The sequence below is a fragment of the Calonectris borealis genome, chromosome 2 (assembly GCF_964195595.1).
Source record: "Calonectris borealis chromosome 2, bCalBor7.hap1.2, whole genome shotgun sequence".
NCBI lineage: Eukaryota > Metazoa > Chordata > Aves > Procellariiformes > Procellariidae > Calonectris > Calonectris borealis.
Genome location: NC_134313.1, coordinates 72,136,681 through 72,421,940, shown reverse-complemented (window position 1 = coordinate 72,421,940; position 285,260 = coordinate 72,136,681). Strand labels below are relative to the sequence as shown.

At 40.6% G+C, this 285,260-nt stretch overlaps 5 protein-coding genes and 1 long non-coding RNA gene across 17 annotated transcripts; 3 read left to right on the top strand and 3 right to left on the bottom strand.

Annotated features, from left to right (window-relative positions):
* The first annotated feature begins 10,724 nt into the window (after nucleotides 1-10,724).
* Nucleotides 10,725-34,297, top strand: LOC142078961 (sodium-dependent neutral amino acid transporter B(0)AT1-like). The gene is made up of 12 exons (XM_075142332.1): nucleotides 10,725-11,044; nucleotides 19,952-20,092; nucleotides 21,603-21,740; nucleotides 23,031-23,212; nucleotides 23,983-24,093; nucleotides 24,860-24,972; nucleotides 26,948-27,076; nucleotides 28,582-28,738; nucleotides 29,458-29,662; nucleotides 30,236-30,395; nucleotides 32,711-32,873; nucleotides 34,074-34,297. The coding sequence occupies exons 1-12, from the start codon at nucleotides 10,843-10,845 to the stop codon at nucleotides 34,281-34,283; spliced, it is 1,911 nt and encodes a 636-aa protein (XP_074998433.1). The 5' UTR covers nucleotides 10,725-10,842; the 3' UTR covers nucleotides 34,284-34,297.
* Nucleotides 34,298-36,921: 2,624 nt separating this feature from the next.
* Nucleotides 36,922-65,474, top strand: LOC142078962 (sodium-dependent neutral amino acid transporter B(0)AT3-like). Its single transcript, XM_075142333.1, has 12 exons — nucleotides 36,922-37,078; nucleotides 46,303-46,443; nucleotides 48,015-48,152; nucleotides 51,158-51,339; nucleotides 51,735-51,845; nucleotides 57,126-57,238; nucleotides 57,509-57,637; nucleotides 58,258-58,414; nucleotides 60,049-60,253; nucleotides 61,868-62,027; nucleotides 63,846-64,008; nucleotides 65,215-65,474. Exons 1-12 carry the CDS (start codon nucleotides 36,922-36,924, stop codon nucleotides 65,425-65,427), a joined length of 1,869 nt encoding a protein of 622 aa, XP_074998434.1. The 3' UTR covers nucleotides 65,428-65,474.
* A 6,488-nt stretch (nucleotides 65,475-71,962) lies between these two features.
* On the bottom strand, nucleotides 71,963-106,734 carry TERT (telomerase reverse transcriptase). Its single transcript, XM_075142327.1, has 16 exons — nucleotides 105,911-106,734; nucleotides 102,810-104,709; nucleotides 99,903-100,098; nucleotides 94,845-95,034; nucleotides 91,314-91,496; nucleotides 89,849-90,010; nucleotides 89,378-89,473; nucleotides 87,297-87,382; nucleotides 85,521-85,634; nucleotides 83,588-83,659; nucleotides 81,509-81,694; nucleotides 79,937-80,063; nucleotides 79,548-79,609; nucleotides 77,683-77,807; nucleotides 77,208-77,345; nucleotides 71,963-72,469 (listed from the first exon to the last, which is right to left on the bottom strand). Exons 1-16 carry the CDS (start codon nucleotides 106,136-106,138, stop codon nucleotides 72,366-72,368), a joined length of 3,969 nt encoding a protein of 1,322 aa, XP_074998428.1. The 5' UTR covers nucleotides 106,139-106,734; the 3' UTR covers nucleotides 71,963-72,365.
* Nucleotides 106,735-119,976: 13,242 nt separating this feature from the next.
* CLPTM1L (CLPTM1 like) lies at nucleotides 119,977-151,604 on the bottom strand. Of its 8 annotated transcripts, none has more exons than XM_075142322.1 (17): nucleotides 151,353-151,604; nucleotides 150,487-150,587; nucleotides 147,745-147,934; nucleotides 146,386-146,528; nucleotides 144,340-144,418; nucleotides 140,277-140,394; nucleotides 137,489-137,583; nucleotides 135,250-135,334; nucleotides 133,418-133,521; nucleotides 130,769-130,834; nucleotides 129,610-129,660; nucleotides 128,887-128,969; nucleotides 127,029-127,063; nucleotides 126,692-126,747; nucleotides 126,566-126,610; nucleotides 123,130-123,245; nucleotides 119,977-121,837 (listed from the first exon to the last, which is right to left on the bottom strand). In XM_075142322.1, exons 1-17 carry the CDS (start codon nucleotides 151,527-151,529, stop codon nucleotides 121,753-121,755), a joined length of 1,629 nt encoding a protein of 542 aa, XP_074998423.1. In that variant the 5' UTR covers nucleotides 151,530-151,604; the 3' UTR covers nucleotides 119,977-121,752. The 8 variants fall into 8 exon arrangements, 5 of the variants coding, with proteins under 5 accessions (XP_074998423.1, XP_074998426.1, XP_074998424.1 ...); XR_012672424.1 differs by lacking the exon at nucleotides 119,977-121,837 and adding an exon at nucleotides 125,948-126,146 and having other exon boundaries at nucleotides 123,179-123,245; nucleotides 151,353-151,597; XR_012672425.1 differs by lacking the exon at nucleotides 127,029-127,063 and having other exon boundaries at nucleotides 151,353-151,597.
* A 196-nt stretch (nucleotides 151,605-151,800) lies between these two features.
* LOC142078957 (uncharacterized) lies at nucleotides 151,801-155,386 on the top strand. Its single transcript, XR_012672423.1, has 2 exons — nucleotides 151,801-152,538; nucleotides 155,304-155,386. It is a non-coding gene; the product is annotated as an uncharacterized LOC142078957 (long non-coding RNA).
* Nucleotides 155,387-161,718: 6,332 nt separating this feature from the next.
* On the bottom strand, nucleotides 161,719-226,605 carry LPCAT1 (lysophosphatidylcholine acyltransferase 1). 5 transcript variants are annotated; one of them, XR_012672422.1, is made up of 15 exons: nucleotides 226,345-226,604; nucleotides 218,631-218,773; nucleotides 216,892-217,106; nucleotides 207,093-207,205; nucleotides 205,504-205,564; nucleotides 202,894-202,952; nucleotides 197,630-197,664; nucleotides 194,948-195,002; nucleotides 191,393-191,475; nucleotides 179,940-180,065; nucleotides 172,863-173,016; nucleotides 171,865-171,963; nucleotides 167,931-168,069; nucleotides 163,509-163,854; nucleotides 162,444-162,604 (listed from the first exon to the last, which is right to left on the bottom strand). XR_012672422.1 is itself a non-coding variant. In XM_075142317.1 (14 exons), the coding sequence occupies exons 1-14, from the start codon at nucleotides 226,459-226,461 to the stop codon at nucleotides 162,420-162,422; spliced, it is 1,584 nt and encodes a 527-aa protein (XP_074998418.1). In that variant the 5' UTR covers nucleotides 226,462-226,604; the 3' UTR covers nucleotides 161,719-162,419. The 5 variants fall into 5 exon arrangements, 4 of the variants coding, with proteins under 4 accessions (XP_074998418.1, XP_074998419.1, XP_074998420.1 ...); XM_075142317.1 differs by lacking the exon at nucleotides 163,509-163,854 and having other exon boundaries at nucleotides 161,719-162,604; XM_075142318.1 differs by lacking the exons at nucleotides 163,509-163,854; nucleotides 226,345-226,604 and adding an exon at nucleotides 225,285-225,881 and having other exon boundaries at nucleotides 161,719-162,604.
* Between the last annotated feature and the right edge of the window lie 58,655 nt (nucleotides 226,606-285,260).

Below are 285,260 nucleotides of genomic sequence, written 5' to 3'. Positions count from 1 at the left end.
AATTAGTTTGAACAACTAATTACCCTGTGTGTAATTCCTCCAGGACGTGGAAGGTGTCTGACCACACAGCTGTGGCACATTTCATACGTACGTACAGGCGGTTAAGCAACTCAGCTGACAAACAGCAGCCAGTGAATCAATGCCAATGTATTTGAGACTCATGCCTTGACTGTGTACATATTCGTTAGTTCTTAATATTAAAAGATCAAACATTTTTATGCTTTTTCATTTTTTTCATAGTTTGTCACTGAGATTATTCAAAATGTTTAAAGAAAATATAATTAAGAGGGTAAAATACTTTATTTCAGTATAAATACGTAAGTTGAAGCATCATATGCTCGATTGTACAGGGTTGGATGCAATGTAATAAATGTTTGACACTTGCTTTCACTTCTTTAGAAGTGTCAGTTATTTGTACAACTAACTTAAATTATTGTTCATGGACACTTTGCAGATCAGTGTATTAAGACTGAAGAGTTATTTGAGGAGGATTTTCAAAAGTGTATAACTGGTTTAGAAGCATCGGTCCTGTTAGTTTCTACCAAAACTCATGTTTGTTAGCATGTTACATATTTTTGAAACATTCCCCCTTTATAGGTTGTTATGTTGAAAGTTCTTTTGTGAGCTTTACCTTGCCCAACAGCTATTGTTCTGCATTGGTTATTTGTTTGGAAATGCCCATATATATGTAGAATGCAAGAATAATTTGTTTTCAAAATATTTAATTAACTTTTTTTGTTTATGAAAATGGTCACTCACCTGTTAAACAAATGACAACAATAACAATAAAAACCCTTACATCTTTCTGCACTGTTTTGTAACCTGGGTGAGGTAGGTGGGAAGAGTGGAATTTGCTATTTTATTCCAATTTTCTAAGCAAGTTGCACAATTTTTAAATTGGCATGTGAAAAGTTTTTGGTTTTGTGCTGAGAAGAGAACATGTTGGAAAGTTTTTTCTTTCTTACGAAAGAACAGCATCGTTAAACAGATAAGTGCACCAGTGTTAACTAAAGATGAGTGATTAAAGATGACCGTCCCACTGAAACACTGGGGTAATTCCTTCTGCCTGTCTGTTATGTAGGGTATCCTGCCTTCCTCCAGAATCCCTCAAATGTCTTCATTCTGCCTGTCAGCTCCTTTTAATTTCCCCATGTGGATTTTCTCGTCTTCCTGCTCTGTGAAGGAGTACAATCCAGCTTCTCTAGGACGGTGTTCAGACACTGAGAGTCCTTGTTCCCTTTGTAAAAAACCCTTAATCTCTTTGTATTTGACACAATCCTTCACATTTACTCATCCCTCATCTTCACATGGAGAATGCCATCCTTCTGAAATACTAGAAATGAAGAAAAGAGGACAGCTTGTTATCAAACTGAGAACAAGAGCTGGTATTAGATTTGTTATATTGTTTTCGGTTTAAAATTATCACACTGTTCAAGTCTTGGAGTTTGGGGTTTCTTTTTAATGCATATATTGTTCAGGTGGTCCACACACCTGTGAGTCACAGCCTTTCCTGAAAGTTAATAATACGCAGGTTGGAAGAGGTGTCCTAGGGCTGCTATGGAACGGAGGGCTGCAGGTTCCTTTCCAAAAAAAAAAAAAACCCAGCTCACGCTTGGAGGTCCTGATAGTGGAGCCAGGTTTGATGGATGAGGCTCCAGGTGTCTGCCTCGCAGGCGTCTGACAAGGGAATTCCCTCAGGGAAGTCTTCTGCCTTGTCTGAGTCCTAGTGGAGTGTGCCCTGAGAGCAGCTACGCACTTTGGTTTCGCCACTTCACAGCTAAGTTGTCCCCAGCCCATGTCCCGCAGGGCAGTAGCTGTGTTAATATGACTTTCTACATTTAGACACAGGTAAGGAAACGCCCTGAGACATCTCATTCTTTCAACAAAAGCGAAAACCATGTTCTGTGCGACGCAGCTGCTGTCCTGGGTGCGTGCAACGCAAAGAGAAACACAAAACACACTCTGGACTTCACGGAACTTGGACTGAGTGCTAAAAAAGGGAAATCTTCCTTAGAAAATGCTCCTGAAGGGGAGTGGGTAAGGAGGAGCAGTCCAGAGGGTCTGGCCTTCTCTTGCTCCTTTTGCCTAAATAGGAGCTGCCAGAAGACCGCTGGCAACATGTCTTGCTCAAAGGGATGCTGCACTCTGGAAGTGACAGCTCTGTTCAAGTCCCCCTGAAGGGAAGGGTCTTAGGAAGCCACCCGTTACCTCTTGCTCTTTAAATCACACTTTTGAGCGCTCCTATATGAGGATGAGAAAATAGAGTTCCTCTGTGGAGGATACAAGGCAGAAACAGTGGTCAACGGTTCGGGTATTGTGGCAAAAGAATTAAGTTACAGATGTGACAAAAGGATGAAATTCAAGTTTACTCTATAATTACAGTCGTGGTGCAGCTGGATATGAAGGCTTTGTCTGTGTGCAAGGACACAGTCATTAATTGACTGCCCGGTCCAGGAGCTCTCCAGCTAATCACTGCATAGCTGCGACAACAGACGGACCTGCAAGGAAGTAACTCACTGAAATTTAGGGTAGCTTGGTGATGAGGAGATCAACCCATGTGCCAGCCACTTCACAGCAAAACAGCCGAATGATTGCTGCTCTCCCCGCAGCTGGGGCCGCGCCAGAGGTTTCCCCAGGGAGCTCCTGCTGCATGTAAACTGATGACAGATGCTATCTGTATGTTTAGGTATATTCCTTAACCACTTGGGGTGAAGGATGCAGTGCACAGCCAGGGATTTCCCCAGGCGGTTCCTGTTGTCAATTAAGGAATTGACCAAACCATCCATAGGCTGTAGCAATTGTTCCCGCCCATGCAGGGATGGACACCTGGGGCTGTCTTTTGCTGGTAGTTAAAATGTGTTTCTTACATGGTTTAAGATAATCAACAAACACTGACCATGCATACACTGTAGTGGTCACATAGGTCCACAGGATTGGTTGGATTATAAGAATTCACCAGAACAACAGTTTGGGGAGTCTTAGTCCACCTAGATGAAGACACCACTGAGGGATGTTTGCAACATCAGCATCAGCAGCAGAACTCAAACTAATAGCTGGCAACACATGTAGTGGGTAGTATCAAGGAACACAGAACTGTTTTGATACTGAAATCAACTTATGTGGCAAAACTGAGAGACCTATCACAATCTGATCAACCATCTTAATACTCTTTCCATGGATTCTGACAACCAGGGTAACGAAAGCTTGGCCTATTAATGGGTGACAAAGAGGCCTTATTGCTGAACCTGGGTGCTCTGAGAGTGTACAATCACCCCAACTTGTCATTCAATGTATTAGGAAAAAACATTACCCTTGTGGGCAGTATTCACAGAACCGGCCAACGCCTCCTGCTCAGTGACATGAACATACCCTCAGGTTTGATGTAAAAAGAACTATCTGAGCGTGTGGTCAGATGAAACTTGATCTGAAATCATCTGGAATTGAAAAAGGATTATGCTGAGCCAATTACCATTAAGGTCAGAGTCAAACAAGGGGATTCAATGTCACCCAATCAATCCATTACTCTGCAATCTAGGAAAACATGGCTATGGATTCCACCAGAGCAAATGCTATGGTGTGGCAAAAAGACGTTACCACCTTGGCTTTTGCTGATGACTTGGTCCTGCCAAGCAACACATGGGAGAGGATGGAAAACATGTGTCCCTTGTAGAAACCTTTCTGTGACTGCACTGATCTAAAAACCCAGAAGGGAGAAATGTCGTGGCTTTTTCATCAACCCCACCCATGAATCTTACACGATCAATGAGTGCAGCCACTGGAAGGTGTTCAATATAAGCCAAACACAATTGCTCCAGGAGACTCTGAAAAATACCCTGGGTTGAAAATTTACCTCTGGATAGGGACATCTACATCTGAATATTGAAACTTGATTCTTGGTTTTCTAACATGGGAATGGCTCTATCAAAACCTTTACAGAAAGTTCACAACTTCGAAGACCTACACAGTACCAAGACTCACATACTTGATGAACCATGCAGACACAAAGGATGCGAAATCTGGACCTTAACATCAGAAGGGCTGTTAAAAAATGGTCACATCTCCCAGCTTGTACACATAATCGCCTACTGTACAACAGCACTAAGGGTGGTGGCTGACAAGTCACCTGTGTGGCAAGCTTTGTTCCAAATGGACAAGTGCAGACATAGCATATAATCCTACTCACAAGGTAGCACTGTCTGAGAAATGACTGTGGAAGGAGTTGTGCAAAAAGACTAATTACAGGCAGATTATGGATAGCCGTCAGAGAAAGTGAAAAGATGAAACATTACCGGTAAAATAGCCTTGAAAGGGGTAGCTACTGTATACAGTACTAACAGCAACTACCAAACAACTGAAGGTACATGGTGCCTCTGGAAACAAAGAGTCTGTGGAAGAGTTTGAAGAACACAGAGGGATTGTGAGACCTGCCGTGATGGCCGTTTGCTGTCATGCACCTCAAACAGCCCTATGCTCCAGACTGATCCCAGCCCGAGACGTCCAGCTGCTGGAAAAACATTTCTTCACCCTTCCCTTTATGACTGCTCCTGCGGGTTTGCGTTTCTGAGACACCTCACTTCTAAGCTTGATTGACACCATCAGAACAAAATCCTCATCTGAAGCAATTGGTGCTTCGTATTATTAAATACTACCTCCCCCTGGTGGCTAATGGTCTTCTAGCCAGCAGCCTCAGCAGCACCTTCTGTTCCCATGAGCTCCTCTGGAGCACCTCTCTGATGCTACATGGTCAGAGCTCTCTGGTCCAAACACGCTCTCTGGTCCGGAGCGTAATAACAAGGAAGATGAGAAAAAACGTGGTGTTCGATGACCAAGACAGAATGAACTCGTCTCCACCAAAGTGGGTATTGCGATAGAACTCCATGCAAAGGTGGCATACAGGAGTTGGATGTAGTTCAGCAACCTATTAGCATCTCATTGTATACTACAGAACTGGAAAAGAAAACAGTAATAACCTTGATTAAAGAACACTGTTCATTGCTTAATGAACATGGCAAGCAACAACATACAAGTATGAACATGTTCCGCTGCCTGCTAGAGAAGATATGCGTGTGGTGAGAAAGATCCAAGGAACAGCACTTTACTGGCTAAGAAATTTAGGGCGACTCTGGCCATCAGAAGATCAGATAATTCGGTGCTGTCCACAGAAGCATTTCTACACCTATGCACCTTACCTGTAGTTCCCCCCCAAAAGTGATTCCAAAGATGAAATGTATTCTTCAAAGATGAAAGCAGTATTTTGGGGATCTTCTGAATGTATGCAGTGCAACATCAAGGACAGCACATCTCCATCGCTAGTGTCAACAAGAAGAACAAAACAAAGAAGAAGGATGATGTTGCTGGAGCTGATATTACTTCAGTGAAATATTTATATACAAAGCTGAGGTAAGTATTATGCAAATTACCAGTATATACAAGAATAAAGATTGTGCCTATTTCTGGAAGATAAAAAGGAGAAAAGTGCCACATGGGCATCAACGTCAGCTCAGTTCTGAATGAACTACAGCAGTCATGATGTTCATAGCTTGCTCCCTTTAATTCTTCTGTGGCTAAGGGCACTGCTACTTCCACAATAAACACGGACTGGCAATCTCTAGGCATGTCGGATTGCTGAAGGAAACTCCCTGACACCATAAAAACACTCCAGAACGGGATGCTTGTGGAAGTCGTTGTATATGACATCCTACCCCTGTTGCGTTCCTGACAGCCTGAGACAGAGTTTCAGTGATCCCTCAGTGCTGTCCTGTTTTTCCTCTGCAGTGATGCTTGCTGGCATGAAAGGACTTCTCTCCCATCTGGAGAAGTTCACAATCGCATGGAAAGAGATTTAGCCTGCAAAGTTTTTTGGACTTCTCCAAAGCCTTCAAGGTATCCCTGCTTGAACTGCTGTGGGCTGACGGCAGCAGCCTTGAAGCACGCACCTGGGAAATCAAACCATGCCAGCTGAGGAGCTGTGTCTTTTGGTTACTTGTCAAGTAGAGTTTGAAAACAACAGAGCATAAAACTTAGATCAAGTTAAAGATCTACAGAACATTTCTTGGCAAGGTAAACTCCATAACCACCCGCCGTTGATTATTAGCCTTAAAACTAAGCAACTCTGAAACATTTTGCCTGCATTTCTCCTGTTCTAATATGATCATTAGTGTCCCCTGGTCTGGGGATTTTGAGTCTCCTCCTGAGCCTGGGGTTCAGTGCTCCCTCTTTGTGCAGCTGGTCAAGGATTTTACCCGTTGGCAGCTCGTGAAAGGATTTTGTGTTTTCTCCGCATATTTTAAAAGATGGTCCAAGCAGATTTTGCCAGGCACAGGCTGTCAGAGAGAGCATTTCATTTAACCTCTGAATTTTCTTCTTCTTCACTTCTATTACATCTTTACCACTTTACGCTTCCAAATGAGAATCCTGTGCTTTAGGCATTTGGCTGTATATTTACCACCACCTTTACATTTCCATCTTTTCCTGTTTTAGGCTTATCACACAACCAAGAGTAATTGTGATTGCTGTATACGTTGCTTTGACTACAAAGTAGAAGCTGACTGAAAAAAAATCATTAATGTTGGTGAGATATTGCTATAGAATCACTAGAGTAAGAGATTTCACACCAGTATCTGCTACAGTCCTAAAAAGGGTCAGAAAATAATGATGTCGTTAATCCTAGTAACATTGTATATCGTAAGGCAAGATCAGAGAACAAACTTGGTGTTTATGATTAGTTGCCTCTAGCTGCAACGCTCTGTAAATGTCACTCTGAAAATATCTGGAGAGTTACAGACTTGTCCCATGTCATACCAGGGATGATGGGATCACAAGGAAAGGACCATATTGTATTTAATTCCTGAAACTATGACTGGTTGCAAACCACATATATTGCCGCTGCTCTCTGCTTTTCTCAATGGCTTTAAATGACAGCAGTTGGGTTTCTTAAAGACACAGGTCCCTGCCCTGTCTTACTGGTTGCTCCTTGTCCTCCCCTTCACAGGATCCAGCCAGAAGAGGTTCCCCCAGTGCAGTCCCCTCCAGCCCGTGGTGGAGGGCAGAAGACGACAGGCGTTTCAGCCTGGTCCTTCAGTCAGTCAATGCAACTCGTTCAAGGGAGAGAAGAACCTGTCCTTCTCCATACAGGGATGGCTTCCTGCAGGGCCAATGAGCTGTGCTGGCCCAAGAGTGCCCACGCCAGCACGAAGAGAGACCCCTGCAAGGTCAGAAGCAGGAGCAGCTGCTAGGTGGTCAGTTTGGGAGAGGGTGTCTGGCCCCACCTGCACCTCAGGGGAGGACGGCTTGTCTGCCAGCCAGGGACAGTCCCCATAGAGCCCGGGCTACCACAGACACCTTGGGGGCCGCCCGTAGTCAAGAGCCCCTCAGCCCAGGTGGGTACTGCACCGTGCCTGCACCTGCCCCCACAGAGGGAAGCGAGCTGCTCTGTCCTTGGTCTTGTCTTGATTTACATCCCTCATATCCTTCTACTGCCATTTCTTTTCTTTACTGCTGCCCCCTCTTTCCTAACATCTTCATTGTCCTGCGATATGAAAGACATTTTCGTCTAAGAAAAGGAATATGCCCATATTCTTCCACAAATGTGTATGTGTGTATATTCTAGTAAAATATACGACCCTTAGAAAGGGGATATTTCCTTTTTAATCAAGTTTTTGTAAAATTGTGAGTTACTTACGGACAAGTTGGCTTACTTTTTTGTGTAGCCTCTTCTAACTTTTGAAAAAATAGTGCATTAAAAATATGGGGGTAGTAGACAAAAAGACAAATGTGTCATTAGAAATGTTTTAACACACGTAATCCGATCTAAATGTAAGATCCATTTTCTCCTGCATTTATAATGAGCAATTTGCAAAACATGTCTTGTTTAGCAGCCTATGTTGTGAAAGGATTGATTTCGTAGAGGTTTATTAGCCATAACAAACCCCGTGGCACGTGCCAAACCTAAGCCTTGCGTTACTTGAAGGAGAAGTTTACCTTAGAGCAAAGGAAAGGGCTCTGTCGAATAAGCAGGTGACTGTGACTACCGCAGAGCCGCCCCAACTGGTTTGTTCAAATCCACAGGGTGGCAATATAGACAACCCCTCCGAGCAATTGCGGGCCATGTTCGAGCTGGTGTCATTGCTACCGCAGGTCCTTCAGAAAAAGGCGCTGTGCCGCCCAAGATCATTAGCCATGCAATTACACTGATTAAGAAACTTGAGCTAGATGCTATACCGGCATATTTTCTTCTGCAGATATTTAACAACTGATAGGTAACTAACAACCGCTGGAACCTGGCATTACCGAAGTAAGACAAACTTCTCCAGAAAGACATTTTGGATTTATTCAGTAGAAAGCAATCTGGAATGTATTTTTGGATCCTGAGAGAAACTGCTTGCACATGAAACTTAGCAAAGAGAAATTTTCAGACCGTCCTAACACTAGTGTGAATTTATTTCATATCCTATCAATTTGTCCTCACATAATTTGATTCCCAAAGGAAGATACATTCACTCCTTCCATGTCAGCTTGCACTGTGCTCAAAGAGAAACATGCTATTTTAGGTTCAATAAAATCTATACGGAATCTTGATTGTCAAAGATTTCTGATTACATAGAGTCATTACATTGTAGCTATAAGATATGTTGTGTGGACAGCATGTAATCATGATCTGATTCAGTTATTGAAGGAGATTCTACATACGATTTTGCAAAGATTTAGAACTTAAGAACTGGGGAAGATGTTGGGTTTTCCTGTTTGTCTTCTGTCTGCTCTTTATTACTGCCTCATATTCCCTACAGCATGAATACTAGAATTATCTTCCTATGATTCAGGAGGTAGAATAATAACCCAGATGAGTTCTGAGCTCCTGGACTGTGCAGTTTCTTGCTATTGACCGATAGGTCAATGCCTTTCTGCGAAATTGGAAGTTGAAGACCTGCAATTTGAAAGTTCTCTATTGCCACTTATAAGTGAAAATTGATTTTTCTAGACAAGGGACGTACAGTAAATGTAGTCTTTTTGGACTTCAGTAGACCAGTTGCCACTTGACCACAACTGGATGTATTAGCTGAGCTAAATAGGAGATATAATGTGAACAAAGAACTCGGTAAAGATCTGATGATGATGGTAAGCTGTGCTGAAAGCAGAAATGGTGGTCTAAGTGGAGGTTACTAATGCAGTTCCTCAAAGATTGGTTTAAGAACAGTCTTTTGTCATTCTTCCACTAACGACTAAGGACAAAAAAACAGTAGCATGTTAGTGAAATACTCATGACACAAGCTCAGAAGAATTGTGAATGCTGAAAAAGTATCATTCAGGAAGAACTGAGTAGCTCAATGTACTGGAATAGCAGAAACTGGGTGAAATTTAAAATATGCTTTTGGTAACTTAGAAAAGAAGTTCTGCTGCAAGATAGGAAATCCTTAGTTGGAACCGCCAAAGGCGAAGAAAGGCGTTGATCCAGTGGTTAATCAGGAGACAGCTCATCCACAGAACTGACAGGGTCATGAAAAAGGCAAGTGCTATCGCTAGGCAGACTGATAGAGATATTTCAAGTCAAGTTAGGGAAATACTAATACCTGATTATAAGGCACAGGGAAAATCCATTTGGGCTACTGTATACAGTTGTCCATATTAAGGATGAAGACTTTTTTTGTAACTTTTCTATTCAAGAGATAATGACCGGCCTTCTTGGGACATAAGAGGACTGAAATTCTAGACCAGCCTTTTAGAAGTAGGGAGTACAAAAAAATCAATTTTGAATCAACATGGTAAGGTTGCAAAGGAATGCTGTGATGTGTTTACCTTCTTTGGCAGGGGCAGGACTTACAAGATCCCTTCTAGTTCTTTATTTTGACCACCCTCTGTCATTGTATGCAATGAGCCTGTAGGGCTTAGCTGGCAAAATTCTTTCTTACGACATATACTGTGTTAGATTTTATAATAGTTTTCAGTGGCAAGTACTTACCTTTTGATAACGCTGAGGTACAAACGGAACAGTCTTGTTATGATTGCACTGAAAGAATGAGGATGTGAGTAATATCTGTGATATTTGTAAACCAGTGTCTCTTTTTTATTTTTGACCAGTGTATCATAGGGTCATTGAAAAGGTGAAGGGACCTTTGATTTCAAGCCCATTTGTAAGAAAGTTGTTATGTTCTTCAGACCTTGTTCTGTAATGATTAGAAGTGTTAGGGTAAGCAGATTAATGCTTATGATTTTAAAGGTCAGATTTTATAATCCCTTTCATTCTCCATCCTTTTTGTCAGAGCATTTAGTAGAGTAAGATCTCTTACAGAGAAGGAAGAACATGTTTCGGTAATTATCACGAAATATACCATTTTGTAAGCATACACTATGGGAAACTGAATGTGACGGTGATTCACAAGCAGTTTATCTTCCTGATAAAAAACAGTATGAAACATCTATATTCAGTGTGAGGCCAGTGGAATCTTTTTACTCCGTATTTGCTAGGGCTATATATCTATTTAAGTGAGTTTAAACAGGGGAGTGGCAAGGGGTGTTTCATAACCTTACAGGCGATTACAGTTTATAGCCAAATTATCTCCTGAATTACATTAGCTGAAATCAATGTCTTCTAGTAGATGAACAGACTGTTCCATAAAACCTTGACAGATAAAGCATTAATAAGTTTCAGAGCTGACTTGGTCAATCGAATGATCTGCTGACGCTTCTTTTTACCACAAGCCTGCACTTTCAAGTTTAGTGCCAAAGGTTCACTATATATAGCTGAAGACAGCAAACAGATGTTCCCTTTTTGCGCAGGTTTCTAACTAGCTGCCTGCTTCATTATCTCCTCACTGGGGCAGCGTTTTCAGGCAGGAAATTTAAAATATGGTGAAGCTACAGTTGCCCAATCCTGGCCTGGAGGACAGGATACCTTCCCATGCAGAACTTGAGGTCCTTGAGAAAGAAGAGGCAGACTCCAGACCAAAATGGGATAACAAGGCTCAGTATATGCTGACGTGCGTAGGGTTTTGTGTGGGCTTAGGAAACGTGTGGCGGTTTCCGTATCTCTGTCAGAGCCATGGAGGAGGTATGTCTTTAATATAAATTAACTGACTTTGGCTATAAACTAGGTTTACTCTCTCTTTTGGGAAACAAATAATGGAATATGTTTAGAATAGTCGGTTCCTGTAAGAACAGTGATGTTCATCTCTGGAAGACTGTCTAATGGAGAAGGTTATTTCGCAGGATATGAACACCCACTGAAGGCATGTTAGTGATGGAAGGAAAGGAAGGGACTGTTTTTATTTCAGGACACGGGACTGATCAAATCAATCTTGCACTGTCATGTACATAGTATATTTTCTCAATCTAAAATGAATGTTACTTTACATACATACATATATATAATGTATATTTAAAAATATTAATAAACTACTTGCGAGTATGATTCTGATCTCCATCCCAAATGATCTTTTCATAATAGGGTTTTCCTTGGTTTTGGACTGATCTGTCTATCAGCTGTAGGGTCAGTGTGTGTGTAATTTATGATAGGAGTAACAGCATGAAAGTAGTTAACGTTAAGAATAAATGTTATTCTTAATCTGAATCTCTGCTATTTACCATATAATTTACTGTGACTCCTTAGGGTTCAGGTTAGGACTGAATGACCATATTAAAAATTTTGTTTCGCTGTTCTGCTGTTTGTTTTCAAAGATGATCTTGAGCTGAACCATTATGAGCTTAAATATTATGTGACAACATAAATATCTCATTTTCTGACAGTCTTTTCTGCCCACTATCTACTTGTTATCTGCATTTCACTCTGAGATATGTGTAAAACGTGTTTGTTCCTTTGTGAGGTTTGATCTTGAAAGAAAATTTTTGGCTTAAAGAACAGTATTTCAAAGTAATTTTCATTAAATGTACACAGTGAGATGTTTAAAAATTGCTCTTCTTAGTTAGAGTAGGGAGCAAGGAGGGCTCTGTGGGGAGTTGCTGGTACAAACTCAGGGACGTTCAACAGCAGATGACTCAGTTGCAAGAAGACATGCTTTTAACATTAAGATTTTTCTAACATGGGCTGTTGTTTAGAGTTTACAGTGCAAATTGAAGGTCATTTGCAGCCCAGCCAACTCCTGTAACAAAAAAGTTACAAGACAAAAAAAATCATAGCCCCCTTTCCGTGTGTGACAATTTTAATTTGAAAAAATGGATGGATATCTCCAAAATTCATGGCACTCATTGGCTTCTCAGGTTCTTCTACTTAGTCTCAGAAAGTGGACATGTTTCCCAGGGTTGATTTATAGGCACTTTCCTGCTTTTCTGCCTATCTTTCCATTCCCTTGTGCTCTAGCCCTATGAAATGCAGCTGAAAAATGAACATCCAACAAACGCAAAGAACTTGGTATGGATCATGGTTTTCTGACTGATGTCAGGGAAGATTTATGAATTGCGCATGTGTGTCTGTCAGTACCATGCTTTAATTTATCCTTTGGTAGCAATTATTTTTCTTTCTCATCATTCTGTGGCTTGTCCTTGCTCAGGAACACTAACAACAGTTATCCCTGACTTCTGACTTCCCTGGGACTTTCTCACTCAAATTTTAGGCAGAAGTTGAAAGGCAGCACACAGCAAAGAAACGACGTAGCTGGCTCTGGGCTTAGAGCTACTGTACAGATATGTGTCCCTGTAGCCAGACTTGCTACTTTATCAGTTCTTCTGCATAACATCAAATATCATATATGACTCCTATCAATACATAAGAGTGAGCAGCAACGCTTTCCCATTCCTTCTTAAGGACTCCTTAACCTCATCACACGTGAGGGTGGAGAGCTGCTGTGCAATCCCTCCTCCTTCCCTGCTGTGCAGTGCACTTCAGCCTCTTCTGGTAGGTCTAAATCCAACTCCTGCCACCACTGCCATCTTCTCATTACAGTGCCTGTTCTCCAATTTCTCCTTTCGATCAGAAAAAAAAATGGCTCTTGCTGTTCTTTGGATGGGTGGCTTTGAATTTGAACATGTGACTATCCGTGCTGTAAAAACAGATCTTGAAGTTCTTATTTCTGAAGATATTTTGGTGTTGAGACATTTTCTACCTCATAAGATTTTCTGGCTCCTGCATCTCTAATTCCCATTCAGCCATGTTCACAGCACAGCAAACACCCAACAGATGCAGCACTCTGCATCACCTTTGATGGCACAGACACTCTTAAGTCTGGCTTCAGCTACCTCCAGCTGGAAATAAGTATTTACCAGACATTTTGGACAAGTTTTGCGTTAGTCATTGCCACTCAACATGGTGGCCGAGATGATTCACTCTTTTGTGTGGCCCACTCAGGGACACAGATGTGCCTCTGTAACAGAGTAGGGGAAAACTGCAACGTTATGCACCTTCTTCCAAGTTAACTAACACAAAGCATACACCACCCTCATGAGTGCACTGAGGAAACTCCATTTTCCCCTAGTCTGTACAGTGCCTTTTTCTTGGATGGTGTATGTCTTCACACTTCATGTCTCCAAGATATGTCTTCACTGAATCCTGGGTGCAGAGCAGCAGGAATCCCCGCTGCTGCTGTCTTTCACTGGAGATGGGGATTATGCTGCTCCTCAGTCTGTCCCTGCCATGATTATTTTATAGAGTCCTAAAGTTCACTTTGGGTATGATGGTGGACTATGGCCATGCATTAAGAGATGATAGAAAAAAATATAGCTATTTATCACACAGTAAATATCTGCAGAGGATGAGAAAAAGTCCTATGTGATCACCTAATTAGAGGTTGTCTCATAAGGTGCATGCAGAATCAACGTTGCATAGACTACCTCACGAAAATAGTTTCTAATTTCTGAAGGTTGGCTTTGCTATCTTAACTTCTTTCTTTTTGAAATATGAGTTATATGGATGAACATTTGTAGTCATTTAGCACGGGTGAGGTCTGGTAGGAAGGGTGTAGATAGTCAGTATTTCAGCAAGGACATTCCCAAATGAGGTTGGATGCCCACCTACTTTGTGAATCAGTGTTTGCACATTTTATATCCTTCATGAAACGTAAACGGACTATAGTGGAGTATAAAATTTACTCTTGTAGTACTTGGACTTCAAGGAAAGTGGATTTTTTCTCTGCAAATTGACTGTAGTGAAGGTAGTTAGGAACACTGAGTTTATAGATAACTCTTATTTTCAGATATTTGAACTTAAATCTAGAATGATTTGAGGGCTGCTTCTTCCTAACACAACATTATGATAGTGTTTTAATGCTGTGATACCCAAATATACAAAAAGAAAACAGTGGTTACATAATTTACTTACTTTTGTGGTCATAAATTATGAGTTTATCTTTTAAAAAATGGAATATTTACCCCAGTAAAATTTAGTAGAGAAAAGCACATTTTATCTTTTTCATGTCTTAAAAGTTGTAAAATACATCATTACCACAGGTAAACTAGATTTCAATATACATAAAATGTAAAAGCTACGGTGTTTGCCTCAGTGCTTTCACCAACTCAATGAGATTGAAATTTCCTTTCATTTGATAGCTATCTATCTCTGACATTACACATAGCTTTTGTTTAATTTTTATTGAGCAACATGTCATTTAATCAACTGTTAAACATTTTTGTTTCATCCCTGATGAGTATTATAAAAAAGAGGGTGTATATTTAATGTTTAAACCATTGATTAAAAAAAAAGTCTTTAAGTCTACAGCTCACATATGTTTGCAGCAAACCTTGCCACTGCGTGAGGGAGAACTTTTTCATCCCTGTGCGTGCCACACTGACTGAAGTGACAGTAATGACATCAGCAGTTCCTGACTGGTGCTGGTACCCTCACTACAGCTGAGGTCTAAGAATATAGAAAAACATCTAAGAGTATAGAAAAACATCTCCGTCTGAAGTCTACCTGTCTTCCTTTTATGAGGAATTATGTGAAAGCAATAATAATTTTTTCCATCTCACATTAGAAACTCTTAGATTAAAGAGAGAGTAATAGCTATACAGATGTTCAAACCAAATATTATGTGTTCTGAAATACAGTACTGAAACAGGATGAGAATCTAATATCTCAGCTGTAAGGTTTTCAGGCTGGAAGATTACTCATTGTTTATATACATCTATACAGCATTTCTTTTCAGATCATTGGTTTATTTGCTAGGTTCATAAAATTGTGACAGCTTAAAAAGCATTGATTTTTTTTTTTCATGTCCCATATAACAGCTTTGCAGAGTCATTATCACTTATTTTTCCATTATAGCTTCTTTCAGAAAGGTTGGGGAGAAATTGAGAGAAATGGAAAATACAGCAGAGTTGCATTTCTGAGCTGGCTGTTGAATTGAACCCTGGAAAGAGAAGAACCCAAGAAACAGAAAAAAATGGCATATGTAATTGAGAACTGCCATTTTATTTCTCTTGAAAATATAGCAGTATTCCTACAGCTAAATATAGGTAGTTTTACTTATTCGTCCAGTTCTGACATGGCACACCCTGCATTTTTAACTCATCAGAGCTACCTGCTATACATGCTATACATGCCTAGCCCTTCAAACTAGAAATGTTTTAGTTGTATCTGTTTGCGTAGGGATATAGATGCTGCACTGCAGGTGTATGCACACACTATGTACTTTATGTCTGTGATAACAAAAGGGGTGGACAGAGACCCACCTTCTCCATTTTTGTCCATCCCAGAACCTGAAATTTATTTCCCGGTGATTCCAAGGTAGCGAGGAAGCTGGGGAGCTGTGAGCACCCAGTTGGAGAGCACACCTTCTTCACATGATAGATGGCTCCACAAAGGGCATCCTTTCCCCTTTTTGTGGCTGCGCAAGGAAGGTCATGGAGTCCCTTTATCTGACTGCTCTGTCAAAGATGTGTCATGCTTAAAGACTTCTTTTATGACATCTTAATGAAGGTACCTCTGTAAGTATCTCGAGACCTCAGGAAATCCCCTGAGGTTGATAGAGAGCTCGTGGCATGTCCACCGCAGAAGATGGTTCAATTCTGAGGGTCTTGCAGCAAATTTGACGCACTGTGCTGTCCACAGGGAGAGTTACAGTGTAGGGACAGTGCTGTTCCCGAATCCTGCTATCTTGGAGGGTGAGGCATGATGTCTGCCCAGACTGCTAGAGCTGTGTGAATGGCGGTGCACTTTGGATTTGTTTGCAAGAACGTCTCAGGCATGGAAAAACTGGAGCCCTAATCAGAATATCAATCAGCCTGCTTTCTACTGAAAGGGAAAAGTTGAGAGTACCTTTGAATGTTTTCTAAAGGAAATGCTTCTAATGCTTCATAGGAAACAGCCTGATCATCCCTCCCTTCTGCTAACAGAGGTGGTAATGACCAAAAAAATATTTTCTTTGACAGGTATGATAAGAAACAAGTGGTCATAGATTGAAAGGACTATAAAGGCTGTGTATTTCCTTACGCAACGAGATCTTTGACCGGGGGGCGAATGTCTAATGAAGTCCTTAAGCAATATTACTGTGATCTGATGAAAAAAAGTGTTGTGTCTCCATTAAAAGCAAAGATCGTTAAGCAATGCACCTTAGCAGAACTAACTGCTAGTCCATTCTGAAGTTTCAAGAGATGATCTAAAATCACTGCAAGTTGAGTTTCAAAGGGTGACAAGGACTTACCTTGAGTGCAAATGAGGAGTATTTGGATCAGGTAGCTGTACAGATCTATCTTCTGCACTTAATTACCATTGCTGAGGAAGGGCTCTACCAGAGAGAAGTGAGATTGCGGTACAGCAGTGTCCTGGTTTTGGCTGGGATAGGGTTAATTTTCTTCCTAGGAGCTGGTATAGTGCTGTGTTTTGGATTTAGGATGAGGATAATGTTGATAACACGCTGATGTTTTAGTTGTTGCTAAGTAGTGTTTATGTAGTCAAGGACTTTTCGGCTTCCCATGCTCTGCCAGGTGCACAAGAAGCTGGGAGGGAGCATAGCCAGGACAGCTGACCCAACTGGCCAACGGGGTATTCCATACCATATGACCTGATGCTCAGTATATAAACTGGGGGGAGTTGGCTGGGGACCAGTGACTGCTGCTCAGGAATTGGCTGGGCATTGGTCAGCGGGTAGTGAGCAGTTGTATTGTGCATCGCCTATTTTGTATATTCTATCATCATCATTATTATTATTCTTTTCCCTTCCTTTTCTGCTCTATTAAACTGTCTTTATCTCAATCCACAATATTTTTTTTTTTCCGATTCTCTCCCTCATCCAACTGGGGGGGGGGAGGGGAGTGAGCGAGCAGCTGTGTGGTGTTTAGCTGCCGGCTGGGGTTAAACCACGACAAGCAGAGACCTATCCAGCATCCAAAAGGGGAGGTAAAAAGAAAAGATCTGGATGGAGCAGCCATACAAACTCTGTAGGGTCAGGTTTCAGACACTTTAGAGGTGTCTTGGGCTTAAAACAGAGAGAATGCTCTGGAACTAAAAATTGCTGGTATAAACACAATTATCTTGTCTTTATGTCATCTTACCCTCACGAGAGCTCCCAGACAGAGTGCGACAGGAGGGAAGCTGTGTGCCAGCCTGACATGACGTTGGAGCACATGACATATTTCTGGCTGCTTGCAGCTCCACACATTGATAAATAACTTTGTCTCTGTGAAAGGCCAGAGCCTTATGTGCACGCCAGTGCATGTCCCAGCACAGCTAAGCAAGTCCATACAGACAAAATGGGACAAACCTTTAGAAATGCCAGAAACTGTCTGAAAGGACAGAGGGAGTCAGTTCCTTGCAGTGACCGAATCTGACACAGTTTCAACTTCTGAATCCCAGAACTTCTGCCAGAGTTGGGTAAGACTTTTGCATCGTCGACAGGGCACAGACAGCTGAAAAGCACATCACCATTTCTGGCGTAGTTGCCTTTCAGCAGCCAGTCAAGGCATGGAGAGAGGCAGCTCCTGCTGCCAGTAATTTTGTGGAAGTCCCTGGAGTGGTGGGAAGACAGAGGGGAAGAACCTTGTTTCGGAAGTGATCCTAGTGCCTCTAAAATTGAAATATGCCCTGTATGTTTCACATGTTTGTGATGTGAAAATACACATTCAGAAAGACACAAGTCAGGAAATGATTGCTTTAGCGCTGATACCATTGGTAATGTTATCTCAGCTAAGACCACAGTGCTAAATTTAAATTTGCAACTAGAGGAGTTCAGTTTCCTCAAATCTAGGATGGACCACCATCCTTCATTCCTTTCTGGCATTACAAAATAGCCACTTTCCTCCAAGGTGAGAGGGTACCAGCCTGAGGCTCCTAGATCTAACAGGTAGCTGCTCCCCACTAATGCAAGGCTTTTGTTCTTGCAAGGACTACATGGTCTCTGGAAAAGGGAATGTAGCTGAGATGTCAGAAATGGGGAAGAAATCAATGGAATACTGTCCTCCTTGGTGATGATGTCCATATTATCCATTTCCAAAGGTGATAGATTGACACAGAAGAAAGAGAGGAAGAGTCAGCAGAGTTGGAAGTTTAGCAAACTTCTCTACAAATAAAAATTCGTAATAAGTCCTTCAGTTTTTCACTAATAAAAAATATATCCAAAGTCTCTTCTTTGAAAACTCTTCCATTTGTCAGTCTCTGTTTTACAGTGATAGATAGTTTTTAATGCATACAAGATGAGCTACACCAATTTTGAAAAGTGTTAGATTTTTAGTAGGAAGTTTTTGTGTTGCTAAATGACATGCTTTAGTGAAGTCAGAATATCATGTCTGTACAGCTACCTTTGGCAACTGGCTTCAACAAAAAATATAGTTGCTGGAGCATCAGAGATTAGTCATTCAACCTGATGTGTGGCATATGCATTTTCAAAGTGCTCAGCATTTTGAATAGCATTTTATGTATTCAAAACCACTGATTTTGATTAGTAAATTTTAAGAATGTCAATGAAAGATGAGTAACTAGCATTACTTGAATTCTGTAGGAGTGGAAAGTAGCTTGCCAATTTCATTATAATAGTGGCCACTTGATACAAAAATATTGTTTTCAGTAGACTTTATTGAGGTACACAGAAAATGAAGACTTTTCAGTAATGATAATTTCTGAAACTCTGGTGTAGACAATATCAAGAAGATACCCCATGGAGCAGAAAAGCATGCAGTTCAGCTCTTCCAAAAAACACTCAACTGCCTTGAATTCAAAACTATAGTTTCCATTCTTCAAATTTCCTCTTTCACTGTTACCTGATTTTCATTGCATATGTGAGAAAAATACCCAAACCTGTTCACATACTGTTTTGCATTTTTTTAATGCACTTAGATTATTTAGTGCCTATGATTAGGAAGTTAAAGACTTTTTGTAATGACAGATAATAACCATAATTCTAATACGTAGCAATTTCCAAGCATTTGACTCTGCACTTTGGTATTCCACTGTGGTGTTATATATTATCTCCATGACCGAGGTTCACTTTATTCAGGAAAAAATTAATTTAAACTACTTGTCCTATACTAACCAGTCTTGTCATAATTAACAAGGTTTGAACCCTGAACTTCAGATCTCTTCTACTCAAACATAAAAGCTATTGAACACAGTTGCCAGGAATTTATTGGTTATTTTATGTAGACAGCCCCAGGCTCCTGCCTAATCTTTTGAGGCATCTTGCTTAGTTCATTCAACTACTTCATATAATTTGCATGATTCACAGTTATAAAACCATAAACTTTTGCAGAAAAAAAAGGAAGTCATTCCAGGAAAGTAACTACCTTTCCTCCACTTGCAATCCAAAGGTGGCTTCTTCGAAGTTTAACCTTGGGAGTGTATAATTTGTGTTTATGTTTGTCACGTGGGAAAAATAAGAATTCCTACCTGAAACCACATATGTAATGAAGTCCCCTGCTTGGGCAATCAGGCAAAAGCATTGTTCAGAAATTGGAGAAGGGTTTCCACAAGTATGCTTACAACTCGATTGCTGTTTCAAAAGTCCTCAGAACTGCAGTTTGCGCTTTATTGTAGTACTTCACTGATGGGAAACGTCTTTTTTTTTCTTATCCATTTCAGGAGCCTTCATGATCCCTTTCCTGATTTTGCTAGTCCTGGAGGGTATCCCCCTGCTTCATCTTGAGTTTGCCATTGGTCAAAGGCTGAGGAAAGGCAGTGTGGGTGTCTGGAGCTCTATCCACCCTACCTTGAAAGGGGTTGGTAAGTCTGAAGAGGATACAAAAAGCCACTTAAGAAAGCACACCTGAGAAAGGGATTCCAAGATCTTTTCCTTTTCCCTTCTCACTAACTTTCCATTGATAGGTCACACTAATCATGATAAGGCACTATGGCAATTTTGTGTCCATGTCCCCAGGTACTATGGGTTCAGTTAAAACCTTTCTCTAATTTGAGACCAATTTCGGGCTTCAGAGATAATTTCTGTATTACCGATATTGGCTGTTTTTACCATTAGAATGAATGTTTAAGTGTGCCAAAAATTTGTTCTGTAACTGTTCTGTGGATAAATAATAGTTGAATCTTTCTCTAAGCTGGTCTACCAGACTTCAGCTCCATGTAATGTTACTTTCTTACATCTGAGAGAGGTACCACGCTAAAAGCTAGGGAGACAGTATTTTGCAGAAAGTACTTCTTCACAACTGCATTAGACTTCTGAGTATTCAAACACTCTATCTGACAATGTAGTAAAAGCAGCAGGATGCACGCAGCATTAAAAACTCCACAGATACCTCATTACACAGGAAACACCGGAGGTGCCATCTGAACATCAGGAAACACTGGATGGGTGACCAAATACTGGCACAGGTTGCCCAGAGAGGTTGTGGAGTCTCCATCCTTAGAGATATTCCAAATCTGCCTGGACATGGTCCCGGGCAACCGGCTGTAGGTGGCCCTGCTTGAGCAGGGTGTTGGACAAGATGACCTCCAGAGGTCCCTTCCCACCTCAGCTGTTCTGTGATTCTGTGATTACCACACACTTGAAAGGGAAGCAACGCAGCCATTGAGGACTGTTGTTGGCATCCACTGCATCTGTAAATCAGTTACAAAAGATATTTGTTCATTGCATCTGGAATTTTTCAAACTTCTTCAGAACCTAAGAGCTCTCAGGAGCTAATCATTAGCGTTTACTGTCTGCCAGAGAAGTCACCAGAGGTTGATTACTTGGGAGCAAGTGGAGAAGGAGAGATACCAGCTTGAATCCTGCAGATTCAAGACTATGCCTCCTGGCAGCTATCCCTCCTATACAACAAAGATTAGCCAAACACATCTGCTGACCTCTGCAGCGACATTGTGGAAGGGGAATAAAATCTAATCATTTAGGCAAAATCCCAAGTCAGTTGAGCTTTACGTGTACCCAGCATCCCAAACTCCCTAGATATTAGCGGGCAAGACTGTGTACAGGATTGTGTAGTGTCTGTAGGGAGTTAGTCCACCCATAATGTTGGCTCCCAAATGTGTGTCAGCTTCAGTCCCAGAGCAGTTTTAGGCTGTACGTCTATGTAGGACTCACCTGTCCAACCTTTAGGTAACGAATTCACAGTGATTAAACCTACATCCAAAATAAAGAGAGGAGAGGGGAAAGGCTATAAACCATGGAATTAGGGTGCGGAGGAGAGTAGGGAAAGGTTGAGGCTCATACCATATATTGTGATATGTCTTGAAGACTAAGAGTATTGAAATTTACATTGTGTTCTGATTTTATTTTTTTCAGGCATAGCAGCAATGTTTGTATCCTTCCTGGTGGGCTTATATTATAATACTATTATTGCCTGGGTAATGTGGTATTTCTTCAATTCCTTCCAAGAGCCCCTGCCTTGGAGTACCTGTCCTCTCAATGACAACAGAACAGGTATATTTTATGAAATATTGTATTTTGTTGCGCAGCACATTTTTCCGTTTCTAGCAACTAGCCTAACTGAGCCTCCTTCTGTAAAACAACAGCAAGGCATGGCAGTCCTGTCAGGAACATTGTGCTATTTTAATACTTGTGTTTTGTAAAAATTCACCTTATATAAATCAATGTGATCAATGCTTAATCTTTGAGACAAACTTTGACTTTTTATATGAAACTTCAGGGCCAATTTTGACAGATGTGTTCACATACAGAATATTCTCAAAGAGCAAGTCTAGCATAAACATTAATATTTTTCTGGATTTAGACAATGATGTGTTTCATCCATCTCTTCACCAACAGCCCTCATTAGCATATTGAAAAGGAAGAAAAAAAGACATGCATAATCCATATGAAACACCCGTATCTCTCAATATGACAAGAGTCTATAGCTCCTTGGAGACTGCTTGGTGACAGCAGCTTTGTTTTCCATAGTCAGCCCTGCATGAAACTGTATGAAGCCGGTTTTTCTGGTGGGTCAGTGAACAGCTCTTCCAAGAGCTTTGTTCCTCTCCTCCCAGAATAAGTACAAAAAGCCTCATATAAGGGCGGGCCAGGGCAGAATACTGCACAGGTCAGTGCGTTGCAGGGAGCTGAGAATCTAGCCTAAGCTGACAAGGCCTTGAACAATGGCCCACAAAACAGAAAGACAAAGTATTGCTGATCCGAAGGAGTTGTGGGAGGGGAAGAGCCGCCTGGCTGCAAGAAGCTGTGGGTAGGTGCCCACACCCCATCAGGCAAGGAAGAGCAGGATGCACATGGAAAGCCCAAAGTAGTTTGTTTTTTTTTTTAAGATGAGGTAGGAAGTGTACAATCATTGAAAAACATCTGCCTAACTGCTTTTCTTCTACTAAAAGAAAAAATATTCTATGCAATATACATACATTTATGCTCAGAAATCCTCTACCACGCTTTCTTTGGCACAAGAGGCTTCTAACCTCACATTTTTGTAGGAAAAAAGGATCATTATAAAGATAGAAGAGTCTTTGAGTGAGCTTCAAAGATTTTATCTGCATAGTTGAATTAATAGAAATAACAATAAAATCTGTATTAACATCCCTGTTAAACAACTCTCTTTAAAATCTCTCATTTTTCCATGAAACCAGCCTCTAAGAATCTGAAATTTGCCAACAACAAAGTCGTTGGCGTTAGGTGGTATAATTTAGAACACTGGTGTTTATTATTTATCTTCCTTTTTTTTCAAGTAAATAAAAGACATACAGAATGAAAACCTTTTTGTGATTACAGATTACATAGAAGAGTGTGCCAAGAGCTCTCCTGTAGATTATTTCTGGTACAGAGAAACATTGAACATCTCCACTTCCATTGACGATTCAGGCACTATACAGTGGTGGCTTTTGTTATGTTTAACATGTGCATGGGGTGTACTGTATGTGTGCACAATCAGAGGCATCGAAACAACAGGAAAGGTAACTATTTTGTTTTTTTATGAGATGATATTCATGATGCTTTTGTGATTCCTTATTCATACAGACTTAATCATACTGTAGAAACTGCAGGTTTGTTGAGTGAAAGCATGTCTAAAACTTCGTGTGTCATTACTGGGGCTGCTTATTTAAGAAGGAAACTGTATGAAATGGAATTTGATTTGTTTTTATTTGATTTATATGGAGATTTTTGTGAGCAATTTGGCTTCCTTGTCCTTATAGGTCCTAGTAAAACATTCTTTAGGTATTACCACCTTAACATTAATATTAGCCTTTAATGCAGGATTGAGGGACTCTGTCTTTTTGCTATGGCTATTCTTTTCAAAAAAAACATGTACAGATTTATTTGTGTTTGTGCTAGTCCTTAATATTATCCTTCTAAAAGGGTGACAAATGTTCTGCTGCCCAGCGAAGCCCTAAGAGCCCATCCTTGCATCGGCAGCATCAACCTGATCCCAGGGTGTAGATTATTTTTTATGCTGCTTTTGAATGATCTGAGTTGAATTTCAACAATGACAATTTGTCTTAAATAGAGCACTGTAACTGTAAAAATATTTATTATCAAAATGTACTGCACATACTCTTTCTCTTGAACATAGTTTTCTGTAGTACGTTAATTGTGACTCGTTGAAACTTGCCACTATTGTTAGTCACAGTACCTCGTTTATTCCCCTCTTTTCTTCCCTGCATTGCTATTTTTATTCAAGTGTTCTGTTTTATTTAAGTGTTTTATTTACATGCTTCTTGTGCAGGCCGTGTATGTAACATCAACTCTTCCATACCTTGTGCTTACCATTTTTCTAATCCGCGGCTTGACGCTGAAAGGATCAACCAATGGAATTGTGTATCTCTTCACCCCTAATGTAAGTCACCGCATGGTTCATCCCTTAGGGAAACACCGTGTACTTCTCTCTGTAATTAACAACCAATTGAAAATTAGTGCCCTCCGTTGGTGCTTTTCCAACTATCCCTCAGACACCTTTAAAATCTTGATTCTGGGAGGTGAATCCTTTGCATCGGATGTAAAATATACATATACACACCCATTCTCACACTCTCTCTCTTCACCCCCCATCCAAATCTGTTATAAAAAATGGAAGGATCACCACAGGGCAATGCAATGGGGTTGCCATAAGGGGGCTTGCTTTCTTTTCCTGCATTCTAGTTAAGGACGAGCCTAACTTTAAAGCACAAATCGTCCCGTTGGGAGTAGAACCCATCTAATCAGTATGGCTATATGGACAAAAGACCTAAGAGAATGGTTTAACTAAACAACAGCTTTTAAACAAAATTAAAAGGGTTTCATTTTCCATGAAAAGACCTCTGAATGGTCATTATTAATGCTAAACAATAAACACCTTTTCTGGAAACAAGCACGGCAGCTGTCAGCTATGGAAAGTAAGTTGTTTATCAATTTTCAAAATACTTGTGGAAAACCTACACATAGGTTTTCTTTTCAAAAAAAAAAAAGTAAGTTTGACAAAAATATTGAGCTATTTGTTAACATTCTTCAAAAATGGTGAGTTCTGCATAGTTAATGTGTTTGTTTTAATTATTGTTTTAAATCCCTCATATTCAGTCTAAATAGCAATGTTGCATACGCTTAAAGCTATATGTCTGATGCCTCAGGTTACCGAGCTGGCTAACCCAGTGACGTGGCTGGACGCGGGTGCTCAGGTGTTCTACTCTTTCTCCCTGGCCTTTGGAGGCCTCATTTCATTCTCCAGTTACAACTCTGTTCAGTAAGTAGCCAGGCAAAAGCCAAATTTTATACGAATATTTCATTCTTTCAAATGAAGCATGTCCACTTCTGCCCTATCGTTACACAGTAATTACTTGGGACCGGGACACCATCCCCTCTGCCACGTGAGGCACATCTCTGACTGATCCTAGCTCTCCTGAGCCAAGATTTCAGGTCCTGGTGCTGGCTGATTTCCTGCAGAAAGACGTGGTGACGCAGGCTAGAGAGAAGGGGTCTGGCTGCCCACCACCAGCTGATGAGCAGCAGCTTCCTTTGCGGGAGCGCTCCATGCACGGTGTTGCCCTTTGTCTCCACACTGTTGGAGCTGGGTGATGGTACACACATTTCAAAGCAATTTACAGATCACAGTTCAAATCCTTAGCTTAGAGATTGGAAGATATATCTAGGGGTTTTGAAATTCAAATTCGGTTCCTTCCTTTATATATGCGATGGGGTCAGGGAAGACATGGAGCACAAACTCCTATCACCCAGTCAGCAAATTACGACATGGTGCTGTATTCTACACTCACCCTCCCAAAATATTGGAGCAACCGCCAGTGCCTCCATCCCTTCAGCACTGTCCTCTTGAAAGACAAACTGTGCGGCCTGAACCTAATGTTTTTGATAAATGTCTCCGAATTAAGTTTTGGTTGTCTGGTTTGGTCATGCATTCAGAAATCTGTGTTTCGGTTTTGGCTCAGGTTCGACCACACCAGCATTTCAGTCACTGATGTAATTCCCTGCCACCACTCTTGATTTCAGATGTTTTTCACAAGTTTGTCTGGAATTTTTGGTGCCTGCGAGTCTCGGTGCGAGGTGACAAGCCCCGCTTCTGGCCCAAGTCAATGTTCCCACAACCGTGAGGAGCAGGGCTGAGAATGTTCTGCATTTTTCCAAAAGGAGGAGCTTGAGCATCTTACTTTCTCTGAAGGGAAGAAATATTTTTATCAAGCTTGTCATTGAGAATCTCATGTCACAGTGAAAAAACTGACGCGAGAGTACAGCAAGGAATTTCAATTCAATGCCTTCCGCCCGCTAGAGACCTATTTGCAACGCTATAGATGAGGAAAGGTCACAGTGTCACAGGTGTTGGCTGGACAGGCTTGTCTGTCTTCTCCTCTTGAAGATGATCAGACAATCAAATATGACAACGTCAAGTTAATCTCAGTAGTCCTCTCTTGCCCAAGAGAAACGCAGTATCTAGAGCTTTACAGCCTTCTCATAAAACAATTAACTAATTTAATATTGATTCTTTATCTTCTCTCTCTGATTAAAGTCTCTTTCTGGCTCTGCAATTTTTTCATCTTGGCACAGATGCGCTGGCAAGTGCCTGCAGCAGAGAAATCTCTACAAAGCAGTTTGACTTTCACAATGTAACAGCTTGTCTACCCGACCTTATCAGCATAACGTTCCATCGTATTTCCAAACCTTGAGGACATTTTGAACCATCTTCTGTCCAACAATCAAACAAAACTGTTCCCAAGTGCTCTTGGCTACTGCAATTTCACCATACCAAAGTGCTATGGAAACTCTTGGTCACTTTTCTCTTCCGACTGTCCAAATTCAAACCCAAATTTTTCACCTCGCAGCAGAACACCCCAGCAGCTGAGATACAGCTTATGCCAATGTGTGTCTGCACACAGGCAAGCCAGGCATGAAAAGGAGGAGACGTACTTTCTTGCCCTTCGTGTTTTATTTTCCATGAGCCAGACATGGAAACCACTCAGGCAGTTATTCCTTATGAACAGGATTGTTTGAGGGGAAAAAAAAACCCACATAGCTATTAAACTGCTTAAAGCACCAAGTTTTAATTCGCTAAATCTATCTTTAACAGCTGTAATTGTATATTCTTAGAGAGCACATTGATATACCTATGTGTCTGTAGACTACTTTTTTGTTAGCCTTGGTAGCCAGTTTTTAGTATTTATTTTGGGAATGCGTTTGAGAGCCATTCTTTTTTTCTCTTTGAATTGTAGCAATAACTGTGAGAAAGATGCCCTGATTATCTCACTGATCAATGGTTTCACGTCCATCTATGCAGCAACTGTCATATACTCCATCATTGGATTCAGAGCCACAGAAAGATATGATGACTGTTTTGACAGGTAAGTTATTGAAAAAAAAACCCAGAATATACAGTGTTTGTTTGGCCGAGGCAGCTCTGTTAGCCTGATGATAATGGATTTGTTATTTCTGAACAATTGCAGCTCCTGACCCACATGGTATCAGACTACCCATTTCTTCAAAAAATTTAAATCATGTGGTATCAACCCCATAGGGAGTGGTAATTATTTGAGCCACGTTATTTCCTAGATAGGTGTTGTGTAAGCAACCATATTTTACATTATTCCTTGATGTTTCCAAAAAGTAACAAGGGAGGAAGAGGATATTCCATATTTTAATGTGTTTTTTTGAAACAGTTCTTTCATAAACTGCAGTTTATGTAACAATTTCTATTTACATAAAGGTAGATTCAATTCGTGATACATTATTTCACTAAAACATGCTAGAATATCTATAGTTTTAGATGTCAATGTGAAAAATTAATCATTTGCAACAATGGATATGAAAGATGTTCTCAAGGAATGTATTTACGTAACTGGATAAGGCAAGTTTCAATAAAACTGTTTCTGTGAAAAAAATGTATTTTTCATTACATCAAAAACAAACAAACAAAAAAAGGGTACTCGGCTGCTGCTGCTGCTGCTATTTCTACTGTGGCTGATGTCAAATCCTCAAGGGCCACCTGACATAGTGGCCAGACTATGCAGGTCTGCCTTGGAGAGCACTTGCAATGAGCCACTGAAAGCACTGCCCATTTTAAGAAAGCTCCCCGTGACCAGGCAGCCCTGGCAGTCCTGCAGAGCCCTGCCCACAGCTGGATCACAGTGTAGGCACCTCAGGTACTGCTAGGGACTCTGCACACTACGTTGGGAAATTACCCAAATTAATTCATTAAATTCTTCCCATTTTAATTCATTAGCTGAAGCTCTACCAGCCACTGGAAAATTGTCTAGAAACTCTGCAAAAAAAAAAAAAAAGCAGAATTCACAATAATCGATGCCTGCCGAGCTGACATATGGCATGAATGTAATATACCCTGGTGCCTGTGTCAGCTCTGTGTTGAGGTTGCCTCCTGGAGAGCTTAAATGCTTAGGTCTCATCAGAGGCACCTAATTTTACCAGAGCAATTCAGAATCCCTTCTAACCGGCGCTGCCAGACCCTGCGGGTTCCAGTCAAGTTCCTCCACATCAGCTCTAAAAGTGCATGATACATAACTGCAGACACCTTACTCATTCCCAGAAGCTGGGAACTGGTGCCCAGTCTGCAGTGCAAAGATGGGCACCTAACTTCTGCACAGGTCCCCCATCCATTTAGCTGTCATCTGTGCCGTGAAAGACAGCATCAGACTCACCTTGGAAGAGGAAAGAAAGAACTGCACATGCACCAATCTGCTGGACTCCAATTTCAAAATCTGATCTTGAGCAACAGAAACATTGCTTCCTTTGTACCTTTATAAAAGACATCATGCTCTTAATAACTTGCTTGATGACGAAAATGAATCCTGTGAATAAATAATTTCAAATTATGTGTATTTCACTTTTTCAGAAATATTCTTACTCTGATGAATGCATTTGATTTGCCAGAAGGTAACGTAACCCAAGATAACTTTGAGCAAATGCAGCAGCTATGTAACAGGACTGATCCGACGATTTTTGCAAGCCTGAAATTTGAATCTTGTAATCTGGAAAGTTTCCTGAATGATGTAAGTTTAACACCCTGACTCGTATCGATACCATAAATATGGTAGGAGCGCATAGCAATTTTTTAATTGCCTAATGCTTTTTCTTCTGAGGTTGTTGGTTTTTTATGTATTTCCACTGATTGATTGCAATTGGCTTGAAATGCTCTAGGACTGAAGAATTACCTTTGTTTACCCCATTTTGCTTTTGAAGAGATAAACTTTTTAATTCCTCTGAAAAGTATTGGCAACCTGTCAGACTAGTACCTAAAACCACAAGTGTTCTAGGCTGACCTCATGTAGCTGGCAAAATAGCAGCAGGTATTTCTCTGGAACTAGCTGGTGGCAGCCGTGGTGGGACAAGACGACTAGGGAAGAGACTCCCAGAGCGAGGAAGCAGCTGGAGCAAGCCCTGTCCCGATCAGTACGAGTGTGTCACAACAGGGAGAGAATGGACCTTGACACCGGGGTGAAAAAAGTTACAAGAAGAATTAAATGGGTGCGCCTTTTTTTTTGGTTAAAAAGGTGGTGAATTACAGATGAAAATAGGTGCCCATAAAATTCCACGAAATAGAATTTGTATTATAATTACAGTAAATATATTGCTGCGTTAGGAGGTCTTTGTGGAACCAAAAACCATAAGTATGGTGTAGCATACACCAAATCTAGTGAATACCAATGTAAATTTAAGTGCGGCGCAACGTTAATGAGCCTAATTTTGGAGCTTCTGAAATCTTCCACAGGGAGTTGAAGGAACTGGCCTGGCCTTTATTGTCTTCACTGAAGCTATCACCAAAATGCCTATCTCGCCTCTGTGGTCCATTCTCTTCTTCATCATGCTCTTCTGCTTGGGTTTGTCATCTATGTTTGGAAATATGGAAGGTGTGCTTGTACCTTTACAAGATCTTAAGATTATACCTCCCAAAGTGCCTAAGGAACTTGTTACTGGTAAGTGCCTTTTTAGAGACAAGTGACCTCTCTCCTCCCCAGGGAATAGCTTGTATGCTGAAAAATCAACCCACCACCCATCTACTTTCTGATCTGGCACGCTCCTAAGACTCCTAGATAACCTACTGAAGGTTTTCTCATGTCCCCCAACGGAGCAGCTCCTGTGAGGTTCCTCCTGAGCCTGCAGACAGCTGCTGACCCCGTGGCTTGCCCCTCAGCCTGCTCGTGATGATTATCATCTCCTCCATCGGGAAGCTGGAGGACCCGAGTCCTTCACGCAGGCAGGATTTCTCTCAGTGCACCATTGTCCCACCGACTAGGAAGAAGAGGACCTGTTTTCTCTCCTCAGCCTTCTCCCGTTTTGTTTGCAGCATCACCCACCTGGGCAATGTTAGGAGGGTTTTGCCATTTTACCTGCGCAGAAGCAGAGTACCATTAAAAAATAAAGTGGTTACCTTCAGGCTGCAACTGAATTTAAAGTTACTTAAAAAGTTACTGGGAAAATATCTTACTTTTTTTTCTTTTGCCTCCTTTGTCTAAATGTGCTGTTGTGTTTTTTTTTTTTCCCCACAGGTCTCATTTGTGTGGGGTCTTACTTCATAGCTTTCATTTTTGTGCTGGAGTCTGGTAATTACTGGCTGGCTCTATTTGACAGTTTTGCTGGCTCTATTCCCTTGCTAATAATTGCATTTTTTGAGATGTTTTCAGTCGTCTACATTTATGGAATAGACAGGTATGGAATACAAGTTAAACATTACTAGAAACTAGTGCATAAATTGATTAGTTGTATAGCTGCGATCTTGCTACATCTCAGTGCATAGAATTTCTGTTATAGAAATCACTGAAATTATGCAACTGTAGTTTAGGATTGCTTATATGATTTTGGTTTCTAAAATACTTCTCAACAAAAAGAAAAAATGCTTTGTTAAGAGTGCAGTGGGGATTTTTATTTGTACATGAAAGCTTTCCACTTTATGAATACATTAATCATAGATAAAGCTCTATAACAACCAGCTAAAATAAACACATCCTTAAAACATTGCAAGAAAATATTAAGCATTAGCAAGTGCCCTAGAGTGTAATAATATGAGTGCAAATAATTTATTTTTAAAGTCAGCATCAGAATGTACGTATTTGCAACAGTTACGTAAGTGCCACTATAGCTCATTTACATTTTAAATATGGTGACATTTAGAGTAAGTCTTCTTCAAAATAATTGCATTAAATATTTAATTAGCAGAAGCAAAGCACAAGCACATCGGCACTGAGCTGAAAGTTTAAAACAGGGGTATATCCCAGGAGTGTTTAAAGTGAGTGCTAAATGATACTGTCCAAAGCAGGGACCTCCAGGCAGGCTGCAGGTATTGTTTTACAGCAGGATGCAAATCCAAGGCTACTGAGATACGTTCTTAGCTGATAGATTCAGGACTTTATCAGTTGTAGCAGTGAGTAATTATCCTATCAACTTTCTAGACATGCAATAAATCAAATTTCGCCATCTTTCTGCTCATAATTAATACGTAAGAAAAAAGCGTGGGGCCTTCAGTCACCCATAGGTTTTGCTTGAACCTGTGCCAGACCCACCAGCTGTGCGGCTCCTGGCGATGGGGTGAGTGCCCTCGAGGCCCATTTTCCCACACGCAGAGTTTTGTATTACCGGAGGAGGCATGAATCAACTTAGGTAAATTAGAGAGCAGAGGGAGTACCCTAGAGAAAGAAGGCTTATTTTAATTTGTTAAGGACAGAAAAGTCTGTGTTGATCACTTTTCCTTCCCTTTAAAATCTCAGAACACTTTACAAGGTCAAATTAAAACTATTCCCAGGACACAAACATGGGCTGAGGCCGTAGAGGGGTGAGGACTGATTCAGAAAAGAGCTTCACACCAAACTTTCATCCTCCTGGCCAGTACACGTGGCTGTAGCCCTCTTTGAGTACGGAGCTTATCAGGGCTGCCCAAAGGTGGTGTTATCTGCTCCAGATGAGTTTCTGTGGCCTTTTTCTGAGAAAGGGTCATTGGTAAAAAGATGGCTCTCCTGCTTGAAGGAGAACCTGCGTGTTATCCATGACACTCATGTGAACTACACCTGGACGCGCTCTGCAGTCGGGACATGGGGCTCCATATCATTTTAAGAATGACACCCAGATCTTAGAAGTTAGGAATGAAAAGATAAAATAAATTTATGTAGTAACTGAGACTCAGCTGAATTCTGTGTGTTGTTCATAGCTGTAGGACCAACTGAATAGTTCCCTCAGACTTATCCCCACAGGATACGTAGGAAAGCCAGACAAAAGGACTAACAACAAAAGCCCCAAACTTCCAAAATATTATTTTTTAAGAATTGTGTGTACATGGTGCTGCATCATATGCAGAGGTCATAAATTGGTTCAGGACTGATGCAGACAGTATCACTCTCAATGCAGGGATTGTTTCTTCTTGTGGAGACATTTTTGCCCTATTGTCCAGTGCACGCTCTATGAATAACCCAAATAACACATTTGTAGGTGTTCTTAATAACGTGTAAAGTTAAATATTGTTTCAGTACTCAACCTGAAAAAACTGGTAGAAATCCAAATTAAGCAAACATAGAATCTAATTTTAAAAATTACCCCAATTTGCTTTTGCTCTTTTTTAATACTATGTCATTCCTTTTAATTTATGCAGCTCTGAGATGCTTACCGAAAAATCGCGAAACAATACTGCAGTATGTTATAGGGAAAGTCCATCTGCATTGACTCTTCCGTGTCGAAACTATTTCGCATATGCTTCACAGACTTTGTTAAGAAAGTACATTTCCAGAAATAATTTTCCTGACTTACTTTTAAGAACTACAAGTTAAAAACTTCTAACATAGTTGCAACGATATCTGCCTTAATTTGAACTACTTAGGTCTAACTCCTGATGTTGTCATCGATCCTCGCTTCCCACTGACATTAGCAAAGTCCTGGGAAGCGCAGCGAGGCGTAGTTTGGAATTCCCTGTTTCTGAGCAGGTACGCTTTGATCCTGACCAGTTTTTACTGTCCTGAACTTTCTGTTTTTGTTTCTAGGTTTAACAAGGATATTGAGTTCATGATTGGACACAAGCCTAATATTTTCTGGCAAGTTACCTGGAGAGTTATCAGTCCTCTCATTATGTTAGTTATCTTCTTCTTTTATTTTGTGGTGAAGGTCAACGAAGAACTGCTCTACAGCATTTGGGACCCTAGCTATGTAAGTATATAAAACCAAAATATTTATTTAGAATTATTTTCTGTATTCTTCTTTAGCGTAAGAGTCATAGTCAGTTATAGTCATCTCCCATCTGAAACAGTTTTCTAGTAAAAAACTTACTACAAGACATAAGGTAATAATAAGAAGCAACACTTAGAAAAATAAGTCCTAAATTCAGCTGTGATGCCTGCAGCTGGCATACAGTGACACCTGAGTAGCTTTTCTGATGTGGACAAAACCAAAACATTAGTCCAGTTGTCGGGCAAGACTGAAACGGATGTCTGTTCCCCAGTAGGGATTAGAGAAGAGCTGGAAATGTCACAACCTTTCCATGTTGACAAAGGACCAAATCTGTGAAGCCATTTTGATATTGCACTTGTTTCTGTGTGCTTTTAAAATCGCAGAACTGCAGTGGTGCTGGTTACTCATCACTGACAGAAGAAATTAATATTAATTAATATTAATATCCAGATTTCTTCTTTCCTCTTCCAAATGCATTGGTATGATTTAAACTGTAATTGCAGCAATAAGTTACCTACTTTTCCTTCCCCGCCCCTTGCAGAATAAAAAGCTGTACAAAGTGTTTCTCCATCACCCCATCTCTTCCCTGCCTGTCTACCTCTGCTTTTTGTTCTCTGGCCATAAGGACCAGTCGCCGTCCTTAAAGCAGGAACAGCCATGCAGCACACTTAGTTTGTGAAGATGAATTTTTATTTTCATAAGACAGAGACAGAAAGGGAGAGAAAGGCAGACGGGGAAATGGGACTGCTTTCTTCTCTCCCCCTTGGTAACCTCACTTCCTTCTTAGCAATGTTTCAGCCCTCCCGCACTCTTGCTCTCAGCCTTCCCACCCAAAGGCTGTTTGGCCACCAAGCCCTGGTGGCCCGTGAGCGCCCCCGGCCCCACACTCCTTTGTGCCTGGGAAGCGAGCCAGGAGCAGTCCCACCAGTCTCCCTTCCTGGCTCTTGCTTCTTTCACGCCATCTTCTTTCCATTGCTTTTAAGTAAAAGTAAGTCCAAACCAGCTGAGAGTGGAAAACCTTGAGCTGGAAACTGCTGTGGAATTGGCAAATTCCAGTGTGCCATTGTGGCTGGCTAGTGTTCTGATTACATTTTTGATCTGTTGAATTATTGAATGTGCGCATGTTCCCAGGTATTTGCTCCTCACGACTTTCTACAACTTGATTGTTTGCTCTTTCAGGAGGAGTTCCCCAAAACACAGAAGGCTGAATATCCCAATTGGGTGTATGCTATTATTGTAATCCTCGCCGGAGTGCCTAGTTTGGCCATCCCTGCCTTTGCCACCTACAAAGCCATCAGAAATTGCTGCCAGAAAAAAAATGATCGTACGGGCCTTATAATCTCCACATCTGAGACTTCTGTTAATGGAAACTTAAAGTATTCAGCATAAAACCGTTTAAAAAATTGTGGAACAATGCTTTGTCAGTTGGAAAAGTAAAAATTTTTTTTAAAGAATCCAGAGTTAATTTTATTTCCATAAAAGGATAACTGTGTGTTGTTTCCAGGTAAACATTGGTTTACTTAACAGTGCAATGCACAGTGAAGAGGCTTAGGTCCTGGAAGCAAAAGAGCCACATTTGCAAGTGATTGGGGCACCAGGCCAATTCATTTGTCCTCCTTCTGGTTTTGAAGCCAGCTTGTTTGAAACTGGCTTGCAGTTCTCTGTTTGGGGATGCACTGCGCTTGACATGCCGTAAGTGACTCTTCCATGTGCAATCATCCTGGCTGGGTGGCCAATATGAAGGGTAACTTAATACTGACTTCTCTTGCACATTAAATTCTTTTTACTTTACATGCCACTGTGTTGCACAAAGCCACCAATATTACTTCTCTCATGCAGAAGTTTAAAATATTTAATAAAAACCTTTCTAAGTACGAGAATGGCAGTTTGATTCATTTATAATTCTGGATATTTTATTAATTGCCTATTATTTCCAAGTTCCCAGCAGATAGCGCTGCTTTTGCTGATGACAGCAGAGGTAATCTTGCAATGGGGCAGCAGCAGTTCAGGAAATGGCAAAATCTGCCTTCTCTGGCACCCACGGGCAAGGGGTGCACCACTTGCCTGGGAGGTCCCTGCTGATTGGGGGATCCAAGGCACCCAAGCGGTGCAAAGCTTCTTGCTCTCACCTGTCACAATCAAGGTGGGTAGCTCTAGTTCACGTACACAGCGGCACATGCACACCCACACCGACCTTACAATTAGTTCACGCTTCTAACTTCCATGTGACCCAGAGGAGCTCAGTCAGGAGTCCCATTCCTTACGTGGTGACTGGAGAGAGAACGGAGGGTGCACCGTTAGAGCACCCAGGCTGAATGCCAGGAGCAGACAGCGTAAATGTCCCCCCTGGATAGGTGGTCCCTTTCATCCAACTGTCCCTGTACACAGGCAACACATTTGTATCACTTTGCAGCTCTTCCTGTAGCCACCTTTTAAGACAAGAATTGATCCGATTTACACCCTGACACTCCCTTATAATCAAAATACTCTCTGACAAGAAATAGGGACATTTAGGGTATATCGGCTCTAGAGTGTATCTTTAGAGTAGTATATCTGCTCTAAATAGAGAGTAAAGTACCAGGCATTGTGTGTATTTGAATGATTAAATTAATTTCCATTCTAATTTCAATTTTCTTTTAATTATTTGAATGTGAGTAATTATTTAAACTATTTAAAGATGGTATTCTGTAATGGGAAAAACAATTTTTGTCAGATTTTCCTGCTGAGAAAAAGCTCAGCCACCGAGAATGAGTAAAACCGAGTTCGAAGTGGTTGCAGGTGTGGAAATCAGTGAGTTGCTAGAACGGCCCCAGCACAGCACAAGGCATCTCCCGATGCGAAGCGCAGCAGCAGCGGGGGCGATGGTGGTGGGTGCCCTGGCAGCACTGACGCTGTGTAGGCGCTGCCAAACCACGCTGCGTGCGCCGACTCGTGCGTGCCCTGTGAGACATCCTGATAAGGGACTGGGAATTTGAGTTGCTCCACCTATGGATCTGGATGTTTGCAGAGCTGCAAGCAGATGACCTGTGCTTACCTGGGGAGACTTGTGTAGCCTAGATGTGAAACTGGCTTCTGGTTGGATGATCTGCAACCTGACCGTATTTGTATGCTTAGCTGCAGAGCAGGCCTTTAATTTCTCTCTAAGTATTTGGGGAAAAAAGAATCCATCTTCACTTGGACACTCTTCCCATTTTGAAAAGGGAAATCCAGGCAGAAAGTGTTGATTTACTGAAGCAAGCAAGCTGACTGGCTGATCTTTTTAGTGTGGCGTGAACTGATTTGGCGTGCAAAACAGTGAAACCCTGGTATAACTGAAAGACAACAGAAAAACGTTCTCACATACTTTCAATTGAAGGAAAGCAGTCAGCTCTCACATTCATCAGTAACTATTTAATGAACAATAAAAAAGGTCACTTGGGATTCATTGACAGGTGGGAAGTGATTAACCCCCTCTAGCAGCTATAGTGAAAATGGACCAAATCCTAATGTCTGAACATACATGGTCTAATTTTTCTTGGCTTTTTTTTAATTTACTTTTTGCACTTGTAAAAGATGTCTTCATTCATTTACCTCTATTAACAAACCGAGAAAGGAAATGGCAACACTCTATTCACAGATTTTTCCAAGTATTTTACAATTTTAATAAGTCTGCCGTAAAGGTTTCTTTTTAATTATATTCAGCGTCACACTTCTCTGAAAGTGTCTGAGAACAGAAGGAGAACAGAAAATAAAAACCTGTTTGATCCCGAGTTACCCATTAACAACATATTCCCAAGTTCTCTAACTATAGAAGGAGCTGCAAAAAAGTCAAGAGTGGTAACTCTCTATATAATAATAATTCCTGGTTTTGTCTTTAAACTGCAGCTTTGGCAATGACACATTCCTTTGCATCACATAAAAAGAAAGCTCCACCTCTCTTTCCAGGATCCTCCAGCCACCCCACATAAAACCTGTAGGAGAGACAGGTTTTGAAGCATCTTCCCATTTATAGGGAAAGGGGCTAAGGAGCCAAGGATATTTCATTAAAATGTCAAAAGATTTACCAGTGCCACCTGAAATCCCTAAAGAAGATGGCAGACCCAAGTGGGACAATAAGTTCCAGTATATTTTAAGCTGTATCGGATTTGCCGTTGGTCTGGGGAACGTGTGGCGATTTCCATACTTGTGTCAGATACACGGAGGCGGTAAGACTGAAATGAGGCTTTGCCGAAATATTAAACTACAATTCTAATATAACTATACTAACTTATGATGGCGTGGAAGTTATATATTTGCATCACCTTTTTTTTAACTATTAATTCTCATTCTCTAAATGTTTTGCACCAGTTAGATTAGCTTTTTCTATAGAAGTATATTTCATTTTAAAATGATGGGTTCGTTTAGGAAATTAAGACCAGACTGATGCTAACTCGCAGCAAAACCGATGTTGAAGTTCTTACATTGCTGCTACAGTCCCGACAGGAGCAGGAAACTGAACCTGCAGCTCGTTACCTTCAGGAAAAGCGAGAAGTTCTGGGGAGGCCCGAGTGAACCAGCCCCCAGACCAAGGGTTGCTGCGCTTTCCTTTGGGAAGATGAGCGAGTCGTTCCCCTCCCTTCTCTGATACTCTTAGGAACCACCTCATCGTCTGGAACTGCCTCTGCACAAAACTAAATTGCACTTTTTGATGTCTGCGAGGCTGTTTAAAATGCTCCACTGATAGAACACCAACAGGAGCCTGCCAGGTGGCTTGAACAGCTACCCAAGCCTGTCCCTGGGCACCGTCCCCACAGAGAATTGCTTTAGAAGCAGCCAATTTAGTAAATATAAATGCATCGGAAAAGAGTACTTGATAACTCACCATTCACAGTAGCTTTTGAGATCTGGCATGGTAAGCTGTCTAAAGCTCTTAAGAGTGAGAGAGCAAATTGTTTCAGCCCAATATTATTCATTATCTTTCAATTAACTGAAGAAACAGAAAATTCAAACCTGGAGAAACTGTCAAATGACAGGAAAAATTATTAAATCCAAACTTGTTCTACCAAGGTATCTGTATTACTTGATGAACTACATATAGTTGAATCAAGCAAGGAACCAAGAATGGATGCTGCCTTTAATGGGAGGAGGTGTTTCAGAAAGAAGTAGCCATGTAGGGACTCTGGTAAGTAGCTGAATGAACGAGATATAGCAGGCTATATCAACAGAAAGAATCTTGGCATATATAAGCAGAGCACTAGGAAGTAGGTGGAGATATTGCTACTGATACTAAGACAACTTCTGAACTTCTGACTTCTTCTGAAAGTCCACCTTTCAAAGTCAACTTGAAAAATTAGACAAAATGCAGAAACGCCCTAAAAATTATTCGAGGTCTGGAAAACTTATGGGACAAGGAATGACTTATGAATCCAATCTATTTAGCTCATGAACTTGAAAATGAAAGAGTACGTTTATCATAGTCTATAAACAAGCAAATGGAAATTATTTTGGTGGCAAGGAGCTCTTTAACGTTGAACATGTAACAGCTGGAAGCTACGATTACACAAATTCAAATAAGAAAAGAGAAGAAGCAGTAGCTTAGATTCCTCCCAGGAAACTTAACTTTTTCCATTATTTATTTGCAAGATGTGAAACCCAGAGAAACTCTCCCAGAGGACTGCCATAACTGGGTGGTTAGAAAGCCATAGGTGCAAGCACGCTGTTTCTCTGTGCTTGCCCATGGGAATGGCTGGAAAAAGCCTGTCACTTCAGTTAACGATACATGCATTAATGAGACACGATAAACGCCTTTAAAGAGACAACCCCATAGCAGATATGGCATGGGGCCTGCAAGGAAGATGTTCTTCTGGAGCAGGAGCTGTAGGTCAGACAAATACCCTACAGCATCTCAGGTGGCCTTTCTATCTTGGAGCAAGGGAACAAGCATTCAGTATTAACAAACAGCATAATAAAACTAACGTAATGTGATATTTTTGTAATGTAATGAACAATTAACACAAAGCACTCAGTGGGAGGTTTGAAACTCACAGACGGGACCATAGCAAGACGCAGCTCCTCCGCACACCTCATTACACAGAGCTGCTTCTGGGACCACCAACTGCATGAGGCTGCATGAACTTTGTGCTTCAGGGTTTTGTGCAAATCTCTGTTATGGATTAAGATGAAATATTGTTCTACTGACCGTAAAAATGCCCTTCCCATGAAGCACCAAGGGTTGCTTCTCCGTGCTGGAGGTGGGGGACTAGCTGTGGCCAGCTGTTTTTCAACCTCTTCAGATCCCAGCCTCGCTTCAGAAGATCAGCAACACTCGCCTCCTACTGAGGTTTGACCTCTCCACTCCATCCCTCCCCTCCGGGGTCCCCTGCATCCCTGCCCTATCTCCTAGACCTCTACCACCCCAGCAGAAGCGTGAGTCCAAGTCCACAGCCCACAGTGACCTGCCTTATGGACTGCACAGTGCTCAGAAAGTCTGTTCGCTTGTGTATCCACCTTCTGAGCACTAATATATCCCACAGGAGCTGCAGGCTTAAAGATAACAAAAATAGGAAAATGCTGCAGGGACAAAGGTTGAGTCATTCCTTTGCTCTGCGAGTAGTAATTTTGCCAGTGAAAAATCAGTTTAAAATAGCTAGCAGACTCAGTAATGGCATATAGCTACTTTGCAGCACTACCAACAGCAGCACAGGAGAGTGGTGAATAAAGGTCAATGTATGGATGTACAGCCAACGCTTGGTCACTGGATTTTAACAAAGGGCTCAGAGAGGTCAACAGCAGGATGGACTCAGTAACGACGTGCTGTGGAGCTTGTGAATAATTTATCCCAGAAAGTTTGCGTTGGAAGAGTTTGAGTGAGTCATGAAGACCACCAAGAAGACAGAGCTGTTGAGTTCACACCAGTGTATAATGTAGTTGAGTTTTTCTTCTGCTAATTTAAGGGAGTGATGTGATTTGGAGTTGCGTTTTTGAAAGCAAGCAACTCAGATGCAAAAGCCTAAGAGATTTTCAGGGGTATGGGAGCATAAATTCTCCTTGTGTGCATCTGAGATGTGAACATGGGAGACACCAGCAGCATCGTGGTTATCTCGAAGCTCTGAGAGGTGCAGTGGCTCCGTGCCTGCAGCCACAGCCACGAGTGCAGCGAAACCTGCTATGGATATGGCATAGACGTGCTCTAAGGCTCAGTGGCTTCTGGGGTACACATCATAGTTTCACAGCTGGTTCAGGTGATATCCAAGTGTTTAAGAGTCAGGCAATGGACTTTTCCTCATTTCTAGATCTTTTAAAAAACAAGAGATAAAAATAAGTGCTTGTATATTTGTCTCATGTCAGCTGTTCTCATCAGACCTATGGACCTTATTCATCGCGCATTAGTGTTACTCAGTAACTTGGATCTAATATAATATCAGTTTTGCTGACATTTATCACCTGCTGTCGTTACTGATTATTTGGATTTATTGCCTGAGTTAAGTTAGTTATTTACTTTTCATGACTAATGGATATGAAGGTTGTTTGCCACAGTAAGTGGAGACAAACACAAAGGTTCCCAGGCAACTGGGATTGAAAAGTCTCTAAATGGCCCAGTATATAGTTTGTCACTTAAAACTGAGGCTCAAGCAAGTCAGATAGCTATATATGTACACACACAGTCATCTGAGTATACTTAAAAAAACCAACCCAGTTCTAGCTGGAACTTACTGTAGTGTTTTACTTTTGATTATAGCTCGTATATGTATTTGCCTAACCCATGGGTATTAAAAATGTGCATAGTGCCGCAGCCTACAGGATGACTGAAAAATATCTTTAATATAAAATACAGTTTCTTTCTAGGAAAATAAATACAAATAAACACTAAAGTCCTGCTAAGGGAGAAGTGTTTACTTCTGGGGCAATGATTTACAGACTTTCATAACCCGTGGCCTACCTGACCTTTTGCTAGAATTTGAACTACAACTTGCTACGAAATGCAGTTGTCTGGCTCACTGTGTCCTCAGAAGGAAAATAAAATCTGAGAGGAACAACAGGTATACCTGGAAGATACTGTTAAAAAAAAAAAAAAAAAAAAAAGTATGTTGGGAAGAGCAGAACAGTTCACTCTCTGATAGAAAAATGAATTATATTACAACAAGAAACAAACTTCATTTTCTGGATTGTTACCATGTCCTGCTCAAGTCCTTGGTGAAAAGCTATGGCGTTTGGGGTTGATCCTTTCATAACTTCTTGTATTTGGCTGCCCTTTACAGCTCAGGCTGGTGCATGCTTGCACGTGGGTGCTGCTCACTTGCATCCTTCAGTCATGAGTATTTCATAGGGAAGTTCACCAAGGTTATTTTATAAGTTGATCTACAGGTGTTACCCATCTTCCTTTGAAATGGCTATTGCCCCCATGGTTTTCTGGACATGGCTTTAGCTCCTTCATTGTTGCTCAAGGAAATATAGTCATTTACATGGGAAACTCAACCCTGCAAAGTTTCAGAGTCTGTAAGATGTGCAATGTGGCCTGGAAGTCAAAATCAGTGCCATCATAAATATGCTGCACAAATATGACATTTATAGTAGCTCATACTTTTCATCTGGATTGAGGCGTGTGCAGATGACATAACAAAGATCATGAAGTATTGTTTTCCAGAGAGAAGGGTCAACGTGATTACGTTGCTGCTTTTTTTCCCACCTGATATCTTGATGTGATTCGTTGCTGTGTTGGCTACTACGCTGCTTAGCTGAACTCCCATGGAGAAAGGGGGACAGGTCTGATATAGCTTTCAATAGCTAATAGCTTTTTCTCTGTATCTGAACAAGCAGTTACCACCTACTGCAATTTCTTGTAGGTAAAACATAAATTATCACAGGTATCTTGCCATTAAGTTCTCAGTCTTTTGGAAAAATGCACTCATCACCACTTCTCCCATGTACCAACAGAACTGGTGAAGGGGATCTCTGAATGCTTGTTGCATTGTATCATCCTGAGATGTGCTTTCTGAATTTTTCAGACTCTATAGATGTGTTTCCTTTGGAATTACTATTTTGCCACTTTCCACGTCACTTCAGTCTTCATTATAATTATTTTTTTTCATTCCTCAATCTCCGATCTGAAGGAAATTTATTATTCATGTTCTGGCCTTTCAAATGTTGTTGTGTCTTTAGATCATCATTTCAGGTCACTCGCCTTTCTTCTGCTAGCTGATCTGCAGGCGCTGGGGAGATGCAACATTGAGCACGTGGATCAGTGCCTCTGAGTTTTTCTCCACCATTTAGGAAGTCTTCGTTGGTACCCCGACATCAAGCAAAGCTATTGGGTTTTCTTCTCTGCCTCTCACTGAGGCTCATCAATTTCTGCTGGTCTTGGTACATCTTGATTAGAAGGTGACCTGGCTGATACTTCAAATTGCTTTACAGTTCCACTAGTCAGGTCTATGGCTCTCTCTTTCTAAGGTGTGACAAAACCAATTTGGCTGTTTCACTCTGCTTTGCCGGTTGCCATGATTCAGCTTTAGGCTGCGCTCCTTCGTTAGCCTCCTGGTCACTCTGCCCTCCGGCGCATCAGCAACTCGCAACAGGCTGCCTAGTAGTTCGTGCGCTTTTCTTCCAGATTGTCATGGTAGATGATATAACAAAGATTGTGCCCTCCAAGTGTCATTTTGCAGGCAGAGGGCTGACTATGGCTGAGCAGTTGCTTTTCTGACCTGGTTTGCCTGTACATGGCAATCGAGGGGTCAGGTTTTAAAAAACCCTCAGTGTATCTAGAGTGCACCAGGTATTTTCTTCTCTACTGCCATGACTATAGAGGTATCTCCTCTCTAATGGTTCTTCTGAGTTAGCAATGATACCGATCGTGCTACACACTGGCGCTCCTTGTCACTTGGGACTCTGTTGTTGATGAAACCAACTTACCAATGTGTGTTGTATTTGTAGTTGTCGATAGCCTGATTTGAACAAGCTTTTGTAGGCTTTCTGTGCCTTCTCATGTGCGCAGGGATTCTTCCTCGGCTTTGCGGCATCCTCGTGCAGGATCTCCTTCCAAAATAACTTTTAACTCTGGTAGATTTTGGACTTTTTATTTTTTCTTCTCCTTTGACCTTCTTTTAGTAGTGCATGTATCTACTTGCAGGATGGATGCTTTACGCATCTTGAGTGTCTTTCTGACAGAAGGAGTGGTGTAGACTAAAACTTTCCTAGGTCATGCCTCAGGAATGCAACTAAATTGTGCCCTGGTGATACTTTTGATTTTTACGGGCATTTCTCCAAGCTTTTAAGGTACTTACAAATGCTTGATCACTACCATTTTTCTTATTTGTTTTGTGAGAGGAAAGAAGTTACTGAAGCTAAACTTTTGTTTTTAGAGGTTCTCCCCCTGGGCTTGCTTATGTGCGTCATTTATTTTCCTTTCACTGTGGAGCATATAGATCTGGAATATCTAGATATAAATATACCTAGAATATTCAGATATAGAATAATTTGCTTACTGGCACTTTATGATTGTTTCTGCTAAGGTTTCCTTTTCCCAAGCCTCATGGAAACCAAACCTACTGAGTTTCTGCCGTACCTGTGCTACATATCATATGGGTCCTGATAGGGTTTTGCTGTGCCCGTGTTTGAACGCTCTGTTTTGTGATACATGCTCTGTGTTAGGCACCAGCTCGCTTCTTCATTCTGCTTCTTGGATTTTCTTCCTGCCTTTTCCACAGCTAGATTCCTCATGGCATTTTAAAACAAAAGTATTTAAATTCTGTCTTCTGGCACATCCTCCCCTATCTATTAAACCGAGCCCTTGACTATATAGTGCTACAGGGTTCCCACTCACTATTAGGTATCTAATACCTTTCTGGTATACTTTTTCTTTCTATGGGTGGGGGATTTTACTGTGGAAAAGAGGAAGCTTCAAGTGATTGAGCAGACTGGTTATGCTTTTCCTGAATATTTCCTTTTTGCCTAAAAAGACTGTAAAGTAAAGGAATGAATAACTGAAAACATATTTTTACATTACAAGCCATTTATTTGAATTAGGTTCGAGAAAGATGAGCTCTATTAACTATTTCTTCTTAGCCCAATCTTCTGCCGTATTTTCATATTTGTAGATAGCAAACTTTTTATATTGTTCTCATGGAAAACCAATATTTTCTTTCCAAGCATGACATTATGTTTTGCCGTGCTGTAAATATGACTGGAGATACGTACAAAGCAGCACAAAGTAAACAGGCTTTTATCAGCAGAATATCTAAACATGCTCTGCTGTCAACGGTTCAGCTAGCAAACAGAAAAGGGGAGAGAGATAACAGAGGACAGTTTGCACTAATTACTACACAGTTACTTCCAGGAGATATGATATGGGAGATCAGTCGGTCCCTTACGGAGCGCTCTGCTAGCAAGGGCTCAGCATCGCACGGATTGCAGTGAAGCAGCTGCCGCCCAGAGCTGGTGTGTGGCCGGGCAGGCGGGCGAACAAGCAGGGTGCTCCGCACTGCGGTGCTCCGGTCACTCGCGTGAATGTTTTGCTCTTCCCAGGAGCCAGGCCAAGGCATCGGGCTGTCAGGAGGGCTGGGCGGGCGCCTCAGGTGTGCTGTGGAAGGGGACGTTGCAGCAGGTTTGAAGGAGAGCGCAGGACCGAGCGTGGGGAGAGGTTACTGAGTTCTTGCTGAAGGGACCTGCAAATTCCTTAGAATTTACATGGGAGCTTTGTAGGTAGCTCCAAGTGAGATTTCATCAGGTGGTAAAACACTTAAAAATAAACAAACTATTGTGGTCCTCAACTCCCTCTGTAAATCTCTCTCTTAGGGTTGGTTTATAACAGCCACTTTAGCGCTTCCTCCAAGCAAGGGGATTACTAAGCAGGGGTACCTAGGATCCAAATTGAGGATTTAACATACTGGGAATTAACTGTGAGACTCCTTTTCCAAATCTGCTGCTTAGCGGTCAAAAACATCTTAAGAAATCAGATCATAAGGAGAGACACTTATTTCCACCTTTGGCAAATTAAGAACAGTCCTTCATGGAGAAGAGCTTTGCCAATTTTTCTTCCTATGCATTTCTTGATAAAGGGCTATACTATTAAACAACACACCTTCTCTGTTGTATGTAGTTATTGCAGCACCTAGCAATAGGTAGCAAAGTTATTGCAATACCTAGCCCAAGGGATTCCATTTATCTGCTCAGCTTTCTAAACACTCAGTGATTGCAAAACACAGGAGCCGTCCCAGGAAGAGACCAGAAATCCTTGCACATTCCCCCACCTCCCTCTTGGGGCCGAAGACGGAGCGGAGAGCCGAGCTGCTCTGCTCTGCTCTCTCACATGGTGATGGTGAAGCTGCTCTCCCTGCCAGCCTGGAGGGAGGGGAGAAGGTTTCCGGAGCTGGAAGAGCAGAGCTGGGCAGACCTAGATGTGAGATTTGGAGGCAAAGCTGAAATGGTACAACAAGGCACAGGTTTATTGACAAAGCGATGAGGGGCACAGAGTCAGTATGAGTTGGTAGGAGAATTGGGAGGGGGTCGAGGCAGGACTTCTGCCTTTGTTTCCCCAGAGAAAAGAGGCTTCGTGGTCACAGTGGTTGTTGGTCATGGCAATAAACTGCAATCTATTAGACCATTTAATTTAATTGGACCTTTGGGCAGGAGCTTTAAACATACCGATGAAACTTTTCCTAGTCTCATGAAAACCAGTATCTGTGCAAAGGAGGGAGAGCCAAACCCGCGTCCCTTCTGAGGGAAGGTGGGGGAGATGAGGCGTTGCACACCATTTTGCAGGAACCAGCCAGGCTGCCGGCAGGATCGATACCTGCCACAGGCACCCAGCAGCACGTGCTGCCTCTGGCCCAAGGGAGCCGCTATGAGAAAAACAGGGAAGACGTAGAGGATACAAATCAGGAGGAAATCGGGTTTCATTGCTCCCACGTTTCACAAAACAACTTCAGTCTTGCTTTCAGTTTTCCATTAGCCAGAGGCTTGGTGCTCTGAGCAGAACTTCATGCAATAAAGTAACCTGGTCTCTCGGGGGTCTCCAGCGCAAAATCCTGCTTTACCGGGGGAGGACGGAGGAGCACACGCCTGAGAGCTTTAGGGAGGGAAATGAGGTGATGCACTGAAGGGGATACAGATGGTATAGGGGGAGGCAAGCCCTTGAGCTTTATGAGCAGGGGGAGAAAAGAAGATGCTTGAAAGAAGGGGCAATGGAGGAAATAGTGAGGCTATTTATAACGGACTGCAGCAGTGCCTGAGGGGAAGTGTCCTGCAGCACGCAGCGTCCCAGTCCTTCCTCCTACATCTTCACCAACAATGTTACCAGTCACAGATGTTACTTGGCAGGTATCCCTAGGAATGCTCCCTCTCTCAACACATCCTACAAGGATTTTGTTAGGGTTATAAAGCAGACAAATTATCAAACAGTCATTTCAGTGAGATGCAGATAATCACATGGCTCAATTGCACTTAATTGTGTTTTCAGGGGCATTCCTGATCCCATACTTCATCGCTCTTCTCTTCGAAGGAATCCCACTGTTGCATCTCGAACTGGCCCTAGGACAGTGCCTGAGGAAAGGCAGCATCGGTGCCTGGAACACCATCTCACCTTACCTCGGAGGAGTCGGTACGTATCTCAGGGTCTGCAGCTGAGCTCCCACCCCGCACTCACTTCCTAGAGACCTGTGCCTGATGCTCGTTAGGATATAAAAAGAAAATTTTTACGATGAGGGTGGTGAAACACTGGAACAGGTTGCCCAGAGAGGTGGTAGATGCCCCATCCCTGGAAACATTCAAGGTCAGGTTGGTCGGGGCTCTGAGAAACCTGATTTAGCTGAAGATGTCCCTGCTGATTGCAGGGGGGTTGGACTAGATGACCTTTAAAGGTCCCTTCCAACCCAACCCATTCTATGATTCTATTAATTCTATATCGCTACCATCAGGTGTTACTCTAGGCACACGGGAGCCTTAAATGCAAACATCATAACCTTTGCTGTGGGAAGTATAATGATCATGAGCTCTGCTAGCCAACACTGCCCCGTTCCTACCATATCTCGGAGGTTACACAAGAGCTGCCCGCCTGCGGTGCTTCTCGCTCCATCCTCACAGCCCCTTCAGGAGCCAGTCTTCCCTGTCCAGGGATAGTCAGACTGGAAGGGGGGACAGAAAGACAGGAAATGAGGAACGGGAGCCTGGCACCTCCTAAAGAGCCTAAAGCACCTGGGAAAGTTCTCCACGAGAGGGAGGCACGGTGGGGCTACTGAAGGGTCATTATTAACATGGCTGGGCGCGAGGGACAATCCACACAGCAGTGTGTATCAGACTGGTGTGCAGTCCTGTACCGGCAATTTTTTTCTATCTATTTAATTTAATATACACTGAAAAAACTTATCTTGTGTCCTGCGCGCACTGTTGGGCTGCAGAAAGTGAATGGGAGCCGCCACTGTTAGAGGGCTGAACCGTCGGCTCTACCAGTTTTGAGATAGCACCCTCCTGCCTGCAGGGGCAAGGAGAAACCCTCGGGTGCTCCAGCCAGTACTGCTGGATCATGCCTTGCTTTAAGCCTGAAAACGGGATTGGCAGTGACAGCCATGCCTGTGGGCACGTGTGGGAGGAGAAGGGGTGGGTAAGAGGAGTTATCTAAGGGCCAGAGGGCAACCAGGAAGAAATACCAAGCAGCAAGGTGGTGCCTCCAGCTAAACCCATCTCCTACAATTAGGCATGTCCATCCTCCCTTTGCAAATATGCAAGCAAGTAGAAACCACGGTGTTGCTATTCTTCCTTCCTTATTTTAGGAGCAAAACAGTTACCAGTTTAGGGCATATGTGCATGATTTGGGACAAAACAGTGCCCTGACGTAGCTATAGCATGCTGTGAAACTTCAGTCTCTTTTGGTCTCGGCTGTTAAAAGTTGTCCGGTGTTGTAGAAAGCAATGTGTTATATAGTAGAGCAAAGATTTCAATCCTAATCTACGTAAGTAGGGAGTGTCAGCCTTCTTGGAGTAGGGCTGGTGAGCTGGGGGACTATGCACCAGTGTTTGGCTACTGAGCACACAAATGCCCATCTTTCATGTCAAAATCTCTGGGGGGAAACAGAAAATCTTGAAAAATTAGGAAACGTGAGCTTCTAAGAGCAAGTGCTGTAACTGATAATTTTTTCCAAAGGTTTTCTAAGCTGAGATCTCGTGCTCTCTGCAGGGGTTGGTTCGTGGATGGTGTCAGTTCTGGTGAGCTTATACTACAACACCGTTTTAACCTGGGTGATGTGGTACTTCATAAACTCCTTCCAAGAACCTCTTCCTTGGAGTGTTTGTCCTCTAAATGAAAACAGAACAGGTAACTACCACTTTGAGATCACAAATGTCAGAGTCTTGGGGCTAGCAAGGGGAAAAGGGAAGTTTGCTTATTTTTTTATGCTTGTGCTATGGTACAAATACCAATCTGAAAGTGTGTTCTCTGCTTTCTGACTACAGAGAAATAGTCCTTTATCAAGACACACGTGTCTGTTATCGTAAACTACATATCAAGACACGTGAGATTGTTAGCATAATTAAGAACCAAATTTATGACTACATCTTTCAGTAACTGCTTTAAATGAGACTTTCGAGTTTTCATGAGGTGGTGATGCATTGGTTATGACTCATAACAAGCTCTTACAGAAACCTTTCAGCTCATTTGCCGTGATGTGCTGAGAAAGATCAGCTGAGTTGCCAGAGCAGGAAACACAACCCTCCGGGAGAACTTTAGTTTCCGCCTGTAGACTGCTGAGACTACTTTTACACATGCGACAAGCCAGCTTCCCAGAGCAGCTAACCAAGAAACCCCTGAGAAGAGAAGCCGCACTTGATTTGGCCCCGAGTTGTGCACGAGACCTGGTTTGTTTTCCTGTCAAAAAGCTACGAGCGCGATGACAGCCTACCCAAAGGCGTCATCCTCGCAGGAACAACAAAAGCCAGGAAGTCCATGACCCCTTTTGCTTGATTTCAAAATGGGAAATGAAACAACTGTTTAAAAAAAAAGAAAAAGGAGCAACTAAATAAGCAGAGAAACTTTTGAGGTAGCAGAGAAACTACTTAAAGAGGGAATCTTTGAGGCTCAGACCAAATTCACACTACTGATTACAAAACTTTTAGTAAGACCAAAGACAGGCGGTGTACCTAAGCAGGATAAGGAAGACTGCTCTCAGTTCTTTAAAATTATTTTTCAGCTTTCTTTTTTTGTTCAGAGCACAAGAGATGACAAGTTCCAGGGTAGAGCAAGAAACATAATCTGAGTAAGAGGCTAAGAAAAAAAACAAAACATAGAAGAAGTCAACTTTAGGACTACGCTAGAGTAGGAAGACAATCGGACATCCCCCATCTTTGTTACAGAAGTAGAGAAAATTATTTGGGCCTTAAGAAATAGGATTCTTTCATTTATCAGGATACAGATGTCCCAGCTAGTGAGCTAAACAAATGTTTTCCAAATCTGCTTTGGAGATAAACTTTTTAATCAACTGCTTTGGTATTCAAAAAACTGCATTTTTAGTTAAGCATCTTTTTGAAAATACTGAAGAAGTCCTTTAAGGACGGATTTTTTCAATACAGTACCAAAATGGGAAGAACCTGCAGTTCTCCATCACGATTGCAATGCTCTCCCCCGGGAGCTGCTTCCTAAGTGAGTCAAGCAGCTGTTCCCATGCACCAGGCTGAGCTGAACGTAGACTAAAATGGCATCATTGCAGGCTCACGTACTTAAGCTGGGACTAAAGGGACAAGAGCAGCAAAGCTTTTCACTACATAGCTCATTACTCATACACCCTGCTACAACCCATAGACTTCCATTCAACAGCCAGAGACTGTGTATTCAGAGGTAACTGGGATTGCGCTGGTCAGTGTATGTCCGGGTGCACGTCCGATTCTTTTAATTCAGAGCTGAGGAACGGACACCAGTGAGTCTGAGTACACGAGTGCCCTCATACGCTGAAAGAATATCAACAGCTTCAGGTGTAATGACATTTCAGTGGCAACCACGCTTTCAAGTGTAAATTTGTAACTGGAAAGTCACTTGACTAAATCAGTACATCACATACCTGCAAGTTACTTCGTTCTCCACCTTGCAATCTCACCAGAGCAAGTTTTGTTTGAAAAGTTTCATAAAGCCACAATGAGCACAATCACGGTTACTCCTCTCCATCAGCCTCTTGCCAGCTAGGCCAGCTTTCCCAGAATTTAGCCCAGAGTTGAGGTCAAGATTTTGCCACTCCTTATTCAGGTCACTTTTCTTGCATTTCAAAGGTAGGCACCCTAACTCTTTGTGTGCTGGCATTTCTGTAGTATTTCAAGACTTACAGACCAGCAATCTCCTCCCCTGTCTCCACTGGGATTTGCTGCACCTGTTCAATTAAAAATTTATCATTTGTAATTATTTCTAATGTAAGCTGCATTTTCCAGTCCATTTTTACTACTTGGCAGTCCTGTTATGGCTCTATTTTACAGACGAATAGGAGCAAAATGTTTATTTACCAATATTACCTTTTTTACATTTGAAATAACAATTTTATGATGCCTTTTGTCAGGGTTTCTTTTGCTCTTTTAAAAGATCTTCCTGTTCTCTTTAACCCAGCTAGGGCTGATGGCTCTGCACCCCAGGGTCAGTGGCAGGGGGTCCTCTCCTGCCGCTGGGGCACCACTCCACAAACCTCTCCCAGAGCCAGGCTCCTCGGCCAGTGCTTTCTCCCGAACCACAGCAGAAGGACCCGCAGCCACCCTCTCTGCCAGAGGCTGGAGGGCTGCGAGGCGAGGATGGCAGAGCGACACGCTTTGCTTCCTCCCTCGAGTTGAAAATACTTGGATTAACACCTCCTGCATGACAAGAGACTCCCTAAAAGAAAAGGAATTTATCAGGGCAAAAAGTGCATCAGATCCGATTCGCCGTCAAGATCACGGAGCTGGCCGCCCAGGAGCACCGCAGCGTGCCCCCCGCGGCAGCCTCGGGGCAAGGAACTCAGAGGACCCCTGAGCTCTGCCTAGTGGCTTAATTGCCACGTTCTTGATTCGTTTGTTTTCAGAGTTTTGCTGTGAATGGTGGCTGTTTCAGAAGTGAGTGAAAGGCCACCAGAAAAGGGAGAAATGGGCCAGTTTGAGAGCTTGAGTGAAGAGGCTGGCATTTCATACAACAGGAAAAAATTCAAAATGGAGGGAGGAGTTGTTTCTTCTACCCTCAGGATTATCTTCCTAAAATATATCATCTCACTGCCACTCTCCGTTAGTATAAAGTATTGCTTCCTAACCATACAGTGAGCAAGGAAAAATATTACCAATTTTAAAATTTATTCTTACGCTTGCCACATTTTTTTCCAGGGCTGAACGAAGAATGTTACGAAAGTACCACAGTAAATTATTTCTGGTACAGGAAAACTTTGAACATAACACCCGATGTCACCGAAAGTGGCACATTACAGTGGTGGCTCATTTTGTGCTTAGCAACTTGCTGGGCAATTGTCTATCTCTGCACCATCCGAGGAATTGAAACCACAGGAAAGGTATGGAAAGGGTAGAGAAGTGCATTATCCCACACTTTGGATCTTGCTCTCCAGATACTGAGTTTCACCACCTAGGCAAGGCTTCCCCATTTACCACACTAGCACCATTTCAGTCTGCTCCTTGTCCAACGAAGCGGTCACAGCGGTACCGGTGGCTCAAAACGACACTTCTCTCCTTTTCCATTGCAAATGCTTCTGCCCTACCACTCTCCCCTCACACAGTTTGAAGAGCAATTTTGTTAGAAGTATGTCCTGCAAAAGCACATTCTGCTTCTTTTAATGTTCATCTGTAGCTGCCTTATCTAATATCATTAGATCGCATGTTGCAATAACTTAAATAGGATTTATCAATGTTATGGCCAGTAACTGTCTGTCTGTCTGTCTTCTTACTTTAGGCCATTTATGTAACAGCAATATTTCCTTACCTGGTCCTAACTATATTCCTTATTCACGGACTCACTCTACCAGGAGCCACTGAAGGTCTAGCTTACCTCTTCACCCCTAATGTAAGTATTGCTGCTATAGTCAGAAATTTTTCCTTTTTCTCCCCCTCAGATCTCATGCTGTATATTAATTTTCCAGAAAGTCCTGATCTAGCTCGCAAGAGCTCAGCTAAGCTCTTTTTTCTGAGATGAAGTGATTTAGTATTTTAATATACTTTAGCAAGAAAAGAAGCAGCAAAGTATTTAACAGTTCAGTAATAAGCATATCAGAAAATATTGGAAAATTGAATATGTTATGGATGCCTCAGTGTTGAATGTGTAGGTGAAACTGATGCACTTCACGAACAGCATCATCTCTTTTACACATGATAAAGACAGGATTTCCCTGCCAATGCTACAGAATTTACACAACTAACCTTTTAAGAATTTACAAGGAAAACAGCTGAGGAATTACACTGCAAAGTGATTTTTTTTTTTAAGGTTGAGTCATTTTCTCCTACCCCTGTCTCTCCATAGCTGAAGTTTCTCCACCAGCCCTGTAGCTTTTCCTAAAAGATGGAACTGCTTACTGGAGAATACCCCTCTCCCATTTTTTCTCATCTTCTCAAGGGGATAGGAGTCCCAGATCCCTCCATATGCTGGCCATTTCAGAAGAACCTCTTTACCCTGCCCTTAGTGGCCTGCCCATAGGCAAAGTCAAATTGTTCCACCAAGTGGTTGCTATCAACCGTATCCTCACAGCTCTGCCTTTGTGCTAAAAAGCTCCATAAAGCGGTGAGTGTAGAGGAGGAAAAGCAGCACCCGCTGACAGACGGTCTCGGAGCATCCTCTGCCTCTGCAGGCACAGCGGCGCTTCCCGCCGCAGGAGCACTGGGCGCTTCCCTTTCCCTCCCTACAACAGCAACACAGGCATCAAGGAAAATGCCAAGGATTAAGGATGCCAAGAAGCCCAGGGATTTGTTACATGCCAGCATGAAAAGGGACAACAGCAAGAGAAAGCTCAGACAAGACACCCCTTTCATCCCTCCCCCCCGCAAGCCCGTTGGCACGGGCACCCATCTGAACACTGTCAGCGCTCAGAAAGGACAACCTTGGTCTTTACAGGAGATCAGGACGTGCACTTGCATTTTTGCAGGGCCCAACAAATGCTTGGTGCAGTGCCTTAATGAAGAAAGCAGATTAGACAACACAACCAGAACAGGGCTGGGCCTGTCGTCATTTGGTCTCAGCTTGGCTGTCAGGTTTCTCTGGAAGAGCTCAGACATCTTCAGGACTTACTGTCATTGCACAGTGAACTTAATGCAAAAACTAGATTTATATGTATTCAACCTCTGTATGACAAAGCCTGGAGCAGCGCTGAGGGGGAACAGATCATCATAAAAGAAGAGCCGGATGGTTTTGCAGACTGGCACCAGAAGTCAGAATGAAAACCCGAAAACTGCAATCAACCTGCAGTTAGTGATCAGCCGGTTAAGGAAGAAGTTCCTGGGGACATCCTTGAAGAGTCATCTGAAGATGGTTTTGGTGATGCAGCTATGTTCTTGTCTACAAACACGGAAAAACTGACGCAGCAGCCTGGTAAGTGGTATCTACTATGGGTGTTGCTATTGCATAGAGAGATGGCTTTGTTAAACTAACATACCAAGTGCTATGGAGGATTTTGGCACTTCAAGAACTTCAAAAAGACAGTAAGCATACAGCTGCAACACTTCCTTTCTCTCTTCCTGCCCTTAGCCCACAACTGCAGTGCCAGTATGGCCTTTTCTGTTAGCCTGTTTGTCCTGGTTTCGGCTGGGATAGAGTTGATTTTTTAGTCCCACCACTGCTGTCAGTAAATACATTCTTTTTTCTTACACTTTTCCGCAGGGGATGTCCCAAAGTGAGTTGTACAGGGGGGTTGCTGGTTTGTGGGTTTATTTTGGCAAAGATTTACTTGGCCCACCCATACCACATTAGTTTACAAAACTGTAAAGCATATTTCTTAAGTGTGTGCTGTCGTCTTCTTCGTTTCCTGTCTTTTTGCAGGAAGCTTGTGAAGTTTTAGCAAAATAAAGTGAGAGTTAGCTCACTTACTGCCTGCTTGCTTAAAAAAAAAAAAAAAAAAAAAAAAATCAACATTTTTGACATTCTCCACTCATTGGAGGAATCTTTTCCAACTTTTTTCCAACTTTGCAGTGCAGCAGAAATTGTAGTTTCTCTGTAATAGCTGCCACATCCACTCGCTGGTAACTGTTACACCTCACTGTTGTTTTTGAAAATCTGTGAAAGTAAGTAATACCTAGTGCTAAAAGTCACATCTTACCCAGTTTCAACATCATAATCACCCAACTGAATATAATTTTTTTTTTTCCAAATCACCATTGTTTAAGTTTATTTACTTTCCAAGTTTCTATTTTAGTTCTCCTTCCTAAGTATCACAAATAATAACTGCATGCATATGGATTTTAAATATGGCAGGCTGTGGTTTTATTTTCATGCAGAAATATAGATGGCTTTTTGCCATCTGACACACTTTTGCACCTTAAATTCTAGAACAAATAATGAATACTTCTTTTTATTGACTTTCAGACACGGAGAAGTCTGACACGATTTACTCACCCTCTCTAAATCCTTGGCCACCTGGAAAGTGAAGCTGCCAAGAAAACGAAAAAGATACTCAAGTTACGCTCACAGGCACTTGAGGGGAAAGCAGAAGTTGTACAAAGATGAAGCAACACAGGACCTGGAACAGAGACTTTTGGAAAGGTTCTTATCGGAGGCAGCAGGAAAGGGATCCCACCAAGCATCAGCAATGGTCTCTACGTGGTTCAGCTTCTGTGGACATCTCTGTTGGCTCAGGAGCACAAATGCCTCCTTCTCCAGTCTCTTTCACATCTGAAAGAGCCTCAGAGACTGTAAACATTTGGGGGTTCTCTGGCAATGAACAATTCCAGGAACTTGGTTGGGCAACTGATGCCTGCGCCCAGAGCTCTGCAGCTATGTAACGAGCAGTGAGAATAGCCAAGAAAAAGAAAAAGGCAGCACAGGCACCAGATCCTCTATCACAGAGGCAATTTGTAATTTTTTCCTCTATTTTGCAGTTTAGTTTTACATCTGATATATTACTGTGAATGGACACTTAAAACTCCTTTCAAGGTACCTGGTCTGTCCATATTGTTTCTGGTATTAAGAAGAACAAAAGCATTACCTTAATGAACTGCTTAAGTGCAGTATTATTTGTTGGCCACTTCCTGATGAGAAAAGCGATAGCTGTTTGTACACCAAAATTACACATCACAGGGATCCCAGTACTTTTTGATTCTGTATTAACAAAGTTTCTGTCTGTGTTTCATGCGTTCAGGTATCCAAACATCTCACCGCCCAGGGGGAAGCAATTATGCTTCCTTTCCCCATTACTCCCGTGTTCGTTCATTAACATTCTGGCTGTATATCTTCATCTGCATGTTTCTAGCTTCAGCGCATTTTTTCTTCTGAAGACACACTTACGAAATCTGTATGCCATATTACTGAAAATATAAAACAACATTTAGATTCATAATTATTTGCTTAAGACCAGATAATGACGTTGCCACAGCATGCTTGCCTGTCCACTATTTCTTCAAGTTTGGGGGTTGATTGGTATGTTTTAGAGTCAATAAATGCACTGCATCTAGCACCAAAGTAAACTATTTCCAGACTCCTTGGCCAAAGTCCCCAGTCAGAAAGCCAGACTTGGAACGGTCGCATCTATCAGCACTGACGACTGACTTGGCAGCACTTAATCAAACTGTGAAGGCCACTGTGCAGTAGCAATGCAAATGCCGAGTTTCTGCACTGCAATAGCAATCTAGTTCTGCACCTGCATAAGGTCCTACCAGCGAGCGTTCTGGCTTTGGAGGGTTTGGTTACGATCTTTCAGAATAAACTTCTGGAAAGGTTTGCCCAAGCTGAAGCATTTCAGCCAGTAATGGTCACACATATCTGCTTGCTATGCTATGTTGTACAAAACGTTATACCAGCTCCGCTGTGGTCAAAGCATTGGCATACTTGTGGAGAAAGCATCTGCAGTAATGGCATTCACTGCATCCACCCACACGGAGGTGAACCCATTATTCTTGCTCTTCAAGCTCAGGCCAGCTTCAGAGAAACCCAAAATGCTATGAAGGGTCTTTTGGCATACTTACCTCTCATTCCTACAAATGCTCCTAGTAGGATCATTCCTACAAATGCTCCTAGTCACGTACTAGGATCAATAGCACAGGCACATGGGTTGATGGTTGGACTCGATGATCTTAGAGGTCTTTTCCAACCTTAATGATCCTATGATTCTATGACATGACACAGAAAACACACGATTCGCCTTGCGTGACTGGGACGCAGATTTGACTCAGACTGATGTAAAACAAAGTGAAATACTCTACAGCCACGGTATTACTTTTGGGCCGGCTGTTTTTTGAAACACTCATTCTTAACTAATACTGGTTTCTGTTCCTCTTACTTGATAACGGATCGGAAAGTAATTCACCTGGTAGGGTATGAATATAACACACCACTTCTTAGTTTCTGCAGGAAACTAATATTTATTGAGCACATTTACATTTTGCGTATTACTTATGTTTTATCTTTTCCTTTTAGACTGATTTTAACGGTAAGATTGCTTCTTAGTGCAGCTATTTAAAACTGCATATTATTCTCTGCAATCCAACAATCATTGACTGTTTAATTTAGCTTCCTCTATCACGTCACCCCTACATCAAAATTCAAATTTCACTCTGTCAATTTCCCTTTTTCCTTATTTTTCCTTTGTTGCCCTTTTACCTTTTATTGCTGTTTTCACAGTACTTTGAATCTAAGATGCTCTTTTTAATTAATATCCTCTTCTTGTCTGCTTGGGCTTTTAGTCTTTTTTTAAATTTTTTTTAAGCGAATTTGGAAAGCTTTGTGTCTTAAAACAATGAAGGTTTAGTATTTGTTTATACAGTTTTAGGAAGATAATATTCTTAAACTGTAAGTTACCCAGTATGTGAAGTAACAAAAAGAAATAAATTGAGGAAAAATGTAATGTACTGTCCCTATTGTGTGCCTAAGGCCTATCATTTAGAAACACACTTTTATCATCAGACAGAAGAGGTGTACAATGAAGCAGATTCTATAATTACTACATACTTTTAAATAGACCAAATTATGTCTTCAGAAACACCTGCTTTACTGACATGTTTTGCACTAATTTCCATGTCCAGTGTATTTAGATGGCAAGACAACTCACAATTTCAGAAGTGAAATAAGAGATGAGTGATGAGAACGGGGAGAGAAAATGAAATTTTAATTTAAGCCTAATACATGCATTTATTCCAATTGTTTCAGCTGAAAACTTTGAAAAATCCCCGTGTATGGCTTGACGCAGCTACCCAGATTTTCTTCTCTCTCTCTTTGGCTTTTGGAGGGCTTATTGCATTCTCAAGCTACAATCCACCAAAGTAAGTAGAACTACAACCTTTATAAATTCTTGCTGCATTTTGTGCAATTTTTAAAATTTTCAAAACTCTTTCCTTAGGATATTTATAAAGGATCTTAATTTTTCTAAAGGATCTTAACAGCTGCTGTCTTTCTAAAAGGCCAAATAGGTTTTCTAACAGGAAGGGGAAAAAAAATCTAAAAAAATAAAATGTTTGCAGAAATACCTGAGAGAATCACAGAAAAAATACTGCCTTTTTTTAGTCACTTCACTTGTTTGAATCTATTTTTAGAAATGACTGTGAAAAGGATGCTGTGACAGTAGCAATTGTGAACAGCATGACATCCCTCTACGCTTCCATCCCAGTCTTTTCTGTTTTGGGGTTTAAAGCAACCACAGGCTACTGGGACTGCTTGGACAGGTGAGAAACTTGCGTTTCCAGTGTTATACTGTGGTTTCAATGCCTAAATAGATAATGTGTTACTTGAAAAATACGCATTTAGAGAATTTACTTTCACTAAAAAGGAAAAGCATCTGTATGGAGAAGTCTAACATAAAAATAGAAAGTATTATGGCACTGAGGCAAGAATGATCAGCGGTAGCGTTTGTAAGAAGCAAGACAAATTATAAAACAATCCATTGCAAGTAGCGCATCAAGGATCACATCTCAATCTCAGACTAGCACTAGAAGTAGTTAAAAAACCAACACCTTTTCCTATTCCACCAGATTCGCTAAGTTATTAAACACAAGTGGTGGAAATGGTCTAGAGAGCTGACAAAATAAAAATAGAAATGTTTTAGAGACTGCATCTGCATAAAGTACTCAGAGTTTGTATCTGAAAGAGAAGACATTAAATAGTCTGAATATTTTCTCCTAACGATTTTATATGTAAGTCCTCATTTAATATTTTCCTTTATATTGTAAATAACAGCACAGAAAGTAAACACAACTTTCTACTAACATCTGAATACATGGCTTAGCATTTCCAGCCACATCATCTGCAAACGTTTAAATTAATGATACGTTGGCTTCTCTGGCAGGAACATTATCAGTATCACCAATGAATTTGATCTTCCAGAAGAAAGCATCATGCGACAGAACTATACAGCCTGGATTAGTTTCCTAAATTCATCATATCCAGAAAAAATTGCTGGACTCAAACTGAAAAGCTGTGACCTTCAAGAATTTCTTGATCAGGTACCATAATTGCTTTCAACAAAGTAATCCTTAAACAAAATATGTAGAAGGACTGATATCTTCCTTTGTCTTGTAAGTAGTTGTACTTTACTCTACTTGTAATGAATACATTATACATAATCATGAAACAAAACATTTTTTCAAAATTTGAAATAACAACACCGCTGTAGGACAATCTGAACTCAAAGCGGTCTGGTACGGCATGCAAAACTACACACTGTTATCACAAAATTAATCTTCAAAGGTGCTCCTACCTGGAGCCTACCACAGACGCTAGATTCAGTCCTACTTTGGTTTACAGGAATAAGCACAATTGAGGAAACATATCTAGCTGAAAGATTATAGAAAAAGAATGCTGAACGGGAGTTTCCTAAATCCATATTTAGGAAAGTATCAAAAAAATCTATTAAAATGTTCACTGTTTGCCTTCAATCACATGTACGACCACTAGGAAGGTATCTTATTAGAGTGTTTTCTTTTATCTTCCTTTCCCCATCGTGCTATTCCCTCTTGTCCTCTCCCTTTCATTTTTCCTCCTCTCTGCACAGGTTCCCACCAATATTTTAATTTTTTTCCCCTCAGCCCCTCTGCCCCCTGCCAAAATACATCATGATCCTCTCCCTTTCCTTCTTTTCCAACCCTCCTAAAACATTTCCCCTATCACTAAACACAGATGTTTCTTCTCTGTTTACTTCTCCAACCTCATTCCACTTGCTCCGGTGATCCCACCCAGTCCTGTAACTCTCATTTACTACTCACACATTTGTACTCCCTTGTTGCAAGACCTTACCACCTAATGAGAAAAGAATAGGGCCATGGTTGGAGGAAACAATAAGAAAGAAAGAAGCTTGAGAAAAAAAGAAAATAAAATCTTAGGACAAAAGGGTGGGCACATTTGCTAGAGACAGAGTGTGCTAATGCACGATAGCCTTAACACACAATTATGGTGAAATAGGCTATTTTACTCACATGATGGAGAAGTCCAACGATGACATTCCAGCCCCGACACGAGTCAGTTTCTGTTTTGTCTGGCTTCCTCTGATGGCACCCATTTCTGATTTACGGTTTGACATATTTTACTTCCAAATTAGAGCAACATTAGCATTTTTCAATGCTTAGATTTAAATATCCTTGTCCTTGGGAGACTGAATTCAAAGACATTTGGCTGAAATTGGATTTTTCCCTATTAGCCTTTTCTGCCCAGGTAATTATGGAGTTTTTTGTGATCAACAGTTCAACTCTCTTGCTGCTAGAGTGGCCATCATATCCCTATGTACATCTTTTTCCTTCCATCATGGATTTGTTAAAAAACATATTTAACATGGTATTAGCAAAACAATTGCCAATCCAATTACAACTCTCAGATCTGCTTTACTCTGGACCCATGCCTCTGTGCAAGCTAAAATTCTGCTCTATGATTATCTACACATCTCTGATAGACCATTTAAAATTAAAACCCCCTCTAACATTCCCCACTACCCATTTTCTCAACTGCTGGCTGCCACAGAGCCCCACAGGCTGACCAGCACCCTTGACTCCAGGGAAGGACAGAAGCGTGTTATAATACTATATGCATGAGAAACTACATTTACGCCATTATAATGTGTATTCTTATCTGTTTGTGAACTCTGCAGAGTGTATCGGGAACTGGCTTGGCTTTCATCATTTTCACTCAAGCCATCATTCTAATGCCAGGCTCCCAGGCCTGGGCCATCCTGTTTTTCATAATGTTGTTCAGCTTGGGCCTTTCTTCTATGTTTGGGAACATCGAGGGAGTTTTCACTCCTCTTCTAGAGCTTCGAATTATATCTAAATCAATACCCAAAGAGCTATTATCTGGTAAGGTATTTGCTTTGCTTTGTTCAAAGGTGGCTTCTTTATAGACGTGGAAACTACCAACTGCGTAATAAGTATCATATAGAGCGATTAAGAATTTGTGATATTAACTTAGCTTTCTCATAGTGTTAGTTTGGGCAGCGGATTGTGTTTGCAGAAGATAAGCACATAGATGAGGTAGCAGTTATGGCAGAAGCTGTCAGATGACAGTAGTATATTGCTCTTGCCAGTTTTTTTCTTAGCTTGCAAGAGCTGTTTCAGTCTGAGAAAGCTTGTTAAATTGCTATTCCTGGAATCAAGTTCACTCTGAGCTATTGTAGACATCAGGAAGAGCCTTGTCTTCGCTTAAGCCTTTAGTTTAGTCACTTTAAGGCAACCAGTGACATCAGCTGGTCTGCCATAACCACCTGCGCACGAACTTACCACATTGCCACAACTGTAAGATGGGTCATTCACCCCTATTTCATTCAGGTTTATGCTGCTACAGATTATTTCACATTTACTGTGAACATGCCAGAGCAGAAATTTACCACTTGGAAACCGAGGAATGAGAGCATGTGATCCCGCATGCGATCCTGTTCTTGCAGCGGAATCTTTTCAACCACAGACAGTTACTGAACCCAACCCGCTCCTCAAGAACCAGACTCGGTGAGAGTCTGAAAGATCCTACTGTGAAATTGGTCTAGAAAAATTTCTGGAGTTTGAAATAATGGATTAACACTTCTGCAATGTGCCCTTTTAAATTCTTACAGGGAATATTGCTGTCATGCCTTTTTTAGAGTCTTCCTGTAGCATCTAAATTATATCCTTCTCATTTTACAACTTTTTATGTAGAAACAAATTTATTTACAACTTGATGAGGTAACCATATTATTTTGAAATTGATTTTCCAATTGTAAGCTTTTTTTTTTCCTTAAAAAAAAAAAGTCTGGAGCCAATTTTACACGGCATTGAACCGAAGGCCATCTCAGAGTCAGAAGCAATTAGTAACACAGCACAAGGACACACAAATTGATTTGCAGCCCATGTCTGCATCCAGCAACACTTCCCCTCCTTCCCACTTTTTCTCTCAATTACCCCAAATCCGTATCTTGGCTAAAGGGGAACTGACTGTACAGAAGCGTGGTGAAACCTAAACCATACATGCCAGGACATAAGGGACATTCACATTTGTAGCTCTGGGCCCTGTGAGGAAACGGGGGGCAGAAATCCAGGGAGCCCTTACACTTCTCAGGTGCCGGCTGCCTGTGCTTTGAGCCTGTGACTGCATGGAAATGAGGGCACTTGAAACTCACTACCCATCAGTCAAAAATTAACATAGGGCAATAGCATAGCCCAGCCCAGGGTATCTGCTGGAAGTACTAACAACTCAGGATCCTCTGAGTCAAACGAGTGCATTCCTCCTGCAGCAGAGCGGTGCCTCTTGGCCAACACACAGGGGAAAACTGAGTTTGGGAAGTGATATTAGCTCCCCTAAGGAAAAAACAGCTTCTTGTTGCTCCGTAGAGGGACAGAGCATAAAAATCACTAGAACAATAGCAAAATAATTTAGAACAAAAACATACTTACCAAGTTCAGTTCGGTACTCCAGTAACAAAGATACCTTTTTTTCTTCAGGTATAATATGTCTAATCTGCTTCCTCGTTGCTCTGTGTTTTACGCTGGGTTCGGGGAGTTACTGGATTGACATTTTTGACAGCTATGCAGGCTCGTTGCCTCTTCTAGTCATCGCTTTCTTTGAAGTGATTGGGGTTGCGTATGTCTATAAAATTAAAAGGTAGGTTGGAAACAGATGAAATTTTTTTCTCAAAAGAGACAAATGCATTTTCCTCTCAATCCATGTATGTTACATACAGGTATACAATATTAATTTATTTCTGTAGCACTTACCAGTACTGTGAATGTAGTTATCATTCTTTGCTTCAAGTCTCCTATATTTGTAAAACAGGAAGGATAATCTCTGCATAGCACTTACAGAAGGGGGGATCCTAAGTTTAAAGCTAGAAAGTCAACAGCCATTGTAGTTCTCTGGCCAAGAGGAGTTACACCGTCTTTCTAATATCCTCCTGTTACTGCCCTTTTGTTTTGTATACTCTTGTATTTTTCATTTATCATTATTTTTTCCCCTCAAACTTCATAGTAAGCAACATGCAGTAACTCCCCCATGTTAAAAGTCTCAACCTGCATGCTGAGAATCTCCGCAGTCACAGACACTAATTAAATTCACTCTTTAGTTTAAAAGCTTTCCTACATCCTTTGTAATTGTAAATGCCAGAAACCTTACCTCATTTTGATTTAGAATAAACCTGCTCAGAGCCCATTCATTCCAGAAATTCCCCTAATTCTCAATAAAGATTAATCTGTTCCCCTCTATAATTTACTCAGTTACGCGTTGGGACTTCACCTTTCCAATTCTTACTCTGGCACCGGGATCATGAAGGTCCTGATTTTTTGTGCATCAGTTTGTATACTATATAGATAATGAACTCGCGTTTGGCCAGTGCTGTTGCATATCAAGGTGTTTCAGTATCACCCCAACTTAAGTCTTACCATAGCCTATGATTTTAAAAATAAGAAACTGAAGAAAAAATCTTCCCTAATTACAGCTAAAGTCCCTGCATTAAATTTTTTAGATCTACTGTTAAGATCTTTGCAGCATTTCCCATGTTAAATGGTGATAACTCCCAGGCTATATCATCACAAACAATTTCACACATCCCTCTTGCTGCACATACAGCTAGCCTCCATCTTCCATGATGCAGAAGTAGCAATAAAATCTGGTTTCACACGCTACAACAGACTCTGGATCCCACAGCACCTGTATTTTCTCTGTTGTGCTAGTATAGATATACTTTTTCCTCTTTCTTACTATGGGATAGGAGCATAGTCAAATCACTTTTTCCTAGTTCTCAAGAGAATTTCTAATATCTTTAGTTAGATTAACAGAATTGAAGACAAAGCTAGTGTTTGAAAACACACACACAAAAATCACAATTCCTATTCCAGATTACAAAACTCTTTCCAACTTGATAGATACAGGTTATCATGTAATTATCAAACCCAGAACCATATATCTACTGCTCATTCAATGCACAACACTGTAAGAGATATATGTAAAAGATCAGCTCCACGTCCAAACAACTGCCACTACTGACTGCAGAGGAAGCTGGCTCAGGTTGCAACAATTTTGTCCCTGACCTGATTTGATTCATTTGGTATGGTTAATTCAGACTTCTTACTAACAAGCTATGTTTGTTTGCTCGGCAATTTTATCTTTTTTAAATGTTTGAATAGTTCTACAGAACTGCTGTAATATTTTCGTCACTTATTTGTGCTTAGAAACCTCAGACTAGGTGCTCAGGTAATGTAAACTGACAATGTAAACTATTCATTCATCCCTGGTAGGGATCAATAAAGACCTACTTTATGGATATTATTATTTAGTTAAGTCTATAGTAAGTTATTAAAGAAGGGTGTGGAACAGAAAACATTTAGGGAGCTGTACCATGTGTTTAAAACTTACAGAAAAATATGAAAAAGTGAAACTGTTACCACTTAGATCTGACATCATCATAAACATGCCTCCTCTTAAAAGGTTCAGTAAAGATGTGAAATGGATGACTGGACGAAAACCCAATCGCTACTGGCAGATCACATGGAGGTTTATCAGCCCTCTGCTCCTGCTAATTGTCTTCGTGGCCTTTGTTACTCTTCAGATACAGAAGCCACCAAGCTATGCAGCCTGGAACCCTAAATACGTATGTTCCCAAATATTTTCTAAACTTTTAATTAATGCAAGAGTTGTATACTTTTCTCCCTTTAAAATCATTGCTATCTTCTGCTTACCTACGTAATGCAGCCTGAAGTGATGCAATGCTCAGAATGAGAAAGCTCCAGTATGCACGGGGGTTATGAGGTTACACGTACTGAAAACGCTTTCCTGTTAACAGGGCCTCTCCTTGAGAAGACCCACATACGCTGTGCTCTATATTGCTTTCGGATGTGCGTAATGCAGAGAACTGTTGAAGTGAAATGTCTCACAGAGACTCTGAACCTACAGGGGTTCAGGGGTGGAACAGATGCATGAGCAGAGCTTAGAGCTGCATAACAGATGCTGGGGATGGAAACATTTCTCAGTGAGAACTAGCTATATCACTGGGGCCCTGGTGAATATATGAATGTGTAACTTGGACAGGCAGACAGGGAGGAAGGCAGTGGTCTGAGAACAGCGTTGGTTAATTCAGCACCAAAGAGGTGTCGATGCTGAGAACGTTTGATCTGGATGGCACTGGCTCACGTCAGTTGAAGTTTCTTGGATACTTCTCAAATACACCCTGCGTAGGGGTTTGAAGATCGATTCTGGCCTTAAGGTGCACGAGGATTGCAGTCACCCTCACAGAAAGGCGTCAACCTTCATAGTATAAATATACGCATGGTCTGGTACCTCAAGAAAAAGCTCTCTGCTCCCAACAGTACATATACCAGCAGTGCACCCTCCAAACACCATTATATATCTATCACCCAAAATAAAACTCATAGCCACGGACTTGCAGAAATTGCATTATCATCATTGCCTCCAAATGTCTCAAGTGAATCTTTCCTATTTGGCAAAGATCATGCTTAGCCATTGCTGAAACCAGGTAAGCTTTGAGTACTTAAAAGAATAATCAGAGCTTAACCAAGGGAGGGTGAAAGTTTGATAACTCTTTGGGCAAGCCCTGCATCCCTAGGAGTATCTCACACTTCCAGCTATAAATCTTTGAAACTATAAAACATTTACAGCCATCTTTAGACCCACAAGAAGGGTATATAGAGGACAGGGCCACTAAATGCTATTGTAGAGCAAGAGTAAAACTTTTGCTATCCTTACTATAACAGCATAAGAAAATGCATACGGAAATCATAGCGAAATGTAATTGTACCTACCCTTTTTTTTTTTTTTGATTGCTTTTTTACCTCCATAGGAAGGCTTCCCTATGAAAGAGGAGAAAGTCTATCCACCTTGGGTACTGGCCATCTGCGTGCTGCTAGCTGTCCTTCCTTGTGTGTTTGTACCTCTGGTAGCACTCTTCCATCTGATCAAACGAATGCGCAGAAGCAAGGACCCAAGGTTTGTAACACCAGAAGTGTTTTCATGTCAGGGGGCTAATAGCAACTTTTCTCATCCAAAAGAATAAATACCCATTGCATCTGTCTGTAAGAAAAAATAAGACAGCCTCTGTTAGACATGATTAGCTGTAGCGTGGCATCATCCAACCAACTCGGTTTATGCAGTTCCTATGCTTACAGCCAATCACTAGCACTCTATAAACAGAGCTGCTATGTTTCCTTTATTTTCAACCAATTTCACAAGTTATATTAATCTTGTCCCTCCTACATCCTGTCCTGAATCCTACATACCAAGTACCAGCCCCATTGCTTTAACCCTTTTCACGCATTACCAACTTCATGTCTCTCTCCAGCCAGACTTCAAACTTGGAAAGCCTGCTAGTTATTGCACATGTCCTCTGTCTTCCTTCACTTCTCTTCTAAATAAACAGTCCGTTCCTAAGGATCAGCAACATAAAAATTGAAACACAAGCACCCACAGTTTCATTCACTGACCCTCCTCTGAGAGATGTAGAATGGAAGCTCTTGAAGAGCAAGGACTCCTCTTGTCCACTACACTCTACTTTTTGTAAATCCTTATATGCATGGAAACAGCAGTTATTTTATGATTATTTCATATTTTTAAGCATTGCAAAGAGCAAAAATAAAGCATCAGCAGTTAAAAGAATGTACGTTAAGTAAATCTGAGTAATTAATTTCGCACAAATCTCCTACCTTAGCAGATTCCAGAATTTACTGTAGTGGAAAATACTGTGAAAACAAATGTCCCCAATTTTTTCCCCTTAATTTCTCATACTGAACACAGTAACTCAGTACTGTAATAAAAGTGCAGATGTATGTAAGCCTCTCAGTGAGCTGCGACCTTACATGACATGACAATGAAGTTAATCTTTACTTAAAAACAGGTTTTCCTATACTTGCCTGCAGTTCCTGGCCACTCTGCAGCGATGGGAGATGAGGATTCCTTTTGCCGAGATACTTGAGCAACCAGCAGCCTCTGGAAAAATGTAGGCAAAGTATGTGAGGATAAGGTATGACAAAGCCTTTAGGCTGAGTAATTAAGAGAGTCAAGGAAAGGAGAGGAAGATTAAGGAAAATGGAGGCAATTTCAGTATTTAGCCTTGAGATAGGCTACGCACTAGTAGGGCTTCATAATGAGTAACAGGGATTTGGCCACACAGCGAAGATGAATGAGACCAGCTCAAACTCTGCAGAGGAAAGGCAGTTACCTGACTCCTTGAAAGGGGCACAAGGGGAATTGCAAGCCTGGGAGGGAGGAGGGGATGATTTTTACCTTGCTGCTTAAGGAAAGAGCAGGATAAAGTGAGAGAGAGAATTTTTTTTTTTTAGATTTTTCTTTTTTAGTACCGCCCTCACACAGCTGCTGCTGCAACCTCCTGTCCTGCAACTAGCCTGGACAGTAAGACTTTCCTGGAGCAGTGATGGTACTAGAAACAGCAGCATCCAGTCTGTCACACCGGATCCACCAGAGGATCAAAAGCCTCTGCCTGCTGGAAGGAAATGCACGGGCAAACTGCCTGTGTGCACAGCAACTGCCGGGCCAGAGCCTCCTGGCCCCTCCACTATGTGGGATGAGTAGTATCACCTGCAAAACAGTTAAGTGCCTGGGCTCCACGCTTTTATTTCCGAGAGCCATAGACTTGGCCCATGGTCTGCGTGACGACGTCCAGCAATTCCCTGTGGTAGCCTGCCAGCAGCCCCAGCCCTTCAGGTCAATAGAGGGGCAGGTACCCCAGCATGGAAACACAGCTTCTGTTAGCAGAAACCTCACAAGTCACAAAGGTCCAAGCAAACTTCTTGATGTTCTGCAGTTGTGCACTGTTGACAATGACATGGAAGATTTTAATTGCCACTCTGCCTGTTGCAAATTAAATTTGAGAGGTTATGAGTAAAAAAGGCATCCATAAAGAATGAATAATAAAAAACCCCAATATAATTACAATTTTGAGCATATATTTATATAAAAGCTGTAAATACATAAATTAGAATTTTTAATTAACTGAAGTGTACACTCTATATTCATGTCTCTGACTACAGAAAGCTAGATGTTCATTAAAATCATATATGCAGAAAATATGCAGCAGGTTTAAGTATTTGGTCAGAGATCTGTTCTTAAAGAAAAACACATCCAACTATACAGACACAAGCTGAGAAAAGAATTAAACTACATATACAAGACTTTCAAGTCTATAAATCTATCTCAAGTCACTGTCATGGCACTCACAGACTTCCTGACTTTTAAGCTGCCCTTTCCCATTCACCAGAAGGGAGACTTCGTGGGTCGCCGGACACGCAGTTCAGCCTGGGACGGGACTCAGGGGGAAAGACAATTTTCAGCTCCAGTAACTACAACTCACGGCAGGGAAACGCACTAGCTGAAGTTACTGTTTAGCCAAAGTAGGTATGTAGAAAATATGTTGAGCAACTCTTGCAGGAACATCGCTTTTCTGTTCTCAGTGCACTTCTGATGTGACCTCACCTGTGCCAGAACTGTAGCCTTATTCCAGTAAAATTAGTGCTACAATCTTCCCCTTCCTATTCATATAAAGCACAGCATCCTATAGGTACTTTTTTCTCTTGAATAGTATGACTGACTTTGTTACTTGAGTAAGCATGTGCATGCAAATACGAAACTGAATCTGTGTCAGTCTTATGTACTACACGCTTTCTACTTCTGCTCACTCTCCTCCCAATCTTTTATCTGCATATCCCATCAGATGATCTTTGCTATAATACTCTGCTGGGAACTCATACCATTCTGACAGACAAGACTTTTCTAGAATTGTCTAGGCTGTAAAGACAATCTGGATTCTTTGGGGGTAAATCTGTAAAGGACACAGATACAGGCACGGTGATGTTCAGCCTGAAGCAGAATCCATAGCCCTAAGACAAGGAGCTCAAGTACCGCCTCAGAAGGAGCATTGCAACAGCACTATAAATAAGAAAGCAGCCAAATTATCACAAAACAATAAACGGAGAAAAGTATATTCCTTCTGGAACACGGGCAGTTCCCTACATGCAAAATTTGATACGTACCTCAAATTGAGATTCACAGTCCATAATCCCCTCCCAAAAGGAAGCAGTGGGGAGAAGGATATGTTTGATGGACGCATGCAGATGCTATGATTTCTTCCAGAGGGGCTTCTGTCCAATTCCTCCCTTTCAGCCCTGCACAGAGACACTAAAAAACAATTTTCAGCCCTATCACTCTTCCTCCCCATATAAAGCCTCCAGCGCTGACTTGCACAGCGGTTTACAATACTTGCAACGTAGGTCGCACAGTGCAGTTACAGTGAGTGGCTTAGCTCTCAAAACTCTCTGCTTACCTTTTCCTAAATACTGAGACAATCTTAACCTTCCCCCCAACCCTCAAATCTTTTGCAATTTTCCCAGCTTTCCAACGATTGTTGAAAATCCACATTACAGGTTCAGAATGCTCCAAAGCTAATTCTTTTAATATTTCCAGATTCAAGTTATTCAATCCACCCAAACATTTCCTGTCAGCAGTTGCTACCAATTAAGTAGAAAATATTTTACCACCATAATACATCGCACTATCTCTTTTAGAACAGTTTCTTACAGAAATAGCTTTATGGAATATTTCTACCTTCCCAACAGTATAAACACCTCATTTTAGAGCATTAAATCTATGCCGTTGCTATGGTTAATCTATTCCTTAAACATACGCTCACAGCATTTTTTTCCAATTGTCATAAGGCGCAGCAGCAAGTAAGCACAAGTTTCTAGTACAGACTGCCACCTTTTCTTCAAATTTCCAAATTCTCCATTTGCTAAAACACATACTAATTTCAGCCTTATTTTCACTTGCCTTCTTGAATGGAAGACATTTTTAAATGAAATAGTCTTCTCTTGTGATTTCTGCATTGTATTTGCATCTGTTTACAAATAGCCTTCAGAAACAGCAGTTACTGTTTAAAACTGACGACTCAGCAAGTAGTTATGGGGAAAGGCAAGCATCAGCTCAGAGAATTGCAAGCGTTACACTTTATGCATTTTTGCAAAATTACACCTTCAACCGAGACCACATTGGCAGTTTTTATTATCACGGTATCCACTGCGATACAGAGCGGAAATGGGGTAATCCAACCGTCAATGAAGTTTACATTCCCTGCATTCTCCATGTTAGAGCATCCTGTGGAAGCCGCTGGAAACAGGACCCGTTGCTCTGAGCCTTAAGGTGGAAACAGCTCCCTCCTTTTCTATAAGGGAGCTTGCTGAAAGACATTAAAAACTGCTGTCTTTAACATTAAAACATACAAAATAAAACAAGGTATGTCTCAGCACACATGGAAAAGTTTAAGTTCAAAGGCTTAGAAGCAAATCTATCCATAACTACCACGTTCTTGCATGGGAGCAGAGAGGTTTTCTTCTAGTCCTCCAACGCCCACCTATCTGCAATGCTTTCTGAAACACTGACCAATTCAGCACAGTTCTTGCCCCAGTTATCCAGGACACTCTTTTGATCACCCTGGAACTTTGCCTTGGGACAGCTGTTCACTGCAGAAGGGCTCCCTGCTCTTCCCAGGGGCCCATCCTCCCCGTATGGATTTGTGCTGCAGGATCCTGGCTCATGAGGTATCCTTTCAGGCTGCCCAACCCCTTTTCCAAACCGTTCTTTCAAAACAGGCACGTTCGTTGGCTCTGAGGAAATGACTGGGCTCCTCTGCCTCATCCTTCTCTGAGGGTTCATGCAGAACACCAGGACAAAGTAAGCATGCATTCATCCCTATCGCTGCCCACCAGCACAGCCTTCTTCAACATGACACACAAAATGGACAGGGCCTGTGCAGAAAGTGGTAAAGAGTCAAAATTTGTATCACCCGCTACAGCAGAAGAGGGGAAGAGAAGCAGGTGGGAAGGAATGCACAGCTGAAGAAAGTCCGGGTAAGGAGTGAACAGCCCCAGGCAGGAACAGCTCCAGCCAAAGAGTAGGAAGTTCTCCAAGTGCTCAAGTCTCATCCCTGCCAAGGCCCTTGCTGGAGCATCTCGCTGCCTCTTCCTTCCTGCCACATGATCCAATACAACAAAGCTTCCTGCACCGCCAGCCTCTCTTAGGCGACAGTGTCCGTGACAGTGTTTCCCCACACCAGTATCGCTGCAGAACTTTGAGGGGGGTGGGAGTTTTTAAACGTTTGAGCTACTGGGTGGGGAACAACTGAGCTGTTCTTCAGCTGTTCTCTACTCTAGTAGGAGCAATTGTTCTATGGTTTGGTTTTTTTTTTTTTTTAATTTTATTTGTAACTGTGCCACTTCATAAGAAAAAAAAAAAAAAACCAACTGTATGAATGACACTCTGTACGTTTGACAGTTTGAACTGAGCTGTGGTGTTAATGGACAGACTGCAATACCGCAAATCGGCTTCTAGGAGCTGTGCTACTGATCCCTCTGTGGTGGTGGTCTGTCATCCTTTGAAAACATCTACTGAGTAACATCGCCTACACTGCGTCTCACTCCAGCAAGATGTCCTCCATCTACTTTGATAAAACCTCCCAGCAGCTGCTATTTAGCCTATAACAGAGAAAGCAAAATCCTAATAAAATAGCTCGACATTAAACCAATACAAATTCAACACACAATTCTGGAAGAGAAAAAACATATGGGCAGGTTTATCAGAGCAGCCACAGGGCAAAATTCAGCCCTGCGCCACACGCAAGCACCAGGGCTAGACAGTACCCTGTCCTGGTTTCGGCTGGGATAGGGTTAAATTTCTTCCTAGTGCTGTGTTTTGGATTTAGTATGAGGAGAATGTTGATAACACACTGATGTTTTCAGTTGTTGCTAAGTGCCCTCCTAGTCCAAGGACAGCTCCTGTGCCTACTGACTGAGCTAGGTACACAAGGTGGGAGGGAACATAATCAGGACAGCCAGCCCAGCTGGCCAATGGGGTATTCCATACCATGTGATGTCATGCTCAGTATATGAAGGGTAGGCGTGATCCAGGAAGTGCCGATTGCTACTTGGTTATCGGTCAGCACGGGTGGTGAGCAATTGCATTGTGCATCACTCATTTTGTATATTTTATCATTATCATTATTATTTTCCCTTATTTTTCCCTGTTCTATTAAACTGTCTTTATCTCAACCCACGAGTTTTTCTCACTCTTACCCTTCCGATTCTCTCCCCGTCCCGCTGAGGGTGGGGGGAGTGAGTGAGCGGCTGCGTGGTATTTGGCTGCCTGCCAGGTTAAACCACGACATACCCTCAGTAACATTATAGAGCCAAAGCTAAGCCTAAAAACAGGAAATGCAGGTAGAAGAGTAATCTACTCAGTGTATTATTTAATCAAGAACTTTGTTTTGTAGGTATAAATGCACCATCATCATTCTATATCACCAAGTGTTCAAAATATATAAAACATACATTAAATATACCCAGCTTTGGCACTGAAATTTTGGCATATATTAGTCGTGCTCTCCAAAGCACAAAATCTCTAACTTGTACACCTTGCTACATAGTGCCATGAAACACATTTGCCCTGTGCAAGTTACTGTCTTTCAGGACATAACCCAGATGGGCGGGATGTTGAAGATTACTGTAAAATAAAGGTATTGGAGACAAGCATGCATTACTGCAATTAACCAAACAATTTATTATAAAATAGTCTGCAACACAGAGAGGCAAAGAACACGCTGAAGAAACAACATGCTGAAACAAGAAAGTAGATGTCTTTGTACAGAACATAGTTTAATGATGTCTTCATCAAGAAGATGGAAATTTCTAAAGGAAACCAAGTCAATTACTTCAAATAGCCTGTGAACTTACAGGCAAACACAAACAAGAAGGTATTAACAAAATTGTCTGCTCTTTTTAAGTCCTTGTGTGGTATCTCAGAAACAAACATGGAAATCTTCTGAGTAAAGTTGCTTTCGGTCCACTCTACCAAAATAAACTACAGAGAAAAGTCATCTAAAGACACAGCATTTATTTTTAACCCTGGAAAAATTATGAAATAAACCTCAGTCAGTTAGTCCAGGATAGCTTTGAAATCTTGACAAAGAGACGGTTCTGTCACTGTTTTCAGTAGCGCCATAGTGTCCTTTGGGATCTTCCTGAACAGCTGCATCTTACCTACCAAAATATCAGAAACAATTCATTACTACTGCAAGTAACTAACAATTCTGTTTTAGGGAAAATGCTAATAAAGTAATAAAATCAATACTAGCTGAATCCAATTAAAAAGTTCGAACACCTGGAATATGGGGATAAAAAAAGCTATAATAAAATACACTATTATTCTTCCACCCTTAAATCAGGCTAATAAATAAAAAGGTTAAAAATCATATGTTAAAATATTAACAAACTAAGAAATCCAAGGAGCAAATTCCTCCTACTGTGTCCTTGTAACACTTCTCTGTTTGGATTTAAGAATTTTAAAATTTTTTTGAAAACTATAAAACCATTTATTCAATAACTATATCCACCAAAAAAGGTCTTCTGTCAAAGCATAGTTACTTTGAAAGACCCTATTTTAAACAATGCTAAGGACAAGGGACAGGTCCTTATCTGGTTGCTAACGTTTACCTACAGCAGGAAGGTATTCCCAAACTGTTTCTTCTCCCCTCTACTTTCAGATATAACATCAAAGTAGCCTATGCTTGGAACTGACATATATAAAAAGATTTTAAAAAATAAAATCACGTGGAATATGCATCTGTTGGTATAACACTGGTAACAGCAATTCTCCCCGTTGTGTTTCCTTGTAAGAGAAGAGAGGCTAACTGGAAAGCCACCTTAAGGTAGAAAATTTTGGAGACTAAATGAGGCTTTTTAAATCAGGAATGAAATTTTTATAAGAGGACATAACAGTTTTGAAACACAGAAGGTCATTGAGTCTATCGTCAACAGAATTATAGACAATAAAAAGGACTTTTTAAAGATTAGGAAGAACATGTAAAATCCTAGCAACAGTTTAAGCCTATTACCTAAACAGAGTTGGCAAAATTGTCAGTGATGCAGAAAGGCAGAAGTGCTCAATAAACATTTGTTCTGTATTTGGAAAGGAGACGGATGATGTATTTATATCTTATCATGATAAGGAAAGACTCTTGCTCCTTTCTCCACTGGTAATAATAGGAGGGATGTTAAACAGTAACTATGTTTTAAATACTTAACTGTGAAGAATGACAACAACTCGTACTGACAAGCCCCTGATGTTGGTATTTAACAGGCTTTGGAATAGTGGGAAGAGCCTCCTCCCCAAAACCTATGAGCTTGATATTGATTCCCATAGAGAGTAATGGAAAGACATGCACAGGGACACAAGAAAAAAAAATTAAGTTTGTATCAATTCCTGTCAACAACACGATCTTACAGGGGTAATAGGTTTTATATAGCCGCTACAAACTCCAAAATGACAACAAAACGTGTAGTTGTTAAGTCAACACAGGCGCGATTACCAGCCTTGGTTATCTCTGTGCTACAGATTGCTGTGGCGTATAGAGATACTGAGCTAACTTTACAGGAACACACCTGAGAACCAGTGACTTCCCTGTCACAGCTACTCTGACATCCACACATGCTACCTGATTTCCAGAAGCAAGACAGAATTTAAAATACAGTGTTTAAAATTAGCTCCAGTATCTCTACGTAACGCCCAGCTCTGTGGTAACCTTCTCTACAGCATGATGTTCTGATTACAATAACGTTACCCAGGAAAAAGTCTGATGCAAACAAAACTAACTTACAAGACTGAATAGAAAACTATCTATCAATGCCTCTTTAAATGGATTTTAGTGGGTTCCTGCAGGATCGGGAGACTTGGTATCTTACTAAGTTTGGAAGAAAATACAAATATAAACACCACATACAATCAGGCGACTGAAAAATAGCCTTTATCTACGATCAGAGACCTTGGAGACATGGAGATAATGATGCATGTTCCCACCAAGGGTATGCATATGACTTATCACTGCAGATCACAAGATGTCTTTGTACAGCTTTACAGTACCAGCACACTGATGCCTCACCCTCCCTCCTGCTCAGCCCCTGAGTGGTGCCTCTGGTGCCTTCTCAGTTCCTTTTCAAAAACAGTTTGAAATTATTTTTAAAACCTCAACCAACTCTTAAAGGAAGGAGAAAGGCAGGTGGGAAGCAAATATACATGAGTCAAAGCACCTCTCAAAATTACAGTCACTGGTTAAGTATTCAAGTTGCATGACACGCTGACCCCAAACAGCTACCTCCTGCCAAATTACCTAGTAGATGTTTTGGGAGCTTTTCATAAAAACAGCAACTACAGAAGTGCTCCACCAAGTATTGTGTCAACCCTTGCAGCACAGGTGGAACAGGGCTAGTGGAAGTACAGGTAAGATTTCAGGGGGCTATAAGCAAATGGAGATCTCTCAGAGATGGCATTCGAGTTACTTGGGCCCCAGTGATCTGCTGACCAGTCACAGGAAAAGCTTCCATCTTGAAAGTGTCACAGTAAAACCAAGTCACAGCCTGCTAATTGTTTAGACAGCCATTAAGCAAAAATCTCTGAACCCTCCATCTTGCAGCAGTGTACTTGAAGTCTCAGATATTTCCAAAAGAAATTGGGCCTTGTAGATAAAAAGAGTTGTCTTGACTTTATGGATGTGAAGAATGGATTCTGCTTCAGAGAAGGTAAGATTTATGAAAGAATCGATGGAAATTACTCTTTTGAAGAGAACGTCACCACTAGTTTTCTGCTTCCCTTTGGACTTTTCCTGCTCCACCCCCACAATACTCAACAAGTACAACATTAATAGTTCTCCCCAGGAATTTAGGAAGCAAGGTTATTCCATTTCTGCAAGGGCAATTCTCACAACCAGAGAAGTCAACTGATAGATCATCAGCTTTCTCTTCTTGGGTTAGAAACCGTGCATAGAGAGTTAGGCCTGGACCATGCACAAGTTTCAGGTCAGTACTGTGGTTAGGCAATGGGCCGTAGGGGTACAGCAGAAGGAACCTAATGACAATCATTATTCAAACTAGGAAAATTCCACCTCTACTTCCCAGCCCATTTTCCCCAGCATCTGTGGTGGTGTGATTTTGTGGACAGCAGAGACCACTTTTATGGCAGATGCAGACACCCATGGAAGACGAGATTCTGCTGAACAATAAAGCCGCCTGGGGCTGCACCTCCACCCCGAATGTACTGCCAGATTCAACAGCAAAGCATGCACAGAAGAGGATGGATTGTGGTCTGCCAGTCAAAGATCCCAAGAGCAAAACCTTCAGTATTAGAGATGAAAACTCAGATGTGCTCTATATGGATCTTAGAGAAGTGACACAGCTCCCAGAGAAGCTATTATCCTACTGGGTGTGACTACTGCATTCTCTGCTCAGTTCTTCAGCTTCTGTCCTCTCAAGTGAAGCAAGCAGCCATCTCTTCCCTTCCCGGAGGCAGGCCTGCTTCCCCTGGTACTTCTAGAAGTGCTGAACAGAACTGGCTTCTCAGCAGCAGTGATCAGACATGGTGCCTCTGGGTTTGGTGTCAGTGAGTAACTCTGAGAGAAGGAGCTTCTCTGGGAGAGGCTGCTGGAGTTCTGCTCCATACAGAAAGTCCACAGCTGTCAGGAACGCACCTGGTGCAATCACAACCATCAGTTTATTTCGTGTAAGTGTTTAAGTGTCGTCTTTGATACATTCACGCTGCACCACCAAAAATCAGACTGTTTGCACTCAGGCGTTGCTGCAAGTCTTTGATATGGGAAGGAAATGCTTACTTCCAAAAGCAGAAGTGCTCTCTTTTTGGGTCACTGGGCCTCAGCACAGGTATCAAGGGAAGCTTACGATACATTTCAAATCAAATACGGGTTATTCTGGAACCAGACTGAAGAATATAAGGAAGACATTTTTTACAATGAGGGTGGTGAAACACTGGAACAGGTTGCTCAGAGAGGTGGTAGATGCCCCATCCCTGGAAACATTCAAGGTCAGGTCGGACAGGGCTCTGAGCAACCTCATCTAGCTGAAGATGTCCCTGCTCATTGCAGGGGGGTTGGACTAGATGACCTTTAAAGGTCCCTTCAAACCCAAACTGATTCTATGAATTCTATGATTCTATGATTCTATGAATTCCTCAGTATTGTATAATAAAACCTCCCAAGTAATGACTCATTCAGAGTGCGAATTGCAGAGTCAGTGTTGAGAGCCTGGCCTTCACGGCAGCTAAACTCAACAGTACTGACCGCTTCAAAAAAACCTACTGCTGTTCGCTTTTAATATCTTAGAACTGAAAATTCTATTATTTCTGTGGCTGGCCTGGGGACAGACCGCACAACTGGTCAAAGAGAGAGCTCCCCAGAGGCCAGGTACACAGACAGCTGCTTTCACTGAGTAGAAAAGTCAGAGATTTGCCAACACCACTCAACTCTATTACAATATAGCATACGCAGCACAGCAAGTGCTTCTGTTTCAAAGTGACCCCAGTGACACTTCTTTTGGTAAGAGTTTACATTGCAGGAGGAACTTATTTAGTTGCCAGTTAATCTACATTTCTAAAAATAGAAAACTGAGCATTCATATTTCATTTAGTTAAACCTGCTGAGAATGCTTATATGATTAACCCAATCTTATTAAGCTTTCTGAACTGTACAAACTTATTGAGTGCCAAGTATCAATAGCTGTCCCTTAAGAACAAGGCTCTAGAACATGCAGTGCTGAAAAACATACCATTTTAATTTGCCTACTTATATTTAGCAAATCTGATTAAAATCAGAAAGCTTGTTAACGTACATTTTAGAACACCACTTCATGATAAGAAAAGTTAAAAAATCCATTAGATTCCAAGTTTTATTACAATTAACCATATTTCAAACTGTAAAAATAATCGAATACTTACAGATTTTTAGGGGCTTAAGCAGGCATTTGTAAACAACTTTGTGGTTTGCCAGTTTGACAGTGAAGGCATGGTAGCAGAGCCATTCTGCTGCCTCAGAAGGGAACACGCCAGATGCACCTTTGTTACCTAAAGCAATCCCTAGAGACAGAACAGGAAAATAATGTCACTGAAGATGACGAGCATTAAGAAGTATGTCTGACCTCTCGTCTCTTTCTGTAAAATCACTCCAAGATTTTTTACAACAAACCTATGTAGTCAATGAAGTCTCCTATGTCAGCAGAGGACTAAAAACTAAAACCTGAAACATTTTAGTATCTTCAGGAAATTGAGTTTAAGAAAAAAAATGCACTCCATATTTTTCATTCTTGATCTTTATCTCAAAATGACATGATCTGACTGCATGTTCAAGACACTTTATTTGTCTAAAAAAAAACAAACCCAAACATGCTACCTGATTGCCATTAACATACTATACCTGTGTTTTTTGATTTCAGGATAGCATAGCAGCATGATGCAGTCTCAGAGATGATCCTTAGGAAGAAATAAGGATTGTTTCTAACTTGCTGGTTGAATGGAAGTTGGAGAACACAGGCGTGGAACCTGTGCACAAAACCAGCCTATTTAATCACAAGTCATTTGCAATTTCAAGTGAAACTATGATTACGTACCTGAGGGACTATACAACATTTAAAAGCACCCAACAGCCTTTGGCTATATCAACACTGTTAGCATACACCACCTCTCCTATATATACATGTCCCTGGAGTGTCAGACACATATGATGTTTGTTTGTAAATTCTGGGCTGAAAGAAGATCTTGAAGCCGTCTGCCTTGGTAACAGAATTCCCTTCTGAGGTCAACGACTGTCTTATGTGCAGGGAAAGTTAAACTCACCAATTCCGTATCACAGACCATGCAGCCAGAGAACACCCACATGAGAGAGTGCAAGAGGAAGAAAAAACATAACGAAACACAACCACACAACAAATTCTGTTGTTCAGGAAAACAGACCTCCAAATGACGTAGTGTTCCACAGACCACGATCCCCACTCTTTTGTCTATCTGGAAGCCAATTCTATGGAAATTACTTGTATTGTATGGTCCCTTACACCTCTGTTTGGACATATTTTAAAACTGTTGGCTTTTTTTTTTGCCTTTTTTTTTTTCCTTCAGACTTTGGCATTATATTCCTGCTTATGCTGAATATAGACAACAATTACAATGCTGATTTTTAATTACTCAACAATGTATATACTTGTTTATTAAATTGATCCAGAATAAGTGTAATCACTTCAAGAAATTCTGAAATTTTAAAATATTTAAGGATAAACATAATTACCACACTACATCACAAAGCTCTGGCTGAATTAACCTGACATGCTGTTAGCATGGTGGACAGTTTTTTAAAGGTACTCTAACATAAAGATCTTTGTTAGAGTGTTACCATAAAAGCAAACAGAAATAACTAAGTAATCATGTCCAACATCAGAGAAAAACCGTAAGTCACTCACAACACAAAGTTTAAGAGTTTGCCACATCAGTGCTGTACTAGACAAGTCCAGTTACACTTCTTGGACACAAGAATGAATACAGGACCAAGCTGCATTTAAGAACAAAACTAAAATATCACTTCCTAACAAGTATAAGCCTAGCAAAAGAGCAACACCTGATTTCTGTAAAGAGGAAAGCATCTCTTATACCTTTTTTGCGTTAAAGCAATAAAGGAACAATTACTTAGTGCTGCCAATCATTCAAAGTTTTCGATGCACAGATTAGTATTTTCTCCCAACTTGCTTATCAGTTTTGATTTCTTTTCCTTTATCCTTGTTTAAAACATTCACTTCCTCTGCTGGTCAAGAACAGCTCACAAAAACCAACAATACATACCAGCTAAGGAGCAATTAAGTCATTATCAGCAACTATGAAAATGCAATTAACTTGGTAGGATGAAACCTCACTTAAGGCAAAGTTATAAAGGTCAAAGTTCTATATAATTTTAATAGATACAAAGTTCTAAATATAAACTGGTTAATGAGTGATAACGCTTCTCATCACCCTCCTGCAGCAAAATGGACTGCTTTTCTTGAGGTCAGCTATCAATATCCAGAGAAAATGAAAATCCATTTATTGAAGTGTCACTTAAACACACACATCAGTATAATCCTGTATCTTCAATCTAATAATATTACAGAACAGTGTTGAAACAACAATAACGTGACTTACTACTGACATTTACTACTGCACATTTTTATGGCACACTTTTTCCTAATCCGTAGCTCCTCCATGTGTCAAGAAAGAGTGATGAAATATTCAGATTTACTGCAGAAGACAGTGACCTACCTGTAAGCCTGAAGTAAAAATATCTTGTAGATATTAATGAAAACTGTTCTAAGGCTGTTGATCTAGAACAGAACAGAAATAGAGCTATAGGAATATTTTAGTGTCACGATATGATTTGTTCAAGTTCAACAGCCTAAGATGATTTAGAGATCTAGAGAAAAAAACATTTGATGCTAAACTTCAAAAGATTTCTATTATGTACCTAAGTAAGAATATTGTGAAGGTTCAGTTCTGGAAGGTGCTGAGACCCCACATTTTAGTTGATGTCGACATTTCCAAGTTATGTGTATGACCTCTCAAAATCAACTCTTATGTTAGAACTCAAAGCAGTTTTAATGCTCTTTATCACTAATCACAATATTTCCAAACATGCATTTCCATATTCCCACCTGTAAATCAAGAAATAAACAATGGCATTTCAGTTTGAGGACTGTAATCAATTTGTGTTTCATGTTTTTCCCAGCTGTTCTACTTGAATTGAAGGAAAGACTTGATCTGATAGAAGTACAGGTATAACTAGAAAAAAAAAAAAAAAGTAGTTAAACTCCATGGGCTAACAGACTAAATTAAATTCTGTAAAGTAAGCGTCATTTAACTTCTCATGTTACAGAGATTGCCTGCTAATCAATAAGCCAGTAGCTAAAAGATGACTATAACTAAATTCAATTTAGAAACAGACTGGACATTGCCGCATTAAGGCAATTAGCTAAGGAATGAGTTCAATACCTCAGGGCTGAATAATTCACCCTGCTAAAAAAACCAAACCAATAATCTTAAACACAAACTGGAAGCATTTCTAAAACACATTGTCTAGCCAGATCATTATTAATGACTCCAGTGACAACCAGGTTATACTCTGTGATCCATGCAATGCAGGAGCTTAGGCTGGAAGCCACCTCAGTTCACCCTGGCGTTCCAGTTACTTAAGTCAAGATTATCAAAAGCAAGGCAGCCCTTGTAACAAACACCCTCAGGATTCAGACTAGTGTCTCCCAGACCAGTAGCACCAATGCCTTCATCAATATAAACTGTTGAAACACAGCTAATGAATAAATCTCTTTGGCTGTTGATTTTAGTCCTCTGTTGTTACATAAAATCATGTCTCATAAATTAATTTCCTAAACTGACCAAGCTTTTCTGTTTTGGAAGACTACTGAAGAACTTCACCGCACTGGTGATGGAAACCCTCCTCCTAATTTCTCACTTAAATGTATGCATGGGCTGTTTCTATTAAATATGGTCAATAACAGAGCAATATTATCCTTCAGTTTAAACAGTTCGTTCTCGTTAATCTTTAACAAATGTCTAATGCCATCTCTAGGAGTCCATGTAAAGGGTGTACAGAGCTTTTCAGTAGGATACATTGTCCCGACCTGAGTTCTATGCTGCTTCAGACTGCTTTGTGTATATAGCCAAGGTTGCTAGTTTAAAGAGAGGTTACTTCTCCCCTACACTACCATCTGAAGTGTACCAGAAGGAACACCTCTGGTGTTGAAAGGATTACTAGTCCCTCTAGACTATACCAAATTAATCCCAATCTGTACTTCATGTAATACTTACTGCTTCTTCTAGGAAGGTACAAAAAAATATCAATTTCAGAACAATCAACATAGTTATATATGATATCAGGTACAATACAGCGCATAATGGTGAAAGAAGCTGAACTGAGGTGATTGAATAAACTTTCTCAGAATGATGCAGCCACCATACGGTATATGAATTCTGGTCATTAGTGACCAGTGCCACCTTCAATGGTGTTAATGGTATATACATTCCACCAGGATGGAATGAAGAAGATAGTAGGCTGCAGAATAAAATATTTAAATTACAGTATAAGAAACAGAATTGTAAAATCTATTTTGCAGTTAATTCAACTACACCACTCACAAGACACCCTTGTGCTTCTTACACTGTGTACAATATACTGTAAAGCTGCCACTGGAGTATACAATTCTATTTACCTGGAGTAATCGCAGTAAACCTCAAGTGTCTGTATATCTAATAATAAACCACACCACGGGATCAAACGACAATCTGGCAGCTGTTTAAATTTGGAACATCCTGGGATATCATCAACAGGAAAATTCACGACTGTCTTATTGGGGTTTATTAAAAAGCCATACTCAGGAATACCTGTTGCTAGAGTCCTAAAACAGATATAAACAGTTAGCCTAACTCCCCCCACAAAAGCAAACAAAAAACCCCACCATGCTGCAAGACACATATGATCTTGCATAAAAGGACAGAAACCAAAGAATAAAGGGAACCACGGCCAACTCTTTAGGTTAAGGAACACAGCTAGAAATAAACAAAACTGAAGATATTAGAGGTAAATAAATACATAAAATAAATAAATAAGCTTAAGGATATGAGGATAATGGAGAAAAACTTTTACAAATTAATGCAAATTAAGAACCTAAGCCATGAAACATTTGAGACAAACTGCATAAACCACAGTCATAGAAACCATTGAGATCAAAATCACCAGAAAAAGACACATCAAGAGTTATTGGTTTTGAAAGTTAACGAAAACAAGGAGAATCCACGTAACAAGAACCTCATTCATCTGATGAAAAGTTTTGAACTTTCTCCACAAAGTTTTCCCGAAGGATGTTTTCATTGCCAGAATGCCTGCTGATTACCTACTACACATTGGATCAGCAGTGTCACCTCATGGACAAGCAGCAGTTTGTCTTACTTGGCGACGTATTCATGTGCAGGCTTCATTCTTTTAAAGAGTGAGAGGAAGAGGTAGGCTCTTCTTGTTGAGGAGTGATAGTCATAACGTTGTCTCCTCAAAATTAATTTCTTGAGTCTCCCAGTTCTAACACTACATTAGAAAAAACTGTCACTACTCCATTTGTGGCAGAGAGCTCATAGGATCTGTAAGCAGTTCTGGAAAACTTGCACAGAAGAGACTACTTGTCTACAGAAAAATCAACACAGCTGCTGCAGAAATTGATATAGAACAAAGATCCTGATAACTTCAAAGGGCAAGTAGGACAATATCTGCAATGCTACTGCAAGTGACATTATGTTGAAGAGATATTATAGATAAATAGCTTGAGGCATCCCCAGCCTCTTAATTTGACTTATGATTTCCAGAACTATAAATCCGCACATCCCTAGAAATTTCTTTCTGTTCTGATAAGGAAATGGGTATAAATGAAGTCTTCAAAGTACACTATCCACTATTTAGTACAACTTATACTTCAAACTGTACTTAATTGATTTCCCCATCACCTTTCAGGCTCACAACAGAGCTGCATCTTTCTGACTATTGAAAAGCACGATGCAACTGACTGCATTGCAGATGCTAAGCTTTTCTTCAAGACCTCTCCTTTGGATCCTTAAAACTGGCTTTGGCATCAGCAGAACTCTTCTTGGATACTGACTGTACATTCATATACACGGTAACCAGGAATCTCTTTTGGGGCCCAGTTTTTAAAAAAAGGTAGCTCTGAAGCACTTTAAAGAATTACTGTATGCAGCTGTGTGAGCTGCATGCTGCCATGCTATCAGTATCTTCAAATACTCACCCCAGAATATTAATGACCAGAAAATTTTTAGCAATATTGGATCAGAGAAAAGTTGCATTCTTTTCCCAGGAATAGAAGGCAGCAGCATGCCTGCCCAATAAAAATATTTTAAGAATGTAACTAAGACATCTTAAAAACTTGAGGGAAAATGGTCTTAAAAGACAACTGTCAGCTGCTTTGGTTAGGCTGCACTACTAATTGCTGCTAGAAGCTCCATCAAGGTCAGTAGCTAGGTCCCTAATTTAAACCCCAGCAGGAATTCCCCACCATCTGAGCTGCAACAGATTGTTAGCTGGCCATCAAGAACGTAGCTATTAGGATTCTTCCCAGGCTACCGGCAAGGACTCCACACCAGCCCTTGATTATTAACCCATAAAAAAAATATATCTATATGCCATAAAAAAAAAATCTATATGTACAAGCATGTATGAAGGAGACGAAAAAGAATGACCTAAAAGGTGGTAATGCTTATTACTTTGAAGGCTGTTTTTAAGCGCATACCTTAGAAAAGTTCTTGCCTGCATTAAATGTGGCGTAACCAGCAAAAAGTCGTCAATGAGACGTATTAGGACTCTGTAATCAAGAAGAAACTGATGTTAGATTTTTTGATATGTAATCCTTTCAAATTTTTGTCATACTCTTCAGAGCACCAATGTGCCCATTTCAATTCACAAGAAGGTAGAGGCCAATATGATCTCCAAATCGAGTCTCATGAAGAAATTCTCAGCTCTGCTTCTTTCCTAAAAATAAATGAAAAAAAAATAAAAATAAGAAAGCAAAGGGGCTAGCTACATGAAACATGACAGGAATTTACAGCACACAAGCTACTCCACAGTAGCTTCTTGGATGCAGAGTTTTACACTTTTCCAAGGGAGAATTTGCAGTATCTTAATCCACAAGACAAGGAAAGGAGGTGTAACACCAGGTACACAAGCAGATACTAGATTCTTGATGTGCTCTAATTCTATATCTTTGCTTACCATGTAATAACTTGTTTGTGAAGCTATAACTTGAATGTAAAACAGATTACAGTCTACCATTGTAAAGGCTGGAATTTTCTTTTTCAACAGTATTGAGGCCCCAAGCATGCCCATATTTTTCTGATAAATCCTGCCTAGGATCTAGTAGATCACAGAGAGGACGTTCTGGAGATCTTGTCCAGTCTTCCCTTCAAAGCAAGAGTACTGCCATCAATATGATCAGATCAGTTGCACCTTTGCCTAGCCAAGTCAATAGCCAGGTTATTTTTTTGACTTAAAGGCCAAATAAAACTATCAAAATCATTCAACAGACACCTAAGAAACATTCTAAAATCTGCTCTATATAAAAACAGCTGTTACAGAAAAAAGTGCATTCTTCTGAATCGGTTTCATAATTTCAGTATGTATAACGACATCCTTTGAAAGCAGAAGATAGCTGTTTAGACTTATGTCATCACAGCATCCTAAAGCCTATAAGAACTCCTCTACTACTCGTGTAGGGAAATGTTTAAAATTCTGAGACTTGTGAGCCTCCCAAGAAGAGACACCGGACAGATGCACTTATCTGGAGTACCCCTACACACTTCTTAGTTTCTTTTTTCTTTCTTAGGACAGAATTCACAGCAATGGAGGGAGATGTGTGAGCACAGACGAGCTTCAGGGGGCTCACCAATGTCTAGCTCTTGCCTAAAGACTCTGATCTGGGATTCAGTTGGGGATCCGTTCACATGGAGGTAAGAGAGACCCGAAAGTTTTTATGGCTAATAAAGAGATAAAGTTTTTTCCAGGCTAGCTTTCTGTCAAGCTCCTAAGAAGCAAGCACGAGCAGTGTACAAACACTTAGAAAATGTACCAAGAGCCACATAGGGCTTCAAACAAGAACAAACACGTCTTGTAAAAAATCTGCAATAAAGCTGTGACCCTGATAAAATGTTAAGATTTACAGATGGTGAACTGGAAAGACCTCAGGCAGAAGCTTGGAGTATTACAAAGCCTGTAACGAACATTCCATTTTGTTTGAGGACGAAAGACCACAAATGTTGTGGGAATGAGTGTGGGAGAACCATAAACTTCTTACATGTACAAGAAGAGCTTGTCAGACTCTTTAAATCATCCCTAAATACTGTGCTCTTTGTAAGAACATGTCTGCTACCCACAGACAGCTTCTTTTCAGCGCTTTTCTTCCCAATCTTATGACAAACAGAGAAATTCCCCCACAAAACAACCACAGTGACACTGAAGCTGCAGAGGTCTTTGTGTGCACCATCCTTCCTAACGGAGAGCCGGAAATCCTTGAAATTCAAAATTAAACTTCAGAGAAAATGTCACACATCTGCTATACTATATATACTATAAACACATAGACTATAATATATATAGTATGTATATACTAGAAATACATATACTATATATTATGCATTACTATAACAGAGCACAGAACAAAGCATCCCTACCCATCCTGCTGTACTCCACAGAGCAATTTGTTTTCCATGTCTCCATAGCATAAGCTGCAAAGTAAGGTTGACAAAATGGAGCCTTGTGGAATTCCACAGCATTGTAAGTAGTACCTAGTAAACAATAAAGAAAAAAAACCAAAAAAACATGCAACAAGAAGATTGCAACAGCCATTAAATGTTTTTTTTTTCCAAGTATAACATATATGTTTCAATAAGAAATACATTACATGCTTACTAGTTAGCCTTACTTAAATTTGTTTGTTCTTTCCTGTAGGAATCTACATATGGCTCCAGAAGTTTTAAATTAAACAGTGAAAATAAACCACTAACACACATATTCCTTTCTTATTAACAAACTCCAGTAGGCAACTGTCATTTTCACAACACTCCTTTGACGTAGTGAGATATTACATTATAATGTCCATTTTACCACTACTACATGAATGGCTTAGTGAAACTGAAGAAATCGAAATTATGCAACTGGACACCACAGCCACATACTACATTCTAACTAGAATGTAGTAAGATTCTAACTACATCTTACCTACGTTTTGAGTCATCTGCAAATTTTCTAGCAGTAAATTTTTCCAGACTTTTGATAAACGTATCAAATGGTATTAAAAGATTCTTTCTAGGTCCTCAGCTCAACAATCAGCATTTTTCTCAAAACATCAAGTGAATGTTGATGAACTGTGATGGCTTTTTGAGAAAGAGTGTATTCATTTACTACATTTATTTGCAGTTTGGGTTTTTTTTTTTTGAACAAATGAGAATAAGCTAGTTTAAAAGGGCAAATTTATTCCAGGACAAACAGTATTTTTTCAGCCAACCTGTGACTGAATTTAAATAAGTGTGAAGTTGGCTTTGTCAGGGTGCGCTTTCTTTAAAACCATTAAACTTTTATTAAACATACTGATGTCAGTTAGTCCTTATTAACGGCATGCCATGATCCTGCCAAAGGGAGTGTAAGCATCAATGCTAGAAAAACCTATAAACGCTCTTCTATTTGCTTCCTTGAAAGCTTCTTCCCCCCCTCCTTCAATCCTGTGAGATTAAGTATTCTAAAATAAAGGAATTTTTTCAAGAGCAAGAAGCTATTCATTCTAATATACTTCACTCTGAATTTACAAATAAAGATCATATAAGTACTTGCTTTCTAGACATAGTACACATTTGCCACCTAGAGGCAAAACGTAAATACCAGATCAGTATCTCTGGCCTCACCAGAAGAAATATGCATTACTACCCTCTGTAACATCTGATCCCTGATTTTGGAGTTGCCAATAATTTTAATTCCTATTGTTATTGCCTTTAATTATTATTGCAACTTGCCAAATAGCAAGGCCATGCAGAAAAGGTTTAATCTTGCACTACAGGGAAATGACTAACAAGGCTTCTGCATGATTGCTTGGATGTTACTTTGCTTTTGTTCACTGCTATGAATCCCAACATTTTAAAGTATTTTTCTTTTGAACTACACCTGCAGTTTTAAATGAAGGTTACATATTTATAAATAATGTATTCTGTGTATAGTTAACATCATCCAGGTGGGAAAGAGAAATTTTATTCACATATAAATTTGATTCCAAACTCTTCATCTTTTATGGAGCTTAAACTGAAAAACAGATTTCAAATTAACATGAAATAAAAATCTTTAAAAGACAGCTATCAAAAATCCCCTGAGCCAATTAAAAGTATCCTGCTTAACAGAAAAAACCAACCAACCAAAAAAGCCAAACACACTCTACAAGGAAAAACTAACTTCTTTTTTACCTGCTCCCAATCTCCAGGATGTTGTTATGTATCATTTGAAGAAAAAAAGTAAACAGGCTGGAACTTGTCTCATTAAAAGTTAAGCTCTAGAAATGGAACAAAACAAAACAAGATTTGTACTTTAGAAATGTACTGAAACTAAAAATATAGTATAAACTTAAAAGATACCCTGAAACCTTTATGAAAAGTTAGACTGCAGTAGTTCAAACCCCTAAGGTAAGAAACACCTAACACCAAGATCTGAATATACACACTAAAAATCTGCTCACATCCAACAAGTGAATGGTGCAGTTCTTTTTCTGTTTTGCTTTAGGAGAAAATAGTCAAATACAACATCTAAACCCACTTTTTAAAGTGCTGGTATATTATACTGGATTATTACAAAGTATGAGACCTCGCTCTTTTGGCCGCTTTCTCTCCTGCAGGACAATTTCTGTAATGTCATGTTCTTTACGATTCCCCAAGTATAGATACACTCACTTGCCAGTTCTGCTGCAAAACCCATTCTTTGCTACATATTACCAATGATTCCACACGTGACTGCCCAGGTTTTTGTGTTAAAAATTGTGTAATAAAAAATTCATTTAGAGCAGTTTAAATCCCTTTAACAATGACTTCATGAGAACTAAAGCAAAATTATGTTCTATTTGCATAGATTAGACATGAGACAAATGCACCCAGCTTTTGATAGAGCCATGTAAGATCATGGTTATTTATATTGAAAAGCTAACGTGATGCACCTGTGGTACAGACACCCAGGCTGACATGATACTTTTCTCAGAATACTTTTTTTTTTAAATTAATGACACACACACACACAGAGAAATTGTTTTCAAATGCAAAGTATTTTGAAATAGAATGCTGCTGTTCATGTAATATCTAGCATAGTTATCTAAATCAGATGTCCACTGGAAAAAAGAACAAAGCAAAACCTACACAGACATCATCATAGATTCAGCTAGTTTTCATTTTCATCCATGTATTCATTAGGCTCTTTGCATTTTGTAGGATCCTAGAACCGTGCACCACCAACACTGTATATTCTGCTCCTATGTCCATAGATATACAAGATCATTTTACTTGTATGTTAGAAGCATAAATTACCCTATGTCAAAATTTTCCACTGGCAAGTTTAGAAAAAAAAATTTTAAAGAGGAAGTAGCCTGTGAGAAAATACCTGTCTGGTCATCTGATGCTCGGGAATCTTGTAGGTTGTTATCATGGAACACCATGATGCCAAGCAATAAAATCAGAAACTGACTGAGCATATCAACTACTTCTATGTCTTTCTCTGTCATGCTCCTTGCACAGAAGGAAGTCTTGAGAACAAACATTTGGAATTAGTACAGTTCTCAGCAGCACAAGAATTAAAACAACAGAAGGACGCTTGCTTCTTGTAACAAAGCGTCAGCCGGAGTACATTTAAAAGACGTATCATTTTTAACTGTACTTTAATTCACTGAAAGTGAGAAATCTAAACAAAAAATACAAGAGTTAATTTTGGTTTGTGCTGCGTTTTAATTCTTCTAAAGAAGACTTCATTCTTACCAACATTGGCAGGTAATCATTAAAATAAGCTTTTTTTTTTAAAAAAAGTAATTTTTCTATTCCATGCAGTTTGCTATTCAAGATGCCACATCTATTTCCTTAGCTACTTAGCTCAGAAGACATTTTGCTCATTCTTACTTCTGTATCTTTTGGAGATAGCAAGTGTTTAAGCCCTTCTTCACTACACAGTTAATTTCTCACTTGAGAACTGTTGCAACAAACAACGGAATTAGGAAAGGAAAAAAGAAAACACTGGTTAAAATGAAAGTTTGAGACAACAATGAGAAAATCCGGGAAAAGTCTAGAAGAACATTTTGTCGGATTTCTTGCCTGGTGCACTCCTTCCACTGAACAGAGAGCCTGTTATAAACATCAGAGAAGAGCTGACAAAAATCTTTCTACGGGAGGTGCTGGGTAACTAGAAGAGAGGTGGTGTCACCACATACTATGTACATTCAATTAAAAAACTCAATCTTCCTCCAATTCTTCTGTAGCTTTCTTTTTCAGTTGAAAAGAAGCCTCCTAATATTTACCTGTTCAACTATTATTGCATTTTGCAATGAGGCATTCTCCTGAAGCTGGGACACAAACTGCTTCATGTCTGGCATAAAATCCTTGAAAGTAGAAACCTGTACATTAAGTGTAAAGAAATAAATGACAAAAGCAATAGAAAATTCAGTACCAGACTCTTACTCAATGAAGGTCAAAGGGCCAGCCTTATTGCATTATTTTAATCCAACAATTCTGCTTTTGTTAAAATGAAATATCTCCCTCACATATCTCTATTTCCACAACACATTTATCTTTATTCTTATTAACGTTGAGTAAAAATTGTAAAAAGTAAAAAGAAGCTTTGCTACCTCTGGAAAATATCCCAGACAATAAAAAGGGTTTATGAAGTAATTGCCTAATTCAAATTGTGACTATAAAAAGCTATAAACAAAAATATTCCTTGGACTGAAATATATATACAGCAGGAAATAGAAAAAATCAGCAAGCCATACATGTCTCCTGAAGAACCTCCTGGCTTTTCCACTTGTGGTAATCATAATCACGGCATAGCGCCGTATGCAGTAGACAGTTCTTTTCTCAGGGTTTAAGATCCGTGAAATCACTTCCACAAGTTTATTGTGAGGAATAGTATCATAAGCCCTGGACACATCAGCCTGAAATAGAATATCTCCCATTATGCATTCATCAGTATCATTGTAAACACTGTGGTAGTATGAAACAAGTATTGTAGTATGTAAACAAGGCTGAAGGATAAATCACATAGGAGTGAAACTATTGTATTGTTCAGTCCAAATTTGTGACAAAACAAAAGCTCATTGCTTATCTGCAAAACCTTTCCTCACTCATCAATGAATTTTCCCTTACAAGGGATAACCAAACCATCAGTTTTAGCACAATTCCCGTTATTAACAGAAGATGATACCATATGCAACCTTAAATCTAACACTGAACATTCAATCACTTAACTAAAGTTTATTGGTGATATTTTTATATGTTTAAATAGTTTAAGAAACCTTCCTCTCCATATGATCACGGAGGCTGGCATCTTAGGCTTTTGGAAAGCTGCAAACCCAGATGTTTTACCTTTCCTAAACCTCATATTGCAATCTTACCTCTGCTTTTACTTGCCATAGTCAAAATTCAAAACCTTCTGAAGAAGCAACAGTCTTAGGAGAACTACGTCAATGACATGATTCTTTGGCTTGAAAGATAACGAGACAATCACTGAAAGTAATTTCAGGACAGGACGACAACTGACATATGAAAGCACGGGAGAGGAGCCCCGCTATAATATACATAAATCTGTGTAATTTACATACATCTGTATAAATTGCCCCAATTCAAAGCTATGAATTGAGCTCAAACACAAAAGGTTGCCTGCGAGACATATCTAAAACCCAAAAGTGTTAACAAGAAGCTCCTTCAAATAGTGGGATACGACAAGCACTCATTTTTTTCAAGTAGGAGAACAAATTTGTTGGAGAAACTCTAGAGTTCAAGTGTTCATTTTCAACAGAAAATAATGATACTGAGGTAGAAGAGACTATTTTTAAAAAGATGCTGAATTTATCCAAATGTGCATAGCAAGTTTTCCCTGGTTTTCCTTTGGGAAGGTGGCCCTAAAAGCATATCTGTGTTTATATATTTGTCCCATTTTTATACCCAAGTAAATGTAACTGCAAAAATCCAGTGCACGTGCAGAAGCAAGAGCTACATGACAGAAAGATGAACAAAAAAAAAATCCAAGTAAAGAAAGCGCTACTGCAGGGACACCCCCCCTCAAAAAACAACCAACCCACCCCCAAAAAAAAACCAGAGTCTGTGTTAGGTATGCACAAAAGTTTATTTTGAAAAACAAATAATTATGCACTCAGATCACAGCTATTACAGCTACAAAAGTATCTGCACAAGCTGACTTTGAAAAGTTAGTTTGAATATGTAATTAAAAAGACATACCTTTACGTAGTAGAAATGAGGAATTTCACCATCTGATTCAAGAACCTTTGTAACGAACTTCTTCCATGTCTTGTAGATACCATCTTTCCCAAACACTGAAGAGCCGATAAAACTGGTGTTTATAGTCCGTTCATAATTTAACACACTAAATAGATTTTTTAGTCGCGTGTTGTAGTGATGCATCTAAAGAGACCAAAGAGAATCACCTTAAAGTATGTTGAAACATATTAAATTCTGTGCCATAGACAGATTTCACATTTAGATGAAATATGAGATTAAATTTATATATTTACTATATTATTTTGGTCAACTGCAGTTTTCGGAAAGCCTGAATATAGCTGCAGTAACTACTTGGAAGTCACAAAACAGCCTCAGAGATTTTTTTTTTTCATACATTTAAATCCTATGGAAAATGGTTTTTTCTGTACTTGACTCTTGGAAATCAATGTATAATAGTTAAGGAGATAAACAGATGGACTCCAGCAAATAAAACCGCCACCAGTTAGAAGGTAACTTCTTAAATATCATTCATTCTCTCTGCTGGAGATTATCACCGCAACAAGAACAGCAAAAAGAACATGTGCCCTGAGACTTTAGGCTAACTCCAGCTGCACCGTCAGTTGAGCCTCTGGAGGTACTTTATGCAAGTACATTAGCAAAGATTTAACTCTCAGCTATGGGAATAGTAAAGTACACCAGAGTGACAGTGAAGTCGTGCAGGTTGATTAGCTCTGCAAACACCTTAAGGAAAAAAAAATATTGACAGACCTGGCAACAAAAGAATATTGAAAAGGCAAGCCACACTACTGAAGAAAATAAACAAACTGCGCACATAGCATACTTATGACTCAGTTTAGAACTTCAGAGAAATCCTCCAAAATGTATACACAGAACATAAAAGGGTTCTTACTCTCAGTGGTAGTATTGTGATCATGATATGGATACACTGAAACTACTAATTATGGAAGCGTTCCAATTTATCTGAAAACATTTATTTTTGCACTGAAAAAAAATCAATTACAGGTTTCAGTGAAAAGCTGGCAAAACTAAAGCACACTAAAAATGTTTAGTGTACTACTGCCACTGCCTCCAAAACAACTTGATCCAACTTCACGGTTTTACATAAGGCAAGTAATCATGTTCATTCACTGGTTGATCTTGCAAAATGTTTTTGACCAGTTTATAAAACAAAGATTTCTGAAAATTAAGACTCTGTTATAGGCCAAGCTCCTAAGAAAAACAGTCAAAAGAGCAGAGATGTAGCTAAAAGGTAAATAGAAGCAGCAAGATCAAAGTAATCATCAGTAGAAAAGTTCCTCCTCTTCTTCTTAATGAGCCTATCCCAGGATGGTTGCTTTTTCACAAAAAGCACACCTTCACCTTTTCACAAAGCTGATGGCCATATGGTGTTAGCAGGTGAGTCAATAAAAGAAAATTGAGACTGGCTTCAAATCCAGTTTGAACTAGACCTGAGAGACCTGGAGTTGCAGTATTCACAGTCGCTCTTCATTTTCATGTTAGAAGGAATTCCCTCGAGCCTCTTAATTCCCCAGAGTTGTTAATTTTTTGCAAAACCTAAAGATCTGCTGGAATCTCTGAAGAATGCAGTAAAAGACTATAAACTCTCAGACAAATCACATCTTTTAGAACCCTGCTGCCTCCCAGTGCTTTGAACTTCCCATTAAAAACAAAAAATAATACTGGTTCAAACAAAAAAGGAAGGATATAAAGCAAATACATAAAACATTTGAAACAAAACCAAACCACACTGATTTGAGGGTAAATTCACAGAACTGGACTCACTCCACTATGTATTTTGCACCAAAGTTTGATAGGTGCCAAGAATCAGAAGTTCGTTTGCTGGATATTTGGGAGATTATCTCTGGCAATTCATCTGGATACATTCCAGTGTCGAGCTACAGAAGCTGGCCAAGACTACCCCTAGAATTCCAAACCGGCTTCCAAATTCCAAAACCTGGAATATCGTCAGACAGAAAGAACTGGAGGATCATCTTCCTTCTACAATTTAAATGCTAGGAGTAAAGTGCAAAGCAGAGACAAGCTGGACATGGTACAGGATGAAAAACTGGAACAGAGTGCAGGATAAAAGGCCATGACAGAAACACACTGAGTATTCATGCAAGTTTTGGAAAAAAAAAAGACTACATCACTTCCGTTAGGTTGGAAGCCCTGAATTTATGAATAAGATGATTGTTTTCTCCGTCTCAGTCTACTATCTGAGAAGAGAGGTAACACTACCACCATATTCTCTTTCATGGATTTATGAAAATCAATAGCTATGCTTTGTGACTAGTTTAGACAGATGAGGTCTGTCTAACAGCTGAAGACCTTAGTGCCCTCAGTTATTTGTCAGCACTCTCCAACAGGAGTCTATTGCTCACACTTTCCAGCAGATACAGATATTCCCTCTCAGCTCCGGGGCAGCCAGGTTAGCTTAAACCACTTGACCAGCTATCATGGTTCACTTGAACCTTCATCTTCTTCAGTACATTCATGCCATCCTTTATGCCAGATCTGTTACAGGAGCAATAGCACCTTTAAAGCACTGCAGCTATTTCCAAATTAACTGTGTGCATGCTCTCAAATCTGACAGTCTGATTGTCACAGAAGGACTATGAAGAAATAACACTTGAGAACAGCTTTTAGTTGATGCCCTACAAATCTGTTCTGGGATCACATACTGAACAGTAAGTACTAAGAAGCCATTGACCTCTCACCCATTTGGTGAACATTTAATCTTGTGCACTAAATGGGACTCAGCCTTAAGGAAAAACAATTAATGCAGTCATGCAAGATAGTGAAACTGGGTTCCCACTATGTCTTGTGGTTAACTGGCCTGATAAATAGAATATTCTGTGCACTGTGTGTTGTGTCTCTGTTCCCACACCATAGGAATTCCCAGCTTCCTTCCTATCTCCCTACTATGCTTGATCCAGCTTCCTCGCCCTTCTTAGACCTTCTTCTGTAACACACCCAGCTCACCACTGTGGGCCCCCTGGGCTGACCTGGCACAACAGCCAACTAGCCGATCAATGTGCACAATGAGCATTCAGGTAAATCTGGACTCATCCACCCCTCACCCTCCTGGTGTGCCAAACAAATACGACCTGTTAGTTCAAAATACTGAGTATCTTTGAGATTTCTGTCCTTCTACTCCCATAGATGGCCAATGCCTACCACAACCAGACACAGTTAGCAAGCCTGAGGGAAAGGGATGGAAAGAGAAGGGAAGGAAAACATGATTACCTGACAGGCCACGCCGTTCTGTCAGAATCATTTCCTTAAGACAGGCTTGCAAACAGAAGCACATGATTCTGGAATTGGAGGCTAATGGTAATTAAGCACTGGGAAGGGAAAAGCTAAGCTGCAGCTGGTAGACCCATTCAGTCATTCTGATTTGAATGTTCCAGTTCACCATGTTAAAACTAGTTTTATATAACATAAAAAACCTCACTCACTTTATTAGCTGCCTGCATCAAACCCACATAAAACAATAAAGAAAATAAAAACCTTCTTTTTTCTGCTTTCCCTGCTGAATGCTTGTTCTTCAACAACACCGCTCACTTTTACTATGGGTCTTAACCCATTCGCTTTGGGAATGAACCGGAGCTTTGATGCCATAGGAACGTATTTTTTTTGACGGACAGCTTCAATCTCCTCTGAAGATAAAGCACGTAGATGTACTTTGGCAAAATGGTTTCTAAAATACAAATACACATTTAGTGTAAGCAGTAGAAAAGGCAGTAAGTTAAAACATTTAATCTCTTTATGATAGCCGAAGCCAAATATTTTTCTAAGATGATAATTACAAATACTAACTTCTGTAGAAAGTGACATGGAAATCTGAATTTCAGAACAATTTCACGGTATTTTAATGACAATGTAATACAATAATGAGAGAGTACACATTTCTGCTTGATGCAAATTAAGATAATTAAAAAATAAAAATCTTAATTAACACAAATGAAAATTTAAGCACAGATTAGCTGAATGCATTTGAACTTTACAAAATATTTTTTATGCAAGATAACAGGAAGTTGGATATTTCTCATGGTTTCAGAAGCTTGAAAGACATTAATAAAGTTGACTAGAACCTTCTGAAAACTGTGTTAGGAAAGATCCAGGGAAGGACTTACACACTGTAACGGGCTGTTCTACTCCCAACATTTAGGGGACCTACTACTTATTAAAAGTTATGGTGAACTGAGATACTAGGATATATGTACAATATAAGGGCATTTAGGTATCCAGTAACATGATTCAAAAGAACCGATCTGATGAGCAGGTGTCAGCTAAAGTGAACAGCAGAAAATAATGAAGAAGAGAAGGCTCCCAACTCACAGGTTCTGAGCTCCGTAAGTTCATCATACTGGGAAATGTGTTTCCCCCTCAGACACCCCCTCAGGATTTACAGTTCAGCGTAGCTTAGTCCAAATCAATACTTTCCCATGCAATGAGGCAGGAAAAGGAGGTGGAGCAAAAGCCTTTGCTTTTACTTAAGATGTATTGTTAAAGTGCCCTACCTGCAACATAAAAGACCTGGATCAATCTCCTGCACTGCTTGTATTGTTCAGAAGGACAAAATGTGCCATTCCAAAAAGCCCTACAGCCTAGTGGTTAGGATACTCCCCTGGGAAGTGAAGCAAGACAATTCAAATCCCTGCAGAAGGGGGATGCAAATATAAATTTGCATGCAGTTTTTTCTCATCCCACACCAACCAACAGGCTGGTTTAGCAAAAGGAGGCCATACTATCACAAAAGGCAGTGGGTTGTTGGTGGAAACCTGGTAAGCATGCTCTAGGAGACACCTGAGAAGCCAAGCACGCAGGTAAGAGAGGCACGCAAATACTTCTCTTCTGTATGCCAACCCAACTCCCACACAAGCTAATGATCCAGCTGCTTGGGACTGTCGGCATCTGGGTGATACAGCGCATGACACCTAGAAGGTACAGAGGCATTCAGGGCCGGCAAGTTGAGCTATTACTGAGCAAGTGTTTTGAGGATTTATATTCAAACTTTGGAATTAAATTCCTGGTACAGATGTAGCCCAAAGTAGAATGGACAGGAGATCACTTTTCCACAGCTAGAGATCACTACTGTTTATTATGACTTAAATTCTTTCCTGAACCCATAAAACTTCATCATGTACTATAGTATTAGCTAGATCACTAAGACAAAAAAAAGAACTCCAGTTCAACAGAAACAACTGAATGATCAAATCTCCATTGCTTTGCAGTTCACATTTAAGATGGAAGGGGAAAAAAAAAAAACCAACCACTATATAAGAAAAACATGACTTTCTCTGAAAGTGAAGACAAAGGCCAATTACTGGCAGATCTTCATCATTACTACCTCTGGCCAGCTGTAGAATTGGATGTCATTTTGCCCGCAGCAACATCCATTGCTTATTTCATGGCCTTTTATAGCTGCACTCATGATTTCGAACATGCACTAATCTAGTGGCCACTGAACCATCCTACTCTCATTTGTACACTCACAGCGCTGTTAACACACTGGAACCTGGAGGAAGTTGAGTGGATGGTCCTGCTGTCTTTTGACATCTCGCCACAATCTGATGGGGGAGATTCAGAACTTCTGCAGCATTTTCAGTCCTCAGCAGCCACTGTGTGTGGCAAGGGCGGGGAGGGTGCGGTCCTTGCTGTCACCATAACACTGGGTACATTATTTTTAAAACATAACTTTGCATTCTGTGAGCCATGTAACTTGAAGCAACTGTATCATGAAATACTGAATTTTTCTTAATAAGCACTGGTTTTAATTTGGGGCATGAAGTTTGGTATAGTTTCAAAAATTAATAGAAAGTTGTCTGTGTGCAAAATGACCAGCACACTCTCGCCTCCACCCATACAGCAAGACAAACATACAGACTCAGGCCTGTATTAGAACCATGCTCTGTATCCTTGAGTGGGATCTGCACAGGAAGATCTACTTATATGGACAGTCCTTCAGCATAAGGATTTACTCCCTAATGACAATGCAGTGCAAAGGCAAGCTCATGAGTAAAGTCCAGGTCTATTCAGTCAGCCTCTTCCTCCAAAAGGAGGACGCAAAAGAACTGGAAAGGCATCGGTGGCTACCCTTGGCTGTAAACGCCTTTCTGCGAGCCAGGTCTCAGAGCAATTGCCACGAGCATCTCCAGCTGAGGAAGAGAAGAACCAAGACAACCACAGAACAGCCATTAGGGCAATAACTGAGGCCACCAGATACTCTTCCTCCAGGGAAGATGGAAGCAGCTCAACAGCCTTTGGCACCGATTCACCAACAGTGCCTGAAAATGCTGGCTGGTTAAGAGAGCATGGTGCCCCGAGAGCCTCAAAATGGCCGAGGCAGCCCTAAACAGCTGTTTCCCAACATCTCTAAACCCCAGTTTCTCTCCTCCCATGTGAAGTAGGCAGCTTGCCACCTGTATGAATGCAGTAAGCTGGATTAGTAGGAGACCTCACGTTACACTGCACACTCAAAAAAGCAATGCTGAAAACCCTAGCCTTGTGAGCGGAGCTTAAGTGCAGCTGCTGGGATCAGACTAAAACTCCATAGAGCTACGTATCCTGTAGCCAACAGCAAACACCCTGGCTTTACCGCACGCCGTTGGCAAGCACGCAGCAGTACTTCCTTGGGATGCTTCCCCAGCAATCTTCAGCTCAGCGACTTCCCAAGACAAAGATGAGAAGGGACTTCCTGCACGGTGCGGAAATATGTGGGGAGGAAATCAGAAGAAATGGAACCAGCCCAGATTAGGCTCTTCTGAGTTCGGAGCACCTTGTCCTAGTTTCAGCTGGGATAGAGTTAATTTTCTTCCTAGTAGCTGGTATAGTGCTGTGTTTTGGATTTAGGATGAGGATAATGTTGATAACGCTGATGTTTTAGTTGTTGCTGAGCAATGCTTACACAGAGTCAAGGACTGTTCAGCTTCTCATACTGCCCTGCCAGCGCAGAAGCTGGGGGTGCACAAGAAGCTGGGAGGGGACACAGCCAGGACAGCTGACCCAAATTGGCCAAAGGGATATTCCATACCATATGACGTCATACTGAACAAAAAACTGGGGGGAGTCGGCGGGGGGGACGTGGCCGCTGCTCAGCAACTGGCTGGGCATCGGTCAGCGGGTGGTAAGCAATTGCATTGTGCATCACTTATTTTGTATATTCTTTTACCATATTTATTATTTTCCCTTCCTTTTCTGTCCTATTGAATTGTCTTTATCTCAACCCACAAGTTTTACCTTTTTTCCGATTCTCTCCCCCATCCAACTTGAGGGGGAAGTGAGCAAACAGCTGTGTGGTGTTTAGCTCCCTGCCGGGTTAAACCACGACATCCTTACACGTTGGGTTTTTCTGGGAAACTGGGAATAGGGACAAAAGGGCTAAAACCAAAAATACTTGTTTTCTTTTAATCACATACCCTACTAAAAAGAGCATTATATCTTATATGTAAAAATTAGTACTTGATGATACTTTATGCCAAAAAGCAGCCTTTGAAGCACATCAAAACTACATAAAACACTAATTGCAAAACTAAGGCTGTTTAGACAAACAGTATATGCGGGACTGAAAACTATATTCTACTACTACTATTTAAAAAACAGGACCAGAGCACTACTAAATGCAAACACATATGCAGAAGAGCTGCACTGGAGATACCAATGTTAAGATCAGGGAGCAGCAGGGCAGGAAGGGAAAAAAAATCACACATGTAACATTGTAGACCAACAGACCACTGTGAATGCAAAAGGTTCACCATATAAAACAGCCATTAAAACACCATATAAAACAGCCATTAAAACACCATATAAAACAGCCATTAAAACACAAGACATCAAGTATGCTCATTTTTTACAGTTCCAAAGCTCTCTTGGATACCAATAATTTATAATGAAAAGCCAAAAGATGAGAACTATGGAGATGCATGCACAGCATTGTTCATTAAAATTGCCTTCAGATTTTTCCTATTTTCTCACTTAATTGCTTAAAATTTGATCTTAAATAATGCGTTAACTTAAATACATACATGTATTTTTAAGACCAAAAAGCAGCAGGAATTCCACAGCTGCACTAAAAAAAGAATCTGCAGCTTTTAAATCCCTCAACCTTCCAAAAAAACCCAAACAAACAAAATAAACCCACTGCCTGAATTTATGAATAGGGTATTACAGCATTTCAGCAGAGTTCATTTTTTTTTTTTTATTAAGGCAGTTAAAGCGAACTGAGTATTTTTAAAATTAACTTTCCCAACTTTGGGATTCTACCACGATGTTTTCCTCATCATGAAAAGGTGTAAAAATTTATCAAAACAAAATCCTCTTCATAATGGATTTTATTATTGCAAAGGTTTCTCTCCTCCTACGAAAGAATACAAAATTTGAACACAAAATATTTCTGAATTTACAAGCTGCACATACTACAATTACAGGTTGATTTTTCTTTTGGGAAATTAAGAAAATAAAAGGAGGATAAATGGGCAATAAAGGAAAGCAGAATTATAACTTTACGCTACAAAACATGAGATTTCCACATATTCCATTTATGTTTGATTAGTTTTCTAATGTTACCTAATTCCAATGTTCTGTAACTTTCCCCAAATAAACTTTCGGTAGTAGAAAAGCATGTTTTTCTGGAACATGGTCTCGGTGATATAGAAAAATGATCTGAGCAACTCAACAACATAGGTATCCATCAGCCAGTATAGGAATTTAGCCAAAAGTTCTTCACGGAAACAATGTTCATAGGCAGGAACAAAGTGATCACCTTCAATAAACAATTCAAAGGTAGTTATAGTAAATATCAACTATTTGTATTAGTGAAAAAAAAAAAAGAACATACAAACAAAACCACACATAACAGACTTTTCTTAGCTTGAGGTTAATGGGGAAAAAAAAGCAAATACAAACAACTGCACAGATGCCACTCCAAATTTTCACTGGCATTAACTAATGTGACCCAAGCTTAAAGTACAAACATAGAAACTAATTTGCAGCGACAAATTGACATACAGGATACGAATACATGCCATTAGTAGCCCAAAGACTTACTTTCTTCCCCCAATGTTGATTGTGCAAGATCTTTAATGCACAAAGGCAAGATTATTGTGAAGGGAAAGCCTACTATGGAAATAAGCCTACTATAATATAAAACTTAAAATAAAAAAAGGCAAAAGAATGAAAATACTTAAGTATCCTGTAAAAGTAACAGAATTAAACTGGGCTGACTTGGGGATGAGAATGATATTCAGATTCCCCAATTACACGAAAATTAATTTCAGGATTAGGCTTTATTTCAGACATTCTATATAAAACTTACTGCTGCAGTCAAAAAAAAAAGAAAAAAAGTCACCCTAACTAAGTCCATCAGTCCACTTATAATATTTAGATGGCACAAAAATAACGAACTCAGAACATTCCTAGCTACTGTCCAATTTAAGCCCACACAGGTTTGTAGTAATGTCTAAATATAGGTAAGCAAGTAGGGAATAAAACCTTGTGCTACAATACTGAATTTTTGCCAACTTCCAATAATATTTTTTCTAATTAAATTTAAGAGTAGAATTTAGCAAAATACAACAGGATACTTCAAAGAAATTATACAGAACTATTAGTTTAGCTGCACAGCACAAATCGTGATTACGGCACAAATGTGTTAAAAACAGTTTAATTTTGACACAAGAGAGCTGAGGCTTAAAACTGAAACTTACAAAATGGAAGTAAGTTTCTAGTTCTCTACCCTGTTGGGGTTTGTGCGCTTCAGGGCAAAGACATTTTCATGTATTTACAGCACCTAAGAAAAGACTACCATAAAGAGACAAAACAGCGTTCACTTCAACAGAAGGCAGGTAACATCAATGAAAAAAATCCAATGATTGTTAGAAAATTCTCTAACTGAAGAGTTGCAATATGCAGTTGTAATACACAAATTAAAACAGGATGTTGTTAAGCAACTGTCCTGGAACTAGATCATTTGTTTTCTAAGTTCTTGACAACAGGTGTAAATGATGACTACAATTCAGGGAACTGACAAGAAACCACTACTATTACTTTTGGAGGAAAAAAAACCCACCTACAGTGCAGCAAAGCAATTAAATGTGTGTTTAAACTTCAAGCACACGGGAGTAGTTTCATGAAAATTAAAATCAAGCCTACGTGTTGCTTTTCCTGGAATAAGGCCAGAGAATAAGAGGGTATTACATTTTTTTAACATAAGATGTTCCAAATGACTATGAACCAAATGTGTATTACAATAAAAACCTTTTAAAATAGCTAACTCCTCAGCATTTTGAAAAGCATTTTTTGAGCCATAGTTTCTGAATAAAGAATCAATATATTTGCTAGAATGACCAGTTTCTTATGGAAGTGTAACCTCCCCTATTTTGCACATCAGTTCTCAAACATCAGATTTTTTATTTTCCTCCTACATTACAAAGAACCTGTATTAATTTCAGAACCTTATTGCACCTTTTAAAAAGGAATACCATTTTCAGCTCACATTACTGTAGGATCCAATTACATTACCAGGCAAGAATAAATACTGCAAACGTACCAGTTAAGGAAGTGCAATCCGCATTGTATAGATGGAGATCAGAAGCACAGAAAAATGACAATATGCATTAGATCCTACAACAATCAACCACAGAACCACAGCTTCAGCTTAGATTTAAGTCCTAGGATAGCGTCTGAAGAAAGACTTCTTCAAGGAAGCAAGATTTACCTGTCATCATCTGAAAAGAGGACTAAACAGAAGGGATTCATATAGAATTTGGAGCAATCAGCTGATGCCCTCACAACAGCTTTCAGCCAGGGACCACTCAGCCTGGTGACCTCTGCACCACCAATTATCCAGCCTGCAGCAGTGCTCAGTAAGGGTCTCTTGTTGCTAGAGAAGGCTCAGAAAAGCGACAGATGGTGGGCAACCCCTGTACTGCACCGGTTCCACACTCATGTCTTTCTCACAGGGTTGATGGCGGGGCGGGGGGGAACCCCACGCTGTGGGATGAAGGTTCACTCCCATAGCAGAGGAACACAAGCTACTAGAAGTGTCTTGATTTGCCTTTAGTTCTTTCTGAAGGCTTACAGTAACCAACAGGCAGACTGCATTTGTTCCTTAGGTGCTTAGGTTATACTTCAATGAATTTTCAGAGTTATTGCAATTTGGAGGGTAGTGGTGGAAGGGAGAGAGTTTTTTTTGAAAGGCCCAGGTTCTGAATTCATGTTTATGAAAATGTCATCCTATTAAATGCAAAAAGCGTGAATGAAAACAATGAAAACTTAAGTTTTGGAAGGAAGACAGGCTTAAGTGTTCTTCCACGATCAATTACAAACACTACTAGGCTTGCTCTCTCAGCTGCGGTTATTAACAATGAACCCGACGACTCTGAACCCAGATTCAATATCCTCCCCTTCCCACCTTAAACGTGAACACCAGTCATCTGACACCCCCGCCACTTAGTTCTTTAATGTAAGAAGTACCTTTGACTAGACGAAGCCACATGCAGTCATTCACTCTCATCTTCCACATCAACTCCTGCAATGAAAGCTTAGCAAACTTCCCCATGGAAATGAACGCTTTCACATTTTTTAAGAACCGGCACTTGTTATGGTTTGAACCCCAAAGCTCAGCGGGGATGACCCGCTCCAGGCACTCCCTCACAAAGACGTACACCTGCCAGTGGCTGCTGTGCTGCTTGAGGAGCTCCCCGAGGGCTGAATCACACACCTCTCCCGAGTTTTGCTCCTCACTCTGCGACTCCCCACGCACAGATTTCGCAAGAGGAGCGCATAAGTTCTCTGGCACATCAGTGCAACCAGATTCACATTTGCTGCTTGTCAGACACTTAGCAGGCTCTTTCCCAAACTGTTCTGCTTGCTCGTGAACCTCTGCTTCCCCAGGCAAGGCTGCCTGACAAGGCAGCTCAGTTTTTCTCACCCTCGTTTCAGATATCCAGACAGGACAATTTTTTTTCAAGAAAACTAAGTAAGGGCACTTTCCATGGTTCTTTAACAGTTTCTGAAACGTATGTCTCATTTGCCAGTAGCGTTTGGGCAACCTCTTCTTTCTCCAGTTGTGATGTGGCAAACTTTGGTTGTGCTTTTGCTCCAATAGATTTTGGCTTAAGAATATAGTTTCTACAAGCAGTCTTCCACCTGCCTGACAGCCCTGCAAGCGATTCAATAAAAACGATTTAGGAAAACATTCTTGGAAACTCCTGCGAGAATACAGAAGAAACTTCCTGTCAATGTATACTGCAGAACGCAAGGGCGTATTTGGTAACTTCTTTGCCAAATGAGCTACAGTACGCCTTCTGCATTTTGAAGAAATACCCTCCATGGGTTTGATCTGTACAGAATCCAACTGAGATTTATACGTATGCATCTCTACTCCTTTCCTATGGGATTCTGCTTGCATTTCAGTGCTGGACTTTAAAGGTTTGTTACTCTGAACTCCTTGCAGAAAAGAGCTTTCACCTGCCACAAACTTCTTCCCGTCATGAGATGTGTGAACTAAAGAAGGACCAGACATATCACTGTAACTTCTTTGAGAAATGTGCTTTTTTTTAATGAGACTTACAGAATGTGATGCTACATACCCAGTTCCATCTCTCTTGGAACTACTTTGGTTTACATCAGGAGTGAGATTACAAGCCTTCTCCTCTCTCACTTTCTCCTCTACTTTTGCTCTCTTAGCTAGAATTTCAAGTTGTTCCCTATCAAGCTTCCTTTTTAAAGATGATGCCATAGCTGACAAATATAAACTGGAGCTATTCTGTTTTTCCAGATGTTCAGTAACCATTCTGATCTGTTTGCTTCCTTTAGAAACAGCTTTTGCAGAATACTGGTATCTGGACACTAAGCTTTGTATCTTGTGGGTTTTTTTATTTCCCATGCTGGAGACATTAGCTTCAAGTCTTTGTCTGCATTTCCACCAATGCGACTTTGAAAGATACTGTCTATGAAACATAAGCCTTTTTTGCATATAGTCAAGCAAGCTACTACGTTTCTGCTTTGAAAATCTTTGTTTAACAAACACTGGGGATGAATCTACATTATGTGAAATAAGTTCATAAACTGGTTGCCCACAAACTTGATAACAATTGCTAGGGGGAACCAGCATAAAGATTGCACAGTGTTCCAATAAATACATCATCACATCATCCCCTATCCTGCTCAGCAGTGTTTCCCAGAGGCCGCTGATACGAATAGTTTCTGTTGCAGTATTGGGTAGGTAGCTGTATATAGTTGAAGATGGCATGATTTGGAAATGGGAACTGTTTTCGTCCAGTAAGGAGTATCCATATGCGAGGACATTCTTCTTTCTTTTTTCACAAAGTCTCTGAACGACTCTTGTGATGACTTCACTCTGACTAGATAACTGAAGAAAGAAAGAAAAAAGAAGAGTAGCTGTTATCACCGACTCTTCCATAAACCATAATACACGCTTTAAATAAACACACATGCAAGATACACTGTCCTAGACATCAGCTTTAGATCAAACCATTTCAAAGCAATATTAATGATTCACAAGTGCCATACCCAAAAAGAAAGATTTTCAAGTGAACCACAAGATGGTTACATGCAGCAACATGAGCCTACGGCTTTAAGGAAGTCTTTTTAACGTCTGCCCTTTTGATCCTGGTTTTCATGCCCAGGAAACACCCTACACTACTCCCCTTGGCTCCCTCAGCAACCCAGACTCCAAGGCCTTCAAGGTCACTCTGCCCGTAGATACGTGCTCACGCAGCCTCTAACCTCCAGGGAACTAACACTGATTTTCTTGAGGCCTCCATTTCCTTTTACGTAAACTTCAACTAAACGACGCAGTTCCACCATTCTAAAACCCGCTCTGCAAGCCTGCAAAGTTTTGTCTCCTACCGTAGCACAGTTCTGCTCACGCACGCAGTAGCTCCGAGGGAAAAGCAGTCTTTCCTGTCTGAAAAGTTTCTTCTGCTCAAACACCGACCCGCAAGCAGCTTTCCCCCCTCTCCTCTAGCCTCGCAGAGTGGGAAAGTGGCATTTTTCACTTCCAGTTGCTCCCCGGCCACATTTGGTTCGTTCACTCCTACCTCACCGGGCGAGCAGAGAGCCAGGGAGCGCAGGCAAGCAGACCTTTTGTGTTACCCACCACCCACCCGCTGGCACCAAGACTTTGCTCGCCCACCCCCCAGAAGAGGAGGGGGGCGACGGTCCCCCACCGCTCCCCGCTGGTAAAGCCGACAGCCGAGGAGGCTGGAGGGGGCAGGCGAGGCCAGGCGCGGCGGGGAGGCCCGGCCGGCAGCAGCCACGAGGGGCGAAGGGCCGCCACCCCCGCGCACGCATGGAGCACAGGAAGCGCCCCGCCACCCAGCCAGCGCGGGCGGCGGCGCGCAGCGCCCTCTCCGCGGCCCCAAAGGGCCGGCAGCGGCCGTTGCCGCTCGCGCTGGCCGCCGGGGAAGCCCCGCGCTCCAGCCGCGGCCCCGAGGGGCCTCGCCCGGGCCCCCGGCAGGGCTTCGCTCCTCGGCGAGGGCTGCGCTGCTCCGGCCGCCCCGGGCCCGACGCAGGTGCGAGCGGGCCATCGCCCGCTCCCTGCCTCCTACCTGCTGGAAGGTGAAGGGCCGGGGGATGGCGCGGGCCCCGCGGGGGACGCACACCAGGCACTGCCCCACGAAGGTCCGGTAGCAGGGGGCGTCGTCGCCCCGCAGCACCTCGGCCTCGCCGGCGCCGCTCTCCCGCAGCCGCCGGATGAAGGTCTCCAGCGGGGCGGCCTCGGCGTAGCACCCGCGCAGCGCGGCCAACACTGCCGCGAAGGGCTCCGTGCCCGCCATGTTGTGGAGAGGGAGCACGCCGCCACCTGGGGCAGCCCCGCGCTCCCCTCCCTCCCTTCCTCCCGCACCGCTACGCTAAGCTCCGCGCCACCGCCGGGCAGTAGGGAGCTGCTGTTTTGAAAAAAAAGTGTTATTTTAAACAAACAAAAAAAAAATCATGAAAAAGCCCTCGCACAATTGCCCCGCGGCTGCTGTGTCCCGGCGCCGCCGGGCCCCAACGTGGCCGCGGAGGGGCGGTGGCCGAGGTGAGGCGGGGCGGGGCGGGGCGGGGCGGGGCGGGGCGGGGCGGGAGGCCGCTGTCCAGCTCCGGCGCTCCTTCCCTCCTCCGGCGCCGTCTGGTGAGGCGGCGGGCCCGGGCCGGGGCGGGGGTCGAAGGCACGGCTGGTGCGCCTGCGAGGCAGAGAACTAGCACCGGCTACCACAAATGTGTGGCCCGACTTCTGACCAGACGTTTAGGCTGTATGTTCAGACAGCTTTGTGGCATCTTTTCGGTGGATAATTCGTGCTGTGTATTTTCAGGATGCCTGGGATGGCGTCAAGAAAGGCGTTGAAGAAAGTTTTGAAGGTGTTGAAGAAGTTTTTAAGTGAGTATTGCTAGTTTATTAAGGTAGATTTCCTCTGGAAGAAACCAGGAAGATTCCCTTCCAAGGAACCCCTTTTAGGATCAGCACTCCGTAGAGGGTCTGTCTGAAATAAGAGCAACTGTAAAAGAGGTTATGATGGAGATGAACAGAGTAAACCGTAAAAATAACGAACTGGCTGGTCCTGGGTTTCTTATCAAACTCATGAATGAAGAAGCCAAATCGTTTATGGTAGTGTGTAACCTCCTACTCAAAACTTTTCTTGGTATCTGAAGACTTCATGGTAGCAAAATTGATGCCAGACTATAAAAGGGATTGCAGTGGAGTTCTGGGGAACTGTAGGTCTCTAAGCCTGATGTTTATTCCATGTAAATTAGTAGAAATAACAGAAGATAGAATTAGTAAATGCTGTGAGAAATATAAGTCGCTTAGTCAACATTGCTCCTGTAAAGGGGAGTTCTACCTTAAAAGTCTCTTTGAGTTCTATGAAGGGTTGGGAAGACATGAAAACTATGGTGATCTGGTTGATATATTCTACCTGAATTTCCAAAAACCTTTGCAAGGAAATGTTATCAATAAAAAAAAACTAAAATGGAAGGTCCTGGTACAGATATGTCATTCTTAAAAGAGAAGAGATAGAGGTAGGGATAAACGGTCAGTTCTTTCAACTGAGGAAGATCCCCACCAGAGTTCCACATTAGTCTGCACTGTGTAACTTTCATAAATGATCCAGAAGTACTGTAAATGAGCAGTAAGTGGCAAGATTTGCTGATGGGATGAAGTTATTCAAAGCAGCAAGGACAAAAGCAGACTAGAAAATTGCAGATGAACTTTACAAGACTGAGTGATTGAGCAATTACATGGCAGATGAAATTTAATGCTGATAGATCAAGTATGGCATAGAGGTGAAACACATTCCTAGCTTCATACATAAAATGATGGGTTCTGAGCTGATTAGTACCACTCAGGAGTGACACCCGGAGGTTACATGAAACAAATAGGCATTGTACTCAGCAGCAGTCAAAAAAAGCAAATTGCATGTTAGGAATGATTGAGAAGGAATAAAGGCGATGTCGTTATACCATTGCATAAATTCATGGTTTGTCTACACCTTGAGTGCAGCTCTGGTTTCTGCATCTCAAAAAGGATGTACTAGAATTAGAAAAGGTTCAGAGAGGGACGATCAAATGTATGGGACAGTCCTGTATGAGCAATCACATGGTAGGCTGGAACTGTGTCCTGGTTTCGGCTGGGATAGGGTTAAATTTCTTCCTAGTGCTGTGTTTTGGATTTAGTATGAGGAGAATGTTGATAACACACTGATGTTTTCAGTTGTTGCTAAGTGCCCTCCTAGTCCAAGGACAGCTCCCATGCTTACTGGCTGAGCTAGGTACACAAGATGGGAGGGAACATAATCAGGACAGCCAGCCCAGCTGGCTAATGGGGTATTCCATACCATGTGACGTCATGCTCAGTATATGAAGGGTAGGCGTGATCCAGGAAGTACCGATCGCTACTTGGTTATCGGTCAGCGCGGGTGGTGAGCAATTGCATTGTGCATCACTCATTTTGTATATTCTATCATTATTTATTATCATTATTTTCCCTTTTCTGTTCTATTAAACTGTCTTTATCTCCACCCACGAGTTTTTCTCACTCTTACCCTTCCGATTCTCTCCCCGTATATATATACACATATAAAAAAAGGGATAACTGGGTGGGGAAGGGCAAATGCTGCATGCCATGATCCGTCTCCTGAAGCAGTTGGGTACGTGCCCTGGGGCCTGGCAGTCTTACAGGTCACTCAAAACCTGCTCCAAAGGCATGGATCACCAAGTTCCTCTCCAAATCCAACTCTCCTGCTCCAGCTGCTCTGTCCTGCTGATCTCTCACATGCAGTCACAGCAAAAGACTCTGGGGCTCTGACTACCAAGACATGTGTCCTAGTTCCGGTTGGGACAGAGTTAACTTTCTTCGCAGTAGCTGGGGGGGGAGTGTGTGCTGTGTTTTGGGTTTGGTATGAGAGGGGCGTTGATGGCCCATTGATGCTTTGGTTGTTGCTGGGTGGTGCTTGCACTGGGGACTTTTCGGCCTCCCATGCTCTGCCAAGTGCAGGGGAAGCTGGCAGAGAAGCATAGCTGGGGCGATTGACCCAGCTGGCCAATGGGGTATTCTATAGCATGTGACATCATGCTCAGTATAAAAACTAGGGGCGGGGTGGAGTCACTCCTCCGTTCACGACACACGGTCAGTGGTCGGTAAGCAGTTGCTTTGTGCATCGCCTGCTTTGTATATTCGGTTATTGTTGTTGTTATCATTGTTATTATTACTGTTCTACTTTGGTTTATTTCCATTATTGAACTGTTTTTATCTCAACCCACAAGTTTTTCTACTTGTGTCCTCCCGATTCTCTCCCTCATCCTACCAGAGGGGGGGCGGGGTAAGCGAGCGTCTGCGTGGTGTTTAGTTGCTGACTGGGGTTAAACCACAACAACAGGTCTGCTGGTAAGGCTGCACTCCTGGCCCAGGGGGCTGTAGGTGTTAAAGATTAAGAACAGAGAAGGGTGGCATGCCATATGGCATAAATTCAACAAACCCAGGACCTTTAAGTAAAGGTCCAGGCAAGATGGAGTAACACTCTACCAGGGATGTTGGTGAGGTGACTGTCTTCTAGCTAGGTTTCCTAGTTGGATTGCTGTGAGTCTCCTGCAGGAACATGACAGAGTTCTCTCCTTCTCAAAGATTAGAGAGTACCTCATCTTTGTGAGGAATCATCCAACAGCTCGCAGTGTGGAGAAGGGTTTTTTTTAGTTGTGTCACTAGGTGAAGGGAGACGTTAGTGGCCCTGTGGCCAGGGAACAGTCCTGTCCCTGGTAGTGGTGGTGCCATGCAACAAGTAATTCTCACCAATGTCAGGGACAGAGGTGTAGAAGTTGCTGAGACAGGGCAATGTGTACCTTCCCTTCCTCATGTGAAGCCTTTACAGACTAGGGAGTGAGGTCAGCATCCCACTGCTCATTGAGGACTGGCCTACTTTCCTTCTAAAACAATGAATCGCTTCCAGGGAGCAAAGCAGCTCTTCTCTTGACATCAGCATGGCTGAGGAGTCAACTCCTTGGCACCATATAGCCTTCATATAGGCATTCCTACATCACTCCAAATTCAGCATTGCCTGACTCCTTTACCCCTTGACACAGATGATAGGCACCAGACTGCACTCCTAAAGTAGGGAGAGTGATAACACCAGAAGGCTTCATGGTGTTCAGCAATGCTGTAACTGAAATATTGCACGGCCACTGCATACAGAAAGGCAAGGGATTTGGAGATGGGGCTGGATTCATCAGCAGCTGCACCTAAGGGAGAGTAAGGTTGATGCCCTTGGTCTGACCTCTGATGGGTCTATTTTGCATGTATTTCTCTCCTCCCCCCATTCCTCCAAAGGTGACGGCACCCTCAAGGTAGAATCCAACGGTGATGTCTAATGTAGCTAGGCATGTGGCAAACACAAGATTTACCATTTCCTGTGAGGAATGTGTTCAGGAAGAAAGAAAGAGGAGGAGAAAGAGGAGGAGGAGGAAGAGAAAGGGGTTAATTAATCTTGAAAAAGACAATCCGACCCCTGACTGTCACAATGGAGTCCTCCTCAGCCAGTGGGTTGACACTGGAGAAAGCAAGGGCATGAGGGTGAGGAGGACCATATGTGAGATCTTGATGTTTAGGGTCTCCTTGAAGAGGTGGACATTGGTCTATGCCTTTTTATCAGTGGGTCTTCCTTAGGCGGTGCAGCCCCAGGACCCATGTACAAGGAGGCAATTGGGTTGTGGTGGTAGTGAAGGACGTGCCCACAGCTGAGGACATGCTGGTTGCAGGTGAGGTTGCAACTACTTGGCCCTAGCTCTGGCGGTGGCAGATCCATGTTCTCAAAGCTGGTTGACATGCTCATCGCAGATGGCGGGGTTGTAGGTGTTGCTGCAGGCTGAATTTCTGAGGAGGTCTCTTGACCCTTTCTACCAACTGTTGGTAGGTCCTTCAGTAAGTCCCTACCTGTGCCTCTTGCTGATGCCCTTCTTGGTGGCAATGAACACAGCAATGGTGGAGGGAGAGAGGAGGGCTGCTGTGGCCAGGCTAAGAGGGTCTCTTTCCTTCTGTTTCTTTTCACAGGTACCACATGATTTTCTGTGAGTCTACCATTGGGCTGGGGAGAGAATTCAGAGGGAGTGGAAGTGACACGGAAAAGGAGTAAAGTTATTTTTTACAAGGACGAATAAGGAAAATAATAGAATCACAGAGTCATAGAATAGCTGAAGCGTGAAGAGATCTATGGAGGTGTCTAGTCCACCCCTCTGCCCAAAGCAGGGTCACTTAGAGCAGATTGCTCAATGCCATGTCTAATCAGGTTTTGAATATCCCCAAGGATGGAGACTCCACAACCTTTCTGGGCAACCTGCTCCAGTGTTTTATTACCCTCAGAGTAAAAAGTTTTTTCACGTTTAAGTGGAATTTCCTGTATTTTAATTTGTGCCCACTGCCTCTTGTCCTGTCATTGATACCATTGAGAAGAGTTTGGATTAATCTTGTTTACATCAGCTATTTATACACTTTGATATGACCCCCACTGAGCCTTTCCTTCTTGGGGCTAAACAATCCCAGCTGCCTCAGCATCTCCTCATATGTCAGCTGCTCCAGCTCCTTAATCATCTTAGTGGCCCTTAGTGGCAAGTTCGCTGGGCTCACTCCAGTTATATCCATGTCATTCTTGTACTGGGAACCCAGATCTGTACAAATAATGAAGTCACAGTTCTCCCCAACAAAATTTATCCTTCAAGGCAAGCGTAATCTTATCCACATCCTGCTTTATGACCAGCTTCTCTGAAAGGGAGTTATCCTGGGAATGGATGGTGATAGTGCAGTGGTAAAAATAAAATGCCATTTTTATAATCCAACAGTGAAGTGAATGGAAATAAGATGTTATGTTTAGGTCTAGCTTCAGTAATGACTACTTAAAGACGCAAGCTTACTGCAAATGTGTCTCTCTTTTTAAAGCTCCCTTTGAAAAGGCTGAAAGGAAACTGTTACGATAAGTGTCACGAGAAGAAGAAGAAAGGTGTCTTTCAAAAACCTGAAGCTGTGTTCAAACGGAAAAGTAAAAAACTAATAAAACAAAATTAGAATAATTTGATGAATAACTTTCCAAAGCTGAAAGAAACATCAAACATCAGAAGTGGGACAGCTTGCCAGGAAGTCTGTAATGTAACAGCAGAGAAGGAGCACTTAGGGCAATCATGGCAATGCTGAGGAAATTATAGAAGGAACTTGAGGGGAGTCCTGTGTCAAATCTTTGCACACAGCATGATCTGTCTCAAACTCAAGTACTATGAATTATGTTGTTCAATAGAGAGAGAGGAAAAAAATGTTCAAAAATCAGTGAGTCTCTGTGACCAGATGGTATTTACTAGTGAGTTCAAAGGAACTCAGTGACTGAACAACTGCCTATATTATGCCAGAATGTTTTAATATCACAAGCCATGAAAATATGTAACATGACACCAAGGATCCCAAAGGAGATCATGGGAACTACCTAGCAGTAAGTCTGAGGACTCTGCTGTGGAAGTTGACTAATTCCGTAATAGAGAATGGATTTAGTAGACACATTGATAACTATGGCATATTGGAGGTGTCAATATTACATTTGTTGAGGATGAGGTTATATGGTATGGAATGTCCCTTTGTTGGGGATATTGGGGATATTGTTGGGATCAGCTGTCCCGGCTGTGTCCCCTCCCAGCTTCTTGCCCACCCAGCCTACTCGTTGTCGGGGCAGAGTGGGAAAAAAGAAGTCTTGACACTGTGCAAGCACTGGTCAGCAATAGCCAAAATGTTGGTGTGTGGTCAACACTGTTAGTCACAGACCCAAAGCACAGCACCATACAGGCTGCTATGAAGAAAGGTAACTCTGTCTCAGCTAGACCCAGTACAGTTTGTCAGAGAGTAAGACCCCTTAATGATCCATCATATCCATCAGTCTGAGTCATCACTGACGAGGGGATCGTCAGCCAATGGGGCTGGTCTTGGTCCCAGGCTCACCCTGAGGCTGCTGCTTGAGCTAGAGCCATACAGTCATATGCTGTTAATCAAGGACATGCCTCCAATTTAACCAGCTACTCAGTGTAATCCCTTTTTAGGGCACCCATACCTGTCACGCCTTTCATCTGCTGTGGAATGAAGCCTTCCATGACAGTGATTTGCTCTCTTCTCTGCTGGGCTGCATCTTCAGCCTTGGTTGTCTTTACAGTGGTAACTGGAGGAGCCATTTGTTTATCTGGCCAGCTTCCAGAGTTACAGAGCTCATCTTGCAGGGGGACACGTGGTGTGGGGGAACAAGGCCTTTCTAGCACTATTATTATTACAGTTACCAGACTTACATGAGTCTGGCTCTTCCCATGTGTCTTCAAACCAATCCTCTGGATCAGGACTCTCCCTGAGAGTTGCAGTGGTCCCTTCTCCACCTTTTAACTGCTTTTTCCAGGCCACTGTGTGTCTCTCGCACTGTGTGTGGTGGTCCCTGAATGGTGTGCCTCTGTTCTCACACCAACCCCAGCCTTTCTATTTGATTCAGCTTCTCCCTACTTGCCTGTTGCTCCTTAAAACAGATGTTTAGTCCTTCCTTCTCCTTCTACATTTGCTTCCTCAGAGTCATGGACTTCATTGTGCCAGACACACCCTGTGCCGGTCAAACTTTGAACTTCTCTCTTCGATTCTGTTTAATCAATGTTCAATACTGCTTTTCATCCTGCAGTCCCAGTATTTCCTCCACAAACTCTTTGATCCTTTTCTCATCCTCTTGGCTGACAGCCAGCAATGCCCAAGTGCATCATACCTTGCTCTTCCTGAGGCTTGCTCTTCCTGACGCACACTCTTCCTCACTGTTTCACTGCCTTTCGCTGCCAACACTGCCTTTCAGTATTAAAGATTTGTTTGAGGGGAAATTCATTTTCTGTGTGTGCTGGTTTTGGCTGGGATAGAGTTAATTTTCTTCACGCACAAGAAGCTGGGAGGGGACACAGCCGGGACAGCTGGCCCCAACTGACCAAAGGGATATTCCATACCGTATGACGTCATGCTCAGCAATAAAACTGGGGGGAGGTTGGCAGGGGGCCGCTGCTTGTGGTCTGGCTGCGCATCGGTCGGTGGGTGGTGAGCCATTGTTTTCATTTGCATCACTTGCCTTTGTTGTTGGGTTTTATTTTCTTCTCTCTTTGTTATTAATTTTGTTCCCCTTTCTTTTTCTTACAATTTTATTCTTTTTAATTATTATTTCATTTTAATTATTAAACTGTTTCTATCTCAACCCACAGGTTTCTTTCTCACTTTTACCCTTACTATTCTCCCCCCATCTCACCTGGGAGGGGAGTGAGTGAGCAGCTGTGTGGAGCTTAGTTGACGGCAGGGGTTAAACCACGACATCATGAGTTCAGTCCCTACTGAATTACTACTTTGTGCTAGCTCACACTGTCTTGACATGCCTCCGTTCATGCAGATAAGATTCCTAAGTTTTGAGACCTCCACACAAACTCATTCCCTCTGGCGAAGATCTCTTCGTAGCCCAGGTGTGGTCTGTCCAGTTGCTCTCAGATTTTGACCCCTACTTTAGTGCTGAAGATGCCTGCATCATCCACCAGTTTGCATCTAAATTTACTCTGCCTAAGTGCAGCATCTGTGACCTTGTTACATGGGAAAGGTAGAGCAGAAAATGTGTGCACAGTTAGCTCCCTAAAATTTTTATTTACTCAATACTTTACACCTCCCTGGGTTATTTTTTTGCTATGTGATTGCAGAGTCTGCAGTAGCAAAACATGAATCAAAAAGCAGTGCTCCTCCTGTAGTGAAAGCGGCGGGGGGGAACCCGCTGGCAGTTGTCCTGGTTTTGGCTGGGATAGAGTTAATGTTCTTCATAGTAGCTGGTATTGTGCTGTGTTTTGGATTTAGGATGAGAATAATGTTGATAACACGCTGACGGTTTAGTTGTTGCTAAGTAGTGTTTATTCTAGTCAAGGACTTTTCAGCTTCCCATACTCTGCCAGGTGCACAAGAAGCTGGGAGGGGACACAGCCGAGACAGCTGACCCCAACTGGCCAATGGGATATTCCATACCGTATGACGTCATGCTCAGCATATAAAGCTGGGGGAAGAAGAAGGAAGGAGGGGACATTTTGGAGTGATGGTGTTTTGTCTTCCAAAGTAACCGTTACGTGTGATGGAGCCCTGCTTTCTTGGAGATGGCTGAACCCCTGCCTGCCGATGGGAAGTAGGGAATGAATTCCTTGTTTTGCTTTGCTTGCGTGCGCGGCTTTTGCTTTCCCTATTGAACTGTCTTTCTCTCAACCCACGAGTTTTCTCACTTTTACCCTTCCGATTCTCTTCCCCATCCCACTGGAGGGGAGTGAGCGAGCGGCTGTGTGGGGCTGAGTTGCTGGCTGGGGTTAAACCATGACAGCAGTGAAGAGGTTGATCAGACATAGCGTCCTTACCTGGGGTTAATACTGGAGCATCATCTCCCTGTTATAACTTTTTTCCTGTTCTTGTAGGGGACTCTTTGACCATGTTTTATGCCTTCTAATCCTCTGCATTTTCACCATATATGGGAGGTTTTTCAAATGGGTTCTTTCATTTTTGTGTCCAGAACCTTGTTCTACCTGGCTCCTCGGATGGCATTCCCCAGTGACCATTAACTGACCATTTGCAGTTTATGTATCTATTCTTGGGTGGTGGGAACTCTGTCTCAGTCCTGTGCTTGTACCCCCGGGGGGGCTGCTATGTAAGAATCAGTAAGTGTAACTCAGCTTTAATATCCTAACCTTTCACACTTAAATCCAAGCTCACAAACCTACAGCATGGTGTTACCATATAAGAAAAGGCATGTCTCATTATACATGGGTATTTGAGGAACGGAGAAAGAAAACCAGCATTTCCTTGCAGTGGCTGCTTGGTACCTGCCACCAACCAGGAGCACTAGCAAAAAAAATCACTTCTCAGGGTTATATTTGTATGTGTGGAGTAAATGCTGTACAAGTGCTCTAAGTTTACTTAGCTTATGTTTGTGACTCGTTGTGCCAGAAGGCAGAAGTGTAGGCTGCTCGACAGCCCAATGTAAAGCAAGTGCTGCCCCTGTGGCTGTGGGATGAGAGTCCACGTGCACTAAACCTTAGTAGTGTTCAGAAATGGTCCAGTGGTAGAAAAGCTCTGCATGCGAAAGAGACTAATTCTGCTCCTATAAACAAAGCACTTTTCTCAGCGTTTACTCTTGGCCTTGGCGAACCTAGATGTTACTATCTCATTTCAAAGATGGTCCATTCTGATACGGAATTTTCAGCCTGATTCTAAAAAAGAGTTGGTAGTTCACAACTTCATTAGAGAAGGGAGTATCCTTTCACTTCTCTGCTGAGTCCTTCGGAGTTCTGCCGCAGTACTATGATGCCAGGGTACAGTCCCAAGAAAGAACTATGGAACTGCATTTAACCTGGGAAAAAGATGCTGGGGAAGAGTAATCTGAAAGAAGCAAAATATATGATCCTGCTGATAGCTGAATGTAAGAACAGTTCCTTCAATTGGTCAAATCTTCAGCAGAATGAAATACCTGTTTTGTATATGAACTAAACTAGCCTTTGTCACTGGGAGACTTTCAGTCAAAGACTGTGCTTCCTTTAGAAATGGAGAGGTCAGCAGAAAAGAGCAGCTTTTTTTAAAAAGATTGTTGCAGACTGAGAATAGCTGTAGCTGATTAGCAGGGGAAGACCCCAATCCTTTCTGAATTCCTGCGATAGAAACCCAGAAAGTCTAAGGGACTTGTTTGGCAGTTCAGCTAGAGGTATTTATAACCAATCATTTAAAAACACAGCATAACCAAAGAACTCTTTCTTCTTTTCCCCTTTCCCTTCCCCAAAAGGGATGAATGTGCTTCTGTTCCCTTTTTTTAAGCAATAGCTACTTCTTGAAATTCTAATTCTGTGAAGTGACAGGTTGAAGAAAGCAGTAGTGAAGGACATGGATGTTCGCAGAGCTTTGTATCTTCAAGTCTGTTTTTCGAACTGCTGTTCAGTGGAGGATTTTGATAATGAGCAAACAGATCCATAACGTACTGCTGATCCTTGCACATTTGGCATAACTAAAGAGGATCAGAGTAGCAGAGCAATGCTTACTGTGTTCCAGGGATAATGGAGTCAAGGTCTGTGACTGAGATTTTTTAAGATTGCATGGTCCTCTGACACTAATCTTCTGAGATGCCCAAGTTTAAGAAATCAGAGTCTGCTTGAAACAACACACATTCCTGGTTCAAGGTTTTTTTCTCCGGTGTATCTTTGTAACAACTTCTGGGATGGCAGAGAGGGTGAGGCTAACCAGTTCTTTCTCAAGCAAGTAGATGAAGGGTTTGTTGGTTTTACCAAATGAAACACTGTTTATTCCTTTCTGTTCTTATGGTCAGCACTAGGCAAATGAAGGGCCTGCTTCTGATGGGGATTAGACAGCAGATGTAGCAAGAGCTGAGAATTTCAGTATAGGAAATGTAAATTGCTAAGTCCAGTTGGAAAAGTAGAGGCTATACTCCAGTAGATCCTGTGGAAGTCAGTCCAAACTAGGTATCTATGACAACTCTTTGAGCTGAAGCTTGCAAGCGATGCAGATGGGAGGTTGCAGGGCAGCAAGGAGGCAAAGCGTGCTGGATAGCTGCTGCTGGCTGGCCACCAGCCAGGCATTGAGTGTTACGTGGCACGAAGCTGGAGCTGTGCCAGGCCTGGTGTTCTGAATGGAGTGAAGAGCGTAGCTGCACTTCCGAAGTCTATGCTCAAGGGCTCTTGCTTCAGTGGCCAGGTGGTTAGCTGGACCAGAGCATGCAGATGAACCACAGCAATGAAACATCTACCTGGCTTTAGGCTGCTCGACACAGACTAACCTGTGGCTAGAGACTGCTAGAGGCAACTAATGCCTAATAAAAATGCTCAGAGTGAACTTTTCAAAGTCCAAAATAAGATAGCTCATGAGTCTTTGAAGATGTGCAAGACTGCATTAGTGCAAGAACAGGAGAAGGACAGATCATCAGAAAGGCAACCATCAGAGAGCTCTGTCTTAAGTTAGTAAGTATTGCGGGGCTGTGGATGACTAAGGAGAACGTTAGGGGCCAGAAACTGAGAGGCTGGTACATGCTATACCCAAAACAGCTTGCAAGAAGTTTTATGGGTACCGTATGGCAAGGACTGAAAGGACAGAGTGCTGCCAAACAGAAAGCTGGGAGGAGAAGGGGAGAAGCTATCCTATTCTTTAAACCTAACATAGGCAGACGTGAGCCAGAATGCCCCAGTGTTAAAGCATTTATCTTTTGAATCTAAAGTATTTTGTTCCTTTTGATGCAGATATACTCATCAGAGTGGGGGTTAGGATAAAAAAAAAGAATACAGAATTTTTGGGGACCTGCTATTAAAAGGAGCAGTAAGAAATAGGAGAATTGCATAAAGGATAAAACAGGAGCAAACTGATTAGCTCCAGATATCCTTAAGGAGGAGCAGTGGTATTTAATGCAGATGGATGAAAACATGGGAGACGTCACAGTTCCCCCTCTGTACTAAAAGGAAATTCTTCAAATGTGTCTATAACCACTGGAAAAGTGCATGGATCCTCACAGATACAGAGCCAAACCTCTCCTAGCGTAAGAGGGGAAGCAGTCAGAGACTGCTCTTGGGCATCCGGGAAAGCTGGCCTCTTTCTGGCTTTATTTCTCAACTCCTAGGGCTAGATCTATTCCCTCAGATGGTTTTACACAGGACTATCAGGAAAGCCTGATCAGTCTGTAAGGGGCAGCGGGGGGAAAGATGCTGTGCTGGTACTGGATATCCTCCTGAGGTCCCTTCCCACCTGCGTTATTTTAAATCTTATGACATTGAAAAGCCGTAAGTTGTAATGTAAAGAGGAGCGGCATTACTAGTAAATGATCACGTTTCACTTCCTCAACATTGGATTTCTCTTCTGATGAAAAAACTGGAAAATGTGATGTTTAAAAGCAGACATATTACAGAATTATGTGTCTTAATGCTTCTGGCGCTGAGGTGTAGATGCTGGCACTGACAATTACCGGAGCGTAATGCTGTATCAAAAGGGAACATATACTTGTGCTGAGTCAACATATGGGCAAGGTATACAGCACCTGCTCTAGCAGTGACAGAAGCAGAGCAGACTTCTTGAGCTCTGCTGGTAAGAGAAGAACTGTTTGTGCTGCTGCCCATTTTGTTATTCAGTTAGCCCTATGGCTCCAGGGAAAAAAGCCGTAAGGGCAGAAGGTCACCTCTTGGAGAACACAGTCAGCAGCAGGTGAAGATGAGCAGGAAATAGCTCGGTATGGAAGGGGAACTGCGCAGGAGCACAGCACGGGCTCCATAACACAGCCAAGAGGCACTGAGCCACAGAAAGCGCTGTCAGCTGCCTTTCTTCACTTATGTCCGTAGAGAATCATGATTGCTAGGTTGCTATGCACTAGTAAGTACTGTGCAAGAGTACCTTCCAGAAGCATATGATGATTTGCCCAATTAACTCTAAAACACCCCCACCCCCAAATCACTGTAATCTCTTAACTTCCAAAGCCATTACAAGCCTAACGAAGATGAGAATGTGAGATGGTCACCAAGTTGCTTTCCACGGTAAACCTCATTAGAAGTGAGGAACTCTTGAACTCTTAAATAGATCACAGATACTGATAATCCGTCATGAGCTGCAATACATTCAATGAAATTTCATATATAGGAAGTTTTTCTTCTGCATTAACCACATATAGGACCGCATTTTTGTTTTAAGCTGATGTCATTTCCACAACTAGAACGTTAAAACATTTAATATCTCCAAAGTTACAGCGCGTACGTAGTTTTTCGCCATCTTTCCAACAACAAAAGGTAACTCTCTATCCCGTATGCCAAGTCTTTTATTTGGAAATGGAATGCATAAAACATCTCGCTCATTTTAAAGAATTAAAGTGTTCTAATTGTATATTCTTTATGACTACTGTATACGATATTATGAGGTCATTGTCATCAGAAATGCAAGACAGAAGACCAATAAACTCACAGTATGTCAAGGTGCAAGAATGATTTTTCAACAGCTACATACAAAAATGAGTGAAGAAACATTAGAAATACCCCAATATGGTATTCTGGACTTTCAGAAGCTATTCTAGAAGAACCAATAACTTGATTGTTTTGAAATGGCACAAAAAGGGAATCTGCTATATGCATTATTTATATCAGGAGAAATTTTCACACACTTACATTTAACTATTATTATGAAACAGAAGTCCCAAATTAGTTTGCCTGACAGCGAAGAGCTCCTTCCAAACAAATCCAAAACAGGTACAAGGTGACTCCTTTCCATTGCCAGTAGCATGTGAGGAGGACTTCAGTGTAAGAAAGACTAGAGTTTGTGACAAAAGAAGTTAGGCACATTTCTGTATCTTTTTGGGACCTGAGCATTTATACGTTCAGACTTCTGCAGTATCAGAACTGGATAAAATCCACTTCATAAAGTAGTTACAGATTATAGGAGTAGATCTGTGTTCTTCAAGGTTATTAAATTAATATTTTCAATCAATGACAAATTGAAGTTAAATAGCCTTGCACAAACAGCATGCAATTTAATAAAGAAACTTAAGAATCATTAGGGTTAATTTGTAAACTTACTGACCAAAGCAAAACTAGAATTCTGCCTTTTGGATTTTTTTTTTTCAATTGCATTTTATTTGCTGCTGAAAGGAATGCACTGTATATTTCACTTACTGTTACAAAGAAACTTGCTTTTAAAAATCTAGAACTATGGTTTCTAGATATAGCTGTGAAGTTTGAATTTTGGTATAATAATTCAACCTGACTTTTTTTACTAATTTGAAAGAAACATCAAAATACCTCCCTTAATGAACTGTTCCCATTGAATATGGATTTTAAATTGTGTGAAAGGAAGATACCTGTTCTTCACCAGGCTGTTTTTTTTTTTCTCTGTATCCAGGTAGTTTGTTGAACCTGTATTGTACTGGGGCAAAATCATTCCACTTGAATGATGTGTGTTTCATCTTATAAACAGAATGGAGCAGGGAGGGAGCGGGGAAAGACCAAGGAATTACTCCCTTTGAAACATGAGAAAATTGGCCTAGTAGGTCACTGGGGTGCCACATGATGAAGAATTTAAGATGTGTTAAGAGACTTTCCTAGCATGTAACAATGATTTGCATTATATGAATACTTGCTATGCCAAGAAATCAGAAGGTTTGTCAATAATGCAGAAGGATTTATATAAACTTGGATACATATTGAATGAAATCATGTTACAGCTTTTTCACATCTTCGTTCCATTTAAGACAACTGAAACCCTCTGCCATGTTGTGGGCTAAGAACGTGGCAGAATTTGATCTTTAACAACCTCATCTCTCTCATCCTGTATTTCCAACAGAATTTTTTTTAAGCTATGAACTTAAATGCCCACATACAACTTACAACTTTAATCGTAATTTCTAGAATTTCCATTATCTCCATTATCAAAAAAGAATTATTTGTAATTAGCATATAATCCAATATTATACATTTTATTTTTGACAGCCTCCAGTTTGGCAATAATGCTCAATTCTGCTGTAACACACTGGCTTGTTTTTTCACTTTTCATAGCCTTGTGGCACGGGCACCACACTTCCAGTTGGTGAGTTGTCTTAAAAACATGGATTTGGATATTAATTACCATGGTCAGGACACTTAGGTTTTCACCGAAGAGAAGTTTAAATGCAGGAAGTTTATTCAATGACATCTGGCAGACTGGACCTTTTCAGGACAAAAAAGGATCTTGAAATAGGAGGATATCAAAACTAGATTTTGGCAATATAGAAGATGTATTGTCCATGTAGTTCTGTCATAAGCTTTAAAAATACTCTTATTAAATAAGTTTTTCCTTCCTTAAGACCAGATAATACATGAAGCCAGTAAGAGTCCAGGGGTCAGAATCTTCTTCAATTCTTAGTTATTCTCTATGAGCTTTTTTTTTTGGCTTTTCTTCATAAGATTCTCCATACTCATTCACTCTGCTCTTATCCACAGGATAAAGCCTGGCAGAAAAAACAAATTATTAGTTACAATATTGTCTGCTACCTGGAGGAATTAAGCAGTTCTGTGCTACTTAATTTTAAAAGTTAATTACTTTCTCATCGTATTCTCTATTCCCATTTGTGGCAAAAAATACAACAGTTTTAAAGATCAGCTACAGATACATCAGCTTCTTCACATTAAGACTTAACCAGTTGTCTTGTAACAGGGCCTCTTAAGAGATGTATTAGCTTCCCTAAAGCTTGTCTGGAGTATTTCTCAAGCAATCCAGTATACGTCTCCAACTTGAAACCAGTGTCCAGCCCCCGTCAGAAGTTGTTGAGCTCTTAACTTCTACAAAAATACCTTGGAAGGCGACCTATTTTACTACACTTTTGTGCGATTATATAAACCGAAAACTGAAGTTCACATTTAGTATTAATGATTAAAGTACACATCCATATATTCTTGTATAATGTGAACTAGGCTTAAAATTCTTGTTTGCTCCACATCTAAATATTTATTCTTGGGAACAAGAATACACTTTCTGCAGCTTCACTTATGAACAATATTTCAATAATTATTGCATATAGCCTTCTTCTCCATCTGATTTCAGTTACTTAAAGAATCTGAAACTTGGCAGATACTCAACTTACCAGAGAACCTGATAACTTGTGTTTGGAAACTAGATAAAGAGGAAAGCAGAGCAGGACAACCCCTCATCAGAAAACATCCTTTGCTAGTGCCTTGCAGAGCAACTTGGAAAGCACGCCTCAGATACTGAGCATATGTAGGCATGTAGCCCCTCAGCAAGGGTTAGAAGCCCAGAACTCCTAAGAGCGTTCGTGAATACAAGCTTAAGAATTGCTCTCCTTCACCTTACTTCAGGTATTCATGTTTCAGGTTAATTTTTTTTGTAACTTGCAAATGTGAAACTATCTGCTGAAAAGGAGGACTGCTGTTTTGGGGAGGGAGAAGGGGTAACTGACAAAAATTCTGTGAGTGGTGAGAGAAGAGGAATTTCTTGACTACCCTCTTAGCATGCTAAAAAGGGTCCATGAATACTGTCAGTTATGGGAAAGCGCTTTTGCTCCTCTTATTTGTATTTAGATCTCCTTTTCAGGATCCCCTGCTCAATATTCCCTTCACTACGCATAGAGACAACTCCCATTATCCAGACCATATTATATATTACTATGGTATAAAAATTCCGCTTGAAGTCTATCCCAAACTATTTCATAGTTCTTTACAGCAATTAGACTGCAACCATCTACAGCGTTGTAAAAATTCTGATGAATATTAAAGAAAGGCATACCATCTTTGGTAAAGATAGACCAGGAACACGACATCATCTCTAAAGCACGCCAGCCTATGAGATGTTGGCATAGTGATGATAAAAGCAAATATATCATCAATAAAGGTGTTGAATGCCTACAAATATAAGAAAAGTATACTTCAGTCAGCTGTGAAGAAAGGAAGTCATCTGTCATACAAAGCTACAGGAAACAGGCTTCCTAGAACTATATTTTTCAGTAGGAACACAGACTACTTCCATATTTATAACAAAACTTACAGGTTATGCTGAAAAACTGATTAATGCAAACTTTAAAGTGCTTTCTTTTAATGAAGACCATGCTGTCTACTCCAGACCACAGAATTATAGTTACGAGAAAAAAGGAAGTAGGACTACTTCAGGTAAGTGAGAGTATTGTCATGTGAGGGGAAAAACATGGATTCAACTTCAGTGAAATCTTTAAAAGAAACTGGCAAAACACTTTTATTCATTCATTACTTGAATGATTTAAGATTTAAAAAATGTCAGTTCACTTTCATTTTCTGTGGGAATTTGAAATTTGTGTAAAAACTTGTTAATTTATTCCTCTTAAGAACATTAACTTGACAGCCTTGGAGAGATTAAAATATTTTCAGTGCTGTCCTGGAAGTAATCATCCATTCCTTATCCGAGATAATTTTCTACACCATTTCCACTCAACTAGGCATATGATAGGTTCCGTTTCTGAAGCAATAATGAAATATTTTCTCACTACTACTTCCTGAGTAAGAAAGTTTAAATTCCCAGACATCTGCTGGGAAAGCAACACAAACAGGCTCCGAGCATGCAGAGACAATGATATTTTGTCAGAGAAGGTAAAGAAAGTAAACAGAAGGGCAACCCCTCTGGATCTGGCTCTAGCCTACAGGGAGGACTAGAAATCAACTCTTACAGTGCACCAGCTCTAGTACTCATCACATGGTGCAATAAACTGTTTCAACTCACTAAAACCATCAGGAAACAAATCCAGCAAAGAACCGGAGTCAGTAACATGGCTTCTCCTTTCAGTATTAGCAAGCTGTACCTTAATCCATACCATAAGAAGGGGGAAAATGATGTATTGTCTAAGCAGAGAAGGACTCACGCTTCAAAATGAACCAGTGTTTATATGAGGAAGCAAAGCATCAGCAGAAGATGGGGGTGTTGGACAGGAGAGAGTTCTGATTAATTACAACAGGAAAGCTCTTTCTGGCAAGTCAAAACAAATCTGTGAATCCGAAGTGATCAAAGAATATAGACGGCACTTCTCAAGCCTGTGCAAAGAAGGTTTGTCATGGAACAAAAAAAACTTGGCAAGTTGGAAAAGGCAGCCTTTCCAAGTCGACACCCAAGTGAGTGATCCTACAACGATGAAAGGAAGAAAAAGCTAAATGCTCCATCCTTCAGGCACTTAGGCAGTCCTCATAAGCCACTGAAATGGAATGCATCAAGGCAGTCCATCTAACAGTATGTAGTCTAGCTAGTTTGCTTTTGAGATTACCTCATTTGAAGGTACTCCTCATTAAAGTATAAAGAGCATAAACATAAAGACTACAGAAACTACTGGAAAGTTAGACTGATCTTCATTTTTCCCAAAACAGGGAAGAGTTCAAATCAAGGAGAAAACCAAAGCTCTCTAAAACAATCGCAGATGAGACCTCAGACTATTCTTTGCACTCTTCAAAGTGCAGAAGAGAGCAAGCAACGTTAAATATCTGCTAGAAAAAAGTAAATTACCACCTCCAAAGACCAGTAAATTAAACATAATTGAAAACATCATATACTCCTTTCTACATACACACAAGCCTTTGTTGTGGGTAGCCCTGGCATCTTAACAGGAACCATAAATGCTCTGTAAGAAAAGGCTGTTCAGCAAGAGAATTCTACTGCTTTAAAGGTTACTTGCTTGAATACTGTCCCTTTGTTGTCAACTGCTGATGTCTCTGCTCAGTTATTGCATTTTGTTGCTGAAGTAAAATTGTGAAATTACTTCACTAATATATCTTTTACTCCCCTCTATTATGAAACGTGCTGATTTGCCTAGTATATGTCTGAAACACTGAATGTTTATTTTTATTTTGACTATATTTCTGTATCGAACGCTGTTGAGTTGCTATTCTGCTATCAGCTATATTTCAATCTGTTTTCCTAGATGCCCCATGATTCCTTAGAAATATTAAGGCAGCAGAAAGTTGGGCTATTGCTGTAGGCTCACAGAAATGGAAAAGCTATGAAAGGCACTGCAAATTTTAAGATTTTAGTTCTTTTGTCCCAGATCATCTGCTCAGAATTGGACACCATGTCTTGAGCAGTTTTTAACAGTGTTTCTTTTAAAGTACTGATGTTCTGGAGAATTGTAATACATTGGCACAAAGGAAGAATAAATGAAAGTATGTATGAGTGGAAGCAGAATAAAACATGGCACGTGTTGATGGCATCAAGGTCTTGATGATCCCAGCACACCCATCTAGGGTTTCTCAGGACACAATGATCAGGAAAACAAATGACAGTACAAAAATCCTCATGACTCACAGAGATGGGAAAGGATGGAGTCAAAATACTATCAGCTCTTTAGGGGTACAAGAAAAAAACTAGCATGTAGCTGTTGACTGAGGAGAACGTAGGAGATATAGGAACTTGACAGTGGCAGTGGGTGTCCCTTGTCCTCCGTATCAGCGCAAGGAATCCTGACTGGGATACTTGGGTACATCCATCTTGGTGCCTGAATACTACACAAACCACTCGGACACACATGTGGGTGCTTGTGGGTATGCAGGTATCAAAGTGTTAGTAAGTTGACTTTGTTTTGAAATAAACTCACCTTCCCCTCCTCCAAGGTCTGGTGTTAAGCTTTGCTACAGCATTACATTATGTCCTACAAGGGCAGTCTAGGCAGTGGGGACACCACAGTGCAGCCCCTTTTCCACTGTGTAACAACCCACCACGCATTTGTCACTACACTGCCCAGAAGCTCAGAATTACCACCCCAGCACAGAACAGTGTCTGGTAGTTCCTGGAACCTGCCAAAATAAGGTCTCTTAGTGGTCCTATCTGTTTCTTGAGAACTATCCTTTGTTAATATAATCTCTCTCTTCCTAAAATCATGTATTAAATTGAGACTGATTAGTTTATTTGCAGGACCAACATTCACACCCATGCAAGACAGCTGACAGTAGAAAAAACAATATTATCGTCAAAACTAGGATGCACGTATTCTCATTATATGGAAGTCATTATGAAAAATGGAAATCAATGGTTTGTTTTGTTCTGGTTTTTTTTTTAAGACATTTGCAAACAGATTTGGTTTTACTGTCAGTTTAGTTCTTAAACCAAACAAACAAAGCACTGTCAGCCTTAAGCTACATAATACTAAGCTGTTTCTCATAGAAAACTGTTTCCAAAATGACTGCACCAATCTTTAAATTAGAGCTTTACTTACTTTATATGTGAAAGCCTTCCACGGTAAGTGTGCAACAGATTTCATCTAGGATTAAAAATATCAATTTGTAATAAATTCTGGAAGAAGAGACTAAAAAAGTAGTCTTTTATCACTTTTCAATCTTACCTTGTAGTTTACAAACAGCTGGGGCAGCATAAACAGGAATCCAAAAGCATACACTCCTGAAGATAAAAGATGGAAAACTTACAGACAAATGCACAATAGAAGTACACCACACTATACTTTCACAATTAGAGATTTACACTCATTTTCCTAAAGAGAGAAGATGCATCTAATCTTTTTGTTTCACTTTGGGTTGATTCTTCTCCCTTTCTCAATCACTGTGATGATTTTGGAACCTACAGTCAAGTTATTGCTCTGTATTACACTGATCCAGCTGACAGCAGTTAATTTTCTACTTTTGAGTCTTGGCCCCCATTTGAAGAAATATGAAGAGACTCACCATTGACAAAGCTGTTAATCAACCAGGAGTACCAGCTACAAAGAAGACAGTCCAGTTATTTTTTCACTTCAGCCAAAAATATATACCTGTAATACATCCTCTACATGACTGTATGCTGTCTACCCCAAGAAATGGCTATGTTGTGAATTACTTTACACAAGAACTAAATACCTCACATCTTCCTTTGATTAGGAAGGGCTCCAGAGGAGGTGCTAACAGTTTAAGCAAAGGATGTTTATCCGTGCATCCAACAGATCTGGAGAGCTTTATCAACTGCTTTTATACTTTTTCAGAATGTTCTAAGGCTTCTGCACCCAAAATGACATCAGATAATACTGCACACTGAACACTGACTGCATTAAGACTCGCAAAGGTAACGCTGTATTCTAAAGAGACACTCAATATGGCACTGTAAGGACTTACCAAATTTCAAACTACACATACCATTCAGTGCAATCCACTAGAGTAGGCACTTAAAAAAAAAAAAGGTAAATACAAGGAACCTACGTTTTTCCCTCCTTGCATCTAAAAACCCCTCCCAGATGTTCAATGGAGCACAATCTTAGCAACATAACAGTAGTGTTACAGATAGTGGTCAAATTCCACACTTCTGCTTGCAATAGTAAGAACAGCTAGTAATTATGATCCTCAAGTTACATCATTTAAAATTAAACTTGCAAGGCTGTGTTAGCGACTTGTTAATAGCAGCGTTACAGCTGTAGCAGCATTTCACTAATCCACAAGCATCTAAAAAATGCATCAGAAAATGCCTGCAAGATTAAAGGATAATCCACCATTAAGATTACTTGTTCCATCACACTTCCTTACAAATAGATTTAACAATGATAAAAATTCTATTGTTTTCACTTTCGTAAGCTACAGCTCACAGAACACCTGGCATATAATATTTTGCAGTATTGAATGAATTTAAGAATTCTGTGAGAAAAGCAGAATTTTTAAAGGCTGCATATTTGTTAGCTCCTTAATAAGGCAAGAACCTTTTGAAAAAAAAATTTTTCTAAATTCCCCAGTTTCTAGTACAAGTGCTACGGCCCACGTATGCAGAAACAGTAGCTCTTTCTGATGTTATTTTAAGCTACTGCTTGCTCTCCCTCCCACCCTTTTGGGGCCTAAACACTGTTGAAAAACATGTCTACATGGCCATCACCATGCTTGCATTTGCAGGTTTTTTTCTACAACACAGTCTCATGGCTGCATACTTGCTTGTACCTCTCCAATACAAAATGAACTAGCTGTATTATTCTGAGTGAAAGGGAACAGGAGTTTCACCTTTTCGTGAAATAGTGAGTCTTCAGCTCTTGCTGAAGTATCAATATGTTGCTATAAGGCCACAGCTTTAAAGGAATAGAGAGTCCTTTCTTAATAACGCTTTTGCCTGTTTGCCATCCTAGCTATCGTATTTAGGAACAGAGGAACCTCTTGGTAGAGCAAATAATTTTGGGACAGTTTTTGCTTCTCTCTGTTATTGGGACAGGTTTAACCACTGAATTCCTCTCACCTCTCCTGTCACCTTATCAGTCCTCTGAACATCAATGGCAGCTTTCTTCCTCCTCTTCTGATTCACAGCTTACTCGTGTATGGAAGCTACTGAATTCTATACTACAGTAATATCAGGTTACTTGCTAAATATAACAGCCTGTAGCTTACAGGATGTTAAGAAACCAGCTAGACTTTTCAGCTTTAGATCATACAGAACAAGGAAGTTTCTAGTTCCTAGCTTATGAATCAAACAAAATAAAATAACTGATTTCCATAACCCATCATCTCCAATTAATTAATATGGGAAAAATGGGGAATGTTTCAATTCTGTATAAGATGGTTTATAGATTTACAGTACCTTTTGTATTTGACATTCAGCAAGGAGTAACCTGCACCTCCAATACACAGTGGATAGAGCAAATATGACAAGTATTTCATAGCCTAATAGACAATGGAAATAGTTTGTTAGCTTACATTTTATATACAGCAGATTTGTCATGGCATTAACTAGAAGACAGCCACATAATTTTTTTCCTGAAAAATCTTTTCCTATTTCCAAATGTCTACTACTATTTCCAGTATGCTTCCAGTTCTAGAGAAGGTGGTGAAATTCCAATGCTCAGTTCAGACCACCAAGGACCTTAGAGCATAAGCAACAAGAGGCAGCATGAAGTCGGAGTCTAAGAGTAGCTCTCTGCTTAACCTCCTGATTTCTTCAACTCCCTTCTGAAATCAGGAAGCACATGAACATTCCTCCAGTATAAATAACAAGTGCAAACATAGATTTTCAAATTTGTGAGTGAAAACCCTTTAAGATATTTCTCTTCAGATAAGTCACTTGCAATTCTGCTTCTCAGGGAACTGTTTCAACCAGATTCAGCTAATAAACAACTCTTTCACTGTTTCTTTTAATAAATTATTAGAATGAATCTTCACTATCTGATCATCCACATAATGATGAACCACTTGACAACTATGAGAAAATGGAAAATGCACTTATAGCAATAAAGAGTGAAACAAGTCAATCAGCAGGCCACATATACAGACTTTACAGATCAGAAGTCACAGGCTTCCCTCTTACCTGGGTATCATACTCCTCAGTTTTCTTTTCAGAGTCATTGTATGTACCAAACTGCAATACACATAAAATGTATAATCAAGTCAGAACTGGGAGGAAAAAATACTTGCTGTCCAACTCCCTAAACAGAGATTTAAACTGCAAACTAAACTGCTTAGACATTAAGCTAGGTAACAGTTCAAAGTTCTTATAAGTTTCTATACAAAAGAGTCATATAAATGTCCTGTGCAGTCTGCAAATACAGGGTAGGCAAAAAGTTTAATTTTTCCCTTCATATTTTACACAAAACATCCAGGACTTCTTTGCTTAGGAAAATGCTGTTGAGACAGCAGAGTTCACAAAGCAAAAGTGAAGTCCAGTGGCTAAGAATTTTGCAGATACAGGAAGCCATTATTAAAAACCATAACCATTTTCATGCATGAAGAGGTCAGTCATGGATTATCTCCACATCTCCAGAAATTGTGACTGCTTAAACACAGTTCCTTGAATACTGATAAAGGAACAACCAGAGCTATGAGCCACTCAAGATACATAGACTTCAAGCAGCACAAAACCCCAGTACTTCTTGTGAAGTAAACACTGAAGATTAGACAACTGTTTCTCCTACCAACAAGGGAAACTTTCAATGTAGATTGTACTTTGAAAAGTGTTAATTTGAATCCCAGCTGCCTCTGCATGTCCTGCAAGCAGTCTCAACACTTAAATTTTTACCTAGAGGATGTGTCAAAGACTGTCCTGTCCTCAGAACATGTCACATCTTCTACTAGTTTGACAATGGAGAAGTTATACCTACACCTTCATGCAAAACTCAGTTTCTTGCTTCAAACCATGATGCCAGTTAAGAGTGCCCTTCCAACAGAGTGGCAGGAGCACAGTCCCACCTGTTAAGATTTAGCAGGACTGACAGAGGAGTTCTGAAGTTTCTCACACCATAAATACACACAAATGGCTTTTTCTTCTACAGAATTCATCAAAGAAATTCATAAGTTTGAAAATGCTCATCCAGCTTTTGGATTAAGCCATCCATAAAGAGAAGATGTACATAGGCAACTTTTATAGTTTTTTTTAATCTTCATTTCACTGGAAGCCAAGTTGAACAGTAACCTGGAAACAGATGGAAAGCTCAAGACTGTAATCATTAACAGGCCAATGTCTACTATACCTGAATTTTGGGTCTCAAGCCTTGCCACTTGATTGTCATTTTCAAAGCTTTCTTCACTTTCCAGAGCTGTGATTAGCAAAATCAAAATGTGCACATAAAGAATTACCGAAAAGAACATCTTATGCAGGATTCAGATACTCAGAATCAAGACCCCAGAATATCTATTTTAAGCACCCATTGCATAAAGCAGCAACAGCATGATTGTGGCACACTGCCTGCGACTCTACAAACCAAATGCTGTGTCACCAGACAAGTACAACACTGGGAGCATGCACTATTAAGTCTCCATATCAGATAATGTACTTTAAGTGAAATAATGTAGTCCTTCCAGGATATCTGGATTGCAGCGCTTAGGTGGGGGTTAGCTGCTCTCAGCACCAGCATGCACCCCAGGTCAAGCATTTAGAGAATTCTCCAGTAACCACCTGCCAAGCAAGTTTTTACACGCCTTCAAGGTCAGCTGGGATCTGCAAGATGAAGAGGCCTCAGATCTCCTAACAGTAATTAAGTGGGCACTTACATGGTCATTACATTTCAGTAGTGGGCTACACGGAAAAGTCAGTGAATCCATTGCATTGTTTGGCTACTTACTGTACAGCTGCAACAGGCTGGCCCTAATGTAACCAAAGGTTCAGGGCACCTGAAAATTTACTCATGTACCCACCCTGCTATACAGATTCAACAACTTAGGCAATGCAGTAAGCTCACCAGGAGAGCTACGCTCCATGAAGCTTTCTGTGGACAAGGTTTGTTTGTTTAACATTAGATACACCAATATTCTCTTCTCACCCATCATATCTTCCAAACAAAAAAGTGCAATACAGTAAAGACGATCCTTTACTGTCATCTTTGATGCAAGTGAGAAAATTACTTATTACAGAAGCAATGTCACTATTCATACTGCATGAGAAACAGGTGTTAAGAACAAGTTGTAAAAAAGCTCTTCCCAGCAGACAAATTCTTTTGAGATGTATAGTCCTTACGTTCATTCTCACCTTGAGACAACCATGTTACCTCACCATCACTTGAGAGGAGAGATATGTTACTTCAAGAGAACCTACAGAACATTTCCCCTCCACTTAAGCGTCCCACACAGTGTTCCTACAGAACCCTTTCAAGCCAGTTTCCCCAGCCTGCAATCCAAAAGCAACATACTGGAAAATAAGGCACATGAGAAAGACGATAGGAGCCAAGCAGTCACAGGGACTATAGATCTCAGAGAGGTGTATTTAACAGATCTTTGGGCAGCTCCAAGAAGAATCTCGGATAGGCACAACGACCAAATGAGATCTGGATCTGCCTGTTCTTAGGTAGTGGCAACCGAGAAATCCATCTTCATTTTAAAAGAGAAATGCAAAATCTTAACAGTTTCAATTGACCTTAAATCCTGTAGCATAGCTGATCATTCCTGTTATCCTACCATATATGCCTGATCTGGTTTCCATTAAAACTTCTTAAAAAAAAAAAGTGATTTAGAGACCAGGGCTATTTCTTCTCCACTACAAGCAAAGAAAAGCATAATTTTTCTTGACCCGATACATTTTTAAATCATTTGACATTTTTGAATTTCTGAAGTCTCTAGAGTCAAGGATTTTTTAAAATTTAGTTATTTAGATATAGGATCAAAATAAAAGATAGTCTACAAAAGGAGCAGCATATTTATGGGCATATATATTTATCCCTGAAACTGTTAACATTTCAGCTAAAGGAAGTTTGAAATATAAGACTAAATTTCTATTTATAGGAACAAAAACACTGGCAATTTTGATACAGAAAACACACAGAAATACATCAGACTTAAAAATATCAACTTACTGAAAAATAATGTTACAGTCAATGAAATGGTACCATTTAGGACACTACTGTTCATAGTTTTCGCAAGGCCTTAACCTGTCTTATACAATAAGCTGAAATTCAAGGATCGCTTTGTGACTTTGCATTCAACAATTTAATCACTAACTAAAAATTCTGAACTGCTTTGTTTCCACAGGGATTATCTGCAACTATAACAGAAGTGTAGCCAAAAATTTCACAGGAGAGTCCTGGACTTATTTTTAAATACTGAGAAGTAATTAGATCTGCAAGCAACGCTAGGGAGAGAGATCGTCCCTTCCCATTACTGCTGACTTTGTGCTTTACTTCACATAGAGCAGGCTTCTAAGCAGTACCTGCAACGCACTGGCTGGATACGATCTGCTGGAATAACGAACACAGCCAGCAGTCTCCTCCTTCCCCGGGCACCTCAGTCATGGCCAGGGAGAAAGTTGCAGACCTGCGGCACTGTCTGATGGCACACAGCCTGCTCTTTGACAAATGTTTCCGTGAAGGCTTGTTGACATGGTTATACATGCCTGGTCAGGAGTGATGCCTATCAGAAGATGTGATAGGAAGGAGCCTCAGCATAGGTCTATGTTTGGTTTCCCCAATACCAGCTGGCCCATCCCAGAAAAAACTGACACTTCCAGTTTAGTTATTTGATAAAGGTACACAATCTCCTCTACCACTGAAAGCCAGTTAAACAACGCTGCTAAGACAGCATACTACAACAGCAGTATTTTTCCAGTAACTAGTTTAGCATTCTTTTTCTACAATAAACTATGGATGTTGCTGCAAATACTGGTGTTTGGTTCTAGAGCTTTAAGAACTCACCTCAATCAGTGCACCAATGCCTGCTGGGATCAGTACCAATAAACTTGTTTGTTCATCCAAAAGGAAAAGAAATATTACCACAGTACTAAAGCACCGCCAAAGCACTAGATAGAAAAAACAAAAACAAAAGGCTTATTAATATTTAAATGAACAGCTGAGATGACAGAAGACTGTTGGCCTATTTACTATAATTCTGTCTTATGCAGTTTAAGCATGTATTTCTCCTATATACATCTTGATATATCAAGTAGTCCTAGAAACAGCCAGTGATACCTCCAGGCAAATAAGGAACAAAAACATTTTATGAAATCCTTATCACAAAAGCTGAAAGGAAATCAGAATATTTAAGGAAGACTTCTGTACTGCACCAATTCAGCAATGTATCAGTACTATTATGAACTATGTTCATGATTCTTGACTCAAGGAAGCTGAAAGGCTGTGAGGTAACATAATGCCAGTCTTTGAAACTCATGCAACTAATTTTATGTTTGTGAATGTGAAGAAGTCTATTTTAGGGTTATTTTTCAGGTTTTGCAAAACCCTGGATGCTTATAAAGTGTCTACCAACTAATTCTTAGATTCAGATATCCATCCCCCTAAGCAGGAACAGAAAGAGAGAAGAGCTACAACACACTCAGACATTGTTGAATTACACTGTATCATTCCAGTGTAATTGTTGAATTACACTGTATCATTCCAGAGTAATTGCCTCAGGGCAAGAAGGAGGCACAGGCAGAAAGGTGACTAAGGCTTGCTAAAGATTGATACTTTGATAGTAAGTTTAAAAAACCCTTTGTTACTCTTTCCAATTTGACTTACTTTTTAAACTGGCAATTAGCATTTAATTCTGAAATTTCGTGGACCATTTTGAATTTTTACTAACTTTTGGCATATATATGCCAACAGCAGTACAAATGCCTTACAAAAAGAAAGGCACTCCGACAAAGACAAACAGATTTTCCATGTGAGAAAAACATGCTGCTGTTCATCGTCATTTAGAATGCCTAATTTTTTTCCTGGTATTGATATTCGTCACATGTTTTAATCAATCTGTACATATGATAAAATTAAGGATAGTCTCAGAGGTCAAGTGACTCCAGGTTTATCAATTTGGTTTATAATCAGAATGGAAAAACCTATTAGAAAAACAAGCACTAAGTACTAGCACAATAAACAAGGCTGGGGAGTGGTGTGTTAAACCTCAAGCATCCACAGCTGGCTACTACCTTCATCTGTCTCTAGGAAGGCCTGGCAGGATGTCAGACCACTATGTTTCTCTCACCTTTCCTACATCCAAGTCAGCTCAACCCTCCCATGCGCTTCCCCTCTGCCCAGGAGCTTCTACTGCTCCTGTTTACACCAAAGCCCAAATCAAACAGCAGCGTTACACTACCGCATTTTCCCTCCCAAATATTTTGGAACCTGTAGTTATCTACAAGGAACACATGGAATTGCAGGACAGCATTACCCATGATAGCACATTCTCTCCACCCACAGGATTTTTTCTGGTCCTCATTCTTTTCTCAAAGTATTTTTCTGTTCCTTCAGCAAAGGAAATCTGGTGACTGACTTAGTATTAAACTTATTCTCAGTTGTAAGACAGTCAAACCTCAGAAGGGACACGAGTGCTTAAAAGCACTTAAAAGCAAGTGATACTTGAGCACAATGCTAACAAAGTTAGAACCAGCCTGCTAGCCATCTTCTTCTCATACACAAAGACATCTCATTTTGCCATCTTGATGAATCTACAAAGTTTCAACTTAGAGTAAGACTAAAAACACACAGTATATATTAGATAATGCACGCACAACACTTCGCATTCTGGCCCATACCTGCTTTTGTAGACATCCCAATCATGCTCCTCTTCTTCTTCCAAAAACTGATGTCATTTTTGAATGCAAGGAAATCAAAGAGAAGCTGCAAATAGCAAGAAACACACTCGTTTGTTCAAACTAGTTAAAGACTACCAGCTGAACTGTTAAAAATGCATTTAAGATGGAATTGCAAGAAAAAGCTGTTTTAGAAGCCTCAGAAATAAAAATTAAATACTACAAATAAAAGCTAAAAAGAAAAACTGTTTTAGAAGCCCGAGCTCCAAAAGCAGTGCAAAAAGACAGGAGGAATTCCAGGTACTGCTACTACCACAATGCTGCACCCGGAAGAAAGTTAGTGACCCAATACAGGGTAACACATGATACAGGATGAAGAACTAAGGACCCTGAGGAATTGCTCACCTCCTTGACAGACCAGGGAAAGCCACACTAAATTAGATTCAAAGTGCTTTGTATTGTATCAATAGTCAATTTAGGCTTTGATAGTACCAAAGTTTTTTAAAAATTCCTAAAATACGGCAAGTCATTTTCTCCTCTCTATTTCATCACCAAGAAGTTGATCTGAACTTCGAGTACATTTTAGCATTAGATTTATTTGTACTAAGTATTTTTTCCAGAATTTTCAGTATTTTTGTTCAGAATAGAATAGAACAGAACAGAATAGACTATTTCAGTTGGAAGGGACCTACAATGACCATCTAGTCCAACTGCCTGATGAATTCAGGGCTGACCAAAAGTTAAAGCATGTTATCAAGGGCATTGTCCAAATGCCTCTTAAACACTGACAGGCTTGGGGCACCGACCACCTCTCTCGGAAGCCTGTTCCAGTGTTTGACCACCCTCTCGGTAAAAAATGCTTCCTAATGTCCAGTCTAAACCTCCCCTGACGCAGCTTTGAGCCATTCCCAGGTGTCCTGTCCCTGGATCCCAGGCAGAGGAGCTCAGCACCTCCCTCTCCACGTCCCCTCCTCAGGAAGCTGTACAGAGCAGGGAGGTCGCCCCTCAGCCTCCTTTTCTCCAAACTCGACAAGCCCAAAGTCCTCAGCCGCTCCTCACAGGACATGCCTTCCAGCCCTTGCGCCAGCTTTGTTGCCCTCCTCTGGACGCATTCAAGGACCTTCACAGCCTTCTTGAATTGTGGGGCCCAGAACTGCACACAGCACTCAAGGTGAGGCCGCACCAGTGCTGAATACAGCGGGATGACCACCTCTTTTCCTGGTTGGTTATGCTGTGCTTAATGCACGCCAGAATGTGGTTTGTCCTTTTGGCCGCCAGGATATTTTTCAGTATTTCCTTTAAGCATTCATTGTCTTAAAAAAAAGCAGCACAGACTCAAGAAATTCTTGGGTCAGAGAATTTTAATGAAAAAGTGTATTTTTTTTAATTTGGGCAAATGATACACAAAAGAAAAAAATATCAGAAGAGCTAGTCCCAGCCTACAGACATCTTACAACCTAATAAACAGAATGGGAAAAAAAAAATTAAAATGACTGGGAAGTCTAAGGGTTTCCAACCAAATTAATTGTATATAATGTAAGTATAAAGAAACATAACATGCCCAGCAAGTTCTTATCTATCCCAGAATACGGGAATTGCATTAAGCATAATTGTAGATGACAAAAATGTTCAAAGTAGAATGAAGTATAAAAAAATTGTTCATTAAAACAAAGATTCGTATTTAAACCAAGACACATGCAATGCTGACAGAGACACACAACAACACCAACCAACCATGCCTAGAGCCACAAGCTCTGCACTTTACAGTGACAATTTTTTGAAGTAATCTAGATCAGCTGATCTGAATTTCTCCAGGGGTTAGAAGTCAGAGACTCAAGCCCTACTGTTGGTGCCCTAGCTATGCCACTGCAGCAGTAAACTTTGTAATAACTCAGCTTAGCAGAAAACATGAACCAATGTTGACAGGCATATTAATTATGCGTGCTTTTGTTCAGCTAAAAAAAAAGTTATGATAATGAAGTTAAATGTTTTATATTTCAGTCAAAACTGTTTAGTTTATACCAAGTTATCTCATATTTGTATCTTCTTTGAGGTTTTTATATTAACTTGGTATTGGAAATACAGCTGACTTGTACCAGAAACCTCTTCTATTGCTCTACTGAAATTACTATTTCCAAGAACAGTTCTCAATAAATGAAAGAGTTGAAGTTCAAGCCACCCCCCACCTTTTTTTTTTATTTCATATGCCGTAATTCCTAAAAACCAAAGTTTCTCCACTTACATGAAATGCTGCTACGAAGAATGTCAAAGCCAGAAAGTACAGGTTAGTGTCAACAAAAATTCCTTTTACTTCATCTGCATCCTTTTCCGAAAACCCTAAGAGAAAGAACAAGTAATTATGCAAGAAGTACTAGACAGTTAATTGCTGTTATGCTAGAGTCCAGTATGAAAGGAATCTTATTTCACCTGCATGTTTATTAAGGAATCATAAATCCAAAACAAGATGGCAGCTTATTGGTAAAACCCAAGTCTACCTATATTTTGGCTAGTTATTTGGCTTGCCTTAAACAAAACCCATCAGTTACAAGCAGACCGATGTGCCTTTAATGTGTTGTGTAAATACAACCCAAGCTGAACACCAGAGACACAAATGGCAAGACACAAGAAGTCATTCTGGCCTGAGTGGGAAGAAAAAAATATTATTCAACTTGGCCTCTAAGGTTTTATGCGATATGTAAGAAAAGTGAGCTTCAGATTAAAAACCGAAAAATGAGTAAAGGGCTACGCTGTGGAGGACAACAAAGGCCAGTGGGAAATATGGCCATATATGCAACAGTATAGACCCCAGATCATGGATTAGGTATCAACTCTTTTGACAGTCCTTGCAGAATTAACTTGGAAGCTTCTCTTTGATAAATGGAAAAAGGCAAAGCATCTTCCAGAAATCACAATCTGTAAGCTGAATACATATTCTCTACTGTCTTACCAATTCTCCCAAAGGAGGAATGTTGCTTGTTATATACTGGACAACCATTAATTCAAAAAAAGTTAGAGCCTGTCCGTGATAAATATGGTTGCCAGCACCAAGGAGTGTGTTTTCCAGAAGATACAGCATCCCTCTGAACTCCTTCAGCCAGTATTAAGATGCTTTCTTCGTGAAGTAGAAAGTTCCAGCCACTGTGATTGAAGTCTACCATTCTCAGAAAACACACAATGCTGCAATTACGGCAATGGTGCTAGTTATGACACTGGTGAGTTCAGTACCAATTTACTTTGTCATATCAGCTGTCCTGCATCACAGCAAGAAGAACGTGAATTTACCCATCTTCAAGTGATTTTGGAGTTTTGCTACCGATCTAAGGTGACCTTTTCATAAGTTATTCCAAAAGGAAAATTTTAAACCTTAACGTTTTGCTATCTGCATACTTATAGAGAACAAGCAGCATCTTGCAGTAAAAAAAGCAGTAAGCTTTTTTCCCAGGCAGAGGAGGTACTCCTAGGATGATAGGTCTTGATACACATGTCCATCACAAGACAGCCACGACATTTATGCCATCATGGAGAAATGATGGTGGTCAAATGCCCCACACAAACTCTGAGCAAGCAGTTACTTGATTTTTCAAAGCAGTTATTTCAAGCAGACATACTTGTAGCTTCGATATACATTAGCCTGAGCCAAGGAGAAGCAGCTGGATTCTACTTAGGATGACCTTATTCCTTACCTGCCCTCCCTCCCCCAACAAAACATGAGAGAAGCTTGGGCTGCAAAGGAAATGGAGAAAGTCTAGACTCAGTTAAATTACACTGTATTCAGGTACTGTGTCTTACAATACTACACTCCGAAACTAGTGCTGAACCAGAACAGATTTTTTTTTTCAGAGGAATCAATGCCTTAAGTGTTAAGTTGTCCATCATAAAATATTAATTCAGAGATGACAGTGAATAACTAAACCCTCTCCCTCTTACTGACTAAATTTTGGTGAACAAAGAACAATACTGAGTAATATGGAAGCAGCATCACCCCTGCATATGTCTCTTGGAAAATTAGTAGAATACTGCATCTATCTGCATTAAAAAAAAAAAAAAAAGGATAAACTGGGAAGGATTTACGAATCATAAAAATAATATAGCACAGAAGCTTTTAAGATCTCTTGGCCTGAAAAAAAATTCACATTGCTGTCTGAAGAGCTTAAAAAGAGAGGATCAGAAAAAATCCTACATTCATATACCTCAACGCCAGTTCAGCTACAATGTAGTTCCTTACTCTAGCATAAAGAAGCCAACTACAGTCTAGTGAGAGAAAACTAAGTCAACAAAGATAACCCTGAAAATAAGATGCGGATTTTTAAGAGTGATGATTCACAAAGGAGTGAGTCTAATTTAACATTTAAAGACAGTAAAAGCTTGGCTATACCATCACCAACACAGAGCATATGAACTTCAGAGTGAAAGTGTACACTTACTCCATTACATTTAAGCAAAACACAGAATTTAATAGTTTCATGCATGTAAAGCCTCCAGTTTGACTGAATTACTTAATAAATTTGTAACTGAGCCAAAGTGAGAGGCCAGCCAGTTCTGAAGTGTCAGAAGCAGTACGATCAGAACCGAGATTCCTTCTTCATGCTCAGCTTGAGCCCAAAGACTTTGCTGTGCCTGCCTGTATTTCATTACAGGTACATGCCTACAGTGACCAGCTACATATAGCTTGTATCAAAGCTTACGTAACACCGATACAGCTTTTCTGTTCCACGGATGATAGGGGAAACCTATGGCGAAAATTCTCTCCTCTATTTTGGCCTCTTATACTTTTACAATAGTACTATCCTAATAAAATTTATTTCAAAAATGGTTAATTCACCTCTATATTCTTTTTTCTGACTACATGTCAACATTTTATTTCCATCTTTACATTAAGGTAAAACAATGTAAGATTTGTAGCATTAAACCTTTTCACCAGCTAACCAGAAAAAAGAGTGTGTTAAGTGTCATCTATGTACTTACAAGAAAAGAAAATGAGGGGTTGGTATTTTTTTTTGGTCTAAAGTCATTAAAGAGAAAAACCATACCAAATTGTTGGAGGGAGTACACAGCATCCTGCATGTGGATCCAAAATCGGAGTTTTCCAAGAGATATTTTGTCATATGACACTGTAAGAGGTAGCTCTGTTGTGGAACGATTTATAACCTGTATTTCAAAAAGATACAGTTTCATTTTTAATAGCAGAAAAATTGCAACAATTATTTCCATTCTTTTAAAAAAAAAAAAAGTGATTATATCAGATTATGATTTAATCACACAATTTTAAGAGGTCAGGTTTTTTTTTTGAAAGGGAATAAGATCTTAGACTTCTATACTATGCTTGAAGTCTGGGGTTTTTCCCAAGAAATGCTAAATTAGCAGTTTGTTCTGTTCAAGTTCTTGTAGCAACCTCACTGTTACTGTATACAAATGCCTCCGAGACGTTTACATAAAGTTCCCTCCACTGGTCGCAGTTCAAGTGGAAAAAGTGTGCTTAAGGTAATTCTCTCTTTTGACAGTTCTTCTCTGAATGTATATGCTAAGATTACCTAAGATAGAAGATGAAAAAAAAAGGGAAAAAATCATATCCCAAAGGCCACAGTCAGAACTTTACAAAACTAAGGCTGTTTTTGAGAGAAATTAAAGTTACAACAACTCACACCAAAAACACAGGTGGGGAAGCAAGATGATCCTACTTGCTCGGACTGGTGAAAACACCACAGCTAAAGCTAAGCAAGCTATCCTGCCTGCAAAACTTGGGATATGGGGTGTCACAGAAATCTTCCTGCTCCAAGAGAAATAAATTTCAGCTAATCCTCCTGTATCATCTACACTTTAGTTATGATGAGCACTAAGCTGGGGTGGGGGTGGGGGGTAAGGGAAGTCTTAAATTGCCTCAGCTCCTTCTGCGTGATAGGTGACTGTCTCTCAAAAAAGTTTAAAACAAATTAAAAAAAAATTGTCCTCACAAGTGTTAAAATTCTCCACAGCTACCTAGGTACAAGTTCAGGCAGTGTGTTTTAAACTTTTAAGGATAGCTCAAGACTACAGGCAGGCAGGCACTCTGAATTGCAACAGTTGAAGATCTATTGCTCCCAGCTCCTAATTACTAACCAGTCATAATTCCCATCTCAGAACTGCTACTCTACACTGTACCTGTTTCTACAGTAATTAGTTAGCTGACACCTATCTGAGATAAATAGGCTTCTTCTGATCCTTCTGTTACAGAACATGGTTTTAGCCTCCCCATGTATCGGTCAGGTGTGAACTGGGGATTACGTTCACTCTCCCATTCACTCTTTCCTCCAGTGAGTACAAACAGTTCTCCACCTCGCCACCCTCCCAAGACCCTATAAGCTTTTCAGACGGTGGTAGAACATGCGTGCATGCAAGGGAGAGAAAGGGAACCTGAGAAAGTTTTATAAATACAGCACGGAGAAACTAGAATGGTGCCAGGGATCTCTGAACTGTCTGGAAAAAAAAAAACAACAACAAAACAGGGTGAGAACAACATGGTTAGAGCTGATGGTAGAGAACGCTGGCGAGATTCTACAGCTACATAAACATCTTCCAGGCTGCTTCTCCTGTTTAAAGGATGCCTGTAATCCCTCCATTCTCATTCCTTCTCGGTCAATCAAAGATAGCATCAACATTTCTTGGAGAAAAGGAAAAGAAATTTTATCTGTGCAGGACAGACAGAAAACAAAAATTTTGCAAATGCATGGGTAAGTAACATACAGCAAGTGCACTCTACACAGACAAAGCTCTACTAAGGAGTTAGGGATAGCGTAGGGAGAAAATCGGATTGCAATATAAGACAGCGATAAGAATTCTTCAACACCAAAAGCAAATTAAATGAACGTATAAAGATTAGAAGAATGAAGTCTCTCTCAAGTCCAGAAGTGCTGCCTCACAACCTACTTGAGTGTGATGGTTGCTAAGCCTTTGAAAACTAGGAAGTTACCAAACCTCTGCAATACAACCTACTCTTGTAGCACAGCCTCAGAACATCACATATTACTCCTAGCACTCCATCAGTACTACAAAACAGTGTCTAAACAAAGCAAATAAGTTCAGTGGTATGAATTTTGAAGTTTTCTCTTTGTTATATCAGAATCCTGTGCAATCCCCAAACCCCCAGCATTGGAAAAAACATTTAAGAACATGAGGAACACATAACCTCTAGACTACAGCACTTGCCATAGAAGACCTACATCTGGGTCAAAATAACAGTCAGTTCAAAATCTATACCGCACAAGCAGGGAAAATGCATCTTCAGGTCCATGCCTTTACGTCGCGCATACCAAACAGACAGCATCTATGCCCTATTTACAGTCAAATGCCAACCTTGCTCCACAACAGCTGGATCACCGTCTTCCCTTATTCTTCCCTGCTCTTCACTTACCCTCATTATCTCACAGTATGCATACTATTAGACCACTCTTTCTGCAGGGCTTGCGAGCAGTTTGGCAAGTCACTACTGAGAAGTCAAATAAGCCAGTGCTGAAAGGGAAGTTTGCTAGTTTGATGGAATAGTCTTGGCAGCGCTTCTCAGGATCTTTAACGACTTTAAGGCAGTGAGTTTCAATAGCGTTAACCGTGACATGCATGACAACTGCAGGAATGTTATTAATAACATGAGAATGCTGAGTTTATTTGTAAACAGGGTACATGACTTGATCAGTTAGAAGCTCATATGAATGTACTGAACTGAAAGAGCTGTGGTAAGAAACTTAAAACAAAGGACAATGACCACTGATAAAGACATCACAAAAGTATATCTAAAAAAATACTGGACAAAACTAACTGCTACCAAGATTTGTAACAAATGCTCAGGAGTTTATTTTGCTGAACAAGTTTGGGGTGGAGAGGATACAAGTTCTTAAAGAAGATTCTCCCCAATGCTAAGTAACAAAATTCTTTGTCTGAGATAAAAGTTAATGAATTGGAAAGACAATTTAGAAGGTCTATGGAAAGTTTACATCTACTAAGACTTCCATCTAGAAGATGCTGAATCCAGACATACTCATTTAACAGTTCTGAGACATTCCCCAAGACTCTTGTTCTCAGTGACTCTGATTGCTAAATTCCAATCAGTGCAACTGAAAAGAACTGCAGGGCTTAACTAAGAGCTGCTAAGATGAACATGGTTTAGATGCAGGGGACTGCCATGTGTAACTTGTAGTAAAGGAATTGCATGATTTCCCACAAGAGAAGAATCGGGCAAAACTGAATGCAGAAAATTCTATTTAAATGTATAAAACCCCCCTTTTTTTTTTTTTTTTTTTTTTTTTTAAACTGCAGGAGTTAACTGCAGGGTTTTTTAAAATGCAGAACACTAGAACAGGTTGCCCAGAGGGGCTATGGCATCTCCATCCTTGGATATATCCAAAACCCAGCTGGAGAAGGTCCCGAGCAACCCACTCTAGGTGACCCTACTCTAAGCAGGGGCATTGGACGAGCAATCTCCAGAAATCTCACCTAACCTCATCCTTCTGTAATTCCATTATTGAAGTTTCTAAGTCCTGATCTGTTTGAGTGCACAAAATCATTGGATGTACCGCAGCAAGCTTTCAGGTGCTCAAGTTACTCTAACATGATAGACAGCACCACCAGAAAATGTAACCACGAGTGAATTTTTTGGAGATAAGAGCATAGCTACTGACTTATCTCAGTGTAGGTCCATTATCAGCTGTGTTCAGTATGCTCATTTCCCTAGAGGATATCAGAAGCCACCCTGGGATGCTAACACAACTTCTTCAGCTTAGGGAGTCAAACTGCTCATGAGACTGCTCCCACCACAGCTGGTGCTGCAGTGATGTCCTCCATATCCACCCAAAAGGCAGAAGCAATGGAATCCAAATACATTTTGGTGGAATAGAAGGGAGTGCTTGGCAGATACTTCTGCCAGAGGGGAATCTCAAAACCCAGATCCAGCCTCTGCAGTTACCACAGTTGACCACATTAAGTTAAACTGTCATTGAGAGAGTCCTTTTGTGAATTTATACTTTTTCATTATGGCAAACAACCTATGACAAAATCTTAATTAAGATAACATTGAAGAGTACTGTTAAAACTGTTAAATGTAATTAAAGGTATTCTATTACTCACCATCAAATCTTTCACTCTGTTGCTTAGCTGATCAATAAATAATATTGGAAGGTAATGCACTGTCTTCCCCAACTGAACCCTAGGATGTTTAAACATGGATTTTATGACTGTAGTGATCTAAAAAGAAAACTACTTTTATTCAAATTAGCACTCATTCATCACTTTCAGATCTACCCATGTAGATATCTCCCACCATCTTTTCAGGCACATTTTCTTTTAACACACAGCAAGAAAGAGGCCACTACCCTAGAGTCTTTCATTGAGAGACGTCTGTATAAAAAATTAGGCATGTGATATTTCTCCTTTTAGTTTGTTTTTACTTTTCTGTAGAAAGACAGAATAAGCAAAAAAACCAAAAAAAGACAAATGAAATTGGTTGTAATGATGCTGAAGCTGTTGCATGACCAAGGGTAGAGGAAATTAAAAAGTCTGTTGAAGAGAAACGTGCTGACGTTTACTACCATATATTTGTATCCTTTGTCTCAAGTATCCCTCTCCTACTGCAACAATGACAACTCTCCACCATCTCCCCCACTCCTCTGCACCCTCAATGACATCCATCAGGTCATCAACAGCACATGCTCTAGCTAGCATGGGACTATGGACACGATGGCTGGTACGCACACAGGAAGGCTAGATACTACTGGAGAGAGTGCACAAGGAGCAGAAATACTCTCTGCCTTCTCCTCAACAGAAGCTCTCGTTTGGATCGCTCTACCACCTCACCAACCTGCATGAAACCATTAGAAGCTTCCCAGCCTTTGAGCCCTCTACAAAATTGACCACTGGAAAGTTATTTAGCAAATTATGACCTATATGCAATTGCTTTGTCAGTATCTTAGAAAAGTATTTAGCCTAATGCCCTAAGAGCGACAAATTCTTAAAGTTCTTCACTAGAAAGGCAGCTATCTACACTGTGATGTTCTCAATAAAAGTCCATGGAACTAATGTAACCGAGATTTTTAAAGCCTGAAAGTTCAATTTTAGTTGTTGACAAAAGAAAGAAGTCTCTATGCATGCTAAGAAAGACTGCATACTAAATATACAGCGGGCAACAGTAATATAGAAAAGTACTAAATCGAGGCTCAGAAATACTGCTTGGTTATTTAACTGAGGAGGTTTAGATTTCTATATAATAACTACAATTAAAGCTACTGCTAGTGGAATTGCAGCAGGCTATTTCATATCCAAACTATTTCCTGTATAATGCAATGACAAAACAGCATATCTAAACAGGGCCAGAAAAAAAATCCTTGTTCACCAACCCCTTCTTGTTATGGGCCTATCTTATGAGTTACTAAGTTTATCTATTCTGGCTGGAAAGCTATCCCAGAACCCCAGGGTCTCCTGATTAAGCAACTACTTCTGGATCTAACAGGATACTTGTAGAGAAAGGCATCAACATACAGCAGCACAAGCCAATACATCACTATTTATATGGTTAACACTGGAATTAATTTAAGCAAGCTGTGAACAGAAGCTACTGCCTGCATTTAGTGGCCTAAAAACCTATCCCTGCTTTTTAGTGTTTTCTTGAGAAAACGACACAATGTAGGAACACACATTCTCAGAGTAAAATAAAGCCAATCATAAAGGGAGAAAAAAGATGTCATAGGAGATCAGCTGTGCCTCTTCAGCACTTGCAGTTTGTACAGATAATTCGCAGATGAAGGATAACTGGAAAGGTCAAGGGACAGTAATTGCTTTAAAGGCCAGAAGTATGATTTGAGAACAAGGGACTATGAAGTCTGCTGTAGCATTTTTCATGTGTTTTTGTAGTTCTGCTTTGTCTTACTATGATAACACCATACAAAAAAGTATTCTAAACTCTGAGCTGCCCAGGAACAAGATATTTCCAATAAGGTTTTCTAGTACATAATATGTTACTAATTGTCGCTACCGAAATGCAAGCATTAAGAGTATCTATTCTTGTCTCTTAAGCACCAATTTAAACATAAAGTACTAAAGGAGGCAAGGGAGGACGTTTGAAGAAATGCGCAGTAAGTTTATAACAACAAATCTAGCAAAATTAAGTCATCAACTTACATCTTCATGTAACGATGAACATCAGCAGGGAGGGATGATCCATCAAACACAAAATCTTCCACCATGACATTTAGGGTTAATCTTGACCTCCAGTGCGAGACAGGTTCATCTAGAGCACTGGTCTGTTTTTCTGCTTCAATTTGCTTTAAAAATACAATAAACACACATACTGCTAAACAATACAGAATTTTGAATAGGATAATATTCTAACGCACAGAAACTACGGAGTCATTAACTATATCACAAAACAGAAGCCCACTAAGAAACACTTTACCTTAATTTTGACCACATCAAGCATTTTGCTCAAATACGACAGAACGGATTGTAAAGGCCCACCATAATCTGACACTGAAAAACTTCAGTGCCCATTCACAACCTTGTTCATCAAGAATGAATATTCAGCTAATTAATCTTAATACCTTAGGAATGTGGATACTAGTCAGAAAAAGTCACTTTGAAATAAGGACTGTAGAGTAATCAGATGTTATTTCAAAACTGTCAGAAGGATGTGGATATCAACCATACACATTTTTTGGAGTAAAAAGATCAGACCATTTGTTTTGAACTTCTGAGCTTCCAAATGCTCTGTAAAGCAGTGCTGAAACGGAGTACAACCTTAGCTTTCAGTAAATGCTTATCCCCAGGGCATTCTACTTGCTTTTCTTTGGATGAACACCACCTGTTCTGACTACTACTCTCAACTCATTTTCAACTTTATTGTGACAGCATTTAGAAACAGCACTGCTGGCTACAGGTATATTTCAGATTCCAAAGAATAACAGAGTGAAATTCTCAAGCTCCACTTAATCTATGAGGCACAACCATTCACAAGTATTTCATTAAATAACACTACATTTTTTTCCCCCGGTGAGTAATCATAACATTTGTCAAAGGATATGATCTTGTTCTCTCAAATTGAAGTGGGAAGTAAGAACATCCTAAAGGAAAAGAAGCAATTTGACATTGATCACACACCAATGTCAAAATCAAGTTCATATCTCTGTTTTATAAAAGCAAAGCATATTATTTCACATGAATCCAACTCACTATAGAAAGTAGCATCATGTGTTACAGAACAATACAGTATTTCTACCAAAAGCAATGAATCCTTAAAAAAGTAATTAATGTTAACCAGAGAAGTGTTTTAATAGCAGCCAGTGTTATAGAGGGCTCTACCTCCGCTGTGCTGAGTGGTCTACTATTAGTGTACAAGCTGATAATCAGAAGAGGGGTTTTGATTCTTTTTTTCCCTAATATCATCATTAGTGTAAATGCACAGCAGATGCTAACACTAGAAGTGTCTATAAAAGAAATTACTTTTTTTGCAGTTGTTCACCTATAGATGGAAAAACCACTTACCTGTGTGGCTGACTCTCCAGTGAGCAAATTAATCTCTTCTGGTTTAGGGACCATGTACGTGGTCAGAGGGCTTACTATATGCACCTGTTTACCGTCATGCCAAGGCAAAATGCCAGCATGATGAAGAAATATGTATGCATATAACGTGCCATTATTTCGGGTTTTCTTTGGTACTGAGACATTCACTGTCCTAAAATACAAAATAAATATGTTATGAGATGACATAGCTAAATATTTGTCATTTGTGGTTTAACCCCAGCCAGCAAAAAAACTCCACACAGACGCTCGCTCACCCCTCCTCCTCTGGTGGGATGGGGGAGAGAATCGGGTGGCCACAAGCAGGAAAAGTCGTGGGTTGACATAAAAAAAGTTTAATAATTGAAATAAAATGAAACAGAACAATAATAACAATGATAACAACAACAACAACAGAATAAACAAAGCAGGCAATGCACAATGCAACTGCTCACCAACCGCTGACCGCATGTCACGAATGGGGGGAGCCCTCCCACACCCCTGGTTTTTATACTGAGCATGGCAACACATGGTATAGAATACCCCATTGGCCAGCTGGGTCAACCACCCCGGCTGTGCTCCTCCCCTCCCCCCCCCCAGCTTCCTGCATGGAGGTGGCAGGGCATGGGAGATGGCAGGGCATGGGAGGCCGAAAAGAGAAACAAAAAGTCCCCGGTCCAAGCACCACCCAGCAACAACCAAGGCATCAATGGGCCATCAACGCCCCTCTCATACCAAACCCAAAACCAGCACACCCCCCAAGCTACTGGGAAGAAAGTTAACTCTGTCCCAGCCGGAACCAGGACAGTATTTCAGCATGTGCTATTACATATAAGGATCACTGAAGATGTTCTGGAAGGAAGCAAAAAAAGGCTGGGGACATTAAAAAAAAAAAAAAGAAGAGACATTTGGGTTGCCTGGCACACAACAATTAGTTCTGGCTAATATGCCCTAATGAGCTGTGGCTAGATGGGATCAATTTATATACTCTAGTATGTATTACAATATTTGCATTTCCAAAGTTTTACTATTATCTTAAGATATTTTAATCTTTGTCCAATTCATACTTTATCACCCTAGATAACACAGGACTGCATCATCAGGTTTTTTTGTTGGTTTCCCCTGCCCATAGGTCACAGGGCCAAAATTATCACAGCACTTGTAGAAAATTGCCTTCTACGTGCTGAATATGTATCACAGACTGTATACAAAGTTTAAGAAGAAAATCACGAAGTTTTGCCAAGCACTTTGCATTAATAAAATATCTTCTCAGCTATGGCATGCCAAGCACAGAACTCTAGATAGGAGCCCCACACCATGAAGTCACTCCCCTTGTGTTAGCCAAGAAATCATCCTACTTGCAACCTTGCATAATACCTCCTCTATTCCTGTAAATTTGCTCAGGTTATTTTGCTCTGAATACTTTCAGTGGCTTAGACTCTGTCAATAAAACAATTCTTATATTTTCAAGTCTATCAGAGATGAAGTTTAATGACCTAAACTGCAGACTGTTCTTTAATTACAGAAAACAGAACGTGAAAGAACCTGGGAGACCCTGCCACAAAACAGTCAAGAAAAAGGCGACTATTTTAAACAAAAAAAAGTGAGGCCCCAAATATGAAACACAAGTAGTTCTAATTATTTTAATTGTATAGATGCATACGTGGAGTGCAGTGTTATACTCAGAAATTTGTCTAAGGGCACAATCTTATTTCATCTTAGCACCAACATCCCCTCAGAAGACCTCAAAACTCTAAACTACCAGAAAAAGAAGGTTTACTTTTACGATTATTAGCACCGAAACACTTACAGAAAAGCATGTTGCTAAAATGCAGGAAAAGAGAACATGAGTTGACTTCCAAGTTCTATTCCAGGTCTGAAGCCACGGCTATTAAGAACAAAATATCATGTAGCTAATAGACTGGCTACACATGTTATTAGAGGAAAGTCTCAAGAATTTCCAGGCACTTTGACTTAAGATTTTCACAATGGAAAGTCATTTTTACTATTATAAGCAAAGTACGCTTTTGTAAAACATTTGTCTATATGGCTGAAAACAGTACGCTGATCCAAACTAACCAATACTTAAGCTTAGCACGTTATACGTGCGTTACTGATCTAGCGCAGCTAGTAAGATGAATGCTTAGAGTGGAATGTGAAAATTAAGATAGACAACATAGGACAGCATTCAAGATTTGTAAGATCTACAGGAGAGAAACAAGTGTTTCTGTATTTACTAGTAGAGCTTTGTTTTGCAAGCTTTGCTTCTTAAAACGACGAGGTGATTTTCAAAGTAAGAAAAGTTTGTCTAAGAGCCTATTCCTCGGCACCAGGTGAACTTAGCACACCATTTCCATCAAGGCAGGCACTTTACCAATGTTTAATTCATGAAATATTCTAGGAATCTTTAATTAAAGCGAAAAATACCATTTTTATTAACAGCAGCACTTTGTCCTCAACCCTAAGGCTGAAATCCAACTAACATCTTTCCTGCCTTAACATAGCAAATATGGCTATTACTTTACAAAAACCAGTGTGAACTGAATAGCCTGTACAGCATGCAAAAATAGCTTTAACCCCAAAACAAAGAATGCAAGAACAACAACTCTGCTCTTTCAACACAACTATCATGAACAGTCTACCTTGCTTCATGCATACTCCCATACACGTAACTACTAGTTAGGATACATACTTCAGAATTAAACAACTCGTAGTTCGGATACCTACCTTTCAAATTTGGACTCAATATCAAAATCCTCCACATTCAAAACCAGATCTATATTACTCTCAGCACCAATGCTTGACCGTGTGGTAGTATACACACTTAACTGAAATCAAAACACAGCATAGGGAAATCAGAATACAGAAATATTAAATTCATGCATCAGTAAGCTTAGAGTACAGATCTGTATTTCAGCTTCACCAATTTCCCCAGTCACACGATGGTTACATACCGTTGGGAAAGAAAGCAATGTACTCAAAAAACGCCTAACACAGCTGTCAGCTCTCCCTTCCTCCCTCCTTTTGGGGGCAGAAACACGTCGTAACACAGCCACTGAACACACTTTAACAGGATGACCTATTCTTGAAGTCAAAGATCTCCAGGTAAGCGGAGCTATTTCTCCAGCCGGGCTGCTCTACTCGCTGCGTGTGCCAACAGATACACGAAATCAAAAACCAAACCACACCCGCACCCTACCCCTGCTCCAGCCGCGGGCACACCCGCAAGGCGGGGGGAGCCAGCGCAGGGCGCCAGCAGCGGGCTCCCCGCTTTCTGCCCCGCGACCCCGCCACACCCGCAGCGCTACCGGGGGGGAAGGCGGGAGCTGCGCGCCCGGGCAGCGGGCGGGCCGGCCACGCGTGACCGCAGCTGTCAGCCGAGTCAGCGCGGCGCTCCCCGCACCCACCAGCGCAGCGACGGAGACGGGGGCGTCGGGCCCGGGCAGGCACTGCCGCTCCTGCCTCCAGACCGGGACCGGAGACCTCGCCGTACCCAGGAGCCCGTCCCAGGGGCGGATAGCTGAGGGGCCCGCTGACCGGGCGCTGGCCGCCGCCCGCCCGTTCCCACCGGCGGGCCGCTGCGCCCCACGTACCTGCAGCTTAGGCCTCCGCGCCAGGTAGGGCCAGACGCAGCCCGCCGCACCGCCCGCCACCGCCGCCGCCGGGCAGGGCCGCGTGTAGACGATGCCGTACATCACCCAGCACGTGTGCGCCACGTACACGGCGAACACCCCCACCACCAGGCTGGTGAACGAGCTGCGGCTCAGCATGGCGGCGCCCGCCCCCCGCAGCCCCGCTCGGGATCAGCCCGGCCGCCCCACCGCCGCCGCCGCTCGCGCATCCCCCACGCAGGCAGCCGCCCCGCCCCGCCCGGCTGTCCGTCACTTCCGGCGGGTGGAGGAAGCACCGCCCCGCCGCCTAGCAACCAGCTAGGGGAGGTCCCCGCCCCAGGGGACGGCCTGGGTGCGTCACGGCGTGGCGTCAGGGGGGCGGCGCCCCCGCCGCCGCTAGGGGGCGCTGAGGGGCGGGGCCGGCGGGCGGGCGCGCTGGTTGGCACCGTCCGGCCGGGGAGGCCGGCGTGGGGGCTCACACCGGCCGCTGGCCGCGGGCCTCCCGGCCTGTCCGTGCGCCCCTGGCCGCGCCTGCGGGTCTCCAGGAGGGGACAGCAACGTGTTTTCAGCGCACGTTGTATTTTGGGCCCTTCACAACGACCGGGGTCTGGGAAGGGCCCACGACACGAGGCGAGGCCGCCGAGGTGCGGCGAAGGGGCAGGAAGGGGGAGAGGCGCTGTGCCCCGCCCCGGCAGCCAGCTCCGAGGGAAGAGCGGCGGAGGCATACAGAGGAATAATAAAAAAATCCGTCCCGAGGAATTACCTTGGGTGCACGGGCCGAAAGGTGGCGTGACGTGATAAAACAGAAGTAAAGGAAGGGAGCGAGAGGAGCAAACGCCTGGGGAGGGTGGCAGGGCCCAGGAGGAGGGAAGGGGCCGCTGCCCCTCCACCAGCCGCCCCGGGGCAGCGCTCCCGCCGGGCAGCGGGTCACGGTCTCTCCCGCAGGCCTGAGCTACTCAACGTTGTCCCTCAGGGGGGCTGGGAGGGCTCCTCCAGGCCCTGCGCCCGGAATGAAGAAGGAGCGTTTCTTGTGGTCCTCGCGTACCCGCTCAGGTGGCGTCAACCAGGAGAAAGCGGTGACGTGGGTACGTACCTCAAGTGCACCTCAGCCGAGAGCGCCGGGCAGAAGGTGCGCGGGGGCAGAAGAGGCAGAAGCAGGCGGCGAGAGGTGACTGCCCGGCAGCTCAGCCGGGCGGCAGGGCAGGCAGCTTCCCTGCCACGCAGACGGGCGAGGCAAGGGGCGCGGGGCAGGTGAAGGGCCGGGGCAGTCTGGGGCGTTTCCGTAAGCGCATCGCATGGAGCTGGGAAATACCCCGGGGGAAGGTGAAGATGGATACCATCACGGGACCTCATTATGCCTTTTTCCACCCCGCGTTATTAATTTCGCACGTATGTAGGTATCTGGAGTGCTGGATCACTTCTCGTCTGCTTCCTGGATAAGTAAAAGTGGCCAGAGCTACGTCAGTTTAATTTACACAGACTTGTTCTCCAGACTTCTGGAGCCCGTTTTCTGAATCTTTTTTTGTTTTTCAATATTCTTCTTTGACTCCAGTTCTATTTTCTGTGCTTAATCTCCCCTGTTAGGGGAAACAGAACAAAACAAAAAACCAATAACCAAACCAAAACCCATGCAAAAAACCCCCGAACACCCCAAACCCAAACAAAAACAAACCTTAAAACCCTGTAATTTCATACTCCCAGCTGTCAGGTGAACAAACACTGTTCTACACACACTGCCACAGAGAACATACATCAACAAAGCACGCCTGAACATATATGGACTCAGTCTTATTCACAATTATGATTTGTGTCCTTCCCCTTATCGTAAACCTTGTTGTTTATAAAAAACTTAAATCTAAAAAAAAAAAATCCAGAGGAAACCAAACATTTTTTGTTTCATTTTTAATTTGGCTTCACGCTGAAAATTCAATTTACAAGCCATTCACAAGGAAAACGTCCAGTTGGGCAGAATGAGCCATGATTGTATACTGCACATCAACACTTGTAGTGTATCATTTAGTTCCCTTTTAAGCAAATCATCATACACTTATATAGCGTAGTTTAAGCATCTACATCATTTGGCTCAGTTCATCACACGCTATAGTCCATTTCAACCTATCAGACAACTAACAAGAAAAGAATGCTCAAATTGAGGTATTTCCTTTAAGAATTGACTGATCACTGGTATTCAGAGGTAATGTTAAATCATATAGTTTTAAACATTGAAAAATGTACAAAAACAAGTTCATTTTTAAAAAATATTATCCTTAGTCTTCCATGCATGTTAATAAAAAATATAAAAATCAAATTTGTAGCACTGAAGCTATACTTTTCGTTCTGCAAAAGTACTTCCACAATTGGAACCAAAAGCTACAGTCATCTTTAGTACACTACTTGTCTTTGCTTTTCAGTTACGAAGTATAGTCAGTTCAGTGCAAAGGTAGTAGTCTATGTACACATACCATAGGAGCCATAGGAGGGAAATTTACAGCAGAAAATATGCATTCAGAGTATTATTATCCAGTAGCACTATTGTTACAGATTTACACTGCATATCCAAGGGCTATTATAATAAAAAGCTTGCAGCCAATATGCGTCTTTAAACACACCCGGTCTGCTTGAGCAGCCTTGAAGTCAACAGAAGTTGTACCACTGATGGAACGAGCACGTTATACCTTGCAAGTGAGTTCCTACAAAACTGCTTCCTGCTCTGTCAGCACAGGTTTTCAACTAAAAGCATCCTCCTCATGGCAGTGCCTAACTTGGATTCAGTAGCAGTAAGAGAAAATTCCAAAATTTTATCATTTAAAAGGTTAACTTTTTTGCTTTTGCATTTAAATTCTCAAGTGTGTTCAAAAACATAGCAATATTTTTTCCAAAATATATAAATGATATCCTCAATGCAAGTTTAACAATAATTCAAGAGATCAAAAACATTTTTTTTCTGAATTATTTCTCAGCTTGTTGATAACTCAATTTTACTCTTCCAAAAAGATGAACTAGTACCTGCGATCAAATTAGAAATGTCTTGCACACCTGGAGAGATGCTGGGAATTACAAAAAGGTTTAGAAAGTGGTCCCATTGAACAGATGCCAAATACTTGCAGCACAATGCCACAACATTGAAGTTGTATAGTACGTAATACAAGGTTAGCAGATGCTTAGTCTTGGTCCTCCTCCAGGAAACAAAATCTATCACTTCTAAAGAAATTTACTTCTGACTTCTATTTCTAACATTACTGATTTACATGGAGCTCTTAATACCCTTAGAGCAATTTGAGAAAGCAATATAAACGAATCACCAAACACAAACAACCATATATAGACAAGCAGCTGCAATGGTTTTGCTTTTTGTCTAAGTATATACAATTGCTAAGGAGAGATGTTTAACCTAAGGAATTCTAATCCACATTTAAAAAGTACAATTTCATTTTTAGATGTTTACTTAAAAACTGCTTTTGTAGTCTGGAAAGTCCAGCACTGGCTAACTTAAACCTCCCTTCTGAAATATTAAGAAGTATTTTGCTTGAACTTCATTATAAAAGAAAACATAGGACAAAAATATATACTTAGGGCATACAAGATCTTTACAAGTTTATTTCTTTAGCATTTAAAATACAAAATTGTCTTCATGCTGGATAGTGAATAAAAGACATGTATTTGGGTTTTCCCCATATACATTCATAGACTTAGAAATAACCTATTGTCAGATGAATTTCACTTCCAGTACCATGGTAGGATGAAAAGTGTCTGAGCTTCAGCTTTCTCCAGTATCCATGAGGAGACTTTGTTTGCTATCGTGTTTATAGATGCTGCATTCGCAACTTGGAAGTAAACAGGAACACACTGAAAGCGACATAGCGAGTCAGAAGTCAATCCAATTTAAGGTTTCATTGTACTCTATTTCTAAATTTAATTTCTTATTGTTCATAGGAACAAGGAGAATTTCATAAGCTCTCTGAGACCTGCTGTCACCTGGACACACCTGCAATGGTTAAAGTGGGGGAAAAGAAAAAGCAGTCCTTTACCTAACGGCAGGCACAAGCTGAAGCAGTACCCGGGCCCTTAGTTTTGGGTGGCATTACCAGAACGTGACTTTAATATTCACCTGGCGCTTACGGCTCAGGGAGAAAAGTCCATGAATGTCACTGAAGCTTAAGACGCAGCAAGGTCTCCCTCAGGCTGCAACACACCTACAAAGAACAGACAGCGCAAGGACGAGCTAGGGATGCAGAAAAGTGAATTCACCAGCCCAAGAGGCAGAAAAGATCCTTCTTTACTGTGGGAAAAGGGCAGCTGCACAGTGAAAGCTTTGCTGCCATGCCAGCCTTGATGGGCTTTTCTACTTGCTGGTTCAGGACCAGCAGTTCAGCCTGATTTTTCTTCACCTGACTCTTTGGCTCAGAACTGGCACTCTCAACTAACACCCCATGCAAATAATATTTTGATATTATTATTAAAATTACAAAAGTCATTATTATTTTGCTCTTGCTTCTAACGTTTTTTGGTCAAAGTGAAAGAACTGAAGCCTAACGCCACATCCAGAGATTATCGTACAGCCCCTTTTTCAAGATCCCCAAGCTAACCTCAAATAAGCTGGGATGCTCGTATGGCCCTGTGCAATTTAGCTCAGAATAAAGACGCATGACAACTATGTTGGTAAAAAAACCCAACAAATACGTTACTTAACAGGAATAACTTACTCAGGTACAATCTGTGCTCAGGTGATTCCACTGTTTCCATTCCCAGAGACTGGTCATTTGAACACTGCAAATACATCTTTACCAGTTACAGATGGCCTCCTGAAGTTAGCCTGCTCAGGATTGCTCTGCCATTTTGCTAACACAAATGGAACAAGCAGCTGCTGCCATCACACAACTAGTAAAATTATTTTGCCTAACAAGCCTGCAAGACAATATAGGCAGAGTATTTCACAGAAACATAACCCCTCCATTTTACGAGCTTCTTAAATCCTCTTTCTTGGTATCCTCCACTTGCGTTTAATCCCCTTAGACATGATAAAGCACATCATACCATCTGGGGAAAAAGAAGCCACTTCTACGAAGCAAACCATTCCTCCACTCGTAAAAGACAAAATAATTAATATCTTGAAATAAACCTGAAAGGTTTCCTAGGGAAAGAAACTGTCTTAACTTCATCACTGTGAGGCGCAGGAAATACTCACAGATGCAAGTCCAGGCACATCTAATGGATGATCTCTCTGCTGCTGCATTCTCTCAGTAGTTTTACCTCAATATAATGTACGCACGTTTTGATCACAATGTGTTGGTGACTAACGTATACCCAGTTCACTGCCTTAGCTATAGCATAGAGCGATCCTGTTTGTTCCTCTGAGGTGGAGCTGGAGGATTTTACCTCTCAGCAGGTCTTACAAGGTTCCTCTCAGGTTTTGAATACTTTTTTTCCAGTCTTCGTAGGAAAAAGGCAGGGAGAGCAGATGAAACCTCACTAGCTGCGCTGCCAGTGACCTAGACGTTACTTGGATACACAACGCTGCAGTACCTTCAAGAAATCATCCTCTGACTAAAGGACAGCTGGCTTAATTTCTACCTAGCTGGGCTTTACCTGAATGACAATTGCAGTCTTCCTGCTCATTTGTGAAACAGATCTTGTGGTTTTGCTGGACTGATTAATTATTAATTTAATTAATAACTAATTATCAGTGGCACTGATTACAAATTCTTACTTTCCATTTCAAACTGTTGGACCTACTTTTCCTCCTTTTTTGTAAACAATCTAGCCATATTAATTAGGTAATTGAAGTTTTCCAAATTAACTGAAGTTCAGGTACCTAAAAAGTAACAAACCATCTGAAGTACTTGGTTCACAGGGAACTTCTGTGCTTCAATATGAGTTTAGGAGCCGAACTTAAATTTTGCTAACGTAAAACTCTTGGCCAACATATTTATAATTTCTTAATGCTAGGACACTCATGAAGGTGCTGCTAGAAAAAAGCAGAGGCTTTACATGAAGCAAAATGCAACATTTCAGAAGGTTTTATAACCCACACTCTGACCTAAAGGAAAATTGATCTGACTTGGTTAGAGTTTTTATCAGAAATTTTTTTTTTGCATTCTAGTTCAGTCCCATAATATATGCAAAGCTGTGCTTATGTAATTTTTCTGAGATCATGGGATCTACAGCACGTGGCGCTCAAAGAATATAAGTTGCAGAAGTTGAGTCCTTTTTTTTTTTTTTCAAATGAGAACACCATTTCTGAAGGAGCAGAGAGCAGAATATGGCTAAAACAGTTAACACGAAAAGCTGTACTCACCGCATGATAATATAACATAGGAAAAATAATGGCAATACCAAAGATGGCCTTGTAAGGTAACTCATAAATGAATAAAAATACATCTGCTTTAGAAAATTTATCAAGCTATGCAAATGTTAAAGTGCAACCATCCCTCTTCCAGAAAAATGTTTACTACCTATTATGAATAAAAACGTATTCCAACCAGCCCAATGCTTTAGCTAACAAACCTATTCAGTTTGCATGAAAATATTAATAAACAGCTATGTACAAAACTTGACTATTTACTTCTGGCAGCTTTGCCACTAAAGAGGTCGCATCACTTCCTTACTGCAGACATGTCTCCTTTTCAACCTTTGCGACCTAAGGATTTATACCTTCAAAGCGGGATTAGCAAACACACATGCAAGCCTGGTTGCTTTTTATCATAGTAAGATTATTCTAGCTACAATAAATGCATTGAAACATATAGTGTAATTAATTGGTATAAAATTAAGTGTACAGCCTAATTTCTCCACAATCCTTACAAATTGCCCATAATGCCTTTTAAGTGTATCTGCTTACAGCAGCAGGCTCCTGTGAAATCTGTAATAGCACTTGCCTTACTGTGGTAGAGACAGTGGTTTAAACATGCTTTACACCTCCTAAACATTTGCTTAGGGTTTTATTATATTTGAAGAAATATAAATGAAGGGGAAAAAAAAAAAAAGACTTTTTAGATATCTTGGATTTCATGATTTTCTGTGTTACTTTAAATACATTCAAAATACAGAGTATACTTGTTCAACCATATCAGAATAGCAAAGCTTTGGCTGGGCCTTTTGTACAACATATAAAAATTCAGTCTGATGCAAGACTCTACTGACAAGTGATGGCAGTATTACATAAAAGTAGTAAAATGCTCATCAGAAATGTCAAATGCCTTCACAGCCTTGCATTTTTTTGTGTAAGGATCATTTAAGTTAAATTGCTGCAAAGAACTGAAGTAATTTCTTCATATGTCTCCCCGTAAATTTAGGGGCTGTTGATATCACCAGTTAAAATAAAACAACGCGTTTGTAAAATCTGTAATATTTTAGCTGAAAGCATTTGCATGTCAGTGTTTGGTGAAGGGGAAAGGAAGCTTTCACTTCTACCCTGACATTGCAGCACGCCACTGAAACTTGACCGTCACAACCCAGCTGTTCCACAGTTGGGTGCTTTTTAAAAAGGCTGCCGATTTGGAACTACTACAACATTTCAGCAGATGGAGTTTGATAGATGAGTTGTAATGAATGTTGCTGCAGTAATGCAACGTGTTACAGGTCTCAGCTCTCTAATAAAGTCCCAAGTTTACCATCCTACAGTAACGTGGCTTTTCTGTCACTATGAGGCAGTCTATTATTATAGCCTTATATTCTACAGATGCTAAAGTCACCTGAATTATATTCATTAATTTCAGCTTTTGCGATATTATGTGTGATCTAATAATGTTTCCATGCAGGCTGATCAGGACTTCACCCTATCATTCATCCTATTATGTCTCTACCTCGCTCAACAATCTCACAAAAGAGGGAGCACTGCAATTCATTACAGAATCTAAGTGTTGTTTTGTGGTTTCGTGGGGGTTTGTTGTTGTGGTTTTTTTTTCCTTTTTTTTTTTTTTAAATGGTTGCTTCCACCAAGAGTACTTGCTCACCAAGCAAACAATGCGCTGGTCACTGGCCTTCTTCAGCAGCAGCTCTGGACCGAACTCACTGACGCACACAACTTTCAGTGCCTCTTCACCATGCAGCGTGGCGTGTGTTTAAGGGCCCGTCTATTGTAGGCTGCAGCACCCTTCAATGCAAACACTCTGCACAGCTTAATTGCACACAAGTGCAGTTATTACACTCACCACAATTAGAAAACATGTCCCTCACCAATGCAAGTATGAAAACCAACTGAACCCTTTGTTTTCAGAAGACAGGTCCCCAAGTTACACACACCATACATGCAAATTAGGCACACTCAGCCAACTTCAATCAGCTTTATTTTTCTTTCACAGATACGTACAGTGTATCTCTTCCTCTGGAGCTTCTCTCACCCCAAAGTTGTCCATGGGATACTAAGCTTACCTTTCTCTTCTTTTCAGACATATGTCTCGGAGAACTCTATCTCATCCCCTGCACTCTGAAATTCTCAAATTCCCAAGCTCAGATACAAAGCAAAAGATAACTATCCTAGACAGCCAGCTTGAGCCACGTGCCATAGAAAGTCTCGCAGAGGAGATGCGATACGCCCAGACTACAGTTCATGTGCCTTGCCGTACAAACCGACTAAAATACATACTGTATAATCATAGAAAGTAGACCTCAGGATGTATCCCTACAACCCTGGGGCATGATCAACAAAATCAAGTGTGTCTGTTCTTAGTTGTCTGTCTGTTCCACTTTCAAAACCTCCAGTGAAGGAAGGCTCCTCACCCCACCTGGAATAACCCATTCTCCTTAGCTAACTAGGTGTACTGTAAGGAAATTTTCCTAATGTTTAACTTGCCTTTTAAATGAATAGCCTGTATCTACCATCAATGTGGAGAAAAGACTGTTCCTATCTCCTCTATAGCAACTTTTTCCATATTTGAAGACTGTTTTCACATCTTCCTTCAGTCTCCTCTTCTTTAGATTAAAGAATACTTTTGATCTCTTTTTTGAGAACTTTCTGTCCTCCAGACTCTATCCAGCCACTCCCCATCTTTCTCAGGTGCCCCAACATGGACAGGTACTTCAGGTAAGGCCTTATCACACCTTGGTAACACAGAAATACCACCACACTTCTCATAGGCTACACTGTTGATGCATCCCACTATAATGAGTATCTTTTCTGCAGCCATGAGTTAACAGTGCTCAGTTTGTCGTACTGTATACCATCCCTGCCCCAAGATGTTTTATGCACTAATACCCACTCCCTCCTGTTTGTGCAGCTGACTATTCCTACCTAAGTGTAGTTCCTTATTTTTCCAAACCATTTCTCCTATTTTTCATTACCAGTTTTAATTCAAATCTTGTTAGCCAGTCTGCTGCAGCCCTGTCGGCTTGGCATGCGTTACCTAGATAAATCAAAAATTTACTTATTACTTCCAAATGAGGATCTATCTCCACATACCCCACAGAAAGCGTAACTTCTTACATTTTTTCCCCATAATCTTTCCATTAAAGCCAGTTTCAGTTTGGAGACTTGCCACATACAGTTAGGGATTTCTAAGGACACATTCCAACACTCTAATGAGCTTTAAAACACCTCCTGCTATTTAAAAAATAATAATAAAAGCATTTGGTACAAACAGATTTCTTTCTGCTAAATTCCTGCCTTTCAAATCTAATTTTAAATTACTCTAACATGTAGAAGATTCAAATCTCAACAGCAGTCTTCCAATCACAAAACCATCATATTTTAGCGCAGCCCTACAAAATTAATCACAGAAATGATCTGAAAGGGTTTTTTTGTTTCTTTGGAAGTGGAGTTGCCATCAGTTATTTTGTGTCAGAGTCCTCCTTCCTACTCCTTGAGGCTTTTGTCACATTTCCTAATCAGTGAAGCTCTGTGGTTTTATAATAATTTAAATTTTTCTCTGAGACCTCCATTGGTAATTAAGGCATGTGGCTTTACAAAAGGAAAGATAAGAAATATTACTAATACAACTGGTTTAGGTTGGTTTTTGTTGTGTGTTTTTGTTTTTTTTTTTTTTCCTAAATAGTTCTAAACTATTTTAAGCTTCCTATACGTTATATGCAGTATATGCAATGTTGCTATAAAGAGATTTAACTAGCATTTCTTCAGGATGTTCTGCAACTTGTTGCTGGCTTGGCCTCTGAAATAACTGCAACCTTTTCAAACTTGTGCTGATACAGAGTTTTCATAGTCTGTTCCATGCTAAGTTATCTGTATATACAGGCTTGCTACAAAAGAAACCTGTGATTCCTGATAAATCTAGGTTAAATACAATTGTGTAAACATCTGCAATTTAAATGTTGGATGGACATGATTTGAATTGATTGTAAGAGAAAAGCACAAACAGTTTTGTCACGTATTTGCAAACAGTATGTGGCATGTCAGTTTGGAAAAAATTCACATTTAATTGCATCTGGAAGATTACAGTAGAAAAGTGTTGGGGTGAGGGATAAGGAGCCTTTCCTTTTCATTCTACCATGGAATAGACTGAAAGAGAAACAATTTTGTCATTCAACAATAAAAATAAAAAGGAAACCTTAGCAAGTTTTTGAATTATTGTTTGCAAACTGTTCACTGAAACCAAAACAAAGGGCCAAAATGTGCTTTCCTTGCTAAAGAGAATAATCCCACTGAAATCAACAAGACCGACTATGCAAATATGGACAGCAAAGTTTGGCCCCAAATTAACATCCCCATAACTAGGGAAAACACTAATCACCAAAGTGCACTTAACACCATAGTAGCTACAGTTTCTTTATACATGCACAGCTTGTGCGACACTTTGTACATGAAACTAGCCAATGGAATATAAATAAGTGTGCCGCTTCCTTTTAAATATGAACATTAATAATGAAACACATTCACATTTTTGCCTTTCAAAGACCTTTTTGAAAAAAATAAAAACACCTTCCCCAAAGTAACCTGGAACATGTTGTTAAATATAGCACATATGATTCAAAGAACGGTATTAAGGTAGAAGAACTTTCACACACAAAACTGGTACTTGCTGTATAGTTGGAGTGACTTATGAAAATCCCAAGAAAAGACAATCCTCTCGCCAGGAGAGGAAGGGAACAGTTGTAGTGTTAATTCAGTTTCTTCTGCAGGGGCTTGTTTTTATCTTCAGCGTTTTCAGGGCTGAAGTCAGTACAGATACCATTAGGAGCAGAAAGAGATGAAGTCTCCAAGCCATTCTCAGCTCCCATCTGGTCAGCATAGAGATAGTCTTCTGCAAAGTGTGGGTGCAATTCAGCAAATCTGTAGAAGTCATCTAAAAAAAAATTGTTGTTACACAGAATCAGCTCTTCGAAACAGAAGGACGCTAAATTTGAATGCTTACACATATCTAGTCACATGATCACCTTGGAGAAAAATAGCAGCAGTTAACATAATGCTATCCCCATAGCTTGTTTTAGCTTCTCAGCAGAAGTTTACCACATCCCCAGAGCCAAGATGCCGCAAAGAGTTATCTAAGCCTTCTTAAAACACTTCAGACCAGAGCTTAGCTTGTATGGTGAAGGGGTAAACAGTCTCAGATTTGCATTAAAATGCATGGGGAGCACCACATGCCCTGACATAGCATCTCACTGTTCACTGGGAGAAGGGCAGAAGCCCTCCAGCTGAGGAACAATGAACAGCAAGAGTAGTCATTTCTTAAAATCTGGGAAGTCTTTTGCAAACATGCCCTTTAATGCTTTGCACTCATAATTCTCTTCAACCTAACAGCAGCTGTCATTGCTGCCTTCTGCTTTCAAGATTTCAGTATTTCAAAACTCTTAATATTTTAGAGAATAATATTGTGAGAAGATAATTAATTTGTAACACATTATTAAAAAAAAAAATCTGATTTTAATGTTGGATACCAGTAAGACAATAAAAAGAGCAAGATTAGTTCTTGGGGGAGCTGGGAATCTTTAACATCAAGAAGTTACTTTTTGGTTAAAAATCAGCCATTGAAGCCTTGTCACAATTTGCCCATATGATTGTTTATTCAGACATGATTTGAACATGAGATACTGTACAGGATCCAAATAATAAAAAGCTATTCTTACAATAGCTGGCAATTAATTATTCTTAATTATAATAGCTGGCAAATAATTATTCTTTATAATAGCTTATAAAACTGACACTGGAAGAAGCTGGATGCAAACATTATCACTAACTCAGTCACCTACAGTGTATCACACAGAGCCCACTCAAATTCACTGTGTTATCCCAGAAGAGCTGATGATCAGACGATGCTATGAGTTCCCTGAAGTGCAGCGCAGATGACAGCTTAAGCAGCCTTTCAGAGGAGTGAAGCCCAGTTCCTCCTGGTACAACTGGGCTGATGTGGAAGAAGGGAACTACCACAGCTTTCCCTCTCTGCCACCCTTTTCTGTTTGAGACAGCGTGTTTTTTCTCAATATAGCAAAGGGCAAGGGAAGGCTCACAGGGGCACTGAAGTTGTAGGTCAACCCTGCCTCTGAACTGTTGCAAAGGGATAGGTGTGGAGAATGCAGGAAACATAACTTCATCCTTCTGCAAACAAAAAAGCGGGTATCCTTTATCCACAGTTTATACGGATCTGAAGTATTTTGGACCCTGTAACTTCAACAAAAGCTGATGATGTTCAGGCCATGAAAACCAACACTATCATTTATGTTGAAAAACCTGTATGTACAACAGGCTGATTGATCATGTAAACGATAAAGTCTCGGGGGGGGGGGGGGGAAGTGTTAAATGTTTGAAAATGCATAGAGCAAAAATTTCTGTTTCAATAATATTTAATGCAAGTTCAACTTTTTTTTAAAATTAACCCATAGCAAAGAATGTGATGCATCTGACCTTTTTCAACAAGGAAACATAGAACATTCTTTTATATTTAAAATATTTAACAGTGGTAGTAGTTGCAATAATACATTAGAAACACTTGATTCTGATGAATCAGTTTGCACTCAAAACATTTAAGCACATTCAGTGAACCCAACTGAGTACATTATTTTTCTGCAGCTAACAAGGAGAGAGCAATCAGCTATCAGCCTTAACTGGGTCTGGCCTGCAGCAGAAACATGAAAGCATTCCCTTCTTTCACATGGATGCTTTAAGCCCATCCCAAGCATCTATTCCTTTTTGTAACAACACATATAATGTGTGCATCATATTAATGACCATGAAAAAATAGCCTTTTTTGGGGAAGGTCACTCTGATAGTTAGCCCAACTAAAGTAAGACAAGTATAAAAATTTCAACCAACAGTACCAAAGAGGATCTTACAATCACATTAAGCGTAATCCTTTTTGCATGGGAAAGACTAGAATATTTACTGTAGATGCCATTCTAAGTAATTCTTCAAAAAGCTGCTCTATCTTTTCAGAAAATAATTTCAGAAAATCCCTTGAAGCAGTTGTTCACACAAGTATGATAGTCTATATCCAGATCAGCATCCTGACAATGCTACCAGAGTCCATCCCTCAATGTTTTATCAGTACTGGATCCAAATGAAAAACCTCTGATTCCAGGGAGGACTGAATTGAACAGGATAATGTTTCTGATAGATCTCAGTAAGTAGACATTTTGGGTCTTGCTGAAACAAGTCCTGAAGATATTAAGGAATATTTATCAAAATTGTACATAGCAGAGCACAAAGAAAAGTGCCTGGGATCCCATTTGCCTCATTCATCTGAAATGTGAGACAAGGTGATGTAGGAAGAAGGACTATTCCAGCATTACTTCTAATCACAGGTCTCATCTTGGAGCTCAAGCTTAAAGCAACTGTGAAGCATTAGACTGGAGGAAAAGATCACCTTAGTCATTTAGTTGGGAAAAAAGTAATTTTGCTTCCTGCCCCTACTAAGAAGAAAGAGACAAAAACTAGGAAAGAACCCAAAGTGGAGTTCTTTGAGATGCTGTCTATACTTTTTCATTAAGTACGCATATGTACTACAAGAAATTCAAGAGGTTTTTCTCCTGCCTTTGCCTCCATCCCACTCCTTGATGCTCCTGATGGAAGCTGTAGGTTCATGAATCTCCTCTAGTTTTTGTTCCCCCTCAGCTACAAATTACTTTAGTGTACAGGAACTTAAAAGGTCAATCCTATGGTTAATATAGGTAAGGATACTACATTTTAAAGAACAAATAATTCTTCCTTCTCTGAATGTTCATCCATATGGATATTCACAATACTGCTAATTGCCCCTTTCTTCTTGTTACTAGCAAGGCAGAGTCTTCAGAACACTTTCACAGTCATCACTTGTCTATCAAGAGCAGGTGGACAGTTTCCTAGAATTTGTGATGCCCACCTACAGAACCCATTCAAATTCTCCAGAATCATGTCTTAAGAATGAGAAATCTTGCCTCTCTCTAGATTACAGTGAAGGGATGAGCTTTGGAATCAAGGTGCATCTAAACAGTTAAGCCAACAGCACACTGCTTAAGAGAACTGAAACAACACACAGATCTTTGGCAACTAGTATATTTTCAAACATGCAACAAAAATCCAGACTTCTAACAATTCAGATCCAATATTTTCAATGTAGTTATAAAATCTCAGTTTTGCTATTGGTTATTCTGTTTACCTGCAACCTGAGGTATTCCTTTGGGATGAGATCTCTGGCTTCAAGGACTCTGCTATATGTGCAGCAATTTAGGTTTGACACTTCGGATATTTTATTTTTTGTTCTTACAAGTAAGACTGAAGACTTATTATTCCTGCTTCACATTCTAACACCCTAGAAAGAAGTAGCTTGTGAGTAGACCCCTCTGCTGTGTGTATCCAAAGTAATGTCAGTACTCTTCGACCAGATACAAAGTTTTGGTTTCTCAGAACTTGTCTGGACAATGCTTTCAGAAAAGGTGCAGTTTGCAAATTTTCCACCTCTCCTTTCTCAGTATTTATGTACAACAAATTGAGTATGTGGAAAGTTGCACATATTCTCAGGAAAGGCAAGAGATTGAATATTTACAGCAAGAACTTTCAAGATAGAAATGCAATACCAAAAGTTTATTTTCATCTTCTAATTCTCTGCTACAATAAATTGAACATTTATTCTTACTATTAAGCTTTCAGATATTTTAAAATCTCAGCACAATGTTTATATTATAAAATGAGCACTTCTCTCAGAAAAAGATCCAAGCAAAATTTCAAAGAAGTGATGTAAACACCATCCTACTTTGTGTAGCCTCACAAAAGACTACTCTTGACTGCAGGAAATAAAATAGTGAAAATGAGAGCTAAGCACTTCAGTGGCCACTGCTCAGATTTTCTTGTGATAGGAACATACCATGACCACTCAGGGGTAAAGTGCAGATTTAAATGCAACTAAGTACTATTAAAGATGGATATTAAAATATGAATTCTTTGGTAACTCACATGAACTGGTCTGAGTTCACTTGTACACCATTTCAAATTTAGCTACTCTCAACCAACGAAGTGTGCCAAAATTAGAGTTCTGCTAGGCTTACCAACTTAGATTCTGCACTGGTATTTTTGAAGCTGGTGATGGGGGCGGGGAGAGAAGAGTTGAGTCACTGCCCAAATGAGTCGGGAGACAACAAGGAGCAAAAGAGAGAGGCAGGAAAAAGGCAGTAACGTAGGATGGACATGGAAATGCTGGGGACATGACAGAAGAGGTACAGAAAGGAAAGGGGTAGTATAGCAAGAATCAAGGAAGCAAGACACAGCAGTCAGGAAAAAAGGGGAGGGCAGTGGCAATGATTCTTATTCCAATAACTCTAAAATAGTTCTGTAGTTGAAGCTTTACATACATATTATATGATTGAAACATAGGAATTACTAGTGTAGAAATTGTGATTTATGGACACTGATGTCTTAATTTGTAAGATTTTTACAAATTAAATACATACTGATTATCCTCAAGGAAAACCACTAAAACAGGGCATGCGATAAGCACTTCTACTGGAGATACATGATATGTTGGCTATGGACAACTCAGTTCATACTTAAATGATACAACTAAATTTAGAACCTTACTGCATAAAAGATGAAGAATCTGAAGTAACACACGAGTACTTTGATTCCCAGCATAATCTATTCACCCAGATCTCACAATTTTTCAAATCCAACTTTCTCGCCTCCATATCACCTGCATTACAGACTACATACTGAGCAGCCTCGTTAATACCCTCTCATTTCCCCCCCGCCACACTTGTGACTTATTTTTAAACAGGCTGAGAAATTATTACAGGAGTAGAAAGTCTTATATCCCCCTATATTCTGGAAGGGCAGAAATAGCGGGGAACAGATATAAGAGACAAGAACAGGACAGAGCTAAGATAGCTTTCTTAAAAATACATATTCACATGCATGGAAGTCACAGAACAGAATATGCTGAAAGAGCTAATGCAGGTATTGCCTGACTTAACGTGGAAAGGAAAACCTCTGAAAACATGTAAACATGGCATTTGATATTGAAGGTGAAACTCGAATTTTTTTTTTTAAATGTAAATTTACTTTGTCTGCAGCGCTTTTATCATTATTAAAGTCAACAAGTCAACTAAAAACGGTAAAGTTTAATAAAAATAACTGGTTTGTATATCAACATGAGTTCAGACAACTTTGACATTTTGTGACAGTTCAGATCCACTTAAAATACTTACCATATGTAATCTCTCCTTTTTCTTCTTCATCTACGGCTCTAAAAAGATGCGTAACATTAATCTGTGACACACCCATGGCAGTCTTCAGAATATGAGCTAAATCCTCTTCTTCTATAGTTCCACTTTCTGACTGGTACAGCTATGAATCAAGACAGCAAGATAAATCATTGCAAAGCTGAATGCTAACTCCTATAGACAGCACCACACTAAAGTTATACAAAATTAAAATTTGGTATTGGAAATTTTTAGTCACTCTCAGATTGATGTGATCTACTAAGGATTTCTGATCAGTCTGGGTAAAAGATAGCATTGATTATTAGTTCACCTGTGTACACTTAGAAAGTAAAGGTTGCTATATTCAGAAAAAAACCCTATGTTTACATGCCTAACCACTGGAATTTCAGTGATATTCAGAGACAACACTGTTTAATGTCATCGTTTAATCCGGCAGGCAGCTAAACACCACACAGCTGTTCGCTTACTTCTCCCCCTGCAGTGGGATGGGTGAGAGAATTGGCGAAAAAAAAAGGAAGATTCGTGGGTTGAGATAAAGACAGTTTAATAGGACAGAAAAGGAAGGGAAAATAATAATAATAATGATAGAAGAATATACAAAACAAGCGATGCACGATGAATTGCTCACCACCCGCCGACCGATGCCCAGCCAGTCCCTGAGCAGCGGCCCCCTGGCCAGCTTTCCCCTGGTTTATATACTGAGCATGACATCATATGGTATGGAATATCCCTTTGGCCAGTTTGGGTCACTGTCCTGGCTGTGTCCCCTCCCAGCTTCTTGTGCATCTCCAGCCTTCTCAGTCAGTTGAGCATGAGAAGCGGAAAAGTCTTTGACTTAGCGTGAGCACTACTTAGCAACAACTAAAAACATCAGTATGTTATTAACATTATTCTTATAGTAAATCCAAAACACAGCACTATACCAGGTACTAGGAAGAAAATTAACTCTATCCCAGCTGAAACCAGGACAAACTCTAACATGTTTTGCAGATACGTAACCGAGAATACTTTTTAGTCCATTGAGCTACATGTCCAAACTCCAAGAGAGTGTGTGGAATCAGGAGATGTATTTAGGTCAGCCTAAAGCAGATACCGTTTCCACTTGGTCAGATGTAAAAGTCAAGATTCCTTTGACCAGCCAGTTTGCATAAAACGCCTACGTCTAAATGGCGTTGTATTAATCAGGAGAATCCTACCCCATACAGTGATGGGCCTGTAATTTTCTACAAATACTTATTCTAGAAAATAATAATTTGCATATTCTTAAGTCCTGAAGCAAAGAGTTTCCTCACAGAAAGAGTTAGCTTTACTACTGACAGCAGATTGATAACTAAAAATAATTGTTCATAGTCTCATTCTATCTTTGCATATGTACAGTGTTTTCCCCTGAAAAAAGGACCTAAGCATTTCAAAACATCTGTAACAAATACAGCTTCATTAAACTTTCTAAAATAACTCAATTTGACTGTGCAATGGAAATTGAGACAGAAGAGTTTTTGAAATATCCTTGTCTCATTTTCAAGCACAACAGTGCAAATATTGAACCATGTAAAAAAATGCTATTTTGGAAACATCACTGAGAAGGTGGGAACTGATGAGATTGAACAAAACAGGCAAAAGGATGTATTTTTCACACAAGCAGAAGTTGCTGTCACGAGACAGCACACCTCAATGGAATAAAAAAAAATCAGTGGAATAAAAAAAATTGACGTTCCGTGGAAGACAACATTCCTGCTCAAATCAGGAATCTTGCCTTTTCCTCCCTAGCACCTAGCTGCACATGTTTCACAAGGAGTAGGGGCAAGGACAAGACACTTGTTTAATAAAACCCACTATATTTTCACAGATCAAGTAGTCAGAAGGTGATACTTGATAGTAAGGCTCACAAGCAACATATTGACAAGATTTACAACACCCTTTAGTTTCCTTAGCAATTAGGAAGGGAGGATGCGTAGCACTTACACCGGAGTGCTGCTCTTAGACTCGATTGCAATAATCCCCCCTTCACTTTTAATTGCCCACTGCTTTAGAACTCTGGTGGCTCAGTAACTCCTATTTGTCAAGTTCTTCAGCCATATTCTAAACACTTCCACTTTGAAAACTTGTTCAGCTACATGAAATGTTGCACTTTATCCCTGAAAACAAATGACAAAGTGCTTTGCAAAAAGTAGCACATGGCAGAGGACAGCACCTGTTCAAAGTCACACATTCATGAACTGGCTAGATCCTTCAATGGCTCCCAATGAGTTGTGTGAATATCTTACTGCACACGAACCCTGGACAGGGGGGAAGAAAGGATTAAAAAAAAAAAAAAAGGTTCTCCTTCCCTTTTTTCTAGAATACTGTTAGCAAAACTTCCTCAGCTCGAGACTTTTTTTAGCCCTTCCAATCATCACTAGCAGGATAAAATGAGCCATACCTGCTTCCCCTTGCTGAATGCTTCCCCTTCTTAATACACGCACAGAACTTCTTTGCAGTTCTACAGTTAATTTAATATTTTGCAATTAATCAGGGAACTCAAAATTATTTATTACGAGTTGAAGAATAGAGCAGATAGTGAAGAACAGAAATTTTCTAAGAAACAGTTCTATTAACTTAAATTTAGGTGCTTCCAATGAGAAAATAACAGCCCAATCTGAGCTTTTCTTCCTCTAAAATGGTAAAAGTATATTGCACATTATGCACCAATGACAGCTAAATCTCACTGAAATACTGCCCAAAAGCCACCTCTAAGTTTACTTTAAGCTTGTTCATTTTAGTATGAAGACACAGAGCTGACCAAACATCACCTGACCATTTCTCATGCCATTATATAGATCAAATGGAATAAGTAAGTGCAGAGACCTTTCTGCTTTTCCCTCAGAAGTAGCAGTAATAGCAGCTATCAGAGGTAGATTTCCCCCAGTATTTGTAGAAACTAAGTATTTTTGTTCCTTCCTCCTTTGCCAAATTTGTTTGATACTCCCCAAAGGGTAAGAATGATAGATGTGAACACTAAACAGAAGCCTCATTTCTTTAGCAAAACACAGTTAAGAGAATAATACAGGTATGCTGAAGAACCTGAAAACAACTACTCAGAAAATAAAGCTGCCATGTAGTACCGTGCAATTGAATGTTCTCAACTCTATGCATTCACTAGTGAAGACAGCATCAAGAGTTAGCACTCTTCAGTTTCAGTAACACTACAGACCATGTGAGTTCAAGGCAAAGGGAAAAGATGATGCAGGATGCAGCAGAGTGTGCGTGTTGAAATAGCAATATTAAAGAAATTAATTAAAAAGTAATAAATGAAGGTGTTGGAGAAACCCACTGGAATGGCAAACATTAAGTATTGCTGCTGTCACTCTCCCAAAAAGCCTGCATTAACCATCTATGCTGACGCTACAACAAACCACTGAGGCTAGAACAAGACCAGAAGCACTTCTGGGAAGCATAAAGTCTGGGCAGAAACTGCAGGACCAACACAGAAACATGGTAAGACTTCTTATCAAGAAGATAAAGGGAGATTAAAAAAATTAATGTCTATTAACATATAGGAAAAATTTTAAAGTTTTTTATTAACTTAAAAAATAAGATTCAATTGAAACATTATAAAAGTAGTAAGCAGAACTCATTAGCCTTTTAGTTTAGAAGAATCAATACAAAGGACTTCAGGTTTGCGACTCAATGTGCTGAAAAGGATTCTACCAGAGATCCACAGAGAACAATTTCAAACTGCAAACTTCCATAAATTTACACAACTTAAATTTGCAGTGCATTTCCTCTGAACATGACCTCTTAATCTAACTTTCCGTTAACATTACTTTAAAATGTAATTAAGTATTAAAGGGCATGTGAAACAAGCTTCTGTAAGTCTAATGGCAGTATTAAGATTTTCCAAAAACAAGTAAACTACATAGAGGAAGAAAATGCTGCTTACCTGAAATGCCAACTGAATTGTTTCCAGAGTTTTGGATGGCTTACAAACAACTGACAGAGCAATGACAAATTCCCGAATGTCAATTATGCCATCTTCATTCTGTGAAGGAAAACCTCACCTCAAAATACTGCAATTTGTCTGAGAACTTTCATAAATAACTAACAGTTGCTAAAGAATATTCAGAAAGATCATTACATATGCCACTGCAAAAAAAGTCTCACTGAAATGGAATTACGTCAGGGCAAGAACATGGGTCATCAAAGCTCTGCAGGCCCTTTTCAGAGTCTCAGTCAGAAGTCATAATTCAAAGATTCTTGGAAGACAGTGCTGCTATTGTCACCCTTCACTGCATATTTAAGATTTTTACGTTAAACCATCTGAATTACCAGGTTGAAATTAAAACTGGAGAACCAGAGGGCAAGGTAGCCTAATTTAAGCCCTGAATACATGACATCTGCTCTTCGGTCTAAGAGAGAACACTGTGGACATATCCACCTCCTGGTACAAAAAGCACCTCGTCCAGACAAAGATAATAGTCATTTCCCCATTCTGACCAATTGCCAGAGGAATGAAAAACTGGCTCATTTGCCAAGTTCCTAGGTCCTTCAGGTTTCAGGCATCCTAAAAGAACAAATGATTTATTTACAAGGTAAGTGAAATATCAGCTAATAGGCATTGCATTCAGTTGCAACAAGCAGCAGAGGCTTAGCCTGAACCCATCTTTCTTCCTCTTCATATTTTGCATCTAGAAAGAAAATCAGTTTTGTCCAACTGATACTCCTTTTAACTTCTACCTGAATTAATGCTTTATTTATGTGATGACAGGTGCTCTTACCTTGCTGAAAGGGAAATGCAGTAGGCAAATACTGTGGTGAAGTGCTCAAAAGCACTTAGCACTGGCCCAAATCAGACCTCAGTGAATTCAACTGGAACAGAATTAGGCTAAAGCGCAGTCTATCAAAAGTAGTACAAATTTTAAACATGATGTTGTTTCTTACCTCATCAAAAAGCCCAAACATACTTTCTAATGTGTGAGAAACTGGAAATTCCAAGTATGCTGAAAATTCTTTAAGATCAACCTTTTCTTTTTTCATTTTCATGGCACTTGCAGCATATTTATCAAGATCATCTTCAAGTGTTTCTGGCTTCAGCCTAGAAAGCATATTATTTTTGCACATTTTAAAAAAAAACCCAGTTTTAAAAATACAAATTTCAATATACCAAATGAAGCAATGGATGATGATAATGGTGTAAAGCATTACAAAATCTGGAATCAGAATTACTAAGCAACTTTATTATAAAATAATGTATTCCTGTAATTTTAAGGCTCCCATTAGTTCTTGAACTGTATTAGAAATTACTGCAAGGGCTTAGGAAGGCTGGTCATAAACTTGTGTCCTTTATTCTACCTTGATTATAAACCGTATGTGTAAGCAGTTCAACATTAACAAGTCTAGAACACAGTCTAGAACTGGCTAATAAATAGCAGGCATGGAGAACTAGGTAGGATTTAGGCCACCTGAATATGGCTGTATTATAGGACAGTAACATAAACCAATTACGTTTCCAAATTTACTAATGTCACCAAACAGGAAAGACCTGATGCATCTTGCCTAAAAGAAATCAGGGATTACATAATAGTGATTATACTGTTAATCCTGTTTGTCAGTCCTCATTTTTCACATTCAGTCCAGAGTTGGACACCATCACGAGGTGACCCAAACAAAGTTATAGCAGTTAATACAGCTACAGAAACTCCCTCAGTCCTTCCAATTGCAAAACCAGATTTTGACTGATGAATGAACAGCTTTATATTTATGCAAATATCTACTGCATGGTTGTTGGGTTTTGTTTGTTTGTTTTCTTTTTCTTTTTTTTTTTTTTTTTTTTTGCTAAGTCAAGCTTCCTGTTACTGCTTTGTGAAAAAAAGTCTTACTATGAATATAATAAATGGTGCTGCAGGTATGTGGGGAAAAGTAAATTGCCTCCCTAATACAACATCAACCAAATCTTGATCAGCAGGTTTCCTCTGAACTGATTTAGGGTAACGTGGGCATCCGAACTTTCCAGTCCAAAGACAAAAGAAGCCAATAAAGTCTTCTACAATATTCTTCTGCAGTTGCCTGTTTTGCTATGGCAGACAAGGAAAAGCAGTTATTTACAGAACTCAAAAGCTCACACCAGAATTGTTCCCAGACTGCAGCTGGGACTCCTCAGCAGCTTCTGCTCAGTGACAAGAATGAATAAAATACTTAATATCAGCATTCTCAGGAGCTTCTGAAAAAATATAAAGAGCGTTTCTGGTAGGAAGATTATCTCATACGTCAGCTCCAGACCTTGATTGCTTGCTGAAATGACCCCTCCTAAAATCATTGCTTTTAAATAAAAACACAACTACTATGCTGTCTGACATTACCTAAACTGAGTTACCAAAAACGTACTAATTAAACAATGCCAAGCGCTGTATTTCTGAATTATAAGACCTAAACATGCAAGAATTCTTCCAGAGACCCATTGCCCCTACAGAACATTCATATGTTCTCTGTCCTGGCATTAAAGCACCTATCTTAAGTTTTGGTCCTAGACAGTATAAAAAGAGCAGTGAAACATTCCTCTGCAAACATTCATTTTCCATGATCAAGTAGAAAAGTAGCAGGAACAAAAGAATCCATGGAGGATTTGAGATGCACAGGGAACTCAGTTCCTCACATGCAGGATTACACATAAGAAGTGTCCACAGATAATACATCCCTACTGTAGTAGCCGAAATGGATTTTAACTGTAGGATGAGGACAGCTGGCATCTGAATCCTCCCTTGAGATAAGCCCCCACTGACACAGAATATGCAGTCTAACATCTGTCTCTAAATCAAAGAGATTTGATTTGCAATGAATTGACTCAAAATTCACCTTCTAGAACTGAGGGAGTACTCGTTTGGTGAGTAGTATTCGAGACTTGCGAGATCTCCTCTTCACCAGTCAAATAAGTCCAAAAAGCTAAGAAGTTTGAAGGCAAAACCTTGTACGGAAAGTAGCATGGCTTACCACAAATCTTACAAACATCTTATGGTTTGGGTTTTGTAAATATAGAGAGAGATGTGAGCCAATCTCAAAAAGAGTATGTGGGTCAGTGAGGCAAACTTACTGCTTCAGCTTGAGTATGACTGCATTGTACTTCTGGTAATCCAAGGTGGGCTCATTACCTCTAGCCCTTTCAGAATCAGAAAGTAATTGATGTGTGGAAGACCATGCTGAAGTTCTTTGAATCCAAGTGTTCCAAATCCCACAATAGGTTCTGAACCAATGTGAAATGGTTTGAATGTCTCAATTCCTTTAAAATTGTTACTTTTATCCCAATGGAGGCTGTAAAAGCTAGAAAGCCAAGAGTGGATGTCTTTGCTCATGAAATCATGCTTGTTTGCCTAATGGCTTCCATGCAGGATCTAGGCTTTGCGATACATAACATTATTTGCTGTTGTGGTGTTTTGCTTCACTTTTTAGGCCAGTGCACACTAAAGAGAACAAAAAGTCATTCCTGAGTCCCTGAAGACGGAAAGGACATTTTTCAAGATTAACAGCTCTGAACATTAAATCCTTCACAGCAGACTTCATGAGGAAAACCAGATCCCTGAAGGTAGGATATTTTCAGCATAATTACCACTATTTTTAGCAAGTGAGATGTCTTACCTCCTTAAAGCTAGTTTTAGCTGCATTTGACTATTTGAAAACAAACTCCTTTCTTGCATGCTGGGAACCCGCCAAAAAACTTCTAGTGTCTCACAAAGCCGGAAGTTGCATAAGAACAGCTGGCTCTTGTAGCTAGCTACCATGAACTGCAAGCTCAGAGAAACAAGCCCTAAGCCAGAAAAGCACAATACATTCATTTTTATGTCTGCTGATGTGCTTCTGTGCAACTTCTTGTCATAATGGAGAAAGGATACTGAACAGCTGCAAAACTGACCTTCTGAATACTCTGGAATACCCTGTCTTGATCCACATGGCAGGGTCTATCATGGTTGGTATTTGCTATGTTAACCCTATGAGGTAATTATCTCCTCCTTGCAGATCTTACGAGCCTATAGGGGCATTGCCTAGTAGGATCCTTGTGGCTAACTGGATGAGGTAATATTGGAGAGTAGTGGTCAAAATGGAACTGCTGTTTAATTCAGGTCATTCTTACCAAAATACTATGGCTTTTAAGAGACAGCAGAATTGGTTCAACACAAGTAGGTTTACTAACATTGAATTTCACCAGGGCCAGGGAGTGTGTAAGGAGGTAAACCTTGCAGGCTTGCTAAGGTTGGCAAACATTCTTCCAGGGCAGACATCACTAGTACCCATCACATGGGTACAAGACACCAGTAATACTCAGGCTCAGGAAAGCAAAGGAGATAGTTAAGGATCCAAAAAGAATTCCAAAATAAATTGATACCCATTGTTAAAGGTAAAAATTACCGACTAAGAGTAATCCTATTGAGAAAGCTAAGAAATCCAGAAGGCAAGAACAGGAGATTTTTTCTGAAATCTGATGTGAAAAAGATGATTTGGTGCAAACCATACCTTTTAAAAGAAGTGGACATAATCAGCAAAGCCATACTGTCTTCAGTGAAAAGTACAAAGAACCTCAGAGTCTGTGTAGTAAATGCGTACACCAAATCAAGAACCTGCCAAACCAAAGGGTCTTGTGCCACAAGTATACCAACAATAAAACGCACATTCACCATGATACCATATTATGCTCTTCCTGTACTTTCTATACTTACTGCTTTTTGATGCACAAAGTGGAAGCCAACTACCATACTGGAAGAGAAAATGTGCCATCTTGTACAAGTATCAGTGCTTGCCTAGCCTCCAAAAAGAAAAAAAAATTAAGATTTTTCATCTATTTTTTCTAATTTTTAAAGAGTATTTGCCAATAAGACTTCAAATGAATAAGAAAAATCAGAAGTAGAAAACGGTGATTAAAACAGAAGGATGTGAGACACATCCACCCTTGCTAGATATTCCAAATCACACCTGGAGTTTTAAAAGTGAAAGATCTGGGAAAAAAAAAACAACAGGAAGCAATTCAGTAAATAATGCAGTAGCATTCTACTCTAATGCAGTAGCATTCTACTTTAATGCAGTAGAGTACTGAATGTTAACAAATTGAAGGGTAGACAGAAAGCAAGAGACAAGAAAAGAGATCAGTTCAAAAAAAAAAATCTAACACGGAATAAGCAAACAGATGATCCTTAATCTGGCTCAAAGTTTGATGAGGCTATCAATACTTTTTTTTTCTTTTTTTTTTTTTTTTCCCCTTTCCTCAAAAAGATGCAAAAGACCTGGACCGCTAGAATTACTTGAGCAAAATTTCAGGTTACATCAAGACCTCATCTAACAGCAAGCAGAACACATTCACTAAAAAATTTCTACTTTGGATTGCAATATGTGCTACATTTGGCTTTTTTTTTTTTTTTTTTTTGAAGAGAGGAGAGCTATTTCTAATTTTCAGAGAATAAAACACTTAAAACTGAGAATAATCACAACTAAAAAAAAATCAGAAAATCATTTGACTGAAAACTGGGAATTCTCTAAGGAGCTACTGATGGCCTAAAAGCCCCTCCATAAGAAAGGGGAACAACAATTAAGGCTAGAAGTTCCTCCTAGTTCATGGGCAAAGTGAACGCCTAAAGTTTGAAACAATAGGAACAAATCAATTCAAATCAGAACTTAAGGATCTCTTTGCAGGCAACTACCCTAAAGCAGCTCATAAAAACTATCTCATAAAAAGGTGGAGATGAGACTTAATTATACTGTATTAACACTTTCTGAAGGGGAAGATATCCGAAGAGGTCTTTAATAAGTTACAAAATCCAAACAAGCTTCGATGTCTAAAACATGGTAATAGATCCAGTCAAAGTACAAATAGAGAATCACTTTAAAGAGTGGGGTAATTAATTGTGGAATAAATCATCAAATGAAGCAGAGGATTTATAATCTATGAAAGCTACAATAAAGATTGCATACAGCTCAGTTATCAGCTCATTGGTCAGACATAGATTATCAGGCTCAACAGAAGCATAACTGCTTGAGGACTAATGAAGACAGAATTTGAGAAGATGAGACTATGATCAATTGATCTCACTGATACAGCAGTCATTTTACCACAGAGTTCAGTACGAGGCAGCTGAGTTTCAGCCAGCAGTGACCTGGCAGCTGTATAGCTGGGTTAACGGAGCTCAAGCTCTTCATTAGATGAAGCATGAGAACTGGCTGCTGTGGCTGCATGGCTTCTGGATTGGATCCCATCCAGCTGAACACAGACTAAGCAAATTTTACAATGTTAATAAATCCTGTGGATACACAATGTGAACAGAAATAACCCTCCAGTGTAGCAAACTGAGGTATAACTTGATTTCAAAGAATCTAAACCAAAAAGAAGTCTGGATTTGCCTTACTATAAAAATCTTCCATTTAAAACTGGATGTTACCTTGAAGGTATGTTACTGCTCAAAAACAAGTATTAAGACTGGATGCAAAATCTATTAGATAAAATTTACTGTTCCAGTTTTTTTGGGATGTGACTGGATGATCTTAATGCCTCCATGGCCTCAAAACCTTTGAATAAACAGCAAAATGACTGCATCGCCATCAAACGTGCATTAGAGATGAAGTCAACTTACAATCTTCATCCAATTGTGCCAGAAAAATACCATCGTAATAGCCGCCTTACTGGCACATATCAAATCAAGACAGGATAGTATTTCACCAATGTACAATTGCTCAAACCAGACAGAGAACTTTTGGGTTGTGGGGAACCTCACTCAAATATGCACATAATTGTTTTAGAGACTAAACCAAAAACCCAGAAAAGCATAATTTGAAAGAACAGCTTTAAATTGAGCACACAGAAGCCAAACAATTTAACAAGAGGATTAGACTGAATCCCAGGATTATCAACTGCATAATATGAGACATGGGTGGTTTTTTGGGTTGTTTGTTTTTTTTTTTGTTTGTTTGGTTTTTTTTTTTTTTGGTTGCTTTTTTTCTTAGTACTGTAAATTCAGAGCCTTTGGAACAAAGCAAGAATCTTAGTTTCCCCTTAGAAGTCTCTCCTATCCTACTGGATGTCTTTTCAGATGGAGGTCCCGACAATGAATTAATATATGCTTGTCATCTGAATGCATAATGTATGCTGTCCTACATTCCTTATTCTCCAATAGATCCTTCTCTTTCTTTTTTTCATTTATGTACACAAGCTGGAAGATGAAGGAAAAATCAGTGAAAGGAAATAAAGTACAGAATGGAAACATGAAACTTTGCTCTACGTTTTCAGGTGAGGAGACAAAAAAATGGAAAAAGGGTGTTTATATATTAAAGCAGTTAATATGATGAGGCTGTAAATTTAGTTTGTGGTTGTTCAATAGGATGAGAGGAGAAACAGGAGAAAAATTGGAAAACAGCAGCAACAAGTTCTACTATTTGGTTTATGTGAATTTTTTCACTGTTTGCTGAAGCTTTCCTGAAACGTAAAGCCAGAGGGAACTGAAGCTGTGAGAAGAGAGAAGCCACACTGCTACAGTTTCATTAGAAAGTCCATCTAGCAGTAACCTACTCAAAAGATCAATCACTTCTTTGTGCTTCTTGGGAAAGGGTGACCCCTCTGCCCTCACACGTTAACTCAGTCACAAAACTGCTGTGGCAGCACTGTTCTCCCTTCATAGATGTCACAGGAAAGGGCAATTGACTCTTAACTGTATCAAACATTAGGAATCCCACAGTATTCCTGACCCTCTTCAGGGTCATGTTTTGTTCTAGTTTTGTTCATGAATGAACACTTCAGACACATTCTGCTCACTTGTCAGACTGTGAAAATATGAATTTTACAACCTACTCTACTCATTAGGATCTAGGGGTGCTGCATGCAAGTGGAGAACACTATTGGTTTAATTTTATATTAGTGTTTCCCCAATTGTAATACGACAACATTCCATATATATTCATAAATGCAATATTGTTATATGAAGGGAAAACTATATAAATATAGATATATAATAATAATGCACCTTACATATAAATATTGTATATGCTTACCCAAGGCTTCTCACAAGCTTTGCAAACTCTAGAAGACATGTGTCTGAAGGCAGACGAAGTTGTCCTTCAGCCAAAGCTAGTTGACAGTCTTCAAATGTATAGTCTGTCACTGAAACTCCCAACGCCCTTGAATAAACCAAAGAAACACAAGTAAGCAAGATAATCTAAGAAAACTGAGCAGAATCATCATTTTTTTTTAATAGCAAAAAATCCTGTAACAATTATGCTCTCTATTCTGAAGAACTACTTGCCCATAAAATAAAGTTCACATACAAAGAATGAAATACGGTACTCTACCCATTGCATAACATCTATTTTGACTTTACAAGTACATGAAAATATAAAAGCACACAAGGGAGAAATTAGGCAGCACATAGACTTTCAAATTCCTTAGAACAGAATGAATTCTTTTCATAGAAGTGAATAACAAGGGTTTAAAAATTATTAATTTAGAACAAAAACATATTTATTAATAATTATGTTAAAGATTTATATTATTATGATTACCCTAGCATATTAATAAATCAATAATCACCTAAGCAGAACAACTATTACCTTCAGGTAATATTAAAATTATACAACAGGCAACATTTCTCTATAAAGAATGGCCAGAACATAAAGTATAAAAGCATGTAGAGTTAAACTCTAAGCAAGTACAAGTTATTTTTAAGTGTATGCCATAAGAAAGGTAGAAGAAAAAATACTCCCAAGTTTTTATACGCCAAACAATTAAGTATTCATTTTTGCTTTACTTCTAACTTGATGCTCTGTAGTAATAGCAGCACCAAAAGATACTTCAAGGAAATCCTGATATTGTAGTTGCACTGCATTTGCTGTGCCAAAGTTGAGAGAAAGACACTTCAGTTTGGAAGTGGCCTTTAAGAATTCAGTGTACAAAACATAAGACGCAATTTAGAAAGCAAACACTACTGCATATGAGTTACTCATCTGCCATGTTTTCCATTATACTTGATTTTACTTATATTAGTACAGAACGTTATCTCCTTCGTGCAGCCTTTTCTAGTTTGATGAAGTCTTCACAAAATTTTTTTCTTGACTTACCTTCATCCTTTGCATCTACAGATTTTTCTACCTTACAACTAACAACCTTTTCCATCTGTTAAGTTAATATACAGTAATGGCAAGACTGATACAAAACCCTGAGGCGTGCCACAGTCATTTTCGCTTTGATGAAAACTCTGCATTCAATTCTACACTTTATTATAGACAGTTTGATCTGTAATGGCAGATCAATGGCAGTTACCTCTCATGCTATAACCACTTAATTTCTGTTAAGTAGCCTCTTCCCCAGAATCTCGTTACAAGGCCTTAGAATGCCAATGTAAATAACATAAGCCAGTTCTTTTTTATCCACCAATTAATTGTCAAACTTCAGGAATTCTAATACATTAGTAAGACATGCACTTAGCATTAAAGCTACTGATCAGGGTTTCTCTCTTCTCTCTAAGGCTGAGAAAATCAAATATTCAGGAAGAACACCTTACTAACAGATATTCAAGCTCAAAAGTACCAAATATGTTAAAAAATAGGTATTATTCATAACTACTTATGAATAAAACAAGGACATACAGGGTGGTGATTTTGGATGAACAGCCTCCTTGCAAGAAGAAACAACAAGCAGGAAGAAACAAAAGGAAAAAGCCAACTAAACCAAAAAGATACAGGTACATAGAAAAGGCATCTTAAAATCCTGCAGACTGTTGAAGGCTAGATTGCCTTATATGGGTGATCCTAAGCAATTAAATTCAGTTCCTCCAAATTTTTCACTTCTTGATCTGTTCCTGTTTCATCACTCTACTCCTCCTACGAAGAGTGCCCTAGTAGTATTTGCAAATCAGTAAACCACCTTAATGGAATGGATGAGAGGTTCTTGTGATACCATATTTCATCCCATAGACTTATGGTTAACATAGTAATGAATGTTGTGTAAAATCCAGATGAAGAACTCATGCTGTGGGGATTTAAATCCATTTCCAAATTCCACCTGACTTAGAGATGAGGTATTGCAGGTCTTGTCAATACTTATATTATATGGTATTCAATATAGCATTGTATTATACCATATGAAATAATTGGTATTATACAATACAAAATGAATTTTCCTTGGAAGAAGAAAAAGGGGTGGATGAAAGGAGGAGAGTCTATCCTGCTAGTTTAGATTACTTCCTATTCCCTTCTTTTGTACTGTGTGCGCATTAGATCATCCTTATAAACTTCCCTGTCAACTGTCAGTGAAATAGCTGAACACCTAGGGCAGCAAGGACACACTATAAGCAGTGCTATCCGAAGTGGCTTACATAAAAGAATGTGGTAATAACCAAAGGTCTTACCCAGCCAGGCACATTACACCAAATTTCATCAGATCTTAAGGCAACAGCAGGTATAGCACACAACAGAAATACAGGAACTTATGGGTGATCTTCTGAAGCATAGGGCAACTACACAGAAAAGGGGAAGCTGGTTAAAAATAAGTTAAAAGAAGAAACTGAAAGGGTAAAGTGTTCATTTGTGGTACAAAACAACACACCGTATTAGGGAATCAGGTGAAGTTACAAGACACTTATCAAGAAAGATTCTGAAAGGACAAAAAAAAAAAGCCAGTATAACTCGGCAACTGATTAAAGGTGGCAATTAGAATAAAAAGACTTTTTTTTTAAAAAAACCAAACATGTTCTCTCAAGGGAAACAGAGAAGACAGACAAGTTAAAACATAACCATAAGTCGGCAAGCCAAAACAAGAAACAATAACTTGTTAAAACTAAAAGCTAAAAGTTTTTCAAACACATCAAAAGAAAGATGACTAAGAAAGATCAGGCCACTCAACCCGGGGGGAGGGTAGAAGCCTGACTGACTGCCATCCCAGAACTGATGCCAGATTTAAACAAGTTCTCCTAAATAATGGTCCCCGAACACGTTGAAGGACCCTAGCCAAAGAGGAATTAAAAAACCAACTAAACAAAAAACGACGACCAACCAATCCCTAACTTACAGTACAGAACAAATTCCAAACAAAAGCAGGGATCATCTCAGACTCAGCCAAACCATAAGGGGAAAACACAACCTGCATCTTTTTATAGCTGTGTGCACCCCTTACAGAAGGAGTGGTATTTGGGCCAGACTTATAGTGCTATCAGTACAGGAAAATTCCCACAATTAATGCCTGCATGTATGCCCAGTGTCAACATATACACAAAATAGGATTGAGAAGGATAAAAGCATCTTCTCTTGCTCACCTGTTGGCAATTTTCCAGCCTTTGGACTTCCAAAAAAAAGCAAAATGAACTGAAACAGTGTGTTTATATAAACATCAGACTTTCAGAATTACAAAGATCAGAAGTAAAAAAGGGGAAGAAACAACTTTTGGTCACGGTAAAGTTCGGTCATAGGATTAACCAAGGCCAGATAAATTAGAGTTCAAGGGGCTCTTGAGTTCAGAAGATAAAGCACAAGCTGTATAGGGCTAGCAGTTTAACACTGCTAATTTCAGCTCAGAATGTTGAAGAAACTGAAGCTGGGGAACATATAAAGTTCATTATTTGTGCTAAGACTCGTGAATTTTTCAATTTCTTAAAATAAAGACTGGCATACTAGAGCTCACTGTAAAGCCTGGGTGCAACTGCAACTCACACGATTTTCTACAGAACAAGTTACCAGACTATTTCAATTTATCTCCAGGGCAATCTTTCTCTACTTCAATTCAACTACTAGGAAAAAAAAGATCATTTCAATTTGAGATTTGAGATGCAAATGGCAAGTGCAACCCAATGTTTTTAATAAATTAGGAATATAACAGCTTTTCTCATATCTTCATTTGGAAGCAATTTTTTTTTCCCCTCTTTTCTTCATACTAACTCTGCTTTCACAGCCAGTTAACCCGAGCCTGGCCTTTTTAATGTTCAACAATTTTATATGGCCAGACGTGCATGTCTGGCTTGACATACCTTGAGACTTTTTCGCTCCCTACCTTCCCTGAAATGCTGCCTATTTACCTTTCATGATATCACACTACATGAAATTCCAAAGTCAGCAAGTCACTTCAAAAAAATAAAACCAAACAAAACCCAAAAGCCTTCCTGCAAACCCAATCTGTTACACACAACAGTTGTACTTCTTATATCCTGACTTCTCACACCAAACAGCCCCCTATGTCTAACACTTGTGCAGTCATAATATAAAAATAAATTATCAACTTTCTCATTTTCTGCATACCAATCCACTACGCGTGCAGAATTCTGAACATAAAACAGAATGTGACTGCTGTAATATTATGCAAAGTAAAAGAACATAGTACAGGCAATATTGTGACATTCTGAATCTATGCTTCAACAAAAAACATTTTCAAAATGTTTTACATTGTTAATAAGCAGAACTGTGAACTAATCTAGAAAATATTCCACAGGCTGCTCAAAAAAAACCCTTTAAATCAGCTATCATCTTTATAGCATGCCGAAAACATTAAAAGGATATCAAATTTGGTATTTTACTTCACTATCAGATATTTAGGAAAAAGACATACAAAACATGGTGGACAAATAATCCCAGCTTCTAGTCGTCATCTGTGCAGGAACTTCCTGAACCAGAAACTATTTGTACCACTGTGTTTTAGAATCATTGATAGACCAAATTTTTCACAGTGTATCTCAGCTCTGATGAATTAATTTTATTCATCTGGTAGTGAATGCCACAATTTTGTACATGTTTTAAAGAGTATTTCCATTTATTTTCAGCTGATCTACTGTTGAGTGCTTTCTATCTCTTCTGCTGTGGAAAGTAACCGACCTCCCTTACTATGCTTTTCCAGATCACTCATGATGTTACTGACCTTCAAAACAACCCTCCGCACTTATTTTCCCCTTTCTTTTTTTTTTTCCTCCTTTTTCTTTCTTTCTTTCCCAAGCTGAAGAGCTTTCACCTGTTTAGTTTTGGAAGGCCAGGGCTGACAACCCCTTTTCTCTCCTTGGACTACTCCTACTTTGTGACATTCTCCAAGCAAATGAAGGTCCAGTCACAAGAGTCTGGAGTTCAGAATAGAGTATCTCATCGTGGTTTAATCTGTAGAAGAAGCAGCTGCTAACAGCTGCATTTATCCCTTGTGTTAAGAAAATGGGTCCTGTAATTGTTGGTCTTGTAGGCTTGTACATCACAAATCTTCAAGGGGTGAAAAACGAAGCAGGTTCTCTTCATGTTGTCAGCATTCAAAAATCTAGTTCAAACCAGACTGTTGCAAAAATATTACTTACCTTTAAAAAAAAAATTTATTCCTTGAGAAAATAAACTTAGCAAGAAGCTGCACAGAGTTAACCCTCAGTAACTACGTTTGCCTAATTGCCACACTTACAGCATTCACAGAAATAAACAGTGCCCAATGTAGTTCTCATCTCCACTTTTGTATATAGCCTGAAACCTAAACAAATGGATGCTTGTTAACTCCAGCACTTCAGTAATTCCACTTACACTGATCCTCATGCCTTTGATGGTATAAAAATGACAAAAAGAAGTCTTGAATTTCAAAGTTGAATGCTGAGCATCCAACCAGTGCTTCTGCAGTATCACATATAAAGCTTCAGACAGCATAGGCACAAAGCACAGCAGTTTTTCAAAAGTTAGATTTAATTGGCCACTGAAAATACAACAAATAGCTATGAGATAGACCAGTAAGCTACTGTAAACCCATATCCTCAAGGCTATTCTTCAGCAACTAGCATTACCGTATCACATACAGTGGCAGAGATCACATTCTGATACTGTCAAAGCCTGCAAGAAAAAAAAAAAAAATCTCATTTTGACTATGTAGAAAATGAGAAAAGGTGAAATGGACACAGAAGACTCTGTAATATCTTTTGCCTTCACCAGCATGCTGGAAAAAAGGATTCTTTCCTCAAAAGCAAAAACGTAATCCTCGTATGTCAAGCTAACAAGAGTTACTGCTTTAACGACATGCTCCAACAAAGGGAAAGTGATCCTGGCAAGGACTTGACTGAGGAAACATAAGGAAGATAGATGTTTTCGAGTTCCATGTCTAACACACTGCACTTTAATTGATTTGAGCATCTACTGTAAATATAAAAACATGTCTTTAAACAATTGTGTAAGTGGGGAAGAAAAACAAAGTTATTGGAAAAATGCAAACCAGACTATGACATTTTGGTATTTCTACAGGAAGTCTACCCTTCTGGGCTCGCTACAAAAGAAACTTCAAAATTCCTGGCTAGTGTCGTGTATGTAGTTATAATGCTGAGTTCTAACACCAGAAAGATCAGAAAAATGAAATGCTCAAATCAGGAATGCTAACAGAACTTCAGTTCCGAGGTGCTTACAGTTTTGAAAAACAAAGGGGGAAAGGTTTCCATCAGGTTTCAGTCTAAACATCTGCCATATGCATAAAAAAAATTAACAAAGTTGCAATATTTTAACTTGCATTTTTTTCCAAATTGTACCATCTAAATCATATTCTCTGTAAGAGAAACTAACAAACTAAAGCAAAACAAATTGTGTTTATATGTTAATAAGTGTCCAACTGGTCTGCGTATAATTATCTAAGCAGTTTACATCTGTAATTATGGGTGAGGTTACTCTAAACTCGCACAAAAATCTGCAGTGCAGATTTTCACAATTAGCTGCCTGCACTTCCATTGGCTTATTTGTATACAAAATGAATAGTGCTAAGTACACGCAACTAACTAGAAGCTGAGCTACTGACATACTCCTTTTAAATATATTTGAGCCCCAACGGATAGTAAGGTAACAAACTAACAAATTTTGTTTTGCAAAGTGGGAGTGGAAGAGTTACATACCTTTTTTTTAAAGCAGTATTTCTATATCCAAACAGTACTTTCATTACTTTACAATTATCAGATAACTTCCAGAAAAGTGCTAATGAAAATTAGATGTTCAAGAATCTACTCAACAGGCAAACGGCTACAATCACACAATGAAAAGAGACAACTATTTTTTTTTTAAAGAAAAAAACCCAAAGAAACCACAAAACAAATGAACTTTAAATGGGTATCAGTAAATTAGAATCTATGATGCAGAAAAATACGATATGAAAACACAGAGAAAAAGTTGCAATTGATGCAGCTAAGAAGCATAAGACTGTTTTTAATGCATAAGAAAAAAATATAAACAGTGACATAACTTAGGACAATAGTAGCATAATGAGCTAAGGATAGTAAAATTGCCAAAAGGCAAAAAAGCCGTTATATGCAATAAATACTTTACATTAGGAAACAATACCTTACGAATAAAATGAAGTAGTTTCCAATGCTTTAACAGTGGTAGAGATGTTTTCTTTATCACTGAGAAATTTTTAGAAGTAAATACTTGTGATGGCAAGGTCAGATGATTTGTTCCTAATAATTCTAGAAGAGCTGGGATTGAAGCCTCAAGTCTACACACCGACAATCTTACAACACTGCTGTAGTTCCAGTAAATCATGAGTTAATACTTCGAAGACATTAAAAAAAAAAAAAAGACGTAACAGAAAGCTTGACACTCAACTAGAAAATATATAGAAGAAACAGTAGGTGCTGAAATTAATAAATTAACAGATCAAAATAATCCATGTTGACTACCATCAATGTAAGGTGATATCAGCTCAGGCACATGAAGACCAAAGAGATGATTTTGCAATTGTAAGTAATACTTACAAAAGTGAGCCAATATAATATGTATCTACATGGCATGGCTTACTAGCATGGTGGTATCAGAACTGTATTAGAGCAATAAAGAACACACAAAGGGAATTAAAACTCAAGATATCACCGAATTTTATTGATTTATTTTAAAGAGAGAACCTGCATGGACTCTTGCCATATTTAAAAGCACTCAACATTTTCAGTGATTTGAAAGTGACTCTAAACACACATCCTGATAGCGTGTTGTGGATGAGATGAGTATCGACTAAACAGTCGCAGTCAGAACAAGGCCAGAAAGACCAAAGACAGACAGACTCACTCAAATACAATAGGTTGTATGAGAAAATCAAATGCAAAGCATATTGATAGGGAGTAAGTAGTGGTCCGTACTTTAAACGGTAGATTAATCTAATCCACACATACCTTTTGTGCAGAATAAGAAAACGATCCAAAGGAAGACAAGCATGGAGTAACTATTCAGCAGCAGTGGCTATCCTGCATAAGTAATTCCAGTTCTGATTACAGAGATAATCCTCAAAATAGAAGAAACTGTGAGCTTAGTGGCTGTAACAAGACTGCACATGATTCTGGTTTTTGGCCCAATGCTATTGGGCCAATATATATCTATCAATGAGAAAAAAGATTGAAGATCACAGACATTAAAATACTGATAATTGCATAGGTGAGATTAAGAAACGCTTTTAGAAAGAAACTTTGGATTTTTATAGATGCTGTAAAGCGATCAACCACTAAGGCTTGGATCTTGCTCATCCTCCTGATGAGGAATCCTCCAATGAAAGATATCATTACAAGTTAGCATTGCAGGAAGCAAATAGCCACAGGCTCAACTGAAAGGTCTGTAGAAGCTGTGAGCCTTAAATTCATTTTCTACCATGACAGAGTGTCCTTTAAAAAATGGAAATGTATCACCTGGATTCTTGTGGAGTTTGGTGATAGATCAGTGCACAAATACTGAAACACCATCAATCAAGAAGAGATCAGCTCATATTACATTTGAATTAATTAAAACATAAACTAGGTTTAGTTTAGAAAAAAGTCTGTGAAATGAGGTCCTGAAAAGCAGGAAGAAAGGGTGCTTGCAGTACAGTAATCCAGACTGAGTATTTCTGGTCACAACGTTCACATCAGTGAAATGGTCATCCCCAACACGATCCAGGCAAAACAAACCAGTGTATTCATACTCAAATGGATGGTATATGGCAGCAGAAAAGATGAATGATACAAATGGTGGGTTAACACTTGAATGCATCTTCAAAAGTATACAATCTTTGTCATCCTGAATGAGAAAGAATATGATAAAGACATGTAGAGTGCTACTACAGTTAAAAAATGGCATTTCCTTTGTTATTGGTATGGCTGCCTGAGGGAACCTGAAGTCCCTGGCCTGAAACAGAAAGCCAAAAGGCCAGGCTCATTTTGGATTTCACTTTTTGGGCAAGTAAATTCACCTGTCCTGCAAGGAACTAATGTCTTAACGAAGCAAACCTCTGTGAATGACAGCATCTCCTTTGTCAAATACTCAATTTATATATAAGTGAACAGGAACTATCTAGAGACCCCCATCACTCGTATCTGTGGCTGCTCACAGAAAATCTAAACAAATAAGGCTAAACCAAAAATTGTCCATAGAGTCAATGAGTAGAAGCACCATAAGAATAAAATACCCTGTCGAGTGCTCTGTTCAACACTTAACAGAAGCTGTTCACCAGACAAGATTCTGATGAAGGCAAACAGATTTGAGGAGTGAAAATAATATCTATTGTTGCATTCAGCAAGTTCTATCAGTTCCCCTTGAAATCAGGGGTAAGACACCAGGTTTTGCTGCAACACTGGTTCTAGACTCACAAATGCATTATTATCTGGGACTGCCACCTCTGCTGCTACGAAATATCCAGTAGGATTAGACTCTTCTTCCAGAAAAATATAATGTGGAGGAAGAGGAAAGCAGACACCTAAACAGATCCTGAAATGACCTTTTGACACCAAAATGGTACACTGTCACCGATTCAATCGTCAAGAAAAGGAGACAAATCTAGATGAAGCAGTAATACTGTCTTTTATTCAGCAATGCAGGGTGCCATGCTAGCACCAAATAGCACCTGAGGTGCTAGAGTTGCAACTGCTACAGCTCCAGAACAGATTGACAGCATCTGAGCTGCTATCTCCTACACCAAAAGCCACATGAATGAACTGGGAGAGTCTGGAGAACTGCCACTAGAAGTAAGCACCTGGAAGTGGTCAGAAGTAAATAAATTTTGGCTACGCTGATATTATTTTAAGTGGTCTGCAGTAATCCACAGTATCCAGGAGTCAGAATTCTGGTTTATTCCCATCTGCATTTTAACTTCAGAACTTTGATATCCAAACACATTTATTTTCCTTTCACATCAACACAGCATCTGCAGCCCTTTCTTCATCTCAAAGCAAGCCATATTTGCTATCCCCCATTCTGAGAGTCTTCCTTTTAGATCTGCATCCCACTTCTGTTACCCCAAATGCCTAATTCTTCAGAGGTGGGAAGGAGAAACAAAAGGAAGAGGAAAATATCTCTCTCCTCCTACACACACATAGAAGGGAAGACTTTCAACATGAAGGTTGTTGTAAACTTCTGTAGTCTTTCAAAATTTCCCCTTATACCACCCAATTCCTGTCATCTGACTGCAGTGGAATTCAGAATGAAGGTTTCTTAACACAGCCTTCTCCCAAAGTCTAAGGACAACACTTTTATGTAGTACCAGTTGACTGTCTTAAATTAACTACAAAAGTCTTTGAGGCCATCACAACTCTAAGACAGGTTGATTCACAGATCCTTTTGTTTTTTCTTTTGTGAGAAATGTCCTTTCGTATAACGGATCGAGTATTGATCTATTGTTATATTATAGGTCCAACATCCTTAAGGAAACTCAGAGAGCTGGGTTCTGCTTATAAACCAGAGAAGAATTATCAGTTTCTGTCTACAAAGTGGCCTTTGGCTGAAACTGGTAACTTAGAAATGGGAGAGAAGTTACACAAAGGAAATTAAAATTTCACAAGTTCTTTAAAAATTAAGAGTAGAAAGATTCATAAATCCTTCAAGAGATATTAATGATCATAGACCTGAGGGTTCTCTGTAAATACTGAAAAGAACATATACTAACTAATGGAAGATTTACTGAAAGGACAAAAAATGAATGAACAAGAGAGATTAATGAAAAATACAACAAGAGAGAATGAAGGTCTGGGTATTCAATGTTAGCTTTATTATACACTATAGACAAGTGTTGTTAAGTGTCCTCACGTTAACATTCAACTTCAGTTAGTTGTTTGCATTGTATCAGTGCTCTGTTTCCAACACAAGCAGCCTTCCTGTGCTTTACTGTTTGAAATAACCACAGGCGAACAATGAATACATGAAACTATTCTTAATCTCATGAAAAAAGTCATAGCTTAAAATGCAACCTCAGTAGCACAAAATTCCGTTACATTAACTTTCATACAATTCAACTATACCTTTCTCCCCAGAGGACTAAATACCCACAGCAGCAAGCAGAACTGGCTTGCTACATGAAGACATGTTAAAAAACTAAGCAACTCCTACAGTTCCTGCTGTATTTGTGGCTCCCTGGCCTCCTCATAGAGGAAGGCAACTTCTATACAAAATGTTTTATATACACTACTGCAGACTACAAGCTTCTTTGCAAGCAAGCAACCACACTGACTTGATTTCATGACATTTTCTTGATCCTAAAATTAAAATCACACGTCTATTTTTATTCCATATTACAACATACTTACTCTGCCATAATATGTCTGACGTTATTGGCATATAACACTGGATTTTTTCTTTCTTCTTCTGAAGGAATATACACGGGTAGAAACTGCATACAGAGAACCGAATTATACCGAGAATATTTAACATTTTAAACAATCTCTACTATAGCACTATGGTGAAAGATGTATAAAGTTTGTTGCTACTTACAAAATTATATTAACAAAAGGATTATTAAAAAAAAGGTAAAAATTGAACTCTTAAATGCTTAAGGATGCATCATACTTCTAGAAATTCATGTAGCACTGACTCTGGTCGTTTCTTACCTCATGGATTATAGAGTTTTATCTTCCTTTCATAAGTGGGACCAGGAATTTTTAAATCGTTTAAAAGTATTAGCATTTTCTTGCACAAACTTTTCTCTTACATCCTGTATTGTTCAGCTCTTTGCAGATAACCAAGAAAAGCACCTGCTACATGAACATTGTTCTATAGCTTAAATATTAAGAATTCAAATTGTCAGAACATCAGGTATTTACTGTTTCCCCTGCACATTTTGAAATCATATATGATGTACATATATGTACATCAGAATGTACACATCAGAAGTGTTTTTATCCTCTGTTGTTGGAGATTTTGAAAAATTTCTCCTTCAAATTGGACACTGGATATTAATACTCAGTTGAAAGAAAAATTCTAAATAAATGCAGATGGCCACAGAATCACAGAACAGTTGAGGCTGGAAGGGGAAAATTAAACCAGAACTGCTGGAGACCTGCAACAGAAAAGACAGCTTTCAGAATGGGATGGTCTACATTAAAAGACCTCCCAGCTTTTGGCTGTTTTTAAGTGTTCATTGAAATACGATGTAGGCCCCAAGATCATGGCCAGTCTCACCTATACAAATTCTCAAAACATCCCATTTCTGCAAAATAACTAACTTCTCAGATAGAAGGACAAGAAGGGATCACTCCGATTCCCACCCCTGCTCAGTACCAGACAGACAATTCCCTTAGTAGTGCAACACAATGAGATAATTTACGCACTAAGTGAGCAAAATGTTCGTAATCCTTTGGAAAGCTTCTGAAGTAGAAACCAAATTTGTAATAAGCTTAATTATATTTCATATAATTACCTATCAGTAATACAAAATGGGAACTATGATCCAGAAATTTCACACTGGTCTTTAAAAAAGAAAAGAAGAATTGGGGAATAAATATTAAGTTTATCATTTAAGCAAATACTTCTCAATAACTACGAAGTTAGCTGTATTTTCAGAATCGCATAATGGTATGATCAGCAGTACCCAAAATGCTGCCATTAGATGTTTGTCTGTTTCTTAGAAGTATTCAGTGATGGACAAATTTTTAATTTATTTTGGGTTTTGAAGTTTTCCCTATATGCACCACTGCAATTGAAAACATACTACTCCTGTCTTCTAGGTTTACAAGCAGGTACGCAAGCCTGATGTGATGTAATATACAGAAGGACAAAGACTGTGAAGCTAACAGAGACAGAAAGACTGTTCCTTCGAGTTCCAAGCCCAATTGTATTTCTTTTACTTTGAGTTGCAAATTGCTATCAAGTCATTCATCCAAACACAGGACAAGTTTGAATATGAGGCAATTTCAGAGGTGTTCTACATGTCTGTGCCTAACTGGACAGAAATAGCATGATTATTTCAGCACCACCAACAAATCTAAGAACTCTCAGCTGCTGCAGACTGTGATGGATGTATAAGCACTGAAGCTGACAGGCCAGCAAAACAAACTGACATGAGCCAAAACAAACTACATGCACAGGTGATCACATACCCTTTCTTATTCACAAGACTGCTTGCATGCCAGTTCCAAGTACTGGATGGATGGATGGATGTATAGGCGGGCCAATATTTATAGTAACCTGTTGTAAAATCTACATAAATGCTTGTTCCTCAATATACATGCTGGCTGACATGTATGGTATGCCAGAACATACATTATATGCAGAGAAGCCCAGACTAACAAACTTCGGATCCTGATTGCTGGCTGTTAGACCTTACAGGCTATCATTTAATCAAAAACATACTGAAGTTGTGTTGTTTTGCTGTACATCTCCCTGAGTTATTGGATCTTCAGCAGTAATTCTGGTATCAAGGCTGGTTGGTATTTGCCAGTATACCCGTGCTGATGGAACAAAGCAGGAATAAAAGCCAACAAACTTTGGAGACCAGGGGAAAAACATGACTTTGAACACAGAACAACTCATTTTTCCTTTACATTCCTAAATCTGCAGCACTTCCTTACAAAAACAGATTCAACAAGTAGCTCTCAAGTACTCTGCCTCATACTTGCAAGCAGCCTTGCAAACAGCTCTTCCCCTCTACCCTCTCCCAGCTCCTGCTTTAGTATGGAGTATTTCAGAAAGTCACTAGCCTTTTTTTTTTTTTAATTAAAAGACAACCATAACTTGTCCTTGTGCAAGTTCTGTATATGCTACAGAAACTCAGCATCCTTATGATTTGTCTTATGCCTGCATAAGACAGTTGCTTCCTGGCCCTTCTACCAAAAACAGGCTGCTGTTCTGGAAATAAGATTTTTTTTTTTTTTTAAATATACTATTAATAGCCGAAAATATGCAACTAAAGTGATAACACAAACCACAAATTTCTACAATAGATACAACTGTTCAGTGGCTGGTATTTTGTGCATTCATTGCTTTTGACAAGGATTTATAGCATAAATAAGTAAACACAGACCATAGCAATGATAAATACTGTGATTAGCATATGTCATATGTTACAATAGTAACATATATGTGTATGTAAATATGTAATAATTCTTCCTACTAACTTACCCTGCCATCAGAGATAAGTAGCTACTTCATTATTAGAAAATGTAAGCGATAGAACTGCAGAACATCTGTCAAATATCCTATATAACACCTTTAGAACACCATACTTCTCCACAAAAATGTAATTACTCTCTGTAAAATGTACAAGGACAGCAATTTAAAAGGAAAGGTTTTAATTGTTTTTGCATTTTCACTACAATAGCCTTCAGCCTTAGTGTTTTCCTTAAAACAAGGTTAAGAATATACATACACTTAAATTTTCTTTGCGTTTTTCAATTTCACATTCTGAACAGTGTAGCCTAATAAAAAAAAATTAGCCAGACATATTAAATAACCTATCTGGTCTATAAGAAACCACTTACAATGATTTTCCTCTAGAAGATAGTCTTTAATTTGTACATCAGCATTCACACACAGTTGGTACACTAGCTGGAATAGCAATCAGGTGATTAAAAGACAAGAAATTTGTTCACAAGACCCTTTAAACAGAGTCAGAAATCTATCTACTCAATTTGAATGAATAAGAAAGTAAAGTCTTAAGCCAAGTGAAAAACTATATTTTGTTATTCCATTTTTAGGCTACATTTTCAGATACAGAAGCCATTTGTCTAAAATATAAGTGGTATTTTAACCTGTTTTTACAGACTGTGTTAACATACGAAGTTTGAATACAAACTTTTACTGTAGAATGAAATACAATATTATGTATTCTGATATTGCTCAGAATACGCTGGCGTTTTTTTACTGACCTCAATTTCCACAGAATTGTGAAACTGACACAAAGTAAGCCACAGAATCTCTAACCTAAAAGGGGAAAAAAAAGGGAAAAGGATGGAGGAAAAAAAATTTCATGTAGTGAAACAGTAGTACATTATGCTCCAAAATCTTCAAGTACCATTCCTACTTCTAGGTATGATCATATTCAGATACAATACTAACAGAAAAGTTCTTTGAGAGTACTTCTATACGTTACATTATGTAAGGTGAAACAAAAGCAATTTACACTGAAGTTGCATCTTAAAAGACACCCAAAAGCAGGAAGGCAAGCAGTAATATGATATACAGGTACTAATACATACAGTAAGATATAATGTATGCATAGGTGTGTAAAGAAAGAGTAAGTCTGTTTCAGCAAAATGCTGTATTCAGCATAGAGTTGGCGAGATTAATTATAACTACTAAGATTTTATCATTACCTTAGTTTGGAATCAAGATTCATTATACTTCAGAAGTCTGTTAATGAAATGCAGTACATGTGTTCTAGTAGCCTAAGACACAAGATACTGGAATAAACTTGACCTTAGAAAGCAGTACGATTCAAATCCAGGAAAGGATTTAGTAAACCTAAATTAGGGAGCAGCGTCAGTAACCACATTTTATACAGTACCTAGGTAGTTACAGCAGTCAATCACTGTGAGGGGAGGGCTGATCAAAATCCTCTTAGGCAGATAAAGTGCAGTTCCTAGAAGCAACACCCTACTCATTTTGCTATACATTCATTCAGGGCTACAACACGTTTTTTTCCTCTTCTTTCCTACTGAGCTTCCAACACATTAAACAACAGTGGAACTTGTGATTTGAAGTTTATGTCACTGACAGGAAACATGAAAGTCGGGTTTCTAGGTCCTTGTCCAAAAGCATTAAAAACTCCCATTAAGTTACAAGTAAACTTTTCTGTCTGCCATCTTTCTGTAATCCTCAAAGTAAACCTTAAATTATAAATATCAATTTAAAAAACTGATAGAACCTGTATCTAACTCAAGTCTGATGTAGAGAAAATTTAAGTTGTATGCTATAGTCAATCTTTGTTTTCAAGGTAAAGTCCGTTGATCTGTTCTGAATACTGTCAAACTAGTAAAAACATTACTTTCATGTGGAAGAAAGTGTATAGTTTCCACGTGACAAGTTTTCAATCCATTTTATAGGCTACATCAACTTTGAAAAAACAGAATACTCCTGGATACATCAACATTTCCAGATTAAGTTTTGGCTAGCACTATGACAGAAGAGAGACATTTGCTGAGAAAGTGAAGACTGTATTAGTCTTAACAGTATTTTGTGCTAAGACATCAGGAATACATTTTAGGTCACTCAGGAGAATTAATCCTAATTAAGTAAAGCTGTAATTTAAACTGACCCAGTGAATTTGCATAACATCACATGCTGCCTCAGATTCTGATTCAGCTTTAATTTAATTTAACTTTATTAGCAGAGGTCGGCACTTCCGAATAAGGGTTTTGTACACATTAAAGTGATCTGAGGCACACCTACAAGTTCCTTCCCTCTTCTTCCTCCGTCTATGTGTTCTTGACTCCTCAGGTAGGACTCTTAGCTGGAAGTAAGCTACTCACCTTTCTCCCCTCTGGCTGAGTTTATTTGCTAGATGAACTGCAGTGCAAATGCAAGGGAAGAGGTAGGAACTCACAAGGAGAGAACAGAAATCCCTGCACACAGTAAATGCTGCAGTACCTACCTACTTTAGACACTATCATAGAGTCATCTACTTCCAACGCGATGATTTAACTGAAAGCTGAACCTTTAAAAGTGATCAATGATTTCCTCAAGTCTCCAAATCTAGATGTGTCCTTAATTAGACCTGGTTCCTAGTCCATTTGAAGGTGCAAAATTAATTGACAAAATTCTAAATTACTTGAATCTTGGCTAATCCCAATGGTTTCCTTGTTACTACTAAAATATAGGATCTCAGGTGAGACATTCAAAACAATAGTTCCCAAGAAGGAGGCTATGGCAAGCCACTAACCACAGAATCCAACTCCCTTTTACTTAGTGTTTAAAATTTCTTGTTTTGATCTTCACCTAAACGTTTTAGAACTTCTACTCCACCCCCAACATGAAAATAATGCTAAAAAAATTTTTTTTTTTAAGCAAGCAAGAACTGCTTCATTTAGTATTTTACATTACATGAATTTGCTAAAGAACCTCTAGAATAATATTTTGTTTAAAAAAAAAAAAAAATCAAAGTTACATTCAGGCAAGATAATGGAAACAGTATCTCCAAATTCCCTGAGTGAGTTGACTGTTTCTGTGGGGCTAGACCAATTTCAAAAAATAGCCATACAGATTTTATACAGAAACACACCAAATCGATTTGCAGGCAATAAAATACGTAAAGCAGAAGCAAGTTGTTTTCCTTCAGGTACTTGGCAAAAAAAAAAAAAAAATTGAAATAAAAACCTAAAATCCATTCTGCAAACTACAAAATCATAGCATCAGAATTACACTGTCTATACCTGGATTCCTCTAAGTATTATCATAATTAGGGAATAATAGATAAAAGATACAAATTAATCCCAAAGAATAATCCAATAACCAGCAATTACTACTTGGCTATATACGCCTATAAGACGTGTAAATAAAAACTAATGAAGGAAAACAATCATGATATAAGCAATAAAACATAAACCACTTACGCTCCTGGCCCTTGCCATGTCCATGTGATTGTATCCTAAGAAAAGAAGCATGACAGTTGCAATTAGTTATTGTACTTTAAAGGTTTTTTACATTACAGATAGTATAACTGATGACATATGACTAAAAGGTTTCCATGGAAACTTCGATGCCCTCTTTGCAAAAGTTCTTAGCCCCAATAGGAATCAGCCTGCCTTTTACGTAGCTAGGAAATACCCAGTAACCCAGCTCTTAAACACAGAATATCTATATTCATAAAACATTTAAAGATCTAGGGATTCTTCAAATGCTGTTAGCCTTGGAAAAGGAAGTTATTTACTGTAAGCTGATGTTCCTTGATATGCATAGTCCATGTGTATTTTCCTAACCCATCCTGCTTGACAGGGTGTCCCTCAAGTGTCCCTACACTCTACTTGGACCTCCCAGCAATAGATATGAACACTAACACTTCTGAAGTGTTTGGGACCTGTGCTGATGACTGAAAGGAAGTCTGCTCAACTGACATGAAGCAGTAGGACAAGTAAGACCCTATGTCTTACCTCAGAACAGTATTTTACTGTTGCCTTTACTCACAGACAGCATACATCCACCTACACGATCCAAGAATCAAAAGGCACGTTATAAGACATCTTTAGATGTCACCAATGCCACCAATTTACTCTTGGGCAAGACCAGCAGCACTTTTAGATGGCCGAGATGAACAGTGTGTAAAACACTAAGAGAGGACAAATAGCAGTAAAAGAAGTGAACAAGACGCAAATAGCAAAAAGGGAACAGAGACCTGGAAACGAGTATATAACACCTGACAAGAAAGAATATGACAGTAAAGGTCATCACATTTTTAACTGTAAGACTAAGAAACAGCATAGGACAAAACTGCAGTGCTTGGAGACTACATTTATGCGTAGAAGTAAGAATCCAGAAACCTGAAATGAGTTCCAAGCTATTGTTCTGACCAACTGGGAAAAAAATGTACAAGTCATTAATGGAAAGACAAGAGGACGCGATAAATTCAGGTTTCTGAAAGACCAGATCAGAAAGATACATCTATCAACCTACTGAAAATGTTCCAGTTCAGTTCTATGCTACCACCCAAAACCATTTTACAGAGTTTTGGTGATCACATGGACCATGACCTTGAAAAATCAAGTCAAACTCATGTTTTAATTACCATTTACAGCAAAAGGCTGTCACAAGTAAAAATGAAAGAAAGCAACACATCCATAAAAGGTGAAAAATGTGATTAATGTGATAGATCAACAGCTTGGAATAAGATCAATATATCATGAAGGACTACTAAAAATTTAAACCTTGACTTTCACAGTTATTTTAAATGAAACAAAATATGATAAAGAATGATTCCATCTCTAGCAATCAACATACATGCATGCAAATAGACTCCTCCACGTAGTGATCTTGTAGAACTTTATTGTCTATAGTTTTACTGTTAAACTGCTTCCAGCAATTTTAATGTGTCTGATAATACTGCAAGTAAACACGTTATGGGCTTTGTTTTTTCCACAAGGAACTTTCATTTACAAACCCTGACCACTGCGATGTAGATAGCTGATAATTTCTCTAATCAGAGACTAGATCTGCCATACAGAACACCACCACAGTACTACACATAACCAATTCAGCTCTCTAAATTGCAAGTGTAGGAGACAAAAAAGTGAGTTCTATAAAGTACCTTGCCTGGGCAACAGATCACTGAACAGCAAATAGAATTCAGCGAATTGAGACATTGTGCTGGCTAGCTGGCAAGACAAACTCAAATAAGCCACGTATCTATCAACAATCCTGCGAGAAATTCCCAATGCGAATGTCACAGCAGCTGTGCATGCTTTTTCTCATCGAGAACATCAGGATGCAGCAGGGATGATGACTATAAATGCTATGTAGTGGAAAACAGGATTCTGCTCTACAAGAAGCAGACCTATTTTGTAGGAGACTCCTGCTAGCATATCCAATATTTTTATGATAAAAACAGCAAGCAGAAGACGGGAAGTGGTATTTTCTGTACCTAGTTTAGGTACCTTTTATATTTAATCACAGCTACCTGCTTATGCATATGGACAGCATTCACTTTGATAGCATTCTGAGTATACTTAAACTTTTGCATCTAGATAATTAATCCTTTGAATTGCGCGGACGTACATCCTCCATATAATTTGTATTTGACACAAGAAGATATTGAGAATCATGCCAAGCTTCGAACAGCAGATTGGCTGTGTTTTTACATGCTCAATCAACCCTGATACACCAAAGCTGCACAAGAAATGCTGCCAAACCTCTTACCAAATAGCACAGTTATCTGTGCTAGACACTTGGACATAAAAATACATTTTAAATGGCTCTGTGATATTTAAACAGGTATATAGCCTTTCATAATTACCAGCACTCTGACAGAAAATTCAAATGAAGGAAAAGCTGTTTACATGAAGAAAATTAGTCTAAAAATGAATTGCCAAAAGGATTGCTGTAGAACCTATGGATGGAGACATTAGAGCATTTCTTTTAATTAGAATAGGTAATAGCTGTCCAGCATCCAATAGGCAAAATAGTACCAAACTAGATAAACAGAAGCAAATTTCGAATTTCAAGTCCAAACAACATTTTAAGCCTTACAATTTCTTTCTGCTCCTGCATCAAGAGGACCAACATACTAACATACTACTCCTAAAGAAACATTGACACAGGACCAGAGCCATCATCTACTGGAAATAATCACAAGCCTGAAGAAGAAAGGTATTCAGGGGGCAACCCTGACTAGAAAGAGAGTTCTTCATGGCAACCAGAACTAGATCTATTTGCTAGAAGAGAACTGAATTTACATCATCATTTTTTGCCACGTTTCAGTCCACTGCAGAACAGTAGTATTTTACCCAGTTCTTGAATAATTCGAGTACAAAGAAATAAACATGTAAGAGTGCATGCACCCCAGGCTCTGATCTCCAAAAGCCTCCCAAAACAGCCAGCTGCACGCAAGTCCAAGACTGTTCTCACCTGTACTGTGGAACTCAGAGCTCTGAAGGTGGAACAGAGCAGGCAGTTCAAGCTAAAAGCAGTGGGGCGACTGCACACAATGCATATCTGGAATTCATTGGCTAAGCAAAGATCTTAAGAAACTCCTTTCTAAACCTAAAATTATAATATGCAGCAGTCAAACAAGGCAACAAACAGAAGCCAGAGACAAAGTTTGCTAGAAATGCTGTCTTAGTGTATGAAAAACAATGTTGTCTCCCTACTCTGTTGTTCTTATTTGCTACCTAACTCTTAACTGTACCACATCATACTCCTCCTTCCCCTCCTCATTCTAACTTTGCTGCAACTCTACCATAGCCCTCAGGCTAATCTAAAAATTAAATAGTAATAGCAATTATTCTCACCCCCCATAAATGCTTAGTGGAAGTAGACCTTAGGAGATTAAATGACTCAGTAAGGCACTGAAAACCTAAGTGTTTTACTTTCTCCTAATACTTTTTATTGCTGTAAAGTTCCATACACAGATTCAGGCCAACTCTGATGGATATCTATACAAATATTTACAGTTTCTTTTATGACATTTTGCAATAATATTAAAAAAATTATGAAAATTTTCATTAAAATTTTCATTGATTTACCTCAATGTAAAAAGCTCATAATTTCTGTTAATAGAGTATTAGGAATTTTTAATATTAGTTTACAAACTTTGTATATTATGTACTACAGGCAATAAGGACATTTCAGTATGAAAATGGATTTTTGAAGATACCTGCAAATTAATGTTTGATAGCATTATATTGTTTGAGATTGTTATAAATACGTTTACTATTAACTAAAATTAACAAGGTATATTAAGTATGTCATAAGGCATGTCCATATTTGCAATTTAAACTGGCAGTGCAATAAAGGTTTAAAAATATTTTTAGAAAAGAATCTTTCCTCTTGAAAATAAAACAATTGTGTAATGAAAAGTCCCAGGCAACCTGCTACAATGCACTTAATACTATGAGAGCATAACAGACTGCTATACTTGTCACAGCATCCGCAAAAATAATTTTTGGGTTTGTTACTGCAAACTAGTTGACTGCCATCACACCTTGACTCAGTCAAGAGCAAGTGGTAGTCTATGTATATTAACTTTGCTTAGGTTCTTTTATTTTTTAATCAAGCATATGTTTTGTATCAACCTCTAAATTGACATAAACACTCAGGTACCAAGAGGAAACAAAATCCTTCCTTAAATCGAAGGGTTGTTAATGGGCTAGTCAAAGAGAGATGATGTGAGATCTTCTGATGCGACATGCATCAGCAAAGACAGTCCTTATTTTACTGCTGACACTCTTCCCATCCTCCCCTAAATAACTTCTGTTTTGGAAGGGGACAGACTGGACCTGAAAATAGCCCCAGAGGGCTCGAAAAGAAACTTCAAGTATAAAAGCTAGCAAAGTTCACTAGGAAGTATCTTCTAATTAACCGAGGAATGTAGACAGACAGGATTCTGGCTGCAGTAGGACAGGAAAGTATCTACATCAGGTAAACTCAATAATAATACACACAAAAAAAAACCAAACCAACCCTCTTCTGTGCTTTCCTGTAGGCTTTGTCTTGAAGTAGATCAAGTGAGCTCTGTCTTCTTTTGTTTGCCTGTATCTTTACAAGCGTTTGTAACTATTGTTTAATTTAGATATTGTAAATAAACACTATAATTTGCATGTATAATTTACGTGAATCTGATTTATATTGAAGGACTACTCCAAATTAGCTAGTGTCTAGCATTCCTCAGCCAAGTGCACAGTGAATGTAAACCATGGACAATGAGACACCTTATAAAGGTGCCGAGGTCCCCAACACATTATGCTATTATCATTCAGCTAGTTGCATTAATTTGTGATTAACACCCCCACAGGCAGGAGATGCAGAAGCATCTTCCGGCAATAAAGAAAACTCTCCAGCACACACTGCAGTAACAGCAAGCACGTGGGAACAGAGATCTTAGACAGAAATTGACATTTGTCTTGTCATTTGTACAGTACTTCTTGTAACAACCTGAGTAACTTTCAGAGCACTGTTTTAAAGGAGTAACCTAATAAAAGCACAAACATTTAAACTGTCTCAGTTAAGACTATTTATATTGCTAGAGACTTAAGGAATACATACTTAGCCAATAAGCATTTATTAAGGCTTTCCAAATTTCTAAATCTAATTATCTAACCTAAAAGATTACAGAAGTGCCAATGTATTTAGAGGAAAATGCCCCATATTTACTGCAAGCTGAACTTACCAGTTTGTTTGGATAACGTAAAACCACTGGCTGTACAGGAACTCCAGGAATAAACGCTCCTAGAAGGCACACGACACATCATTACTTTATAATGCATTTTTGTACAGAAGAAATTTATTGCAGTAAAGAAAAAAATTATACAATTAATGGGCTGATATGCATAGGAATTAGCTGAGAGTGAAAAAATAAGATCCAAAAGTAGCCCCAAAAGTAATCTAAAAAGCAAGCACTGAAGAATGACAATGTATACCCACCTTTTCAGAAGCTAAATAATTAAGAATGCTTGCTTGCATTCTCTAAATTATCCTCTACCACTTAACATAAATTGGCATGTATACAAGTCAAAGCCCAGTACCAAATTCAGCTTGATAAATTATTAAAAAACTATGAGTATGTGCAAGACAGTTAAGTCACTATATTCCCTGTGGTCAACAGTATTTTTTGGTGAAGAAACTAAGCTTTCCTATGCAAAAGAAGCTTTCTATTTTTAGCTGAGCAACATTGATTTATAGGAAATCTATCATCTCTAAAGTAACAATTAATTTAACTTCTTTTCTCCCACGTTAATTCCCCTCAGAAGGGCTTATTTGTTTATTCTGTAGCTATAGAAAATCTAATAGTTAGAAAGTATTGAACTAGAGCTATTGTACAGAAGTATCGCTTCATTTCATATGAAAACTATAGTTCTGACAAATAAGTAGCACAAGATCTATAAATGTCATTTGCTAATCATTTTCTAGGTTTCTAGCACAAAGATTGGGTAAACATGATAACTATCTTGCTCAAGATTTCTCTAAACATCTTTATCTCGTGAAAACAATTAATAAAGACAGTCTTCACTCAAACTGCTTTTTATAGCAATTTACTAAGTTCTGCCTAATATTTCAATTAAAATTAAGAACTAAACAATAGAATTATACTGTATTCTTAGCATTACATTTGTTTTACAGAATAATTGCATAGATGTAAAAGAAGTAATTGTTAATGGAGTATAAACATCTTTAAATGAAGGTCGTCTGAATGGGAACCTGCAGAGATTTGGTTCCTGGCCCAGTGGTACTTTTCTATTCAGTCTCCAAAACAAGAGCAACTTTTGAAAGAATCCAAAGATGACGAAATCTGAGTGGTAGATGACAAGACCACCATTTAAACAAAACTAGACTAGCTTGCCCTGTATGACTAGTTTGCAGAAACACAAAACCAAAAAACTGTCCAGCAAGAGCAAGGAGTGTAGGCCACATGAGAAGAATGGGGAAAGGCATCCTGAAAGTAGTTGCTTGAATAGAGACCTAAAGCAATTTGATATAAGCATGAGAAATTTTGAGGCAAAGGATTTCTGGGAGGCTGGATGGATACAGAAGCAGGTTCCAGTAGGAAAAGTGAGACAGTCAAGAGGCAAACAGCAGCATGTACTAGACCAGAGGAGAGGAAGATAGAGTGGGGATTTGAGGCAGAAAGTATATGGTGCCTGGAATGTCTATGGCACAGCGGGAGGGCAGGAAATCAGAGCTTTAATGAAGGACTCAGGCTGGATTTCAAAGCATGGCCAGGATTCAGGTGGAGAGAAAGGGAGAGGGAGAGTAAAGAGCAAAATAAGTGGATGTTCTCCTAACCACCACTCATTCATCTAAAAAGGTAAGAGCTGAAAAGGGAGGAAGAAAAGCTTTTTGAATGTTTGTTCAGGAGACGATACTGAGATTCCTTCAGCCAAATAAACCAGTGCAAAGAATCACAATGCTGACTCATTGCATGATATTCTAATAGCGACATGTAAGTTGCAAGCAACACAAAATATAAGACACATAGTAAGAAGAGAACACAATGAGCTAGGCAGAAACCTAGGAAGAGTCAAAAACCACATTCACAACTGGATCGCTCACTGCTGTCTCCTCATTAACCATCTCCCTACCTCATCATAAAGGCAAGTTTACATTAAACATTGGTGGTTCACTGCAGTATTGGCACTTCTCCCTATTGTAACTGCAGTTTACAGCTGCAACAACGTTCAATGTTATACCCTCTACTAATCTGGTAAGTTAAAAGGGTGATACTAACTGAAAAAAGCTTAGAATGTGGATGTTGAAGAAAAAAATATTGCAAAAAATGACAGCCTCTGTAACACTGCTACACTGGCAAGATTCTTGTGTCATCTTTATCAGAATGCAGCTGAACAGAAGAGTTCAAGAGGAATCAACCACATACAACACAGCAACAAATGCTGCAGCAGCCTGAAATAGATACACGCTGATACCTTAAGCTTTATAGTGTATCCAAGTGCTGCATGACAGACCCAAAATAAGAAATGGAGGGGGCAAGGAAAAAAAAAAAAAAAGAGACAACCACAAACAAAAACCTAGTAAGAAACATTAGTCCTCCAGCTCATATGCATCTCAGAAGCCAAGAAAAAATCCAAATTATGTAAAACATTTTGCTCAAGTGGAACTACAATCCTTTTGTAGCATCAGAAAATTTCTATTCCAATTCCACTTTACTGCAAGATTTTTAACTCAACTTCTGCAACAGCGAGCAAATTACAATGCAAGTGGTATTTCAGAAAATGAAGATACAAGAACATTCTGTAGAGAACAGAAAAATGAGAATCATACCTACCAGGCTTGAATGTAATTAGACAGGATCGGTTTGTGCAAGTGCCCTCTGGGAATATCATTATCTTGAAGTAAAAAAAAAATTGACTTTTAAGAAATATTTCAATGTGAATTTATTTATAAACACATCTTTTCAAAGCTAACGTTAACTGATTACAGTAAAAAAGGTTTTCAGGGAAAAACAGTTCAGTTAGAGTAAAAAAAATAGTGCTCAATAAAGAAGTCAAGTAAAGTTCTGTCTTAATAGTCAAAATATTTTTATCTGTGAATTTCCCTCTTTCTTGACCTCTGATAATAATTCTATTCGATTGGAACATTGACAGTGACCAGAAACACTTGCGAATACAAGAGAATTTTCACAAAATGTTTTGGTGCTAGTAAAAATATCATGTTATGTTTTGCACCAAAACAAGATTCCTGCTCCCAACCTACCTGCTTACAGGCTAAGGATGTAAAGGATGACTGTTATTTTCTTTTTGCACTTATTACTTGGCATGTGCACAGATGGCAGAATGATAGAGGCGGAAAGTATCTAAACAGAATTCTAATGCTCAAGTTGAACTGAATTCAGAGGAAGATGTTAGATTGTAAAAAAAAAAAGTTTCTGACAGCAAAAAGCCAAGAACTGCTGAAATTTTGTTGAGTTACAGAACAAGGCATTTAAAGGAAATAAATATATATCATAAAGGGACAAAGCAATGGACTAGAATTAACATTTCTAGTTTTATTGCCCACTCTGGTACTAGCTTGCTAGATATTCTGGAAATCATTTCAGCTCTGCAACTCAGTTTCTTCATCTGTAAGTAAGAATATTTACTTTTTAAAGTGCTTTGAAATCTATTGATGAAAGTCATAATGTGAAATCTATATATCACCTTTCTGTCACATTGTTTATAATATTTCTGTAGTCCAGTATGTGGACGTAACCACTGTAGTAGTAACATTGCCATGAAAGACATACTTTATCTTAATCTCAAAAATTCACAAGAAGAATGCTTCCAGTTTTCAAAATAATCACATGCTTCTAGAAAATTGAGACCTTAGGTAGTCATCCCTTCCTTCCCATTACTCTTTTCCAAGGCACATTATAAATAGTCATATTTCAGGTGAAGAAAAAACGAAGCCACTTATTTTAGCAATGTTTTCATCATGTGGTCCAACAGAGGTGTACTCCAGTTACTCGAACATCCGAATTGCTTGAGCTGTCTTGGCCAGTATCGCATCTCCAACAATGACAGTATGCCAAAATCTTGAGAAGGGCAAGAACACGCAATACTCCCCCAAGTATTCTACTGAGCACCTGATTATTTTCTTCTTAGAGGACTTTCTAAACCTGCTGTGGTCTGTCTGTTTAGTATCACTTAATAGAGGTGTATTCCCATGGACTTACCCAGTCTCCCCTTGAAACACACTGCAATGAAAAGCTAGTGTTCTGTACAGGTAAGAATCTTACATTATATCTTCTAGAAAGAGGGGGGGAAATTCCACCCCCCACAAACCACCTAAAGCATCCCACAAGTTAAAAAGTAAACTGCAGATCCAAAGCCTGGAAATGCCAAATACCATCTGTCACACAGTAATAGCATACAGTACCTGTGGCCATTTACCATCAGACTGAGCACGTCTCCTTATCTCTTCAACCGTTTTCCTGCGAGAATCCTGGTCTGACCGAGATACAAATACCGGTCGGATGTATTTGATTAGAGCTGAAGAGGAGGGAAAACAAAAACAAGCAAAACAGCCTTTATTTCCCCTTTTTTGAAACACATTCCCCCCCCAGTAGTCCTCTGGACAAGAATTTTGGTACAAGTACATAGCTATTTTATTATATTACACTGCAAACTTAAACATTCAGCTGAATTATTGCAGTTTTATTGAAGTATTTTCATGAATTCCTGAAAGGAAAACCGTTTTCACAATTTTGGCACTTTGTATTTTTTCAATAGACCAATTTTTCATAGACCAATACACGTACATCACATAATTTAAAACATGATTGTATGTATTATGCATAGTTTTCTGCAACAAGGCAGCTGTGGATAACTATAGGCTATTTCTTCCTACCACAAATATCACAAAATCTATAGCCACTCCCAGCCCAGCAGGAACCTCCCAAGTGCTTCCAAAAGACATCCTGCAGGTCAAACTGCCACTGTCTTTAGAGCTTTTGTCTCCTATGACAGCTCAGCTTCACTGAAGGTACTCCATCAAAGATATTCCATACACGGATTATGGTATCTTTTCTGAGGAATCAGCATGATCAAAAGAAAAAGCATGCTTATTTTCTGAGCTGTCACCTGTTTGCCCGTTCCTCATACCAGATGAATCAGATCTCAGGCACCCTCTTCCTGGCGCAGTGGGAAACCTCTTATACATGGCCAGACACAAAATGAGTGTGAGCAAGAATCAGAAATCAATCCACAATATCCTCTCCATGCATGTCTGTCACAAGGACACCGAGGCCTACTTACAAAATAATAAGTAGGATATACAACTCTTTTGCAGTGTCAAAAAGCAGTACAAGAGAAGCATCTCCAAATATACTATTTCATGCTTTTATTTAAGCAGGTTGTCTTCAAATACCTTTTCATAATTTTTGTATCTTGTAATCTTATTTGAAGGTTCAAAAGTCACTAAATCATTAGCTACTCTATTTGCCTAAAATACAAATATAAAATACAGTTTTCATATTTCCAACTACCGCGAGATGAGTTCGCTGACGCTAGTTGTATAATCTTCTTTTGTCAAGGACAGACTTGCTGCATTAATGGATCAGCCAGTGCTTAAAGTGTGAGGAAAAAACCAGCATAAGGAATTACAGTCCTGAACTCAGCAAAAGCTGCTGATTCTGATGTTACCCCACTGGCAGTTTAGTCAGCTCTCATCAAAATCCTTCTATGGTTCTGTGAAACTAATCCGTCACACCTTACAGCAAGTTCCCAAACATTCAGCCGGCCTCTGAAATACTGCTTTTATCCCACAAGTTGCTGAAGCCTAGGAGACAGTGTATCAGAGAAAAGTTACCATACTCCTGCACTTTTTCCTACATGCCTGCTCTTAGACAATACCCACAGAACAACGCTTGCTAGGGGAGCAAAGATCATCATGTGCCAGCTGGAGTTACTGCTGTGGGAAGGTTAAAAAAACCCAACCAAAAAAAAAAAACCCACCCAAATAAATCACAAAACAACCACACACAAGAAATAGAAAAAAAACCAAAACAGAACAAGCAATAAAAGATGCAAAGGAAAGTATACTTGGTTTCATAACTCTGTTCGTTTTGTTTATTAGTGATGCTAGTCCCGAGTTTCCCCTACTGCTGCAAGTTACTATTCTGTAGCAAAACCAACATTATCAAGTAAAAGAAAGCAAAAAAGACCCAAACATCCTCAGCCTTCACCCTGAAGTTTCTTTTACATTAGGCCCAAATGATGGAATTCAGGTTACTTCAGGCCAAGGAATGAAACAAAAACAAGATAATTCCAGAGCTCCGAGGCTCTTATCTGAGCCATCAACTATTTCAACCCATCACATCAAATCTTAGCCTAATGGAGAGACAGGGTGATCATATTAAGTTTTACTTCCTTAGGGATCAGATTAAAAAGCTGCCAGAATTCTTGTTTTAACATTAAACAGCAACTTAAGATCCTGTAAGACACCAACTACCAGGCCCTTAGTGGGTAAGTTCAACAATTTAAGTGAAATTGAAACCCTCAGTCATCAGTAAGAAGCTGAAAGTACATACCAAGGGAACACTAGTTCTGTACTTGCCTTTCCTCATATACTCTTTTCATAACCACTTCTGAAAACAGAGCACAAGGCTACAGACCTTTACTCTAATCACATATTTTCGTGTTCGGTAAATAGACAGGAATCTGAAAATTCAAAGGCTCTACCAAGTCAACCTGTGCAAGAAATAGTCAGGAGCAAGGCCAAAGGTCTGTGAAGAGAAGCTGAGAAACATACCAAATAGGTGGACAAGATGAGACTGCAGTCAGAAGTCAAGTCGAAACACAGGGAAGCCTTGAGACAGTACTGTAAGGTAGTATATATGAGGCAAGAAATAGGCAGAACTAGGGCAAAGTCAGGGCAGGAGCAAAAAACAGCATGCATGCAAATGCTTCAGACAGCTGGCATACTGAGCAACTAAAGGAAAAAGCAGAACTGTGCAATACGCTTAATAAACAGAACCTTCTGTTTAATCTTAACCTTCTCTGCGCATCAGTTTAACTGTCCAAGACTGATTGTAACCAAGTAGTGAAAACCACAGCTCAAGTATTCAAGAGATGCTGAAAGAGGTGCTTGCCCATCCCCTCTCACTCCATTAAAACCACCTTTAAATTAGAAATTCTAGTGGGCGATGGTAGACAATCCCTCAATTCACAAAATTGACCTTGCCAGTGTCATTACTCCAGCTTTTTCTCTAGCAGTGTCAGTCCTACTTGATGTAGTCACTCTCACCCCCAATTTCAGCTCATCACAAGTGGTCCTGAAGACAGGTGACATATGCTGTACTCCACCTTCTTAGGTAGGTGCCTGCAGTTTAAACAGTACTGCCAGTAATTCATCAAAACCTCTGCCTTGCAGGGCAGCCAGAATACCACAGATACGCTAACCAATGGAAAGTTGCTCTAGCACGAAACAGCCTTTTTTAAGACAGCCTGCAAAAATTCAGTATTGCCTTAATTGCAGGGTGGCAGCTCCAACTGATTTCAGAACCATAACCCCCATGCAATCATTTCAAGCACCAGCTGATGCATAAGCAAAAAAAGTTTCTCTCTGATGAGCTGAACACATACAATTGGTGTCAATGAACTTCTCAGGACAACAGGGAAAAAAAAAAAAGGTATTTCATCTCTCTATTTCCAGGCAAATGTGGGTGAGGAAACGTTGTTTCAAATCAAGACACAAAATGCTATTTAACGTACACTAGAAGAAAGTATTGTAACAAAGAATTTAAATTATGCTTGACACTTAAAACCATCTAGTAGATAAAGCTATACTGGCAGCATCACGACTGGCCTACAAGGCATCAGAGAACACAAAAAGCAACAGAATGGCAGTGTGGCACTAAATATTGTTCTTCTAAAACGTATCCATACACACACTTTTGAGTAGGCAGTTACATTTCCACCACTGCAGAAAAAGCATCAGAGTGACAGATCTGCTGCAAGAGTAGAGAATGCTGAACCTGAGGCTTTCACTTGGCCTCCCCCCCAAACACCACAAAATCCCATCACATACGTTCCTCTGATACACCAAGATGACAGCCTACAGAGCCAGAACAAGCTGTCTCTGTTTGCATTTAACATGGAGGTAGGCTGTGTAATACAGGTAGACTTGCGCTGGGATATCCATTTACAGTATTTACTCCTTGATTTTTCCTACTATGGGAAAAAATACAGACAACTTTTCTAATAGCCGTTGCCCTCTTGTGCATTCTGTACTTAGGGCTTACAAAGACATGAAGGTTAAAGGTTGAAAAGCGCTATCTTGGGCTTAGTTTTTAGGAGCTGACTTACTCAAATGAACATGCTCACAAAGTTCTGAACTCACACCTTTTCTAATAAAGTAATATCTAATATGAAAACTGCTCTTCTCTGGAGAGAAAAGAAGAAGAGAAATCTGCAAGGGACTAAAGTCTTCTGAAGGTTATGCGGAAAAAAACATCAAGGTTCCAGAATAAAATTACTTCCTGTGTATATGGACACAGAGACCTTAAAATGGAGGGGGGGTGTGGGGTGTGTGTGGAAATCAAACCCACGCACAACAGATACACAAAGTTGTATCAATGCACAAAACTGAAGTCAACCAAAATTAGGATCTTTTCCACTTGGAGTTATATTGTTCTTACGGAGATAGCGTTATTGCAGTCATGGTGCTTTACAGGAGATTTGTAAAGTTAGTGGTAGTATCTTGTTAGAGCAACAATCATACACAGAAATATATACTTTTTTGACCCACGCCTGAACCAACCACTAAAGCTAAATATGTGTCGAGAACAACAACTCTGAGTTTGACTAAATGCTTAGCAGACAGACTACCTGACAGAAGAGATACCAAGTATTCCTGGTATAGAGGCAGTGTTAATGGGCAAGCTCTTCTCCCTATTTCCAAAGAGAAAGGCAGGAAACATGCAGTCTGTAGGACAAGGAAAGGTCAGTAGTGGGAAGTAAATAATCAGTGTTCTCTTTAGCTTTAACAGAAGTAAATTCCATGGTAGTTGGGTTGGTCTTTCAAAATGTGATCTATTTATTTTAAGGACTTCTTGAGGGACAAAGACCCTTTTCATATCACAACGATTGCTGTTTGCTGTCACACCTGCAGCACCTGTATGAGGGCATGGCTGTATGTTTTAGCTTTCTGCTGCCAGTCTAAAAGGTATCTTATGAAGGCAGTTGTGTTGGTTTGCAGGTTTCCTATATATCATAGTTTGTACCTTCCATAAGTGATATTAACTAGGATGCTTTAAAAAAGTAATGGTGGTTTAGGCATTCCAGCAGCAGTTTAAATGAGAAGTAATTGTTACTGAATTTACGGTGAAAAAAAATAATCCAACAAGTCCACGATCCCAATCAAAACAATAAAGGCATACCTATAATACACAGGTGACAGTGCAACTATTTTAAGTCTCTCCAAGAGAGCTCCTGCGAGGACTGAAATACGGCAGGACCATCTGGGTGCCCACAGCCAGAAGGAAACATTGAATTTTGAAATGGAAGTTTTAAAAGCGGAGGATGAAATGGTTAAGTTTGGCAATAACTTCAAGATGCTCCTCAGAACTGGGGAGCTCATTTGTGTACTCAAGGCAGGCTACAACACCAACATCCTATGCTATGTTGGCATTCAAGCTGGTGACTTTAATAGTATTGTAAGCTGCTGATTTACAGCGTATAAAGAGAAGAAATCTATGATGCCTTCACCTTATAGCAGGTTTTTCCATAAAGGGCTTTAAGGATGGTTTTGATGAATCTCAGAAGTATTTAAATGTGAGATCCTCACTGAAGAACTATGGGTCCACCACGGTTCTCTTCCTCGTGTGCTTTGGAAGGTATGGGGTGGAGGACTGGAGGATTAGGTTGCGTAACTTTTCACAGAGCTGATGAGTAAGTAATTTGGCATCTTTTAAGTTCCAAGATGAGAACATATCCAGCTACCACAGCATAAATATTTCCCACTGAATTACTTATTTCTTGGTCTTTTAGCCATGATGCTCAAGAAAGGCCTATAAAGCACTTTCAAAAGATAAGCTCGAACAAAAGCTCCTAAGTTTACTAGATGTGAAACCCCCCCCCAATAGAATTGATAGCTTTTACAGCACAGTATGATTCTCCCTTCCTCTACAGTTCTTCTGTATTCTGCCAAATACATATTACCTCCTTCCCCTTTATCAACTCAAGCTAACATATCCCCCCATTCATTTCATAGGTACTAACTTCCTCTCTTTTTCAGAGGGTGATGTTACAGGTGTTGAGAAGTTGCTTAAAGTTTAAATTAGCTTATAACCTTAAATTTAGTTTTTAAAAGTTCAGACCACAGAAGATTTCTGAATCACAGAAGTTGTCCAACAAAATCCCCACCAAAACATATTTACTGACAAATCCCTTTTCCTCCTTATTGAAGTATTTCTGCAGTAGCACTGACCACTTCAGCAATGAAAAATAACTTTTATCCAGGTTGCTTTAGCAGCCAAAAATAAGCCAGTGAGGTGTAACTATCCAGAATTTATGCAAAGAGCTTGTTCTGACTTCAAGTGGGGTCCAGTAGACAAAACAAGAAAGTTTAAGTACCTGTGCCAATGAATGAATTGATCTAACTTCCTCAGCCAACATAAGGTGCAACAGATTCATAGATGTCATCTTCCCTTGGCTGCACACTTTACACTGAAGTGGTCCAGAGAACTTCACATCTCCAACCTACCAAAACTCTGGAAAGCCATTGCGCAGAAAGACATGTCCTTCTTCAGCATCGTGGTGATATGCTCCATCTGTTCTGGCATTCTCTACTTATACCAGATACTGATTTTTTTGATGATCGTTGAAATCTCATTTATATTTGGGCAAGCAGTTCCTCCCCAGAGTTTGTTAAACTAGTGTGTGTGCCAAGTGGGTAATTTTCTTCACTACTGACCACTAACTGATGAGGTCATAACTCTTCTGTCAGAGCAAAAGAGCATTTTTCTATTTGTTTTTTCTTTTCTTTGTTTTCCTACAAAGAAGGAAGTTGTCTGAAGGAGTCACAAGTCTGCTTCTGAAATCGGACTTTGTGGTCCAGGAGAGCTGCCTTCAAGTTAGAAAGCAATAAAACACTCATACACAACAAACACTTGTGGAATACTTCCAATCCCATAAAGAACAGGCTTTTAATGCTCTGGACTTAAAAGTCCATCAAAAGCTTAATATTCCATGACTGGGAAACTAAGGGTACAGTAATACAGGCAGCTGCTCCAGAAAGCTATTAAAATACTTTCAGAACCAATCTTGGAACCAGTTAGCAATCAGATCTTTTTGTGCCTGCTAAAGCACCTGATCCCTTTAGTACACAACATACTATGTCCTGATAAACACTGTCACTACATCAAAAAGCCAACTTATTTATGTCATATTCGGATATTCTTGGATATAGTTTGGGTTGGAAGAGACTTTTAAAGGTCATCTAGTCCAACCCCCATGAAGATGAAGTAGATGAGGATCTATTCTTCACTCAAAGTCCTCATCCTTGGAAATTATCTCCAAATTTCCTCTGCCGCTTCATTTTTTAGATGCTGAAAAGTCTGCTTAAAGAGTTAAATGAAGGTACTTTATTCAAAATTTCCCAGAAGATTCTGAATGACCATTAAACAAGACTCAATTAAGAGACAGCAAGGTTAGGATTATCAATGGCTGGCTCCAAAACTTCACTGGAGATGGTACAACAAGTTTCCAACATTTACAAAACTGAAGAACATAAAAAACAATTCTGACCTCTCTGGGATAAATTCTAGATGAATGTCTAGAGTGTTGACGATTCACCACACAATCCAAGAAAAACATGACCACCTTTTCACAGATAGCATAAGAGAAATACCAGTTGTCCAATAATATGAAATACATTTTTTTGTGTGTGTATGTAGAGAAGTGTAAATAACATCGGAATTAAAATACTAGATCAAAGAAGGAGAGGATAGTCAGTAGCATCTGCTTCACAGAAAACCTCTTTCAAGCAGCAAAAGAAAAAAAAAAAAAAATCACAACTTCTCTCCACTGGAAAGTTTTCACTGAATTTTAAGCCAAACTAATCATTACAGTGATTACTTACCTCTCTGTTAAGGTCCATTTACTTTAATAACACAAACTGCAGTAGTTATTGTTGCTCATATAAAAGTATTCCTCTCAAAAAAAAAAAAAGGGGGTTGAACTCTGAATCCCAGTTATGACCTTTGCCATGCATCATTTCCATGGCATTTTTCTGAACGCTTCATAGTAGACTACATAATTTTTGTGGCTGCATGACATAAAGCAAATGCAGCTATACAGGACAAAATACTCATTTACTTGACTGCACATTCCAGTAATATTCCATTAAATTACTCTATGTAGTTTTCTGGGTTTTCTGTTTTTCAGTAACTGTTTTTGCTCACAAAAAATCAAGTGAATAATTTTAAAAATTTATTGCAGTAAGTCTAGACTTTCAACTGAATCCTGTAAAAGTTATCTTAAAATTAAATTAGATATATAGGAAGTCGTTTGAACTACTCTATATGCTACATTCAGTGTAACTATAACCTCCATATCCCTACAGATTCTCCTCAGGCTTTCCCACTAGTTCCCACTGAATCTATTATGTGGGATAGTTAAGCAGCAATTATAGCATTCTGTCAAATGCCATTTTGCCATTTCATCACATTTCAGTAACACAACATGGCCTGGAGTTACCTCATCCAGTTTGGGTCTTCCAAACAGTCCAGCTGCAAGTAAAGGAGAGCTCCACATGGACTACTTTATTTTGCTGAGCTAGCAATTATTAAACAGCCAATTGAGTCAGCTGAGAAAGAAGATAAATCTGCCCCTGCTTCTATGGCTGGACTGCTCCTAAAGCCCAAGATGGCCTGGATACACCTATACTGTACAGGAGTGTAAACATACCGTCTCACAACGCCATCTTCTTTTGGACAATCTTCCATTGGACAAGGGAGTTCAATTTCTTCTTGTTTTCACACTATGCTCGTCTGTATACATTTGTTTTTAAAAACACATGCCTACATCCTTTTTGTTCAAAGCATCTATTCATTTTTACACTGATTTTTTACACTGCCACAAACGTTTACTAAACTCTATTAGTCAGATATTCAGTGAAATCGAGATACAGATACAGTTCTGGCCTGAGTTTTACCTGATACAGAGACCTTTATACCAAGAGATTCCCTACGTGAAGCTTCCAGATGTAACCACTCACCATTTGCAGCCATGTCTCAGCTTCTGGTTTTGAACATGTCCTTAAAACCACGTTGTCTAATGAAATTTTAGAAGGATGTCAACACCAACAGCCTGATTCCACTTAATTGTGAAGGAATTCAAAGCTTTTGTTTAGACTTTTAAATTAAAGAGTCCCTACCCAAGGTGAAAATAAAGTCTTTTGTCCTTTTTATACTACCCTTAAAATCTATGCAATGAGACACAGGAAGATTCTTTGAACTTTGCTGGTTCCTAGACACAACATGATGGGTCTCTCCAAAATGCTTCCACACAGAATTTGGTTAGAAGTCTACAAGCCTAAAAGCTTACACAATTTTTTGGCACAACCACACCAAAAATCACAGGTCTCTCTCAAGCCTTTGTGAGAATCTATGTTGAAAATTCCAAAGACAGTATTCAAACACACTGACTTGGGCGTCTGCATTTCTTATGACTAAATCTGAGTGCACAGCAATCTGCTCTTGCTCATCTCACACCCTGCCTGAAACAAACTTACTGATGCATGAAGGATTAGCAGCACTCCCTCAAGGCAGGGTACCGTCCATAGCAGACCACATTCCTAAAACACATTTCTGGGATGGCACCCCAACTCACACCAAGAAGTTTTGGTTGACTTTCTCTATAGCCCCGTTCTAACTTGCTTTCCTATTTGTCGAGTCTTAAAATGTTGCAATTTCACTGCAAATTTAACCATGAGTTCTGTAGGATTGTTTTGACTTTGTACAATGATTCAACTTTGGAGAAAGAGTAAAAAAAGAACCCACATCCCCCCCCAATTTTTTCTATTGACATTCAAAGTAGACCAGTAAAAAAAAAAATCTCACCATGTATTATAGCAAAATTTTCTTTGTGTTTCAGGCCTTCTCATACACAACCAGCGAACTTCCTAAGTAATCATTTTTAATTGTTCTTGAAAAACTAAGTATTTACCAACTTACTTCCCCAAACAGGAATATCTTTGCTTTCTGCTTTCATCACAATGGAGGCGAAGGTCATAGTTACTGGAATGGCATCAAAGTAGGAAGAATGGGGAGCCACAGTTAATATTGCTGCTTCTGCTGGCAACGCCCGTCTGCCTTTTACATTTATCCAGTGGAATCCACCAGCCAGCCACATCATTCTCATGATTGCTTTCAGCAAAATATCCACTATCCTGTAAAGAGGTAAGAAAACAGTTATGCTGCCACAGGAATACCTTAAAATAATGAAAAGAAAAACATTACATAAAAACTTTATAAGCACAACAAAAGCACAGATAGGATATGCTGCTTAAATAGAGCAGGAACACTGCATAGAACTTTTGTTTTCTCTTTCTCAGCAGATTTAAGACCATTTTCAAGGTAAGATGCCATTCAATTTCATTTTATGCCTGAATATTAATGCTTTTTAATCACTATAAAATTGGCATTTATTTTATCAATAAATTAATTTTGATTCAGACTATGACTGTTGAGTTTCTTCTACACAAAGTCTAATAACGCTTTATAGTAACACCAAAAAAGCTCTAGTAAAGAGAGTCCTGAAAAATGCTATTAGGATATTGCTAGAATGCAAGAACCCCATATGTGTTCAAGTTTACCCACACAAAACAGTGGAGAAACATAGGGCAGAGATTCTCAAACACGGCGATGCCTACAGAACACATCTGGGAGCTTTGGAAACATTTTACTTCCCTCCCTTTTCCCCATCTCCTCCTAAAGTGTTTTGGGTTTTTTTTTTTGTGGGGTTTTGTTTGCTTGTTTTTTAAACTGTCTGACAGTCATGGAAAGAGAAGCATTTACTTTGAACCAATAAAGTACAAAAACCAAACACCACAAATTGCTACACCCACAGGGACTGGAGGCTGGAGAGCAGGGTGACACTGACAAGTGGATGAAACGAAGGAGGGACAATCTAAAAAGCTTCAAAATAACTGTATGCAAGATTGAAGGCAGTCCATTATTCCTTTAGTCACTATACTGGTATCATTCCAAATGAAATGTAAAGTGGCATGCCCCTGTGGTTCTCAACCTCCTTCCCTCCTGTCATGCAAAATACAATCAGCTTCCCTTAAGCTAGTGCCAGCTCCTAATTTTGAAGTTCTCTACAGAAGAGGCGATACGCTCCTCCTTCCTTGCTCCTCAAACGGCAGTTTTCATGGATGAGTGAACACTATCTTACATTCTACCTTAATTAGCATTCCAATATCAAAGCAAGAACAGACTTATTAATAAGCACCAAAGCATGGGGCAAGCCCTCAGAGAATCAACAGAAGTTTTGTCAATTCATCACATGGTAGCAAACAATGGGGTGAAGCAAATTAAAACAACAATCTAGAATATGAAATCTGGGCACATTCCATAGTGTCAATCTTCATAACAAGAAGTTGACATTACAGAAATAATTGAAATTGAAGGATGTCACAATGAAGCTTCACACTACATCCTCAATGAAAATAAGAAGCCAGAGATGATTATTTTTTCTCCCTGTAATTCTTGGGTCACCTGATAAATCAAACAGTTGAGGTATTTTTAAGTTTCCCATCTGAGGAAAGTGTTTAAATAATAATTTTTATATTTTTCTTTTGAAGAGTAAAGCAGGTCTATGGGACAGATATCAGGTATTTCCAATCTTCTATATTTCAAACTGCTGAGCTAAATAATGATTCTCTCAGTATTTCACCACATCAGTGACTCACTTTCGCCACCAGGAGAGGGGCTTTTCAAGTTCTTGCTCGTCAGATCCCATTGAAGCAATGAATGCAAAAGGCCAGGCCAGCAACATCATAAAAGCAGCAAAAAAAAGTCGGATAGGAAACAGAGTCAAGGTCATGAAGGCAATCTGCAAAATCCAAAACAAATGCGTTATTCTAACACAATCTCAGACTGAAAAAGTCAGTGATTCCTAGAAACTGATCTGAAGTTTTAACTTAAAAATATCTAATGTTAAAAACAGCAGAATACACTTCAATTCCAAACAAATAATTGTAGCGTATGTTTTGTATTCACCAATCTTAATTATAGCTGAAACACAGCACACTCTTTAAAGCTAATGCAGTCTTAGCTTTCCACACTTCTTCAGACCCTATGTTTGTCAGTGAATACATCCGCATGCTCTCTTCCCTTTCTGCAGTCTCACATTAAGTAAATATTTAGCATGGGTGTGTTGTAAATCTCACTGCACTACAGAGAAGTCAGTCCATGACAGCAGCTCCCAGCCAGTGATATGCACTTCTTCAGCAGGGTGCATTCACATCACAATACAGGGCCAACCTGGAAACTCCTCCAGGACTGGGCAGGCACCAGTTCCTCTGTTGTATGTTCAACCAGAAGCTGTGGGGAACCACAGTGGGGAACACTGTGCAGACACACCTCTGGACGAACATCCAGACACACACGAGTTAATGTTCCAGGCCTGTGATAACAAGCACAACCCCCTGAAAGCAGAGGTTTTCAAGAAATTATCCTCCCCTGGGAAGCCACGGTGAACCCAGCTGCTTCTGCACCTCCTCCCAGCATTCTAGTTCTTGGAGAGCCCATTCCCAGCCAGTCAGCCCTCTGCCTTCAACTTTGGTGAAAAACACATCATGTTGGGACTTCTCCCACAGTCTTTTGAAGAGTTCTCCCAAAAGTAGTGCCTTTTTTGAGCTGTTCGGAGTTGTTCCCAACTGTCCTCCAGAAAACACAACTTAGCAACTATCAGTGCAATGATCCACTTGCTCCAGGAAACAGTTCCAGGAGCCAAGAGTCCCATCTTTCTCATTCAAAGGACAGGAAGAAAGGAAAAAAAGCTCTTACAGTGGAGGAGGGTACAGCTTCAGATGACTGGCTAAGGGAGAGAGAGGGAACTGAAAACTTTGAAGCTGACCCTACTACTGAGGGTAATACCAATGCTCCTCAAGCTGTACAATGGAGGCTAGCAGAAGATGAAGAAGACACTATGAAATAGAACAGCCATGTAAAGAAAAAGAATTCAAAAGGAAATATGCTACATATTCACAGGTGCACCAGATGAGATAGAAGAGTACTTTTCAGCATCACAATGGCTGGGCAAGGATAAGTAATGAGGCATAAGGTGCTGCCTCATGTTGTGCTTAATCTGATGCATCTCCGGGCTGCCGTGGAAAGCATTACTCATATTCTTCTCCTCTTCCCTGATGCAGATCTAGTCATCATGCAGCTCAGTTTTCCATTGATCAGTTCCCGCTTCCTCTCACCTCCCAAAACAGCTCAATAACCAACTCATCCTGTAGCTGCACAAACCTGTAGATCTAGGGTAGAGGCAGGGAACACACAGCAGGAGAAAACCCTAAGCTACCAGCCCTCTGCAATGCCAGATTTTATAGTGATGGTTCAGACTGGCACCATGATCTCATAACAAACATGGTCTCGCTCCCCAAAACCAGATTCCAGTCCCTGGGTAGACTGCTTCAGTTTGCAGAATCAGAAGAAAAAGGGATTTTTTTCTTAGACAGGCTAGGTTCCCAGATGAACCATTCAACTTCCTAAACGGCAATGGTCAGATGAGCACTGAAGTCATACCAAATCACACAACTCTGCATCCATAGACAAGACCACCATGCCTGGCAGCAAATGGGGGAGCATTCACCTGCAAACTGGAGAAAAGAGAGCAGCTGCCTTATAGGCTCATGTCGTGGTTTAAACCCCAGCTGGCAACTAAGCACCACACAACCACTCACTCATTCCCCCCAAGTGGGATGGGGGAGAGAATCGGAAGGGTAAAAGTGAGAAAACTCGTGGGTTGAGATAAAGACAGTTCAATAGGGAAAGCAAAAGCTGCGCACGCAAGCAAAGCAAAACAAGGAATTCATTCCCTACTTCCCATCGGCAGGCAGGTGTTCAGCCATCTCCAGGAAAGCAGGGCTCCATCACACGTAACAGTTACTTGGGAAGACAAACGCCATCACTCTGAATGTCCCCCCTTCCTTCTTCTTCCCCCAGCTTTATATGGTGAACATGACGTCATATGGTATGGAATATCCCTTTGGTCAGTTGGGGTCAGCTGTCCCAGCTGTGTCCCCTCCCAGCTTCTTGTGCACCCCCAGCCTCCTCGCTGGTGGGGTGGGCTGAGAAGCAGAAAAGGCCTTGACTCTGTGTAAGCACTGCTCAGCAGTAACGAAAACATCCCTGTGTTATCAACACTGTTTCCAGCAGAAATCCAAAACAGAGAATCATAGAATAGTTTGGGTTGGAAGGAACCTTTAAAGGTCATCTAGTCCAACCCCCCTGCCATAGGCAGGGACGTCTTCAACTAGATCAGGTTGCTCAGAGCCCTGTCCCACCTGACCTTGAATGGTCCCAGGGATGGAGCATCTACTACCTCGCTGGGCAAGCTGTTCCAGTGTTTCACCACCCTCATTGTAAAAAATTTCTTCCTTATAGCTAGTCTAAATCTACCCTCTTTTAGTTTAAAACCATTCCCCCTTGTCCTGTTGCCCCATACTAGCTACTATGAAGAAAATTAACTCTATCCCAGCCAAAGGAGCTCGTAAGATGAGAAGGACCAGCTGTCAAGAAAAAAGGGAAACAAAATGCAGGTGAGGACACAGTCCTCTGGGATTCACACCCTCTCCCTCCCACTCCTCAAAATCTCCTCCTATACCAGGGCAAAGTTGAATGGCAGGTGACTGGTGGTGAGCTATTCAGTCCTCTGCATCTCCTTTAGAGCCACATCACAAAATGGAAGCAGTAGTTGCATCCATAAGGTTGTGAAAGATGGCATAAGTGCGTAGAAAAGGCCTCTTGGTCTTCTGTGTCCAGGGACAGCAATGGTGGAAATGACCAGCAAGAAGCAGTTCCAAGTACACAGGTGTATGGGGTCTGGCTGTGACACCAGCCTCTTTTTTAGCAGGTGGTAGTGCAGTACCTGTCCGCACAAGAAATTTGGTAGGAGAGTGAAGAAGTATGTTTGTCCCTGAAGAAGGTCAGGAATCAACAAAGACACTAACATTTGAAAAGTAGTTCAGTCTACATCTATATTCAGACATCTCCCTGGGTAAGAAAGCTTCTATCCCGTAAAACCTACGTACAGTAGTAGTGTCAGCGTCAGACAGAAAAAGGGAGAAGATCCTGTCCCCACTGGCTGCTGTCAGAGATCAGAATGCAGGAGACATACACTCCTGGTCTGACCTTGTACAGACATCTTATTTCGGTGAGCGTATTTCTACATATTTAGGACATTCACCCAGATGTATTTGCTAGTAAAATTACAAATTCTATCTGGTGATAAGTCATATGTAAACACCTGTGTTTTAAGATACATTTAAAAAAATCTAAAGGTCCATCTGGAGCTGTACCTCAGGAGGTTCAGCTCATGACCGATTTTCTCAAGAAGGGTTTGACTACAGCTCATTTAACACTTGCTGGTCTACGGGATCCTACTTAGTTTTTCAGAAGTTGAAGTGTATGCTGTGAAAAACCCATGGACAGCAGAAAGGGAGAGGATGGTCTTACAGCTTGTAACAGAAGGCTGCCCTGGGAAACTGTACTCTACTCTTCTGTCAGAAGGGCTTCAATCTGATGAAAGGCAAGTCACTTAAACTAAATAGGTATCACATGTTCTCCTCATTTAAAGACTCTGCATTCAGATTTGAGTATGAACTTACAATGGAGATAAAAAATATGAACTTAAGTGCTTTTTAAGTTCTCCAAAACATCAGGTCCTACCCTACATATCTAAGCACTGAGCAAGAGAATCACAGAGTACCCTTGTTCCTCCTTCTGTATGTCTCAGTTTCCTATCTTGAAAGCCAGTATCTTACCTCTCACGCACAGAGAAGCTGAAAAAGTGCATCTTTGAAATTAGCAATACAGTGAGAAACATCATTAAAAAACAGTTTATGCACAACAAAATTTCCATGGCGTATTACAAAGTAACAGTCACATATTGAACAAAGAAAACAGAATAATGAACTGTACATTTAACATGGTAGAGGTTTGGATTTTTTCTTTTAAACATATCAGATAGAGACTACATCTTGCCCCACACTTTCACTTCCTCACTATTATCATCCCTATAGCCTCAATTCACCAAAGATGGCACTGAAAGAGCTAAGAATTCATCCCCCAACAATCCTCTTACTACCCACCTTCCCACTCTGCAAGTTCCCTGATTGACACAATCATGGTGATAAATACAGGAGAAATTTTCATGTGCAACTAAGCCAATCTAACAGATCATTGCTGCTGAAGAGGGTGGTCCTGTTCACTCTCCCCTCAACCGTCCCCTTGAGGCAGCTCTAGCACTTATCTGAGCTTAAAAAGAGCCAATACAGCTCATTAGACTGAAGAAAAGCAATCCCAGCAAAAGAAAAAAATCAGAATAGAGAAAAACACAATAATCTGCTGGTTTAATGAGCCAAATCAGCTCACCAAGGCACCAAAGGAACACCACAATTGGTGCAATAAAAGGGCCAAAAACACTGGAAGCAAGGAAAATGGCATCCTATTGTGTTTTTAAGCAGCAGGGAAACAAAGCTATGAACACTTTGTGACCGCTCCAGTAATGCTTCTGCCTGTTCTGCAGAGGTAACTAGAATCAAGAGCTTTGACTTATGTGATAGGTGCCCAGAGGATGTTAGGATGAACAAAATTCATGGTTAATGAAATTATGTCTATCCTTCTTCCAGAAAGGATCTTTTTATTATAGTACTGAAATAAAACAGTTAGCTTCAAGAATGACCCCCACTGTCACCCAGATCAGAGTGAAATAACCATCATTTCTACAGGAAGCATGAGACTCAGTTCTCAAATAGCCTTACTGCTTTAACACTCCTGTTATCTCCCAGTTTTTATAAAGCCAATAAAAGATGATGTGAACAATTCCTTGACACTCAAATGGATTTCTTTTTTGCTGTTGTTGTTCCTCTTTGCAGTTGTTTTGTCCTCTTACCTTCTACTTTTTTTTCACTCCCACAGTCTCAGGCTGAAATGTTCTAAAATGCATTTACTTTGAGTTGTATTAATGAGCAAAAAAGCTAATCTAACCTCTTGCAGAGTGCAGGATGAGGGAGGGGTGAGGTGGTAGTGAAGATAATGGGGCTATCCCACAGACCATCAGCAACAGACTGTCAGACCAAGCAGTCTTGTCTCCCAGTACCCTGTGCCACCAACTTCTTCACGTACCTCCAGTCCCCACACATTCCTAACCTTCCTCAATAGGCTTTGCAAGCCCAGAACTCACCCCTCTTAGATTCACAGGGCAGACAGAAAAACCTGTGACACAATATGTGCCTACAGGAAGCGAGTTCAGCTGTAATACTTCATACCGAACCCTCAGTAACAGGCCAGGACTGTATGGAAGAGAACACACACTGCTGTAATGGACTGTAAAGCAGCCTCCCCATTCAAGAATTCTCCCTTTCTGGGAGAGCAGCATTTCTCTTAAGTGGAACAGTTCCACAGCTGCTCTTTAACAGCCTCTATCTCAAGCACAACTTTTCTTTTGATCAGCAAAGAGGTTAGGAGAACATGATTAAGGCAAAGAAGAAAATCTGTAACAGTTCTCTATGTCAGCTTGTGTGCTTTTTCCTCACATAAAACTGCAGAAAAAAGATGGCGAGAAAGGCTGGGTTAAAGAACTCTGTGCCACTGTACATGAATAAAAGATCGCTCACTTTAAAAGCAAGACCGAGCCGTGCTCTTTGGTGAGGCTATTCCTTTGGTCTGCACACTGTAAAAAACTACAGAGCTTTAAACACATCTTGCAGTTTTCACTGAAAATAACAAATCCTTGAAATCCAATGGCAAAGCTCATGTCTCATACAGGCCAGCCCACACAGAAGTCAGGTATGTTCTGTGACCAGTCACTTCGCTGGTGAAGTGGCTAAAGGTCTGTTAGGACTAACAACAGATCAGCAACACCAGTAGCTCATGAAACTCCGTACTGCAAAACCTGTGAAACTGGTACTCTGCCCTCCCAACAGTATTTTTTAAATTTCTTATAAATAACCAAGTAGGAAGAAACATTAAAAAGATACATTAACACTGCGAAATTAAATTGTTATTGTTACAATCAGATACAATCTTAGTCCATGCGAACACATGCTGTCTTTGTTTCTCTCTGCTCCCTGAAAGACTTCTACTGCATTAATTACATAGAAAACATGACTTAAGGAACAACGGAGGGTTACATAGAAAAGAAATCATTACAACTATGTGATTCATTGAGGAAGCTCTAGGTATAAACTACAGCTTTTCCCATTCAAACAACAATTTATCAGTAACCACTGAATTCAGCATTTAACTGTATCATTCTGGGAAACTTGATTAAAAAAAGTAAAAACCTTTTCCACTGAAGTCTACTACGAATTCCTTGGCTGCCAGATACTTACCATGAGGCACATTTTGATGTTTTGTAAATCAGGCCATACATGTCTTGTGTTAAGTATCTGGAGAGCAACAGGGCAAACGCAACAATGAACTTTGCTCAGGATGTAAAATAAATTTGGATCTAAGGCACCTTGATCCGAGAGATTCAATATTAGTGGATCTCAATTTCCATGTTGATAGGTACTGTAAGCTGTTAGGCCCCCAAAACAGCTTTAAGGAAGTGAAGTATTACCATGATGAAAGTAATAGAAATGGCCAGCCCCTTATTAGGTGAGCCTTTGACGGTGTTTCTTCATCCAGCAAGTGACCCAGATCTTACCGAAAGCCTAAGACGAGGGCCATGCACTCTGCATATCCAACCACCTACTGCTCACCGTGTGAGGTGCGTGAGGCAGTGGCATGGAGGGGAGGGGGGGAAAAAAAAAAGCCATGCAACTGCAAATTTACATTTTCATACCAATTCTTGTCATCTCGCGCTACCTATACAATGTATAAATTATGCCACAGGGATTATTTAGCCAGGGGCCAAACTTCAGATGCATGGGATGCCCAGGACACCTTAACTTGCCGCTGGAAAAGAGTGCCTCCACAGGACTGTGCCCCTGCCCCCCATTTAAAAAAAAAAACACAACATGAAACCTTTTTTTTTTTAAAAAAACAGTATTTTTTTTTAAGAAAGCAACGGTGGAGAAGTTAAGGAACACGCCCTCCGAGCGGCGGGCGCTACAACGGCCGTTGGCCTCGCGAGCCCCCGCGCCGCTACCGACCCCCCGCCTCACGGCCGCCGCCAGCCCCCCGCCCGCCCCGGGCACCGCGCCGCCCCCGCCAGCCCGCCCGCCCATCCACCCGCCGCAGCCCGGTTTTCCGGGCGCACACACACACCCCACACACACACTCCGGTTTTCCCCGGTCCCGCCGCCCCCGGCGCCTCACAAAGCGCCGGCGGCAGGGTGCCTCCGCCCGCCGCAGGACGCGGCCCGCCAGCCGGTGCGCCGCGGGAGACGCGCGGAAGGAGGCGGCAGCGGCTGGAGGGGGGGGGGGCCGGGCCCTGCACGCCCCTACCTTGGCTTTTTCCAGGGGGCTGAAGCGCAGCTGGTGCACGAAGGGGCTCCGCGGCGGCGGCCCGCGCTCCCGGCTGCCGGCCACGCAGCATCCCCGGCCGCGGCCGCTCAACTTCATGGCGGGGCAGGACTACGCGCGGCCCAGCACGGGAGGGGGCGCGGACGCTGCGCAGCGACCGCTAGTCCCCGAGTAGCGGCGACGGGCGGGCACCGGCGGCCAGCTCGCTCGCCACTAGACGCCGGCCCCCGCCCTCCTGGGGGCCCGCGCATGCGCCCTGCGCGCCGGCTACAGCGGCTCGGCTGGGCGCCGGTTTCCGCGTCGGGGGGGGGGGGGGGGCCGGCGCGCGCGCACCCTCCCTCCCTCCGCCGCGTGCCGCTGCCGCGCGCGCACTCGCGCCTCCACCCACCGACCCTCCGACCGTTCCCCTCGGGGCATGCTGGGAGAGCGGCCCCGCCCGCCGCCCCCTGAGGCGTCCCCCGCCCGCCGGCGGTCGGGGCCCCGCCCGGCCGCTCCCGGGGGCGGGGGTCGAGGGGCTCCGCGGTCGCGCCAGCGCCGCGTCGCGAATAGGGGCAGGGAGGGTGTCTCGAGCGGCGGCCGAGGGGGCACCAGCGGCCGGGGCGGCGGCGGGGACCTGCCGCTGCTCAGGTGCGCGCCGGGGCTGGCACCTCGCGGGGGCCCCAGAGCGGGGTGCTGCTGGGCGTGGGGCAGCTGAGGGGAATTTTTAAAAAAACTGAAAAACAGAAGGGGTAAGGGGAGTTTCTCTGAGGTGGAGATGGTTCTTAGATGCTATAGGAGTAACGACGCGGGCGATCGATAATATCGAGTGAACATCTCTGCCGTACCTGGGAGAAGCAAGATGTTGTACTCGCATCACGTGGCGAGGTGTTTGTCAAGTCTGTGGGGAATCTTCTATTCCGAGCAACCCTAGACTGTTTTTAATGAAGAGTCTAGCTAATTTGCACCCTGGGATCTCGACAGAGTTGGCTAAGGAAGTATCTAAGTGTGGGGTTTAATAAATCTTTAAATATGAAAGAAGTTCCTGAGAAATAAAAAAGCATTCGTGTTCTGCCTGTTTTCAAAAGATCAAGGAGAATGACCTGTACAATGCTTGACTGTTTAACATCAACCACTGGCAAAGCAGTAGAAAAGATACGTAAACCATTTGATAAATACGTAAGATATCCTTAATCATCTCACAGGTCTAAAACGATTCTGATAGCCTTATTCAATGAGATTTAAAGGTAAATTGATAAAAGTAACTGCAAAACCATCATGACTCTACAGTTCCTAATCATTAGGCTTAGAACTGCAAAATGGTCTCTTGAGTCCTATGGTTAATACCATATACACTTCTAATAGCTAGTGCAATTAAACGGTTAATGTGTTCAGGGGTTAGTTTTCTGATATTGGGGTTTGCAAGGTTCTGCAGGCTCAGCGGCTTTCAAGATTTTTACCAAAGATCCAAAATAAACTCACTGTTAATAAAATCCATGGATGTGCTAAATGGTAACTTGGTAAACTACTGTGAGAGCAACTGCAATGTCATCTGGACTGCTTAGTAAAATTAACGCTTTCAAACAGGCTTTTACAGCCAAATGTGCATGTATTTTCCAAGAATACAAGCCATGCCTCTGAAACGAGAGCTTGTGTCTTGGAAAAGCTTGTCTAAAAACAATTTCAAGCAAACTATTACAGATAAGGTGCAATGTGTCCGGTATGACTGTTGGATGTACTACCAGGATTAGTGTACAGGAAATCAATTTCTGTGTCTATTAATGAGACTGATACTAGAACAAGGGGTGTACCTCTGACATTAAAGATCAGGTGGTGCAGAAAACACCTGCCAAAATATTACAGGACTGGAGGAAATCTCTTACAACAATACATTTAAAAAGCTACGTCAATTTAGTTTGTCAAAAAGATCTGCAAGAGTTGGCTTTACTGCAGTGTTCAAATACATTTACAAGGGAAAAGTACCGCATGCTAGAGCTTTTCAAAATGGTAGAAAAAATGTAGAAGAAGAATCAGTGGTCAGGAGCTGAGGTAACCTAACGCAAATATAACTGTTTTGATTGTAAACTCCTTGGTTCAGTTTGGGACTAGTGATAAGACTTACTGGCCCACAGTCAGAGTATGTGATCCAATGATCTCTTTTAACCTTAAACTCTCTAAAGTATTTTAGCTGCATTCCAAACGATTTGGCTGCCCTCTCCTTTGCCCCCTCTCCAGTGACTTCAAGCCCGTGATTAGTTCAGACATACGGGGCTGATTTCGATAATAAATGACAGATTTCTTGAAGAATGAAGCAGAGACTCCCTCTAACAGGGCCGGCACACCGCGTGGCCGGGGAGGGCTTCGTTGCAGCTCCCCTCCCTACAGGGATCTGCCCGGTTTGCCAGCCGGTAGAAGCTGTCCTGTCAGGTCAGCAGGCAGGAGCTGGTGGCCACTGGCTACCCAGGACGCAGCCCATGGGAGGGCTCCAGCGCATGCACTCGTTCCCCGACCGGTAGGCATAGGTCACAAGATGCGATGAGGGTATTGGAACAGGTTCAGTTGTGAGTGCAAGCAGGCTTCTTTAGTTCTGCTAGTTGTGTTCTATTAGCTTTCTAAAGCCAGCTTCCAAAAATGATCTAATATTATTATTAGTCGCATCAGAGTTTTTGGTATTTGTAATATCTTCCACAATTGTAAAATCTAGTGGAGTATTAGACACCAGCCTGTTCCTTTAGCTCTTACACCTTTGCTATTAGAGCACCTGTTCTGTATTACTGAGTGCACAAGCAGTATTCTTTTTATTACTGCTTTCATGGGCTTAGTCTATTATTTTCTAATTACCACATCTGTACCACCTGAAGGAGTTTCCAGGAGACCTTGTAGTTTTATAGAACTCATTTGTTGGCTAGGAATAGTGTTCCATGAGTTGTAATTTGATGGCCATCTTCTAGGTTGTTTTAGAGTCTACATGAACATATATGAACTATTAGGAGGTTAAGGGGTGCTTCCCTGCATTTTGGTTCTCATTTGTTTTCTTTAAAATTCTGCTGTGATCAGGATAACTTAAGATGGATAACTTAAAATGTACAGCCTAGCTTTCTTAAATTTGCAGGAATGTCTTTCTCCATCTCTGTAATTATAAAAAGATGGATTTAAGCCCTGTTTCTTGTGAAAGAAAATCTACCCAGTGAAGGAGCTGAGCATGAGCCCTGGAACAGGGGCAACCCCATGGCGGGCCTTGAATGGGACAGGCAGGCTGCAAGTCTGCAAGCAAACCAGTTTGGCATGTGATAAACAGAGGGGTGAAGAGACCAGCCCACATGGCGGGGCAGAATAAGCCACACTTATACAATGCTACTGCTTTCTGTGCAGTGAAATGGAAAGTTTATTTGGATCCTTTCAGAGACACACGATGAAACTTGCTCCTGGAATGTTATTATATGACCCTGAGAAGATGGGGCTAAGACTCTGCAAGCGTAAAAAAAGGCAGTATTTTATACTTGTAATATACAGCATAATACAATTATTTAAAAACAAGCATCGTTTTTCTTTTGTGAATTAATTTGGAGATTGAATAAAGTACGTCTATCGTATTGGGGTTTGATTGCTACTTTTTTGTGCAAATCACAAAAGAGCCATAACTATGATGTTGCTATCAAGGCTGGCATATGCTACATAGCTCATCTAGTAAGGACTTAAAAGGACACAAGAAGAGGTGAAGAATTTATTGCAGGATTTATGGAATCTACCTTGCTTCACAAGAGGAGAAAATGTGTGATACATTATATTGGATGTAAGTGTGTTATGATACAATTGAAAAAGGAAATGTTGAAGCTGACTATCATGAGAATAAATTGCAGTAAGCTCTCAAATAATCTCCTCAGGGAAACTGTGGAACCTGAAACCATTAAAATGAGACTGCACAAACATGTAAGTGCCATTCTACCCTGGTGCACAAAAGCTGTAATTGGTCCTTTCTGACATTCATCTATATGATTTATAGGGAGCTGTACAAATAAGAGGACTCACGTATAAAAAGCATACAAATATTTAATTATGAAATATGCTTCTGTGAGCCTTGAAGTAGGAAAAGGAGTATTCAATATTTAACAGCTAAACTGAAGTGGTTTTCTCTAAAATAAATAAAATGAATGTTCATAAAAAGCAAATATGTTGACCGTAGCACTGAACTTTATTTAAAAAGAAAAAAAAAGATTTTCTTGCCTAGGAAAAGTCCTTGCTTTGATTTTTATGATGGTCCTTGACCTTGATGGCCATTTGCTAGAATCAGCTGATGCCTATTCAAGCACGATTCAGGTACACCTCCACCCTTAGAACAACTTTTCTACAGTTGATTTCACACGTTCCGTAAGGGGGGGTGGTTCTGGTGTGGGTTTTTTTGTTTCTTATTTCTCATGATTCCCATTGCAAATCTATTCGGTGTTTAAACCAGCAAAGGTTTTAAAAATATTTGGAAAAAAAAGTATTTTGTGAAGAGAAAAATCAAATAAGTTCATGTTGAATTACTAGCAGTAGTACAGATTTTGCAATGAAAATGTGCTCACATTTTTCTTCTGATTTGTGAGGAAATGCAGAATCCATCTGACTTTCTTGAATCAGGAAAGGAATGGCTGGAGTCAGTGGCAGGTCTGTGGGAAGAAGAGCAGTTTCTTGTTTTGGTAGTCCTGTATTATCTTGGATGTGTCAGCCTGAAGAAATAAGAGGCCCTCGTGACCAAAAAAAAAGGATGAGACCTCCCTCATTCACGAATTATTAGGAAACATAATTCAGGGTTTTCAAGAAATAAGTGTTCACTTAACATGGACTTTTCACCTCAGGATTCCCAGTGTTATAATTCACACATGACCTTGGCTTCAGCAATTGCGAACAAACTCATCAGTTCCTATCTGGCGATGGCCTCTCAGTACTGGAGCAGAAGAAGGCACAGGTGTTAGATGTCACAGAGTCTTTGCCAGGTGCCGAGCAGCCCACACTTGCTCACGAACCCTGCCCCTGCACACCACTGGAAATACTCAGCATTACGAGGGTGAACTTAAGGAGCAGTGCGTGCTGATTCCATCCTTCCCCAGTTGATGAAAAGAAAGTTTGGGCAGCTGGAGCCTTGCTCAGCTCTTTCAAAGGCTGATCCCAGACTGTGGAACAAATTGCTCTGGGATCTGAGATCTGCCTCATATTTGATCACTTGATCAAGAGTATCCCAGTTCATCTTGTGTATTTTATTTCTCCCTTATTGTCCTTAGACTGAAACCCAGAAGAAAGAGGCCGTAGTGGTTCCAGTAATATCTCACTGACCTTTAAATGTATTGGTTCTTAGAGATGGTTCAGATCTAGACTACACTCCTCTCAGTTCTTACTTGAAAAACCACATCCTTGTAAACGGCCACACACACAAGGTGTATGAAGATGAAAATAGAGCACAGATAAAGGGGACTAGGTACAAATTAAAGTAGGAAAAGTTTTCAGTGCTTTACTATGCTTGTAGCCCTCTATATCTGTGTTCATTTCTTTTTCATCTTTGTACAACTTCTTCCTCTTCTTCCTCTGAATGTCTTAGCTAAAAACACTTTATGTTTCTAGTCCCAAGAGGAAAGAGCAATCCTAAGGAAATGAAACAGTCTCTCCTTGACATAAGACAATCTTGGAAGGTGGGGAATGAAATCCTTGAATTCTTTTCTGTGACTTTTCAGGTACATCTGTGGTTTGCAAGTGGGATATGCACGCTCGTCAAATTCTACAAATGTACTTACGCTCAAAAGAAGCAGTTTTTCCCTGCCCATATTTAAAGCCCGTGCGCAGGTACACAGCAGCTATATGTGTCCATATGACTGTCATGCTAATTTCCGCAAGTTGGAATACTAACTACTGAGTCAACATTTTCCATCTTCCAGATCACATTATATAAAGTAGATAAGAACATCTTAAGCTTTCCGTAGACTCCACACTTGTATCTTTGTGCAAATATTACATTATCTTATGAATATACCTTTTGAATTCCAACACATTTGAACTTTCAGTTTGCACGCGTTCTCTTCCGCCCACTTCCTATGATTTCTCATTTCTAAGTTACTGTACGTATTTACAGAGGGTTTGTATTAGGAAACCTTTATTTAAAGAGCACTAAATTAACATTATTCAGAAGATAAGTAAAACGGTATCCAAAAGATTTATTTTAGGAAGCTTTGTGCATTATTTATATAACAAAGTAATCATGGAGATTGCTGATAAGGTTGATCAAATTCATATAAATGAATTCACCAGAAGCAGCCTTCGTGAAATTAATACCATGATCCAATCACATCCAATACCACTTCCCAATCACATGAAATGCTTCATTTAATTTTTCTGAAGTAGTGAAGTCTACTATTTAATATGTTTTAAATATTTGTTTACTATAAGCTAGTAACACTGGTTAAATATGCAAAACATAACATACAAACATTTTATGCTTTGGAAGTGCAAATAGGATGAGCTGCCAAAAGATCCCTGGGCAAGAATGTCCAGATTCAATCTGTTGCCTTGGGAGGCAGATTATAGGGAGGCAAAATCACAGCCTGTAGTGAAAAAGAGACCATATGGGACCCACAGTGGTGCCAGTGGCTTTATGCCCAGCTCATGCCCCTGCCCTTGCCAGCTCCCTGGCAGCTGTAGCCCTCAGATGAGACAGGCAAGGCAGAAACAGGCAGCCATATCCTTCTTACCTGTATACCCTTCCCCAGTCTGCTGGGGGAAGAGGGAGATAAAGTAAGTGGGGGGGAGAACAGGGATACACTGACTGCTCTCCAAATACAGGTGGATGCACAGGTCTTCCCTGGGGTCAGTAAAATGCAGGGATCGTGTGAAAATACAAAATATGGCTGTGCAACAGTAAGTGGTTTGTTCCAATTGCATTTGGCTTCCAGAAATAAGAACCACAAAGGGCTGCACCTGTATATCTGCCAGTCAGGATAACCCAGAGGCAGGACAGGATGCAGGGAGAGCAGACAGCGTCGCCAGTAGAACCAAATAAGACGATAAAGAACTGCCAAATACAGATATGTTGCTTCAAGATGCATCATCAACTGCGTCATCCAATGGAATAACCCATCTAAATCTAAGCATATTAAGTTCTCCACTGAGTTTATTAATGTGGGCTAACACCATCTGTTTGTGGACGCAGGGCATTTTATCTCTCATTAACATGATACAGCAGTTAAATTTAGATAGGCTCTTGTATGAGCTGAGTATCATTTAGCTGTTCTTCGTGCTATGAATGATTTCTAGGCGCTGGAGTGGTTAATTAGTATGACTGATTGTATCTAAATTTTCCACAGCTTTTCTTAAATTCAAGATCATATAGCCAATAAAAAGACAATTCTTTGAATACAACATTTTGTGTTAGTAACATTTCAATGGAAATACTTTACAACAGTGAGCCATGATGACAAACAATAACAATGGCGAAACTGAATGCGTTCATTTAATGTGACGGTTTAAAACCCTGTCAAGTCGTAATAATTACTTGGAGCAATTCAGTTATAAATTGCGTAACCCTTTTCTATACTAATCTTGTACTCAGATTTTAACACTTTTTCATTGGCTGTTGCCAAAAGGTAATTGATTTTTTTAATGTCAGTTGTGTATGGTACTAGATATCCAATTATTAGTTAGCGCAAGTCCCAGCTAGTGACTCTTGCTTCATTCGTACTGTGCTATTGCTGGCTGGTTCAGATTGTTTTCCCAAAGCTTTGACAAGGATGGGTAGATCTTAGAAAATCTACTCAGTGGCAGAGAAGAACAGTCATACTGATGGTCCACCGAACAGCCCTTGTTAAACAGTGTCTTACACGAGGTTTAAGCTCATCTGTGTGACTTCACACAACTCCACCCACAACCACCAGTAATCACAGGTCAGCCAGCAGAGGATTTGCTAAGGGAGCAGGGGAGATTATTGCCCCTGCGCATGGCTAGTGATACAAAGCCACTCACATGCTGTGCCCGGGAAGAAGCGGTAGTTGCATGCCTGCATGCAGGTTGTAGCCCCTCAGTGGAGAAGTCCTACCCGTATCCTTTAATTCACGTGCTGTAGTTCTCTGGCTCACATCACAGTGAGCCAGAGGGAAGGGAAACAGTATTCAGAGACGATGAATTTATTAAGAGGGCAAGGGGATCATCGGCCCAGAATTAGCTGATCCTCCCAACACAAGGTTCAGGCTCCCACTCATGTCATAAGCATGCAATTACATGGCTCTCCTGTTTGGTTTGGGCACATGTCTGCCCTGGCAGTCCTTTGCTTGCGGCATGAGTGAGATTGCTACCAGAGTATTACATCCTCCCTTCATAAATGACACTAGCCTTTAAGTGAGGTTTCAGCCAGAACGCAAAAGAATATTCCATGGTCTGGAAAAAAAACAGAGAAATTTGGAGTCTGATGTACTCTGTGGGATTCATAATTACATGCACTTAAGGAGATTTCTAGTGGTAGATGACTCTCTCTCTGCAGAAAACAATATCATAACAAGATTCAATGACTGCAAGTAGAAGCTAAAAGCATCCAGATTCAAATTAAATTGCAGAATAGGAGATTTGGGGAAGGGCTAGTGAAAAGAAAATAATTAAACATTCAAAGACTTCCTTTCAGATGCTTACATCTCTCCCACTAGACGTTTTTAGTGAAGGTTTGATGTCTTTCGTAATAGAAATAGAAATTAAAGCAAAAGTTACTGTCTGCGGTTTGGGGCAGAAGTTATAGACATCAGCTTAGGTGGTCATGTGGTGTTCTGCCATTGCTCCCAAAGTGGTGGACTTTACCTCTTTGGCTAGGAAGTTAAACTAATGAACGGCGCAGGAGATCTACCAGCAGCCTGGGACTTGGGCAGTGGTCACAGTCAGCATCAGAGAGAAAAAGCAAAGTGTGACAGGTAGCCAAATTGAAATATATTTCAGGGCTCAACTGCCCTAAAAATCTCAAGTTCCGTATCGGTGAGGCTGTTGTTGTCACATGAAGGGTTTGTGAAGTCAGGGAATGACAATGACTTAAAAGGAGATTTCTCAGAAGACAGCTTTTTCTTCAGACGAACTGCTGCTATGGTGTAAAGCATTTTTTTCTCCTGCTTTTTAACTGCTCATTGGGACTTTTCTGAAAGCATGGGAAAACTTTATTCCCATAACTTTGCCTCTTTTGTGCCATCGACTCGCTGCCTTCTGATGTCTGACATGATGAAGAGAATCTTCCATACTGCTTTTCCAAAAATGAACCATGCCAGAATCCACAGTGTGTGAAGAACACCCTCTTAGCTTGGCCCTCTCCCTTGTGATGAATGTCAAATTCCTAGTCATTGGCTTATTCTCCGATAGCAATTATTATTGCAATAAATATAGCTTGGTAGCCTCCCAGTTCAGCAGAAGCTTTGCAACTGCATCATATTAATAAAAATTAATATATAATAATAATATATTTATGTTCCTGCACACAGATGCATACACCAAACTTTCAGTTCTTGGTCTCGTGTCATTTACCATATAGAAACTGGTTACATGCATGTTATTGGTTGCCACAGACCACATACAAAAACCGCAGTTTTATATCCCTCTGTAAAAGATACAGGTCAATTAAACCACAATGTCTTGTGTTCTTCTGTGAACCCCCCCAAACCTCTGTTACGCTGGCATGTTGCTGTTCTTATAGAATCATAGAATGATTAAGGTTGGAAAAGACCTCTAAGATCATTGAGGGCAACCATCAACCCAACACCACCATGCCCACTACACCATGTCCCTAAGCGCCTCATCTACACGTCTTTTAAATACTTCCAGGGTCGGTGACTCAACCCCTTCCCTGGGCAGCCCGTTCCAAGGCCTGACCACTCTTACAGTAAAGAAATTTCTCGTAATGTCCAGTCTAAACCTCCCTAGGTGCAACTTGAGGCCATTTCCTCTCATCCTATCGCCAGTTACTTGGCAGAAGAGACCAACACCCACCTCGCTACAACCTCCTTTCAGGTAGTTGTAGAGCGCAATGAGGTCTCCCCTCAGCCTCCTCTTCTCCAGGCTAAACAACCCCAGTTCCCTCAGCCGCTCCTCATAAGACTTGTGCTCCAGACCCTTCACCAGCTTTGTTGCCCTTCTCTGGACACGCTCCAGCACCTCCATGTCCTTCTTGTAGTGAGGGGCCCAAAACTGAACACAGGATTCGAGGTGCGGCCTCACCAGTGCCGAGTACAGGGGCACGATCACCTCCCTGCTCCTGCTGGCCACACTATTTCTGATACAGGCCAGGATGCTGTTGGCCTTCTTGGCCACCTGGGCACACTGCCGGCTCATGTTCAGCTGGCTGTCAACCAGCACCCCCAGGTCCTTTTCCTCCGGGCAGCTTTCCAGCCACTCTTCCCCAAGCCTGTAGCGTTGCCTGGGGTTGTTGTGGCTGAAGTGCAGGACCTGGCACTTGGCCTTGTTGAACCTCATACAACTGGCCTCAGCCCATCGATCCAGCCTGTCCAGGTCCCTCTGCAGAGCCTTCCTACCCTCCAGCAGATCAACACTCCCACCCAGCTTGGTGTCATCTGCAAACTTACTGAGGGAGCACTCGATCCCCTCATCCAGATCGTTGATAAAGATATTGAACAGGACCGGCCCCAGTACTGAGCCCTGGGGAACACCGCTCGTGACCGGCCGCCAACTGGATTTCACTCCGTTCACCACAACTCTCTGGGCTCGGCCGTCCAGCCAGTTTTTCACCCAGCAAAGAGTGCACCTGTCTAAGCCGTGAGCCGCCAGCTTCTCTAGGAGAATGCTGTGGGAGACAGTGTCAAAGGCTTTACTGAAGTCCAGGCAGACCACATCCACAGCCTTTCCCTCACCCACGAGGCGGGTCACCTGCTCACAGAAGGAGATCAGGTTGGTCAAGCAGGACCTGCCTTCCATGAACCCGTGCTGGCTGGGCCTGATCCCCTGGTTGTCCCGGACATGGCTCGTGAGCGCCCTCAAAACGAACCGCTCCATGATCTTCCCCGGCACCGAGGTCAGGCTGACTGGCCTGTAGTTCCCCGGATCCTCCTTCCGGCCCTTCTTGTAGATGGGTGTCACATTGGCAAGCCTCCAGTCATCCGGGACCTCCCCTGTTAACCAGGACTGCTGGTAAATGATGGAGAGTGGCTTGGCAAGCTCCTCCGCCAGCTCCCTCAGTACCCTCGGGCGGATCCCATCCGGCCCCATAGATTTGTGAGCGTCCAGGTGGCGTAGCAGGTCATTAACTTCTTCCTCTTGGATTATGGGGGGTTTATCCTGCTCGCTGTCCTTGTCTTCCAGCTCAGGGGGCTGAGTAGCCTGAGCTTAACTGCTCTGACTATTAAAGACTGAGGCAAAGAAGGCATTAAGTACCTCAGCCTTTTCCTCATCCTTGGTGACAACGTTCCCCCCACATCCAATAAAGGATGGAGATTCTCCTTAGCTCTCCTTTTGTCATTAATATACTTGTAAAAGCATTTTTTGCTGTCTCTCACGACAGTGGCCAGGTTGAGTTCTAGCTGGGCTTTTGCCTTTCTAATTTCCACTCTGCACGACCTAACGAGATCCCTCTACTTGTCTTGAGTTGCCTGCCCCTTCTTCCAAAGGTGATACACTCTCCTTTTTTTCATGAGTCCCAGCCAGAGCTCCCCATTCAGCCAGGCCGGTCGTCTTCCCCGTCTGTTCTTCTTACGGCACATGGGGACAGCCTGCTCCTGCGCCTTTAAGCCTTCCTTCTTGAAGAACGTCCAACCTTCCTGGACCCCTTTGCCCTTCAGGACTGTCTCCCAAGGGACCCTCTCGACCAGTGTCCTGAGCAGGTCAAAGTCTGCCCTCTGGAAGTCCATGGTAGCGGTTTTGCTGGCCCCCCTCTTTACTTCACTAAGTATTGAGTATTCTACCATTTCATGGTCGCTAAGCCCAGGACTGCTGCTTAGTGCTCTTTTCTCGTAGAAAAGAACCCGAAGAGGATCAACTTCATTGTATTTTGCAGTAAAGATACATTGACAAATTGTACAATAGGCATTTGTTTTAGTGGTATATTTTTTTAGCCAGTCTTTATACTCCATCACGTTTCATCATAAGTCATGGAGTGTGCAGCTTTTAGTTTCAAGCTTTTTTCTTTGGAGGCTGAATTTTTTTACACCCAGAAATCTGTTGGTAGGATGGATAGAATTTCTTTTTTGTCGCACCAAGTTCAATAAGTTTCAAAATTCTTGGTATTTCTTGGTGTATCTCCTTGTTCCTTTGTGATCTCCAGGCAGAGTGCTTACACATAGGTAGCCCAGACAGATAGCTAAATCTCAACAGTTTTCACCCACTACCATTAAAGTTGGCGCAGGGTCATTCTGCAGCAATGAAGGAGCTGAGTTCTACATCTACATGTGGAAACTCCTGAAAGGAGAAGATGCCAGAAAGTGTAGCAGCAGTGCATATCTGTCCTTCTTTGACGGATTTCAAGTAACTAGCAATTTCGGTTAGTTGGCAGCAGTCACTGAAGAGGCTGCAAACCTACATAGTCATGTATGTGTGAGCACGGGGAAGGCTGCCTGGCCCTTGAGAGGGCCTTCAAGTTCAGGAAAGCATGATAAGCTTGCGCCATGTTTTCATCATAGGCTCCTCAGACCCGTGTGGGTCAATCCACCAGGTACCTGTCTGGTGGAAGAGGACACACCAGAGAGCCTGATGGCTTTGTAGGTAATGGAGTGAGCCCAAGGGCTTCTGCTGTGGAATAGAAACCAACGTCATCTCAAATCTCTGGTGAAGAGAGCTGAACATGAGACCTCCACCATTTGCTGCAATGAAAGATGTTTGGCTACCATCTCTGCAACTACAAATACACCATGGCAACCACGGCTTCAACAACTCTCTGTTCTGTATTTTGGGTGTTGTTCTCAGCACTTGGTGTCCATGATGCTTCCCTTTAAGGACATTGCTTTACTAGGTGCACACGTGTGCAATCTGTAGCACGGAGTCAAGGCTCGAAGTGGTAGGGCAAAGTGGGCAGCCCCCATCAGCTGCAGCATTTCACAGAAGGGACATCTGCTGTTCAAATTTCTAGCAGCTCTGTCTGTCCCTGTGGTCTTGCTCACCCACAGTAGGCTAAATGGATCTGTCAGCCTCAACCTCAGAGTTTTTCACTAATCTGTCAGTGTAAATTTCACTGTCAGTCAGCCTAGGGCCAAGTTCAGCCATTCCTCTCTTCTAGCAAAGTAATTATTAAAGGGATTTGCAACCTAGAGAAGAAAACAAACTGCCTTTCCCTATGAAGAGTGATAAACCAGTCTTACTGTAATTACGGATTTCTCTGTAACTCTGACAAACAACAGAGAAGTATTCTTTCTGTGATTAAACTCCGTATATTGGGTACATGAATCCCACCAGCAGCCCACATAAGTATGTGGTATTTCCAGATGCATTGCAACACTGGCTACTGATCCTTCATGATCGCAGTGCGTACTACTGTCACAACAATGATTTATCAACAGTGCTCTGGTTACAGCAATTTTAAATACTGATCTAAATATCAGAGGAAAACCTTACATCCTAAAGAGAAATCTCACTTTAGTGAACCGTAGCAGCAGACTTTTGAGGCAAAAGTTTTGCTGGTGCTGCCAGCTGCTGGTTCCACCAACCAGTGGTAGCTGTTTTGAGCCAAAGACAGGCAGTTCTTGCAAAAAAAGGCTCTTTGGGAAGACTTCATACAAACGTGTCTGCTCAGTTTTAGCTTCTTCCACCTCACAAATCTATGCCATCAGCCCTTCAGATAATTGCACAATCTGAGTTGTACAGCAGCTCTGACCAGGCTTGTGTGTGTCTGAAAAGCCTCAGTACGACTGTGGCACATGTGCACGGTGGCTGTACACAACACGTGGTAAGTCTGGTGCTTTCAGTGACCACCTAGTCTGTTTGCAACGCCTGCTTGCTCCGCGTTGGCTCGGCAACTGCAATGTTCCCAGGAACTTGGCTGCAGTTGTTCTTCGTGCATCCAGTGAGCATGAGGTATCCCCAAATGCACGTGAACCAACTCTGCTGCACACAGATAATGTGTTGGACTTAACTATGTCTATATCTTTTTGGTCTGTACTAATTCTTACCTTCTTTTCCCATCTTGGGACTTGATGGTGCTTAAGCACTTTTAAAGAGGGCAGATTTGAACACTTTGAATCTCTCATTGGGAGATACTTTTTCCTATCTTCAACCATTTCTGCAGCTCATCTGTGAAACATCTCCAGTATTTCAACATCAGTGGTTGATGAACATCAGGAATCAGCAGGTGTTACCCAATAATTCAAAGAAATTAATGCCTTTTTGGGGGTTCAATCTACATTACAATGTCTGCCAATGGAATAGCAAAAGTAAGTGTCTGTGTGGAATATTAGGGAAAGTGTGGGGTTTTTTTCTTTACCTGTCAAAAATGAAGAAGATGGTAACGCCTTATGGCATAGTGGAGGAGGTAAAAAGAATTGCAGCAAGAACAAAGATGACCAGATAAAGAAGCTCCACAATATATGTATATACATATTTTTTCCTCAAGTGGCTTTCAGAGAAATGGTGTTTCTTCACGAGCCTGCTTTGCAGAAGACGTCTTAGTGGTGTCGTACAGGCTGTATGAAATTCTGCAGCTGAAGGAAAGCATGAGGCAGGAAGGCGGGTCTCTGCGGTGGGAAGGCTGGAGCATGGGCTCAGCGGGCTTGAGGCCGGTGGGCACTCATACAGCTTGGCCAAGGCACGCTGCCAGCTTGTAGCTAGGGGCGTGGGCAGGAGCTGAGGATTACCGGGAGGAGAAGTTGTAGAAAAAGGAGATTGAAAATGTTATGCTTGTGAGTTCTTAGGAGACGTGAGGGAAGAGCAAAATTACTGCAGCCTGGGGATCTGGGAAGGCGGATTGAGATCTGCAAGGAGCCACTTCACCTTTGTTGGTTCACCGGTCCGTGAAACAACTTGGCCGTCCCCTTGCATTGCAGGAGCTTAATCCGTTTATGTCTTTTCTAAAGCTAGGAGCACCATCTAGTGGAAACCTATGCTGGTCCGGCAAATAATTCAAATTGTTTCTAGCGGGTAACAGAGATTTTGTCTTTAAGCTAGGAGTGTATACATTTGCTTTTATCTCTATTTACAAACACAGGAGAATAGTTTAAGTCTAGCAAAAGTGGTTTTATTCTATCATCATTCCTATCTAGCCACCGTTACTATCAGTTTTCATGGCCATTGTAAAAATACAGTATATCCCTTTACACAAGTCCTTTCTTTTTAAGTGCTGTGGATTCCCCACTGCTATAGTTAACATTTGGTGTTTTCACGTTCATATTACAGTACTCGCTGTTCTAACCAACTCCCTCAGACTCAATTTATGTGCCTGTAAATGTCTGAACTAGGACAGAGGGGTGCAGAAGAGTCTGGTACAAAGGTAGAGTCTGTATTCAATGAAAAAGCAGCACAACAGAAGACCATAATAGGAATTGCAAATAATCTATAGAAATAAATGTTTATCCTTTAAATTCCTACACTTTATCTGTAGTAGATTTTGACATTCAATTCTCAAAGCTACCTCCTAAGATACGTATTTTCTAACATTTTATGAGAATAACTTTGCGCTGAGTTATAAAGAAATATAAATAAGTAAATGAACTGCTTCAGGCTAGAAAAGAGCTGTATGAATGTATGAGAAAGAATATGAAAAAGATCCCCTACTTTTTTACTATTTTCTTGTAATGTGGTGAGGAGAGCGCTTTCAATGAAGGTGCCAAGTGGCATATTTAGAGTAACAAAGATGAAGTGCCTTTATACACAATTTATAAACAAAGTTTAGAATTCATTATTGCAAGATGTGGTGGAGATCAGAAACAGGTTAAAAATGTGATTATGCATATTTTTGGAGGGTAGGCCTAATGTGGCTGTTGAACATAGCAGTTTAGCTGCAGCCCTGGAAATCTCCCAACGGCTGCTAACTGGAAGCTGGTGGGATTTATCAGTCTTAAGAGCAGAGGAGTGGCTGGACTGGTACAGATCATGGTCCGACTAATCCGTTATCCTGTCTCCAACAGTGTCCACAAGCACATGGCTTGGGAACAGTAAAAGCTGTATAAAATAATTCCCTTTTAAAACTTCCCCATCTGAGGGTATTTCTTGAGACTGCTCTGGTCTCTTTTACAACACTCAGGATCTTTTAAGCGCTCCTGCAACCTCCATTTGAGCCCCACCAGACTTCTTGCAGCCACAGCCTCTTGGGCGAGGAGTTTCTCAGCTCTCCTATCTGCTGTGTGGTGAGCCACTTCCTTTTCTTTGTTTTGAATGTGCCTGCTACTAAATTAAGTGGATGGCTTTTGCCGCTTGTACTGGACGAGTCAGGGAACGGTCAGTCTCTTCTCCATTCAGGACATTGCAAAATCGCTCACTGTGAGCCCTTGCTGTCCCCACGTGTTACTGGAGCACTGCTCCCGAGCTCTAGCTCTCCCTGGTGCACTGGGGCGTGATGAAATTCAGGCGGTATTTCCACCGTGACACAAGGCAGACTGCTCGGGGCCGCTGTGGTCCTTTTCTCTCCCCCACCTCTTCCCTGACCCTGCTCCTGGCTGCCGGCTCCTGCCTCCTTCTATCCTTGTACCAGCATGGATGCAAACCAAGAGCTGTGCCTGTAATAGCATCGGGCTGCTTTGAGCTGCACTTTCCAGTTCTGGAAATGTGATGCTGGGATTCGTGGGCTGGATTTTCCCAGAATGGACTGAGATGAAACCAAAAACGGGCTTGAAAAAAAAAAGCACAGGTTGCCCACGAGCACGGCTCAGCTCATAGTCTCTCTAAGACCTGAGATGGCTCTGCAGATGCTTTGCCCTCCTACCACAGAGCCTGCCGAGCGTGGGGTCCTGGGGAGAGGGCTGGGGGTGCGCAGGCTGCCAGAACAGCAATGTATCCCAGTGGCTCAGCGCATCTTCCTGGGCCTAATAAAATAATCTGCCTTTGGAGCTGGACTCAGCCATCCCAGACTTAAACAAACATGATGGTACTACATGTCTCTATTTTGCCATCTCTTTATAAATTTGGTAACTAGTACTATTACCCAAGTTAGCTTTTTACTAACACAGGAAAGCTTCTAGACCAAGCAGTTTGCTTGAGACAGATCGGCAACCTCAGCACTAATATTTATGTAATCCCTTTTTTCCTTTTTTTTTTCTCCTTTGCTTCTCTTTGTTGCTCTTTGAGACTCTTTCTTTCCATAACTTTATCACACTTGCAATTTGTTTCCTTCCAGCCATATGAATTCACCTTGCTGTTATGTACTCAGCAGAAAAGAGTACGTTAAGGATGGGAAAGTCTATCTTTTGGTGAATTTGGTGTATCCAGGTCACTGATGTTGTTGCAGCTGAGTTGGCTGTCTTGGGAATGGAGTAGTGCCATTTGAAACAGCAGCTGCTCCTGTCTGAGCCTCCAACCTTGTAAGTATGAATTGTGCCTGTGGCAGCAAAATTAATGGCTAACATAAAAGGAGAAATAGAAAGCAGGTGGCCTCTTGAAAAAGCGGCCAGAGCTCCAGGACCACATTTGTATGACAGAGCACATCATCAGCCATGCATTTTCTTTACCCAAAGTATTTTCTGTAACCCTTTTCTGTAACCTTACTCCTTATTTGACCCATAGTCCTCCCAGAGGCCCATCCATCAGCCTGGGAAACTTGATATTAAAGTATAATTAAAATGAATGCATTCAGACCTCAGTAAAAAGACCGCAAATGTTGCACATGTCTATTCATTCATATTTACTGTTCAGATGCTTTTATTTGTAAAAGCAATCGAGTCATGAATAATCCTATCCTCAGAAGAATGTAATGCCATCATGCAAGGCAGCATATAGGTGAAGTCTGCATCTTCCTTTCCAATTATAGTGAGTGGTGTCTCTGTTGATTCAACGCTATGTTTCACTGAACTTGATCAAATACATTCAATATTCCTTTTTCAGAGATGAGCTTGCGGCACAGAGATCAGGCTGGGCTATGAATCTGGCTTTGTAACATCTCCATTTTTTTTCAGATCTGATCCACTACATCAGAGGATCATTCCCTAACAATGGCACAAAATGTGAACCTTGCTTTTTTAAAGACCTATTTTAAAAAGCTGCCTTTTAAGATAGGTGAGGTGAGCTACCTAGGGGTTCTTATGTGAGTAAAAGCCGGCAGACTGAGTGATCCATCTGAATGGGTAATTAATTCACATAAGTCTACATTATGAGATACACACCGATACTACAGAACAAATTATTTGTAACATTTTGTAAGTACTAAAATTAATCTTGTATGAATTTGTCATTTCAACAAAAAAGTTATGGATTGTTTGTATTATAATTTCATCTTGTTAATGTAAAAGTAGGAATTTTGCTTTCTCGGACCCCTTGGGAAGCAAAAAACCAGTGTATCTAATTATCCGAACACTCAGGAACATAAAAGAATAGCAAGCAGTGAAATTATAAATCTGTTGGAACAACTCCATGTTTTCTGATTAAACTCTATTTCTGGTGGCTCTCAGCAATCATGTTCCTCCTATGTTCATAGTAATTGCATGTGTCAAAGCTGAGGCCTTGTGTAAACTGTATCAAATGAGTTACAATTTTAATTTAGAAGGAGATAACTGTATTTGCCCCTGCAGGCAGATTGCATTGGGTCAGAAGTATAAAAACGAATAAGAAAGAGAGTAGGGAGGAGGCTGGAGGGCCTCCAGGTTAATAATAAGTAGAAAATCTAATAAGGCTTACATTACAACAGTTGAATTTTAGGGGAGGGGGAGAAAAAATGTAATTTGCAAACATGAAGCCAAACTCTGTTACTTGCGTCCGACCCATGTGTATGAGTGCACATTCCTATATGCACGTGAGTATGTCTGGCTTTGGTACAGAACTATCTCGTACTTTATAGTTGAAGGCTACAGGGCACTTTACCCCTAGTACTACACTGATGAAAAAATTTGAAAAAAAAGTTTTCAAAAACTTGGAAGCTCTCAAGACCTGATGTATTTTCACTATTTAAAAATACGTACTCAATCCCTATAATTGCATTATATTTCAGATTGTTTCTGGTTTAAGCAATACACTAGATAATTGTTTTAATGTTACATTGCATTTTGAAAAGGTTAGTGTCCTCATGAAGAATGAAATATTTTTTTTCTGAATCTAAAATCTGATTTTTTATCTGAAATTTTAATCAAGACTATTACAAATATGTATGAATACGGCTATGAAGCTACAGTAACTTTGTGTATATTTGAAAGCAATCACGTAAGCGATGACTAGATGCTGTCAATAATTTTGCTTAGTACTCTGGGCTGTGGAAATTGTTTCTGCCTGACCTTCTGTACAGAAGACCAGTAAAACCCAAGGGTTGTTTGAAAAGAGTGAGCTGGAACTACTGCTTATAATTAAGACTGCATTTAATTTGTCTACAGCCTTGCAAAATTTCCCCTTTAAAGAGCCTGCTTCAAGCTAATTCTGTGTTTGTGTATGTTTGATTTTCATCTGAAAGAGTCCGGTCATTTCCCAGAGTGAGATTACAAGAAGAAGCCTGTTTTGTACCTGTTGACATTTTCTTTATAATTGCTTCATTAAGAAGCTGTAGTTCCTTCGTGTTTTAGTGCAGGATAGTTACTTTGAAGACCATGAGAGATGGATAATCTGCTACTTCCTCTATTACCACGTTTCAGAGGTAAACTACCCTCCCCATTAAAATATTCTGCCTGTTTAATAATGTGAATATGTCAGGCTTTAGCTTTCAGCCTTTAGTTCTTGTTGCACTTTTCACTGCTGGTTTGAAAAACTGCTTAATACCTGTATTAGTATTTTTCCCTCGTGGAGATAATTACACTGTGCAATAATTTCTCCTCTCAGTCTTCCCTTTGATAGGTTAAAGAGACTGTGATCTTAAAGTCTCTCTCTCACTCTTACAGGCATTTTTTGCAGTTTTTGAATATTTTTTGAACCTTTGAACCGTCTCCAAATTATGCACTGCAAATGACAGTGCAATGCTTTCACTGTCTTTATTTAAGAGGAAATGTGGTCCTTGTGATTTTTTACTATCCATTGCATGCATTTATTCTGAAACATTTTCTGCTCTCCCTTCAGTTTGAGATCTCTTCCCCCCCAAATAATGGATCTCCCTGGTCTTTGTCAGGGACCAACACGAACAACTTGCCTATTCTGCGACGTCCAGTACTTCCATGCACGCTGTAGATGCATCTCTCATCCGTGTTGGACCCATTGCTCTCTCAGAGCTCTGAACGGAGCCATTCAGTCAAGACATATAGTGTCTTATTAAGAACTTCAGGACAGAGCTGCTGTGTTTGGGTTTTGGTTTTTGGTGGTGGTTTTTTTTTCCATTGAACTGTATTATTTTTTCACTGTTTTGATAGTGTAACCCAAATCATCTTCTGAACATGTATGAACACAATATGTATGAACCAGAATCTGCAAAGACAGGAAGATGGAGTAATAATGCAGGAAACGGAGAAACACCAGTCTTCTTTCCACAAATGACCTTCATGCATCTTCTTTTTTGGGTAGGGTGCAGGCTGGAGACTCAAGGGGAATACACAAAATCACTAGGAGATTTTCTTTTGTCAAAAATCAGTTCTGCATTATAGTGAAGTCAAGGCTTTCAAGCGCCGAATGTGAAACTTCAAAAATTTTTTAGATCAGTAACTATTCCAACTGTTACAACAATTCCAGAAAACTAGTATATATAACCTAAATGATAGTCGTCTTAAAGCTTTCTTTGACTTTGCATATGTCAGCCATGATAGACTTCAAAAAGCCTAATGAAAGTTGATAACTGAGCACATTTTCCACCAGCATATTTGGATAAATATATCGCAACACATTTCTTATCATGTCTGTTTGTTTTTTGGTTTTGTGTGTCACTTTTGAGCAGGATGACCTAACAATCCATCAAGAATACTAAAGTCTATAACTTAATAGTTTGAAATTGATTGTGGTACTGATTTAATATTTGAAGAAGGATGAGAAGACAGTAAACAATGTGGGCAGAAATCAGCTCCTTTTCAGAGAGAAGCTTTAATGTAGTTTTGTGCCAAAATGAACCACAGACGAAAATGTGCTCATGCATTTTAGGTAAAGGAAAGTATTATTCAAACTAAGGGGAGTAAAATCAATTATAGGTTATATGTTCCTTAGCAAACAGTTCTATCATTTCCATTTCAATCTCCTGTAAAAAGATTTCCTAGGATAACTTCTGAATGGCTGAGGGCAGATGGAAATACTTTAGTCTTTTGGCCAACAAAACTAGTTCACAGTAGTCACCTCCAGTGTGTTGTAAACTGGTTGTTTTTTGCAAAGCAGTATTGGTTCCACCGAAAAACTCCCACCCCACAATTTCTAGAGACGAAATCCTTTTCTGTCCTGTATTACTCAAAAGCAAGAATGCCTTCAACATGAGAGCCAACATGAATTTATATAATCAGACAGTTTACCGTGAAGTATTCAAAACCAGAATAACATGACAAATTACAGCTTAGCTGATCCTCTTGGAGTTTCAAAATGACATAATTAAATGTTTATCCTGTTCCATGTGGTCTGTTAGCAAACATATTTCCATTGGAAATGGACCTTGCATTTTCTCAGAAATAAATAGTTGTCTAGCTTTGGGAGATGTTTAATAATGAATGTAAATAAGTGACTAGAAGAAGCCTTCTTTCTGTGGATTGTAGCTTTCACTTACACATTGGAAAAAAATTAGATGGAATAATCACATGCAGAAAACCTTCTTGTATGCAGGCAGTTACTGCTTATTTTGATAGTAGTAGTTTTAAAAATGAGCATTCGGATTAATGTCCATGAGATGTGAATTCTGATAAAGGACAATGGCCTAAATTTTGTTCTCTATTATTGTCTAACATGAGTGATTATATTAAAGCAGTTGAAGCTACTGCAGATTTACATCAGCATTAAAAGAAAGTGGAATCTTTCTCAAAGTAATGTAATGAGTTCCTTCATCCTGCTTAATCCTGTTTCATTGCAGCAGAGTACTACAGCTCGCATGCTGTTAATTACTGTTGGTGAAGCATACTTGACTTCAATTGCTCCTCAGAGCCCCACTCCCTGATTCCAAATGACTTTGTGGGAAGTGGAGATCATTTCTGATTAACAACAACAAACAAAAAATTATACTGTATCTACTTTCATTACTGCCTTAGACTATTAGTTGTTTCTTTTAAATTTGAACATCTATTTGTTTAGAGGTTTCTTTTTCTGGAAAACTATTGCAGAACTTCATTCTTTGCATGAGTAAAAGTCAACTTCAATTTTTTTTCCAAAATATCTTGGGTAAAAAACCCTATAACTTAATCTTAAAAATATTGCAAGTTGGTTTTTTTTTAACTTTTAGAAATAATATATATTAATTAGTACAACTTTGTATAGTATAATTACATATATTTCTAACATTTTAAATCATTGTGATATATCCACAATATACTATAGTATTACAAGCCAAGGATTTGAAAGGCTTATTATTCTTTCAAAGATAAGATCTTAGTGCACTTGAGTTTTGCTCTTTTGCCATCCTGTTATTACTGATAGTTCTGGCCTGTTTATGAGACTTCTTGATTTCTTACTGTAAACCAGAAACAATCTCTGTCTTCTTCATCCAAACATCCTTCTTTGAGATTTGAGTCCACTGACAAGGAAAAATGTTGCTGATTTGAGACCTCTCAGAAATATCAGGCCTTGAGGTTGAGGTGGGAGTGATAATAAAGAAGAAAAAAAAGGCAGCAGTGGTTCACATCCTCAGCAGCAGCCTTTTTCACTCAGCCTGTCCCTTCTGTGTGTACCCAAGGCCACTCTCGAAGCTGCCACACCGTTCCTCCAGGCTGGCCACCACAGCGATCGCTGCAGCAAGAAGCCGATGCCTCTCCCTGTCTTCTGCTTGGGACAGCTCAAACCAGACAGACGTGCTATCGCTGCTGAAGGATACATACCGAGAGCCAGCAAAAACATTCACAGTTCATACGTAACCCTTTTCTCCTTGCCCATGTTCCACCATCTGGCTGAGTAATGGTCCTCGCTGTGTAAATGACCATTCCTTTTCGCTGCTGATTGATCTTTGGGCTCCCTGCACAGCCATAATCCTTCTGCATTTTCCTTCAGAGCTGACACGGAAATACTGAGGAATGTCATCCTGACAGCTGATCCCTGAGAGACTTTATTAGGAAAACCCTTGTTATCAATGAGTCCTTATTAATAATTATATTTGGGCAACCATGATTTAGCCATTTTACAACCAGTCTAATATGAGTAATGATTTCTGTAGTGATTTTTTCTTAAAATGCTGTGCATTACTAAACAGAAATCTTCGGGGGCAAAGCTTGTTTTTATAGCTACACTTAACAGTAATACTAATAAAAATATAATTAAATTCAGTGCAGATTGAAATTGGACACAATCAATGTGTTGTGATGACAGTCTAAGGGAATTCTTCAATGTCCTTTTTGTAATGAAGTCATCAGTCCCTGAAATCAGATTTGTTGACCCTAGAGGGAGACACCAAGATATAAAATTTGTGACCGTGGGGTTCTATCTTTTTATAAGAAAGCCTCCACTCAAAATTGCTGTATATACAACACAAATATAGTTTCATCATGCATGCCAAAGATTAAAGTGAAGGCTAATCCATTTTGTGACAAATCTTCATGATGGTGTCAAGTTCCGATCCAAATGCCACTCGTTCGGATTTACCCCAAGATCAAAATGAACTAACAACCAGAGTAAATCACAGTGTTTGTGACAGTGATGAGGTTGGCCTGAGACTCTTCAAATACAGATTCCAAAGAGCCTAAAATTGAAGAAACTACATTGTTGTGTTTTTCATCCCCAACATTATCATGTGATGGAAAATGAAGACAAGCTTTCTTGTATACAAGAGCCTCTGTGCCCAAAAACCTAACATTTTTTTCCAGATATGAGTTGTTCTAATAAGGGATGATGACTACAGATCTTGCCATGCTTATGTCCTTAGACCATCAGAGCTACCATAACACCAAAGTACTGCGTGCGCTGTCTGTAAAGAAAGGTTGTATAGCTAGCCTTTATCTTTAAGTAACTGGCAATCATCAACAAATGTACCTCTCTTTTTCACAACACCTTAACACTAGTTTTCTCAATTCTCGACACCTTCTTATGATGCTTCTCTCTGAGAATCAGTGAGCCCTACAATGGAGCCCGCTTGCTCTTTGCTCTTAATTTTCACTAAATAAATTATGGAAGTCTTCAAGGTTTAATGCAACAGATGATGAGACAATTAGCATAGATTGAAACAAACAATAAAACACCGTCTTTGCAATAAACGGCCTCCTGATGGCTAATACAATAACACTTTCTCCAGAAGTTTTCAGTAAAGCAGCAAAATCATTGTGCATATCAGTCATGGCACATACCTTCTCTGTGCAAGGTCTAATTCATCTGCATCGATGTAATCTAATAATTTCACTAATTGTCATAGATTCAGCATATTTTTTCCAGTACCGTGATGGGATTCCTTCCATTGGTAGGGGATGACACAAATATTGCTGAGGGTTCATCTGGAGAGGGAGTTGACTCAACTTGCAGCAACCTTATAAAGTTTACAGTCTTTTTCTGGTGTAGGTGTTGCTCCCTTCTTAGTGGTGTCAGTGTAGAAAGCCCTTGTCCATCTCTCTAGCTGTTATGTGTCTGCGGCCAACCTTCCCAGATCTCCAAACAACTTTCCAGAAACCGTTGTTTGAAAATGCACTCCTACGTACTCCCAGACTCCTATCAAGCACCTTTATTCAGTTTTGGGAGAAAGTTATTACAAAATTTCAACTTGGGATTTCTGTGTTGCTTGATGGACTTTCAGACACTGAATAAATCATCAGTTCCCCGTTCAGTCTCCCCTGCTTAACAGTATATAAAATAAAAAGCAGAGACAGATGATTATCCAACTCCCTGGGAGTACTGCTGTTATTCCAAAATTAGGCCCAGGGAAGTATGGTCCTGTGCACTACCTAGCTACAACTGTGATTTTCTGATAGTTTTCATGATATGCTTCATTCTCCCTGGGAAGCTTTTGGCACCCTTCTGGCCTTCTAGAACGTATCTGGGTTTCTTTTTCGGCTTATGGTCTTTCAGACTGCTGGAGTAGGTTGACCAAATATTTATTTTGCTCACAAATCAGTTAGCCAGCTCTGTGGCTTCCTTCACTGAGGTAGGTTAGACAACTAGTCTGCAAGCTGATATCAAGGGGAGTATTCCTGAACCTTTCTAGACACCTACATTAGCAAGGCCTGAGAAAAAAGTCCTTTTAGTCTCTGGCTAGTTCAAGTTCAGTAATATTTTGTTCTTAGACATAAGGTTGAATGAGGAAAAGCATCCTGAGAAACTGATTGTAACAGAAACAGCAAGGAAACTCTTGACCCAGATAGCTAACTAACTGCAATACACCACTCGTTTATTGCCCTCTAGGAAAAGGTCTTTTTTACAAAAGGGCAGGAAGAGACAGGAATACTCTTAAATCCTGAGCTGGGGTAGAGTGCCTGATATAAAATATAGTAATACAATAGAGATAAACATAGAAGGTAGGCTTTTTTAGTAAGGTTTGATATTTATGAATTCCTGGTTGGAATTGTTAATTTGAATGTTTGAGTAGAGCTGGATAATTAAGATGTATGGCATTAGCTGAGCACTGATGTTTCAACAGAAGATCATCGAGAATTATGTTTAGTTACGTATCTCTGCTTCTCTTGCCCTTGGTTTGCCTCAGGAAATGGAACCTTATGAACAATTTTAATGAACAAACAAACAAAAAATCCAATCTAGGTCAAATGACATTTGTTTTGGGTTCAGTTTTTCTCAGGTTAAATTCTTTAGTCAGGCAGTGGTGTTTATTGCAACAGAGAATTGATTGGGTCATGTAGGGCACAGAGTACAAATAGCAGTGTCATTCACCAATAGGTACCACAATTTCCTCCAACATGTACTGAACTCCTGCCGGTCCTTCCAGCACCAGTGGAAGAGAAACAGGAGAGAGTATCAGTAAAACACACTTCGTTTTCATTTCTATATCTTAAATAAGCCTTGAGGCTAAGGCTCAAATGAGTGACAGCCTGGCTTATGTTGTTTTAGTCTACAAAAGTGTTTTATCAAATCGGTAGTGCTGTGTGTCAGTCATATGTGACCTCTGTATGGAAAATGTTTACACGATATTATTAACTGTTTTGCTCCAGGGTTTCCTCATGAATCTGCGATATTCTCTGCATTAACAACGTGAATAGCTGTTATGTGTCTGCAGCCAACCTTCCCAGATCTCCAACCAACTTTCCAGAAACCGTTGTTTGAAAATGCACTCCTACGTACTCCCAGAGTCTTATCAAGCACCTTTATTCAGTTTTGGGAGAAAGCTATTACAAAATTTCAACTTGGGATTTCTATGTTGCTTGATGGACTTTCAGACACTGAATAAATCATCAGTTCCCCGTTCAGTCTCCCCTGCTAAACAGTATATAAAATAAAAAGCAAAGACAGATGATTATCCAACATAGTGATACAAATATGATATTCCCTAGTGTATTGTTGTTACAAATACGGCTTTTTCACAAAAGACACATCATTTACCCAAATAAATTCTGTATGGTGTCCACTTTTTCTAGGAAAATGACTTTTCTATCAAATCACTTTCCAAGTCCTTTTCAGACACACACATATTCCCCCTCTCCTTTTACAACACCGCATACACCACCTCTTTGCTCTAAGTTACGTTTTTCTCTCTTTCTTTCCTTTCTGTCTTATGACACTTGTTTTACTTTGGCAAGGTTATTTCTCCAGACCCAGAAATAACAGTTTCGTGAGTGAGCTGTGACCTACTCTTCTCCACCCCAGGAAGGACTTGTGTTTGAAAGCTACACCTGATCCTTCATACCTGTAAAGAGAAAACAAGGTGTTTCAGGCAGAGTCTTGCTCATAAGCTGCCTCGTATTTTCACATAAAACAGACTCTGCAGCCTTGTGGCTGAGTAATGGAGACAAAATCTGTTCATATAGACTGGGGTGGTTTTACCATTGTCACCTGTTTTACTCATTATCTTTTAAGATCCTGACCTAGAACTCAGTTGTATCAGTGAAGCTGTGTTCCCACTACTTGTGCTTTGTAGAAGGCAACACACTGTTGTTCCCCAAACAACAAACTGCTCCTTATACTGGCATGTTTTGCTCCTTGGTTTGTTCCAGGGCTCTGGTTCCTCGATGGCTCATGCTGCATACATGCTAGAATAGTAGCATCCTCATCTGTAGTGAACCACACAGGTCCATCTGGTGGCAAACCCAGGCATACTTGAAAGAATAGTTCACTGAACTATTTCTGCACCCTACAGAAAACGGAGACAGAAAATTTTTAAGAATGGTCCTCCAGCACCATCTCACTTAATCACTTGCATCTCACTTTGACAGACTCCTATACAACCTCATAAACATGCTTCAACATATTTCTGACATACTTTCCACCACCTGGTATAAGGATGCAACCATGATAGCATGTCAGTAACTTCTTATGATTTCAGGTACCTGGCTCATTTTCAGTTTCTGCCTTTGTGTTAAACCCATGAAATAGCACCTGGGGTCATAGGGTCATCTAAAGAAATCAGGACTATCACAGTCATTTGCTTAAGTGACCAGGTCAAGTACAGGAAGGAGTACTTCATGTTTCAGAGTCTTACAGGTTTGGGACCAGTGCTCCATAGTAAGCTTTGGAAGAGCCTGACCTATATTTTGGTCCTCTTGGCCCCTGAAGGAGGAGACAAAGATGGAGAGGAAAAGCTGTCTTCCGAAGATGCCTTATCAACCTGCCTTTCCTGCCATCATGTCTGGAGGGATTAGAGGGACACTTGGAGTGAGGCAATGCCTCTGGTGCATGTTCTCCTTTGTCAACACTTTGTTCATGCTTACAGAAGACCCTTTCTCCCCATTCATCCCCACTCATCCCCATCCGGGAATGAAGAAGACTCTGATGTAGCCTCCTGCACACTGACAACCCTGAATCACTGGAAGGACACTTCCACATAGCGACTAGCTACATCATCACTCAGGTTTTCGCTAATCAAAAAGCTTATTAAAAGGCCACTCCCTTCCCATACAGACCTAGCTGGGCAGCCAGGTGCCACTGCGCACAAACACACATGCCTCCTCACCTCAGTCTCCCAACACAGATCAAATGCCCGAGCAATACTTTCATTCTTGTAGTTTTAAGACTACAAACTCATGCAGACAGAGTACAGATATACGCTGAGAACTTCTGCACTGCTTAAGTCATGAACTTCGGTGATTTCTTTTTGTCTTACCAAATTCCGCTCAGACTTGGCAGAGATATGAAGTGGTGCAAAAAGAATTTTTCCCAGCTTGTTTCCCCCAGGGAAATGCAGGATGTCAGGCTAAATCAATAAATTCACATGCCAAAATGATTAAAAGAATAGTTCTGGCTTGCTGTGCACAAGTCGGGAAATGCCCGATTTACAGTTGCTGTTTAGCTTTCATTTCAGCTCTCTTGCACTTCTGACCTGTACACTATATGACATGGGAGTCATTCAGGAGAAGCGGCACATACTCACATATAGTAAATCTGGTTTATTTGTCTCTGGGATAATTCACCACTATTGCCTTATTCTCTGGCCCAGAGAGTCTCTGCCATAACCCTTCTGATTTGTACATGAGAGACTTTGGATTATTTGTTACTTGTTAAAGCAGAACTTGTCATTACGAATGTGCACACATACTAAATAACAATGGAATTTCCTCCCAATGAATTCTTGGTTGTTAAAAGACCAATATGTCAGCTTAAACACTAGGGTACAGGCTGCAGACACATTGTGGATTTAAAGCCCCCATGTCAGTGGCCACGTTAAGTCAGATGGCAAGCAGTCAGCGGGGCTGGTATGAGCTGAAGACTTAACCTTTTAACAGCAATAATGATGAGTGGAAAGGCTTATCTAAGTCTTGCACCAAGCAAGAAATTGGAAGCTGAACAGGAGATACCAACAGATAAGCAATTGATATATGAAAGAATCTAGTGTGCTGAACATGTCCTTTAGTGGTTTGCTGAGAAGTCAGGAAAGCATCTTGGTGCAATGCTTGGTGCAAAACCAAGCAATGATTTGAGCTGATTGGAAAAAAAAGCATACAGCACTGAGCAGTCAGGCGGAGACGTGCTTATTCAGGAGTTTGGCAAAGCCTCTGCAGGCTGGCCATCTTGACCAGCAAGGCTCCTTGGCCTCCTCCTGGCACCGTGGACTTTCACTGCTGCAGATGAATCTTTGCTGAAGCAAGACCCTGGTGAGCTCAAAGCACTGCTGGAGGAGGATGTTCAGAGTTGGAAATGTTGCTTTCAGTCCTCCATGAATACAACCTTGGGAACATTCATGGTGCAGAGAAGACAGATCTTTTTTATAAAATGCCAGCAAGCTGTCATTGAGAGGTGAGGAATGCTGCTCATCATAGCATTGGTTGGTTGGCTTGTGTGGTTGCAGATAGACAGGGCAGCCTGCGTTTCCTATGTATGTTCTGTTACACAGGGAGGGGAGGCTGCTGCTGCCCCGAGAGCAGGAGGAGAGCGGGGCAGGGTGAGGCAGGCAGCAGCCCTGAGGGAGGGACCTGCCCTACAAGGCTTCAAGGAGCAAGAGACCTGTTTAAATACTTGTATCTCAGAATTTACGTCATTCAGTTAATAAGATTTCTCTACCTGACAAGTTACTTTGCACCGATATTTTATGCCGAGTTCTAATAAATCCTGCTTTGAAAGCCAGAGGCAGATGGTATCTGGTTGATTCAGTCCCACCATTGGTATTGAGCACGGCAAACAACCTCAGACGGCACCGGGTGAAACTGCGAAGCAAGACTGCCGATCTGGGTAGAACTGATGAATGAAAACAATTTGGGATCTGTAGAGGAAAGGATTTGCCCTTGGAAAAAGGAAAAGCTAAGTGCTTGCCCATCTCTTACACTGAAAATAAGAAGGCCCAGACTGGCAGTGCTGTCTGCAGGATGTTTGTCTGAGGGTCAGGAGCTCAGATGCCTTCTGAGGAAGTAGAAGTGTCACCGAGGTTAACGATGCAACTTCTATGGCAAACATTAGTGCCTGAGTTTGTTTTCTTAGCACCTCACACTCCAGCCAGTAGGCAGGGACAGCTACTGTTTGCTGGGAAGGAAGACCTTGTCAGCCAGCGATGGTGAAGAATGTTTTAAGTGAGATGTTCCAGCTTTGGCAGGCAAGCTAACTCAAAAGCAAGCTTGGAGTTTGGTGCAAGCATAACTGCCAACAGCTGGCATCCTGCTGGATTCACCAAGAGGATGAAATATCACCATGAACATATCACAGACATATTTTGTGAGAATTAAGTATCAATTCTTAAACCAGGTTGTTATATCAGTAAGCATTTTTTACTGAAGTAGTGCTGCTGATGGTAATATGTTTGCAGCAGTCCAACAAAACAGAAGGATGGCAGTTGTGATAGCCAAACAAACCGATGCTTGCAAACGCTGGATACTTTTCAGCTTTTCTTGGCCCAGCAAGGCACAGCCAGTCAAATCTTTCATTTTGTGCTATTATCTTATATTTTGGTGATGAGCACATGTAAGAATGCAGATTTTTTGTTATAATATATTGTGCATTAAACATTTATTCTGTAAAATTTGCATTTGTTAATGACAGTTTTGGAATCGTTAGAACTACAAAAGAACTTCGCATTTCAAGAAGCATCACCTCCAGAATGTTGAAAATTTATAACTTCTGAAAATTAGTCATGGATAGAAAGCCAAATTTCCCAATCCTTTTCAAGTGATACAATTGTAACTGTAATTAAAGATTGCGCCATGAGGCATACACTCACGTGGATTCTCCCTTGGAAATGTTTGGTGTTCAACCACATTGCCTGATAATGTCAAAATTATCATGGTAACAAAAATATGACTAGTGGGTATGGTGATATTTAACAGTTTGTATTTAATAGAGGTAAAGGAAATATTATGAGGCAATGGAAGGGCACTTCTTTGGCCTAATGGCTCTCACCTGAACATAAAAAGTCTGCTACAGATGAAACAAACAATTTCTACTGAAAAATAGAAAAATATTCTTCTTAAGTAAGTTAAGAAGTGCTGTGTCTAAGATTTGCAGTTTTATTTATTTGCATTGAAATGCAGGCTGAATTTGGGAACCTAACACAATGATTTATGATACAGCTCACAATTACACTTTTTTTTTCCCACAGGACCACTGCCTCATCCACTGCACAAAAATGATAGCTCTAGCTTACTAAAGCTGCTTTTTAAATATATTTTTATTCTTCTTAGTTAACAGATGGGCCCTGATTTTCCTTTTTGAATGTTGCCAGGTGCTTACATCAAACAAGGACGCTAACCTGGCTTGCCAAGGAAACGAGCTGTGGGTGTTACCGGTGTTTGTGCCCATTTCTCTGTTCTAGGGACCAACTCTTACTCCATGCAGCAACACTCAGTGATGTAAGTGACCATCGTCTCTGGATATTGAAGGTTAAATATCTTCAGCAGAACACCTCCGGCAGTTTTATTTCAGGGGCATGGCTACATAGCAGGAAAAAATTGTGTCAAAACATGGAGATGACCCAATTATCTTCTGCTCCTTGTCACAGATCTGAGAAAAAAGCTGACCTGCAGCCTGTAGGTCATAGCAGCTGCAAGTAGCCCTCAATGGATGTAATGCAATGAGTGATTTTAAAATGTTTATTTTGAAAGTATTCATGGCTGCAATTTACTGGTTTTTAAACATCTGTTCACTATTTTTCCTCTAATGAATTTCTGGAGACAAGGAAAATCACCTAAAAATTCTATTTTTGCCCCAGTGCCAGGGTGGCACCCAACAAAAGTCCTTGCAGGCAGCTGCCCAAAGTAGAAAAAAGGGTGTGCACACCTGTTTGCAGCTTGATTTATTTAACCATAAACACCAGCTCAGGACTGGTGGTGACTAAATAGCATGTTGGATAATGCTTTCTTTGAGAAATCTTAGATCCATACGAAAGTGTGGTTCCCAGGGAACAACTCCTCCTCAAGAGGTGAATGTAATCAGAGACCAAAGCAGGCAAAATGTTCTTATTTCTAGTTCCTTAAGGACTTTGTACAGTCAAAGCCAGCCGCCACACGTTATACCAAGCCTGAACCAGTTATTAGTTTTTTTTTTTTTTAAAAAAGTAGACTGTATAAACACCATTTTGGCGTATTCCCTTAATCTTAGCAAAGACCAGGCCAAATTCACTAGCATCTGAGGGAAAACGTGACACCTGCACAGATGAGAAACATTGCTAGCCAACAATTCACATTTCTACTTGGAACTTCTCAAGCTGTGATTTCTAAAACAGTGCTTATATAAATGGAGAATGGAGAATAAAATTTATCAGTGTAATCATTAAAGAATATGTTTCCTCTGGCAGAATAATTTCTCTTAAAAGACCTTAGACATCTGCTCCAATAAGTCACAAGCCTCTCACGACCTTTGCTCTTAGGTCAGTACTATTCCTCATCTACAAGTGCTGCCATCTGCACCTAAATAAAAGGAGTCTGAAACATTAGCTGAGAAAGGAATGGAAGGAAGATTTCTTTTAAATCCTTTTCTCATTGAAACCATTCAGCCTTTTGGCAATACCTACCAGAAAACTCCCCAAAACAACACCCACCCCCAAACACCATTGCAGAAAAAGAAAACTATAAAATATTGTCTGCTACAGTCTGGGGAATTGCCCAGGTCTGTGCTGCTTCTGCTTTATCTACTTTCTCTAGTCTGGAAATCCCCTCCTTGGTAATTGTTTGCCTTAGGTAAGACCTCCCTTTTAGAAACATGCTATACATTATCGTTTTTATGCGTATTGAAGTCCCTTGCATCTTCTATCCATTTTTGAATGCACCAGTTGGTTCCTACTGAAGAGCTTCAGTATGGTCCTGGAGTAGCAGATGGGTTGAGAGCGCCATGGTACATGGTACATCTCTCTCGTGTAGAACACACCATAAGCGAGGTATATGCCAAAGTAATTACTTTTCATTGCCAGAATCATTGGTCTGCTGTAAATACAGCCTTCCATTCCCCTTTATATCAAACAGTTTGCTATTGCACTCTTTTCAGAGCATTTCAGAGCAATGGCCACAAGTGTAGGGTACCTACGTGTGCGTTAAGGGGACGATGTTGACAATACGACAGTGAGACACTCTCCTTCTCAGCTTCTGCAGAGTTGGCTGAGGGTGGAAAATCTCAACTGGAAATTTTATTGTAACACAAAGTACTGTGACTTGAACTTCTGCAGCCTTTCCTTTGCTTCTGGCAGTGCTCTTAAAACAGTTTGCTTATTTTTCTACTGTGTATCATGGGGACATGTGGAAGGCTATTGTGTGTCACATGCAAACTGCCTACTCCCAAACTTGTGATACTCAACACATGGGTTAAGCATTCACAGAAACACTCTGCGGGAGTGGAAATGTCAATCACAAGGTGGTGACAATAATGATATCTCAGCAATCATTTTGTTCTTTGGAATAGAAGTTTTGGCACTTAGTTTTCGGTCAGTGCTCCCACGTCTGGTTTAGTCACAGGATTCAAATACTGAGCTGAATATATGTTCTTCTTTAAAGGCTTTTCTGTGACTTTGCCTACTGTGCTCGCTCAATCCCCAGTGCACAGGCACAAAACTTAACTTATGTAAAAGGAGAGCTGAGGGCTGTATGCTACGCCGAGAATAGGAGGGAGCAAAGGGAATAGGCACCTACCTTAGGACTTTGGCAGTTCTCATCCATATGAACAATTTTGTTGCTTTGTATAAAGAAATACCCAGTTGTTACTGAAACTGATGAGAGAGGTTTCCTTTTCATTTCTTTGAACACGAGTTTTTGTAGCTGAACCTGCTTTTCCAATCTGCTGGTGTTAAATTCTTCCAACTGTTTCTGAAATATAATTGACAAAGCCACAGATGAGTGACACAAGCCATTTCTCCTGAAAGGAAATAGCTGACCACTACAGAAGCTCAGGGTACAACAGCAGAAGACATCTCAGTTAATATATATAGGTAATATATAATATACAAATGCATGCCTGGGTTTCCCATCCCAGCTCCCAGGAGATACTGTACTATCAAACATGAAGAGAGATCTTCACCTCTGGTAACTTGCTAAGCTTTACATCTGTTTTAAAAAGATATTTAGGGAAGATAGTTGTACCTCAATTGGATGTGAGCACTCCTTTTATTTTCTCTTTAAGATTATTACCTGTTCTGTCTCTGTTAAGAGCATGGGGTGCTCATAAGCGGAAGTAGCAACCAAAATACTCAGATGGTAACTCACACGCTTTTAATGTTTGAACTGTGCGGTATAGGCAGCACTAATTGATGCCCCCCGTGTCTCGCCATCTTTCTGGGCTTCAGGCATTGTGTTTGTACTCTTCCTCTGTGCCCAGCTAGGCTTGGTAGCCTTCCCCTGTGAGACCTGCTTCACTGGAGTGTCTCTCCGTACGCAGCCCAAGCTGCCCTGCCAGCCCGTGCTCTCCTGGTTTTACCACCTCTGTGTTGTATAACCCCAAAGCTGAGAGTGGCCTCTGCTCCCTGTTTCCACAGTGAGATGAAATTTTGGAGATAGCAGTGGATAGGCACAGACGGCAACAGAGCAAAAGGACAAGAAAAGGATGCTGAGACGTCCTTTGTCCTCAAGGGAGGACTCATCCCCTGTGCGGGCATCCCTCCGCCGGACTGCCCTGTGGGGGGGGGGCTGCAGAGCACGGCCTGTGGTCATAATGCTGATGGACACACTGGGTGATTTTGTGGGATAAAAGCTGATAGACAACTGGTGCTTGGGGCTGAGAAAATTCAGATTTTATGTGGGGATGATCAGGACAGTGATGTGGTGCTTGAGTTTTCCCCAGCATAGCAAGGATGCACTCTTGACACTGTGGAGGAACCCCAAAGTCCAAAGTAAAAAGTATGAGATTAAAAATAAGCTTGAAAAATAACCAATGAAACCTAATCAGTACAGAAGGAGATTCAGCTCATCCTGGAAAAAGGCACCCAAGGCTCAATTGAGGTGTACTGAGCCTGTACAAATGGATGCTGGCTGTTTGTCCCATGTGGGTTGTCAGGCACAAGCACAGACCTAGGGAAACAGTGGTTCAGACCAGGCCAGCCTCAGAGTTTGTTTGAGTTAGGCAATGACCTTTGCAGGGCTGCAGAATGGTTCGTGGGATTGTGTGTGGTGTAGTTATACAAGAGCAAGGGCCACAATAGTTTTGCCTGGGATGATGAGACGGGTGGTGCTAAAGGTTCCTTGTGCATCACGAAGTATACTTTATAGCTTTAGCTCATTAAGCGTGGCACCTTTTTTTCTATTTGTATAGACAAGTTAGTAAAGCAAAGATTATAACCGAAGTAAAAAGTGCTGGATCACAAATAAGTTACAGGAAATGTAGAATACAAGTGTGATTTATAATTCAAAAGCTCAAGCCATAAATCAGTTCAATGACTCTTAAATGAATGCAGTAGCATACAAAGTGGCGTGACTTATGAATCAGGTTTCAGACTTCATACATCAACTAGGCGGAATGTAAATCCATTATTTGACAAGGTATGTCAACAATTCAAGACATAAATAGTATCGTAAGCATATTCTGACAAAGGTCGTCTTGGTTGTAGCCAGTGCTCAGTAAGAAGGAGGAGGAAGGAACAGATGATATTTCTGCATTTGCCTCCCAGAAGAGGCTGAGAGAAGAGCTCGTTTTGCCACCCTCTGCGGGCAATGCCAGCCTTGCACAGCAGAGATCAGCACAAAGATCTCTCTGCTGGCCCTGATCTTGCTGGGCTGGGGAACATAAGCCATGCGTGTGCAGTGCTGAGCTGAGCTAATTCCCTTACGTGCTCGAACATGGCTGGGGATTTCAGGTTTGTATTTTTGCAGCGTGCTCTGCTGTTCCAGGTAGGTGTGCTGGCTCCCTCCCAGCCAGATGGGTATCTCTGATGCTGCACTGCTTTGCGCTGTGTACACATGCCCTCTGCCAGCTACATATCCATTACAAGTTCTTGTGGAAATGCCAGGACAACTTAACAGTCTGGGTAAATAAATCATGACCGAGTGACAGAGCCCAGCGTGACTGTGAGCTGGGAAGCAGGGCTGGACCCGGGGCGGCTGGGCAGGATGTGGTACCTCTGGAGGACAGGGCTAACCTCCTGCTGTAACTGAGCACCGTCAGTTTTTACGTTATCTTAGATTTATTGGGCATAAGGCTGTTTACTGCAGTCACCAAAGAAACAATTTTTTCTCCACCATACTTAGCCGCTCAGGAGTGACGTGCTGCGTTACAAAATGACCTAAAATACAAGACTTGTCAAAAAAATGAATGGTATATATTGTATTCAACAATATAAAAAAAAAATGAAAAAATCAAAATCCAAACGTTATTGTTACCTCTTTTTTTCACATTTTAGTTTTTTTTTCAGTTTCATGGACTTTTATCCTTTCTCTTTAGAAAGATAAATGAGATTTATCTAAGCCTCTGAATCTCCTCCACTTCTTATAGCTATTTTACTTTTCAAAATCTGAATGAGCTAAATTTTACATTTACAATTCTTTTTTTTTTTTGAAAGATGAAGCTTTCAAAATCACATTCAGCAATGTGAAACTTGTCTGGGATTACTCACAGCCACTGGCTGAAAAAAAACAGAACTTCTTTAGAAAAGCAGAAGTTTCTTGGGAAGTTGAGGCTATTGGCCATCACAGCAAAATACCTCTTTCACCATTTCAGCAGAGGATGCCAAGCGACTTCCAGGTTCATCCACAGGTGTCTCCTGCTGAAACCGAGCACATGTACACTACAGTGAGCGAGGCAGTGAGTATCCAGACCCAATTATAAAGGAAGGGAGGAAACACATGTCCTGAGGACCACAATATGGTGATGAGCATTCCCAAGAGGTAAATAAGGGCAATGGTGCTGGATGGGTCCTACCACTCTCTAGTGATAGATGGGTTCCCAGAAGAATGGCTGTAAGGACCAGCTGGAGGCTGCTGCGAGGTCCCAGGAGGAGGTAGCAGAGGTGTTGCTGAGCAGTTACTGAGGCTCAGCCGGCCACCAGATCAGTAGCCCACGCTGCACATCCCTGCGCACACACATGGTGGTGTTGGTTGGGAAAGGCCCAAAGCAGAGTCAAAATGACTCTGAGGCTCTGGCAGGAGCAGGGCGCAGGTGTGGGGGCACAAATGGTGTTCCTGCCAGTCTCTGCAGTCAAGGCACTGGCAGGGATGGAGGCATCCTAGAGAGAAGTACACGGTTTCATATCTGGTGTTGGCAGCAGGCTTTTGGGTTTTGTCAGCGGTGGGATGTTGTTCCAAAAGCTGAGGAGCAAAGATAAGTCTGCCTCACACAAAAACACACACAAAAGAAGTGGGAAATTTTACATATCAGCTTGCTAATCTAGAGGCAAGAGCTTTAACACAGGATAAGGAATAGGTACAATAAGCCTATTAGGAAGTAAGATTATAAGTGAGCCAGACAAATGTATAAAACTGTTAAGATGTATATTTATTTTAATAGCATACTGGAAGGAAAAGGACACTGGGTCATCTTAAGATACATGTAAACTAATGCAAGACATCTGAAGAATAAATAAAAATAGTGAAAATTTTAATAAACACCCAAAATGATGATTTACTTGGTGTGAGAGAGTTGCTGGAATAGTTCACATAGTTAGAAGTGGATTCAGCTGACTCCTTGGTAGTATAAGCCAAATCCTATTTTGCTATTTGGAAGGACAATACAAGGTAATTTATTTTTTCCTTATTCATGGAGGGTTAACAAAAGTCAATTTTATGAGATCATCAGACCAGCTTTTCCTGACACTGTCTTCCCTGAGTGGTAGGGTCCCTGATGGACAGTCCAGCTTTGGGTGTGCCCGGCTTGGCTGTGGCCCAGCCTGCCCCCATCTCTGTGCTGGTCAAGGGTGTGTTTTGGAGCAGCCGCCGGGGAAGGGGTGAAGGAGGAGAAGGCTTCTCTGCGGAAAGGAGGCGTGCAGAGGGGAAGGGGACTGGTTGGGGGAACGCTGTGGAAGTGGGGAGAAAGGTGAGGAAGGGTCTGGCCCCTGGCAGCAGCGGAGTATAAAGCCTCAGTGACGGCACTGCCAGCATATAGGCAGGAGTCCTTCCCGTGGGCATCCAAGGAGCTGCTTGGAGAGAGAAGGGTGAACAGCAGTGGCTGTATTGGATCACCTCACATTGTTGTCTCTGTCTCGCGGTGGCATCAATTAGTCTACTAATACAAAAGGCTTGTCCTGTGAGAACAGGTAAGAGAAAGACTTACTTAAGAGAAACACTTCGAAGCCCTTGCCCTGAAAGCCGGGCTGACGCGCTGTAAGAAATCTCTAACTGGTGGCAGAAGGGACACGCACGTGTCTACTTCCACAGAGGAAATCTGCTACAAGCAACAAAACCAGGAATGACAACAGCTGGATGAGCAACCGGCAAAACCAAGCCAAGCAGGCACTCTGAAGATAACGGGGTTTTTCAGCAAGCCAGACAGCTGCTGAGAGATGACTAGGAGAGGACCCAGAGCACCCAGCTCTCCTTTGGACGCAGGAGATGTCTTGGTTTGGGAGCCAGCAAAGGCAAGCAGCAGAGGGGGTCTCCAAGGGCTGATCCTCACCAGCAAGGAGGAGCCGGCTGAGGATGTGATGGTGGAAGACGTCTTCAGTGAGAGCAGTGGGGTTCGTAATGCCTCAAAAAGGATGGAGGAAGAACCGGGAAATGCAAACAGTGGTTTCAGGAAGGCTAGTTCCAGAGATAGCAGCGGCTGTATGAGAAGCAGTACTAACGGCACCAACGCAAACTGTCCTGTTGAAGAAAAAAAGGCGGGCGATGTCGGAAGAGACCAACTTGGCTAAATCATGAGATGTTCATTGTTCTGAAACAAAATAAGCAAGCTGTCAGGGCCACGAGGGCACCACCAGCCCTGACTGTCCCTCTCAGGCCCCTGCAGCAGGACCAGTCTCCAGCTCCCCACAGCCCTGCCCTGCCCCAGGGCAACGATTTACTGAAAAAAACGTTGGGACCAATACCTGTGAGCATTCTATGAAAGCAATAAAATGAGTTACAAACAGCCCAGATTTGTCAGAAAGAAGTTGTGTCAATTTGTTAAACTTCTGCAGCGAGATGATGAATCTCCTGGGCGGATGAGAAGCAGTCGGTGGCGTTCGTCACTGCCTTACGTGATACACTGACAGCTGAGATAGGGAAGCACACTCAATTGCAATAAAACGGGAGAAATTACTTGGAAAACTGTGCTCAAAGATTGTTTACCACTGATTTCACTGTCAAAATGGACAGGATCCACCTTGTGTCCGCAACTGCTCAGTATTTCTTCGGAAGACCTAGAGGTTGGGATAAAGGATATGTGTATGAAGGTCGCAGAGGGTAAATACAGAAAAGGACCGTGAAGAAAGGCACAGTTTGAAATCATAAGGGTCCTGACAAACTAGAGAAAGAAACTGGAAATTATCAGGGGTCTGAAAAATGTCCCCTGTGAGGGAAGTTTGAACAAACATAGCATAAAGGGGTAGCATAAAGTAAAGAAGGCAGCATTAAACTTTGCTGGCAGCCTTTAAATAAGCTAAAGGAGGCTACAGGGGAGACAGATAGCAGATGCATGGAGAACTGCACAAGAATCAGCAGTTCAAATTGCATGTTGGTAGGCTCAGCTTAGACACCAGGAAAAGCTTCTGCACTGTAAGGATGGTGAAACCCGGAAAAAGGTTCCCTCAGCATGCCAGAAAGCCTCCCTCTTGGGAGGTATTTAAATTCAGACTATGCAAGCTTCTATGAGGGTGACACAGGCATCCCTAATCTTGGTTTGGGAGTGGGTAACAAGCTAGATGGCCATTTGAAAACCTTTCCAGTCCTGAGTTTTATGATCTTGCCAAGCAATCTAGATTACTGTGTAACCGGCTGGTCCTTGGTATCGCCTATCACATTGCCAAGTTGTCTGTGGTCACCATACCTTTGTCATTGCTGATTTTGTTTTTTAAGCATATGGTGATGTTAAATAGTATCAGACTTAGCACTGATCCTTCTTTTACTTTACTGAGAAAACAATGTATGCTATAACATTTTCCCATGAATGACTATTGAGGTCTAATGATAATTAGTCATCATCCAAATTAGTCATTGTTGCTGTGTATTTCAGCTCCATGAGACAGACATGTGAAGAAGGTGCAAATGTGGTTGAAGTTCAGCTGTCTCACAGGGGGAAAAAGATTCTTGCGTTTGAGTTGGCGGGGCTCATCGAGAGGGCTTTAAACTAGGTTCGAAGGGAAAGGGGAAACCAGGCTCACTGGAGAAGAGCCTAGGAGCGGCACGCCAATGTCGGGGGAGAAATCGGCCGCCCAGCTCAAGTGCATCTACACCAATGCACGCAGCATGGGCGGCAAACAGGAGGAGCTGGAAGCCATTGTGCAGCGGGGTAGCTATGACTTAGTCGCCATCACGGAAACATGGTGGGATGAGTCTCACGATTGGAGTGCTGCAATGGATGGCTATAAGCTCTTCAGAAGGGACAGGCAAGAAAGGAGAGGCGGTGGGGTAGCCCTGTATGTTAGGGAGTGCGTTGACTGTCTAGAGCTCAATGATAGTGATGATGAGGTCGAGTGCTTGTGGGTAAGGATGAGGGGGAAGGCCAACAAGGCAGATATCCTGCTGGGAGTCTGTTATAGACCACCTAACCAGGATGAGGAGGCCACGAAATATTCTACCAGAGGCTCACAGAAGTCTCACAGTCGCTAGTCCTTGTTCTTGTGGGGGACTTCAACTTTCCAGATGTCTGCTGGAAATACAACATGGCAGAGAGGAAACAGTCGAGGAGGTTCCTGGAGCGTGTGGAAGATAACTTCCTGACGCAGCTGGTAAGCGAGCTCACTAGGGGAGGTGCCTCGCTTGACCTGCTGTTCACAAACAGAGAAGGACCGGTGGGAGATGTGGTGGTCGGAGGCCGGCTTGGACTTAGCGACCATGAAATGATAGAATACTCAATACTTGGTGAAGTATGGAGGGGGCCAGCAAAACCGCTACCATGGACTTCCGGAGGGCGGACTTTGGCCTGCTCAGGACACTGGTCGAGAGGGTCCCTTGGGAGACAGTCCTGAAGGGCAAAGGGGTCCAGGAAGGCTGGACGTTCTTCAAGAAAGAAGTCTTAAAAGCGCAGGAGCAGGCTGTCCCCATGTGCCATAAGAAGAACGCGCGGGGAAGACGACCAGCCTGGCTGAACTTTGGGAGCTCTGGCTGGGACTCAGGAAAAAAAGGAGAGTTTATCACCTTTGGAAGAAGGGGCAGGCAACTCAGGAAGAGTACAGGGATCTCGTTAGGTCGTGCAGAGTGGAAATTAGAAAGGCAAAAGCCCAGCTAGAACTCAACCTGGCCACTGTCGTGAGAGACAGCAAAAAATGCTTTTACAAGTATATTAATGACAAAAGGAGAGCCAAGGAGAATCTCCATCCTTTATTGGATGTAGGGGGGAATGTTGCCACCAAGGACGAGGATATGGCTGAGGTACTCAACGCCTTCTTTGCCTCAGTCTTTAATAGTCAGAGCAGTTATCCCCAGGGTTCTCAGCCCCCTGAGCTGGAAGACACTGATGATGAGCAGGATAAACCCCCCATAATCCCAGAGGAAGCAGTTAACGACCTGCTATGCCACCTGGACGCTCACAAGTCTATGGGGCCGGATGGGATCCACCTGAGGGTACTGAGGGAGCTGGCGGAGGAGCTTGCCAAGCCACTCTCCATCATTTACCAGCAGTCCTGGTTAACTGGGGAGGTCCCGGACGACTGGAGGCTCACCAATGTGACTCCCATCTACAAGAAGGGCCGGAAGGAGGATCCGGGGAACTACAGGCCGGTCAGCCTGACCTCGGTGCCGGGGAAGATCATGGAGCGGTTCGTTTTGAGGGCGCTCACGAGCCCTGTCCGGGACAACCAGGGGATCAGGCCCAGCCAGCACGGGTTCATGGAAGGCAGGTCCTGCTTGACCAACCTGATCTCCTTCTGTGAGCAGGTGACCCGCCTCGTGGGTGAGGGAAAGGCTGTGGATGTGGTCTGCCTGGACTTCAGTAAGGCCTTTGACACTGTCTCCCACAGCATTCTCCTAGAGAAGCTGGCGGCTCACGGCTTAGACAGGTGCACTCTTCGCTGGGTGAAAAACTGGCTGGATGGCCGAGCCCGGAGAGTTGTGGTGAAGGGAGTTAAATCCAGCTGGCGGCCGGTCACGAGCAGTGTTCCCTGGGGCTCAGTTTTGGGGCCAGTCCTGTTCAATATCTTTATCAACGATCTGGATAAGGGGATCGAGTGCTCCCTCAGTAAGTTTGCAGACGACACCAAGTTGGGCGGGAGTGTTGATCTGCTGGAGGGTAGGAAGGCCCTGCAGAGGGACCTGGACAGGCTGGATCGATGGGCCGAGGCCAACTGTATGAGATTCGACAAGGCCAAGTGCCGGGCCCTGCACTTCGGCCACAACAACCCCATGCAACGCTACAGGCTTGGGGAAGAGTGGCTGGAAAGCTGCCCAGAGGAAAAGGACCTGGGGGTGCTGGTTGACAGCCGGCTGAACATGAGCCGGCAGTGTGCCCAGGTGGCCAAGAAGGCCAACGGCATCCTGGCCTGTATTAGGAATAGTGCGGCCAGCAGGAGCAGGGAGGTGATTGTGCCCCTGTACTCGGCACTGGTGAGGCCGCACCTCGAATCCTGTGTTCAGTTTTGGGCCCCTCACTACAAGAAGGACATGGAGGTGCTGGAACGTGTTCAGAGAAGGGCAACGAAGCTGGTGAAGGGCCTGGAGCACAAGCCTTATGAGGAGCGGCTGAGGGAACTGGGGTTTAGCCTGGAGAAGAGGAGGCTGAGGGGAGACCTCATCGTGCTCTACCACTACCTGAAAGGAGGTTGTAGTGAGGTGGGTGTTGGTCTCTTCTGCCAAGTAACTGGCGATAGGATGAGAGGAAATGGCCTCAAGTTGCACCTAGGGAGGTTTAGACTGGACATTACGAGAAATTTCTTTACTGAAAGAGTGGTCAGGCCTTGGAACAGGCTGCCCAGGGAAGGGGTTGAGTCACCATCCCCTGGAGGTATTTAAAAGACGTGTAGATGAGGCGCTTAGGGACATGGTGTAGTGGGCATGGTGGTGTTGGGTTGATGGTTGGACTGGATGATCTTAGAGGTCTTTTCCAACCTTAATGATTCTATGATTCTATGATTCTAAGTTTGGATTGATGCCAGCGTGGGTAGCATAAAAGGAGGGTGCGTGTCCCATGGTGAAGTAAAAGCTTTTATTGTAGAACAACATAAAAATCTGGACTACTGTCTCATGAAAAAGGAACTGTTGTATCCATATTATACATATGAAGGACATTATCCTAGAGTAATAATAACTTCCGTATGTATATTTTTAGATTTCACAAAATATGAAGCAATGCAACGGATTAAGCCTCAAAATATCCTTCTGAAGTGGGTGATCAAATACTACTATTCCTAGCTTTTCAAACATGAAAGCCTAAGCAATATAAGACTAGCTGAAAGCTGCTGTACACAAGCCTTGAAATCACAGGTTCCTGATAGAGCTTTATTCATATTGTCTGTGTCCTGTTCCTTTCCTTATATTAATTATGTAATTAGAAGATTAAAACATAACCAAGAAAAGGGGGTGGGGGGGGGGGGGGGCTGGTCTGACTCTGCGGGAGAAGAAAGAATCCTCTCACCAAAAAAGCAGATCATCCTAAAAAAAAAAAACAAACCAGTATTTTGTCCTGTAAAAAAAATATTCTGTTTTGTTCTAACTCTTGCGCAGTTTCTTTATGGATGAACAGTACTAAAAAGCCAACTACAATCTATGACATGTCTAGGAGATGCTTGTACCTTGCAGACATCTTCACAAGATGGTCGCAGAGGTCTAAATCACCAGGCGCAACAAGGTGCAGATCGGTCACAGCAGCTATTGTCTTCCCGTAGGCAGGAGGCTGTCTGCAGCCCCTCCAGTGGGGGGTTGCTCCTCCGAGAGTGGGCGCAGCTCCGAGATCAAGGGCGCTGCGATCTCCCCAGTCGCGCTGCCCTCTCTGTGCCACAGCTCGTACCGTGCTGGGTGCTGCTCGCGGAGGCTTACAACTGCTTCTGCTCTCCCACTATGTCCGTATGTGAATGCTTAAAGCTAACATCTCGCAGTTTTATATACTTTATAGAACTGTGTCTTTTCTGTTTCCAAAGAGGAAGGTATCGACAAAGATACCAGGAAGAAAGTAGATGGACTGGCCACTGCAGAGCTGCGTTTGTAACTGCAGAGATAAGATGTGTCCACAGGTTTATTACTCCATATTTATAATACCTACCCTGAATCTTGTGTTTGGGAGGGTTTTTTTTGTATTCAGGACATTTCATTTTGAACTTAATCCACTTTCTGAGCATGACATATCTTAGTTACAGGTCAGGACTTGGCTTTTCTAATGCTATCGTGCTAGTCAAGTGAGTAGTGTTGTTTAATATCACCCAACACTTTGAGTTGTCAATGTCCTGAATATGATAACCTGCTTCCTCTTTCCTGCAGCATGTCACCCATTAGCATTCCAGCTGCATTACACACTCTCTTTAGGGAAACAAAGTTAGGGCACCAGGCTCTCCTAACATTAAACGAGGCGACTGACTTGTGTTGAACACTCAGGATTCAGCAATAAGAGTTAATAGAGATGAACACTCATTGGGAAAAAAACTTTCAACTGGCTAAATTTAGAAAAAATACAGTCTCTTTAATTATGTTACTTGTCCTTTTAATTAATTTGTGATATTTTAAATTTACATATTTAATAGAAATTGTAATTTCTGAAAAATTATTTCCTCACTGCTTATATCTTACCTCTGTATTTGTTGCAAGTCTACAGCCAGCTCCTGGTTACTTAATGCACTGAACTAGTAACTTCGATTTTAAGGCTCACCTCATATTACCAAAGCAATCAGGATTTGGGTCATATAAAGTAATCCACTGGAAATACAATAAATAGTCATTCAGTGTGGATTTATATTTGTAAAATTATTGTTTTGAAACAACGATAAAAGATAATAGAAACCAGAATGGAAAGGATCTTTTAAAATAAAAATTCCATCCATTTGCTGAAGTGAGACTCGTAGTTTGCCTTGTATTTTTTCCAGTCCGATTTTAAAAATCCCAAGGGATATTAAGTAACAAATTAGACATGAGCTTCCAATATGTTGTGCCTATGAAAAAAAGGTCAATGTGGGTTTGGGTTGCATTCACCAGGCACCTTATCATCATATATTGGAGCAGGAAGCTAATAATCTTTCTTTATGTGGTTTTAGGATGCACAACATGCTCTTGCAATGCTGTGTTCAGTTATGGGCATCTTATTACCAGAAAGATATTGACAGATCATAAAAGCACAAGGGCTCAGGTCATCTTCATTTGTCACAGCAGTGTGACATTCCACCCTTCTCATTCTCCCAAGAGGAAGAAAAATCACAACAGAATTTGACTCTAGAAATATTCTGATTTATTTATTGGTAAGTTATGGTAATAAATGCATTATTCTTCTATTATATTATGCAAGTTTAAGTGACCTGCCAGTCTTGTGAGAACAATTCTGAATCCTTGCCATGTATGAAAAAAACAGAAGACTATGGCTTGAAGGTGCAAATGAGAAGTATAAGATGATGTTGCTGTATATTTCCTGCACTAGAATGGCAAAACAATCTAGGTGTCCTCACATAGATTCACCATTTGCTAGAAGTTGTTGGCATCTGGAAGTCTTTCCAGGATACCAGAAGATCATGGCATGTCCATGAAAAAAGAATGATTTTTTTTTTCATTCCTATTATAGGCATTACTATTATTTTCAACATTTAGATACCTGTAAGTATTCTTAAGCTGATCACACTTGTCTCCTTTGTAGTGTATTATTAAGGTTTCTTAATTATTAATGTATTTGTATTACAATCTTTTGTGATTTTACAGATTTTTTAATTTTGTTTCCTTAGTCAATGCCCAAAGAAAACATTTCTCATTTCTTTAATTATGGAGTAGATAGTTCAGTAGGAATTTTCTCATTAATTTTCTTGTAAAAGCTTTTGCAATTCTTTGGAGTCTTTTCAGCTTCTCACTCGAGTGAAAGATTTCCAAAAGTAGGGCAACTTTTGTAGCTTTTTTCTGCATCACACTGAATTTGAAAAATATCCTTTCTGAATCGCTGATGCACAGGGCTTCAGATACGCTTTCAATTATGTCATAAGAAGAATGAATGCATTCTATGCTTATTCATGTTTCATGGGAGATTATCACCTGGAAAAGGACATGATCCTGGCCAGAGTGGGGAGCCCTTTGTCAATATGGCCTCAACCGCACCACAAGCTGTTGGAGTCTAGGTGCAGCAGCTGCCAGTGCTTACCCTTGTAAATAAATCTACGGCTTTAAGAATAAACATGCTCAAACCGCTTGTGAACTTTAAATGAAGATTGGCTCGTATAACATCCCATGTTGTATGTAATACGTAATGTAAGGCATGATCGATAGGTAGATTATAATATCCATACTTACATAAAAATATACAAGTGCACACATATCTATACATACACATTAATACACAAACACAGTAGTAATGAATCGGCTTACATCAGAAGACCATGTAAAGACTTCAGGAAGGTACATGGGTCACTCCTGCAGAGGCAGAAAAGGCAGGATGGATCAGAGTGGGGACATGCTTCCCCTGCCTCTGTGTCTGTCTGTCTGTGTCTGTCTCCACACCGCCCCACAGCCCATAAATGTTCACGCCATAACGTGTGAAGTTCAGTCTATACCACTGTACAAGCACACAGTGTATAAGATAGATAGGAAAATGTTCTGTATGAGGCAGGAAAAGTTACTGAGGGAAATTCTGTGGCTCCAGTTGTGTGGGTCAGGCTTGGTAATCATCACGGTTTCTTCAGCCCCTCAAATATCTGAACTGGATTCCTGAGCGACTGAGGTTACGGTGCCTGGCTTTGGGGCTGCCTGAGGAGATCACTGCATCAATTCCTGCTGTTTGATGAAAATGTGAGGTTATAAAAGTAGGATCCTGAAATACAGATGCACATGGCCTGGAAACATTGTGGAAAGGCAGAAAGTGCAGTTTGGGTCCTTCATTCTTGGGGAAACTGAAATTCTTCCTTAAGCACCAAAAACAATTGTTTCATTTACAAAGTCTGTAGTTCGATAATTACAATAATGTCAGGACTATGGAAAACTGCTCAAAGCATAATCTAGCCTTTGCATGTCATTTTTCAGTTGCATTTACTACCCCAGGCAGACTCGTACATTGTGTGATGCTATCCTAAGTTCACTCTTCCTTTGAAACAGTGTTTTCTACAACACCGTATTTGCTCTGATCTCTGCTTAAAACTTGATACTCTCCAGTTTCTGCAGTGCCCGACTCCCCTTCCTCAGCCTTTTCACCCCCCATCCCTTACCGCTGTGCAAAATGAGACCTTATCCTGCAGTGAGGCTGGTTTGGGAGCCGCAATTCTACAGCTCTCTGTTTATTGCAAAGTTAACGCTGGGAAACGCGTGTACATCGCCTCTGAAACGTGACCCTGTCTTTTAGTAAAGCCCTCCGGCTTCGGTTCTTCTGCCCCTCCTTCGGTAGGGTGCACTGCTCCTGGCCAACAAATGGTGGAGCTGTTGCTTTGAGAAATGGGGACGGTCATGTCACGGCTCCCGAACTGATGCAGAAAGAGGAGCTGGCAAGGCACGTATCTGTTTTAAACCGTAGGGCTGCGGAAGGAACAGTTCTGTCTGCTAGACGGATGCCAGAGGAGAAAAGAAATGCATTATAGCTAAAAAGCTAAATTTTTTTCTTAAAGGCAGCTACATTGAAAAGGCTGGCTAAAGTATGCTCCCGATTCTATAATCTTCATTTTCTGAAATTGGCATAAATGAGACTTAAACGTAGCTCATTTGATCTTTTTTTTTTAATTTAAAAATTCTGTTCATGTGTGACAACTGATGTTTTCATTTTGTAAAGGCAAAAAAATCAGTTTTGTATTTTAATATTAATTCTTAGAAGGTAAAGAAAAAGTAGGCTGTGGATTTTCTAATGGACTCAGTTTTTGTAATATTTTCAACAGAGCAGTTCAGATCACTCACTAGAACTTTACAGAACTATGTCAGAAAAAGAAGTGTAAAAATAATAGCTTTTATAAGACTATTCCATCATTCAAAACAGATTTTTAGTTAGATTTCCTAGAATTGCTTTTGTACAAATCTTTATTTGAATATTTTTCAGAGGTCTGTTCGTAATAAATATATGGCTTTTTCTTTTCAAATGAGACACTAATGACAGAGTTAAAAGAGTTTAAAATAATTTATCCTACGCAGACACCATTTTGGAACATAGGGAATAAAATTTTATATGAGTGCTAGAGGTACTTATTTTTTTAGATCCTTAAACATAATGATGCTAATATATATATTTGTGGGAAATACATGTGCGTGTGCAGGTTTACACACCTATCCAGCTACGTCTGCCTGGAGTAGGAAAAAACCCCAGATCAGTCATTCTCCCCTGTCATTGCAATACCCATACAAAAGCACGAACCTGTGTTACACTGCCAATGCCACAGCCTAAGTACTAGCTAGTTCCACCCCAGCTACTGACAGTCGTACAGATCTGGGGCCAAAAGATCTGAGTTATCCTTCATGGGCCTGTAAGTTATGCTTGGGATATACAACCACCACGTAGTCGTTAGTAAGACACTAATTATGTGGCAGATTAACTAGTATGTCCTGGCCTTTCCACTGCACAATGTGCTTGACAATTTAACTGTAGATTGTCCCACACAGCAGAAACCCCCCAAAAACCAGAAACCCCACACGCCCTCAAATCCAGCCTTCCAACTTGCAAGGAAACTCGCATCTAACTCCAACAACAAATGAAGCATTTCAGTGCGATTTGCTTTTAGGCAGCTGTATGGAAACTGGCCAGCCAGGAAAGCTTTCCCTCTCCGTTTCTCCCTTCGCCATTCTGTTTTTCTTCAGGTGGGAGCGACTGCTTGTCATCAAGTAACGTCTGCCTCCGTTATTCCTCACCAAGAGTAATGGATGGGGTTTTCGCATTGGGTCTTCTCAGATCCTGAAGGATCTACCTATATAACCTGCTGAAAAGCCATTATATTTGAAACAGCATAGAATTTATGCTTTAGTCTTACTGCAGTCATAACTACAGGTGTGGGGTTTTTTTAAGGGCTTATTGTTAAAGGGGCCGCAGGGTTCACAGCACTGCAGTCTTTGCCAGTCAGATAACACTTTGCACACAGTGTGTACCCCTGGAAGTGACTACCTCGGCGATTCAGCCCGAGTGCTGTCCTGAAGCTGGCTGGAATAGATTGACTTTGACACTTGGTTTAGTTTGAGTGTCTGATTGACTTGCCGCAAAAGAGTTTCTATCAATCAGTGCGCTTTAATTGTTGCTGTTATGACTGTTTCCTGAAGCAAAAGGGGAGAAAGCATTTTATAAGTGGTGTGAGAGCATTTAAAAAATGATCAGATGTCGCCAGAAAGCTGTATGGACATGTGTAGAACTTGCAAATTACTGCTGAATCCTTTCTAAAAATCTGGGTAGACATCAGGATGCTGCTGCTGCCACTCTTAAGCTGAACTGGTGACAAAGATTTTAATTCATATCTCATAAACAAAAGCAGTTCAGAAAGCATTTAACCTTCTCTTTTGCAAAGAAAACCCATGTTTGCAAACCTAATGCTACAGCAGAATTCCCAGGTAGCACTTGCGGACTGGTCTTTGGAGCAGCAAACGCTGCGCTGGAGGGAAGGCTCCTCGCTCTCAAGGGGCCTCAAATGCTCCGAAGTTTCTAATTTTTCAAAATCTTCTACTGGAGCAGACTGCCCTATGGTTTTAATAACTCCTTTTGATAAGATACTATATTGTAGTGATAAAGTGCCTCAATTAAATTTCTCATCTTTTATAAAAAATTACTAAAATGTAATTTGACATTATAACTGGAAGGTGCTTAGTTGGAAGTGGATTTGGGATCTTCATTAGAGTCAGTGGCTTGGAAGGAGGCATTTAGATCCATTCCATCAGTTTCCATCTCTGCTAATGTCAGAGAAAACCAGTCTAAATAGCTGTCTAGAAAGATTTTTCCCCTGTGGTGCTGTGCTTTAAATTAGATGATTATGAAGTTTTCAATGCAGCTAAGTATAATTTATATTAAACTGAAGTATATCTTATTATTTCTGAGGCTGCGCTTGAGCCTTTGGTTTCACGTTGATGAATTATTTTAACGGTATTCTGCGTGTTAACGCACTTCTTACAATGGATGCAAATGATTGAGAGGTGGGAAATGGCTGGTTAACTAACTTACTTTGATGCTGCAGCGCTACAAAGCAGAGCAAGTAGATGTGAAAACTGTTCAACTTTTGCCAGCCCCATATCTCTGCAAATATCTTCACGTATTTCTCACGTAGGAGTTCTCAGCAAGATTGATCTGCTGATGGCTGGTGGCCAGGACCAAGCCATTTATCGGCTATTAGGGTCCACAGAATCTTGAGACCAACAGGTTCCTTGAATTGCTCAGTTCTCCTGAAGGGCAGAAACTATTTCCTTTTAATTTTCTATTAAACTTTAATTTGGATGGTATTTCTGATTTCGGGGTAATTTTCCCTTCCTGTTATGTTGGTTTTACAGACCCCATTCATGTCTGTTTTGCCATGATAGATGGCTACTGGTACCAAGCCAACTAGTTTGAAGCTGGCTTAGGTTTCTTTCTACCACAGGGCGCTCCCTGGCTGTCAGAATCATGCTAACCGCAATATATATGTACTGATAGCTATAGACAAGCTGGCACCATGCTACCCTTACGAGTACCAGCTATACCCACTGCTAGTTAAACCAGACAAAATTTCATTTCCATTTGCCTACAGAAAGATTCATTTGTGCTCTCCTTTCACATTTCCTCTGGGAACATGCTGTTGGATCTCTTCATCTGCCCTTAAAATTTCTCTTTATTTGCTTTTACAGACACTTAACTTTTTTCCCCTGTAACACTTAGGAAGAGAAAGGTAAAGCTTATGCAAAAGCTCACTGAAGGATGCTGATTTTGAAATCATCTACTTCTTGAGGGGATACCCTAGGCGTATTCCGGGAAAGTTAAGCTGTCAAACCTCATTAGCTATGCCTTTTCAACGCATGATACATCTTTCTCTAGTCTCTTCAACATTTATTAAGATAATTCACTTCATAGCTTTTTTCCCTAAATAAAATATATAGGGCTTGATCTTACACTGATGCAAAGTGGATAGTACGCTCCAGCTGAAGATGCAGCCCCATAAACTGCCGAAGAGGAGAGTAGTTTGCAAAGACTTCTACATGCAATACCAGCATTGATGAGACACAAGCTAGCTTTGCACATATATCTAGTCTGTTTTCTCTTTGTATGCTGAAAAAAATGGAGTTACCACAAATTAAGACCTTCAAAACCAGAAAATATAAAAATGTTCAGCATGGACTGTATAAACTTTGACACTACACTGCTGAATATATTGTTATTGTACAGACTATACTTGAGAAACAGAATGTGATTGTGTAAATAATACTTGCTATTTTCACAGTCTCAGCTACTTAGTATCTTTGTAACCAATGTCCCAGGGTGCTATTTTTTTACTGTGGTTTCTCATAAGGTGTCTTGCAAAGAAATATTCATAGATACTGAAAATATAAGGCAAGGAATTTGTCTATGCACGTAAAGAATGTTACAAAACCTCATGAATGTTGCCATTCCAAAGCTGGACAAAAAATTTTTGACTGATGCTCATATAATCAAGCTGTCCTTGAATAATGAACCTCAGAAATCCTTTACTCTTCACTAAGGTCTGTTGAACAATGACTGAACTTTACAGGATTTATCTTTACTTAGCTGCTTCTGTTGTAAAGGCTAAAGCATACAGCTTATACATATTGAACCTCTGGTTAATTATTTTTTACATGCATTAGCACTGGTTAAATTAATCCACATTAAGTGACAATGATGTTAAATCTGTCCTGATTTAGCAGCAGTTATTATCATTCAGTATGTCTGACTAAGTAGTTTTCCTAGGAGAAATCCTAAGACAACATATGCTTGCAACAGCAATGGGCAGTTAAATACATTGTACTACAATTATATTTTACTGTATGGAGAACTTTTCATCAAAACATTGCATTACGATTGAATACTGAATCATGTTCCTGCCAACAAGTGATGCATCAAATCAGTATGATTACAGTCAGGATTGAATCAGGAAATGAACTGTCAGAATCAATTGATGGTTATCCTGCTTTTGGAAATTTGTAGTTGCATCAGTCAGAAATGAACTTGAAAGAGTGGGCCAATAAACGCATATGAGCCGCTGAAGACAAAAAATCACGGATCTGAAACCAAACACAATCTCAGAAATAGTGTATGCTTTACTTTAACATAAGCTGGTTTTTAACCTGTTTTTAAGATTTATAAATCCATCATCTAAATCACAGGCATAGAAATGGGAAAAGAAACACAGCAGAAAATTAATAGATTGTGCTTCTGACATCAGCACAAATGGAGATGGGTTTAATGCTTCTTCCCAATGCAGTGCCTAATCATGCCAAATCCTATTCCTGTTACAGTCTAAGTACTCAGGTACTCGCCAAAGGTCTATGTAATAGCCAAAGAATTAGAATATGGTGCCAGGAAACGTTAGAAAATCTCAATGATTCAAGGCATTATGGAGTCGTTACACAAGGAAGGAAATAAAATTTAGACACCAACAGTCTGGGGAGCTCCTCTCTACTCCCCTGTGACAGCAGAGCAGAAATACAAGGATGAGAAAGCCCTTCCACTGTGTCCTTGCAGCAACAGTCTCTGCTTCCAGTCTTTGTTTCAGTCAACTCGGTAGCTTTCTGAATTGTAGCAAATCTGAAGCAGGGCCTTCCAGTCCATAGAAGGATTGTGTCGCCCCTGGGACATGCCTGGCTGGCACCCTGCTTCCTTCAGCAGCCCCTCAGCCTCTGCTGCACTGGCAACCTCCAGCTCCTGTGTCAGTCCCTCCCTTCCTCTCCCTGCCACATCCCACCACGTGAAAGCTTCTCCCCCTGGAAAGTGCTCTAAGGCAAGGGCAAGCAGGACTTTGCTCTTATAAATACACAAAATTCAAAAACTGAGAACAAGCAAGTAAAGCAGATACTGTCCTTCAGGTTGGGTAACTCCTTTCTTTGAGAGCATGACTGGAAGGGGAGATACAGCTGCATCCCCTTTCATCCAGAAGCTCAGGGAACACTTCACTCCCACTTTTCTTCCTCTGTGAATTTAACTCCCCCTCTCCTCCTAACAGCTCTCTATTGTTAACTTTTTCCTGTTGAAGTGACTCGACTTCAGTAGAGGGACTTGGTAGCGTCCCCATTGCTGGAGGTTTTCAAGGTGTGATTGGGCAGGGTGCTAGATATTCTCATCTAGGCTCCCTTTCCCATGAAAGGCTGGACCAGATGATCTTTTGAGGTCCCTTCCAACCTGACTGTGTTCAGGAGTTAACTGAGCCAGAAGGAGAGACATGACTCTGAAGAGGAATGATTATGGCATTCGTGTAGAAAGAGTGAGTCCTGGGTTCCGATTTGTGCCACAATAACTGAATTAACTTTCTAATTTACATCTATGGCATGTATAATCTCTGGAGCAGGAACTGGAAACTCTCTCTTCTTCCTCAGGTGTGACCACACAACTAGTGGGCTACAAAATCATGGTCCATTTTCCTCCTCTCTCTCTTGACTCAGACAGGTGTGTTCCCCCTGTCAAATAGCACAGAGACCTGTGGGTGCAGTGCTAGTCTCAGAGGCAGAAGATGTGGAGCTGGAAGGTCTCAGCTAGGGGAAGGAATTTATTTCCTCACTAATCATTGAGCTGTTCTGCAAGAAAGAGGCTGCTACTGCATGGTTTGGCAGAAAGCCTTTGCTGCTTCTTCACCTTAGCTGCTGGAGGTTGTTTAAGAGAAAGCCAGAAGAAAGGGATCCTTAAGCAAACAGCTTGAAGGGATAGCTGAATGACAATCCTGAGTAGGGAAGCCACACGGTGAAGGAAGGGCAAGTTTTCAGAGCAGGGACAGCACTGTTGGCAATCCAAGGTCTGCTCTGCAGCCACAAACTTAATGAGGAGACTATGGGAACCCCAGGGACTATGAAAGTGCTGGAGCCTGCTGTAGTCCTGGAAACATGGGAGGTGCTTTGTATCACTGAGCACCAATAATGGTAGCAAGTAATGGTCCTCTCTTGACCTGAGTGCCTTCAAAAACCAGTGATTCACAGACTGAAGCACCCAAGTACAAGCACGGTCCCAGAGCGAAAAAGATTACTACTTTTTGCATCAGGCTGAGATTGAAATGCTGTTCTGGTCTAAGCTTATTTCTCCTGCATGCTAGCAGCATGTCCAGACCTTCATCCCATATGTCTGTAGAGCACAGGATCACGGCCATCCCCTACCATTGGTGCTGGGCCATCATGTCTCCCAGAAGGTAAAGTTGCATGGCAGGAAGGAGTCTCATGACCTAGCAGTTAGGGTGCCTGGCTAGAAGCAGGAATTCCTGGGACTTGCTACCTTTTCCGTTGATGGTTTATATGTTTTATGCTGGACACCTCTTGGATAAAAATGAAACCATTGCAGAGTCTGTTGCTGGGATGTTAGAGGAGAAAGATCTATACCAAGAAGCCTGACATAGTTGAAAATATATGAGTGAAAGAGGAAGGTAGTAGAGATAGCTAATTTGAACTTTTCAGTACTAGCATCATGAATCTGCCACCTTATGGCTGTGTTAAGCAGTGTTACACAGTTTAGTATCCATAGACCTTAGAATATCAGAAAAAAATCAGCAAAACTAACATGTGGATATCAAAGACTATATACTGGGGGCAATATATCAACTGTCAGGAAAGGAATTCAGCACTAATGTGCCTGAAGTATATTGCCTCTGCCACCGCTTGCAGAATCAGGTTATTTACAAAATATGGAAAAATCCAATGTAAAAATAAAGTATTGGTGAAAATATTTACTGTTAGAGAGTTTCCCAGCTTTGAGCATGACTGGGATGTTTCGGTAGGCAGAAACAGCTGTAATGGGCATTTCAAAAGAAAAAATAAACTAACATTGCAATAGGATTCGCAACAGATCCTAGCCCTAATTGTATTAGAGTGTATAGGGCCCTTTCTGCACATTTTCCTGTATTCTAGTAGTATAAAATGTTTACATGAGACTGGAGGACTTTTAGTTAGACTAATGTTTTCAAAAGGAGCAGCTTATGCTTTGTTCCCAAATCTTGATTTAGACGACTTGCCGAGTAACCTGATACTCAAATTTATTCTTTAGAAGCTTGTTTGCTGCTACTGTAAAAATTATATATGTTGGACCAAGTTCTTCAGCTCTTATTTATGAATACCTGTAGCAATTCTGACGCATTGAGTGGTTTGCATATAACTGGTGAAATGGGACCAATTTGTCATGCAGATTATTAGATAAATTATAACAGGAAAAAATTAAGACCAAAGCAGAAAGAAGATAAGCATTTGCAAATCACACCTAGGACACCAGTTTTGCAAAGAGCTCTACTCACTGCAAGCAGCCCTGCTGAATCCAGTCGAACTCCTAGCAGTGTCTCAAAGTAACTATGTGCCCAATGCGTTGCTAGACAGAAGTGTTGATCAATAAATTGTCATTAAAACCAGCTACCATTACATGAAAAACCTGCAGGAAAATCACAACTTAAAAAGGAGAATAGTTACAGGAGAAATGCTTATTTCTTTCAGTGCTAAATTATTCAGAAGTAATTGAAAGATGCAGGTGTTCTCTTTATATTAAGAACTAAAAGCAGAAGCAGCCATTTCAACAGAGGATGCAAATACAGTTGCCTCAGTAGTTTTAATGTTGAACTTTCTACCAAAACCCCTCAAGTACATGAAATCATTACTTGATGTTGTACAAGATATATATAAGAAAGAGTCAGGATGTGACCGGGGACTTACTGCTTTAAAACATGATCAAATTATCACATTAGCCAAATATCTGTAACCATTTATGTCAACTTTTAGTGTTAGGTAGATGAAACATAATTGGAATTAACTCAGCTCACAGTGAAAAACAGGTGGGTTAAATCACATTACCTACTCAGGCTGGATAGCAGATTCTGTTATCACCAGAAATTTCACGAGTGATGTGCACAGCTAACTGAGCCATGGGACTGCCAAATTGCTTAGTGTGTAGCTCAGAGTCCCACCAAAATTTACAAGTGAGACGTCCTCTGCTCATATCATGTGCTAGCCTGACCCCTATAAAGCAAGAAATTTGGACTCCTGCAGTCACTTGTTAGTGAAAGCAGTGTTTTTTCTTGTTTTCATGTTGTGGATTGGAGGAGGGTGGTTGGCTTCCCACATTCGGTGGTCAAATCCCACATCAATAAAACCCCAACTCTTTCTTATATATATGTTGGTTTCTGCATATATATAACCGTTTCTGTAGAGCACAGGGTGTGAGCTTTTGCAAGCAAACCTCAGCTATGAAAGAATTGAAAAGGCAGGAAATACTCAATGTATAACTCCCATCAAGCAATACCTCAGAAATAAATTTTCATGGAACTTTTCCATAACACTTGGTTATATATATGCTGGTTTCTGCAAATCCTATTCCCAGGCACTTTAGTCTCACTGTGTTTTCTACAAAGAACTTGCTTCTGTCTAATTCACAGCTGTGAGCTTCACTAGGCAAAACTGCCTGGAAGCTAAATGCTGCAGCCCTCAACATCCAAGGGCCCTCGTGAATCAAGCCAGAATGTATCATCTTCGAATAGAAAATCAGAAGATACACTCCTTCGTACAAATTGAATATTGATCTGATTTCTGAAATTAAAAATGCACAACCTATTCCTTTCAGAAGAAACAGCTGGTCATGAAATACTACTTTTCCTGTGCACCTAAATAAATGGACTGACACACTCTCTTTAAACACCAAATTTGCAGGAGGAGGGGGGTTGTTTCTTTAATTTTTGTGATTTATCAATTTACTTGTTTACAAAGTAGATACTAAATTTCAAATCAAAAGATCTCGTCAAAAAGAGGACAAGGTACTTACTAATAATCCTAACACTAAGTAATATTCTGCAGGGAAGTAAGGCAGGAAAAGCTTGTCTTTTCTCCTTCTCTTCTCTCTTCTCTTCTCTTCTCTTCTCTTCTCTTCTCTTCTCTTCTCTTCTCTTCTCTTCTCTTCTCTCTCTTCTCTTCTCTTCTCTTCTCTTCTCTTCTCTTCTCTTCTCTTCTCTTCTCTCTCTTCTCTTCTCTTCTCTTCTCTTCTCTTCTCTTCTCTTCTCTTCTCTTCTCTTCTCCTCTTCTCTTTTTCCCTCCCTTTTCTCTTCTTCACCTTTCTGCTCTTTTGTCTTCACTGAAACTCAGAAAAAATCCATGAAAATTCATTTCTGAGGTATTGCTTGATGGGTATGATACATTGAGTATTTCCTGCCTTTTCAATTCTTTTGTAGCTGAGGTTTGCTTGCAAAAGCTCACACCCTGTGCTGTACAGTGGTATCTGTTTCGTGTGGGAGGTAAATAGTAGGCAGCTAGCTCTGTGTCTGTCGCAGTACATCACAGGAGATGGTGTGTGAGAAAGAGGAAAATAGGAGCATGACACCAAATTACTAGACCTGTGAAATGTAGCAGTAAGATTTCAGAACAATACATTTCTTTTGGGGGGGGTCAAAGAACAGCCCTCCTCTAGTTCTTTCTCCAGTCATCAGGTGCTGAAGTTTCCAATGAAACATGCCATTTAAGATTTGATGTGTCTGCTTCCAGTTTGTTTCTTTGAAAGAAAATTGGTTGTTCAACTCAAACTGTTTTAACAGCAATTGTTTAACCAAGCCTAGTTCCAAGTGATTAACAGCCCTTACGATGTAGCAACAAAGACTGTATGTTTAGAAAAAGATTATATTTACTCACTTAGAATAAACACTGAAATATTTATAGCAAGACATAAATCATGAGTAGGTATTTCTTGTAAATCAAAATTTAACCCTCTAGTAAAAGTAATTGCTTTTCCACTATATTTCAATTGATAAAAATAATTAATAGAAATATTAAATATTGTGGTGACACAGTATGCATTATGTGTGGATTAGTTTTGCCAATTCTCAAAATAAAAAATTGGAAAGTACAAAATATGCTTTACGTATTAGAAACTATGAGTTTTTCTCAATAGAGCAAATCAGAATGCTTTTTTCTCCATTAAAATTTCTATTCAATAAGACCAAACATGCCATGAAACCCCATGGTCTATTGGATTATTTATGGAACTAAGGTTACTCTTCCCGCTTTTGCCATAAATACTATTTTGAACTAGAATTTCCCAGTCATTTTGAGTTATAAGATAGAAGTTCACCTTTTTCTTTCACTGAGGTCAAGTTTAGAGACTTCCATCTTATTTCATAGCAAATTAACATTAAAGCCAGGCCTAGAAGAGAGATCTTCATTGCCTAAGACCATACTTAATATGTTCTTTCTTTCTATATAAAAAAGACAGGCAATTACATTTACCACAGGTAAAATGTATTGGATTCAAGTTGTCTGTAGCCTTGGGCGTATAGGTAAATGAATACTATTAGCTCAATTTTATGGATTTGAAATATAAGGCTCTTGACAAAATAAAGACCAGATTCTTTGGTTACACTGAATAAACCTTGTTACGTGAATAGATACGTTCTTTTTAGTGAGATTTAATGGTAAATCATTACTCATTGTGAATAAAGGGGTAATGAGTACAGCAACCATCTGTCACAATTTCACTTCCCACAGCAGGGATTAGGCATAAAACTGAGTTAGCAA

Bases quoted from the DNA above. Each gene is read 5' to 3' on its own strand.
- LOC142078961 (XM_075142332.1), top strand. From the start codon at position 10,843: ATGGTGAAGCTACAGTTGCCCAATCCTGGCCTGGAGGACAGGATACCT. The intron at 24,973-26,947 runs GTAAGTAGCCAG...TTTGAATTGTAG, and splicing joins TCCAGTTACAACTCTGTTCA to CAATAACTGTGAGAAAGATG. The intron at 32,874-34,073 runs GTAAGTATATAA...TTGCTCTTTCAG, and splicing joins GCATTTGGGACCCTAGCTAT to GAGGAGTTCCCCAAAACACA.
- LOC142078962 (XM_075142333.1), top strand. From the start codon at position 36,922: ATGTCAAAAGATTTACCAGTGCCACCTGAAATCCCTAAAGAAGATGGC. The intron at 51,846-57,125 runs GTAAGTATTGCT...CAATTGTTTCAG, and splicing joins CTTACCTCTTCACCCCTAAT to CTGAAAACTTTGAAAAATCC. The intron at 57,638-58,257 runs GTGAGAAACTTG...CTTCTCTGGCAG, and splicing joins TACTGGGACTGCTTGGACAG to GAACATTATCAGTATCACCA.
- TERT (XM_075142327.1), bottom strand. From the start codon at position 106,138: ATGGCGGGCACGGAGCCCTTCGCGGCAGTGTTGGCCGCGCTGCGCGGG. The intron at 91,497-94,844 runs GTTTTTATTTTC...TGGTCTCTTTAG, and splicing joins GGGAAAGCAGAAAAAAGAAG to ATGCATCACTACAACACGCG. The intron at 81,695-83,587 runs GTATGCGCTTAA...TATCTGTTTTAG, and splicing joins CAGGCAAGAACTTTTCTAAG to GACTCTAGCAACAGGTATTC.
- CLPTM1L (XM_075142322.1), bottom strand. From the start codon at position 151,529: ATGCTGAGCCGCAGCTCGTTCACCAGCCTGGTGGTGGGGGTGTTCGCC. The intron at 140,395-144,339 runs GTGAGTAATAGA...TTTGAAATACAG, and splicing joins ACAGAGTGAAAGATTTGATG to GTTATAAATCGTTCCACAAC. The intron at 126,611-126,691 runs GTAAGATTGAAA...TTTTAATCCTAG, and splicing joins AGCTGTTTGTAAACTACAAG to ATGAAATCTGTTGCACACTT.
- LPCAT1 (XM_075142317.1), bottom strand. From the start codon at position 226,461: ATGAAGTTGAGCGGCCGCGGCCGGGGATGCTGCGTGGCCGGCAGCCGG. The intron at 217,107-218,630 runs GTGAGTCACTGA...ACCTCTTTACAG, and splicing joins CCCCTCTCCTGGTGGCGAAA to GATAGTGGATATTTTGCTGA. The intron at 191,476-194,947 runs GTCAGTAAAAAA...CTCTGTATGCAG, and splicing joins ACAATTCTGTGGAAATTGAG to TTTCTACCCGTGTATATTCC.